The 288,358-nt window shown below is 43.0% G+C and overlaps 7 protein-coding genes and 1 long non-coding RNA gene across 9 annotated transcripts in view; 3 read left to right on the top strand and 5 right to left on the bottom strand.

The window, feature by feature from the left end:
- Nucleotides 1-49,430: 49,430 nt before the first annotated feature.
- Nucleotides 49,431-78,968, bottom strand: KCNS3 (potassium voltage-gated channel modifier subfamily S member 3). 2 transcript variants are annotated; one of them, XM_084900388.1, is made up of 3 exons: nucleotides 60,004-60,125; nucleotides 53,167-57,854; nucleotides 49,431-52,940 (listed from the first exon to the last, which is right to left on the bottom strand). In XM_084900388.1, exon 3 carries the CDS (start codon nucleotides 52,879-52,881, stop codon nucleotides 51,406-51,408), a length of 1,476 nt encoding a protein of 491 aa, XP_084756514.1. In that variant the 5' UTR covers nucleotides 52,882-52,940; nucleotides 53,167-57,854; nucleotides 60,004-60,125; the 3' UTR covers nucleotides 49,431-51,405. The 2 variants fall into 2 exon arrangements, with proteins under 2 accessions (XP_084756514.1, XP_084756513.1); XM_084900387.1 differs by lacking the exon at nucleotides 53,167-57,854 and adding an exon at nucleotides 78,841-78,968 and having other exon boundaries at nucleotides 49,432-52,940; nucleotides 60,004-60,184.
- A 21,389-nt stretch (nucleotides 78,969-100,357) lies between these two features.
- MSGN1 (mesogenin 1) lies at nucleotides 100,358-102,612 on the bottom strand. Its single transcript, XM_084900781.1, has one exon. The coding sequence runs from the start codon at nucleotides 101,204-101,206 to the stop codon at nucleotides 100,643-100,645; it is 564 nt and encodes a 187-aa protein (XP_084756907.1). The 5' UTR covers nucleotides 101,207-102,612; the 3' UTR covers nucleotides 100,358-100,642.
- A 25,722-nt stretch (nucleotides 102,613-128,334) lies between these two features.
- Nucleotides 128,335-129,074, bottom strand: LOC311630882 (small ribosomal subunit protein eS8-like; the record flags this gene model as incomplete). Its single annotated transcript, XM_084900397.1, has 1 exon — nucleotides 128,335-129,074. The coding sequence occupies one exon, from the start codon at nucleotides 129,072-129,074 to the stop codon at nucleotides 128,481-128,483; it is 594 nt and encodes a 197-aa protein (XP_084756523.1). The 3' UTR covers nucleotides 128,335-128,480.
- Nucleotides 128,645-157,099, bottom strand: GEN1 (GEN1 Holliday junction 5' flap endonuclease). Its single transcript, XM_084900390.1, has 14 exons — nucleotides 156,642-157,099; nucleotides 150,757-150,932; nucleotides 149,928-150,114; nucleotides 146,531-146,707; nucleotides 145,325-145,435; nucleotides 142,775-142,848; nucleotides 139,909-140,003; nucleotides 137,733-137,883; nucleotides 136,139-136,175; nucleotides 135,967-136,047; nucleotides 135,026-135,156; nucleotides 133,338-133,399; nucleotides 131,223-131,363; nucleotides 128,645-130,710 (listed from the first exon to the last, which is right to left on the bottom strand). The coding sequence occupies exons 2-14, from the start codon at nucleotides 150,915-150,917 to the stop codon at nucleotides 129,404-129,406; spliced, it is 2,715 nt and encodes a 904-aa protein (XP_084756516.1). The 5' UTR covers nucleotides 150,918-150,932; nucleotides 156,642-157,099; the 3' UTR covers nucleotides 128,645-129,403.
- On the top strand, nucleotides 150,959-151,777 carry LOC311630884. The gene is made up of 2 exons (XR_014796477.1): nucleotides 150,959-151,127; nucleotides 151,289-151,777. It is a non-coding gene; the product is annotated as an uncharacterized lncRNA (long non-coding RNA).
- A 93-nt stretch (nucleotides 157,100-157,192) lies between the features above and the next one.
- SMC6 (structural maintenance of chromosomes 6) lies at nucleotides 157,193-207,366 on the top strand. Its single transcript, XM_084900389.1, has 27 exons — nucleotides 157,193-157,409; nucleotides 165,331-165,479; nucleotides 166,065-166,182; nucleotides 168,340-168,445; nucleotides 172,674-172,810; nucleotides 173,362-173,423; nucleotides 174,355-174,435; nucleotides 175,763-175,864; nucleotides 178,403-178,522; nucleotides 178,616-178,714; nucleotides 181,576-181,722; nucleotides 181,993-182,081; nucleotides 182,259-182,423; nucleotides 182,764-182,942; nucleotides 183,383-183,587; nucleotides 186,052-186,166; nucleotides 187,339-187,499; nucleotides 189,114-189,249; nucleotides 190,101-190,181; nucleotides 191,677-191,847; nucleotides 196,053-196,190; nucleotides 197,196-197,341; nucleotides 199,218-199,343; nucleotides 200,026-200,131; nucleotides 203,291-203,443; nucleotides 205,706-205,803; nucleotides 206,856-207,366. Exons 2-27 carry the CDS (start codon nucleotides 165,336-165,338, stop codon nucleotides 206,968-206,970), a joined length of 3,300 nt encoding a protein of 1,099 aa, XP_084756515.1. The 5' UTR covers nucleotides 157,193-157,409; nucleotides 165,331-165,335; the 3' UTR covers nucleotides 206,971-207,366.
- A 1,365-nt stretch (nucleotides 207,367-208,731) lies between these two features.
- On the bottom strand, nucleotides 208,732-270,045 carry VSNL1 (visinin like 1). The gene is made up of 4 exons (XM_084900398.1): nucleotides 269,701-270,045; nucleotides 239,253-239,419; nucleotides 211,031-211,246; nucleotides 208,732-209,716 (listed from the first exon to the last, which is right to left on the bottom strand). The coding sequence occupies exons 2-4, from the start codon at nucleotides 239,412-239,414 to the stop codon at nucleotides 209,519-209,521; spliced, it is 576 nt and encodes a 191-aa protein (XP_084756524.1). The 5' UTR covers nucleotides 239,415-239,419; nucleotides 269,701-270,045; the 3' UTR covers nucleotides 208,732-209,518.
- A 16,341-nt stretch (nucleotides 270,046-286,386) lies between these two features.
- The window catches only part of RAD51AP2 (RAD51 associated protein 2), a gene marked incomplete at both ends in the record, with an annotated part of 7,321 nt that continues 5,349 nt past the window's right edge, over nucleotides 286,387-288,358 (top strand). Inside the window, one exon of the mRNA XM_084900386.1 lies at nucleotides 286,387-288,358. This exon is cut by the window's right edge and continues 34 nt beyond it. Within this exon, the coding sequence (XP_084756512.1) occupies nucleotides 286,387-288,358 (1,972 nt within the window).

Genomic DNA, 288,358 nt, shown 5'->3' with positions numbered 1-288,358 from the left:
TACAGCCACTCCTGGCTTTTATGGATGAGGCACGAATACCTAAGTCATTTGCTCAGCATCACAGAGAAGGTGGGTGTAGTGGAATGGGATTTGGGCCCCGGAGGTCCTCACCACCAATCCAGTTATTTTCCACTACAATGCGACACCACTGAAGGGGAATAAAGGATTCAGTTCTGCAGGAATGGCTTTTCTCCCAAGAAACTTCACAGCCATAAATAATGGCTTTGGTTACTACTGGCCATAAACCCTGTTCAGATAGCCCCTCCAAGTTATTATTCTTTTTCCTTTGAACATACTCAGGTCATTGTCTTCCAGATCGCAGGCTGATATGTATACAATGCTGTGGGTATACTTTGTTCTGACAGCATGTTTTGTAGAGGGCAATTTACATACTTATAACATCCAGATGGTCTAAGTGTTTGGGGGACAGACTCATCTTCAGTATTCAAACATTACACCCCTACATTTTATATGTTTTCCATGCACCTGTTTTCTGTCCATAGTGATTTGTTAAAATGATTGCTAAGTGGGTTTAAGTTTATATGTTCACAAGACTTTTCAAGTAAACCCCTCCACAAAGCAAGAAAATGATCCTTTGTTAAACAATGTGTTCAACTTTGTGACTTGGAGAATTGATCAAAAATATCATCCATGTCAGGCTGGTGTGGTTCGAACAATGAGCCAGACAGTCACAGTTTGATTTCCGGTAAGGGCACATGCCCAAGTTGTGGGCTCAATCCCCAGTAAGGGGTGTGCAGGAGGCAGCCGATCAATAACTCTCTCTCTTCATTGATGTTTCTATCTCTCCCTCTCCCTTCTTCTCTAAAATCAATAAAAATATACTTTAAAAGTTAATTAGTTTAAAAAATATCACCCAATCTTGTTTTCTCCTCTACCATCAAATTAAATGTAAACCTACTCTTTGGAAATGAATCACTATGCTCCCAAAATCTGAGAAAGAAGAAAATGTTGTAAAGATGGAAGTTTCTAAAGGAACAGTGATAGTCTTATATATTTCAGCTTCTATGGTAGTTTCATGGCAGCAGAAAGAATAAGGCATATCCCAGTAAGAGCTCATCTTAGTATCACCACCACTCATCAAAATCAAGACTCCCAAAGCTAGTAGCTCCAGGGATCAGCAGAGGTTGTTTATAACTGTGCTTATCAATAGACATATCATATTTCTCAGTATTCTTGTTAACAACTCCTGCAGCAATTAAGATTAGGTACAACTACCCAAAACAGGAATTTTAAAAATCCCACAATATAATAGTAGTTTAAATTTTAAAACAAATGGTATTTTGAACAAAAAAATAGTCTTTAAGCCAGTGATTTTTTAAAATATTACAATAAATTAAGAACTGAGTGTTAAGAGCAGATTAGCAAGAAGAAACATCCGCCAAATTATAGATTTAAACAACATAATTAACATAAATTACCTAACTGACAGAACTCTATCCCCACTGTCTGCAGTATACACATTTGTTGCGAATATCAATGAAATATTTATTAAATTTTCCATATATTAAGCTATAAAGTAAGCACCAAAAATTTCAAAAATTTAAACCATTCAGTGAATGTTCTCTTGCCACAACCATGTGTGGCCATTCAAAATTGAGAGGGATATCTCAGTGGCAAAGCAACAGTTCTAGCCTCACATAATATTGTAATATTAAGGTAAATAGAAATCAATAAAGTATAGAGATAAAATTCATAAATTGTTTGGAAATTAAGTGATATGTTTCTGAATAATTCATGGATCAATAAATAAATCACAAAAGAATCATAAATTATTTTGAAATAAATGATACTGAAAACCACAAAATATAAAAACTTGTGGAATGCCAAAATTATAGCTTTAATTACATAACTGAAAAGGACACAAAACTAAAATCTAATAATGTAAGAATCCCTCTCCAGAAGTTAGACAGGAAATTAAATTCAAAGGTGGTAGAGGAGAAAAATTATATGGAAAAGAGCAGAAATTAATCAAATTTAAAACAAAAAGAATGGAAAAAGTAAAAAAAAAAAAAAAAGTCAAAATATGATTAATTTAAAAGACTTTAATAAAATAGATAAGCCCTTAGCAAGACTGACTAATAAGAGAGAGAAGACATAAGTAACCAATATGAAAATGAAACATGGCACAGAATTACAGTCTGAACAGAAATTAGAGATTTAAAAGTAGTAAAAATAATTTTATGCAAAAAATTTAAACATTTAGAAGAAATAAATGACTAGGAAAACACAACTTGCCAAACTAGTATTGAAATAAATATAAAATCTCAATGATCCTATATATAATTTTTAAATAAATTAATAATTTAAAATATTCTTAAAACTGTATCTTTAAAAAGAATCTCAGAACAAGATGGTGTCATTGGTGATTTTTTTCCAAATACTTAAGGAAGAAATAAAAATAATGTTATACAATTTTTTTTCAGATTTTAGTGCAAGATGGAATACTTTCCAACTGATTTCATGAAGCCTATATAATCTTGATACCAAATACTAACAAGGAAATTATAATACAGTCATGCATCACTTAATAGGGGTGGATTTTGATAAATGAATAGTTAGAGAGTTCTGTGTTGAGAACACCATAGAGTGCACTTACACAAGCCTAGATGGTACAGGCTACTACGGTAACTCTATGCACTACACTTCTGTATGATAGCAGTGCAATAGGTGTGTTTACAACAGCATCACTACACACGCATGAGTGATGAGCTGCGCCATGACATTACAACAGCTATGATGTCACTAGCTATAGCATTTTTCAGCTTCATTATAATCTTATGGAACCACTACTATATGTGCAGTCTGTTATTGACTAAAATGTCATTATGCAGCACATAAATGTAGACAAATTCAGGCCGTTTCTCTTAAAAACATAAGATGGAAAGTTCTAAACAAAATATTAGTAATCCAAATTCAATAATACACAAAGATACATACATATGCACACACACACACACACACACACACACACACACACACACAGTTATACTTACCATGGGAATACAAAATTGATTTAACTTCTAAAAATAAGCCAAAGCTTGACAAATGGTTTTGGGACAACTGAATATCCAGCCACACTATACACAAAATTCAACTCAAAGTGGATTATAGGCCGAAATGTCAGAGCTAAAAATATAAAAACTCTTGTACAAATAGTAGTAAATATTTGTGAAATTGGTCATTGATTTATTTGATATAAAACCCAAAGAACAAGTGCAAAGAGAAGAAAAAAAAAATTGGCAAATTGGACTACATCAATTTTTAAACTTTTACCCTCAAAACTAAACCATGAAGAAAGGCAAACCATAATTCTGGTCAAGATGGCAGTGTAAGGAAACACATGGCTTGGAACCTCCCACAACCACATCAAAATTACAACTAAATTACAGAACAACTATCATTTAGAATGCCTGAAACCTAGCTCAACAGAAGTCCTACAACTAAGGATATAAAGAAGAAGCCACATTGACACTGGTAGGAGGGGAGGAGGCATAGAATGGGTTGCTCCCACAACCATGTGTGGCCATTCAAAATTGAGAGGGATATCTCAGTGGCAAAGCAACAGTTCTAGCCTCACATTAGAACCCCAAGCCCAGTGTCTGAAGAAGAAAAGAAGTCCTCATGAATTCTGACTACAAATTGGTAAAGAATAATCACAGGGATGTAAAGTACAGCAGAGGGGATATAGCAAATAATATTGTAATATTGTGTAGGTGTTCCTGTTAATAATGTGGACTTTTTTTCAATAAATGGAGTTACACATATGTGTGTGTGTGTGTGTGTGTGTATATATATATATATATATATATATATATATATATATATATATATATATATATCAGCATATATGTGTGTGTGTGTGTGTGTGTGATTTGATATGTATGCTATTTTGTTGTATTGACAGCAAGCCTCAAAACTTCATATATCAAATTATCTGAATGTGTTAACATCATAGATATTTTTACGCTTAAAAAATGTCAAACTTCATGCCAAAAAAAAAAAGAGCATTTGCAAGAAGTTTTAATTCATTACTTTGTTTTGAAGAAAAATGCTACTGAAAGTTATCATATACTTCGGGAAGCTTATTGTGAACATATTCCATCTCAAGATACTTGTGAACACTGCTTTAAATGCTTTAAAAGTGATGGTTTTGATGTGAAAGCCAAAGAATGTCCAGGTCAACCAAAAAAGTTTAAAGACCAACAATTACCAGCACTATTGGAGGAAGATGCATGTCAAACTTAAAAACAACTTACAGAAAGATTAAACATTACTCAGCAAACAATTTCCAATGGTTTACAAGCAATGGGAAAGATTTTAAACTGAACGAAAGACAAATGGAAAACTGAAAAGTCATCAAAAATGTTGCTACATATTTGGCACAAAAGAAAGTCTTTTTTGCATCAAACTATGACTGGTGATGAAAAGTGGATTTATTTTGAGAATCTCAAATGCACAAAATCATGGGTTGATCCAGGTCAACCATCAACATCGACTGTAAGGCCAAATCGCTTTTGAAAGAAGACAATGCTCTGCGTTTGGTGGGATCAGGAAGGTGTGGAGTATTATGAGCTTCTAAAACCAGGTGAACCCATTAGTACTGATCGCTACCAACAACAAATAATCAATTTGAACCACGCTTTGGTCATAAAATGACCAGAATGGACCAGACATGGCAAAATAATATTGCCTCATGATAACTCACCATCACACACTTTAAAACCCGTTAAAGACATGTTAAAAGATCTTGCCTGGGAAATATTAACCCACCCTCTGTATTCACCAGACCTTGCTCCTTCAGATTACCATCTGTTCTGATCAATGGCACACATACTTTCTGAGCAGCACTTCAAAATGTACAAAGAAGTGGGAAATTGGGTCTCTGAATGGTTTGCCTCAGAACAAGAAAAGTTCTATTAGGATGGTATCCACAAATTACCTGAAAGATGTGGGAAACGTGTAGTTAGTGATGGACATTACTTCAAATAAAGTACTTTTGATGTTTCTCTCAAAATTATTGTGTTTTATTTGATTACAAAATCCACAGTATTAACTGGTACACCTATATGGTGAGAGCTAGGTACTAGATTTATCCAGGTAATTACTTTATAAGTTATATAAATATCTAATCACAGGGTGGTACACCTGAAACTAACATAATATTGAACATCAACTGTAACTTAAAAATAAAAAAGAAAGCTAAAACACAATTCAAAAACTGAAAGAAAATTTTTGCAAATCATATGTACTTCCCTAAGAAAAAATCTGAGGCCTGGGAAGGGAAATAAACTATGTTAATAGCCATAAACCCATTACTGGTACTATATTACACTTTTCTTCTTCTCTTGGATTCATTTTCTATTTGGAATGAGCCAAAGTCATTTTGAAGCTGAAAAACAATATGATAATGTATTTAACTCATATCTGTGCTTTAAAGAAATAGCCTACTGATGTTTCATGTTTCAATTTTCTGTGTACTAATAAAAGGGCATAGCTGCAGAGAAATTCTATATTACAGTATGTGGGCATAATATAGAGTTATAGTGTATGGTGGAAATACTAAGATCCCCTGCCACAGAAAACTCCCAGAATTAAAACAGCATCAGCAAAATCAAACAAAGCAAAAATTTCCCAACCAAGCCAAAAAATTAGACATTCCTTATTTTTTTTTTCTAATTCTTTAATCAGGGGCATAGGGAATGGCATAAACACTTGCACCGTTCTGTGTCCCACTCTCACAGCTTTGGTGGCACTTTCCAGGGTCATGACATTGTGTGATAAGTTTGCATCTGGAGAATTTATATTCCAGACCCTGTCTTGGCAAAGTGTAGTTCCTGACAGAGTGGAGAGTGGTGGCCGGGTTTCCTTCTGCTTCCGTGTCTACAGAAGGGTTTCCCAACCTTGGCATTGTTGACTGGATAGTGGACTGGATCATTCTTTGCTGTATGGGTCATCCTCGCAAGGATGTTTAGCAGCACCCATGGCCTCTGCCTACTAAATTCTAGTAGCACTTCATCTGCAGTGGGTCAACCAAAAATGTCTTTAGACATTGCCCAACACACTTTGGAGACAAAACCATCCATGCTTGAGATCCCTGGTCTATAGTGAAAGCATGCAGTTAGATCTGACTTTTACCCATGAGATCGCCAAGTGACATTGACAGAAAGATCTCTTATATAAAAGGTCCATGGCCGTCACACCGTCATGACCAAATGAGCAGCGGCTCTTGCAGAGGGTGAGGCATGAGCTACTAGCTGCTAAGAGCTACAAGCTGCAGAGGGCAGGACATCTAGCTACGAGCAGCGACGGGCAGGGCAGCCAGCTGAGGCAAGCAAAAGGGAGCTACTTGTGCACTATTTCTTGTGTGCGATGGGCCTCTAGTGTAATAATAAAATGAAGATTAAGAGCTACCATCTTCTTAGTGCCTACTATCTAAAAAGCCCCAAGTATGGTACTTTACATACATTATCTCATTTTATCCCCATGGTACCCTGAATGGGAGTGGGTCAGCCAATGCTTTCAGTTGCTAGAACAGTACATGTTATGTGGTTTCAACAGATTTTAATTTATGATATTAGGCAGCTCACTGAATCTCCAGGCATGCCAGAAGGTCAAGTTGTAAACTTGGTAGCTGAGAGCCACACCCACATCACAGCTGTGAGCAAAGCCATTCCACCCCTCGATTAAAGGAATAGACATACCATCTTGAGGGCGATTGTGAACATTAAGTGAGATAACACTGAGAAGTGCCTGGCACCCAGGGAACTCAGCAGATGGAAACCATCACTCAGGAGATTGTGGTTTTCCCAGGCACTAGGATCCTGCTTAGCTCACATTGGTATACCCAGCGATTAGCACTGAACGACAATTTGTAGAACCAAACAGGACTTTCTAGAGACCAGTTCAGTCTCATCTCGCAGGTACCCTGGTCAGAGAGCACAGGACAGTCTGGCTGGCCCAGGGTAGTGCCCAAGATCCTCCCACACCTCTTCATGAATCTGTTCTCTTCTCTCAAGAGCCCTTCCCTCCTGAATCCCATCTCACACGCAACAACAACCAGGCAACAGAGAGTAGGAATCTCTTTGTGCAGATGCACCAAAAGCAGCCAGGACAGGCCTTGGGCTCTCAGCCTTCCCTTTCATGTGGGCTCTCTGCCCCACATTCTTCTGTCGCAAGCCGTTCTAGCTATGCTGGCCCCTCTGGTGTTCCCCCATCTTCCTGGTGGACTCATGCTTCTTGGCCTGGCCTGGGTGTCAGTGAATGGCTCCATGTGTCACCCTGACAGGAAACAGACTCTGCTTAGCTACCTGCACCAATGTTACTTGTCCCACTTCAGTACACAACTAGTAGGCAAAAGTCAATGAACCCATTACTGCGCTCATTAATGAATCACAGACCATAAAGCAAATGCAGTCACACCAATGCTTATTGTTCCCAGAGCCTTCTTTGGTGATTGGATAAAATTTCATGTTTACAGAACAAATTTGCAAGATTCAGAGGCCAAACGTGTGTCCGAGTAACAGCTCTGATTCTTCAAAAAAAGGGAAGTCAGATCCCTGGATTGAATTCTCACAATGCGTATTTTGAATCTCAAATACATCTTACACACACACACACACACACACACACACACACACACCATAAATAATCTCCCCAAACCCATTTTTTCTTTAACAGCCTTATCTTAAAATTTATTATGTAAAAGATTCCATCTTCACTGCAGCCTTCTCATGTTACTCTACAGGAAGGGCAGCGAGCAGTCCAGAGACTGCACTTAACCTCTGTGAGATGCTGATCTGTGGGAGGGTCTGTCCATGGCAAGAAAAACATTTTCCTCATTTTCAAGGAAATCGTTTCCAATGAACCTCCCCATGGCCTAGTTTGCCATTTTGTTCAGACACTCCTTAGCAAAGCTGCAGAGTGCAATGCAGACAGAACCACCCAGCAAGGCTCTCCTACAGCCAAGATCCCAAGACATGGAGGAATATGGCAGCAGCTGAGCCTCTCTTGGGAAAGAGACCATCTCATCACTGGCCGGACCACAGGTCTCCAGGAAGCTCAGCTCAGTGCATCTCCAACCAGGACAAGGAACACAGACTACCTGGTGCATTTATCACCAGTGTGGGGAAAGGGTCTCGGGAAAGCTGACAACTTCAAGTGACACTCCCTGAGATACAAGCGTTTGAACCCAAATTACCTTTAATTTGGGGCCACTTAATGCCTTTCATCACCTCCCATAGTCTTAGTTTAACAAATGGAATCATAAATTATGCAATCGACAGCCACTGCACTTATTAGCAATTAGAATTCATTTGTCAGTGCTCTGCCCATGAATAAATAATACTAGGATAACCTTGATGGGAAGATGCACTTTGGTGGGGTATACTGAGTATTTAGGAAGACTCCATTTGTGATCTCCATTTTGGGTTGAAATGATCAGATAGTAAATCACTCAAAATAGCGTTCAACCCAGCAAGTCTGAAATGTTAGGTGCTAGAAACAAGCATTAAGACACACATCATTCCAAGGCTTCTTTGTGGCAGGAAGCAGAGTTGCCAGAAATATTATATTTTTATAAATATCCACTGACCAAAACTCCCTGTGTGGTTCTGGACTGGTTTGAGGGAACATCACATTTACCCTTCTATAAAGCGAGAATATAGTGGATTTCAAATGTTTAAGACACACTCAGAATTTTTAAGCTGCAGTCCATGAGCTGTAAGGGATCAGAAGATAAGATTATATTTCAATGCACTTTTTATAGTGAGCCTACTATTTTATTTTACATAATTAATAATATTATTCTCCATCTCTGGACTAGCTTCACTAGTACCTAAGAAATCTGTGACACAAAAATAGATTAAGTCCCAGATAGGATGGCATTCATATGTGCATATACACTAAACACGTAAAAATTCATCTTAATCCAAACAAAGAGAGAAGATGGGATATACACAATAACAATTCAAAAGACAATGCTGAGAAAGACCTTTTAACTTTCTATCCCAGCCTCCCAACCCTCATTCTTAGGACAGGACCTCCTCCACAGCCTATTTGGAAGGCTGAGAAGCCCATTCACAAACACAGCCTTGCCCAATCCATTCAACAATCCCACAGGAGGGTACATTCACTAAGTGAAACTGAATCTTGGAGAGGATGAATGACTTGTCAAATGCCCACAACCAAAATCTCCTGACTCCTGATCCTTGCTATATTACTTAATAATGTTAGTCATCCACCTTGGATACACATGGAAAAAAATTATCAACAAAATCCAGAAAATAATAGTAGAAAAATTAAGCTCAATCTAGATGTTTTATAGTTAGGGAGATGGTGAATGTCCCTCTCATGGGAAAACAGCCCCAAATGAATCATTTAGCAGGAAGAAAATAGAAGCCCACAAAGCCACCCTCAGGATTCCATTTGAGACAGGAGAGCAGACTCTGAGAGACTGGGGCCCCAGAACAAAAGGTGCAATAGTGAACCATGATCTTCAATAAATACAAAGAAATGCTTTGATTCTTGGCATTTCTATGACATGTTTAAAAAATAAAGTCTCAATCAGAACTCTGAGCTTATGAAAAAATGAACTTTAAACTTTCCTATCTTGCTGAACTCATAGCTTGTGGCATAATGGACTGGTTCCTGAGAACTGAGGGGATCGTATTACCCATAGAACATTCCGACTTAAAGCACAGAAGGAGAGTTCAATTCAACAACTCAGTGCCCACCTGCTTTTGACCAGCAAGTGTGTGCCAAGCACTGAGTGCAGCACCCTGAGAAGATGGTGAGTAAGATATAAATTCTGGCCAAGAGAGAAACAAACACATTAAAAAAAAATAATTGCAATACAATACAGAATTTTTCAGGCCATAATGCAGGCACGTGCCAAGGAGATGGATAGATTCCTGTGAATGGCAAAATACACCAATGAATTGTGAAAGAAATAGATTTGGAACCTGGGAAATGTCTCTCAAACATATTCCTTTCTCTCCACCTTCATCACCAGGTGAGGTAAAGAGAGGGCATGTGGGGGAGAAGAAGCACTCCAGAAAAAAAAAATAGCACCTATGTAAACAAATAAATAAAATGCATTGGCAAAGATATGTTCCAGGGACAGTGGAGGCGAGGGAGGGAGTTGTAGGCACTGCTAAAGAGATCAACAGGCTAAGTCACAAAGGACCTTGTACAGCAAAAAAGTTTGAACATTACCTCATTGTTTACAAGGAACCAATTGACATTCATAAAATGTAATTTTTAGAGAAATAATTCTTAGGTCTGGAGTGCTGGGGGGTGAATTGAAGAATTAGAAGCTTAGAGGCCAATTAGAGAATCTATGAAATATGCTGAGCCTGACATGATCCCTAGAAGGGAGATAGTTCCAAAATTCCTATATTGAGTCCAAAGCTGCCTCTTAATAATTTTAATTACGGTATTTCTCAGAAATCTCAATCAATTACAGCCAAAGAGAAGGCTAATGTACTGTTGGGTTATCTGATACTCCTTAGAAAAGTCCTTGATAGAGAATAATAATGGCATAAGTAAATAATTTCTCAATAATGCATTCAGTAGAAAATGAAACCAATCATTGGAAAACTCATCCCTGAAATATTGTAAAAATAATATGGTTATTTCATATGGAAATTAATTTTAGCCTGGAGGACACATGTCTTCATTCTCAAATGACCCAATCCCGGAACATTATCTTGTGAAAATATCTAACCTTATCCATACCACTCAGACTTTGAGTAAGTTCCCAGTAAATGAAGAAAGAAAGAAAGAAAGAAAGAAAGAAAGAAAGAAAGAAAGAAAGAAAGAAAGAAAGAAAGAAAGAAAGAAAGAAAGAAAGATAGAAAGGGAGGGAGGGAGGGAGGGAGGGAGGGAGGGAGGGAGGGAGGAAGGGAGGGAGGGAGGGAGGAAGGGGGGAGGGAGGGAGGAAGGGAGGGAGGGAGGGAGGGAGGGAGGGAGGGAAGGAGGGAGGGAGGGAGGGAAGGAGGGAAGGAAGGAGGGAGGGAGGGAGGGAAGGAGGGAAGGAAGGAGGGAAGGAGGGAAGGAAGGAGGGAAGGAGGGAAGGAAGGAGGGAAGGAAGGAGGGAAGGAAGGAGGGGAAGGAAGAAAGGGAAGGAGGGAAGGAAGGAAGGGAAAGCGGGAAGGAAGGAAGAGAAGGAGGGAAGGAAGGGAGAGAAGGAGGGAAGGAAGGGAGAGAAGGAGGGAAGGGAGAAGGAGGGAAGGGAGAGAGAGGGGGAGGGAAGAAGGGAAGGAGGGAGGGAGAGAGAGGGGAAGGGAAGGAGGGAGGGAAGGGGAAATTTGGAAAGGAGAAGGAGGAGAAAGAAGCAGAAGAAAGAAAGAGAGAGAGAGAGAGAGAGAGAGAGAGAGAGAGAGAGAGAAGAAGAAGAAGAAGAAGAAGAAGAAGAAGAAGAAGAAGAAGAAGAAGAAGAAGAAGAAGAAGAAGAAGAAGAAAAGGCCCAGGAGATTAATTTAAGAACAAAAGTCATTAGAAGAGTTAAGCAGCTGGTAGGAACTGGGAGTGGGGGAGAGAGAAGAATAGCCATCTGAACACTTCAAATTTGGCAGTTATTCACACAGTCATTCAGCACTCTCCCTAGGTTTCTGAAGAAAGAAGAATTCTGAAGTGCGTTTGTTTCCCATGTTACTTACCTTACTTGAGAGCTTGCAGGTATGGCTCAATGATAATGTGAAAACAGGTACGATACTTTTACTCCACTACATACAGTAAATTCTTCCATCTATCCTCCTTTTCATTCATGCAGTGAATAATGAGATATTTATTATGTTCCGGACATAGTAGCCATCTGTGGGAATAAATATTAATGAATGAATTATGAACAAAATTAGCCATCCTGCCTGCAGAGTATTTTTTGTGGTTGTTTGGTTCTTTTACAATATCAAAAGGATTATAGTAAATCTCCAAAGAATCAGAAAAGTAGAGATGACCTGACTGATCTCTAGCTGTGTGGCCTTAGGTAAGTAACCTAATGCTTTGAGTCTCCATTTCTTCCTCTGGGAAACAGAAGAAAATTTTCCAGTTCTCCTCATTGGTTTGTTGGGAAGACAAAACTAGTTCATTATACAACAAAGTACTTTGTAATTTGCAAGCAGATGATCTAGTATAGTGTAGGAAACATCTAGAAGTATGCTTTGTGACCACTGAGTATAATTTAAGTTAGAGGTTTAAAGTTCACCTGGTATTCTTCAAAGAAACTGTCAATTGATTAAATTAATAATGTAAATAAGATGAGGGAGAGGGGAATAGGCATTTAAGTCACTTAATTGTTCCTAACCATAACCAGTGTGCTAATTACAGATCATATTTGGCTATTCACAAAAACAAGGTCCTTAAGGATAATGCTATTCATCTTGTATGAGGTAGTTTGCATATTTGAAAGAAATGACACTGAAATTGCTTTAGAAATGAAGCAATAATTTATATTTCTGTTATTTTAGATTGCCTCCTTCATCCAAGGTCTCCTACCCCCTTACCCCACCTCCACGGTGATGACTCTGTAAAGTTTGATAGAAGGAACTTTGAAATGAATACATTGACTCAACAATGCATTGACTCAACAAGAACTATTCTGAGCATCGGGAGTTCAAGCAGGGATTTGGGGCATGAACTCTTTGGCTGAGCAATAATTGCATCTTGGGAGGAAGACAAGATGGCGGTACCCCCTCTAAAGAGACAGGGGAAAAACACCCAGCCTCTGGGAGCCCATCTCGGAAGTCTCTCAGTGTGGGAAATGGGGAGTTGCTGCCTCTCATCAATGTCATCTTCTATTCCTCTGACCTGGACACTCAACCCAGGGGCCTGACTGAAATGACAACTAGCCAGGTGGAAATGGGACAATGGGGGGAGCTGCTGATGTTCCTGCTGTGTCCCTTCCTGGACACACTAGCAAATAAGGGTATTCTGCAGATAGTAAAGCACTTGCCCCACATTATCTCATTTGATTCTGATCATAAGCCAGTGAGGTAAGTATTATTAGTCCCATTTTCAGAGGCATAAACATGAAGCTCAGAAAAATTCAATTTTTGAAACAACCGAAGAGTTAGAATGTTAGTAGCATTTTTATGTATTCAAGTGCATTAATGTTTTTACATAGCAGAATTTGTTATTAGGGGAAAAAGCCTATTTTCATTCGGTATGTCAAACATATAGAGAATTTAAATTTGTACATGTCTTTTTTACTCTCTGGTGCACACACTTGAACGTTAGTTATAACCAAGAAGAGATGTCTCAATTATTAAGCGTAAAGAATGTCTAGAGATACTGTTTTCCTCAGTTCTCTCATTCACAGAGAGCCACTTTCTGAGAGACAGGGTGATAGGTGGTGGAAAAAGTAAATAATCCAGATGACTTGATTTCTAGTGGAGCTGAGCTGCCACTGACATGTTTGAGACCATAGTTTCCTGTTATTGAAATTATTAATAATAATGCACATTAATAATAATGTATATTAATAATAATAATAATCTGATATGCATGTTTGACAATTCCTAATACAAAGTAGACATTTAATATATCTGGGTTTTTCCCAAACTTTCTGTTTATCTTTGGGAATAGTTTAAGTCATTCAACAAATATTTATATTTGGTCTCTGTCCATACTGTTCCAGGGTTTGGGGATGTAGCAGTAAATAAGACTGAAGCTCTGTAGAAATGCCACATAAATAGAAGTTCTGTTAATAGTGGGATTGCTAGAGCAACCAGCACTACATGAGTCTACCTGCCCCCCCCCCCCCCCCCCACGAGAGCTGGGTAAAGTTAAGATGCAGAGGAAGATGAAAATGTAGCATTTGGGGAATAGTGTTATGGAAGTGGAATGTTGTGCTCAATCACATGAACATTATCATGGAGAACGTCCTCTTTAGAATATTCTGCAATGTGGGAACTACTAAAACTGCCAGGCATGCCGAATAAATTAGAAATTTTTTTTAAAATCACAGATAAACCGTCTGCTGCTGCATGGATGTGTGACAACACACAAGAGTGTTATTCTCACCCTAAGAAACAAAACAAGCCAGAGAGTCTACAAAATCTTTTTTTTTAATGAACTAAATTTCAAGAAAGGACAAGCTCCATGTAAGAGAAAAGAGGCACTCAGCTGTTTGTTTCCCTGGCAGAGTGGTGGGGGGATGGGGATAAAGAGAAACCAGTTGAAATTTTAACAAAAATTTAAGACTATACATGGGCTGGTATGACAGATTAATATTCTGAGAAACCCCAGGCACAGGATGAGATTGGATGCACCTGCCAAATATTTTCAACAAGTCTTCACTGAGTGCTCCAAGAGAGTACTCCAACGCCTCAGGTTAGATCAGGAACACCAAGAAATGTCACCCATGAGGTGAACAGTGCTCCCTCCAGATATAGAGCAGCCACCCTCCTGAGGGCAGAAGTCGGACTAGAGACTTAAAAGACATTCACTGCAGACAATACAAGTTCTCAGACACCAAACTCTGAGAGAATGCGTGACATCTAAGAGACATACATGGCATTTTATGGCTTCTGGTGTGAAGCTCCTTCAGAAGGTTTGGGCAGGCCAGCAGGAGGGAAAATCCTCCCAAGCCACAAAAATATAAGAGGTAAAGAGAACCCCATAGCTACTCATAAATATTACAATCTAACTATGAAATAAAGTTTTCACACCGTTTGGAAAGCCGTTAACTGAATTATAATCTTTGAAAAGTTCTTCAGAAATATGGGAGGTCCAAGGCATAAATTTTGCCAGAGAGAAGGTCCCCTGATACCCTCAAAACACATCAGGCCTGCAGTGCATGAACTGAATTAAAGTTAAGCTGCTGCTCTAACCAGTCTGGCTCAGTGGATAGAGCATTGGCCTGTGGACTGAAAGGTCCAAGGTTCAATTCTGATGAAGGGCATGTACCTTGTTTGTGGGCACAGCCCCAGGAGGCAGCTGATTGATGTTTCTCTCTCATCGATGTTTCTAACTCTCTGTCCCTTTCCCTTCCTCTCTGTAAAAAAATCAATAAAATGTATTTTTTTAAATAAAGTTAAGCTACTATAAATCCAGGCTCAGCTCAATGGCAGATCAGAGTGACTTAGACCTTCACTCTAAAAAATGGACAGAAAGAAGGCTGTGTGGTTTTCTGGAACTAAATATTGTTTGCTTCTTTCTTCTTTTGATATAAAATGTCTGCCATGTGGCCAAAATTATAATATAGCTTAAGAATCAAGAAAATGTGGCCCATGGACAATAAAGGAAGCAGTCAAAGCAGGACCAGGGAGAGCCCAGACAATGAAATGTCCTATTGGGACTTGATAATGTCTAGGATAAAAATGCAAAAGGGTCTGGTAGAAAAGGTATACAACAAGAGCTGAGTGATTAGAGTAGAAAAAAATTTTTTAATCAAATGGAAGCCCTAGAAATAAGAAATACATATCCAAAATGAAGAATTCAATGTAAGGCTTTAACATTTTAATGGACACAGCAGAGCCAAGAACCAGTGAAATTGAAGATAGACCAATATGAGGTAACCAAAATTAGACTCAAAGACAATTTTTTAATAGACCATTTGGAATCTAGGGGATAATATGAAAAGTTTTAACATGTATGTAATTAAAGTCCCAGGGGTAGAAGAAAGAGAATAGTGAAGAAGAATTATTTTTAATAAAAAATGGCAAGAACTTTTCAAAATTGATGAAGGACATCAAACTAGAGGTTCAAAAAGTCAACCCCAACTAGCAAAAACACAAAGAAAACTATACCTAGGCATAAGAAAACATGTAAAATCAATTTAAAGAGAAAAATCTCAAGTGGACCCAGAGTGAAAAACAGAGAATAAGAATAACAGCTGCCTTAAACACCGGAGAGCAAAAAACACTGGAACAATAATTTTAAAGTGTTGAAAAGGAGAAAGCTATAAATCTAGTACTCTATATCCAATGAGAATATCCTTCAATAATGAAGGCAAAATAATATATAGTTTTACTCATACAAAGCTAAAAAAAATTAATCTCAAACAAAAGATAGTTTTCTGGCCCTGACTGCTGACTCAGTTGGTTGAGAGTCAACCCATGCACCAAAAGGCTGCTGGTTTGATTTTCAGTTAGGGCATATGTCCAAGTTTCTGGCTTAATCCTCAGTGGTAGGCAGGTAGGAGATAGCCAAACGATGTTCCACTCTCATAGTGATCTCTCTCTTTCTCTCTTTCTCTCTCTCTCTCTTTCTCTCTCTCTCTCTCTCTCTCTCTCTCTCTCTCTCTCTCTCTCTCTCTCTCTCTCAAAAAAGTAATTAAAATATTTTTAAATGCAAGTAACCAAATCACATGTGGTACATGATGGCATCTATGTGAAAAAAAAACACAACACAATACAGTATATTTTTAAAAAGTTTTCTGCAGATTGATAGAAAACTAAACCAAATGAAATTCCATACCTATAGAAAAAAATAAAGGACCCAAAAAAGGATAAAATCTGAGTAAATGTAAATCATTTTTGTTAGCATCTTGAAATGCATTATTAACAGTTTAAAATATAAATAATGGCAAGATACTGTAGTGTTACATATACAGAGAAAATTTACATGATAATATCAGCACAAATAGCAGAAGAGTGAATGGAAAGATATAATAGTTTCTTAATATTGAGTAAAAAGCATAATTTTATTTGAACGTTAACCATGAAAACTTAAAGATCTATATTGTAATATCTAAAATAGCCAGTAAAATAAATAAAAAAGACACATACTTATAAAAATCAATAGAGACTTGTGCTTCTGGCTAAAATAGAGTATTGAGATAGGATTTTCTTCCCACTTGAAGCAGTTTTTTTAAAACCCAGACAAATAATATGAAACAGTTTCCAGATAATAGAAATTGAGCAGTGAACAAGAGTGATCCTTCAGATAGAAGAAACAAACAAATTGAGCACTACAATTGTTCAGCTTAAGACCTGGAGAAAATGTCCAGAGGTGCTGAGTATTTCCTTAAGGAAAGATAGCCAGGCTAGGGTGGCTCAGTGATTGAGTGTCGACCTGTGGACCAGGAGATCACAGTTCAATTATCAGTCAGGCCATGTGCCCAGATTGTGGGCTTGATCCCCAGTGTGGGGTGTGCAGGATTCTCTCTCATCATTGAGAGATGTTTCTATCTTTCTCTCCATCTCCCTTCCTCTCTGAAATTAATAAAAATTTCCTATATAATAAAAGAGTAATATGCAAATTGACCATTACTCCAACACACAAGATGGCCACCCCCATGTGGACACAAGATGGCCACCACAAGATGGCCAGCAGGGGAGGACAGTTGGGAGGGACTCATGCCTGCAGGGGAGGGCAGTTAGGGGTGACTGGACCAGCAAAGAAGGGTAGTTGGGGGCAACTAGGTCTTCAGGGAATAGCACTTAGGGGTGACCAGGCTGGCAAAGGAGGGCAGTGGGGGGGGGGGGGGGAACCAGACCTGCAGAAGAGGTAGGTTGTGGGGGAACAGGCCTGAAGGGGAGGGCAGTTGGGGGTATCAGGACTGTAGGGGAAGGCAGTTAGGGTTAACCAGGCTGGCAAGGGAGGGAAGTTAGGGGTGACCATGCCAGCAGGGGAGGGCAGTTAAAGGTGACCAGGCCAACAGGAGAGGGCAATTAGGGGCAATCAGGCCAGCAGGGGAGGAGTTAGGCATTAATCAGGCTGGCAGGGGAAAGATTAGGGGGTGATAAGGCTGCAAGGCAGAAGCAGTGAGGGGCAATCAGGCAGGCAGGCAGGCGAGTGGTTGGGAGCCAGCAGTCCTGTGTTGGAGAGGGTGCAGACTGGAATGAGGGACACATACACTCCCCCACCCCGCCATGCATGAATTTCATGCACAGGGCCTCTAGTATTTAAAGCAAAAACAGATATGGGTGTCAGAAAAGGCCCATGTAGCCAGAATTCACAGTTCAGACCTCCAAAAAGTTCTTACAATGGTGAAGTCAATGCCATTTTGGGCTGAAAGACAGACAAATTGATCATTAGGGCAGAACAGAGCCCAAAAATTAACCCACACATATATAGACAATTGATTTTGACAAAGTCAACTGTGTGCAAAAAGTGCAACTTTTCAACAAATGATGCAGGAAACACTGGTTTTTCCAATAAAGATAAAGTTTCTTGGGATCTAGATCTCATACCATATTTAATAATTAATTCAAACATGAAATGTAGAACAAAATTAATAGTGCCATGCTGCTGAGATTTCTAGTTCATTCATTAAATATGCCTTTAAGATGCCTTTTATATGATACAAAATATAAAAAGAAAGAGAAGAAGTAGGAGGAATTGAAGGAGAAGGATCAGGAGGAAGAGGAAGAGAAGAAGTAAATTCGGCACCTGTTGCCAGGCCCCATAATTACCGTGTTTCCCCGAAAATAAGACATCCTCTGAAAATAAGACCTAGCGCATGGAAAGATAAGACATCCCCTGAAAATAAGACCTAGCCCAACTTTGGTAGAAAAAAATAATATAAGACACTGTCTTATTTTCAGGGAAACAGGGTAGATTCGTGTCCATTTATAGTCCCCACAACAACCTCCCATGGTAAATATTACTACCGCTATTTTACAGTTCAGAGAGCTTAGAAAATTTGAGGCAGCACAAGTAGTAACATGGAGAGGTGGGATTCAAATCCAGGTCTAATTTGCCTCCTAAGTTCCTGTTTTCTCCACTACAATACACTATACTACACTGATTCCCAGGACAGTTTAGCAAGGAGAAACAAGAAACTGCCATGGCAAGTGTCCACTGCTATGACAGAGGTCAGTATTTGGATCTAACTCTTCCTAGTGGAATTCTGAAAGTCTCTGGGAAGAAGAGATGTCCTCTGAATGGGGTATTATTATTGATTACAGGCATGCTTGGAAGCCTGTGAAATGGACTTGAGGAGTGTATAGAGAATAACAAAGCATTAGATTGTTTTGGAATGCAAATGTTTTTAGGGTTTTTAAATTGCCAGAGAATAAGGGTAGATAGGTCATTTGGGGACTAAACTGAGAAATTCTGTGAATGTTAAACTAAGATGTTTATGGCTAATTTGGTAGGCTGTGGAGAATCATTGAAATGCTTGAAGATTATTTTGACAATGTACGGAGCCTAGAGCCAAGTAGTGGGTTGTAAGTGGGAAGATCTGTTAGAAATCTATTGCAATCACCCACTTGAGAGCTAGAGAGATCCAGAAACGGGACAGTATTAGCAGAAATAGAATAATACAATAGAGTGAATAAAATTTAGGACATGAACTTGACAAAACTTGATAAATACTCAGATAAATATAGACAAGAAAAAAAACTGCTCCCAGTATCAGGCTCAGGTGACTGCACAATGAGAAAGAATAGAGGAAAAGGGAAATGAAGGACATTAAGAAAGTTGTTTACTCACATGCTCGCCCCTTATCCAGTGTTCCAATTTCAGACTGTGACACCTAACATTTGTTTAAAAAACATAAAAATCCATTCTAAGTTACAATAAGGTTTCCACCTCCCTGCAGCCCTCCAGGCATAAAAGCTTACTTCCTGGTACCTCACCCGTGATATATACCAGCCAACAGAGAATCACATTGGATTGTCTACCCACCTTTCACCTGGGTTTGCTTCCCCTACTTGCAGGTAAATGCAAGCGTGGCAAAGTCAGGCAAGGTATTCATAAAATTCCTTCCTCCATGCTCAGAGCTGGACCACACTTGGTGACTCCCACCCTTGATGTTAGGTGAGGTCATGTGGCCAGTCTGGCCAATGAAAAGTGAGAAGAGGTGAGGTCACCATGGCCAGGCCTGAGGCAGAAAACTGCACAACAGCCCCTCTCATTTTCCCCACCTGGTAAGTGCATGTCAGAGTCCAAGGTGACCTTGAAAGCCACATGTTGTAGATGCTAACGCCTCCATAACTCTGCATGACCACATGCAGCAGAGCCTTCTCTCCCCCTTCCCCTCCCCCCCACCTCCCGGCTACTGTTAGACTTCACATCAGCTAGAAATAAACTTCTATTCAGTTGAACAATTGAGAGTTTACATCTTATCTATTTAGCCACTGGGAGTTCAGGGTTTATCTCCTAACAAAAACATCAATGTTGCAACTGGGGGGGGGGAGGGGGAGGATAATGGGCTCAGTCTCACTGGTGATACAGTCCAGGTTTCTGGCCAAGGACAGCTTTGAAAATTCCATTTACCTCGAAACTGGAAAGTTGCTTCACAGACACAGACACAGAAAACACTGGTCAGTCTGTGGGATGTAGGTCTACAAGCTACTCAGGCAACAGAGCTCTACCTGCAAACTCTTCTCGGGCCGAGATCTAAACTGAGGCCAGTGCCTTTGGGACTTGCTTCGCAGGATGAGAAGAAGCAACCATGGAGGCCAGAATACGCGACAGAATGTTTAGGAACATCACTTTGATTAGACCTTACAACAGAATCTGCATCTTATAGTAGGTCTTCTCATTTTCTTTGGCTTGTTTCTTCTACTTGTGGCCAACAAGGAAGAAAAAAGTCACGAAGTCCCAAAATATAGAAATGACAGAAACATACCTGAGACCTGAATTGTCAACTGAAAAGAGACTCAGATCAGTGGCCCTTGTTCTTTTATTCTTCCCTTTGTTATAAATTTTATTAAAGTATAATATATATATAGGGAAAGTGCACAAGAGGAACTGTTGGCTCTTAAGTGTACAGCTCAAGGAATTTTCACAAACTGGACCCCGTGGAAATCAGCAGCTAGATCAAGGAGAGCATTCCCAAGGACCATGAAGCCCCTCATGCTCCCTCCCCATCTCATTCCCCTGGGACATTCACTCTCCTGACTTCCCACAGCACAAATTCATCTTGTCTGTTTCTGAGCTTTAAATGAGTGGAAGCATTCAGGGTGTATTCTTCTGTCTCTGGCTTCTTCTGTTCAACATGAGGATGGTCTGATTCATCCATAGCTTGTGCGTTCCACAACCTGTTTGTTTTTCCTGCTGCATAGTATTTCGTCACACAAATAAGCCATATTACACATCCATTCCACAACCATTGAGTCACTTAGGTAATTTCTAGTTTGGGATATTGCAAAGAGTGCTACTGCAAACATTCTTGTACATATTTTTTGGTGAATATATGTAAGCATTTTTTGATATTCTACCTAGGGGTGAAATTTTGTGTCCACATGCTATGCATTTGTTCAGTTTTCGTGGATATGGTTAAACAGTTTTCCATAATGGTTATACCAATTCTGTGGTATTGTAATTGATGACCTGCAAATGGCCAGAGGACCAGGAAAATGATGAATTAATTGAGGGGCATATTGAATCTGAGACTCTGTGGAACAGCCAAGGAGGATTAAGAGAATTCATGGCTCCAGAGAAACATGTAGTCTGGATGCTGGTGAGAGAAGAAGTCACAGGGTCACCTGGAATCCCCCAAGGATAGTGTGAGTCATAGGAAACCCACCCAGGGAGTCCAGAATGGGACCTGGTGCTAAAGAGAACGATAGAGGAAGAGGAGCTGGAGCAGGGGAAGCTCAGAAGCTCCTCCCTCCCTAGCATCCAGCAGAGTCATGTGGCACCTTGAGAACTTTGGAAACCGACAGGGTATTTTAGGGAGATGGATTATTTTACATTCCCTGAATTTTACTTTGAACAAACTTCCTCCAGCCTGTGCACTTACTCTGGCTTCATTATCGATTCCCCTGCTTCTTTCCTGAGCATTCAGCATAGGAAAGGGCGATCACAGAGGGGGGGGGAAATCACTTCTGGCCCTTTCTCTTCTAAACATAATTCAAGAACCTCATTTGATAGGAGTTGACTCCAGTGTTCCCCATGACAGCTTGACTTATTACAAAGGGTTTAGCACCTTCATGATGCAGGAAGCTCGAAAGCCTGCAGGCCAACAGTTTAGGAGTGTTGCCTTCTAACCTTGGTGAGTTTCTCTGTGACATTGCCCATGAAATCCATTAGATCAGACAACTGAAATAGTGCGAATCCTTCAACCTCAGAAAGGGGCTGGCTGCCACCCATGAGATCGCTGTCTCCTGGGGGATTGATAGCTGGGAAAGGAGGAGTGTGTCATTACAGGGATGCCTCCAGGCACCACGATGCTATTTAAGTCTTTTGAGAATTTAAATTTGAATGAAATATGGTCCCTCCCCACAAGGGACTGACACTTGAATGAAAGAAAGGGCAAAAACACAATTAGCTCTAGTTCAGTGTAGAATATAAAAAAATACTACAATGGAATACACGCAGCCTGTGCTAGGCATACACAGGAGAGACAAGCTTCCTTAGAAAGTAAAATTAGCTTGAGCATAAGTAAAACTCCACTAATAGCAGGAGCCTGATGAAAAAGCATGAGAAAAGGCCAAGATGCAACAGTACAAACCAGCTATATCTCAAGAGAACCAGCACTTTGTGTGGTTAGAACAATGGCTCTTAATGTGCGGTCCCCAGCCAAGCCCGTATCAGCCTCACCTGGGAACTTGTTAGAAATGCAGAATCCCAAAGAACCATCTGACTCACTGAACCAAAAACGCTGGCTCCTCAGAAACATGTTTTAACAAGCCTCTGGGTGAGTCTGGGAAGTCCAGGCATAGCAGGGAGTGTGCATGGAGTTGAGATGCTGTGAGATGAGGCTGGAAAGGGGGATTGGGTCCAGGTCATATTAAGCTGCGGGGTTGGGCTGTTCCTCTGTAAGCGATGGAGAGCCCTTGGGGAATTTTGAGCAGGGGTGATATGATCAGAATTGTGCTGTGGAGAGAAAACCCTGACAGCAGCTGGATGCCGCGCTGACAAAAGCAGTGCTGGGTGCAGGGAGAAAACTCTTACAGGCTATAATTGGAAATCCGGGTGAAAGAGAACCCATACTTCAGTCCAAGAAGATGAGCATAAAAGTCAGCGTTATCTTTGTGAGAGAAAACCAAAAGGCATACGTGTTCACAGTTTGGCTCTGCAATAAAAGGTCCCAGGTCACAGTGCTTTTCCACTAGCAAGGAAAGAAACGGACCTTCTCAAACAAACTCAGTATCAAGATTTATTTCACGTGTTTTGTATGTTTTTTCTCACAAGTCAATGCATCAACCTCTATCTGAAATTGTTAGAAACCGCCCAACACCACAGATAGGAAATGACAGAGAGCTAAGAACTCAGTGAGACATACAACAACAAGCAGAACTACCACAAGCCAACATTGAGCTTGGCTTCAGACTTTGATTCATTTTGACTGCAGCCCATCTCAATGGTAGTACAGGGACAGAGAGAAACAGACCCGGTCCTTGCTGGTAATTTTCTTAGAGCCCCGTTTTCCCCCTTGAAGAGGAAGAATGAACATTCTCTACCCATTATTCTGGCCATGGAGGCAGTTTCCTCAGACTATTGCCGTATCAAACTCTAACAAATGGAAGTTCTCCCAAGTTGAAATCACCTATGCAGACTTCCATTTTTCACCTGCCTGATGGAACCTAGATGACAGATGAATGGGACCCTGGAGATCATGTGGTCCAGTCTCCACCCCCATTTAATGCACATCGAAACTAGAGCCCAGGAAACCAAGCAATTCCCCGAGGCACTCACAGAACTAAACCAGATTGCCTTAGCCAAAGTTCTCTATTTTACCAGCATCTGTTTTGTGAAATCTTTTTGCATCATCATTCAGATTCTAAAACAGTGACTGACACACAGAAGGTATTTAATAAGCATTTTCTGATTGAACGAAGTGCTCATCAATTAAGTCTACTGAGAACTACACCATAACCATCCCCAACCCTTCCTCTTTCCCTAGCCTTCAGAGCTTAACAGGTCCCCCCCCTCCCTGCAGCTCACAGAGCAAATCATATTACAGGGTTCCCCCTGCTATGTGAAAGTAAAGCGTTACTAGGAAATCTTTCATAAGCCAAAATGGGATAAATTTTTTTCCCATTAATTTGTATGGGGGGGGGGGGGGAGAGAGAAATGTAGCTTTTCCGATTCCCCCAAAAAAGAGCCTACCAAATATTACCAAATACACTTAGTCCTGTCCAGCTTTATACTAATCATAACAACCTATGAGCTTTCTTAGCTGTTTCTGGTACTTCAGGACACATATTGCTGACAGGTACACAAAATAAATGGCAAGAAAGCACGGATGCTCTCAAGTAGCTCTCTAGGCCGAAGGTATGGTATTCCAGGAAGGAGCTTGGTGGGGTGAGCCCTGCCTCTGTAGAGGCTCCCTGCAAAACAAACACTGAACACTATTTTTTCTTTTTTGACTTTTTATTGTGTAAATTAAAATCCTGCTTGGATTTTGTATAGTTAGCAAAAAACAGGTAGAGTGCATCCTCACTTAACGCCATCGCTAGGTTCTGAGACTGTAGGTGAAACCGTGCATTATAAAACCAATGTTACCCTAGGATACTTGATACAAACAAGAGTTAATTCCTATAGCATCTCATCAGAATGATAAGGAAACGACATGCTTCAAGGCCTTCCTGTACTAACGTAAGTCTTTATAAAGAGGTGGCCTAGCATAGACTTTCAAAAACCAGGGATACCTGTACCTGCTCTTTAAATTTGTAAATGATGCTACACTGAAGAATTTCATTCATCAAATTAAAAAAAAAACATCTCATTAACTTATTTCTATATATATATATATATATATATATATATATATATATATATATATATATATATATATAAAACTATCTCTACTTTGAATAACCATGGGAAACATGCATGCCTATAATTTTTTAGAGAAAAGCGATTTATTAATTACAAGTGCCTATAGCAAAATCGGACACCCTATGATACATTCATGCCCTGAGGGTGTGATTGTAATTGAGAAAAATGTGCTACATTTATAAACTTGATTACTTGTCAATGGATGTTTCTAAAGAACCTAAGATCTAAGCTCCCCTCAGGGAGACTGCACATCTTTGTTGGCAGAAGTTTAAACACTTGGTTACACAACTGCATTATTTGACCTACCAACACTCATCACATTAAACCATTCACTGGAATGTTCAGAAAAAAATATTCTCATTTCTCCTAAAATATTCTCATTTCTCCTAAAAATATTCTCATTTCTGGGGAAACTATAAAGTAAATCCTTCTCTGATTAGAAGTCTCTTCTACTTAAAAAGCCTGGAAATGGATTGGGAGGTTGCAGAATGATTAGAATCTAATAAGCAATTAGTTAAGTGACATTTCCTTGGATTCATGACTTGTGCGGACTCTGCATCCTCATTCTGAATACTCTTTGGCTTTTTCCTTCTTTGTTCCTTTATCTCAGTCACTCAAACACTATTTCTGAGCAGTGGCTATTTGCCAGTGACTATTTTTCTTGGTCAGTCTGGCTAAAGGTTATCAATTTTCCTGGTTTTTCATACCACAGGCTATTGGTTTCATTGTTTTATCTACTTATCTGTTCTTAATGGCACTAAGTTCTACTTTTATTTCTTTTCTTCTGCTTGTTTCCGATTTGTTTTGCTTTCTTCTCTAGTTTCTTCAGGTAAAAGTTTAGATTACTGATCTGAGACCCCTTTTCTGCCATAAATTTCACTCAAAGCACTGCTTCTAGTGCATCTATGTTGTGTCTCTATTTTTACTCTCAAACTAGTCATCTGAGAGCCTCCAGCCAAACATTAGAATCACCTGCAGAGTTTTACAAAACGGCGATGTTTACCCACCCAAAGCCACATGAGTCAGAAAATATGGGAGTAGGACCTGGGCAGGGCTTTGTTTTCATAGCTTCCCAAGGTGAGTTCTCCCAAGACTGAGAATTTCTGCTCTTATTGAAAGTGATTCCTAAACTTGTGTGCACATGCTGATCTGGAGCTTTTGAAAGGTGCGTATTCTTATCCACATCCCTAGAGATTCTGATTCAGCAAGGATACACGATGGTCAGTAGAAACTGAATTTTTAAAAAGGTATCCCATGTGATAATGATGAATGTGGCCTTCAGACTACACTGTGAGAAAATCTGTATTAAAAAACATCCGTAAAATGGAAAATGAACCCCTGCTGTGTAGCAGCTGTATGCTTTTCAAGAAGCAAAAAATAGTATGAGTACTGTTGGCACTGTGGGAGAGAGTGCTTCCCCACCCACCTGCTCTCACAGAACAAGCCCACGATGGCAGGGAGGTCGTCCTTGTTGGAAATACCTGAGAAGGCTACCTGACTGCAGCTGTTGTCTTTAACATCACTTTTCACCACAAGAAAAAAAAAAAAAGAGAGAAGACAAAATTTACAAATTCTAGCCTTAGCTAGTTGGGCTCCGTGGATAAAGCATCAGCCTGTGGACTGAAGGGTCCTGGGTTCAGTTCTGGTACACTTTGGAGCATGTCACAAAGTGCAGCCCAAACCTAATGAGTGGGAGTTACCCTTCTCTTTCAGGAGGGGGGGGGGGGGTCCACATAGTTTATTTGAAATCCTTCTGCATGGGAGAGTTGTCTCTTCCTCCCCAGGTATTCATGTATGCAACCATTTGTTCATATAAGAATGGATATTTCTTTTATACTCTGGCTTATAATTCAATACTACTTCATTCACTTGGTGGCTCCATATGTTCCAGCGTTAGCCACCGAGAGGTCTTTCATTGGTTTCTAATTACCTTGGAAACCCTCCACCAATGTGGCATTCTGTTTTGTTTTTGTTTGTTTGGGGTACTACAAGGTGGTCCCAGCTCATGTATATTTCATGTTTCCATCCTAGAATCAGCCATTTCTCCAAAGAGCCCTGCTTCCTTTTATTGGAGAATGGTATTAGAATTCAGTATCTGTGTGGTGGGTGGGTAGGGTATCTTATAGAGCTGAATATTCATTTCCCACAGAACACAGCAATCCAATCTGAGGCACTTACTCAAGTGAGATGAAAACCTATGTTCATACAAAAACCTGCACATGTATGCTTATAGTGGCTTTTTTTGTAATCACCAAAATCTGATTGGGCTTGTACTAAACCCAAATATACCTCAACTAGGGAAATGATCTACCTACTATAAGATTCTCTTCATATAAAATTCTTACAAAACCAAAATTTTAGGAACAAACAACAGATCCGTGATTGCCAGGATCTGGGGGTTGGACTGATTGATGACAAAGGGACACAGGAAAAGTTGGGGGGATGATGAAACTGTTCTATACCTTACTGCAGTTATATGATTCCATACATTCACCAAACTCACAAAAGCAATGAACTAAAAGAAGTGTATGTAAATTGTACTTTAATATTTTAATTGTATTGAAAGTAAAGTGACTATTAATGTGGGGAAATGCTTGTATGTCAAAGGAGATGACAGGAGGACATATGGTATGTTCTCAAGTACTGAAAAGTATAGATGAAGGGATGAAAAATTTAGTACAATCTTAACAATTACCTGTATGCAGAAATATTATAATATGTAAAATATTTTTATTTTATTAGTATTTTATTATGTAAATTTATAGTGATAGAGCCAAGTTAATATAAAGGAAAACTGTCAAGTCATACACAAATGTGAGGGAGCTCTTAAAATGGTGTCCGTGTTTCCCTGTGTCTCATTCACTGGTGTGCCCCATGGTGTCTGTGTGGCGTACAACATAAAGCAGGTGTGGATAAAAGCAGTAGGAGCCCTTTGAACGCAGAGAGTCTCCCTCACAAATCCCTGTCAATTGGAAATGTCTTTAATGGGCTGAAAGCGATGCTGTTCCCTTTTATATGTTCCTGACCTTCAGCCATCTCCCCTCTGCTGACTGGGCACAGGCTAGTCTTCATTTTAACTGCTGATGAAGTCCAGCTGTCTCCTGGTCGTACCCATGAGCTCGGGGCAGCAGATGGGAGAGTGTGGTGTTCTCATTCACAGCTCATTAAATCATGGAAACCTGGCTCAGGCTTAATATTTCACCGGCAGGCGTTAGTTGAGCATGAATTTGCATTTCTTCCTCTGGGATCAGTAGTTAATAGTAGATTTTGATATGTAACCTGCAGGTGACCCACATATATCTGTTAAGTGGAGCTGAAAGAATACTTATCTTCTCACCTCCAGCCAGGGCCAGGCTGTAAGCTTTTGGATAGAAGGTCTGGATCCTTCCCTGAGGCAACACCCACCTGAAGCATCCTTCACTCTGCTCTGCGTCTGCATTATTCACTGCCAGCAAATACTAATTGGGCATCTACTAAGGGAAGGAGTGGGGCTTGGTCCTAAAGAAGCTAAAGAATGAACAAAAGATGCCTTAGGGAGCTCACAGTCTAGTGAAGATATAGACAGAGTCACACACATACACACACCCCACCAAAATAGGACATACAGACGTGAACCAATGGATAAGTACTGGAGAAGGGCTGCAGGATCAACTCCCGAGTTGGGCACTCAGCATAAGAAACCCAGTAAGGATAGCCCAGGGCATGGGAAAGTGGATTTTGAAGTGTCCTGGGGCCAAGCTAAAAGTTCTGCCTTATCTTTTGGCTTTAGAAAGGTTCTTCAGCAGACTCATGAGCAAAGCTGTACTTCAGGAATGTTATTCCAGCAGCCCAGGCTGGACGGAGTGGGTGGGCAGTAGAAATAAAAATTTCAATAAAACAATTGGAAGATTAAGACAAGACCATGGGCAATCAGACGCAGCCTAAGTTGTAGAGTGTTTTAGATATTATTATAATGTCCAAATAATAATAATATCTTAGCTGTAGGCCTGGGCAATCAGATATTGAGCATAACACAGTGGTAAGATATTCAGAAGATGTAATCATGATGATGTGATAACTGGTTAGATGTAGAGTTGAGATGTATTGGAGAAAGGGAATAATTTGCAGCTTGTCTTATCCCCTCTGTTTTCTATCAAGTGTAACTCAGGGTCTATGATATTATTTAAAAGTGAAAAACAAAGCCCACTTTCAATAGACAATCCTGTACAAGAGCAGAAACCAGTAGGAAACATGAAGGCAGGTCATGATGCGCAACAAATCCCACCACAATGCCCAAATTATGTCCAACTGGTTCTTGTTTGTCCTGGGGACTATAAGAATCTTTATATTCTCCCCACCAAATGCCTAGCAGAGCACTTACCCATTGAAGACCTAGAATATGTGATTCTAGAATGGTGCTTTAGCCACAGAGTGGTTAACATGAAGCACTCTTGTCCAGTAGAAGGAGACATCACTATACCCCAATCCAAGCTTTCCATTTTTCCTTTCCTGGTAAAGCTGTGGGGCCCTTGCTGGTCTGCAAATGATTAATCGGCTTCAAATCCTGCCAAACTGTGGCCCAGCTCCCTCCAGACATTAGACTATAAATGGCTGAAGAAATAACAGGGAAGGAGCAGAGTTGAAAGGCCACTGGGCGACTGTTTTTCTTTAGCTGTGTCTGAACTGGATAATCAGCCAACTGGGTTCGGCCCAGCCACGTCCACCCCACCTTTTATTACTCAGCGAGACAGCTCATGTGACCTCATCTCAGAGCAGTCACTGGGTCTGGCAAAGTTCTCAAGAGTCTAAAGCGCCTCCGTATATATTTCCTAGACGGATACTGCTGTTTATGTCTTGCTAAGACACAAAGAAGAACATTCCACTCTGCAAAGTCAACTTATTATGATTGGGCTTTTTTTTATGGGAAAGGGGGGAAAATACATAAAAACTTCCGTGATGTCTCGTTTACCTGATCCCATTGTGATGGAAATCATTATGGCTTACCAAAAGCTGTGTACTCTCCTAAATCTCCAATGCCTTTACAGCTAGAGAAGGCCACATTACTGGTTCTGGCCAACAGACATTGAGCAGAAGCAAAGTGTGTCTTTTACAAGCTTTGTATGTAAGAGACAGTGCACAGCCCTCCAGCTCCATCTTCCTCTGCCAGCTCACCTGGAAGCCACGTTTTCCACATGGTGTAGCTACAAGATGCAAGACATTGAGATCTTTAAGTCACTGCTTGAAAAGGAACTGTCCCAGAGAGTTACCAAACTCATGAGTGAGAGATGAACCTTTATGTGTTAAGCCATGGAGGTATGGGGGGGGTTGTTTGTTACTGCTCTAAAGCTTGACTGTCAGAAATAATAAGCAAAAAAACACAACAGGGACTTGAGCCTGGGATTGTCACAAAATTGCTTCAATCGCTGATTCAAGGTAGATTCTTGGATTCTAGCAAGAATCCAACCCAGGTCAGAGCAGGACTCAATCACTCACGTGACTACAGAGCTCCTGAGCTCCCCACCTTACTGCCACTTTGGGGCTGGGCTGCTCATATCCTTGGGTAGCTGTGAGCCAGGGATGGGACTGAGCAGCCTAGAGGACAGGTAGACTGGTGGAATTAGAACAGATGGGGTAACTGGCATCACATCAAATTTCATACTAAGCTTTTCCATGTTGCTAAGCTTCCTAAAACATAATAGCTTTATCTACAACTGATGTTGCACAGCCAACATGCTCTGCATGCCAAGCACTGCGCTGGGACCTAGGGGATTATAACTGTATCAGTGGCAAAGACAGAGCCCCATTTTGCACTAAGCTTACATTCCAGACTCAGTTCACTGTAAGTCTGAGCTATAGTTTAACTTTACCTTAAATGTAACCTTGGCCAAGAACCCTCCTCTATCTATATTTTATGTATTTGATTATAAGATGGAATATTTGGACTTAATAATACCTAAAACACTCTACAACTTAGGCTACATCTGAAAGAATTATTTGGAGGCCAAAAAAATATTGTAAGAATACTAGACAAGGGGGTCTTCTCCAGAAAAGTACATAGAAAAGTCTGAATACCTAGAATAGAGAGTTTCTGAACACCTTGGCTGTACCTATTTACCAGGTTCTGCAAAGCCCAATAACACCATTGATTCTTAAAAGATATTATATTTTTAAAATATTTTCTTCCTTTTTCTCTGAGTAGATGTAGAACATTCCCTGATAAACTGGCTAACTTTGAAAATAATCATTCCTAAAATATACTCAAAGGAAGACACCTTGAGAAAGCATGAGCCCTTCTCTTCTTAGATTAGAGGCCTAGTGCACAAAATTTGTGCATGGGTGTTAGAAGGGAGGCGTCCCTCAGCCCGGCCTGCACTTTCTCTAATCTGGGACCCCTCAGGGGATGTCTGACTGCCAGTTTGGGCCTAAACTGGCAGTCAGACATCCCTCTCGCAATCCAGGACCACTGGCTTCTAACCATTCACTTACCTGCCTGCCTAATGCCCCCAACTGCCTTCCCCTGCCAGCCTGGTTGCCCCCAACTGCTCTCCCCTGCAGGCCTGGTAACCCCCATCTGCCCTTCCCTGAAGGCCAGTTCTCCCCCAACTGCCCTCCCCTGCCAGCCTGATCTCACCCCTAACTGTTCTCCCCTGCCAGCCTGATCACCCCTAACTGCTTCTGCCTCAGCCCCCACCACCATGGCTTTGTCTAGAAGGAAATTGGATGTCCAGAAAATGGACAGTCAATCTGGACTAATTAACATATTACCCTTTTATCAGTATAGATAACTAACTTCAGATAACTGCTTATCTGCACTGAAGGAGAATTATGTCCTCAGAAATCTCTATAACTCTCAACTACTAGGTTCATCTTCAGATTTTTTAACTAAAATATGCATGTCTCTGTAAATTGTTATGCTAGTATATATTTTTTTTCTATCTATATAAAAGTTCCCAATTTCCATGGCACTTGCTGATCAACCTGGTCTTTTTTATATACCTAGTTTCAGATTAATTCAAAGCTCATGTTGAATTTTGTTTATGTTCCTCAAAAGGAACATTCTGCCTTTTATTAAAGTAAATACCTGTGAAACATAACAAGGATGGTTCTTATAGATCATCCACCACCCAAATTCAATTTACATTCTGCCTGGTTCCTTATCTCCCCTAAAATCATTTTATAGCACAGGATAGGGAAAAGGCCATGAGTTCATTGTCAAATAAATACAGTTTTCAATTATCAGTCCAGAAAGTCATTGACTATATGACCCTTGGCATGACACTTACATTCTCTCAGCCTTAAGTGGCATGCCAATATCTTGCACACATTTTACAAAAATTATGTGTCTACCACATGTGTGTTCAAAATTGTATCTAATATTATGGAAGGTTAGAGCCTAAAGCATCTTAAAACTCATCTTGCCTGACATCCATCTTTCAGAGGTGGAAACAGGATTGCAGAGGAAAAAGGAGATGCCTGGATCCCTTGATGGTCTGAGAATCTCTTAAAAATCTGCTACCGGGTTGCATCTGCCCCGCCACTTCCCTGCCCAAGACTCCACCGAAGACGTATTGACTGACAGTTCCAGTGCAGACACTGTCGTTGATATTTTACTTGTCCTTCCTGAAGCTTTTGCTGCCTCAGCACTTCTAAAACCTCTCTGCCCCCTCAATCTCCTATAGCATCAGGTCCATCTCATGAGATCTTCTTTGTCTTCCAGAGTTTCATGCTGAGCCACTGTTTTTCTCATTCCGTAGAATTGCATTCCCATCTTCTATACCATCGATGATAATGACTCTCAAATCTGAACTTCTATCCCCGAGCTCTTTCCCCAAGGTCTAGGCAATTAGCTTCCACTGGCTGCTCAACATAGCTGCTTGAGTATCTGGTGGCCACTTCACATTTAAGAGCACTGAAAGTTGATTCTTTAAACTCCCCCCTAAGTTCATGTACGGACTTTTCTTCAGTTGATGACACCACCATCTACCCAGACACTTGATCTAGATGCTTAGGACTCTTTAAAAAATATATATATTTCTCACTGTCTACACCACACCCTCTTCCAAATTCTGAATATTTCTGAAATCTATTCTGTCTTGTACATCAGTGCCACCACTGCTCTTGTTAAGGCCTTCATCATCTTCCTCCGGAATTATTTCCCCATTTCCCCACCCAGTCTCCCTGTCCTGAATATACACCATTCAAACCCATAGTCCACAGCAAGCAGAATAATTTGTCTAAAGCAGAACCACTTAAAGAGTGGATTTCAGATGAGTGATCAGGTTTCTGGACGTGATAAAATAAGAAACCAATGCCAGAATGTGAATCAACTACATCATTTGCTTGCTATTTAGTTCAGCTGACATTTTTTAATAGCAAGACATCCTCCATGAAAGAACCAGTATGATTTATATTCTGCCACAAGCTTCTTACATCATCACAGAACTTTGAATAGTACTGCTCTCAAAAAGTCCAGGTCCCCAGTGTGGCATGTAAGGCCATTCACCCAACCTGATTCACACACTAGAAAAACATCCACTGAGGACCGCCCACGTGACATCAGCAACAGCGGAGGGTTTTCAGTGGATGCTCTTTCCATAAAGGGAAGAGGACGCCTGACCACGAAACTGGGTTTAGGCCATTTCTCCTCTGTGATTCTCTCAAGAATCCTTTTATCCTCTGTCTCAATGGCACCAAGGACCTTTGCAAACATACCAGTAAGTTTTCCTCTCAAGAAAAGGAAGAGGATGCCAAAACCAGTTTGGTCCAGTGGATAGAGCATTGGCCTGCAGACTGAAAGGTCCCGGGTTTGATTCCGGTTAAGGGCATGTACCTTGGTTGCGAGCATATCCCCAGTAGGGGGTGTGCAGAAGGCAGCTGATAGATGATTCTCTCTCATCGATGTTTCTAACTCTCTATCCCGCTCTCTCTTCATCTCTGTAAAAAATCAATAAAATATATTTAAAAAAGAAGAAGAAGAAGAAGAAGAAGAAGAAGAAGAAGAAGAAGAAGAAGAAGAAGAGAAGAAGAAGAAGAAAAGGAAGAAAAGACTTTGCAGCCCTACTCAGTCTTTACGAGAGAGAATTCCCAGGAGAAACAGAAAAGTGAGCAATGCCCTTACTGGATACTCCTCAGGATTTACAGATAAATAACCCTAGTGGCTCCAATGGCCAGATGCGGCCCAGACCTACTACTGTATCCTTTTACTCAAAAGAGCTGGGGTCGTTTTAATAGGGAACAAAACATACTACATTCAAAAACTCATTTCAGCGTATGTCAAAAAGAGAACAGGCTGCTTTAAATATTTGTTTTTAACATATTTTTATTGATTTCAGAGAGGAAGGGAAAGGGAGAAAAAAACATCAATGAAGAGAGAATCACAGATTGGCTACCTCCTGCACCTCCCCCCTCCACACACACACACACACACACACACACACACACACACACGGTATTGAGCTCCCAACCCAGGCATGTGCCCTGACTGGGAATTGAACCATAACCTCCTGGTTCATAGGTCGATGCTCAAGCACTAAGCCACACCAGCCGGGCTGCTTTAAATATTTAGAGCTGAGCTGGGACCCAATATTCATGAGACAGTTATCAAATGCATCGTCATTTGCCTGTGATGAGAAGCAGCCAACTGAGAAAAGGAAGTAATTTTCAATTAACTGATCACACAACATGCCTGAGCCTTTTAGCAATAATCACTCAAACATAAATACTCTTTTCCTTAATGAGCCAGATGTCTTTGGAGCCTCTTTGGAACTAAAGTTAGTGTATATTCATGCAATTACATCCCCATTGGGGAAAGTGTCCTTGCTGCCAATGGCCTTGGGCACCTGGACACTCACCTGCTGGTATCTGGGACCTATGACATCCTGGCTTGGAAGAGCAAGTTCTTGGGTAGCTCACTTTCAGAAAGAGATCCTGGGGCAGAGAAAAGACAACATAAGAGAAAGGGGAGTTGGAGAAAAGGGTACATACTTTGATTCCAAGGAAGCCTCATTCCCTAAGCATCAGTCAGCAATGGTTAACAGAGCGAAGGAGTGACACCAAGTTAAAAAGTCAGAGCCATACCTAGGGCACATACCTAGGTTGCCAGTTGATCCCCAGACAGAAACAATCAATTTTCTCTCTCACATTTCTTCCCTTCTCTCTCTCTCTCTCTCTCTCTCTCTCTCTCTCTCTCTCTCTCTCTCTCTCTTAAAAATCAATTGTTGAAAAAAGAAGAAAGTTAGCTACAAGTATAGCCAATTTTCAACACTGTGCTCCCTCTGAGCTCCTCCTCTGTCTCAATTCCACAAACAAAATAAAATCTTCCAAACCATTGTCCACCGTTATCACTGTTTCATAAAGTTTATCAAACCAGGATCATCTTTTAAAAGAAATATAGAAGGGACCACACCTGTGCATGAATTCATGCACAGGTGTGGTCCTTTGGCCTGGCGAGCAACCAGGGCCCACTGGCTGGGGGCAGAGGTCAATAAGGGCTGGCCAGCCAAGGGGAGGGACCACGGGAGGTTGGCTGTGGGAACGCACTGACCACCAGGGGGCAGCTCCTGCATTGAGCATCTGCACCAGGGTGTTCAGTAGGCATCATAGTTACTTACAGGTCCGTCCAGTCGTCTGGTCGTAACAATCACTTAGGCTTTTATATATATAGATGCAAACTCCTTGTAGGGTGGTCATGCCAAATAAACATGGGTATAGCCCATCACACCACTGCCAGTTTCCCATGGTGTGTCATGTAGAACCAAACAATGGTTTATGGATAGAACTAATCTGTTATTACTTTCATCTTCTTCATTTCTGATTTCTCCTTCCAGAATCAGGCCTGGCACTTGAAAATAACTGATACTATTGGAGCCTACCTACTAAGACTTTGTGAATTCCAATCCAGGCTCTGTCATTTACCAGCCACCATCTCTCTGATCCTCAGTTTCCTCATCTAGAAAATCGGATAATAATCTTGGCCATATCTATTCTTGAGAATTTTTTAGAGAATTATAGGAGCTGACAAATATAAAAAAATGCTTTGCAAGTTGTAAAGTGCTACACACATTTGCATGTAGTTGTAATAAAAAGCAGAGGTAGGAATTGGGCAGGGCACTCAGTTCAGGCCCTCTTGATCCTGACATGCTCCATCCCACCCTCCCCAGTACCACTGGTGGTTAGGGCGGGGCTGGTGTTGCCCACTCCAGGATCTAGCTCAGCTGCAGGTCTCAGTGGGCTGGGATAACTCAGGGAGCAGCTGAAGCATTTTCAAATGCACATCCAGCTCCAGATCCAATCTGAACTGGCCACCTAATTCTTGTTATCTTCCATTTGGAGCATGCTAGGAATGGCAATTACGAAATTTTAAAAGATTCGCTGGCACCATTAGAATGAAATTCATCTTCAGAACAAAGAAGACTTGCTTGCTTTTGCATACAAATAAAACCCACACAAAAAGCCTGGGATCCCTTCCATTTCCTCCTTGGCCCATTTTCTGTCCTCTAGAAATACAAGTAATTCTGAGAGGCAGCCTGCTTTTGCAACTTTATTCTTCTTTGTTGATAATAGGCTGAGCTCTGTGAAGGGAATTAATGAGGGAAATGCTATACTAAATGAGAATTTAGTAGGGCTTGTCAAAATAATAACGTTTATTCAATGCCTGCTACGTACAAGCTTTTTCTGATATGTCATTAAATGTGGACAATAATTCTGTAGAAAGTAATGGCATCCCCACTTCACAGAAAAGAAGACTGAGGTATGGAGAGGTGAGTTCGTTTACCCAGGGAAAGACAGTGCTGGGGCAGAATCGACGTGCTGTGTGACTTTCCCTTGTGGGGGGGATGGGAGGGGGTAAGTCCTCCACATTTCACACCAGGTGTGTCAGGGACATGAGTCCTAAGGTCAGAGGGGGTGAGGCCAGGCTTGTCCTGGGTCCTCCTGCCTAGACCAATCGTGGCAGGACTGGCAAACCAGGGCTCTTTCCACATGACTCCTGTGCACAGGGAAACATTATGGAGCGTGAGTGAGAACAACAGAGAAACACTAAGTTTTAGAACAGAAATGAAGGGCCCACACTGACACAAAGGCACCCCATTATTTTACGCATATGCTTGGGCACAGCCAGGCCTCAGTTGGTCAACTTGTCCTTGTAGCTGGAATGTGCATTGAGTGAAAAAAGCTCTAGACTTGGGGTCAAACAGATTGAAACCCCAGCTCCACTATTGACTAGTGCTGTGACCTTCAGGGAAGTACTTAACCTCTCTGAGCCTTAGAGGGGTTCCTGGGGTGAGTAAATGACATTTTATCTTCCATGTGGCAGGCACATACAGGTGCTCAAGGCAGGCAGGAAGCCCTGTGGAGGTGCACCCAGCACAGAAAGGAGGGACGCCCTGGTGGGCTGGGGCTGGGCCCGCCCTGCCTCTGGCGGCATTCTGAGCACAAATTAGTCAACATTCCCCAGACACCCGTCTATTCACTCCCTCTCCACAGGAGAACGGCTTTCATATTTTGATGAGGTATCACTGAAGCCCTAAGCCAAGCTCTGGCAAAATAATTCAAAGCAGCAAATAAAAAGCAGCTAGTCTCTATTTCACTATAGAGCATAAATTGGGACCGATTAAAAGAAGATTAGGAGACACCCAAGTCATTTTAGGGATGCTGACTCATTTATCACCTTTCCAATCTTTTCAAAGTAAAAGCGCTGCGATTTTAAATCCTTCAGGAGAGAGAGCTTAATGCCCATCTTAAGCATTTCATAGCTTTTTTATTTGTAGGAGTGAAACTGCCTCACAGGGAGAGGGTTGCATTTGGTCTTAATAGTTCCAGGTATCTGAATATACAAGTAACCAGATCCTGGGAGAAGACCATAAATCTCTCACGCATATGAGAGGAGGCTTTAGAACAACGGAACTGTTTCCGAGAACATGCTCCACTCCCTTAATCTGAATAGCAGACAGCAGCGGTCTGGGCAGGGGTGCTGTGCTGTTTTCCTTCCTCTGGACTGTAATTCTCCTCACAATCAACAAAGATGTGGCTGATGACAGTCTGCATCCCTCCACTCTTTTCTCATGCATATGACCCCTGCCCATCCACCTGTAAGATCATCTCCAGCCCCTTTTCCAGGACCTGCACAGGGGGGCACGTGGACAGCTCCAGCCCCTCACTGCTGGCCCAGCCTCAACCTCATGCCCCACAGAAGGTGCTGAAAAATCTGTTTCCTTGTTCTTGTTTTAACCTTTTGTTTTGGTGCAATTTTAGACTTCACCCAGCTTGCCATGATGTTCACCTCTTAGGTAACCAGAGTAAAACTATGAAATGATCAACCCAGGAAATTAATATTGGTGCAATACTATTTTAACTAAACTGCAGGCCTATATTTTGCTATTGCAAATAATGCTGCCGCGCATAGAATTGTGCATGTGTGTTTGTGCTTTCATATGGCTGAGATATGCCTGCAGGGTAGGTTCCTGGAAGAGATTGCTGGGTCAAAACATGTATGCACATATGGTTCCATCAAATGTCACCAGATTCCTCTCTAGGTGGGTTGTACCTATTTGCAGTCCCGCCAGCAATGATAATAGTACCTCTTTCCCCACAGATTTGTCAGCACGATGTGTTAAACATTTTCATCTTTGCAAATCTGATGGAGAGATGGGGTACCTTGTGATTTTTTAATTTTGATCTCTCTCATTATGAGTAAGTTTGAATGTCAAGCATGCTTCCATTACTGTACCACCCCAAGAAAGAAAAAGCACGGAAGACACACGTGGTCAAAATATCCACCCACCCCAGCCAGATGAGGGCAGAGAGGAGAGGTCTCAGATTCTCTGGTCCAAAGACTGTGAACATTGGCAGTCACTGTCCTTCTGCTGGCTCTCTGTCTCAGCTAACAGATACCAGGAGCTGTCCTCTCTCCAAGAAACCAAATCTATGGAAAGAGCCTGGCTTGGGGTCAGTTGAGCCTGGTCCTACTTCCAGGCTATATGTTTTGAGGAAATTATTTCGTCTGTCTGGGTCTCAGTTTTCTCATTTTTAATATGGAAATAGATGAAATCTATTTCACATGGAAGTCACAAATATCAAGTGAGTCAAAGAATACAAGGCTTGTCCCCAATGACCAACAAGTAAGGGACCTTTGGTAAATGCTAGTTGTCCTGAGTTCCCTTCTCATCCCACACAGGCCATAGGATAGCTCTTTATCAGTGGTACTGCCCTTTTGCCTTCTAACACCTGAGCGAGATGGATGCCCATTGAAGAGGTTTAAAGCCAGACATCACTTCTTTGGCCGCAGAGAAGGAAAGCAAGATACTAGCTCTTAAATACTACAATCCAGGCATTGTATCATTAAATCTGAAAGACAATTGAGATGGGTAGGCAACAGGGTTGCCAGATTCAGCAAATAACAATACAGGATGTCCACTTAAATTTAAAGTTCACATCCTAGGTATGAAGCATACTCATGTAGGAAGATGCTCTTCTAAATTAGAAACCTCATAATATTATTTTAAACACATTCTTAAAATATGATTATATGGTGAGACTACCGTTGCCAGGTAAAATACAGGATACTCAGATTTGAATTTCAGATAAGACAACAAAAATGTTTTTGGTATAAACTATGACCCGCGTATTGCATGGAACCTATTTATACGAAACTTCGTTTTGGTCTGAAATTCAAATATTGCATGGGGCATACATATACCTAAAATTTATTAGTTACCTAAAATTTAAGTATAACTGGGCATCCTGTGTTTTACCTGGCAACGCGAACAGGAGATCTACTCACCGCCCTGAAAATCACCTGCCTGCTATCCTCCATGGAAGAAGGATGTCCCTCCATTGTCCACGCCACCAGAGAAGTCAAGGAAGTAAATGACGGAACCAAATAGAGAGAAATTTCTCTAGATGAAATGCCTGGCAGTTGAAATGCCTTTCAGTTGCAAATGACAGAAACCCAACTCAAGCATGCGCAAAAGACAGACTGTCCTTTCCCGAGTAGCTGAACATGTAAGGGACACAGCCGATGTAGGTGTGTCAAGAGGAATGGTTCTGGTGATGTTCAGAACATCCCTTTTTCTCCATCTCTCAGCTCTGCTTCTCTCTGTTTTGGCTTCATTCTCAGGCAAGCTGTCCCCACGTGGTGGCAATGAAGACAACCAGAAGTTTCCACATCAAAGGAAATAGAGATTGTTATTCTCAATGCCTGGCACAATGTCTGCTACCAGTGGGTGATCAAGAAAAAGTGAGTGAGTGAATGAATGAATGGTGAACAAATAACAAAATGGACAGAGGTGGAGAGGCTGGCTTTGAGAAAACTGGGAAGAAGGTGGAACAGGTGCAGATATAAATAAAGCTATCTGGAGGTAGAGTGTAGAGAAGTTGAAGCATTTGCCACAAAAAAAAAAAAAAAAAAAATGAGAGCACCCAATTTTTCCAAAAAGCTGGCCTTTGGCTGCCATGGAAGCTGCTGAGTGAACCAGAAGACACAATGGTGTGGGGTTGGGAAGACAGTTTCGAATACTGTTTAAAACTGAATACTTATTTGATTTGGAGAAAATTCCTCTAATCTCCCTGTACCTGAGTTTGTTCTCTCTAGAGATAAAAATTACCCTTAACTAAAGGGATTCTGCGAGATTTCGTGTAACATGTCTAGCACAATGCGTGGCACAGGAGTGAACCTATGATTGTTATTGTTGCTGGTGCTATTGATGTCACTGTTGTTTTGCAGCCAAGAAGCACGGCCTCTTGTGTCTAAATATTTTATTGAGCAGAAATCTGGGAATGCTTTCCCTGGGTATGTTTGCACAGCATCCTATTAGCAAATTGACAAGTCAGCCAGGGACTTACGAAAACCACCAACTGTGCTTAGAGAAATCCAAGGCCTGAAACACAGTCATGAGAAGCAGAAGGCCCCAAGGTCAGGCTCCACCCTGAAGGCAGCCAAGTGGGTAAAACAGACGCTTAAGCAAATGAAACAACCAGACAAGGGAGTCAATCAATATGGATGGGGGCCCACAGCTAGTGTAGTATGTCCCTTTCTCCCAGACAGCACCTGTGGGTATGGGGATTTGGATCCCCACAAACCCAAGATGGGGCAGCCAGGAACAAAGTACTCGAGGGGTCCTGAGCAGATGTCCTGTGAGATGCTTTGCTAAGGTCAAGCGGGAAGGACAAGGTTTGGTGCATATGCCTAGGGCAGAAGCAGAGCTGCAAAGGGAAATCCCTGTGCAGAGTCGGGGCAGACGCAGAAGAGGAGCTGAGGAGAAGGAAAGCAGGAGAAGACAGAAGATTCTCGAAAGCCATGCTCTAGGTCTCAAGTTTGCTCTTATTGGCATTCATGCATGTGAGATAGAGTCCTGACAAATTCCAGGGCTACTCACTGGGCACAGAATCACACACTTCACATCTCAACTCTATTCAACTTCCCTTCTGCTAACTCATTTTTGTTCTTTAATATTATTATTAACTTTATGGCATTTGTTTGTTTTAACTTTATCAGGTAAAAGTCCTTTGGGGATGCAGTTAGAGATGAGTACATATATTGCCATTAATTTTGTCATGTTTGGTAGACTTATCTTTGTAAACTGCTTTATAACACTGCTCCAAGCTATACTAAAATATATATGTATATTTTAAATGTATAGCTATGCATATTTTCCAATTTATTTTACATTTGCCACCTTTTTCTCATCTATTTATTCTTATCTTCCTATTTCTCTTATCTCTCGTTCACAGAGTCCTGAACAAAGTTGTTAGCTGGGCTTGGAACATGTTGGTGAAATAATCCCTTTGAACTCTCTGTAAGCTACCCCAGTTTTGGGGTGTGGATGAAGTGGCATGTTAGTAAGTAAATAAACAATTAAATAAATGCTGCCTATTTCTATAATAACAATAGTGTACCATTTACTGAGTATCTGCTATTTGATAAGTTCTATGTCAAATGGCCTTCATACTGTATTTGTTTAATGTAACCCTCATGATAACTAAAATGGGTGGCTTTTGTCATCCCCACTTTAGGATGGAAGTAGTTGCACAGGTCACTCAGCTAGTACAATATCTGAATCCGAAATAACCAAGCCCCCCAATTCTGGTCTTTTATGTGACATACGCACATATAAACACAAATGTGCATATGGGCACACATAGACACCTCACAAAGAACAGAAATCGTGCAAAGGGTTGGAATATGCAACAAGTTATCCTAACTTCTTCAGGGATGTCCCCAAGGTCAGAGTCTCTCTCCAAAACTCAGGCACGGGGAAATGGCTTTCTGCTCCTCTGTCATCTAGGATAGGAAAGAGAGAAATAAAAAGAGGGGGGCGGGAAGAAATTAATATAGGGTAATTACGTTTAGTTTTTTATTTTTAAGGGAGGAGGAGATAATTCTTGAGCTGATTCATAAATATTGAATAGGAATGAACGGATGAGAAGTAGGTAAGATAGCTTTCCAGAGAGAGGGAGCAGTCTGAGCAAAGGCATGAAAAATCGGGGTGGCAGAGGGGAAGAGAGGGGAGTAAGGTGCAAACAATAGCACTTTTGGTATGGCTGGTGAGTAGGGTTTAAGGGGCAGATCTTGGCCAGGTCATAGGCCATGTAAACAGTGTCATAGAGTCAGAACTGCACCCTTGGGCAATGGGTACAATTGATGGGTTGAGAGCAATGGTGATATGACCAAACAGAAAAGTCAATGTGGGCTAAGGTAAGCAAAGAAAACTTCCTGAAGAAGGGATATTTTGTGTTTGATGGTAAAGATAGAAGGAATAAAAAGCTATCCAAAGAATCTGAGTAAGTTGTGACCATATCACCAATGTTCTCAAAACAACGAAAATCCAACTCATTTTTTTTCTACTCTCCATCAATGATGTAGACAAACAAAGGTGTTGCCATTTTTCCCTATGATATCGACCAAAATTCTGATCTGTACAAGTAAATCTACAGCTAATTAGTATTCATACCCTGTAGGAAAAAAAAAGGAAATAAACTATTTAATAAGTAACCAGGAGTTTCAAAGAGGTTGCCTAGGACATATAAGTAATAAACAACTGAACCACAACCGAAATCCAAGTCTGACCCCAAGTCCAGTGTTCTGTATGATTAAGCACCCGGCCTCAGCTGTGATACAACATAAACTGTTCTCTTTTTATTCACTCTCCAATTTATTCTGACTTAGTAAATTCTCTCCTCATTCAAGAAAATGTCTATACTCTCCCTAGCTCGCAATGATGCATCATCCCTCAAGAGGCCCTTTATATTTCCGTCGAAATTATGCAATCCCGATAAATTAGTATGATATTGTCTCATATCTGTTCTTCCCATCCACACACTCAATCGCTACAATCTTGGGAGTACAGGGACCTCATGGGAGACAATTCATGCTCGCAAGATGAGAAGAAATGTAAGAGGCCCTTAAATTATCTTCCTTCTGATCTACTTTTTCAAGGATGTTTATAGAATAGCTTCAGAAGATCGAGTGTCTCCAGATAGTGTCTTCCAGAACAAAGAGCAGCCTTGCTTCCAGTCCAGTATAGTAATGTCCTCCTCTAGGGCAAAGGACAGACAGACTACCTCCCATTATGAAAGACTTGGGTTCCCTCCGCTCAGATATGCTCTTCAAGTGCGCTCTGCAGCACCCTCTGGAAATGAGCTCATGGAACAAGTGTAAATGCTGATATTCTAGTTACTGCCATTGCTATGATTAATGAACTTTCCTGTGCCTCTGACCCAGGAATCGTGTGTCCTCTGCCAGCACCCATAAATCTATGGCAGACTAACTTGTTACTATGCAAGTGGAGTAGAATTTCAGATGCTTCTCAGTTCTCAATGGGATATCTATCAATCCTCCAGTCTTCTCCACCCAAAAAAGTCCCTGTCTCAACAAAAACAGCAGGGTCAAGAAATATAGAGCAACCAATTCTCAGTATTCAGATTTGGAAGCCCTGCTATTGGTAAATGCTAAAAACTTGGGCTCTTAAAACAGTCAAAATGTTTTTGATTAAATTTCTAAATAACCACTAGTCATATGACTTAAATTAGTATTAAAGCAGTATATTTATAATAGGCAAGAGCATGAATTCTGAAGTCAAACCAGGTACCCGGGTTGAAACCTTAGCTTGCTAATTACTGCTGTGTGACTTTGGCAAAGTTTTACAACCCTTCTGTTCTTTAGTTTTGTCAATAATAAAATGAGAATGATAGCCATACTGCACTTCATGGGGTCATTATAAGGATTGAGTGGATTTATAGAAAGCACTAAAACTAATGCCAAGCACTCATGTCATATTATTATTGTATAGCTGCCACTCCAGACAGAGCAGCACATTTCAAAGGCATCAAAACTACTATTAAAAATCCACATTTACTAGAAGTGTAGACAATTTCCTGAGATGGACTGAAATATTTAGTCATCAGGAATGAAGGATTCTTGTCCCAGGTGAACCCATACAGCCCCATTGTAGATGTCTGGTGCTCAGGGAGGGATAGAAACCCTTGCCAAAATTTTTATGGACCCTGGTGATGATTGTCAGCACCCAGGTACCATGTTTGTGAGGCAGTTATTTTGGGCCCATGTTGTTCTGAGAATTCCTCACTGTTTGATGATGCAATATTGGATTCACAAATATCAGCAAGTCTGTAGCTAAAGAAAGCTCCTGAGGTACAGACAGGGGTCTCCTGCCTCACGATGCATATGGTCATCAGGGGAAGAGGCAAGGTCTGTGTCTGCAATCAGTCAAGGGTAGAGGAGGCTGCTCTTTACCTCACTGCAACACTGGCATTTAATATCATGCAGATAAACCAACATGAGTTTATCAGGACAGGATGACGTGGACAGCAAGAAGATGATAAGTTTGAATCATCTTGTTTGCTGTCCACACAATACAGATTCACTAAATTGATGTCAGAAATATACATGAGAAGGTGGTCATCTAAAATCTGACTATGAGTCATGCCATATCTGTGGTTTGACTCCAGGCTCCCAGTGTTACTTGATAACTCTTGCTATGAAATCTGGAGAAGTGATATCTGATCAGGCCTACATCAGCCAACTGAGGCCATGGACTCCAATAGCCTAACATGTCCAGGTCCTCCCTGCAGGGCTGACAGCAGGTGGGGCTGGTTAGTGCTTTCCTAAGAGGCTGGTTGGGATGGCTCAGGTTAAAAATGGTCTGAAATGAAAAGATACACTGACTAAAGGTATGGGGGCACACTGTAGTGAGAAACAGAGAAGTCATTTGCCATGACCCCAGGGCAGATGGTGAACAAGAGTCAAAGCTGAGGGTCAGGAGCCAGATCACACCCAGATCTATCGGAAGCTGGAAGGGACCAATGAGGAAGGTCTATTGCTGCAGGCTTCCAGCTCATTTCCATGGGCTGGATGGGCAGTCAGGCTCGGCCAGAGGCAAAGGTCATAGCAAACATGACTCACCCCCACCTCCATGCCCAACAAAGCCAATCACCTCCCCTGAGAGCCAGGAAAGGTCTATGCAGAACCCTCTGCAGGTGGGGTGAGTTGTCTCTCAGTGGCTCTCAAGGTTTTCTCTGCTAGGCAGTGGGAGAGATAAAGATGAGAACTGGGAGTGTGTGACCTTCCATGAGTCATTTTTCCTAGGACACCATGCACTGTACACCAGGACTCTTCCCTTGCTTCTGGAATCTGTTGGAGTTGGCCCAGGGGAGGAAGGGCCCAGTGTCTGACCCCAGGCCGTACAGTCCTCTATTCAGTCCATGATTAGAACTGCTCAGACAAGAGCCATCATCATCAGGGGAGAGAATCCCTCACAGCCACAGATTTGCTGACAGAATTTACGGACCCATCATTGGCGCTGCAGAAACAATGAGGCTATTCTTGCTGGCACGCGGGGATGGATGCATGTGCTGTGCTTGCTGACAAACATCCTTTACAGTTTATAAATACCGCAGCACGTGCTCCCTCCTCCAGTGGAATAAATCCGGTTCGCCTGCTGCAGACACGGCGCAATTTCATCAGATAATTGCTCCTGGAAAAAGAGCTCTGTATGTGCTCATACATCTGGCCTTCACTACCGTGGAACTTTTCCATAAAATGTATACTCACGCCGGAGGCTGGCAGGATTCACTTGGCTAGAAAGCTGAGTTCAAATAAAGCTACACAACACTGCAGGGACCAAATGTTCTGTTCATTGATTTTTTTTTTTAATGCAATAAAGTCCATCTGTACACACACACACATGCAGTTGCTTCTTCTCTTTGTCTTCCTTATCAAGAAAGGAAGACCTCATGAAGTGTTTATAGAATATACTTGAAGCATTTTTACAACCTCACCACCATGACCTTGTCGTTTCCTTCTTTTTCAACCTCAAGACACTGAGGCTGAGAGAGGTGAAGTGGCTTCCCCAAATACATTCAGAGAGAACCAACAGGTCGGAATGCAAACAATAGGTATTCTGACCCTAGGTCCACTACTTGTTACCCATCTTCAAATCCATTGCAAATCAGTGATGTTTTCTGTTTTCACAAAACATTTATAAAACACTTAAAAGTTGTTCCAACATTAAATGTAATTCTTCTATTCTAGATTGGTATATCTTGTCAGATAATGATATTTCATCAATTACCTTTCTGCTGACACCTATAAATGTTTTGACAGCCAACTTGTGTTTGATTTTATGCATTTAGGACAATCAAACAGAAAAATAACTAGTCCTACATGATAACCACTAAGATAAGCCAAAAGGAGGAAGTCTTACATTATGACACATGGAAAACCATCCATGAAGTGCACACTATATTCCAGGCTCTGCGCCAGATATGTAATGGAGATCAGCCAATGTAATCCTTACACTATCCCTATATGAAGGTCAATAGCAGCCCATATACAGATAAGAAGACTGAGGCTTAGAGAGTTTAAATGCAGACTTTATCCCAACCAATAAGAAGCATTTATATTAGAACACCATTAAAATGAAGATTTAGTAGCTGAGTAACTTTGGTGTAGTAGGCTGAATATCAAGCCCCAATTTCTAGAACCTGTGAGTGGTACCTTCTATGACAAAAAAGACTTTGCAGATGTAATTAAATTGGGGATCTTGATATCGGGAGATCACCCTGGATTATCCAAGTGGCTCCTAAATATAACCACAAGTGTCCTTACAAGAGTGAGGAAGAGAGAAGTGTGAACCAGAAGAGAAGGCACATTGGAATGATGCATCCACAAGCTAAGGAATGCAGACAAACATCAGAGCTGGAAGAGGCATCCAATGGCTTTTCCCCTCTCCCGCCCCACTAGCCTCTTCAACCTCTTATTTTTAGCCCCTGAGATTCCGTTCAAACATCTGTCCTCCAGAACTATGAGGGGATAAATTTCTGTTATTTTAAGCCACCATGTTTCAGATAACTTGTCACAGCAACCCTAGGAAACTAATACTTGTAGGGAGGAACCCACCATCTTATCTAGTGAGAATGAAAATTGACCAGAGGATCCTTAGATGGCAGTGTAGGTAAATACCTATACTCACCACCTCCCACAACCACATCAAAATTACAACTAAAATACAGAATAACCATCATCCAGAAATGGTAGAAAGCTGGCTGAATGGAAGTCCTACCATTAGAGAAGTAAAGAAGAAAGCACACAGAGACTGGTAGGAGGTGCAAAGGGGCAGCAAAGTGGGCTGGGCTGGCACCCAAGTGTGCCACTTTTTTAATCAAGAGGGAAATCATCTCTGCGAAGGTGAGTGAAGTGCCCAGATCAGGTGACTGAGCCACTGGGCAATATAGAACACCAACTACATAAGGCCACTCTACCAACTCAAGGAGACATAGCAGCTCTACCCAATATATAGAAACAAACTCAGCCAAAATGCAAACAAAGAAGAATGTCACAAATTAAGGAAACAGAAGAAAACCAACTACTGAATATAGAGTTCAAAACCGAGGTTACTCAAGAATCTTCTTAGAAACCTCCAAAAAAGTGGAAACGGACCAGTCAGAAATTAAGCATATACTGACTGAAATAAAGAATAATATATAGGGATTCCACAGTAGAGTAGAGGATTCTGAGAATCAAATCAATAATTTGAAATATGAGGAAGTAAAAAACACCCAATCAGAAGAGAAAAAAAAAAAAAAAAAAAAAAAAGGAATAAAAAAATATGAGGATAGTGTAAGGAGCCTCTAGGACAACTTAAAGCATACCAACATTTGCTTTATGAGAATGCCAGAAGAAAAGAGAGAACAAGATATTGAAAACCTATTTGAAAACTTGTTGAAAGAAATAGACTTATAAGACCAGGAAGCACAGAAAGTGCCAAGCAAAAGGAACCCAAAGAGGACCACACCAAGACACATCATCATTAAAATGCCAAGGGCTAAAGATAAAGAGAGAATCTTAAAAGCAGCAAGAGAAAAGCAGTTAGTTACCTACAAGGGAATGCCTATACGACTGTCAGCTGATTTCTCAACAGAAACTATGCAGACCAGAAGGAAGTGGAAAAAATTATTCAAAGTGATGAATAGCAAGGACCTTCAACCAAGATAATTTTACCCAGCAAAGCTATCATTTAGAATAGAAGGTCAGATAAAGATTTTCACAGACAAGAAAAAGCTAAAGGAGTTCATCACCATGAAATTAGTATTAAATGAAATGTTGAAGGGCATTCTTTAAGAAGAGGGAGAAGAAAAAGAAAAAGATCAAAAATATGAACAACAAAATGAAAACAAATACATACCTATCAAAAATTGAATCTAAAAATAAATGAATAAGAAATATAATGAACAGAATAAACTGGTGAATAAAATAGAATCAGTGGCATGGAAATGAAACAGACAGAGGATTCTCAGAGGGAGGGAGGTGGGGGGCAGGAAGAGATTAACCATGTATGCATTATCTCTGGACAGACAATAGGGTGGCAACGGCCTGGGACAGGGCGAGAACTGGATGGAGAGGGGCAATGGGGGGTGAGGGGGAAAGAGGGACATCTATAATCATCTTAACAATAAATATCTTTTTAAAAGAAAGAAAATAGGCGAGCTGCATGGACTGTAGGAAAGTAAGAGAGGCATAACACAAGAACACTCTGCAGCTTTTTATCCTTAGAGCCCTGATGACACTGCTGAGACTCTAACATGAGATTGCAGTGGGAACTGAGGTGAGAAAGTTCTATGAGGGATTACTAGGTGGCCAAACCCAGAAGGAAGACATTATTCCACACACTGCTGAGTGCTCTGGCAAGCCACCTCCAGAAATCAATACTTGATACCACAACTATATGCTCCAACCACAACCACCCACAGTCGAAGGGGCTAGGCTTGGAAGCTCACCTTCAGAACCTACCAGATTCCTAGATTCTTATAGAATTATGGCTCTAGCTCTCCCACTGCATCTGCTGCTGTGCCAAGGAAGGACCAGAGCCTGCTCTAATTGTCCAGAACATCCTAGGAAACCCTGCTTAAACAAACCAGCTTGTGTTGTGGGTCAGGAGAGCAAATGTACCTAAGCCAACATTTCCCCCTTTTAACTTGCATACTGGAAAAGTCAGTTTGTTGCACTTTGTCTTCAGATGATCTCTGACTTGAAATGCCCTTAAACCCACTCTGAGCACAGCAGAGCCGGATGCTGTGGTCAAGGCCTGGGCTCTGGAATCGCTCCAGGTCTCAAGCCCAATTCCATCCATAACTGTGGGACCATAAGCAAGCCCCTCTTCCTGTGAACCTTGGTTTCCTGATCATAAAATGGAGACAATAATAACCCCTTGGTCCTGGGAACAGTGCAAGGAATAAATGAGATTATAGAGGTAAAATGCTTACATCGTAGCTCACTATTATTGCTCTTGCTGTTATTATTACTTTATTCTTTTTTATATTTTTTTATTGATTTAAGAGGAAATGGGAGAGGCAGAGAGAGAGAGAGAGAAATGATGAGAAATAATCATTGACTGGCTGCCTCCTGCACATTCTTTACTGGGAATCAAGCCCACATCTTAGGCATGTGCCCTTGACCAGAATCGAACCGGGGACCCTTCAGTTGCAGGCCATTGTTCTATCCACTGAGCCAAACCAGCGAGGGCACTATTTTATTATTTATTATTCCCATTACTGTTATTATTACTACGTAAGCAGCCTACACTACTAACTGAAGTCTTCAATAAAAACAGATCCCAATTCCATTGCTATGCTTCAAAACTATATTTCTGCCAATATCGAAGGCATTCGTGGGGAAAGAAATGTTTCTTTTAATGGGCAAAAGGATGACACTCAGGCACTAAGCCTCCAGATTCAAAAGTGACAATAAACCCTATTCAGTTATATCCACCTCAGAAGTCGCAGAAACATTAAGAGGAGCGATGAGTCAGATACCTTCATCAGATAACTACAGACAATGTCCTTTCAATGAAACACATCTGCAAACATAAAAAGGTGAATAAGAAATCCACGTGGCTCTCCCGTTCCAAAGATCTCAGGCAAAGAATTCAGCCTGACAGCATGAGTTAGGGTCAAAGTACAGCTTCGACATTGAGGCTTCAGCTGTATTCTCTCCGCATGGATGGAATTGCTGTGACTGCCCTGGAAATGAGTCTGTATGTCTTCTTTTGTTAGAGGAGTTTTTATATAAGATGCAGATATTACTTCTCAAAAGCTATTTTTAAACATTGGCTCATTCAGTAGGTACTGGCATAGCTTTTCCCAGTGATTTAAGTTTCACTCCTCTGGGCGCAGAGAATCACATGTGTGTGTTTGTGCATTTCTTTCTTCCAGTGACTGAATGCATCTCTTCCTGTGAGTGTGGAGGTTTACTCTGCTCTGCATAATTTTCAGGTGACAAGGTTTTATCTTAGCAGAATATACTGGAAACATATCTGTAGGGGCCCATGTTTCATTCATAGATGCTAATTTGACTATGTCCTAAACATGGTCATGTTTAGTCAGTTTACACTGGACAGTGTGTTTTATCAGAGACATTGCCTTCTACCAGCCGACCACCGCCAAGCAGAACCCCTTGAACCAAAATATAACTAGCCCACCTAACCGACATGACTCAGTGGTTGAGAGTCAACCTATGAACCAGGAGGTCAAGGTTTGATTCCCAATCAGGGCACATGCCTCGATTTTGGGATCGATCCCCAGTGTGGGGTATACATCATTGATGTTTCTATCTCTCTCTCCCCCTCTAACCTCTCTCTCCGAAATCAATAAAAATACATTAAAAAAAAAAAAACCTGGCCCATGTTGATGTATGTCCAAAACTCAAAAACAAACAGACAGGACTCTCAGGGCTCCAAAGAGAGGATTTCCACTTTTGAGCATATTGAAATGTACTCATTTGACATATAAACATACAACCAAGACATTCTCCGTACTGAATTAGGCAGTTTATTAGGCTCCTAATGTCCATGTCTAGAATGTGAACATGGATTTACATGCATTGTCTCATGTTGTGGATCTTACATGCATGTTGCCTTCGGTCAGCTGGGCCTTGGATTCTACTTGTCAGTAATTGATAGCTCAATGTGAGTAAATGACAAACACAGCATGATACATAAGCCATAGCAACAAATCCCACCCAATCCCACTTATCTTTTTTTTTTCCAAAAGCATATCACAACTCCCTCTTGTAAAAATAAATTTCAGAACAAGGCATTTAATTCACTTCACCGAGAAAAATAAAGACGATTCTATCACTTCGGAGCAATGAAGGTCCAACTTATGGCTGAAAGGTACGCCCTGAGAAGTAAATGATTTTAACGAACCCATTGAGGTTAATAAAGCTGTGTTAACCTATCGTCGCGAAGGGACACCAGAGCCAGGCACAGACGCCCCTGCTCATTTGGCTGTGCAGTTCTCCAAGGACGCCATGTTATACACATCCTCCTCATCTTCGATGCTTGAGGCATCTGTGGAGTCAGGATCCGCCACCACAATTCCCACGGGAGAGAGACTGCTGATGAAGGCGTGCATCCGCTGGGCATAGATGTCCCTGATGTTAAAGTAAGGGAGCTCACGCCCCTTCTCCTGCGGGTCCTCGCTGCACGGGTCCACGTCAATGTCCTTTTGCTTCTGGTAGTACTTGGAGAACTTGTTGAAGATGATGGTGATGGGCAGGGCCACCACCAAGATGCCGCAGATGATGCAGGTGCTGGCGATCAGCTTCCCGGGCACGGTGACCGGGTGGGTGTCTCCGTAGCCCACAGTCGTCATGCTGATGGTGGCCCACCACCAGCAGATGGGGATGCTGCTGAGGCTGGACGTGTCGTCGTCTTTCTCCACCGAGTAGATGAGCACAGAGAAGATGGAGATGCCCACGGAGAGGAAGAGCAGCAGCAGCCCAACCTCGTGGTAGCTGTGCCTCAGCGTGGCCCCCAGAGACCGAAGGCCTACGGAGTGCCGGGCAAGCTTGAGGATTCGGAAAATCCTCATCAGCCTGAGGATCTGGACCACCTTGCCCATGTTCTCGATGTCCTCGCTCTCTTCCTCCTTGGTGTCTACGGCCAACGTGGCGTAGAAGGGAATGATGGACACGAAGTCGATGATGTTCAGAGGGTGTTTCCAGAATTTCTTCTGACAGGGAGCAGCCATGAGCCGGATGGCGAGCTCGCTGGTGAACCAAGCGATGCAGGCGATCTCCACCCGTTCCAGCACCGGGCCGTCCACCTCCCCGTCCTCGTTCTGGAACTCGGACATGCTGTGGACACACATGGCCACGATGGAGGCCAGCACCACGCTCAGGGAAGAGATGGCGATGAGCTTGGCGGACAGGCAGGAGGCTGGGTTTTCCATGCGGATCCAGATCTTTTTCCGGAGCTGGCCCAGTCGCAGCTTGTCGAACTTCTCCAGCTCCTTCTCGAACAGAGACGACTCTTCGAAGGAGGAGTCGGTGCTCACGTCGTTGCTCTTCTGGTCCCAGTCCTTCTCGTGGGTCTCCTCCTTGCGCTCCTGGTAGCGATTGCTGCAGCAGGAGTCGATGAAGAGCTCGTTGATGCCCCAGTACTCGATCTCCTGGCAGAAGGAGAACACGCACAGCTCCTCCATGACGTGCAGCTTCCCCGTGTAGTAGAAATTCAGCACGTACTGGAACAAGGAGGGGTTCCGGTCGAAGTAGTACTCTTTGTCGGCCACGCTGTAGTCATCGCACAGCTCCAGGATGGCCTCTTCCGAGTGGCAGGTGAGCAGCTTCCCGAGTCTGGTGTGCGGGAAGCGCCGGAGGGTGCTCTGGTCCACGGACTGCTTGAAGCCCCCCACGTTCAAGTTGACAAGTTCCTCGTCTGGTCCAGGGCGATGGAAGAACTCACCAAACACCATGGTGGATGCAGGGGGCGGAGAGCTGGCCGGGCAGGGAGACGAGGCAGGTCACGCTGCACCTGGAAGGAGCACAAGACGACGTTAGCGCTGCTCCTCACACCCGGCCAAGCCTGTTTATCACCTGCCCTCTCCTGGACTGGCCACCTTAAAGGCCCAAAGCCTGGGATTCATAAACCCATATTCTAGGAAAAAGAAAAAAACGGCCATTTTTATTTCTTATTTCTCTATTTTAAAAATGCACCTACCACCCTCCCCCAAAAAAGCAATGCATTTTAGATCACTTACATGACACAAGCATCTCCAGTTGAGGCGCCATGTTTGGGAATGCTCAGTGCCGATGGGATAGGCTGGTGCCGTCCAGCTTGTAGCTCATTGCTCCTGGTCCCCCGGGCTCTGCCATGCACCCTCAGAAACAGCTCCCCCTCCTCTGCTCTGCACCTTGCCCCCAGCCCACACGTTACCAGGGGCTCAGCTCCGCGCTCACCAAAGAGGTAGGCTTCCCCTTCTGTTCCAGTGACTCGCTCCTTTAAGAGAAAGCCCTGATCCCTGCGCTTGGAGTGGACAATCAAGAGGATATCATTACCTCCCTGTCCTGAAGTGCCCTGCGTCTTAAAGGTATAGTTACACGTCATGGGATGGTGTTTCAGGTGACCCCCAGGGGAAGAAACCTTTTTAAGTTAATTGCACTATCGGTTTCCTGTCACAAACACTCTCCTACTTCCTCTGGCCCCTCACAGACGGTCTCCCACACACTCCCAGTCTATGGCACCCAAGTCAATGGCCCAGTACACACAGCCTGTTTTAAGTCCTGACACTAACCAGGATGGACCAGACCCATTTCTCAGAGAGAAAATAATAGATTTTGAGCATAGATAAAACAGGAGGTTGTCATATGAGCTGAGCAACAGGAGAAAAGGGAATTCTGGACATGGGCACCGATGTGTATGCAAAAGCCACTCTGTGCATAGGTAAGTCCTCACTTAATGTTGTTGATAGGTTCTGTAACATGAGTGAAACAACATGTAACAAAACCAATTTCACCAGAGGCTAAATTGATAGAAGCAAGAGTTAAGTTCCCATGGCATCTGATCAAAGCAGTAACAAAACGAGATTGAAGGAAATGATGCTGTATAACCCTCTGAAGATTAGTAGGCAAGACCACCAAACAATCTTAACCAATGAGTAGACATGGTTGTATTTGTGACTGTGACTTAGAAAGACCCCACCATCTCAGGATAGAAGATTGCGGGGGGACAGGCTGGGGCCAAGGAGACAGGACTGCAAGCGAATAGGGAGGATGTGAGAAGACCCAAACTCAGGCAGCAGTGCTGTGTAAAAGAGGGAGTGACAAATTAAAGCGAAGTTTATAACGTTTAAAGGATGACCGTTCTTGGTGATTGACTGGAAAGAAGAGACAAGGAAGCTGAAAGGATGTGCTTTCTACTCTGCATACGTGAGTGGATGGTGACACCATCAGAGGAGGAAACTGCTAAAAAGGAATTTCCTTCTTTTTTTAATAATTTTTTTTATTGACTTGAGTGAGAAAGGGTGAGGGAGAGAGAGAAACATCAACAATGAGAGAGAATCATTGATCGGCTGCCTCCTGTACACCCCACACTGGGGATTGAGCTCACAACCTGGGCATATGGCCTGACTGGGTATTGAAATGTGACCTCCTGGTCCATAGGTCGATGCTCAACCACTGAGCAATAATAGCCGGCCCAGAAAAGAATTCTTTTACCCCCTATGTTTACAGAAAGCCAAGGCTGTTGGGAAGACAAGTGCTTTTCACTCAGAAAAGTGCACACCAGAGGACATGGCCTTCTGTCCTCCACCTCTGCAGGAAGCCTATGCTCATCAGGAAGACACGGCATTTCCTCCCAGGACACCATCTATGTGCTCCATGAAACCAGAGACCACAACATGGCTTGACACACCACTGAAGAGATTTGCTAACCTCTTCAAAAGACATGATATTTTCCCCACCTCTGATTTCTATTTTTAGTTAGATATCTTCTTTGGAGAACCTAAATCAGAGCTAATGGCTTGGTGCAAATATTTATGGAATTTCATCTCTCTGAAAGCAGGCTTAAGCTCATGGCAAGTATAGGAGAGAGGCTCCAAGGAGCTGGCGTGAGCTAAGCCGGCACTAAGACTTTAATGGATGCTGTCTTCTGGCGGATTGCTTTTCATCTCCTTGGCCCTCCTGAAAAGCCCCAGAGCTAGAAAGCTGGAGTCTGCCTTCATGTCGGTCTCATAATCCTTGGGCATGCAATCCATTTCCCAATCGTCCTGCAGTCACTTCTCTCAAGAACACTGTTATCAGCCATAAAAATCTCTCCTTGCCTGTCCTCCTTGCTTTTTATTCACTCCAGGCCAGTGTGAAAGCTCATTACGAGGTCCCTTCATTCCACAAACTCTAATCCTAAGAGCCACACACATCCTCAAAGCAAAGGTTTCTTTCTGCGGGGCTTTCCGAAGACAGAGAAAGGAACACCTCCCTGGACCAGATCAAAACCTGGGACCCTTCAGGCCAACACTCTATCCACTGAGCCAAACCAGTTAGGGTAGGAATAAATTTTTTTAAGTGCTGCAAATTTTTGCAAATGAAAACTACAAAATACTATTGAAAGAAATTAAATAAGGCATAAATAAATGGAAAGACATTCCATGTTCATAGATTGGAAAATTTACTATTGTTATAATGGTTAAGACTCCTCCAAATTAATCTATAAATTCAGCACAATCCACCCCCCTTTTTTTTTCTTCAGAAATTTATAAGCTAATTCTAAAATTCATTTGGAAATGCAAAGGACCCAGAATAGCCAAATGATCTTGAAAAAGAACAAATTTAGAAGATAGATAATTCATTATTTCAAAACTTGCTACAAAACTATAGTATCAAGAAGGATTGTACTGGCATAGAACAGTCAGGTAGATCAAGGCAACAGAATTAGAATGCAGAAATGAGTCCATAAAGGTCAACTGATTTTCTAAACGAATGTCAAGACATCCAATCTTTTCAACAATGGTTTTGAGACAATTGGATAGCCATGTGTAAAAGAATGAAACCGGATGTCTACCTCACATAGTATACAAAAAAATTTAACTTAAGCCCTCGCCGGTTTGGCCCAATGGATAGAGCGTTGGCCTGAGAGCTGAAAGGTCCCAGATTCGATTCTGGTCAAGGGCATGTGCCGGGGTTCTGGGCTCGATCCCCAGTGGGGCACTTGCAGGAGGCAGGCGATCCATGATTCTCTCTCAACATGGATATTTCTATCTCTCTCTCCCTCTTCCTTCCTCTCTGAAATCAATAAAAATATATTTTTAAAAAGTTTTTTTTAAAAGTTTAACTTAAAATGGATCAAAGACCCAAAACCATAAACTTTCATAAGAAAACTTTTAAATTTTCCTGAACTTGGATTAGGTAATACCTTTTTAGATGTGATACCAAAATCACAATAAATATAAGAAAAATAGATAACTGACTTCATCAAAATTAAAAACGTTATGCTTCAAAGGATACTATCAAGGCAAAGGCCATGTACCAAGGGGCTTATACACTACTTTTCACCCTTCAATCCCCAGCAATGTGTGCAGTGCCTGGACACTAGCAGGTATCACTGAATGAATGAATTATTTCCTGTAATTCTCCAACAATCCCAAAATCTAATACCCCCATGTGGCAAATAGGGAATCCTGAGGCTCAGAGTTTAGGCAACATTATCCAGCTTTTATGGGGCAGACTCTCCACTTTTCCTCAAAAATGAGTATTTAATTTTTTTTTTCATAAAGTGGGAGGAAGGAGGGACTGGGTGATCTTTGAATGTACATATTTTATTGGTCACCCTTATTAAAGAATGCCATATGCTTTGGTAAGGGATTTTTGTCACTAGCATGCCAAGGGTCTCAAATCGGGGACATCTGTGGATACAGAAGGCATTTGGACACAAGGTGGAAGAAGCCATTACTTTGATTCTCTTCCTCAAGAAGAGGTTAGGCCCCTGCTACTGCCAATCCAAATCACTGTGCCGAGGACACTATAGACTGTATTTGGCCACCTTGTGCCTCTTGGTGTTAGTAAGTTGAGAAAGAAAGACAAAGCTGTCAAAGGTCCAAGATATTTACTGGAAGCTTAAAAGAAAAACTGCATTGGTCCACTTCTCTCCAAGTGATACCTGCACAGCCTTTTCAGCGCCGTTAACCTCTTACCTTTCTCCACTTCTTGCTCTCAAGCTCACTTGAAGAGCACTCTCAAAACTGGGCATATTCCAGACTGACACATCTGAATGCACACATGTGCATTGGTGCTTTGACAAGTCCTTGCTTTGCTCAGAAAAGTAACACAAGTATAACAAATCCAAGCCAGTTTTTAATTGGGTAAAACACAATTAAAATTCAATTTTTAAAGTCAATTTCACAAAAGGAAATGGAAACCTAGATTCCTTTTTCTTCCCACTCTTCCAAAATCTACATTAGTCCTTTCATCAAAGGAAAAAAAGGGGCATTTTTCTGCATTGATACTGCCATCTTTTTTTTTTTTTGGCACATCCTTCTAAACAAGCTGCATTTTATTCTATTAATTTTTTTAATCACTTATGTCTTTTAAAAGGGTAGGTCATATTAACTTCTATTTCTGACCATGCCATGTGAGAATATTCCAAATAAAACCAAGAAAATGTAAAGAGAATTGAAAAAGCTAAACTCAATCTACACCCATGGATTGAGCACCCCCATTGCACCAGGCACCTTCCCCAGCAATGACCTTCTCTTATAATGAGACCACAGTGTACTGGCATGGGTCACATATAAATGGAAGAGAACATCAGAAGTCAATGTTTGGGCCAAAGGACAACACACAAAATGTCAATGGGGTCACATAGTCCACCCTGTCTGTGAACTTGGAAATGAAGATGCTTGTGGTCCTTGGTTCAGGCCTTCAGTGTTTTTACTACAGCGAACATAGTGCAATTCTGAAAAAGAAATAGCTGTTTATGAGATACCTATAAACACATGCCCAGAGCCAGAGCACAGAATAAATGAAATGTTAAAGAGCCTTCTGCATGTGAGTCTGTTTCCAGGGACCAGAGTTCTTGGGACACCCTGAAGCTTTGACATGGAGCCATTTTTCCAGTAACCTTCCAAGTAGCTCAGCCCAGCCCAGTTAGGAAGCCTGGAGAGAACGTGGGTCCCACTGGCCAAGTAGACAGCAAGGAAAGGGCCCTCGTAGGTCTGTTCCACCTCTGACATGTTTGACACCATGCACACAGCTGGCAAGACACCACTGGCACAGGTCCAAGTACTCACCGGAGCCCCAGATCACCCTATTGCAGAATATTCATACCCTAAGTCCAACTTTTGTATGTTGAACTGAACAAATGAATGCACTGGGTCCCCTAATCCATACTGAACTAAAGGAAAGAGTAAAAGGCTAGGACTCGGAAAACTTGAATTTGAGTTGCTATTTCCCCGCTACATAACCTTAGGAGGGGTAGATTCTTGATCTATAAAAGGTGACAGACACACTTTGATGGTACAATGACAAATGCAAGAGTCTTCTGAAAACAAAACACAGATACATATGAAACCTTATTCCAAAAGTAAGAGATGGAGGTAAGAGTACCTCTACCGTCCCCTTCCTGTCCCTACTCCTCCCCTCTCTTGCTCCTTCTGCCTGGCCCAGAGGGAATGAATGCAACTTATTCATTCATGAGTTGCATTCATTCCCTAGTGAATGAGCTCTATTTAATGAGGCTGCTCCCCTCTGGGAACTCCAGGGGTCCCTGTAATGCCCACAGCTCATCTCCAAGCAGAGGGTTGCTCAGACCACTGATTTCACAAGCCAAGTAGCCAGAAATCGGTCCTACTTGTAAACAGCAAAGAATCACAGACAAAATATTTTTAACCAGGAATAGGAAAACTTGGACTTTTCCACAAGAAGGGAGCCTTACCTCTGCAGTAGGTACCCCATCTAAGTCTCCAATAAGTCACATCACACGGAGGAACCCACATATTATACAAATGGCCATAGTGGTGGGTAACACTGGTGTCCAGATGAGGCGTTCTGGAGAACCTGAATACACTTAGGCCAAAGTAACAGCTTCCCTCCAACTTCCCAACTCTACTCACCTTCCCCCACAGTCATTCAGGTGCACTTTTATTTTAGTATCACCATCTGCCCCCACAAGATACTATAATGTGTTTTACAATCCTTACACACATCCCAGGTCTGCTCACTGCGGTCACTGGGCTCAAAGCTCTTGCATGGAAGGGATTTTATAATGTCATCTCCACAACAGCAGCCCCTGGTGCTGATTGCTGCCTATTGTCTAGTGAAAGATATTCCCTTTTATCTACAATGATTGACAAAGGCTATAATGCTTTTGTCAACAAATTAACAGAGTGATCAAACCGGGCATGGTGAAATGAAAACCTCCAGTGGCCAAACAAGTCAGTTAACCCAATGAAGTGGTTGGTTGGGACTGTGCTGAGCTGTGCACATGCTTTGAAGAGGCAGAGTTTACCCAGCACCCATGTTCTCTGTGGGAAGAGAGGGCCAGTGCAGGGGAGCTCCTGAGTTCCAGGAGAACCCGGAAATCCTGCTTTCCATGTGGGATTGCTCAAGTTTAATTAGAATTGGTCCACCATGTTTGCAACATGACATGGCTCCAGTGAAAATGTGTCCCTGGGCCAGGTACTTCCTACAGGTCCTCAGCCTGTGACCTGAGCCAGACTTTTACCCACCCCAGCTCCCCGGCACCCGTTTTAAGCTAGACACACTCAAATGGACACAAGGGGAATCTTGTCACAAAAACAGTCGTGTTACTCCCTTAAGTCTGAACTACAAATGTCAAAAGTGGGGGGAGAGGGGAAATGTGAACACGGAATCTTCCCAGGTTGGCCTACGCATCCCCCGATACAACTTCAACCTAATCCTTCATGGCGGACGCTCTCCCTTCCTCCTTAGTCACCTGCCCCACTTCCCAGTGATTTCACAATCTAAACAAATGGTCTGCCTGGTGTGCGACCTGCATTTGTGTCATGTACTGGAAGATTCGTTCTCCCCTTCCTTTGACAAATAATGGTGCCAGAGAAAATATCATGCGAGAGAGGAACTCTTACCCTTGTGGTGTTGATGTCACACACTCTGCCCTCATCCTGGCCAGTGGGATGTCCATCGTCATCCAAGAAGCTCCTCCCTTCTTCCCCCACTGGAAGGTGTGGTGCACAGAGGCATTTAGTGGCCACAAAGCGGAGAAGAATCCTGCTCTCCGGTTGTGCCAAGCAGCCGCCAGGAAATCACCTGCAGGAGAAACCGTCAATCAAGTTGTAAGTTCAGGGAGGAAACACACCCAAGACAAGACATTCTAGCTCACGCTCAGCACAAGGGCGGTTAGCCCCTGTCTCAGACCCCACTTCTCTCTCAGGGAGGGGGCAGTCTTTTTCCTCCACGGAACCATCACTCCCACTGGACTCATGGACCAAGAGGCATCAGCTCAAGCCTCAGGATTTACAACCACTCTCAGGCTTAAGGCCTCTCAGATCCTAACAATAGTGGACACTTGGGTAAGGTGATCAGACGTCCCGCTTTTGGCGGGACAGTCCCGATTTTTAACAATTTGTCCTGAGGTGTTTTTTAAAAAGTCCAAAAGATTTAAAAGAATCTTTCCAAATATCAGGACTGTCCCTCCAAAAGCGGGACGTCTGGTCACCTTACACTTGGGGCATATCCAGGGACCCGAAGGCCAACAAAATAAGGCATTAGAATTAGGACCGCAGCCACTCATCTCCCACACAATTTCTTCAAGGAATGTGGTTTTCCTCAAGGATATACTTGCAAATCTCTAATGAATACATTTTAATTCATTCCCAAAACCAAGTTCTGAGTGTGACTGCCCTAACAGAATTAACACTCCTGCTCTAATTTGAAATCAATAGGTTTTAGAGGCTGGTCAAATTCGATTTTGCTTTGTTTTTTCACTGTGATATTTCACAGATTAGAAATGACTATACGTGCCGGGTCAGAGTCCTCTGGTTAATGTATGGGTGCATGCATGTATGTATGCATGCTTGTGTGCATGTCTGTGCATATATATGGAGGGGGAATTAAGTTTGTATCAGAAGAAAAACACAAATTTCCATTCTCTCTGAAAAACAAGCCAAAAAATGCAGTTCCCAAAAGGTAAGCCTTGCCTCATGTGGACACATTGCCATAGCTTTATATTAGCATCTAAGCATCCACCCATTGATTTTCATGTTTTCCAATCAATGCCAGGTCCAAAGGTGTGGGTTTGGGGAGGAAGAAGGAAAGATTGATTCTGAGCTTCAGAAAGAGATGCAAAGTGCCTCTGGCAATGTCCGCCATTGAGCAAGCATTCCTTATCACTTAAGATCCACAGAGCATCCAGCCAGGCCCGGGGATTATTATACAAACAAGACTCAGAGCCCACCCTCCCCACCCCCAGGAGCCCGCAGGCCCAAAACCACACTTTAACAATAAAGACAACATTGGAGCAATGGAGAGGAAGTACAGCAGAACAATTTCCAGTTAGTCCCAGCAAATGATGGGCGGGCAATCCTTCAATGACTCCCACCTTAAGGGAGGGGATCCCAGAAAAATGCAGCTCCTCCCAAACTGTACTTCTGAGATAGGGTTCTGGACAGAAGAGGTAGAAAAATCTCAGGAGGATAAATAAAATCAACCCAGGAGCTTAAATAATCCTCCTCCTCTTCCCTCCTCCTTCTCCTCCTCCTCCTCTGCTTCCTCCTCCTCCTCCACTTCTAGGGGCTAAAATAATTATTCTCCTCTTTTTTTTCCTCCTCCTTCTCCTCCTCCTCCTCCTCCTCTTTCTCCTCCTCCTCCTTCAGAAGCTAAAATAATTCTCCTTCTCTTTCCTCCTCTCTTCCTCTTCCATCTCCTCCACCTCCTCCTCCTCTTCCTCCTCCCCCTCCAGGGTCCCCCAGCAGCTTGTCACTGAGCCAGCCTCAGACACTTGCATTCACATAAAGTGAAGAAATGCTGCTGTGCCTTCTAAGACAGTCTTCCTGTCCCTATCAGACTTCTTTCCAAATGTAGCACATGTTGGGGGAAGTAAAATTCACCGAAATAAAAAATTAACAAAGCACTTAGGCTGTTGAGGACTTCTAAAACAACCCAAGCACTGCTGGGCCAGCTCCTCACAGAGGGCCAGGGCTGGGCCAGGGACAGACAGGCTGTGAGGTTAGCCAAGTTTATCTTTTTTACAGAAACGGTACCTGGTGGGCCCTCTGTCAGTGCCCGGTGAATACATGGCATCAAGGCTGTCCCTTTCTCTCCCCTCCCCCCAAAACTCAGAATCCTTTCTTGTTGTTAATCCTCACCTGAAGATATTTTCCCCATTGCTTTTCAGAGAGATAGTGGAAGGGAGGGAAGGAGGAAGAGAGAGCGAGGAAGAGGGAGAGTGAGAGAGAAACATCAATGTGAGAGAGACACATTGACTGGTTGCCTCTGCATGCGCCCAACAAGGTGCAGGGAGTGAACCCACAACTGAGGTAACTGCCTTGACCAGGAATTGAACCCACAACCCTTCGGTGCATGGGCCAATGCTCCAACCAGGGAACCAGGGCAAAACTCAGAATTCATATCCCTTACCCCATTTTCCATCACTATGATTCCTGTAAAACAAAACAAACAAACAAACAAACAAAAAATCAACAACACTGCATTTTGGGGGGAAGTGTATACCTTTAGGTCAACACCTTTAGATGTGAGTGTAAATCATACCCTTCTTAGGGCATTCACAATCTCAGTGCAAGCTCCTCCCAGAAAATGACACCCAGCATTTTCTGAGTCCCCACAGCATGCCAGGAACCTCCCAGGGGGTTCACACAGGTCCCCTCTGTCCCCAACCATCGTAAGCGGTACACGTGCACATCCTGTCCATTCCCCCTTCCTGCATCACAGCCCGCCACGGGGTCCTGTCCCTCTGTGTCCGGCCAGGCCTCTCTGTGCCGCTGATCAAAATCAGCGAGCACCACTGTGACCCAGCACATAAGCAGGTGTTGGCTTTGCTGAGCGATTCATCAGGATCCTGGCAGAAGCCATCAGCTTCCCGCAGTGTTGATGTCTCCCCAGAACCCCCCTCTGCACACTGAAGGGGAAACTTCCCGCCCCAGCTGTGCACCTCCCTCCTGCGCGGCTCTACCTCCAGACGGGCTGACCTCAGCCTTCACAATGGCCCAGACGGCCGCCTCTCTGATTGAGAGGGGAGAGGTGAGAGCCCGCGGCATGCTGGACTCTTCCATCATCCAGACCCGCCATCCGATCATGCACCAGAACGAGGAACATCAAGCGGACACGCAGACAGGACACCGAGGGCAATGACCCTCTAGAGGTCTCAGAATCACAGCAGTAAGGCTGCCGTCACAGCTCCACCTAACATCAGTGCCTGCGAGATGAAAGCAGACACTGCCAGCAGCGTTACACGTGGCCTCTGTGCCTGAGCAGAATCCTCAGCGGCCCTGTCACTGCCCCGCTCACATTCTGCTAGAATGTCGCCACCTCGGTGCCACCCGCCAGCTGGGAAAGCCTCCAGCTAGGGACCGTGTCCTAATAGCCATCTTCAGAGGAACAAGCCCTCCTACACGATGGCGCCCGGCACGTTTTTATTGAACCGATTCCTCTCCGCCAAGCTGGCCAGACTAGAGCAGATTAATTAAAAGAATCAATATGGTCCCTGGCTGGTTTGGCTCAGTGGATAGTGTCAGCCTGTGGACTGAGGGTCCCGGGTTCAACTCCGGTCAAGGGCCTATGCTCCGGTTGTGGGCTCATTCCCCAGAAGGCAGCATGCAGGAGGCAGTTGATCAATGATTCTCTCATCATTGCTGTTTCTCTCTCTCTCTCTCTCTCTCTCTCTCTCTCTCTCTCTCTTCACCCCCCCCCCTTTCCTTTCCTCTCTGAAATCAATAAAATATGCATTTTTTTTTTAAAGAATCAATATGGGTCACGAAAGGCATGGTCAGAATGGAAGAAAAGGAGGAAAGTGCCAAAGATCAAAGCTGATTGCCAAGACCCATCCGGGCACTTTCTAAAGAAGAGTGCTAACGCGATGAATTCATCTTGAGCTGAGTTTGAAGTTTCCAGACCTCAGGGTTTCAGGTGTGATTCTACCCCCAAATCTCCCTCGTCTGATTCCAGGGTCCCGGAGACTCCTGGCCATTTCAGTTCCCGGGCACTGGCCACCGGGGAGTATCTGAGCTCGCAGCCAACACAAGTGCTCATGCGAATGAAAGGGCAGATTCAACCCTACCTGTATCTTGCTTAACTAATGAGAATTCTGGAAATTATGATCCAGGGTTTTGCTTAAATAAAAGGAAAATATCACGTGAGACCACCATAATTAGGGTTAGTGTGCCAGAAAAGTTCTACTTATATTTATTTGTTTATTTTGTTAATCCTACCTGAGGATATTTTTTTCATTGCTTGCAGAGAGTATGGAAGGGATGGAGGGGGAGGAAGGAAAAGAGAGAGAGAGAGAGAGAGAGAGAGAGAGAGAGAGAGAGAGAGGGAGAAACATTGGCTGGTTGCCTCCCACACATACCCTTACTGGGGTCAGGGAGTGAACCCGCAACTGAGGTACATGCCCTTGATCGGGAATTGAACTTGAGACCCTTCAGTCCAAGGGCTAACCCTCTAACCACTGAGCCACCAGCCAGGGCAAATTGTACTTATATTTAAATCCTACAATGCAAGGCAATCAGAAAAATACGCCACCTTCAGGGTGATTCAGACAGATTACTAAGAATATCCCCACACTGCTTATTATTTTCAAATGATCAAATTATAAGGAGTACTTACAATATGAGAAATCCTTGAAATTTCTAATATTTTTTTTTTAATTTTGAACTGTCATAAGAAGAAAATAAAGACTTCTCAGGTCTAATACATTCAAGGATTCAAAAATGAATTTCTACAAGTTCCGGTCTTCAGAGAGAAAACGCAGAAAATGCTTCCCAAAGTAAAGCCTCTAAGTCACATGCAAAAGGTTAGTATACGTTCTATTGCTCTCGTCTATCCAGAACTCCCTCAGGCTGGAGCCTGGGTACCAATTGCCACAGCCCTTTCCTCTCCTCTGGGCTGAGTTCCTGGACAACCTTGGGGGGAAGGGGGAGAGAGAAAGAGGGGGAGCCAGCCAGCAGGCTGCTGCTGAGTCACCGATCAGCTCCAAAGACCAGCTACAGAGAAGAGTCCTGTGGAAGGGTGTGCACCTCCCAGGAGGAAGCGAACCACACCGCCTCTCACCCAGCATGGGCATCCCCACGTGTGCACAGGGCTCCGGCCACGCTCAGTGGCCCCGTGACCACCACCACTCCACAGGCCCACGAGGGAATGCCCAGCCCTGGCCCCCTCCGCTTCGGGGGAGTCCCCAGGAGCCGGGCTGGCCTCTGAGGCCAGGGAACTGTCAGCACATCAGCCCCCGTGATGGGCTTCGGACCCTGCGCTCAGCCTCATCTGTCTTCAGTGGCTGGTGCATTGATCGCCTGCACAGCCGTGATAGAGAGGAGCTGAGAGCCAGCTGCTTGCAGGGGCGCAGGGAAAACATCTCATGCCCGGGGAACAGGGTGGGAACCGGCTAAGGAAAACCTTCCGGAGAGTTCTGCGGTGCAGCGTGTGCCAGAGTCCCGCGGTTCACATCAGGGCTGCATCCTGGGGAAATGAATCAGGCCGTGTGCAAGGCTGTGTGACAAGGATGTTTACTGCATCATTAATTATTCATAGGAGCAAAAAGCCACAGGCTGCCGGAGTGTCCGTCGGTACGGGGATGATTGCACGAACTGGGAGGTGGCCATGCCATGGAAGACCGTGGCCCTGAAAACGCCGGAATAATAATACAGGAGCTCCTCTCCGTGGAGCCAGCCCTGTCCAGTGTCCGCATGTCTGAGGCCATTTACTCCTCCCGACCCTCAGGCAAGTAGCGTTTTATTGCATTCCTTTTACAGGTGGGGAGACTGGGAAATAGAGATGCTAACGGTCTCTCCAGGGTCAACAGCTAGGCAGTGACAGCGTCATGGTTTGAATTCAAAGAACAATGCTCTCACCACTGTGCTCCCTGCTTGCACACACGTGCACAGAAAGATAGTCACAACATGCTAAGTAAACAGAGAGGAATTAATACAATGGATGGCAGAATGTGATCCTTACAAAATATGACTGATTTTTTAAAAAATGTATTTTATTGACTTTTTTACAGAGAGGAGGGGAGAGGAATAGGAAGTTAGAAACATCGATGAGAGAGAAACATCGATCAGCTGCCTCCTGCACACCCCCCACTGGGGATGTGCCTGCAACCAAGGTACATGCCCTTGACCGGAATCGAACCTGGGACCTTCCAGTCCGCAGGCCAATGCTCTATCCACTGAACCAAAACGGTTTTGACATGACTGATTTTTATACAGTGAAAAAAAATATATGAGAATATACACCAAAATGGTAAATGCATTCTGTCCGGTGATGGACTTGGGGGTCACTGTGGCTTTCTCTGTATCTCCCAACATTGTGTGAACATTTTTACAGTATTGCAAAACACTTAAGAAAATAGTTATTGGCTGAAACTGATTTGGCTCAGTGGATAGAGCATTGGTCTGCGGACTCAAAGGTCCTGGGTTCGATTCCAAGGGCATGTACATTGGTTGTGGGCACATCCCCGGTGGGGTGTGTTCAGGAGGCAGCTGGTCGATGTGTCTCTCTTATTGATGTTTCTAGCTCTCTATCCCTCTCCTTTCCTCTCTGTGAAAAATCAATAAAATATATTTTTTTTAAAAAAGAAAAAAGAAAATAGTTATTGTCCGGCCATCGTGGCTCAGTGGTTGAGCATCGACCAATGAACCAGGAGGTCACTGTTAGATTCCTGGCCAGGGTACATGCCCTGGTTGTGGGCTTAATCCCCAATAGGGGGCATGCCAGGAGACAGCTGATCAATGATTCTCTCTCGTCATTGATGTCTCCATCCCTTTTTCCCTCTCCCTTCCTCTCGGAAATCAATAAAAATATATTATTTTAAAAAGAGAGAAAACAGTTATTTCTACCTGTGAAAAGAACAGGTGCTAAGCAGCCTTGGCCAGGATTTGGGGGGGGGCGGGCCTAGACATTGAGGAACTTACAGCTGTTGTGACTTTCCAGCCCCTGTGCTCCTGTGTCCTTTGTAGAGATCCCAGGCGTTGCTCTTCACTCACACCTGCTTTATGGCAGGCACTGGTCTGAGACTATGGAGAACAAGAGCCAACATGGGCACAGGAACGCTGACACCAGTTTGGCTCAGTGGATAGAGCATCGGCCTGCGGACTGAAGGGTCCCAGGTTTGATTCCGGTCAAGGGCATGTACCTTGGTTGTAGGCACATCCCCTGTGGAGGGTGTGCAGGAGGTGCCTGATCTATGTTTCTCTCCCACCAATTTTTCTAACTCTCTGTCCCTCTCCCTTCCTCTCTGTAAAAAATCAATAAAATATATATTTAAAAAAAAAAAAACCAACAACAACAACTGCAGGAACTTAGAAGAGCTCATAGGAAGGGAAGCAGGTAAATAAATCACAGCACTCACTACAAGGCTGAAGACTTGGGTACCATGAGGAAAGGTACTCGGAGGTGTTACAGAAGTCCAGAGCAGGCAAAGAGTCCCTCCAGGGAGTCCTGTAGGGACAACCACGTGAACAGGTGACATTTGAGTGAGCCCTGTGGTCCGGTCGGGTATGAACAAGTAAAGGAGACAGGTAAGAGTCAAAGGTCTTCTCCAAGGAGTGGATCACCTGCCGATGGAGGGCGGGAGTGTCAATGGTGGGGAGTAATGGGAGACACCTGTAATACTTTCAACTATAAAGACTTCTTTAAGTGATCGTGTGCAGAGACACAGGGACTAGAAAGCTTAGGATGGCCAGAGTGGAGCCCAATGACCTGGAGACATTTATACACATCGTTACATCTTAGAATGTCAAGAACTCTGTCTGTCCCATCCACACCTTGTCAACCAGCAATAACCCAAGAGACAGAAGTCCCAAGGACAGAGTACATGTGAATCTGCTGAAACTCCTATCCCCCTTCCTCGCTTTATTTTCTCCCTGTCACGTTTATAAATTCCTAAAATACACTTGGAGACATATACTTAATTTCTTTCCACTGGGTACAGCGTGTTTCCCCACTCAACTATGAGCTCCACGTAGGCGGGGATGTCTGTACATCAGATGCAATACCATATCCTCGGAGCCTGGCATCTTATCTGACACATGGTATGTTCTGAAAATTATTCGGTGACTTCGTTAATTAATTGATTAGTTGGTTGATAATAGTTAGTGTTGGGGATAGGGACGGCTACTGGCTGCTTCCAGTTGATGTCGAATTTTAATATCTCTCTTGTCCACTGTTTTACTGGGAGAAAAAAAATCTTAGCAAATGTGCTTGTGAAATTGCAGTCACCACAGAGAACAGTAGCTTCTTTATCAGCCATTGCGGAGGGAGATACAGATTTCCCTTCCTCAAAACCGTCTGCACCAAAGACAAGATAGATGTGTTCTAACACACACACACACACACACACACACACACACACACGCATATTCACACACTCCAAGCTGAGACTTGCACGTGGCCATGGAGGACTGGGTCCTCTCCTTAGTCCCGGTCTTGAGCCTGTCCAGACGCTTTAGCCCCTCTCCTCACAGCACCCTCCAAACTCATCAAGGTCGTTAAAAACAAGGACAACTGAGAGACACTGCACAGACGGGGCTACACGCAGTGTGGGCTTCTGGGTAGATCCTCCATCACAAAAGGGCTATTAGTGAAAGACTAGGGAAGCACAAGCCTATAGTCCGGTTCAAGCAGGGCACCGGGGTTCACTTGTTCGCAGCGTCAGGGCCGGGGTTGTGGAAGCTGAGAACAACAGAAGAGACTACCTGTGCAGACCTGTGCGCCGGCAGCCTGTAGTCACTATACAATTGGGGGGGGGGGGGGGGGGTAAAGCTAGAATTATTCCAAAACAAAAAGTTTCATTTTTAAATGGGTCATTAACAGCTCTGGCCAATTAAGTTCAGTGGTATGAGCATCAGCCCAAAGACTGGTTTGTGGGTCCCGCCCCTCAACTGCCATTGGGTGAGGTTGTAAGTGGGTCCCACCCCTTTACAACCATTGGGTGAGGTTGTAAGTGGGTCCCGCCCCTCAACTACCATTGGGTGAGGATGGAAGTATTTCCAAAAGGCAGGGTCCAAATTAATTACAGAAATAGTATCTCTCTGAACAATACCCACCTTTAGGCTCAGCCTCTTTGACTGGTCCTGCCTCTTCCTCACTGCTCAGGACCAATCTACCCTCAAAAAGAGGGGCAACTGTGTCATGCCAAAGCACTTTCCCCTCCCCCCCACCCCACTCCCACCCTTGCCTTCCTCCCCCTCCAAGAAGGCTCTATGTGTCTCTCTCCCAATGCTCAGACTGTGGGAAGGAAATCACAGCCTGTGTACAGTGCAGACCCTGGCAGACACCCCAGGGTCCTGGAGACCAGGCATGCAGGGGAAAGTGGTGCTGGTATCACGTGCCCTGACTCTGTGCAATGAGCATGCTCCGCACACACCTGTGGTCCTCTTCCCTAAACCCCAGTCTATTATGAGGAAAACACCAGAGAATCCAAGAGGCATCCTTCAAAACACAGGACCGGCACTGTGCCACCGCCGCCGGGCACGGCCAAGGGTGGCCCTGAGAGGGGGTGGCCGAAAGGCTTGGAACAGACAGGCAAGAGAATGACAGCTGGGTCTCGGTGGGATTCTGCTTCCTGAGAGACAGCGCCCAAACCCACTGGCCAGGTCTTTCATTTAGAGCAGATGCCACAAGGAAAAGTAAGGACCTGGTCAACAGGTCTACAGCATTCTCAAGGGTTTCCATCCTACTCCATTGCATGCACCTGAGCACACTTTGTTTACTTGCAGCCTATATCACTCAGGCACGTGGGGCCACGTGTTCAGACCATAGATTCAAGATTACAACTCTAGCTGTTGGATATCATTGTGCTGGGAGGCTCTGCCCTCCCAGCTGAGACTTGCACGTGGCCATGAGAGGACTGGGTCCTCTCATTAGTCCCAGACTTGAACCTTTCCAAACCCACATGCACATTCACACATAGTAAGTTACTGGATCAAACTATATCATAAAACAATATGATATAGCTTGATCCAAAATCATAAAACAAATACAAAAAACTAAATGGAAAAATTGGCATGTGGCATAAAACTAATAAAAGCACCAACCCAGACTGCAATAGAGCCGATGCTGGCTGATAAGCTCACCCCACAGATCCCACCTGGCCGGTGATAAAAGGCAATGAACAGCATCCAAACGCTTGAGGAGAATCAGATAACAAATCCCCACATGTGCTCTCCTCAACTTATCCTGCTGCTGCAAAAGGTAGAATTATCTACTCGAAGGCACTGTGCTTACATATTAAAACAGCAAACATGCATTGCACACAGGTCAGATATGCAGTTGGCAAGCTGTCTTCCCATACGCAGAAGGCCCCTCACTCTGTTCTATACCCTGGGAGTGCTCTGTTTTAACAAGAACAACCAAGCCTAAGACTGGACTCCTTGTAGCTATAAACTGTCAGTCAAGGACAACGAAAGAAAGTGCTACTTTCTATCACATGCATCCTTCTATAGATGCTAATGGCCTGGTGCACAAAATCCGTGCACGGGGAAGGCGGGTGTCCACAGCCAAACAGATGCGTGGCCAACAAGTCCATGCAACTTCCCCAGAGAGTTCTCCATGTTTGGCCTTAAACTATAATACAGAGAATGTGGAAGATTAACCTGTTAACCGGGGAGTTCCCTTTTTAATTATGCAACATATAATGGGCGTGTACTCTTTCACTAGGACGTGTCAGTACGTCACGCCCGGAGGACGTAATTTCATATTATTATTATTTTTTATTTATACTTAATTAAAATAAATGCTATATACACAAAGGAAAATACAAAATTACAAAAAAAAAATAGAAAATAATACCAACAAAAAAATGGAAACATCGAATTAAAAAATTATAAGTTTTACAAACAATTATAAAGATTACAAAAAATATATACCGTCCCTCTCAGGGCGCAACATATATTTCCAGGACGTATTCAAACATCCTACCCATTCCTGATATTGTTTATGTTTGACGTATTTATAGGTCCCGCTCAGTTAACAGGTTAAGGAATTTTAGGAATCAAGGAGCAAACCAAAATAATTACCTGAGTCACTGTTTACCTCTCCAGGACCTCCAAGCCACAGTGGCAGACAAGCCAGTACCATCACTTGGCCACACTTCTCACTAACACCCTCCCTCTCCCCGGTGGCCAGAGGTAGTGACACATCAGAATGTGCCAACACAGCATAGCCCTTCAGTGGCTCCCTCTGTCTGACCTCCTCAGGTTTCAAGTGAGAACTTCCCTGCCTGCCTCTCGGGCCTCAGTGTCCACCAGCCAACTTCAGACCCCGCTGCCTCAGCCGCATCCAATTGTTTCTCACCCCCCACCTTATGGTGCCCTCTCATTCCCAAATTCTCACTGGAGCTGTTCCCTCTGTTCCCTTTTTTTCTATTTAACTCCAATTGTTTCTTTGTTTGTTTTGTTTTGTTTTTTACAGAGAGGAAGGGAGAGGGATAGATAGTTAGAAACATCGATGAGAGAGAAACATCGATCAGCTGCCTCCTGCACACCTCCTGATGGGGATGTGACCACAACCAAGGTACATGCCCTTAACCGGAATCGAACCCGGGACCTTTCAGTCTGCAGGCCAATGCCCTATCCATTGAGCCACACCAGCCAGGGCTGATTCCAGTTTTGTCCTCCAACAAACCAGCTCCAGTTCACCTGGTCCTTTGATGTACCGCGTGCTCATGCTAACAGGCACCTACCTCTGTTTTGTGCTGCAGAACCGGATCCTCAGCCATATCGCCAGACTCACAGTGATTGGTGTCTGGACCCCAGCAGACAGGAGGGAGAAGTGTGGTGGAAATAGAACTAAATGAACGTTCTGCTTAAGTGTGAAAGACTCAGGTTTTCCTGCTCAAAATAGCATGGTGAAGGCTGCATGGGGGTATCTTCTCGTCATCCAGCCTTTTCTGGGGGCTCCAGGACACTGGGGTGCGATTGCCGGACCACACTGCACCCCGGCCAAGCACCCGACATGTCAGGTACCCTCAAAGGATTGGAGAAAAGCGTTTCTAGAAGACAGGGTGCTGTTGGCAAACCATACATCCTCAACATATGTTCACAAACTCCCGGAGCCAGGCTCCTTGGCTCTAGTAAGTTGCCACAGTGACTACTTATTTCTTGGGGTGAAAAGGGGGTTCTATTTAAACTTCTAAAAAGCTATAATAAAACAAATCCGATTATTTATATGGCATCTGATCCATTATTTGGGAAGCAGAGAGCAGTGTTTTTATGCTTCACCAGCATGCCTTCCGGCTCGGGGAAGTCACGCTAGAAGGATTACTTTTCAATGCTCTGCCCAGAACACCCCACTATGATCACTTCCACACTTCACCAACATGGAAGAATTATAAAATAATGAGATCCCCAGGCAATGCAAGTGAAAACGATTTCATTTTGACTTATAAGTTAATTCTCACATCTCTCCTTTTTCCAGTCCATTTTCTAAGTGCACTCGCCTTCCCCTAACTCCCCAGTTCTCCATACGAGGGAAGATGGAGGTGCCTCCTACACGCTCCCCACCCCCTCCCACCCCCTGCGGATCGAGCTAGCAACCCAGGCATGTGCCCTGACCTGGAATCGAACTGGGACCTCCAAATTCATAGATCAATGCTCAATCACTGAGCCATATAGGCGGGCCATCTTAACAATTTTTTTCGAGTACAGTCAGTGGTATTAAATGCGTTTATAATGCGGTGCAACCATCACTGCCATCCATCTCCAGAACGCTTTTCATTTCGTAAAACTGAAACTCTATACTCAATATGGTACTTCTGTGTGGTTTGTCCACTTCTGTCCGGTCAGCTAAGCAGCCCACACTAAGGAGCACTCTGCCTGCTCCAGAGTGCGCATCTGTGCGGATGGCATGTGGTGTGGGACGCTGGTCCTGGGAGGGGAACTCCATGTCCTGCTCAATCCTGGAGCTCCACTATTCCAACCGTCTCATCTCCCACTCCTTAGGACTTAACTGCATTGTGGGGTAGTCAGAACCTGAACCCCCACCTGACCATGCTTAAATGGGATTGTACCCAAGCTGCTGAGACTCACTTACAAAGGAAGGGTTGTAAAACTGGGCTTGCTGTGTGCTCCTAACTGTTGATGTGGGTGATAGGAGTGACTGGTAAAAGGAAACTTAAAGCAAACCCATTAGCGTTTAGGGCCACATCGCGCAGCTGTGGCCCCTGTACTCCACTCCAAAGCCCCTGATAGAAGAGAGCAGAGAGCAGCTTCCACGTGTTACGTCTGGAGCAGCTGAGAGACAGAAGCTCAGTCCTTATCACCAGACAGGTGCACCACTCTGACATTCAATTTCTAACTAGATCTAGAAGTTTGGGGAAGCCAAAAACGGTTTGGCTCAGTGGATAGAGTGTCAGCCTGTGGACTGGAAGGTCCCGGGTTCGATTCTGGTCAAGGGCATGTACCTTGGTTGTGGGCACATCCCTGGTAGGGGATGTGCATGCGGCAGCTGGTCGATGTTTCTCTCTCATCGACGTTTCTAGCTCTCTATCCCTCTCCTTTTCTCTCTGTAAAAAAAATCAATAAAATATGTTTTTTTTAAAAAAAGAAGTTTGGGGAAACTGCTTAAAAGGTAAAGTTTTCAAGACATCTTATAAACTTTCATGGGATCCTTTTTGTGCATATTCAGAAAGCCTACATTGTAGGATTTGTGATTTAAGGAAATGATGAGAAGGTATGAGGATAGTGATACCTTTTTCACTTTGGCATAGATAGATAGATAGATAGATAGATAGATAGATAGACGGATGGATGCAGATAGGACACTGCCACATAATGGCATTTTAATTTATACTTTTAGCCAAGAGGAGGCAAACTTCCCCAAGAAGGCTCAACTGTGAGACACCTTGTGGCTAAATCATGGCCAGGCAATGCCTTATCACCAAGGGGAGGAAGGCAGGTCTTAGACAGTGGCTTCATAAGGATACAACAGTTAGACAGCTGGGATCTTTAAAAAATAAAATAAAATAAAAAATTAAACTTAAAAAAACAAAACACACACACACACACACACACACACACACACACACAGACAAACATTACCCAGAAGGTATGATTTATTGAGCTCAAAGACAAAAATGCTGAAATAACTCTGCCAGAACCCAAGCTTCTCCTCTCAATCCATACCTTTAAACCACAGTCTTTAACCACGGACTTCTCCCATCTCTTTGATCAATTAAATTCTCTACCTTAAGGAAATCAGAGGAAATGCTTTCAGGTTCACCTACGCATGCCAATCAGGGCATTAGAGAGCCAGCCCAGTCTGTGGAAGAGTGAGAGGAAAAAAATGTAAGCATGTGCAAGTCCAAAATTTCAGTCTTCCGGCATTCCTTTACCTCCACACACACATTATTTGCCAGGATACACGTCAGCATTCCTGGAAGAAGCCTTCAAGAGGCAGCCAGCGTCTTAGCTGATCTCTGGAGTAACTTTCCATTCTGTGGTCCTGTGCAAACGCTCGTTCCCTACAAGCATAGATTGATCTCTGGGTACCCTATCGCTTCCTCAAAGCCCCATCAGACCATCCGTTATGTTCACTATTGATCTTCAGGCCAGCAAATTCTTCTAAACATGACTTCCCAGGGGACATAACAAATGTACTGCTTTGGCATCTTTTTATGAGATATCCACGGGCACAATGGAGGTGTCTCGGGTAATGAAAAAGCCCAGGGAAGGAAGTGTTCCCTGAGACACGGAAGCTGGCTTCTAGCCGAGCCCAAGGCTCCCCACTGGGCCTCACCCCCTGTATCCTGGAAAGGCTTAGCACCTCCTCACCACCAGCCTCTTCACTGGCATCTCTCCATTTAAATCAGTGTGAAAGCAGCTTATTGGAGATCATCAAAGAGCAAATGATTGGAATCTCACCACAAATGTTCCCACACATCCACTCAAAGTTCTCCTAATTCAATTGATGAAAAGCATCCAAATTACCACAAATAAATGAGTCTATTGAAGAAGAATATTTGTAGAAAAGTAACTTTTTTTTTTTAATCATAAAATCACCATGCTGAATGGTTGGGGGGGGGGGGGGGCAGCGAGGAACAGGGAAGAACAAATGATAAGCTCAAATTTACCCAGCAACTGGAGACAAAGTCAGAGCTAGGGTTCAAATTTCTAATCTTCTAGTAATGCTAGCACCATTTAACTCACACACAGAGATGTGTATCTGTTGATTTATTAAGGAGCTGGATTCAACTCCCCAACCTCAGCTAAGGTCGCCTTCCACATAGACGCAGGCATATGCACACACTCTGTCTCTCTGTTGCCTTTCAAACCAACCTCCCCTTCTTTTTCACATAGTCCCACCTGGCTGGAGGTCCCTTCTCTCCGTCACACCTCTTAATAAGAAATCCAGCCGAAACCGGTTTGGCTCAATGGCTAGAGCGTCGGCTTGGGGACTGAAAGGTCCGGGGTTCGATTCCGGTCAAGGCATGTACCTTGGTTGCTGGCATATTCCCAGTAGGGGGTGTGCAAGAGGCAGCTGGTCGATGACTCTCTCTCATCGATGTTTCTAACTATCTCTCTCCCTTCCTCTCTGTACAAAATCAATAAAATATATTAAAAAAAAAAAAAAAGAAAGAAACCCAATTGTCATTCTTGAATCTCTCTATTCCTCACAGCTTTCACTGACAATCCAAAAATACAAATTGGCTCCTGAAGCTCCATTAATTCCCTCCCAGAGCCCTTAGGAAAAACTCTTAAGATCCTGAACTTGGCCTGAAGAGCCAAGGAGGATCTGGCCCATCCTCCTCTCTGACCTCCTCCCAGCCACCCTGCCACCTGGTTCTCTTGGAGTTCCGCCATCAATGCTTAGTGCTCATCCTTGTTAGAATCCTCACGCTCTGGCTCAGCCTGGACTTCTCTCCTCACAGAGGTCTTCCCAGCTCCCCATCCGAACTAGCCCTGCCTGCCCTTGCTCTCCTCCCCCGGGAAGTGCTTTAGAAAGCTTGCCACTGCTAAAATGTTCGCACTGATTTGTTCTCACTCCTTACCCATCTGGCTACCTTCCCCCATGTCTGTTTCCTTTAACACTGCATACCCAGCCCCTAGCATAATACATAACACTGGGTAAGTGCTCAAATACGTGTTGAATGAATGCGTGTACATATTTGCATATGAATATATATACACTGAGTGGCCAGATTATTATGATCTCTGAACACATAATAATTCAGCCATTCAGTGTATATCCTATATAATAAAAGGCTAATATGCAAATTGTCCCTTCAACCATCAGGCAGGCTGGCCAACCGCCCATGTCCCCACCCCCTGGCCAGGCTGACTGGACCCCACCCATGCACGAATTCATGCACCTGGCCTCTAATACACACACACACCGAGTGGCCAGATCATTATGCATTCAGAGATCATAAATCTGGCCACTCAGTGTATATGGCTACACAACTCAATCATGAAGTCGAAGTTGGTATGTGCTGGGCGCTCAGCTGAGGATGAGCTGCAGGAGGCTTCCTTCGTTGGGGATTACAGCGAGCACACTGAAGCCACTGCTGTCAACATTAACTGCTTCTCTGTAATGTGATTGGCTGAAAGCAGATCTTGGGCTTTTGTCACTCAACATGCGTGCAATTAAAGACCGTCTTATATAGTATCTACTCCAAGCAGACCATGGTGCAAGGAGGAGGAGGAGACAGGGAGGAGAAGGAGAAGAAATACTGAGCGGGTGCTTTGCTGGCACACCCAGGCCTCCGAGCACTGGGTTTTAATATTTTAGTGTTTCTGAACAGAATGCAGATTGCTCCCAGCTTCCCAGTTTGCTCTCGTACACTTGACTAGCAAAAGTTTAGCTTTGCTGCGCTCACGAATGTGTTTACTCCGGCCGATTTTCCAGGAAACCGTGGCTCAGCCACAGAACTGGATTAAAACAGATCCTACCACGGTCTCCTCAATATTCAAGGCATGCTTTGGATTCAGAGTTCTTAAGCACTTTGCTACTACTCTCTACCCCCTACCTCAATACTGATAATTTCTAGTTCTAAAATAGACACATTTAATATTAGGACAGGGGAAGGAAGAAGTCCGGTGAGAATTAAAAATAAGCAAACAAACAAACAAACAAACAGGACTAGACCTAGAGCAGAAACTTCCTCTTACAAGGACGCATCCCAGAGCAGAGCCCAGAGCCTGGTAATGGCCAATGGCCGCTAAACGGCCTGATGAATCCATGTCCTCAAGGAGTTCACAACCCAGGCGCGGAATGAGACCTGCACAATACTCCAAGTTCAACCGCCCAGTCAGTGCCACCCTTTCAGCCCGAACTAAATGGGGGAGGACACGCTCCAGGGCATCTGCCTGTAGCGAGGGGGCAGGTGCCCAGGAAAATGCTTGCTTCCCGTTTCCCTGGGCAGGTATTTGCAAGTCGCATGAAAAGGGGGGCCACCAGGGGTGGCTTACACAGGTCTAAGCCAAGGGTTATGCAAAGCACTTAAGCAAATGCGTGGACGGGGCTGAGAGGCTGTTGCTCTGGCTTTCCTCCTGTGCCCCGCACTGGGAAGGAGGGGTGAAATGCAAAAACCAGGAGCCAGGGGGGCCCCAAGTCTCCCTGTGAGAACAAGCTCTCCACAGCCCCTGCCACCACCCGCTGCGCCCACTCCTCAGCAGCCACACACCAGACCCCCTCCACCCTCCCCAGTCACCCTGGCGCGGTGGTGGTGGGGGGGGTCCTTGCTTTCTCCACCCCCGCCCCTCCCCGGACTGAGTCAGAACCCTGCCCAGTCCCCCAGCCAAGGTGAGGGAGAAGCCAAGGGTGCAAAAGGCGCTCCTTTCCCGCAGAGACCAGACAAGACAGTGTGGGGGTGCGGGGGGGGGGGGTGCACACTGCAATGCGAAAGGCGCCACCTGGCTCCCCAGAAGGTCTGGCTCCCTTGCTCGCCCATTCGCCCCAAGAGGCCGGGCAGCCCCCGGAGCGGCATGGGAAAAGGGGAAAAAGGGGTGCCCGACCCACCCGAGCGCCCACTCCGGTCCCCCCACCCATCCAAACGCCGGGCTGCGGGCGCCTCTCCGCGGGTCCTGCGCCCCGAGCCGCCCCCACGCCGAGCGCCCAGCGCGCCGGCCGCCCCGGGCGCAGCGCTGCACCCAGACAGGGTGCCCCCCAAACCGCGGCCCGTGGCGGGGCCCGCACCGTGCGGGGCAGCGGAGGGAGGGGGACGGGAGAAGGCGGGGCGGCCCGTGGCGGGGCCCGCACCGTGCGGGGCAGCGGAGGGAGGGGGACGGGAGAAGGCGGGGCGGCCCGTGGCGGGGCCCGCACCGTGCGGGGCAGCGGAGGGAGGGGGACGGGAGAAGGCGGGGCGGCCCGGGCAGCACTTTGGGGCCCGGAGCCCCCTCCTCCCGGGGCAGAGGCTCAGAGCGCCTGGGGCTGCCGCTCTGCCAGCGCCGCCGCTCCGGCCCGGCTCCCCGCCTCCAGTCCTCCTCCCCCCCGCCCCTCCCCGCAACCCCGGGCCGACCCCGAGACCCTCCCGACCCTCCCGGCGCCCGGAGGGACCCCGCTCCGCTGGGCCGCCCGCAGCCGCGCAACAGGCGGGTCCGGGGCTCAGCCGGCGGCGCGGGGAGCGGGGGGACCGGTGCGGGGCAGCTGGCAGCCCCCGGGGACGCGGACTCCCGGGGCCCGCACGGGCCACCCGGGCCCCCTGGGGCGGGGGTGCCCAGAGGCCGGCAAAGTTGCGGGGTCGCGGGGACAAGTCTCGGAGCGCACGGGGAGGGGGGAGGGGGCCGCGCCGGTACCTCCGGGGCCGGTGCCTCCGCCTCCGCAGCGCCGCCCGCGCCGCAGGGATCGGGCCTCCCGCCGGCCCCGCGGCCGCTGCGGCAGGAGCGCCGGGGGCCGCCCGGTCCGCGTGTCCGTGTGTCCGGCCGCAGCCCCGGGCGCCGGGCCGCGGCGGGAGGGGCGGGGGCGGGGCCCGCGGACTCAGCCCCGCCCACCAGCCGGCCGCCGGGGGAGCACGGCCACCGGCTGCGGGGCCGCGGGGTGGCCGGGCTGAGAGGCGGCCCTGCGGCCCCAGATGCACAGTCACCCCAGATGCACAGTCACCCCAGATGCACAGTCACCCCAGATGCAGTCACCCCGATGCCCGTCCCGGGAGGAGCCGGGACGCGCGCACCCGCACCTGCGCGCCCTCCCTCCGGGCCGGGAGCATCGTGACCGGCCCCGCGGGACACACACCGGCCGCCACCTCCGCGGCCCCCAGCCCCGGCCCCGCAGCGCCGCAGGTCTGCCTGCCGGGGTTCCCTCGGGAACTCACGGGACCCCCAAACTTGTCTCCAAACAAAGTGCGAGGGAGGCTCCAGCCCCGCGTCCCGCCCGCCCGCCCTGCGCCCCCCGCCGCCCGCAGCCGGGAGCTCGGAGCCCCGCGCGGATCGGGGCTGCGCTCCACGCTCCGTCCCTGGACTCACCGGGGGAGCGGCGCGGGACCTCCGCCCGAGTGCACGGCGATCGCGCGGGGTCCGCTCCCCGCACCCGAGAGGGGCCGCCGGGGCGACCGGTGCCCGAGCCGCGGCGGAGGCACTGAGCCCGGGCGGCGTGCGGCCCGGAGGCAGGAGGCGCGGCTGGCCCCGCTCGCTGAGCAGCCCGGCTCCCGAGCCGCCCGCCCGCCGCCCGCCGAGGAGGAAGGGGCCGCTGGGGCCACCCCCGCGCTCCCCGCCCGCCCCGCGCCGCGGCTGCGGGTGGAAGTTGTGCGGACCTGCAGGAACTCCGCGGCCGGCTGCTCCGAGCGGCGGCGCCCGGCGTCCCCTGGGGGCCCGCCCCGCAGCACCAAATGGACCAAATGGACCCGCCGCCCCGAGCCGGCCAGCACCGAGCCCGCGCCGCTAGCCCCGGGCCAGCACCTGGCCGGACCGCAGGCTGCTCATTGAGTCCAGGCCCGGAGCCAGGATCCCCGGAGGGGGTGGGGCAGAAGGATGCGTGAAGTCTGTGAAAGTCACTTTCTCTGACCTCCTGGAAGTGCCGGTGTTTTCTCCTTGTTTTTGTTTGTTCAAAAGTGGGAGTCAGCCGAAACCGGTGTGCCTCAGTGGATAGAGCGTCAGCCTGCGGACTGAAAGGTCCCGGGTTCGATTCCAATCAAGGGCATGTACCTTGGTTGCGGGCACATCCCCGGTGGGGAGTGTGCAGGAGGCAGATGATCAATGATTCTCTCTCATGGATGTTTCTAACTCTCCATCCCTCTCCTTTCCTCTCTGTAAAAAAATCAATTAAAAAAAATTTTTAAAGTGGGAGTCAGAGTGGTTTACAGACTCTGGGAGGTTTCTAACAGGAGGTAATGGCCGTGGAGGTCTGGCAGGGGGAGAGAGGTTGGGAGCCAGCAGGGATGGGCCAGCAAGAGCTAAAGCACCAGATGTGGTCCCTCCAGGGCTGTCATGGCCTCGTGGACCGCAAGGCCCTCATGCAGGCGGCTGAGGAGCAGGTGCTCGGGCCTGCTGTCCCTCCTCCCAGGGTCTGTGGCTCCCCAAGCCGGACCCTCTCTCTTGGGGAAGAGGATTTGTCCACCCTGCTGTTTGCAAGCAGCTGAAGAAGGTGATTTTCCTGCCCAATTCATCATTTTTAGCACAGCTTATTCTAAAAATATGTTTATGTTTTATCAGCACCTGAGACGAATGCTCTCCCGTCTCTGCCAGAAGTTGGCTCTTTAATCATTTACAATCGCTGAGGTCCAGCATTGTGTGCGTGGGAAGGAAATATGGTGGGAGGCGCTGAGCGCTGCAGAGAGGTATCTGCAGAGCAGAACCCCCAGGGCTGCCTGCTTCTGGGTCTGGGCAGCACATGGGACCTGGGGGGCAGACATCCCCACTGGGGGCAGAAAGGGCGTGTCTCCACTGCGGGCGTATGAGGGTGTGCAAGTAGAAAGGTCACAGATTTGAGATTCAGACTGGGCTTCTCATCCTGCTGGACCCTGCACGGAGCCCTGTGAAGTCCTGAACCTTTCGGTCCTGGTTTCTTCATTGATAAGGAAAGTCCCCCTCTCACAGGAGGAGGAGGCAAAGAAAATGCAGTGGCAAACAGGAAAGCATTGTATAGGCCCTAAAAAGCATGTCTGTTCCCCAAAAGTTCACCCCTAAAAACGTACGGAAGTTGAATGCTAGCCAAGTGGTGAATGCATTCCTATACACACACACACACACACACCACGCTCTCATCCTCTATCTCCAGTCTTTTCCTCTGACTTCAGTCCCCATCGCCACAGGGCCTGCTGGGATGTCTACCTCATTCCTCCCACATGCCCAGGTTTCCTGCTTGATCCCCAGTGTGTGGGGGGGTGCAAAGGAAACTGATCAATGATCCTCTCTCATCATTGATGTGTCTATCTCTCTCTCCCTCTCCCTTCCTCTCTGAAATCAAAATATGTTTTTATTTATTTTTATTCCCCCGTTAAAATATATTTTTTGAAAGAGGAAGAGTGGAGTGCCATTGAGGGAGGGACCACCATTGCCACCAGGGGAGAGCAGGACACCTCACACCTTGCTCTCTGGAAATCTCTTCTGGCTGCTTCTCGCCACTGTATCTTTGCATGATGGAATTTCCTCCTAAAATTGATTTTTTTCAAAATAAATTTTAATAGAAAATTTCTTCTGTTCCTGAGATTGAACAGGCCACTTCCACCGACAGCCCTTTGGAATCACTCCGTCATATGCTCTCCCCCAGCAGCCCGGGGCTCAGCTATGTAGACTCTATCCGGGGCAGCAATGTCCCCAATGGGTGGCCCACTGTCCTGGTTTTCCTGGACTGAGGAGGTTCCTGGGACAATGGGCTTCCAGTTTGAAACTGAGACAATAACAGGAAAACCAGAAAGAGTTGGTTATCCTATAACAATACTGAGGAAGCAGAAAAAAGATCATGGGATTATGCCTAGTGGTCTCTGCCAGGGGGGTACCTTTCATTCTTCTCAATGGAAATAAAGGCTAGACCCCGAGTTCCATCACACAAGTGAAGGATTATTAAAATAGATACAGAACGCCCAGACCAGACACATCTGGTCTTTGGTGCCTCTGAGTTTGTCTTTCTGCACCTTACCTGCAGTCTGAAGACCTTAGTTTATCTACCTATTACTCACTTGTCCATCCATCCATCCATCCATCCATCCATCCATCTACCCACCCATCCATCCACCCATTGTTTGTCCATTCATTCACCTTTTTGTTATTAAATCAGTCACTGAGCATCTGTCATAGGCCAGTCCCTGAAGATACTGAGATGAATAACACCACATAGTGCCTGCCCTCAAGGAGCCCAAGGTTTAATGCAGAAGACTCAATCCAAGCAGATGACACGCATACAGAAGTATAACTGTACTGGAGGTTGGGAAAGTATAATGGGACCCAGTAGAAGGAGCAAGTTGGGTCAGAAGATTCGGAGAAATCTCTTCTGGCTGCTTCATGCCACCGTATCTTGGAGATAAGTTGATTTTGGAGATTAAGTGATTTTGGAGATTGAGTTGACCTTGGCCAGGTAGAGAAGGGGGCCTTATGGGAACAAGGTTCTGGTTCAGGGAGCTCACCATAGCACAGTGGGAAGATGGAGAGGATGGTTCGGGCTGGAATGTAAGAGTGCAGAGAGAGTGGGGGTCAGGGTTGGAGTAAGATGTGTGGGAACGAGTCAGGCAGAGAGCAAGGTGTGAAGAGCTTGGCTGAGAAGGAAAGATGCCAGATCTGAGCACTCAGGAAGCCCATTCCTGGGAGTGCTTTTGTGACCTGGTTTCTCAGACAGAGCTTTTCTCTGCTGAAGTGCAATATGAGGATAGACAAGTAGGATGTATGCCCTTGCCCAACACCTCTTGGCCATGGCCCAAGGGTCCTCATGGCACAGGGAACTACCCTTAGGAAATGCTCAAGGGTCCTCAGAGGACACCCCCAAGCACCTCTCTACCAAGAGCATTCTTCTGTGGGTGGGGACAGGCCATGTTCTGCCACATTTCTTTCTTTAATAATTGATAAACTGTGTCCTCTGTCTATAGAGCTGTAAAGTTTGTAGAGCTGGCAGGGACTTTGGTGATATCTAATCCAAACCCAGCCAGAGCCAGAGAGGAGATATCACTGAACAGATCAGAGGCAGAGGTGGATTAGAATTCAAGTCTTTGGATTTGAAGGCCATAAATATTTAAGGTACTTCAAATATAAAAATAATATAACAGACCATTTAAAGTAAGCCTACGAACACTTTCCTAAAGAAGAGTGATCATGACCTAGCTGTTTGGCTCAGTGGATAGAGCCTGCGGACTGAAGGGTCCTGAGTTCAATTCCTATCAAGGGCACATGCCTGAGTTGCAGGCTCAATCTCTAGTAGGGGGTGTTTAGGAGGCAACTGATCAATGACTCTCTCTCATCATTGATGTTTCTATCTCCCTCCTCCTCTCCCTTCCTCTCTGAAATCAATAAAAATATTCTTTTTAAAAGAGAAGAGTGATCATTGTATCATAATCTGAAATAAATCATTCTAACTAATTCATTAGATTTAGTCTTAGCTACATCCAAGCACTAGGACTGCTGGGGCTTTCCACCATCCAGACCCTGAAGGGTTAATACTCAGCAGCTAGAACTGACTGTCTTTCCAACAATATTTAGTCAATATTCTGAGTATCACCCCTGGATATGCATATACTTAATTTGAGTTTCCCAATCCATTCTCCACAGAGCAACAACAACAAAACAAGCAAAGAAACCCAACAGTCCGGCCCAGTCTCTTGTCTTTGAGGAATCCTCAGAGCTACAGAAACACCGCTGATGCTCCCATCTGTATCACCAAGGGCTGCTAACTCATCCTCCACAGAGATGCAGGAGCCAACTGTCTGTGACCACTCTCCCGGAAGCAGGGCCAATGCCGCAGGCAGCTGAGTTAGCGAGTCACTTCATCTCTCTCTCTGTGCCTTGGACTCCCCAGATCCACAACTGGGTTGGAGTGGTGTCAGGTAAGATGATATACAGAGCAATGTAGAGGAAAGCAAAGGCCTTTGTGTTCAACTCAGCATCAAATTGACTGTCTCACGCTGCCCCCCCACCTCCATCCCGTGTCCCAGTCCCTCCCATGTAAAATGGGGATAATTATACTGGATTGTATCCCCCAATTATTATGAGATTCCATGTGTTGTCTTCACATCTTTGAGCCTCGCTGGGCCCCAGAAGCTCAGCCAGGAGTTCCCCTACTTGGCTAGTTTGCCTACCAGCTGGACCAGCTCACCGCACCTGGTTCCCAACCCAATGGGTCTCACTTCCCCGCCTGACCTGTTCACACAAGCCAATCCCATAGTTCCGTGGGACCCAAGAGTCACCTCACCTTCTTATCATACAAAGCCTGCCTCCCGCAGCCCCTGCTGGCTCCCTCCGCTCCTGAGCGCAGCCCCATGGCCCTGCCAGGTGGGGTCCTCCTCCAGGGTTGTGAGTGCAGGACAAAAGGGTTTTAACAGATTGCAGCCCCGGAATGCACGCCACAGCACAGAGAAACTCATGCATTCCAGAGCTGCCTCCAGGCTGCACCACTTACCACCTTACAGCCTTGAGCACGTGACTCAATTTTCACTCACTCATTCATTCAACCCACCTGTGAAGTTTACGGAGTGCCAAGTGTGCTAACCACAGCTACAAGTTAACCATTATAAAATGAGGGTAATAATGACAGTAACTTAAGAATTAATCTTGCCCTAACCAGTTTGGCTCACTGGATAGAGCGTCGGCCTGCGGAATGAAGGGTCCCAGGATTGATTCCAGTTAAGGGCATGTACCTTGGTTGCGGGCACATTCTCAATAGGGGGTGTGCAGGAGGCAGCTGGTGGATGTTTCTCTCTCATCGATATTTCTAACTCTATCCCTCTCCCTTCCTCTCTGTAAAAAAAATCAATAAAATATCTATTTTTTAAAAACTAGTCTTGAAACTTTGGTGCTTCGAGCACAAAGTGTGAATAAGTGGGAATTATCTTCCACTTTTCTTTCTGGCCCTGAGCACCCACGTTCCTTTTCTGTATGAAAAGAGGAATGTCTCGTAAACAAAATAAATCCCAGTTGGATGAGAGCATCCCTGTAAATCCCACTTTAAAGCGCACGCTGGGTTCTCTCAGGAGCTGTTGCACCGCATTCTCTTCACATGGAGAGCATCCCAGGGCGGAGTCCCCGGGCCTGACAAAGGGTGGCAGGCAGGCCTTCAGCAGGACGGCTGGCAGCTGCTTCCACGCATGCTCTCTGACCACCGGAAGAGCTACACTTTCATTCATTCATTCCCTCATCATTCATTCTTGTTGTCATCGGAGGGTTTCTAAACATTAGCATTATACCAGGCTTGGTACAACGCACTGGGTTCTTGAATGTGAATTTTGAGGACTCAGACACAGAGGTGCAATTATTTACTTTCTATTTCTCTGCCCTGGTCTTACCATAGTTCTTGAGCCGCTTCTGCATGGCAGCAGAAAAAAGTAAGCCTGGTAATTCCCGATGAGTCTGGTGTCAATTCAGGCCGCTCCCCTGTCCCCTCCTTCCCTTGCCCTCTGAGGGCCCCATGGTCTGGGGAGGGCGGGGTGCCACCACAGCTGGGGGTCAATGGGGTGGCATCTCCTCAGTGGCCTCCATTGAGATGGCTGCCCACTGTCTGGTGCCCTCCCCACACCATCCTGCATAGAAGGAGCACACACTGAAATAATTACATGTGCGGTTCGTTAGCATCCGGTACGGGGCAGGACTCGCTTTAATGAGAGAGCAGAATCGGAGTCTGAGATCTGCCAGGAAGCGGGACAGGTAGGCAGTGGGAAGAGCACTGACCGGCACTGCTCACGAGCCAGATAAAAGCTAAGGCCAAGAGGCTTGTTGATCAGCCTGAACTCGAAAATAAGCCTGAAAAGGATGCCTTTTCCCATCACTGATCTCCACCGCGTCAGGTCACAAGGAGGCTCCATTTTGCTCTCAGGGACAGCTGGGCAGATGCCCCAGCCTGCCAGGTCGTTTTGTTGTTAAGGAGAGTCCAGGAGAGCCCGGCTTGTGTGGATCAGTGGTTGAGCACGGGCCTATGAACCCGGAGATCCAGGTTAAATTCCTGGTTGGGGCATGTCCGGGCTTGATCCCCAGTGTGGGGCATGCAGGAGGCAGTCGACCAATGATTCTCTCTCATCATTGATGTTTCTCTCCCTCTCTCTCTCTCCCACTCTGAAATAAATAAAAACACTTTAAAAAGCCCGGGATGGTTTGAGAGAAAGTTTCCTACAGCCAGCTGCAGCCAATCACTCTCCACCCCACCCTGCCCCCACGTGCTGTCGGTCTTTTGGCTGAAGGCACCCGGAGTCAGGCACACTGAGGTGGGAAGGGGTGATGTGTTCTTTTCCAATGCCCCCCTTTCCCGCTCTAGGATCAAAACTTCCAGTATATCTGCCCTAACCGGTGTGGCTCAGTGGATAGAGCATCAGCCTGCGGACTGAAAGGTCCCGGGTTTGATTCCGGTCAGGGGCATGTACCTTGGTTGCGGGCACATCCCCAGTGGGGGGTGTGCAGGAGGCAGCTGATATGTTTCTCTCTCATGGATGTTTCTAGCTCTCTATCTCTCTCCCTTCCTCTCTGTAAAAAATCAATAAAATAAATTTTTAAAAATGAGAGACTTCCAGTATATCAGGGCATGAAGGAGAAAAAGAGCAAAATAAGCATTGTGTGTGTGTGTGTGTGTGTGTGTGTGTGTGTGTGTGTTGTGGGTCTTTTTCTCCGTTTTCACTGCATTGGCTGGGGTCCCGTCATGGCCGGTTCCCCACCGACTGCCATTATTACTCTCTGTGACGGGTGTCCCACGCGGGGTCCTTTGTGGGTGGGGATGAGGCGTGTGCTCACCTCCGAGGACTGACGTGGAAGGTTCTAGTGCAGGTGCTGCCTCTTCCCTCCCCACCTCCCACTCCCTTTAAGATCGGGGTCCCTCCCTGAACGCTCTTAGAGGGGGAGCTGCATGCCTGCGGGCCCCAGTGGGTCCTGTAGGCCCGGGAACACATCACTCCCCCAGCCAAAGTGGGAACGCAGGCTGCTCCCCTCCACGGGCTCCGCCTCGCCCCTGCTCTCCGAGCTGGCTCAGCGGGGCTCAGGGGCAGGTCCACCCGCTCAGGCAGGTGCCCCCTCTCACCTGCGCATCATCTCCCACCTCCATGACCTGCGGCCTCCGGCTTCCGCCCTCCTACTGGGGCAGCGGTGTTATAGCGGAGGGCCTGGCGCAGGCTTCCCTGCAGAGGCTGCCTTTGGGGGCTAGCACTGTCCAAGGCTCCCTAGCTTTCCGGGCTCAGCTTGTTCAGCAGCTGCGCCTCCTGAGCCCATTAGACTAGTGTTTCCCAAACTTCTCTCATGATGGGAATCACCCGGTGGAGTTGTTAAACTACAGATTCCTGAATCCCAACTAAGAAGTGCTAAACTAGAATTTTGGGGAACATACAGGTAAAATTGTATACTTAACTAGTACTCTAAGCTTAGGAAGGAAGGAAGGAAGGAAGGAAGGAAGGAAGGAAGGAAGGAAGGAAGGAAGGAAGGAAGGAAGGAAGGAAGGAAGGAAGGAAGCTTAGAGTACTTGTTAAGTATACAATTTTACCTGTATGTTCCCAAAAATTCTAGTTTAGCACCTCTTAGTTGGGATTCAGGAATCTGTAGTTTAACAACTCCACCGGGTGATTCCCATCATGAGAGAAGTTTGGGAAACACTGCATTAGACGGACACAGGCGCCCCCGTGTGGCGGGTCCCTGCCATTGCACCGGAGCAACATTGCAGCAACCAAAACTGTAACGCACTCACAGGTGCTGCTTTTGCTTCCAGTAGGCTTTCTGGGAGCACAGAAAGAGCGCAGATCTGTACCCTTCTTTTTTCACTTAACAAGCCTAGACAATTTACTTCTGCTACTCTTGGGGATTTTTAATATAAAAATATTTTTAATATAAAAATATTGCACAAAACGATGAATCGCACAAAACTGAGAATAACTTAGGTTACTCTCAGTAGTTCCCTCCCTCCCTGTCCCTTCCCTTTCTTCTTCCTTTCCCTTCTTCCCCCTCTCCCTCAATTCCCCTCTCTCCTTCACACACACACACACACACACACACACACACACACACACACTTTTAGGGGTTCTTTATTCGTCCAGGTAGGAGTTGGGGTCCACGTGGAAGGAGAAGGGAATGGAGCTGCTTCCCTGCTTCCTGACTGTGAGTCCATAACCCACCAGGGCTTTCAGATGAGAACCTCCAGACAGCAAATCCCTGCTTCACAAATAAAGAACCGCGATTCAGAAGAGTTAAGTAACATTCCCAAGGTCACACAGCTGGTGCGGATCAAGCACACTTTGTTACCACCCAAAAGCACTGTTGTCTTCTGAGCTGCCAAACTAGAGCTTCCTCCCACCCGGCAGTGGTGCCTCCATTGACATCCTTTAGGACAGCTTCTAAAGTTGTTGGGATTTTTTGGTTGTTTGGTTTTTTTTTTTAAATTAATTTTACCCATTCAACCAGAATGGCCCCAGCTTCCCCACAGTCCCCCACCCAGAAGGCACTCACGTTGCCCTCCAGGAGTCATTCCTGGGTCTGCTTCTCCCGCTCCCAGGCTCCTTGGCTGATTTAGGGATGTTCCAGACCCTGGAGATGCCCCCACAGTCATACTTTAGCCTCTGTCCCGGCAGATGTGACCAGCAGGAAGTCAGTCCTAACTGAATGAGGAAGTGCTCACAGTAGTCGCCCAGCCAGAGAGCCCCCTGTTCTGCTGGCAGCCAGACCACTCTCCACATCCCTCCACCCCCAACCCCAAATCCCAGCCCAGCCCCAAAGCCACAATTCAGTGACTGTGGCCTCATAGGAGCAACATTCCTTTAATAAGAAATCAGGGACGCCCAGCTGGCATGTCCTCAGAGATTGCCTTGCCAGCTCTCTGATTTGACTTAAAAGTACATGGAAGGCCAGAGCGGAGAGGGACTTTCTCAGCAGGATAGGGCCAGGGTAAGCTCTTAGCTAATTATGATTCCCATCCTAAAGATTTCCTCTTCTGCTCAACAAAACTTTGGAGTAGGGGTTGCCAAACCTAGTAAATAAAAATTCAGGATGCCCTATTAAATTGGAATTTCAGATACACAAGGAATAACTTTTTACCATCAGTATGTCTCACATGTTGCAGCCATGTCCAGCATTGCAATATTCCAAGTATGAGCTAAAATTAGAATTTTACGAGGGATCCTATACTTCCTCTGGCTGCCCTGCTCCGGGCCTCTCTTGGAGTGTTTGTAGAACATTCCTGTGTGCGCTGGGAAGGGGAGCTTTAGGAAGGAAGCAGGGGATGTTGGGGGCAGGGCTCCTTGCCGGGCAGCTGTCTTGGGTCCTGCCTCTCTGCCTGGGGAGGAAGGGCAGCTGCTGGGGCTTCTCCTGGTGATCGCCAGCCCTCTGGGGACTGTTCCATGCGGACAGGCCAACAGAGAGCAGAGCCATCTGCAGAAACAAAGGCCAGAGGGCCCGCTGGGCTGCCGGCTGGTCCAGGGCTTTGCATCTTGCTGTGAGGAGAGGGATGCTGCCTGGCTCTCACCAGAGGTCTAAGTGAGGCCGCAGGGCCTCGGGGTTCAGGGGAGGGGGCGTCTTTTTCTGCGTCTGTGTGTCTGCTTGTGTGTCTGTGTGTCTGTCTGTCTCTATGTTTATCTGTACAGAGGTGGACAAAAGTAGGTTTACAGCTGTGAGTACACAAAGCACAGAGTTTATTCTTGTATTATTATTTATCGATTATTGTATTACTTATTTGTATTGCAACTGTGAGCCTACTTTTGCCCACTCCTGAGTGTGTGTGTGTGTGTGTGTGTGTGTGTGTGTGTGTGTGTCTGTCTCCATGTCTGTCTGTCTCTCCCTGTTACCCCACCCTCTTTCTCAGGCTGTTGGGTAAAAGCCTCTCAGTACCTCTCTAAGTGGGGCAGGGAAAGGCATCCCTGTGCAGACTCCACGGTGGAGTTGGTTCTGTCTCTTGCTGAAGGTTCCTTCTTTCAGGGGCTTTGGTTTTCAGACACGGGGCCCCTCCTGCAGTGGGTGACAAGGATTCCTTGCCCCCAGCCCCCTGGGCCTGGAGGGGCTGCAGTGGCATTCAGAGGCTCATTGCCCCCTTCTCTCAGCTTTCACACACACATCTGCGGACCTCATGACCCTGGAGTGTGGGAAGTCCCATGCAAATGGACTTGGCAGCCACCCACCTGAGAGACAGGTATCTGGACTTCAATTCCGTGGGTGAGAGCCACCCAATGTGGGAGCACAGCTTTGACAGCTCTCCATTCTCATGGTGTGTGTGTGGGGTGGGGGGGCATTCATCTCTCCTTGGCTTAAGCCATGTCAAAGGATTGCATATTTTGCAACTAGAACTCATGAAGGCCACATGTTCCCCATAACTTCCTGGTACTTCTGCTTTGTTAGCATTAGCACACCCCGTTTGCCATCTGTCGGTATTACTTCCCTGGGACCTAGACCTCTGGCCTTGGCATAACTGGTGGATTTCACAGATGCATGTAGGCCAATCGTTGACTCTTCCCAATAAGAAACAGCTGCCTGCAGGTGGCTACTTCAGAAGGAGCCATGCGTCTTATAGAAGCCACAGAGGATTATGGGGAGAGCTTGGACTTGAAACGAAGTCTACCTCTGCTCTTCACTAGCAGTGTGACCTTGAAGGGAGCTTACCCTTTTGACCCTCAGTTTCCACATAAGCTGGGAACAATGCCATGTGTTTTTGTAGAGGGGGTGGGATGAAAGAATGAATGAAAGGATATTAAGTGCCCAGTGCGGCCCCTGCCACATGTAGAAACTTATTCCTACGGTCATCATTTACCATCATGTAGCACCTACAGTGTACCAGGCACTTCTTGGAGGCTGAGGGACATGGAGTCAATGAGACAAACTATCAGAATTTCTACTTTTGTTTTTAAAATAAAATAAAAATTTTAAAGCCCGAGAGTGCAGGCTCCGGGCCAATTGCCTGAATTCGAATCATGACTCCAGCTCTTCTCAGCTGCATGACCTTCAGCAAACTTTAAAGTGGGAGCCTGTGGACTAGCACCTGGGGCTGAGTGGGGAGGAGGGCATTTGGTAAGACACTGTCTGGGGCTCTGCACAGACCAGTTGGGCTCAGGAAGAAAGATAGATGAGAGCTGCCTGTGCAGGTGGCCACTCCATCCTCTTGAACCACTGGGGGGATGTGGCACTGTAGGCGTCTCTTCTCAGCTGCTACACCTGTATGCAGGCGCGTGCCCCAGCCCCTGGGATGGCTTGTTCATAGAGTGCAGTCAGCCTCAGAAGTGACTCTGCGCATGGAGGTTGGGATCAGCCCTGGACTGTTGATATATTGAGACTCTCACCCTTGACTTCTCGAACCCCTTCTTGCAGGAATAGACATCTACTGAGTCCAACAGGCACCTTCAACAAGTCAGATCCAGCCATCCTGAAGGCCCCATCAGAGTTTTAAGTCATAGAAGAGAAGTTATGCTTAGAGTGACCCCAACTGTGGGTTTGTGAGGGGTCCCTGGAAAGAGGGTGTCTTGTGCTTGTATGTAAGTGGGTTGAGGTCTCACAGTTAGGTTTCTCTGGTGTCAAGTGTTTGCATTGTGCCTACTAGGCATCGGACACTGTCTTTGGCACTGAGATTCAGGCTTACTCTGCTGGAGCTATTTCCACCCACTTGCTTCACTGTGCAAAGCAGTCAACCAGTTTCACACATTCATAAACTAGTTGCGTTGCCCATCAATGTGCATATCAACTTTGTGGCTATTCTCCTCCTTGACTACTTCAGTAAAAAAGGACTTTCAAACGTTCTAACAACTATAAGACATATTAGACCCAGTATGAAGTGATCTGGGAGGCTGCAAAGGTCAAGTCCAAGTGCCTTCAAGGATCTTGCTCTAGTATGAGAAGTTCACGTAGGTATCTACCTGGAACTTCTTGTAGTTTTGGGCAGTTTTTCTAGATGCAATGAAGCCAATGGCCTGTCTGTCCCTTGAGCTCTTCATTTCCCGTTGGAATTCTACAGTGTTGTCTCTCATGTGGCTGCCACATGACTCAGTCCCAACACCTAGAGTGATCGGTTAGAGCTGCCATGTATTGGGCCTTTAACACATGCCCTGTGCTGTAAGAACATCACATACATCAGCTCACTTAATCTCTCAGCAGCCCTGTGAGCCGTTACCCCATCCCCGCTGTACAAACGAGGAAACGGAGCTTAAAAGCCAAGTAAATAAATCTTACAAAGAAAACGGCAGAATCAGAGTCCAAAGCAAGAGTTCCAGAGCTACCAGGCCCTTACTCTTAAGCCTACTCATCTGCAAGAGCCAGAGAAAGACGTGGACATGTGACATGGCTACTTCCAATTCTCCCAAGCGAGAACTGCTCTTATATTTTACCAGAGTGGGCAGGGCGAGCCCTTCTGAAAGCAAAAAGTCAGGTCACAACCCACAAAGTTGAAGTAAAAGCACTGTAGTTTCATGTTTTTGCTCAATTCTGCACAAAACTAACTAAAATTCTGCTAAACTGGTTACCAAGCAGAAGCTATTTCAGGGTGAATATAAGCACTGAAACCTATGCAGACTATGCAATACGGCAATGGTTTCTGACTGAGTCAGTTATTTCTACTCTGGCTCAGCTTACCTCGAGCGTCTGCTGTATTAACATGGCTATTGACATTGGTCACTGCTGTGAGGCAGCTCTCAGGGGAGTGTCTTCCACAGTAGCTCCTCTTACACACACACAGCATACTCTGGAATTACCCTGGGCCTCCGTCGTGGGCATTCTGATGTTCATAATACGAAGCTCTGTTACCTGTTAGAACTAGATGACAGCTGCTGAATGCTTGAGTAGGTAGATTAGTGGGGTAATCGTCATATTGACCCGAGAACAAGAGATCTTATTTACCACGACGAGGAGAGCTAAAGTGTGCATCACTAACAGCCTTCTTCTCAACCTTCATCCCAATGGGCTGCCCCAGGATGAGCCAGAGGGGAGGGCACAGCCTTCCCTTACATCCGTGTGTCTTGGGAAAACTCGTGAGATCCTTCCACAGGGTTTCTGAATCTCACCCCCTGCTGGGATGGGAGACTGGGGCACCTCAGAAGAGCAGGGTCCGATGGGGTCTGAGAGTCTCACAAGGAAGATGTTCCAAGTGTCCTCACATGTATGATCTTGAGTGATGGCCTCCAGGGGGCAGAGTGTCTGTGATGCTCCAGGTATACACCAGGAATAGGGCTTTGAACCAAACCAAGCTCCCACCCCCAGAGCCTATATTCATTGGAGGAAGACAAGCACGGTGGCCATCTAGTGCTCTGAGGAGCATGAAGCTGAGGGAAGGTTGCAGGGACTGGGGCGTCCTCGGTGGATGGGAAAGTCATGCTCCAAGGAGGTGACATTTGGGCAGAGACCTGAGAATGAGGCTAATCGCAAAGAATCTTGGCTGACCGTTTCAGACACCCAGGGGACTCATTGATGAAGATGTTTCCGCCTGGAAATCAGAAATTTGGCCAACTGCACTCATTCCCTAGAGCAATAGTTCTCCCCGAGAGCAAATTACATCATGTTTTTGGCTCATTTTGAGAATCAATGTAAAATCATCACATCTTTTCATCTTCTAGGAAAGTATTTTTGAAGACCGAGCAGTGAAATGGTCCGGCCCTTGTAAGGCCTGTTCTTTTTTGCACTTAATGCCATGAGCCTTTTGTCGTCAGTCAGTGATTCCATGACGCTGTTTCTCTTCCTGCCCAGGTTGTTAGGAGGGCTCAGGAGTGAATTTTATCTACTGGGAATTAAACTATTCCCTTACTCTCAACACCTTTCAGATTTCTTTTATGACTTCAACAGCCTTTTTATTTAGCTTGTCTTGTCAATATTTGGCATAGGCAAAATTTTACATTCAGCATAAAGACTGCATAAAGTTGACCCTCCAAGTTCATTTCCACAGAAGAACTAAGATGTTGATAGCATCCTATTCCTGCAGCATCCACAGATCCAATATCTGGGTGGTTGATGAAGAAAATAAGACATTTGGGGTGGTAGGGAAAGGGAGGGGAGAGGAGGGTGTGAGGGGCCTGCCAGCAGCCTGACTCTGTATCCCCAATGCACATTCCTGTTAGCCTATAATCTAATCACTGCCCTTTCCTTAATTATCTGGTCTTGCAAGACCTGTTTACCTAAATACTACCGTTTTACAGAGGCCATACACCGCGAACAATACCCAGTGTCCAGAGGGGGTTATCAGTGCTGGTGCCAGGCCAGGCCTTCAGGTATTTAGGTGTGGTCTCACGGCCCCATCCCAACACACATGGCTTTTTGCAAAGCCCGCGAAAGGTCCGGATGTCTGTTCCATATTTGGGGGACAAAGAAACCAAAGGGTATAAAGAGAAAGCTTCCTCCACGTTGGTTGACTCAGGATTTGGAGCAGTGACCCCCTGAGTCACTGTACGAGTACATGTGAAATGTCTGAAAATAAATGTTTTGTTTTCCCTGTATTTCCAGGTACTCCTGTATATGTTTTGGTAGCCTTCATCCAGCAGAAGGGCCAGGCTGACAGGACTCCCATCCTCCACTGCCCACTGCGCTGCTCTGGGTCCCATCATGGCACCTTCTGCTCTCAGTGCCCCCGGGGCCGGCAGGCCTGGTGGTGTTCCTTAGCAGCCAGGAACCGAAATGACTTAAATGTGAGCCTCTCTCTGCTAGGAAGTAATTAGACAGGCAGTCAAAACAGTGACAGGGGCCTGGGGGGGGGGGGGTAGCTAATTCCTGAATTATGAAGGGGAATAAAAGGGTTCAAGGGCCGAAACCGGTTTGGCTCAATGGATAGAGCATCAGCCTGTGGACTGAAAGGTCCCAGGTTCGATTCTGGCCAAGGGCAGGTACCTTGGTTGCAGACACATCCCCAGTGGGGGGGGGGGGTGCAGGAGGCAGCTGATCCATGTTTCTGACTATCTCTCTCCCTTCCTCTCTGTAAAAAAAAAAAAAAAAAAAAAAAAAAAAAAAAAAATCAATAAATAAAAAATAAAAGGATACAAGGGTTTAGCTTTTCACCACCCTCTGTAGCGGACTCTGACTTTTTTGTGCGTGCACGCGGAGAAGGTTTGAAATGCAGAGGGGTGTTTTCATCATTGTTCTGTCTTGGTGGAGATGCCTGGGGGGGGGGGGGGGGGAGGGTGCTTAGGGCAGGGCTGGAGTTCCTGGGTGACAGCATAGTTTACCCAGAAGAAACCGAATTAGGAATTTAAAATTCTGGATTCTCATGCCAGCTCTGTCATTTATGAACAGTTATGATATTTTGTCATTATGAGCCTGAATGTCCTCATCTGTAAAGTAGACACAATTCCTCACGTATACTGAGGTACAGGTAAGAATTAAACAAGATAATCCATGTAAAGCGCTTTGTAATCACACAAATAGAGACACACGTGGTGCAGTACTGCACCACACCACGCTGGGGGTTAAATCAAGTTTTTACCTCTCCGGGCCTCGGTTTCCCCATCTGAGAGTTGTTAAAGTCGTTATCTATTACTTCTTTCAGGTTAAAGTATGTTATGTAATTTACTATCTCTAATTTAGTATCTCACTCAGAGCAAGCACACAATAAACATGAGTTGCTATTACTATAATGATTGCCATTTTAATTCTGTCACTTTGTACCTAAAAGAAACTGAGGAAAAAGGTATGCAGCTGTAGTCCCTGAGAGCTGGTGCTTCTGAAGTCAGGTTTATGTCTTTGGAGACATACAAAGGCCCCAAAGTTGTTACAAAACTTCCACATTGTGTTTTAAAAATTTTGTTTTGAGAAAGAGAGAGAAAGAGATCATGCTCCAACAGGACAGGAGTAGGAATGGTGTCACCAGTTAGCACCTGCCCTGACCTCCAGCAATGCTGATGCGTTGTTTGGACACTGCAAAGGCAGAGCAAGAACACAGACTGGTGGGCGAGGCTTGAATGCAGAGACCTCTCTGCCCTTGTCTTAGTCACTGCTGCCTCTGGCTCAGAGACCACAGTCTTGTGGGAAGAATGAGTCAAGCAGACCCGGGTAAACTCCTGGGCCCGGCCCCAATTAGGTGACCTTGGCCTCTGTGTGCCTCTTTATTTACAAAATGGGCTAATAATAGCCATCTCTATTGTCAGCGGTCAAGATGAAAGGAGAAAGAGTATAGGAGCCCTTGGTGCTGAGCCTGACACGGATGATGAATCCGTCCACATCTGCTGCTGACTGGGCTGGGAATGGCCCCGGGCACCACTCCTTCCCCAGCTCTCTTCCCTCCTACAGGGCCCCGGCCTCCAGCCCTGCCTGCCTCCCCCCTAACTTAATGAAGACAAACAGAGTTCATTCATAGCTTCAGGGGAGACTGCTGAGGGAGGGAAGTCGATAGTTTTCCAACCCAGGGGACAGAGAAAGAACTGTCCTTTCCCCGCTGTCCCCCTCCTCTTCCCATACCCTCCCCCACTCCTCAAATGTCTTTTGCTTTCTTCCTCCTCCGAGTTCAAGGGCCTTTCTGGAACCCAAGAAGCAAGATTCGAGTGTTCTAAGAGGCACTGCGTTAGCTTCAACACTTCATTGGCAACCCAGGAGGACAGGAGGCATGTGCCAGCTGGTGGTGGTGGAGGCCGCGTGGGCAGAGGCCACAGGGGCCAGGGCCAGGCCCCGGCTCCTTCCCGCAGCCTGGAGCACGCACGGGCATTGGTGCTGGCACAGAACCTACCAGACCATGGTAATAGGACCTCCAAGGCAGCAACACCAAAACTCACCTACATTGGCATCGTCTCCTGCTGTTGCTTTTTAAGATTGACCTTACGGAACAACAATAAGGGTAATTCTGTTGACTTGTTAGTTCGCAAAGCATCTCTCTCCCCACCCCTGCTTGGGCCTCTCTCCCATTCAGCTAATGTGGCAGGAGCTGCGAGAACAAAGGAACCTCAGCCCGGTGTGAATTGGGTAAACTTTATTGAGCACCAACGGACAGACGTCAGGTTTCCTCTGTGGGTCAGGAAGGACTCTGGGCGCCAGGAAGGAAGGGAAGGGAAGTTCTGGAGAGGTTTGGGGTAGAGGTGGAAGTTCAAAGGGAAATCATTTAAATGACCAGATGAAGAGCCCCTTCTGAAAGCCTTTGGGTGGGGAAAGGAGCCCGGGCCCCAGGGAGGGAGATACAGAGAGAAGGCGGAGAAGCGGGGAGAGAGGATTTGCTCTCCCATTGCCCAGCGCGGGGCAGGGGGGCCTGGGAGCCCCTGGAAGAGAGGGCAGCACAGCAGGACTCCACGGGAGGGGCCTGAGCTTTGGAGTCAGAGCCTAACTCACTAGCCAAGTCTTCCCCCACGTGCCACTCCTGATCATGTGGCTTTGCCCTGCTTCCCTTTCCTCAAATGGAACTGATAATGCCCACGGCCTGGGACTGTTTGGAGGACAGTGTGAAATTAAAAATATGAAAATTCCTAGCACAGCACACGGGACACACACAAATTGCAGTTCCTATCTAAGCACCCAAAGTGACTTATTTCCACCCCTGAGCGGGGCCCAGGCCAGCTGCTGCTTTTCAGTGCTCCCTGGAGGAATCAGGGAGCCGCTCCAGCTCTGCTCCCCCCAGGGAGGTGACCTCATCCTCATCGGGGACTGCTGCAGTCAGAGGCTGATGGGCAGCTGCCTCTCCCCACCGCGGGCTGGGGGTGCCCATGCAATGTGGGGAGGCCTGCAGCTGTGCGGAGTGCAGCCAGGCCGCGCCCGAGGCCTCCTGCCAGGAAGCTGTCACCTTCTCCTGCCTTTCCAGAGGCCTCCCCTCAGCTGGCACCTTGGGAGCCCAGCCAGTAGGGAGTCTGTGGCTTTCAGGGTTATCTGAAAGTGAGGACAGCATCTCCTAACCCATTCACAGAGTTCTGAAGGCAACCCAAACTGGCCACAATTGCTATTTATAACCCATTCTTATTGCTTGAACTTGAAAAAAAAAAATATCGAAAGTCAAGAGCATGGCAAGAAAAATGACAATGGATCTAAAAGCCAATCAAAGGCTAGACACACCCTTCCCCACATCACACTCTCCTTTCTAACCCTCCTCCCCCAACAAATAGAGTAACACACACACACATATACATATGTGTACACACACTCTCACATGAACATCTATACATACACAGGCTAGAGGCCCTTACGGAAAACTTTGATATTATCCAAGATTTTCCAGTTTCTTCTCTAAAATGCCACTGGCAAATGTAGAGAAGTTGATGAAGTTTGTACGTACAAAATAACATTTTAGCAAATGTGCCTATCACCTGGCCCCCCACCTCCCACCAATGGCAAGATATTTCTCAGTTATAAAAACACTAATCAGAAATAAAGTTAGATTCCTTCTATGCACAAAAACATAAAAAATAAATTGCAGGTATGTTAAAGAGCTATAGATAAATAGTTACAGAAACATATATTTAAACCTAAACATTTAGATAGCCTTGGAACAGGGAAAAATTAGGCAAAGTGAAAAAAAAAGCACATATAAGCCATAAAAAAGGAGATATTTGATCATATAAAATGAAAAACTTAAAAGAGGAAAAGATCTCATGCTCAAAGTCAAATATAAAATATAAGAATGGTAACAAAATGATAGATTGGGAGCAAATATTTGTATCACATATCATGTACTAAGAACCCTCCCAAATTATTAATGACGATAAATAAGCAATAGAGAAATGACAAAGAACATAAAATGGCAAGTTATAAAAAAGAACCAAAATGAACAACAGTAACGTAAAATTTTTAACGCCGCGCCATCTCAAATAGTTCATAGGGAAATTAAAATTAACCCAACGACATACCTATTTCCTATCCATTAAAACAGTTCAAAAGATTGGTAATATCCAGCAGCTGGTTCTGGCCCATAATGTTAGGGCAAGTGTGAATAATTACGAACTTCGTAAAAGTCATCTAACGAATATTTATTCAGCTTTAACACGTACACACTCTCTAATGCAGGAATTCCATTTCTGTGAATTACTAGGACTAATTAAAATATGAGTGTAAAAAGCTAGTTAGTTGTCTGTGATGTCTGTTAAGGCACTGTAATTAAGAAGAAACTGAAGACAACCTAAATATCATTCACCAGGTGATTCATTACACAAAGGATGTTGTGGCTCATTGTTGACCTTCTGCATCTTCTACTTGTTCACACATGGGTCGCAGGGCAAGTCTGCGCTTCCGTTTCCTCGTCTGTAAGATGAAGGTAATAATGGCCCTCACGTTACAGATTTATGTGTGTTAACTTGGGAGGGCTTTGGCTATATGTCCCAAGTTTTTTTAAAAAAAGAAGCAATTTGTAGAATTAAAGGGGGTCTTTAAAAATGCATGCATGCCTACATTTATTTGCATGAAAAGGAAAAAGTGGACTCTACATAAAATTGTGAACACCTCTACTGCCTTTGTAGTTTGTTGCTAAAAAAGAAAAAAATCACCCATAGAGAAAAAAACACAGGAGCCATAAACATTGAGCAACAAATACAAATGCTTACTGATCATAGGAGGGGACTATTCAGCCTAAAGCTTACCTCTCCTGAGAGCCTCCTTAACGCAAAGCTCCTTGGTGATGCCACGTCCCATCAAATCAGCCAAGCTGAGGGCGCTGTGGCCACCCCCTCCGATGAGGCACAGTGAAGGGGGTGGGTGGGTGCATGTGGGGTGACTTGGGGGTAGGGAGGAGGGGCTGATGCTCTGGTGAAGAAATAAATACCTTTGCAGGGATTCGAGGTAGACTAGGGTTCTGATCCTGCCCCTGGCACTTTACTGCACAATCAAAATAGTCTGGTCTCCTTTTCGAATCATTCTCTTCACTTGAGAAATGAGTGAGTGACGGATCCAGAGAGGTCATATTCCCAGGAGGCCTAGCACAGGACCCTCCTGCCCTCCGAGCCCAGGCCACCCCGCAGCACTGAGTCCTCCCTCTCCTCCTCCCCTGCTCTACCCCTCCTGTTCCCTGCACCAGCCTTGCTTGCTGGCAGCCTTCTTTCCCTTCCCTTAGGACCACAGGCGCTGGCCCTAGGCTCCTCACTGTCTTAGCACAGTCTGTCTGTCCCTGACGGTCTGTTTCCCATGACACTCATCTCTGCTGCATGTAAGGGATTTAGGGTCCCTGTGCAGGTAAAGGCAGGGTTCCAGTCACACACACACACACACACACACACACACACACACACAAGCACCGAGCCCTTTCCCTGACACAGAACCTTCTAAATCGGAATCCAGGTGTCACCCTGAATCCTGTACAGAATACAGGTCTCCTTGGCCACGGAAGAAAGCTCCCCATGCCAGCGTGACAAGAGAAGATGAGCTGTTACCATTTCACATTGCTTTACTTAAAGTCATGGAACCTTGGAAGGAACATGAACAGAGAAAGGCAGATGAATCCGTGTCTTTGCAAAGGGCCAGCCTCCTGAGACATCGTGGGGGAACTGGAAGCAAAGGACCTGCTTCTCCGGCTGTTCCATCAAGCCCAGTGGGCCTCCCCTGAAGACTCTCCCCACAGCAAGGTCCCAGGCTGCCCACACAGACATGCCCATGTGCTGCTGCTGGTCCAGGGAGCCTGGTGGAGTCCCCGGGTGGAGCCCCCGGGCTGGGCTCAGGCGCTCTGGGCCCGGGGCTCCCTGCCGCTGTTGAGCAGGTCCGTGAGCTCCCCGATGTACTTGATGGTGTACTTGAGCGTCTGGATCTTGGTGAGCGGCTGGCCCCGCTGGCTGTAGACTGGCGGCAGGTAGTTGCGCAGGGTGTGCAGGGCGTCGGCCAGGGTCCGCATGCGGAGCTTCTCCCTCTCGCTGGCCTTGCGTCTGCGCTGCACGGACATCCTGACCTTGCTGCCCTTGTGGGCCTTGGGGCCCCCGGTGGCCTGCAGGTAGGCCGGCTGGAAAGCCAGCACGTTGTAGTCCACCTCCACCAGGCCGCCCGCGTCTCTGCTCTCGGTGCTGGCCCCGCCGTGCCCACGGGGCAGCCCGGCCGCGGCGGGGCAGGGGGAGGAGGTGTAGGACTCCAGCGAGGGCGCCGGGGACAGGCTCTGGGCAGGCGAGGCCTGGCTCAGCTCGAAGGGCCCGGCCCCGCTCTTCCAGTCCCAGGCGGCCAGCAGGCCCGGGCTGTCGGAGGGGCCCACGCCGTCCTCCAGGCCCAGGAGGGTGTCCCGCAGGCCGTCCATGCCTGCCAGGCGGCTGCAGAGAGAGGGGCTCCCCGGCCAGGGAGAGAGGAGGTTCTGCGGCCGCCCGCCCGGCCAGAGCTGGCTTTTATGGTGCTGGGGGCCGAGTGATGAAGTGGGAAAGAGGCCGGGGAGGGAGTTCAAAGGAGAGGCGAGCAGGACCAAGATGGAAGATGGACTCCTCAGGTGTCACTTTCTCCTCATTGATAATTAACATCCTCCAGCTAAAAGGGCTCAGAGCAAAACGGCCTCCCGGAGAAGAAAAAAGGAATTATCTCGTGGCAACTAAACCAATTAAGGCTGCCTAACTAGACTTAGCATGGTCCTGAGGAGCTCATTAAAGGGGAGCCAAAGAAAACAAACCTGGGCAGCCTGCAGTCAGGAGGCAGCGGCCAGGGGCCAGAGGAGAGGAGCAGAGGGGCCCAGAGGCCTCCTCTTCCCTTCAACAACCCCCCCCCCCCCCCCACACACACACACCAAGCCCACCTAGAGGTTCAGAGCCTGTGGGGTGTACTGTCACAGAAACAGGTCCAGGAAGGGGGTAACCGCCCTGAGCGTGGATGCCCTCCTATGCCAAATGCAGACCATAAACCCTTACTTCTCAGGGCTGCTGGGGGGAGAAGGAGAAGACATGCTGGATGCCAGCTTCCGCCTTTCTCCTCCATAGGCGATTCCCCCAGGGTCTGTGGCGTGCAGAAGGCCCACAGGCAGAATGGCCAAGGCCAGCAGCCCCAATGAGCGCAGAGCCGTAGGGAGCAGGAAGTACCTCCAGAAGCTTAAAGCCTCGCTTTCACGGAGCAGGCTGGGATCTGTCCCAGGGAACAGACACCGGGAAAGAGAAGGCTCCTTGAGGCAGGGCAGGGGGTTCGGTTCCTGGGGTACCTGGCAGCCAGCCTTCTGAAGGTGCTGGGTGTTTTGTTTTGTTTTGAAATCGGGCTGCGGAGTCACACCTTGTTTTTGAAATGGACGGGGAAGTGTGAGATTAACTAGGGAGCCGGCCTGTTTTCCCCACCCCGCCTCCAAACGCCCACGATGTGTGAGGTTGGATGGTCCTGCTAGTTTGCTTCACTTCCTACATGCTCTGAGGGGCGGACCTGGGTTTCCAAAAGGGGTGTCTCCGAGTCCCCATTTGTCCCAGGAGCGTTCCTTCTCCTCCACGGAACTGATTCTACAAGGGAGTAGGAGTATCAGAAGCACAGCCAGTTACCGCTCAGAGTAATAGCGAATCCTCTCACGCGGTGAGTTAAGGCCCCTTTGCAGTTATTGAGAAATGTCAATGGTCTAATTAAAACACTGATGGTCGTTTTTAATTAAGTAGGCGCAGGGAAGAAAACGCTCACTCAGGCAATCTAGAGGAATGCTCTTAATTTTTTTAAATTAAATTATTATCTTTGTACGTATACCACTGCCCCCCCTCCCATACATGCCCTCCCTCCCCAGAGTTTTGTGTCCATTGGTTGTACTTATAATATATGCATGTATATAAGTCCTTCAGTTGATCTCTTATCTCCCCCAGATCTCCCCAACCTCCCTGCTGTAATTTGACAGTCTGCCTGTTGCTTTACTGTCTCTATATCTATCTTTTAATGCTCTTAATTTTGCTATTTACTAAAGGACCCTTAGCCCTATCTGGCAGAATAACATCAATAAAACATAATAAATGTAACAAGTGATTTCCTCTCCTCTTCCCCTCCCCTTTCTTCTCCTTCAGCTCTTACTGGGAAGCCTAGAATCTACGGTTACTATTGGGTCGGCAGCTAAGTAATTGCGGATTTTTTAAAGAAAATCAAAGACAATTTTTTCATGGAACTAAATAACTTTATTCTTTAATGTATTGCCCATTTTGATCAATGACCTTTTGCCATCTTTCAGGCAGCATCATAATCCCACGTTCAAAAAACTTCTGTTTTTTATTAGCAAAAAACTGAATCAGGTACGATTTGACATCATCATCATTATTGAAATTTTTACCATTCAAGGAGTTTTGTAAAGATCGAAACAAAAAGTAATCAGATGGTGCAAGGTCAGGACTATATGGTGGATGTGGCAAAACATCCCAACCAAGCTCCATTAATTTTTGCCGAGTGACCAAAGATGTGTGTGGCCTTGCATTGTCATGATGGAATACAACACCTTTTCGATTTGTCAATTCGGGCCACTTTTCTTCAACTGCATTGTTTAATTTCATTAGTTGTTCAATGTAGACATCAGAATTGATCGTTCGGTTGGGTGGTAAGAGTTCAAAGTAGACAATTCCTTTGTAATCCCACCAAACTGATAACAAAACCTTCTTTTGATGAATATCAGCTTTTGATGTTGTTTGAGTTGGTTCACCTGGCCTGCTCCACGATCTTTTCTGCTTGATATTGTTGTAAACAACCCATTTTTCATCGCCAGTTATCAGTCGTTTTAAAAATGGATCATTTTCATTATGTTTCTTTAGCAAATCGCAGCTGCTAATGCGTTGCGTTAACTGTGATTCTTTCAGTTCGTGAGGAACCCATGTATCGAGTTTTTGAACATAGCCAAGTTGTTTTAAGTGATTTTCAATGCATGTATGTGATACATGAAGCTTCTCTGCAATCTCACGTGTTGTACTGTGACAGTCCGAATTGATTATTGCTTTGATTAGGGCGTCATCAACTTCAACTGGACGACCAGAGCGTCTTTCATCTTTGAGTGAAAAATCACCAGAACGAAATTTGGCAAACCAATTTTGACACTGCCGTTCTTTTAAGGCTTCGTCACCATAAACAGCACATAACTTTTTATGAGCTTGTGATGCGTTTTTCCCTTGCGGAAATAAAAAAGCAAAATATGACGAAAATGTTCCTTTTGATTTTCCATTTTTCAACGAACGCCAAACAAAAACTACAAAACAGATCAAAAAACTTTTTTTTACTGATTAACAGCTGAATAGCCAACTATCAAATACAAAATGTGTTTTACATTTGTACTACGTCTGCAAACCTAAAAATTCAACTGAAGCCATATATGTGTGAAACCCGCAATTACTTAGTTGCCGACCCAATATTTAAGGACATTTACACATCATCTAATTAGCCTTTATTAAAAAACAAATAAGCCAACATTTTACGGATGAAAGTATGAAGGCTCTGTGGTTAAAAGACTCAGTTACGATTCCCCTGGTAGGAAGGGGTCGAGCCAAGGTCCCCGTAAGACCACCTTTTAAAAAACCGATTTCTTCCTATTTCTCTTGGTTGTGGTAGCGGCAGGTGGCCTGAATGTGCGGGGGTAGCCACTGTCGGTCGGCTTTCAGTCCTCATTCCAAACCTCTCAGTTTTGCGCATGATATCACTTCTGCTCTCAGACTCCCTCTCTTTTTCTTTTTCTATAGCTTCTTTCCAAAATTGCTAATTCCTTAAGCTTCTACTTTCCGAAATTTCATTTTCCAAATGAGACAACATCTGCCAAGTCCGTGGTACACTGGCGGCGCTTAATAAGCACCGGCTTTGCTCTTGTCACCGGTATCAGAAGGGCTTCCTGTGCTCTCACTCCCCTCCGCTGGCCTCAGGCAACCAGCATTGCTGGTCCCCCAATCCTGTTTTGGGAACAAGGAAACTGCCTGGGATCCGTGCTTGCCAATGTACCCTCTCTTTCTCTAGTAAGACATAAGCCAGAACCAGATCTGCATGGACCTGCTTGTCTCCCCGAAGCTCTCTGAGATCATTCTGTGGACGTGGGGTTCAGGACAGCAGAGCTGGGGCCACGGCAGGCCTGGAGGCCAAGATAGCACTCCAGGTGTGTAACAGAGACTAATTCACACAATCCTCACGATAACCCTAGGAGGTAGGAGCTATTATCACCACCAATCCTGTTGTACTAATAGGAAACTGAGGCACGGAGTGATTAAGTAACTCCCTGGAGACCCCACACCTAACATCTAATGACTGGTAGCCCAGGGTTCAAATCTCCACACGCTGCCTCAGGCCAGGCTTTAACCCCTGGCTGGAACACCCGACAACAGTCAGAGGCATTTGCACGATGATGTCTGTAGAGCTCTTGTTTCCTGAACTCAAGCTATAGCTGCAACCCAGTTAAAAATTGGGAAGACTGATTGATTGGTGCCAATCAATGCTGGCCAGTGTGTACAGAGCACCGAGATTGGCCTAGCACCGAAGGGGCTAAAAGATGCAGTAGGTTTAGACTTCCCGTCCTCATTCCTAAATTAGACAGTGAGACAGATTAGCATCCATGTACTTCTCTGCCACGATTCGTGGACAGGCCCGATTCTGGCGTTCTGAAGGGAATGCTGTGTGTACAATCCCCAGAGGCACCCCCTGTCTTGGCCATACCCACAGTTACCCCAATAAACTTATTTAGTGCTAAGGGTTTTATATGAGTTATTCCATTGGATTCTTATAAAAATCCTTTCGAGAAAGTACTGTTTTGTTCCCATTTTACATAAGGAAAGAATGGAGGCTTAGAGAAGTTGGAAACGTTGTTCACGGTCATGATTAAAAAGTGGAGGAGACACGCTCTGGACCCAGGTGGCCGGACTGGAGGGCCAGGCTCCGGCGAGCGAGTCTACATCCTGAGGGAGGAGCAGGGGAGCCGAGGCTTTGAAAGGGCCCTTGTTCGTGTCCTGAGGCTGTTTTACAACTTTGGGTCCGCAGCTCCAGAACAGGAGGCATCTGTCTCCCAACCGCCTTCTAGTGCTTTCCCTGGCCTACCGCCAGGCAGCCATCTTGACTAAACAGCAGGTAAGGTTGACATTTAGACATAGTTTCCTGTAATTGAAAATGTTAGAAAGAAATCTCATTCTTTCACAAATAAAATAATGTTATCTGTTAATGTTAATAAGTAAGAACACTTTCCTTTTTTGAGTACTTACAGCCCCTCCTCTGTGCTAGGTGCCAGAAACAAGAGCCTGATATACAGGATCTCATGTCATCCTCCATAGAATTCGGGATGGTAGGCCTTGTCTTCACCTCACCAGAGAGGAAATGAAGCTCAGAAGCTAAGGACCTCGCCTGTGGTCAATGGACACAACCTCTCCTGAAAGGCCACAGCCTTACCCAGCACCTCTGAGGCTGACACGCCCAGAGTCTGCTGCAGTAATGCAGCCACATGCTGTCCTCACTGCCTCCACCGCTGAGCTCATCACGCAGACACTCAGTGCAGCCAGGCGTCAGCAACTGTCTTTGGCCCTTAGGGTCTACTCCCCGACCTTTGTGTACTCCACAGTCCCTCAGCCTCAGCCACATGACCCCACTGGCATGCCAGCCTCTAGTAGCGTTTCCAGAGCCTAGAACTTCCTGCCAGAAGAGAGATAGAGATGGAGTTTGAACACAGTTAGGACTAAGGTAAAAACCTGCACCCTTTCACGCCATCACACAATCTTGGCACTCAACTAACACACAAGCCCAAAACAGATAAATCTTTTGGGGCAAAGGGAGAGAGGGAGAGAGAAAAAAAAAGAGAAGAAGAGAGGGAGAGAAAAGAAAACTCCTAATTGCAATGTGATATCTTCCTATGTCCTTGAGCTAGTCAAGAGAAACAAAAGTAGCAATTCCCTACTTGGTTACTGTTGAGCTGTGAGAGTTTTAGCAAGGCCAGTGTCTGCGGTCCTTTCAAGGTCACTGCCATTACTCTCCTGACTAACCCAAGAAACCGTGCAAGTTTTTGGCTCTCCTGACTTGAGTCTGAGGTTCATTGGAAAGCCAAAGAGTAATATTTTGGTTTTAGTCCTCTTACAAATCCATTGTGAAGCATCATGCAATGAGCAAATAGATGATTTACATAGGCTAAGTATTCCACCAGGACAAAATACAGACACACACACACACACAAAGAAATGAAATAAAGTGGCTTACTTCATAGGAGACACGAGAGACAGAAGACAAATATGCTCAACTGTAGAAGCCCCTTTGAACAGAAAGAGAAAACCCTGTGGACTTCCTGAAGAGAATTCCCCAGCCTGATATGTTTATCTCCAGCCCCTTCACTAAGCAACGTGGGGAGGAAGAGCATCCTTCTTGTCCAGAAGATCTGTAAGGCTCCCTCTCCCCTCAAACACGCTGACAACCCGAGCTCAAGATCCCAACTCGTCCGCCCATTCCACAACCAAGCACTGTGTGCATTTTATTTGCTGAATGAATGTAGATGGAAACCAAGTCAGCGTGGCTTTCCCTTAAACCAGGGGTCCTCAAACTTTTTAAAGTGGGGGCCAGATCACGGTCCCTCAGAGAGCTGGAGGGCCGGACTAAATGAACTACTAATTCCTACTGTAACACCTCGGCTGCGCTCACTGCCCAAAAAACCTGGCGGGCCGGATCAGACTCCTCTGCGGGCCGCATGTGGCCCGCGGGCCGTAGTTTGAAGACCCCTGCAACTAATCCATTTACAGGTAACCACCTCCCTGTGGGACCCTGGTAGTTCCAGATGAGAATATAAGCCTTCTGCTATTTGGAAAATGTGTCTAAATACCCTTGCCGCTGTGGCTCAGATGGTTGGAGCATCACCCAGTGCACCTAAGGGTAAGCTGAACCCAGTTCAACTTCTGGTCATCCCAAGATGGAGGAGGGGGGCATGCAGGAAGCAGCTGACCTCATATAGATGTTTCTCTCTCCATAAAAATGTTTCTTTTTGGGGAGGCAGTCATCACATCTGCACAAAACGGGCTGTTCTGTGGACCACAGGAGGGGGTGGAGAAGAGAATGTAGTGTGTAGGGCAGAGGAGCATGAGAGTAGCGACCAGGGTGAAAAACAGAGGAAGTGGCAGCTATTACTCCCTTGAGAGCAACAGGGCAGGATGTGGGGATGATTCTTCTCACAAGAGAATATGAGCATTTCCTCTTGGTTCAAAAAATCTCATGTCAACAGTTAGCCCCAAATAGCTTGGTTTTCCCCCCACAGACTCAGGAGGGGAAGCAGCTCTGAGTGCTCCACCCCTAATCCTTCAGCAACTGGCTAGCAAGATTTTAAAAAAAATCTCATGTGTCACATTTACACCTACTCCCCCTTTTAAGTTGGATCCTTTATTACCACTGGTATTTGGGGTGGTGTTTTAATACCCGTGTCAAAAAAGTTGAAAGCAACTTGCACTGAGGCGGTCCTCCAAGGAGTTCCCTCTGTTTTTATCAGCCTGCAAAGCAGAAATGTGCAAAGTTGCTTTTTTTTTTTTTATTTTTTATTTTTTTTTTAATATATTTTATTGATTTTTTTATTTCAAAGTTGCTTCTTTAGTCCCCTCCAAGGCCAGTAGTTAAGACATGGAAGCTCCTGGTAGTACATACTACAAATGCTTTTAGTCAGATAAAAAGGCTGCTTATTTTCAGAAATGCTGGCCTCAACACTGGATCATTTTAAATCCAGATCTCCCTATTTGTAAGCTAATTAGCACCTAGAAAGCAGATACAAGGCAAAGACCAAACCTGGGAAAATATTTCTCACAAATCTGAGATTGGAAGGGTTATGGCTATGAAGATCTCACAAGGATAAGAGAAACACGAGCCCACTGGGGAAATGAACAAGGGCATGGATAGACAGCTCACAAAAGAAGTGCTAGTGGTAGTAAATGTAGAAAAAAATATCCCATCTCGCTAGTAATCAAAGACATGTAAATGGAAACTACAAGGAGAAGTCATTTTTCACCTCCCAAATTGGCAATGTTGGCAAGAGGGTGAGGAAATGGTCCCTCACACACACTGCTGTGGGTCAACTGGTGAGATTGCTTAAATATTCTAAAATCTCTGGAATGTAATTTAGATTTTAAAAAATAGCTTTGACACTCTGCCTTTATTCTACAGAACTAGTTAGAGTCAAAATTTATGAACAAAAATATTAGTCATAGTATTATGATAATAAAAAATTAAAAGCAATCTCAAGACTTAACAACAAAGGAACAATGATATAAATTATGTCCCCTTCATGTGATGGAATACTATTAGTCAATGAAAATAACATTTATAGAGAACATAAACATAGGAAATATAATTTAATATGAGAATTTATAAGCAAAATTGCAAACTTAATACTTTGACCCAATTACTTTTTTTCCATAGAAAAATGATGAAGTATTTAAGAATGGTTATTTCCAGGGGGGTGAAAGCATGACAAGGGGGGGGGTGCTAAGGGGTGAAAAGGATACTTATGTAATACCTTAATCAATAAAGAAAAATTTAAAAAAATAATGCTTATTTCTGGTAATAGAAATTGAAGGTCATTTTTTTCTTTATTCATCTGACTTTACTTTTTAGGGGTAGCCTGTGTCATGATTAGAAGCATAGGGTTCCTGTTCAAACCTGATCCCTCTGCTTTCATTAATTAAGTGATAGTAAGAAGATAACTTACTGGTATTTGGGTGGCATTTTAATACCTGTGTCAAAAAAGTTGAAACCAATTTGCACTAAGATGGTCCTCCAAGGTGTTTCTCTGTGCCTCAGTTTCTCTGTTTATAATATGAGGATAAAAACAGTGCCTACCTGACAGGATTCTTGTGAAGATTCATACATGTAAAGAAATTTCTCGGTAACTGTCTTCAGACATGGTAAGCAATCAGTCATTGGTAGCTGCTCTTATTCTTTATGGTTGTCAATATTTTCTAAATTTTAAAAAGATAGTAACTTAAAATTTTAGAAGCTGTGACTAGGCAAAGCTGATCTGAGTAGGTCCATGAATAGAGGGAAAAGACTCAAAAATCACAATTGCCCTCAAGTTGAATCAAAGCATCTGGGTACTATACTTATTTTAAAGTAAAGAAAAGACAAAGATAGGAATAAAGGAATAAGGGAGGGAGGGAGGGAGGAAGGGAGGAAGGGAGGGGGAGAGAAGAAAAGGAGGAGATTGGGGGAAATACTCTTGTAAAGATAAGAGGACATTGACAAATAGGACATGGAGATTACTAAATCCTTGATAGAGCTCTGCATTTGTCTTGCACGGGGGAGAAAGAAATGGGAAGGAGGTTCAGGGTAGGGAAACAAGAAAGATGAAAGAGAGAAAGTTGTTCCTGAAGAAAGCGCCAGTCTTCTCCGGCACAGTTGGGTCGGGCACAGAGCACGGAGTGACCCTGCCTAGCCCTCTGTAGACTGAGCAGTCACCCTCCTTCATCAGCATAGGAGGCTCTTGGCGCCGGGAGTCATCAAGGTCACATGCACAGCATTCCCACAATTCCACGAGGACAAGAACGCCTGGGGAGAGAGGAAAGATTATTCTCAGAAGGATTATTCCTGGGCCCCACTCCAAGAATTCTGATTTGGTGAATCTAAGCTGGAGCTGGCTCATCTTTTTTAAAAAGCAGAGAAGTTGGGAACCGCTGGCTCGGACGGATAAAGACCTGCTGGGGTCCAAAGCTACTGAGCCCGGCACCTGGAAGCCAAGAGCATGTCTGCTACAGGCCCCTCTGTCCTGACTGTTAAATAGGGATAAACCACAGGACTCGGGGAGCAGGAGGGTCTCTGTAACTCCCTGACTTTTCCATGCCACTCAGCCTCTCCTGACAACATCCCTGCCTCTCGTGTAAGGACACTCCTGGTCCGACCCATCACGACCCTCAACGTTATGTGCCATTCTCTGCCCCATTCCAGGAAGGCTCTGCGCTGTCCCTTGAACACATCCCCCCCCCCCCCTTGCCCTTTACCTGGGCTATATCCCTCACCCAATGTCCCTTCCTCGCCCTTAACCTTTCAGGTCTTATCAGTCCTTAAGTCCACCAAGTGTCTTCTCCAGAAACCCTCTGTGCCTCCTCACTCCTGTGACCACTTACGTGGCCAGTCTCCTTCAGACAGTTTATTTCACTATATTTTTCAGGAATTTTTTTTTTCTCTTGTTAAACTCAGGAAAAGGACCTTAATAAAAACTACTATGGGAGCAGTGCCTTAGAGTTTGTAGAAGATTTTCACATCTATTACATCTTGGGAACTGTATAACCCTCTCATGATGTGGATAATGGTGCCATCTCCACTGGAGAGACATCTCGTGTGCTCTTATGGTGAAACGACCAATAAGGGGCAGAATTACGAGACTGCACCACTGGTAAAAGGAAGAGGGGATCCCCCATGTGAAAATGGGAGATGTGGGGGGTTAATGAATGGCCCTCTTTGTTCTCCAGGCCAGGGGGAGGGTAGAGACACCAGGCTTTAAAGAACAGCTGCACCTCGGGGCTGAGCCCGTGTCATCCCTGGCTCAAATGGTGGGCTCATTATTGCAGCTGTTGCTGGCTTTCGGGAGCCAGACAGCTGTTACCAGGAGATGGATTCAAAGAGAACAGAGGAAATGGAATCCTGCAGAAATAACTGTGCCTGTACGTACGTACGTACGTACATACACAATGTCCTCACTTCTTGTAGCTCAAATGTAATCTAATTCTACCTTATAGGAAGGCCAGGCTTGGCAAGTCCAGGTGAGAAAGCCAGGCAGAGAGGAGGTAAGTGCCTTAGACAAGCCTTTCCTAGGTATTCCTAAGAACGGGAAGCAGAGTCTGCACGGGGGCACAGTCCTGTCAGGCACCGGTCTTCGGGACAGGCAGTGCGGGAGGGTGTTCCTGGCAGAGCTGGGGAGCCCTCTGGGTGTCTGGGTCACGGCCCAGACAATGGGATTGGAGGTAAATTCCCTGCTCCCCTCCTTTTCCTTCCCATCTCTTCTCCACAATATAAGCTGTGGCCATTTTATGGATCTCAGCATCTTTTTCCTGATATTGCTCATGAGCTCTTGTTCTGTTTTATCTTTTGATCTTCTTATTGCCCATCTTACTTGTCACTAAAGCTTCCTACTTCATTCTCCCCCCCACCCCACCCCACCCCCAATCCCCTTCCTCCATCGTTCTCCTTGGAAGACAGGCAGCTCATCCCATTGCTATGCCTTGGTTAGTATATAGGTTTCTGCCTCGGGTGAGTGATGCCATCCCACTGCCTAACCAAATCCCAATTGTTCTTTCTATAGTCTGTTCTGACTACCAGTCGACTTCTTGGTGGCCTCCAGTGTCCTTATAGTGGGACCTACACAGTCTAACTAACACAAGTTTTCCTTCTGTGGTTTAGTATACTCAACTAAACTAAGAAGAGCTGCGGACTAAGATGAGAGACTTCCTTCCTTCTAGTTACCCTCACTGCCCATTGCTTACTGTGTATTCAGCATCCTCTTACTTGAAACTATCGATTTCTTTACTCTTTTAAAACTCACTTTTCTATTTTAAATTATCCTGGTTTATGTTGGGTTTAATTTTCAAATCATTATGAACTTTTATGGAGCACTTTCTGTGCATTGATTAGTTCTTTATCTCACCATTTAATCAACACACAGCTATAGGAAGTCGGGACTGTTACTACCCATATTTCACAGTGAAGAACCCATGGCTAAAAGAGGCAAAGCCACTCCCTTGAGGTCACATGCTAGTTGGCAGAGGAGGCCTTAACCACTTCTTTACAGTGCTTTGCATAAACCACCAAAAGTCCCTACCTGAAGTGTACAAATGAAGATCTGCAATAGATGGGTATTCAAGATAAATGGGTGAGCTGACATTGGAAGCTAGGGGTGCTCCTCTCCAGAGGTGGGTCCTTACCCCCACATCCTGAGCCTCGTCTGGGAATGATGTGAGCCAGCCCACAGTCTGATCCCCCTTACATATGGAGGAAACGCATTACCCTGTGAGTGACAATCAGCCTGGGGGTTCCACGCTTCAATCCTTGTACTCCTATTCCCTGACTACTTGGCCTCAGAGGACCTGGGGAAAGAAATCTGATTTCTTTAAGAGCTCTCCCTTTCCTGGAAAGCCATGATCTTGTATTGGAGGGCACTGTCTTGGTTGGAGATAATTCCTTTTGGACAAACTCAGCTATGGGTGAATTATGAGGTAAGCCAGGCAATTCTCATGGGAAGCCTGTGGTCATGGTATGAAACTGGTCCAACCCGTTTTTGGAAAAAAAATCTTTGCTGAGAACATCTTGCTATAGTTCTTTTTGGGGACTCAAGTGATCACATTACATTCCAAACAAATCTTCTGGCAGAAGATGTTTTCCAGGCAGCCCCAGGGAACCCGCTCAGAGGAGGCCGACCACGGTGCAGAGCCACCAGGGCCTCACGTTCACGGTGTCACACCATGGAGAAGTTACTCTGACATCCGCCCCTTGGGCTGCACTACCTCCTGCTCCCGTTAATGCTCTGTGCCCCTGGGGTTCTCCCAACCCCCACCCCTCTCAAATAAAACCTACCTCTGGATTGCTTCCCCTTCCTTAAAACTGATACTACCCTTTCCAAAGAGACTGTGCCTTCAAACAGACAACAATTGAACAAATTAAAAACATCAAAGGATACTCTCCAAGGGAATTCACATTTGAATTGACTCAAATATTTTCTAAGCACCTAAAGTGGGCCCAGAGAGTGGACCTTAAAGTTCTAAAGAACTTACAGAACTGTGCTAACTCAATATGGCCTCCAGAAGACCACATATGGCTGTCGGCCCGTGACATGTGGCCAAAACTGAGATGTGCAGTCAGTGTAAAATACACATAAAATTTCAAATACTCAGTATCGTTAGGAAATGTAAGCTATCTCACAGATGATTTTTATATTGGGTACATGTTGCAGTAACCTTTTGGACATGTTGAATCAAACATTATTTTACAATGTTTACAAATAAAACATTCACAAAAACGTTAGTACAATTAATTTTACCTAGTTCCATTTGATAAATATGGCTACTAGACTACGACCCAGCAATTCCACTTCTGGGAATATATCCAAAGAAACCCAAAACATTAATTTGAAAGAATATATGCATCCCATACTCATTGCACCATTATTTACAACAGCCAAGATTTGGAAGCAGCCCAAGTGCCCATTAATAGATGAGTGTATAAGATAGCTGTGTTACATTTACAAAATGGAATACTATTTAGTTATAAAAAAAGAATGAAATCTTACTTTTTGCAATAGCCTGGATGGGCCTAAAGGGTATTATGACAAGTGAAAAAAACCAGACAGTGAAAGACAAATACTATATAATTTCACTTACATGTGGAATCTCAAGAACAAAATAAGCCAACAAAATAGAAACAGTCCTGAACGGTCGACAGAACAAAGGGGAGTATGGGGCTGGGTGAAAATGGTGAAGGGATTCAAAAGTACAAATTGGTAATTACAGAATAGTCACAGAGCTGTAAAGTACAGCATAGGAAATATGTTCAATAATATTGTAATAACTATGTATGAAGCCAGGAAGATATTTGAAATATTGGAGGAACTACTTTATAAAGTACATAATTATCTAGGAAACTAATATGGAATAATATCGAATGTAAACTAGTAAACTATAATTGAAAAAACAACAACACATGGTTACTAGAAAATTAACAGTTGTATATGTGACTGACATTATATTTCCATTGCATAGCGCTGACAGAAAATGACTCGAGTAGAGGGGCCAGGATATAAACTGCTTTAAACTACTATAAACTGAAAAATGTGCCATGGGAGGAGAGAGAAGGGAGAGATAAATTTCTGTTGGATGACCCAGAAAGACTTCCTGGAAAAATGATGCAAACTGGGTCTTGAAATAAAATTAGAGGGATAAGGCCTGGAGGCATCCACACCCAGATCTCAGATGGGAATTTGTGGCGCCAGCCAGTTGGAGGACTGAACAGATAACTCTACAGTCTTAGAGTTTCCAAGTCTGATTTCTTATCAGAAATTCCTGGTAGTTCTAAAAGAGTATAGGTTCCTAAACTCACCCCAGCCCAGGACACTGTTTGAAAATGCCAGCTGCAAATGGCCATGCTGTGCCTCTGAAAGGCAGCCTCGGGGGCTCTCCATGATCCATGGCCAGAGGCAGCATTGACATCTTCTGTTCTTTTAAATATATTTTATTGATTTTGTACAGAGAGGAAGGGAGAGAGATAGCTAGAAACATCGATGAGAGAGTCATCGATCAGCTGCCTCTTGCACACCCCCTACTGGGGATATGCCCGCAACTAACGTATATGCCCTTGACGGGAATCGAACCCGGGTCCCTTCAGTCCCCAAGCCGACGCTCTATCCATTGAGCCAAACCGGTTTCAGCCTTCTGTTCTTTTATATGTCCTTTGGGAAGAAGCACTTGAAATACAGACTCAGGAAGACAGCTCAGGTCCTGAGCTGCTCTGTGGGTCTCAGGGAGCAGAACAGGAGGGCTCTGTGGGCTCAGACTCATCTCAGTGACCACCAAAGGTACTTGTTCAGTGGCTCTGGCCTGTGGGACAACTAGCTAATCTTTGATCATTCTGGACAGTGATCAAAAGGCTCTTTGTTCTTTCAAAAGCTCTTGATTACCATAGTAGGTTATAAGAAGGAAGAGAGAATAAGAATGAGGGAGAGAATGGGGTAAGGAGAGAAAGTGATTATCCTGACTATGCTGTGATTAATGGATATGTGCTCCCAAATACCACTATTTTTCTTCTTCAGCCCCCACATCTCTTTCTAATCTACAGCAGTGTTGCTCTAAGTGGGATCCAAAGCCCACCTGACCATGCACAGTGTCACTCAATGGCATTCTTACCAGGGGCCAAGGTATCACCAAGTGGGCTTCACTCTTGCAAACTTGCTTCCAGATTAATTCATTCATTCAACTTGCAACACACATTTCCCATGTACTGTTATCTACTATCTACCAGATATTCACTGCATTCTGGAGATGTACAGGGAATCAGATGAGGTCCGTGGACCAGGGTGCTCACTCTAGAACAGTGGTCTGCAGTGTGAGAGAGTTCAGGATTGAGCTTCTCAAGTGTCCAACCTAGCACATGACAATAACATGTATGTGCCCAGGTATATTTTACTGGTAAGGAGATGTATACATTTCATAAAGTTTTAAAGGCTTTTATCACTCAAAGAAGGGCTAAGAACTACTGGATGGATTGCTACCAGTGATGTGTTTTTTTTTCTAAAAAGAGAAAATGTTGCCCTAACTGATTGGGCTCATTGGGTAGAGGGTCTGTCTACAGACTGAAGGGTCCTGAGTTCAATTTTGATCAAGGGCACATGCCCAGATTGCGGGATCAATCCTCAGTGTGGGGACATGCAGGAGGCAGCCGATCAATGATTCTCTCATCATTGATGCTTCTATCTTTCTCTCCCCTTCCTTACTCTCTAAAATAAAAAAATACATATATATATTTAAAAAGAGAAAATGTCATCACCTACAAGCTAGCAAAATGAGGCCAAGTTGGGATCTTTAGAAACACTGTCATTAGCAGGTCAACTATTTGCCCCAGAATGGATAATATCAAGATCCAGAAACGTCTGTGTAGATTCTGCAATTAAAGCATCTCTCAACACTATCTAGAGGCTTTTACAGGGAACCTCTGTGGGGGAAGGGAAGGATCATTCCCTCTAGAGACTGGAGATGGGACAGGGAGTGGAGGTGGGGAAGCTGTGGCTTGAGCTTTGAACCTGATCTCTCAACCGAAGACTCGCACCAGCAATGACTTCTTACAGCTCCCAATTTGGCACTCTGAAGGCACCCTCTTTGAGGATAGTGGTGGGGGGTGGATTTTCCAAGGATAATGGGAACTTGCAGAATCTTCTAGTTTGTAAAAGATGGTCTTGGAAAGTTTGGGAGGAGGCTGCAGGTAGACAAGTAGTCCTTGTTTCCCTGAGGAAGCGCTTGTGGTCAAAATACCACTCAAGTTGTTGGTGAGTGCCAGATGGTTTTAGATTGCAGACCTGACCTCAGTGAGCCCACAAATGATAGTATTCATCTCCTCATTCTGTTGGTTCTTGGCTCTTTGGCTCAGAAGCAAATTTCATAGGCCAGTCCCTCCCGCCAGGGTATGTCTGCACGCTCCATCACACCCCACCGCAGGCTGTGGGAAAGGAAGGAGCTGAACTCTCCACAGTCCAGTGGTTCAGATCCCAGTCCCACAGTCACTGTAGAGCAAGCATGACAAACTCAAAGGCTAACAAGGGCCAACTAAATGAGGCATGCGGCCCATGAGCTACAAGTTTGACATGCTTGCTGTAGAACCTTCAGTCAGTTATTTCTCTGAGCCAGTTCAGCTGTAACATATGGATAATAATTCATTGTGCCTCACTGGCTTGTAGTGAAGATTAAGCAAGACAAGGCACCTCGCACACAGAGCTGTTAATGTGACTTGTGTCCTTTATCTTTCACGTTTAACCTAGCCAATATGTAGTATTCTGGTACATCGGATGTCAGCTACTTTTGCGTGAGACAGTCCCTGAACCTGTTTCCTAGATGGTTTTAGGATCCCCTCCAGTTGCAAAACTGTGAGAGTCTGCGATTCTGAGCTAGTTCCCCATGGGCTTTCTGTGAGTCAGAGAGAAGTTCTGTCCGGCAAACCCCATGGGGCTGCAGACGAGGATGCCAAGCTAAGGCGTGCAGCTGCGGGCCGTGGCAGCCCGGGTGCAAGACCAGGAGGGGAAAACCTCAGGGCCCGAGAGGCGCTGCAAAGGAAAAGACAGCTGCAGGTCTGCCCCGAGTAAATCACAGTGTGACGTTTATTGGGCTATTTCCAGAACAACACCAGCAAGAAAACTGGAATGCAGGATGCGCTCTGCCAGGAAGGATCTTAGAGGAGCGGCCCATAATAACCGGGCTTGTGGACTAGAGTCAGCCTGGCTTCAGGAAAAGGTCACAGGTTTGGGGACACTCAGCCCCGAGTTTCAATTCTGTCTCCACTACTTATCAGTGTTTCTGGGCAGGTTACTTAACCTCTCTGAGCCTCTTTTCCTCCTCTCGTAACAACCAAAAAGGTAAGTAATAAAGGAAACTTTCAAGGTGATTGCGGCTGTTGGGAATGTTAAAAATAACTCGATATAATTTGAAATAACTCTATGTAATTTGGTATTCAATAAGTAAGAGCTATATGACCCTGAGCACACAATAAGGCACCTAGGTCCTCTGGATCTAGAACCATCATTTCTCAAATGTGTACCTGACACAATGCAGAGAGCTGATGGGTGGAGGAGGGAGGGGGAAGCATTGAGGCTGGGGGTGTTGGGTAGAGGGGAGAAAAGAGATCAAAAGGCCTATAAATATCTGTCAAACTTTAAAATGCAAATTCGTTGCCTGTCCCTGTTGGGACCAAATCTTCTGTTATCACCTTTCTGAGAAGAGAAAGAAAGATTAAGGTAGTCTTTCTCTTCATGGGATGTTTTGGTTTGTTTTGGTGTGATTTTGCAGCCAAGCCTGAATATGTGATAAATGTTTTCATTCAACCCAGACCTGGAAGCATGGGTAGTGAGTTAAGACACTAAGAGACATATTGTGTCATTAAGTCTTAACAGCATGTGCTTTTCTTTGTGGATAGACAGACGGTGAATTTCTTAAGAAAACTAACCCTTACAATAGCCCCTGCAATTTACATGATACTTGGTGTAGAGAAACTGCTTGTGGAATAAATCTATGGACAAATGAATGGGCGGATAGTTGCTCTTTTTGAGCATAGTGACTGAGTTCTCAGGAATCTCCTTGCTCTACACTTTATTGGGGTCCCCTCTGAGGGGCAGTCCTCATAGGGGACAGCTGTGGCCCTCTGAGGAACTCTTAGATGGTCTCTGCCACGCTGTACCCGAGTATATATAATGCCCAATATCTGACATTCACTGTGTGCCTGGTCCACCTGTCCCCACCCCCAACCATAAGTCAAATAGAAACCTCACTGACCCTTTTCCTCCTCTTCTTTTCCCTTATTGGCCTTGCTTTCTCATAAAATTATACTTGTATGTAATGAGTGAATGGGTTACTTTCCAGACGAAAGGATCTAACAAATGTCGCCAGCTTGGAATGGCCTCAAACACTTGTCACTTATTACTCAATCTTGGGTAAATTCATCCAATGTTAAGTCTTACCCAAGACCTGATGGTCTTCATTCACCCCCCCTCTAAACTGTATCCACGTTCAAGCCTCCAACCAACTCAACTAGCAAGTCTCTGAGGACCTCCTGGTGCTCACCGACCACTCTCATCGCATGCCTATACCCTCTGATGCCACTCCCTTCTCCTAGCACTTAGTTGTATTATTTCTTATCTCAAGTGCAAATGAGCCTGGTGTTACAAATTAGGTATAAAGATCCTGAAAGGAGAGACTAGATATGATTCCCTTGTGTTCTACACCATGTCTAGCCAGGAGCTGGATCCATTTTAAGAATTCAATTGCAACTTGTGGCATGTTGGTGGTCAAAATGTGGATTTGGGTTTTAAGCTTAACTTCTTTCTTTCTTTCTTTCTTTCTTTCTTTCTTTCTTTCTTTCTTTCTTTCATCCTTTCATTCATCCATCCAATAAGGTTGTATTAAATGTGTGCTACATGTTACTCAGTTAAAAGCTAGCTCAAGGGATCTGACAAAGAACAAGATGAAGTTTCTTCTCATGTTGTTACTGTAGTGATAGGAGACAAACAAACAAAAAACAACACTAATAATTTGTGAAGAAAATAACTCAAGGTAAGAAGTAAGAGTAGAGGAGTAGGACTTAACATCGTTGCAAAAGTACTAGCTGAATGGTGAGTAGGAGCTCACTACCCAAAAACGTGAGAGAAGTTCAGGCATATGGCACAGTAAGTTCCAGAGCCAGAATGTGGGATGAGCTTGGTGTGTCTAAGGAAATGAAGTCAAGCCAGCAGCACTGGAACAAGGTGATCGAGGGGAAGAGTCCAGAGAGGAGGTCAGGGAGTCAGGCAGGGCTCGGCCACGGAGGACCTGACAGTCAAGGAACTTGGAGTTGACACCCAGCACAAAAGGAAGCTTTTGCATGGAGGAAAAGGGTGAAGGCGGTGCTGGTGTCAGAACGTGGTCTGCATTTCCTCTAGATTTGTCTGGCTGATGTGTGCACTGCAAAGGGCGTGAGTGCTTTGAAGCAGGGAGCTCAGTTAGAAGGCGCTTTTAGCAGCCTCTGCGAGAGTAGTCCCTCAGAGTCCCAGCCCCTTTGGAGGGAGCAATGCAACTGGGAGGAGACGGCCACAGGCATGTTGCTCTACTTCTCTGGGTTGCTTTCACGATCAGTAAAAAAATGCACTTAACTGATTACAACAGGCCCAGCCCTTGCAGACTCTGTGCAAAGGTGACTCAGGTCAGAAATGAAGGCCAAAAAGGAGCCGCTCTTCATGGATACTCCATTGAGAACTCGCAGATGACCTCATCCTGGGGACATCTGGCCCTGGTAGTTAGAGGCTGAAGGAAGGGGAGGAAACTCCTAGGAGACCTGGTGCCCTGGATGTCCCGCACCTCCCAGTTCTCCCGCCCACACCCAAATCTCCCAGCTTTCCCGCTGTAACTTTTGTGATCTTGCTTTTCTGGGGCCCAGATACTCTGAGTTAGTGGCCAGTTTTCTAGAAATCAGATCAGAAGTCAGTGCATCTCTCTGACAGGTGGCTTCTTTAAAAGTGCCATAAACTTGATAATAAAGAACATTATAAATTGATGAACCAAAAGATAGATATAGAGACAGTAAAACAAGCAAACTGTCAAATTACAGCGGGGAGGGTAGGGAGATCTGGGGGAGATAAGAGATCAACCAAAGGACTTGTATACATGCATATAAGTACAACCAATGGACACAAAACTCTGGGGAGGAAGGGTATGTATGGGGGGGGGCAATGTTAAAATATGTACACAGATAATAATTTAATTAAAAAAATGTAAAAGAAAAATAAAATAAAATAAAAGTGCCACAAACTTAGATAAACGTGGAGTATACAGAAGCCTTAATTTTTGCCAAAGAAACTGTGGAGTTCGACTACTAGCTCTGGTTTCAAATCCTGGCCCTGCTTACTATGTGTTGCCTTCGATACATTCCTTAGCCTCATATATAAACAGGGGCTTAAAAGTGCCTGCCTTTCAGAGTTTCTGTGGAGCAAATGTGAAGAATTTGAAAAAGGAGAAAAATGCGTGGATGTAATAGTAAATATTTCATTTCTCTTCTCCCAAGATTCACTACTGTTCATACTATCCAATATGCTGTGTCTTTTCAAAAAATTATATAACACATTTTAAGAATATCGCTTAGTCATCAATAGTCTTGGCAAGTCAAAATCAGTAATGTTACATGTGTACATTAATGTATATTCCTCTAAAAGTTGCTTATTCTCAGCATGTAAATGAGAGTGAAGCGGGGAGGAAATATCACTCCCATCGATGTCTGAGAAGCATGCAGGAGCTGGGAACATTTGCCCACGGGAGCCAACCTCCACCAGAAATCGGACAATTACTCAGGCCATTGCCTCCCACGTTAAAGAAAGTGTCCTTTGGTCTGTTTCACAGGATGTAGACCGGGTTGTATGGAGTCCTTGACACCTCTCCTAGCACTCTCCCAGCTGTGAAGTCAGGGGGCCTTCACAGAGCCTGGACTTGAGACGTCTGGGTTTGGACAGCCCCGTTAAAATAAGCCTTCTGGCATCTGCCATTCACAGGGCTGGCATTCTCAGTTTAATAAAAATGTAAATGGCGTTAGCAATAATATTACTTTGGAGCAGTCACTGAATCCACATTGCTTTCAAATAAAACAAAAACAAAAACAAAAAGGCAAAGAATCTGTAATCTACCTTTACATGAACGTTGAAAAAAATCACTTTCTCATTTTCAGATTCAAAGAACAGCACTTTGAGACGTCACTCCCAGCAGGAAGATGGGTATCTGTTGAGTGGCAGATGAGTAGGTTTAAGTTATGATGATGCAAACAGTATAGAATTCTTTCCTTTGGTTTTTGATCAGAGAATTCTAAATACACAGGCAGATTTAGCCATTTGGGGAAGTCAACAGTTTTTTTGGGTCTTAGCACAGAATAATGCTGAGGAAGCTCAGGCACTGAATGCCTATTAAAGAACTTCTGTTTGGTGCTTACAAAAGAATTCTTCCAAACATTAGCAGAATAGTCTGTCATTCTCAGCACAGAAGACTCAGCCCAATTTTCTGATGACCCTTGCCTCCACTGCCAAACAGGCAATTTATTGAATTTATCTGGCCTGGGAATAAATACATTACCCATTCTGGTAATCATCGGCAAAGGTCCCGCTTTTTTGGACTATTCCTGGGCCTGACTCTGCAGCTCGTCATTTTACAGGCAATGTGGCAAGACCTTGAAGGGGCTAATGCAAGCTGTTAGCTGAGCCTGATAAAAGGTTTTCCCAGCTAAGAAGGTGATAAATGTTGCCACATTAATCTGCAGATGAAAAGAGGCTGCCTCCAGTGATATTATTTAAGCTGTTTTACCCTAAGTGCTACCAGCATAATAGGAATCGTGAGCGGTTGATCTAGAGAATTCTAGACCCTTCACCTTCCGAAAGCAAGGCATCTCACCCTGGCATCTGTCACATGACAAAAGGGGACACGTGATTAAACTGATGGAGGGACCCATCCAACTGGATCTGATCTTTCTTGCCCCAAATTCACCACCAGGCAGTCAGCACCCATTCACTGACGGCTTTCTGTGGCAGCCCCTCTGCTAGGGGTTAGATTCAGGAGTACAAGATGCTCACAGCCTGGTACCTGAGACAAAACGCAAACCCCTCAATATAAAGCTATTTGCAGATAGTATTTTAGAAGTCTATAGGAAAGAGGGGGGGATTCATGAGAAGCTATATAAACCCTTCTTAGGAAAGACCAGGTTTATTCTGAGTCTGGATGGATAAATAAGAGTTGGTGAAGCAGAGAATTAAACTCTGAGCAAAGTGCTGGGGGAATACAAAAATAAATATGATTTAATCCCTGTGTTCAGAATTCTGTCATATCTTAGAGAAAGGTAAGTACATTAAAGAAAAAAAAAAGAAAAAGAATATGCCTGCTACACAGTAGACACTCAACTAATGTTTTGAGAGTATAAATTAAATGTGATAAATACCATCATGGAAGTATGCCCAATTTCTTCAGGCGCACAAAGAGAACAACTACCATGTTCCCCCGAAAATAAGACATCCTCCGAAAATAAGACCTAGCGCATGGAAAGATAAGACATTCCCTGAAAATAAGACCTAGGGCGACTTTGGGAGAAAAAATTAATATAAGACACTGTCTTATTTTCGGGGAAACAGAGTAACTGTTTAGAAATAGAAGTTAGGACGTTTGAGCTGGCCCTGACAGAGGAAGAGGAGTCTGCGCGGCTAACAAGGCAGGCGCAGGCATTCCATGCAGAGCAGCTCATGAGCAAAGGCAAAAACATCTGCCCGGGGCTCACCGGTGACCTTAGGTCGCTGGGGCCAGCGCTCCTGGATGTGACTCGCTGAAGCTGAAGCTGGAGAGATGTTTTGGGGCCGACATTCGATAAAGAACTGAATGAATTATGGAAACATAAATATTAGGGAAGGTCCTTCACTAAAGGAATTAGGAGACCTGAGTTCTAGCCCCAACTGAAGCGTTTTCCAGCTGGGTGATTTGAAAAAAATTATTTTAAATTTTATGGACCTCCAGCTGGCTGTGATAGCCAGAGAAACATAGGACTCTTTTACAAAGTAGTTGTTCAATAAATGTGTTAGGTGACTCAATGAGTAATCTGTCAGCTGCAAATAATATTTGGTTTATTTTAATAATATTTAAAAAATATTTTCTAATTTATTTCAGAGAGGGAGAGGGAGATTGAGAAACATCAATGATGAAAAAGGATTGGCTGACTCTTGCACACCCCACACTGGGGATGGAGCCCAGAGTCTGGACAAATGCTCTGACCAGGAATCTAACCGTGACCTCCTGGTTCATAGGCTGACCTCACCACTGAACCACACCTCTGAGTCAATTAAAAAAAAAAAAAAGGACATTTCTATATAGTATTGTATTTACCTGGACTGGATAGTCCTAAACTATCAGAGCCAACTGTGGTGCCCAGATTGAACAAATCATGATCAGCAGATCCCTAGAGAAAATGTTGTAATTAGGGTTATTTTTCCTTCTGAATATTCAAAATAAACCTTTATACAATACATGGCTTATCTGGTCAGAACCTTTCAGCATATTGGTCAGGTTCTTTGCTACACTTTGCTATTTCTTTTCCCCCTTGCCCAGATACCTTAGTCTGCTTTCTGCTCTATTTCTTTACTTCTCAATCCCCGACTATTCCTTGTCTGCACAGCAATTTGTTCCCTGGAGATCGAAGTTCCAGATAAGACTCCAACATTCCCTAAGCAGGACAACCATCTTTATTCTGTCATCCCCTCAAGCTAACCAATCCCGCATCCACTAATGTCCTGTTGTAATGCGGCTACAATTTGCCAATTTTTGGCCTATACTTCAAAGCTCTGTCAAATCTGCCAAAAGAACGTTCCCTCCTCTGATCCAGGTGGCAGTGATTGTCCATTCCATTCACTGCACACCTAACTCTATGCTAACCAACATATTCTTTTTTAAATAATTGATTCTTGTATGTAAATATGCATTTCTTTACCTTGCTCTTTTCAATTTCTTGAAAATAAGAGTTGGGTTTTATGTTAATTTGTGTTTCCTGTTGGCCCTTGGCATTTCATGTGCACTTATTGCCCAGAGTAAATTCTCCAGGATAAATGAATGTGCATGACCCAATGACTTCACCTAAAACTCAGGAACCAGTTACAGAAAGGCTTGAAAGTACATCCAGGTTAGATGTAACAGGCAACTCAGAGCTTCTACCATCTCTACTAGTATATTTTCATCCCCAGTGATGTCAGGAATTGGTTAAATAAGCAGATGTATACATTAGAAGAAAAGCTTTGACTAAATATCTGTAGCTGAATCATGAGAGCAGATAATATGTAGAAATAGTAAGAAAAGAGAGATAATTTAAGGAACACAAGTATTTAATTTATATTAAAGTCTGTGAAGAGTGTAATTTCTGTTTCTATATAGATTTGCCCATTTTGAACATTTTATATAAATTGAATCCTATAGCCCTAACTGATTTGGCTCAGTGGATAGAGCGTCAGCCTGAGAACTGAAAGGTCCCAGGTTCAATTCCAGTCAAGGGCATGTACTTTGGTTGCAGGCACATCCTCAGTAGGGGGTGTATAGGAGGCAGCTGATAATATTTCTTTCTCATTGATGTTTCTCTCTATCCCTCTCTGTAAAAATTAATAAAATATATTTTAAAAAATAAATTGAATCCTACATGTAGTTTTTATGAATGACCTTTTTCACTAAGCATGTTTTCAAGCTTCATCACATTGTAACATTTATTAGTACTTCATTTCTTTTTATTGCCAATTGCATGAAGAGACCACATTTTGTTATCCACTCATCAGTTGATGGGCATTCTGGTTATTTACACTTTTGGCTATTATGAACAATGTTTCTATGGACATCTGTGTACAAGTTTTTGTGTGGATATTGCCTTTCTCTTGTGTATATACTTAGGAGTGGATATGATGTATAATGTGGTAACTATGTTTAACCCATTGAATGACCATCAGACTTTTTCCAAAGTGGGTACCCAAGTTTACATCCCTACTAGGTTATAAGGGTTCCAGGTCCTCCACATCCTCACCAACACTTATTATCCGTCTTTTTCATTTAGCCATCCTATCAGGTGGGAAGTGGTATCTCATTGTGATTTTCATTTTTTCTGATAATTATAAGAATTCTTTCATGTGTTTATTGGCCATTTGTGTATTTTCTTTGGAGAAATGTCTATGCAAATACTTTACTGGCTTTTGTCTTACTATTGAGCTAAGAGTTCTTTATACAAGCCCCTCTTAAATCTTTTATCATATTTATGATTTGCAAATATTTTCTATTCTGAGTTATCTCTTTTCTCTTGTTGTTATTAAACTTCACCTGAGGATATTTTTTCCCACTGATTTTTTTAGAGACAGTAAAGGGAGGGGGGTGGAAAAGGTGAAAGATTGAAAGGGGGGTAGGGAGGAGAAGAAGGAGAGAGGGAGAGAAAGAGGTTGGGTGCCTCCTGCACGCACTCTAACCGGTGCTGAGAATGGGACCTGAGATCCTTTGGTGCTCAGGTTGATGCCCTAAACATTGAGCAACACAGCCAGGCCCATCTCTTCATCTTCTTAATGGTGCCCTCTGAAACAGTTTTTAATTTTTATGAAGTTTTTTTCTTATCTGAGCTTTTGGTGGCATATCAAAGAAATCATTTCCTAATCCAAAGTCACAAAGATTTATGGTTTTTTTTTCATCTAATTGCAGCTTTAGCTTTCATAGTTTTTGATCCATTTGAGTTATTTATATATATAAAAGCCTAAGCAACCAGAACAATTGATCACTATGATATGCCCTGACCACCAGGAGGCAGATACTCAATGGGGGAGCTGCCCCCAGTCCACAGGCCCCGATTGCTGATGGGGCCTGCCCACCAAACTCCCAGCCCCTCCCCCTGGCCCGCAGGTCCCGATTGTCTGGTCAGGGCTGGGACAGGGAACCAGGGATGGATGGCAGGGGATGCGGGTGGCAAGGGAAGGAGGAGGCAGGAAGGCAGGGAAACTGATTGGCCCTGATAGCTAGCCAGGCCTAGGGACCCCACCTGTTCAGGAATTTCGTGCGCCGAGACTCTAGTTGTTGTATATTATATGAGGTAGCAGGTCAACTTCATTATTTTGCATGTGTCTATCCAGCTGTACCAGTAGCATCTGCTGAAAGACTCTTGTTTCCCCCTAAGTTGTCTTGGCACTCTGGTTGAAAATCAATTAAAACATAAATGTGAGAGTGTATTTCTGGACCCTCAATTCTATTCCACTGATTATATATATATATATATATATATATATATATATATAATCTACCTTTATATGATGACAACAAATTCTTCATTACTGTTAGCTTTGTAGAAAATTTTCAAATCAGATTTAAGAAGGGCAAGTCCTCCCATTTCTCTTTTTTAAGATAGCTTTGCCTATTCTGTGTCCCATAAATTTCCATAAGAATTTTACAATCAGCTTGTCAGTTTCTGCAGAGAAATCAGCTGAAATTGATGGGGATTGCACTAAATCTGTAATTAGTTTGCCATCTTAATATCAAGTCTTCTAATCATGAACATGGAATGTCTTTCCATTTATTTAAATTTCTAAAATTTTCCATTCAACAATACTTTTGCAGTTTTTAGAGTATAATTTTTTTATTTCTTCTGCTAAATTACAAAGCATTTTATTCTTTTAGTGCTGTTGTACACAGAATTTTCTTAACTTCATTTAGTATTACTCATTGAAGACATATAGAATCACAATTGATGTTTGTATATTGATCTTAAATCCTGCAACCTTGGTGAACTCATTTATCAGTTCTAGTAGTTTTTAGTGGATTCCTTAGGATCTTGTATACTCAAAATGTTGTCAACTGCAAATATTGAATTTTACTTTTTCCTTTCCAATCTGATTGCCTCTAGACTAAGCATGCCAAACTTGAGGCCGCTGGGCCACATGGCTCATTTAAATATAAAAGGCATATGGCATACAGGCCGCGAGTTTGACATGCTTGCTTTAGACCAGTGGTCAGCAAACTCATTAGTCAACAGCCAAATATCAACAGTACAATGATTGAAATTTCTTTTGAGAGCCAAGTTTTTTAAACTTAAACTTCTTCTAACGCCACTTCTTCAAAATAGACTCGCCCAGGCTGTGGTATTTTGTGGAAGAGCCACACTCAAGGGGTCAAAGAGCCGACTGTGGCTGGCTAGCCGCAGTTTGCCCATCACGGCTGTAGACATTTTGAATGATAAATGAATAAACACCTTAATATTTGGAGATGCTGAACTCAATATTATATAGATTAATTGTTAAAATAAAAGAAAAAGAAAAATGTGCTATAGAAGAAAAAGAAAACCTAAAAAATCCTACCAAACTAGAAGGCAAGAGAAGAAATCTAATTCTCACATCATTATTAATTAGCTGTGTGATCCTCAACAAATTTCTAATTTTCTTCTGATTACATATTCTACTTTTCAAATCTTTTTTTTTTTTCCTTTTGGCATACCTGTTAACTTCTGGGGATATAGAAAGAGTAGCTTTCCTTAGTTTATTCAGCATTACAACCATGATTTTTACTATATATATATAGATCATCTTCCTCCTTTCCCATTTTTCCCTCAGAAAAGAGAATAAAGTTACCAAAGCAATAGAGTATACTAAAAGTATCTTCACATGGAGAGAAATATAACTCTCAAAAAAGGCACAATAGAAGACATTGAGATTATAGGCAATTATAAAGAATTATCTTCTTGGGAACAAGCTGAAATATAAACACTATAGAGGTTTGTGTAAGAAATGAGTATAAATGAACAAAAAGATGAAGCCTTTACTCTGCCTAGTACTATATTTACATTTTTTTTTTTTTTTTTTTTTTTTAGCACACACACCTTTATTACATGAGCTAACACAGGAGGGAAGAGGGTTTATTTGCCTTTCCGGGCCTTGATTTTCCTCAAATAGAACTCCAGCTCCTTGCCCTCGAGCACATAGCCATCTGCTCGCCGCACTGGCCTGGTCTTGAAGCGATGCATGCGAGAAGCTTGCCCTGCTGGAACTGCTCCTCGAGAAGACTGCTGATTTTGGCGTTCTTTTTCCTTTCATCGTATTTCTTCTGAATTTTCTTCGATCGTTTTTTGTTCAAAATCTCTTCCTCTTCAGGAGTCAGCTTAGCCCCCTTCTTGCGGCCCAGGGGCAGTGCGTAGTGGGACTCGTACCACTGTCGGTAGGGCGTGCTGACCACCAGCACGATGCAGTTCTTCACCAGGGTCTTGGTGCGGACCAGCTCGTTGTTGGAGGCATTGTAGACAACATCAATAATCCTTGTTTTGCACGTACAACACTCTGAGCCCCAGAAGTTGCCCACGTCCAGCCTCAGGGCACGGTACTTCTTGTTGCCTCCTCCCACTCGGACTGTGTGGATGCGGCGGGGTCCGATCTTCGTGTTGGCAGCAGGGCGTCCCAGCTCATACTTTCGCTTCTTGTGGTAGGGCTTCCTCTTGCCCCCGGTCTTGCGGCGCTTGTGCCAGTTGTCCCGGGAGATCCCCATAGCTCGGTGCCGGCTGGAAAGAGCACTGTATTTACACTTTAAAACTACAATATGACTAAAGAATAGTCAATGAAGATACAAAATATGGCAAAAGTGAGTTTTAAAAATATACATTATCTACAGTTTTGACTACAAAGATTATCTTTTAAAATGAAAATTTTAGATAATTTTTTAAAATTATAATTTTGATTAAAATGGCAAAAAGAATCTCCTGACATATAAACTACATTACATTTTTCTGCCAAACATTAATAATTAGACACCTTCCTTCTGCCTCTGCTAATGCTGATGATCCCAGAATATTAACTAACACTTAAACATTTTTAATTTCAAGTGTTTTGGAACCTCAGTTTTAATCTCTGACATAAAGGAAGAGGACTATCCAAGCAAGTACCAGAGTCATCTTTTTCCTTCTGACACTGTGGGAAACCCAGAGAACCTTTGGCTGCATCTGGGAAACAGTTTTCTTCATTTACAGCTGTTTTAGAAGTCTGGACATATTGTTCCGTCTCTTTCTTATGTATCTTAGGGTTACTCAATTTGTTGGCATCATTTTTCTGGAATTGGGCTGGTTTGTGCTTCTGAAAACTCTGCTTCGTTTTCTCAGTTGCATTCACAGCTTTCCCAAACACTGAGGCACTTTTTTCATCAGAGGCATATCTGTCAAGGCAAACACTTTTCTTTGTTACAATTTTCTGAGTGGTTTGCAAGTCAACATTTCTATTATGATCTAACGAAGTATTTGGTGGCTTGACTCCGGCCTCAGAGGTCTTTACTATCATGTTTTTGACAGAATAGGGTAAAGAAGTATTCATTTTATAGTTTTCTTGAAACAGCTGGTCTCCTTTTTGAACTTCAGAGTTCCTAGATTCCTTTTGCAAATAACTTCCCAGATCCTTTGAAAGATGTGATGGACAATCAGAACTACTGTTAGCATTACAACATTTGTTTGCTGTGCGTACGGATAAAGTTTCCAGGTCTGATTGTACATTACCCAGAGGATGTAATGACTTTTTAAGTATTCGTTCCTTTAAAGGCAGGTCCTGTCGATGTAAGTCAGTAATGCCAGAAGACAGATGCTCTTCAGGATTAGTCTTTTGAAGATCACAACTTAACACTTTATTTATGTTTGTGGTGTACCATTCTGAGTCACATGACAATTGTCCTGGGATACATTTAAAGCTATGAGGGATGGCTGTTTTAAGTCCTGATTTTAAGCCATGAGAGCAAGTATTCCTTGGAATAGCTGGAGAATTACTAAAAGAAGTTCCCTCCCAGTCAATGCTGCTCAAGTTTAAATCAGCAATAGCTGACACATTATGGGATGAGATATTCGGTTGACTAGATTCTGAAATTAGAGATTTACTAACAGCTGTAATTTGCTGTGTAGTCAAAGGTTTTGCAGAAGAGATTAACTGTTCTTGAGTATTCAAACAGAGAGCATCTTCAGATAAAAGCAAGCTATTCAATGATGCAGAAAGAGATTCCTGGGGTAATGCAGAATCTGGGAAAATTTCCAAATTTAATTTGGAATTCTGTTTAGAAGAGATTTCACATGTGGGTTTTAAAGTTATGAGTGACTGAAAACTCATCTCATCTGTTTGTTGCAAATTTTCTTTAGGCTTAGTTTTCATGCCTAAAAAGAAAAAAATAATACAATATGATTAAAACCCGTTTTATTTGAATTAACTTGAGTAAACAAATAAACTAAACAGTTCAGAGTGAAAACTACATAAGCAATTTCTGCATTTTTGTTCCAGTGCATTCCTGGAAACTGTGGTGTAAGTAATTATAATAAAATAATTAATGACAACATATTATAAAATATTTTCTCCAGGAAACAATGTTTGATCAAATTCTCTTCCTTAGTTTTTCTATGAAATAAAGAAAATGTATTTGTAATCCAAAATATATTACATATACTACTTGCTCAATAAGTGGTTGGTGTAATTACTATTATTAACACTTAGTTATCAGACACATATGAGAATGGGTTAGTCTTGGCTTTTAGGCTTTAAAATAAAGTATATCAAGACAAAGAAGCAAGTTCTTATATAGAACTTACAGCAAAATTTAGACATATAGATTCGTATAGAAGAGATAGCTCCTCTACAACAGCTGTGTGTGGCTATCAAATGAGATACTTACTTTTCTTTTTCTTTTCTTTAATTTCTAACTTTTGTTTGTGATAAACAGCAACAATCTCTGGAAAAGCTGCTTCAAATAATGATTCTTCTTCTATTGTTTGTAGAACTAATTCTCCATGTTTATCTTCTATAGCATAATATTCTAACAGATTAAAAATACAGTAAAACAGCCTTAATTAGATATGAAAAATTCAATTTTCCAGGTAAACTAAGTCATCCGCAAATGGATGATTTATTGCAAATATTGCTTTATAACATCTCTATTCTAAAAATCTGCTGATTCTAGTATAGAATTGATTTTCTTCTGCCTAACAAGAGCTGGAAGGAGATTACCTTATTTATTTTTTTTATATTCCTTATTGTTTAAAGTATTACATATGTCTCCTTTTCCCCCCATTGATCTCTCTCCAGCCATTCCCACCCCCAAGCATATGCTCTCACCCCCTACTGTATGTGTCTATGGCTTATGTTTATATGTATGCATACATGTCCTTTGGTTGCTCTCTTACCCCCTAAGTTGCCCCCTCTTCTTCCCCCCGGCCTTCCCTTTGAGGTTGGACGGTCTGTTTGATGCTTCTATGTCTTTGGATCTATTTTTCTTCATCAGTTTTTGTTCATTATATTCCACAAATAAGTGAAATTGTGTGCTATTTATCTTTCTCTGACTGGATTATTTTGCTTAGCATAATGCTCTTAAGGTCCATCCATGCTGTTGCAAATGATAAAAGTTTCTTCTTTTTTACAGCAGCTAGTATTCCACTGCATAGATGTATTCATCTGCTGATGGGCACTTAGGATATTTCCAAACGTAGCTATTGTAGATTGTGCTGCTATGAACGGTGTATATATCCTTTCTGATTGGTGTTTCTGATTCCTTAGAATATTTCCTAGAAGTGGGATCACTGGATCAAATGGGAGTTCCATTTTTGATTTTTTGAGGAAATTCCATACTGTTTCCCATAGTGGCTATACCTATTCTGTCATGTATGAGGTAGTACCTCATTGTTGTTTTTATTTGCATCTCTCAGATGATTAGAGACTTTGAGCATGTTTTCATATGTTTCTTGACCTCTGTATGTCCACTTTTGGAAAGTGTCTATTTCCTTTGCACATTTTTTTTTTTATTGGATTGTTTATATTCCTTTTGTTAAGTTGTATGAGTTTCCTATGAAGATTGGGTCTGCTTCCAAACAGTCTTCAAAATTCTTTAGCTTTCTATCTTCTTATTGCTTAGAACTGTTTATCTAATTCTTGTTTTGTTTTGTTTTTTGTTTTAAATATATTTTATTGATTTTTTACAGAGAGGAGGAGAGAGGGATAGAGAGCTAGAAACGTCGATGAGAGAGAAACATTGACCAGCTGCCTCTTGCACACCCCCTACTGGGGATGTGCCCGCAACCAATGTATATGCCCCTGACCGGAATCGAACCCGGGACCTTTCAGTCAGCAGACCGACGCTCTACCACTGAGCCAAACCGGTTTCAGCTGTTTATCTAATTCTTTATTAATTTCATCCTTCAAGTTACCTAGAACTTAAACCTTCATTGATAAATTTATTCTCTCAATCATTCACCCATAATCACACAATATCATCTCAATGCCAAACAGAAATGAAATTGGGATTGTTTTCCATTTAAATAATCTGTGCTTTTCTTGCCTTTGGTTTTGGTGCTAATTCAGAGTTTACTGTATTCTTTCCTATAGCAAAAATAAGAGTAAGACAACGAAAAGTTCCCGTGAAAACTAAAGAGTGAGAAAATGAGAAGAGTACCCCACGTGCTGCTTAGCAACCTTGATTTCTTTAGAAGCAGCTACACGGTGCAATCCAATGAGCAGTATTTTCTAGAAATATACCAATCCAAACTATTTCCATATTATTTTTTAAATATTAAGTACAAAAGAAATGCCAATTAAAAAAACTAAAAGTTATTTGAAATTTTCAATCTTGGTATTAGTCAAAGCCTATTTAAATAGCATAGGGAAACTATGAAATTAACCCCGGGTACATATTTCTTCTCTATTTTTTACATACATACATATATTTTACATATGTGTACAATATTTGCTAAACATGTATGGTTTAATGTTATAAAAGCTGCTTAAACTGAATACATACCAGGCTTTTCCCACTCTATTTCAAAGCAATGAACTCCATTTCTGACCCGATTTTTAACAATTCTGAAAAACAAATTCATCTAATGAAGTCCAATTGCTGAGTTATTGGAAGTTTTCAATTTATATATTGAATAATTCAATATTCATTGATTCTTATTCTATTTTTACAATATTAAAAATATTGAAAGGAATTATTACATTGTTATTCAACTAATTTACGCAGATTTTATTGTTAGGGGTATAGGGTTTATAATTATTAGAGCGTATAAATATTGTTCTTTTCATTATTATTCAGTGTGGCATTTTTCCATAATAATTTTTGTTTTAAAGTCTATTCAGTTTCTGTTAATTTTGCTACATATCACTTTGGTAAATATTTGCCTGGTATTTCTTTTAAGTCTCTTTATTTTCTAACTTAATGTATATTCTGTACATGTCCTATAAGAATATTGCTGAATTTTGTTTACTCATCCAATATAATGTCTTCTAATAGATGAGATAAATCTACTTACATTTATTGTGATTACTAACATAGTGGAAGTCATTCCTATTTGTTATTCTGTGTTGTCTATAAGCAAGCTTTTTCTTCACTATTTCCCCCTTCCTCCTTCTTATACTCTTTTGGCTTGGTAATTTTGTGTGTGTGTGTGTGCGTGTGTGCGTGTGTTTTTAATTCTCACCTGAGGCTATGATTACTGATTTTAGAAAGAGGAGGAGGAAAGAGAGAGGGAGAAACATCAATGTGAGAAATATCGATTTGTTAACTCCAGTATGTGTGCCCTGATCAGAATCGAGCCTGTAACTTTTAGGGATGGTGCTTCAACTAACGGAATCACCAGGCCAGGGCTTGGTTTGATAGTTTTATTTTATGAATTGGTTGGAAGATATTGTATCTCTAATGTTTTAGTAGTTACCCTTATATGTCTACATATACACTTTGGAAGTTTCTGACCATATTTAAACCATTAAGCAATATGCAGCTATTTATATATTTTTTCAGTCAGTTTATTAATTTAGCTATGTTTTATCAATTTTGTGCTGCCCACTATTCCTTGTTAACTACATTTTCCCCCTGGGTTCAGTTTTCTTCTTGCTGAATGAAGTACAGTACATCCTTTAATAGTGCTTTTAATGAGGACCTGTGAATGGTAAACTCTTAGTCTTCATTTGTCTGAAAATGCCTTACCAACCAGCGAATAATATTCTAATAATGTTTAAGCTGCCAATTATTTTGAAATATTATTCTATCATATCCTGACATCTATTACTATTATGAAAGATGTGTGCTATCTCATTGTCTTTTCTTTGTTGCCTATCTTTTTTCTTTGATTCTTTCCTGCAAACTTTTTATTTTGAAAGTTTTAAACCTTCAGAAAACTTGCAAGAATAGTACAAAGATCACTCACATACCCTTCACCGAGGTCCCTCTATTCACTTTACATTTTTGTCCCTTTTTGGTCACTGAAATAGTTATCTGGTTAAGCCTAGCTATAATTTCTTCTAATCTATTATAACTATGTGTTCAAAGCAGAAAAGTATGTCAGAGTATGAAGTTATTATGTTATCTTGGTTGTAAGCCCTGATTAAGCTTTTATTATTCCGGGAGACCTTTCCTCTATCTTTACAAAAATATTAAGAAGAAAATTTTAGATCCTAAGATATTCAAATGCAAACACACACAATTCATACCGAATTGGCTGGAGTTGATTAGAGTCTCTTCTACCAAGTTTTCTTTCTATCATGTCATAGTGGGTCAAAAGTACCAACAATTTCTCACATGCATAGTGATTGGGCCACTCCATTTTTTCAAGAGTAAATCTCTGTAAATATAATAAAAATGAAATAAGGCTTTATCTTTTGGAGACAAAGAGCACTCAGATGATATTTTTTCTTCAGAACGAACATTAAAGTATTCTCACTGACAGAACAATGAGCCTCCTCAGGAGCCAATAGTACACAGGGATTGTGAGGGTTCTCCATTTGGATGTCAGCATGATATTTCCTAGATGGTGGTAAGTTACTTAACTTCTCTCAACCTCAGGTAAAATAAAACCCAGCTCACAGATTATGAAGATTAAGTGACCTTATATGTTTTTTAAAAAAGCAAATTTTAAATGTTCAATAAATGTTGGTTACCATTATTTCTTTTGTTGATAGGAATAAGCAAGAAGTACTTATAATTTACTGAGCCATTGTTTCCCTACCCACTCTATTAGGGGTTAATATAAATAATCTCATTTAATCCTTATAGTTACTTTGTAAGATAATAGTATTTCTATTTTGAGGATAACACATATCCAGTGTCACAAAGTGAATGATAGACTATCCAGATTTAAATTTATGTAACTGATTACAAATCACAATGTCCATGCAAATTATACGACCTCGCCTAACAGAATACTCGATCCTGACATTCTTTGGTTATCAGCCCCTCTCTCTCAATGCACCCCTGAATACAATATATCTGTACAAGATATTTAAGGTGTTTTCTAACAAACAGCATAATTATAATTTGCCTTATGGTCTGCAAAGTACGGTTTCTATGTAGCAAAGAAATGAAGACAAAGTGATTATTCCTTCTATCTTCCTAGTACTCAACTTCATACTGTAAAGAATTTATTTTTAGATACCTGAAACAATAATAAATCAGGTCTTTGATACCTGATTGCCTTTTCCAATTTATCCTTGTTCAAAAGGAATTCTTGAATAACCTAACAAGAGAAAAGAAAACAGGAAACGAGACTTCAAACTTTAAAAAAAGAAAACTTCTGAAATAAACACACTTGAATTATTAGTTATTACCTCATGGAATGGGAATCCCTCACAGCGGTAAGCTTTTCTGAAAATAGATTATACACACGTTATTAATATAATCAGATTAAAACTATCTCATCTCATTTAATGAAAAATGTCCTTGTATAATATCTCAGTCATCAAGCTTCACTTTGAATAACTATTGAGTCGGCAGCTAAGTAATTGCGGGTTTCACACATATATGCTTCAGTTGAATTTTTAGGTTTGCAGACGTAGTACAAATGTAAAACACATTTTGTTATTTGATAGTTGGCTATTCAGCTGTTAATCAGTAAAAAAAGTTTTTTTTATCTGTTTTGTAGTTTTCGTTTGGCGTTCGTTGAAAAATGGAAAATCAAAAGGAACATTTTCGTCATATTTTGCTTTTTTATTTCCGCAAAGGGAAAACGCATCGCAAGCTCATAAAAAGTTATGTGCTGTTTATGGTGACGAAGCCTTAAAAGAACGGCAGTGTCAAAATTGGTTTGCCAAATTTCGTTCTGGTGATTTTTCACTCAAAGATGAAAAACGCTCTGGTAGTCCAGTTGAAGTTGATGACGCCCTAATCAAAGCAATAATCAATTCGGACTGTCACAGTACAACACGTGAGATTGCAGAGAAGCTTCATGTATCACATACATGCATTGAAAATCACTTAAAACAACTTGGCTATGTTCAAAAACTCGATACATGGGTTCCTCACGAACTGAAAGAATCACAGTTAATGCAACGCATTAGCAGCTGCGATTTGCTAAAGAAACGTAATGAAAATGATCCATTTTTAAAACGACTGATAACTGGCGATGAAAAATGGGTTGTTTACAACAATATCAAGCGGAAAAGATCGTGGAGCAGGCCAGGTGAACCAACTCAAACAACATCAAAAGCTGATATTCATCAAAAGAAGGTTTTGTTATCAGTTTGGTGGGATTACAAAGGAATTGTCTACTTTGAACTCTTACCACCCAACCGAACGATCAATTCTGATGTCTACATTGAACAACTAACGAAATTAAACAATGCAGTTGAAGAAAAGCGGCCCGAATTGACAAATCGAAAAGGTGTTGTATTCCATCATGACAATGCAAGGCCACACACATCTTTGGTCACTCGGCAAAAATTAATGGAGCTTGGTTGGGATGTTTTGCCACATCCACCATATAGTCCTGACCTTGCACCATCTGATTACTTTTTGTTTCGATCTTTACAAAACTCCTTGAATGGTAAAAATTTCAATAATGATGATGATGTCAAATCGTACCTGATTCAGTTTTTTGCTAATAAAAACCAGAAGTTTTTTGAACGTGGGATTATGATGCTGCCTGAAAGATGGCAAAAGGTCATTGATCAAAATGGGCAATACATTACAGAATAAAGTTATTTAGTTCCATGAAAAAATTGTTTAAAAAATCCGCAATTACTTAGTTGCCGACCCAATATTATATTACCATCTCCTGAAATGGCCTATATGTTTAGCAGATTCAAGAAAAGGATTTTGTGAAATGTTAATTCAGACATGGGGGAAGGCCTTGTGGAAATACTTCAAACACAGGTGTATAAAATAGGTCATGCCAGAAAAGAATAAGTTAAAAGCAAAACTTACTTCTTAATATTGTTCTCCACTGTGATCAGTTGCCTATCCTGCTCAGTTTGGTGCCACTCACAGGGACAGCAGTATTCATAATCATGCGGTTCACAATATCGATCAGTTTGACATAATTTGCATCCATTATGCTCATGATCCTTAGGTGAACCTTTAGGGCGATATTAAGAAAGTATGATTTTCACTGCTTTTTAGAATTATCTTCTATTATACTTTTTTCCTTGCCCTTATCCAAATTTTCAAAAATGAATACTGCCTAACAGTGTCTGGCTTAAGAAAGGGTTTCAATACATTTAGGTTGACGAGAATAATGCACACCATAGTAATTTTTCAGGTGAGGTAGATCCTAAGCAATTACTATCACCTGACACTTTGTTTCTGCAAATTCCATTATCTGAAAGTTTTCATTTATAACTTGAAATTTTACATTCATAATAATCAATGGAAAAGTTTGCAGTTAATTTGGTAGATAAATACAATTTGGTAGGCTATAATTATTATTGAAAAAGATTACTTACTTTATAGAATAATTTATAAAATGGTTTCCTTAATTAAAATATTAAAAGAATACAGCAATTAATTCCCTCTTTTAGTGTCTAGCTCTAAGTTACCGTGTAACTATTCTTAGATTATGCTTGGAACATGAACAAATTATGACTGTGACAAAGGTGTGGGCCCCTAGTTCCCTTTAAAAGGAAGCATGACCATCTTCATCATTGTTTTGAGAATACAGAAGAACATACATAACTGATATGACCTAACATGATCATTTATAAGTTATCAAGGAAATATAGAATGGAATCTTATCCATAAAAATTTTTTTCTTCAATGATTTCAGCTATAATGTAATAATGTTAATGAAAACATAGTAAGACAAATAGGTAAATGCCGTGGCTAGTGTGACTTGGTTGGTTTGAGTGTCAACCCTTGCACCGAAGGGGGTTTGATCCTCAAGTCATGGTGGGTATGCGAGGCAACTGATGGATGTTCTTCTCTCTCACATCGAGAAAGACTCTCTCTTTCTGTCTCTCCCTCTTCCCTTCTCTAAATTCAATGGAAACACATCCTCAGGTGAGAATTAAAAAAAAAAAAAAAAAAAAAAAAAGACTAATACATAAAGCAGAATTTCTTTTAAAAGATGAACTAACATGATCTCAATCTCTCCTGAAAGTGGAAGACCTTTCTAATCTACTACGTATCAGTGACATCTTCTTCTTCTTCTTCTTTTTTTTAACCAAAATTAATAAAGAGAAACCAAGCTATTTTAAAAAATAATGAACATGTTTTAGAAATTAGTTTTCAGGCACTATCTTCACACAATCAAAATGCACTATAGGACAATTAAGAACCATTTTAATGAAACAAATAGTTTCAATTCCTTTTTCCCAATATTATTAGTGTATTTTTCCACTTAAAATAGATTTCTATATTAAAAACATAATTTTAAGATCTAAGTAATTTGGATTAATAACTTTGTGCTTGTTCTATATTTATATCACTTTATTTCATTCAACTAACATTTACTGAGTGTCTATTAAGTATATACTAGTGGCCTGCACCCTCTCCAATCTGGGACACCTTGGGGGATGTCCAACTGCCAGTTTAGGCCCAATCCCAACTGGCAGTCGGACATCACTCTCACAATCTGGGACTGCTGGCTCCTAACTGCTCACCTGCTGGACTGCCTGATTGCCCCTAACCCCCTCTGCCTGCCTTCCTGATTAGCCCCAACTGACATACCCTAACAGCCGATCACCTCCAACTGCCCTCCCCTGCTGGCCTGATTGCCCCTATCTGCCCTCTCCTACCAGCCTGATCATCCCCAATTGCCCTCCCCTGCTGGCCTGATTGCCCCCAACTGCCCTCCCTTGCCAGCTTGATCACCCCCAACTGCCCTCCCTGCCAGCCTGATCCCCCTAACTGCCCTCCCTGCCGGTCTGATTGCCCCCAACCACCTCTGCCTTGGCCCTGCCACCATGGCTTTGTCTGAAAGGATGTCCGGAAGATCTCCTGGTCTAATCACATTTTACTCTTTTATTAGTAAAGATGACAACTCCTGTCTCTGAGGATTCCTAATCTAGCAGAAAGATAATATAAAATGTAGCTATAAAACAGGGGTGAAAATGTGGGTATCTGACACTAACACTTCAAGATATCATTCCCTATGTTTGCTTACCTGGATGGGAACACACTGAGCAATGAGCCAGTTTTTTAATAACTAGTGGTTGTTGATTAGAGTCACAAGATTTGTCTTCACTCCATTGAATAAACCTTTAAAAGAAAATGGTTTTAAAAAGTAAAAACAAACACAAAAAATCCCGAGGTCAGCAAAGTGCCATGTTCTCAAATATCAGGTTATTCTGTTCCCTCCCAACCTACTAACTTGTTTTCCATTTGGTGGTAAAGTTACTGTCTAAATTAGAAAAACCCTCAATTAACGTATCTCAATTTTTAGATGTGTCCCCAAGAACAGAAGAATTCCAACAGGGGAGGAGAAAGAGTGTCAGAACAGGGGAGAGGGAGAGAAAGAATGTGCGTGCGTGTGTGTGTATACTGATATATTCATTCAGCATTTATTTTTAAAAAAAGAATTTTTACTTATGCATACATGTAGGGAGAATGATTCATATACATTTGTTTTTTATATATTTTTTAAGTTCCAGAGTATAAAACATGATTCTCTAAAGAGAATCATGAACACTTCTGTATATCATCATAAGGGTCAAGGGCAACATATAACACTAAATAAAACATGAGGTTTCTGGGTAAGAACTGTTTTAAAAATCCAGATAATTTGAAATTGTCATTTTCTTATTATCCTTTCCAAACAGCATAAGCATTACTTGTTTAATGAAAGATTTTAAGAAAATGTATATTACTGTTAAAATCTTTACTAAATAGTTAATTTAAAAAATATATATTTTCATTGATTTCAGAGAGGAAGAGGAAGAGAGAGATACAAACATCAATGAAGAGAGGGAATCATGGATTGGTTGCCTCTTACACCCCCCCCCCGCCCCCCCCCCCCACCAACTGGAGGGACTGAGCCTGCAACCCAGGCATGCGCCCTTGACTGCAACCGAACTCAGGACCCTTCAGTTCACAGGCCAACACTCTACCCACTGAGCAACACCAGCTAGGGCATAATAGTCAATTTTTCACTAATAGTTTCATGTCAACTTAAAACTACCAAGAGGATAAACATCGTCATAAAATGTAATTTCTGAATTGTTCCTCTACTTAGAGAAGTTAAAAGTTCTAATAAAAGACTAAATTATCTCTTCAGTTTGCTGTCTAGTAACTGGCACTGAGAGTTACTATTTAGCTTTTGGAACTTCTAATTCTTATATTACAAAGACCAATGACAAGCGTGTTAAAAATTAGCATTAATTGATGCTGGCTACTGGATAAATAATAGAGATTCAAATGTTAAAAAATATACAGGGGAAAAGTTAGCCTAAGCTAATCAAAATTAAAACATAATTATAACAAAAAATGTAATTCCATTCTTTTCAAATGTTAACATTTAATAAAATGTTGCCAAAAGTACAAATTTGCTAAAATGACATGTAGCTGGACAAGGACCATATTTGCTTGTTTTTTCCCCTCTTTGTATTAGTTTTCACAATTCCCAAATAATTCCTTAACTCACCTCTATGCCAAAGAATACCTTTTTTTCCTGCTTTGGCACAGTAATCACTGATCTCAATAATGAATTTATTGAAGGCTTAGAGCTATCAATAGCTTTTCAGCTGAAAGAGAAGTATTATAGGAAAAAGCACAGTAATTTGAAATGGTTTTCATTATTATTCCTTCTTGATTTCTACAACTTGTGTTTCCTTTCAAGCACTCACCATTTCAAACCTAATTGGAGGCCACGGCTGGTTTAAGTCTCTAGTGTTCTCATTTTTTCCTTTATGCACTCTATTTTATCCACCTAATATTAATTTTCATTTACTTTCATCAAGTAAATCTAGTTCACATGCTTTCAAAACTAAGTAGCATAGTAGTTTGTACATTTCAATATATTCTTTATCTTAACTGGTTCAAACGCTTAAATTGTACAGTCTAAATTAATTTGAATACATATATTCTTATATGTATGGTTATAGAACAAAGTAAGTCAAGTAAAAGTTTTGATCAAGTGTTACTTATTAAATATTTATAACATGTTAGGCATTTCATTTACAAAAATAAATTCAATATCAAAGTATTTTATATAAAAATAACTTTAAGGATAAAATAAAGAATATTTTTAAGGATAAAACTATTTTAATGTTACATTATCTTTACTTGGTAGTAAAATAGTCTAAAATAGCCCATAGCAAATGCCCATGGTCATAAATAAATACATTTGACATCTACTTGTGTTTACAGTGAGCTAGTAATATTGAAAAAATATATATAGTATGGCTTAGGGTATACAGGGGTTGGTTTAAAGTTGTATGTGAAACACAGAGTTTATTCTTGCATTATTACTTATTAACTATTGTATTATTTTCCATATGTAAACCTACTCTTGCTCACCCTTACTTTGGAAAATTTCAAACTAAAATTAAGATATTTCAAATGAAAATATAAATCAGTTTAAAAATACAAAACCTTTTTTTGGGAAAGCATAATACTTTTTGTAATCCTATATAATAAAAGACTAATATGCAATCCACCAAAAGGCGGAATGACAGGTCGCTATAACGTGCACTAACCACTAGGGGGCAGACGCACAATGAATGGAGATACCCCCTGGTGGTCAGTGCACTCCCTCAGGGGTAGTGCAGCTCAGCCAGAAGCCAGGATCACAGCTAGCTAGCAAAGTGGCGCACAGCGGAGGTGGAGGTGGCAAGAGCCTCTCCTGCCTCCAAGGCAGCTCTAAGGACCCCTTGGTGGACATCCCCCAAGGGGACCCCGACTACAAGAGGGCACAGGCTGGGTTGAGAGGACCTCCCCTCTCCCCCCCAATGCACGAAGCCTCTGTAATATTCACTATAAAATTCAACAAGAATAAAAGTCTGATGTCACAAGAAAACTTAATTTTTAGTTACCTCTGAAGTAAACTCTGCCCTTTCAAAATCTGTATAAGTTTTAATGCTTGCTCTTTTCCAACTCCAGGGACGCCCTTTCAGAAAGGGGGAAAGAATTCAAATGTTAATCATTAGAAAATAAATAAAGTACATTAAGTTCATTCCAAAGAAGTTGGTGCAACTGAAAGAATGTTGGTAACTCCGTAATGATAGGAAAAGATGTGCAAAACACATTGCTGTGTGTAAGATGAAAACCACAAATAGCCTATGGTCTAATCTAGATTTGTAAGTTAAGTAACAATTATATTGTTAATCTATTCAGAGGAAGACAGTCAGAGGATTATATACCAAACCACCGATATTTTTTTGTTTTTGTTTTTAGGGGAAGGAGAACAGAATTTTAGAGGGCATTTGCTTTCTTTGTTAATGATTTGGGTAATACTTTTATTTAAGCTAACTTTATGTTATATTTGTAATTGGAAACAAGCATGTCATTTAATGATATGAAATTTAATATTTAAAGACCCAGATGTCAAAAGAGAACAAAAAAAGAGTTCCAAATTAAGAAAATTAAAACAAACTCCAATTTTATCATAAATTAGCATAAATTCACATGATAATTTCTGGTTTAAGTTGAGGCTTCCAGTTCCTCTAAAAGTTTGTGAGTATGTCTTTATAAGTAAGGCTGCTATTTAGCCAATATGCACTGGGATAGACATACCAGTCTTAAAGTACTCCTCTAACCTGAATACCCTTCCCAACCCACTAGGATCCTGTACTAAAATGGTAGCACATGGCACAACAGACAGCAACCAAAAGCCTATGTCCTCTGTATACCAGTTGCCTAACATTTTGTGTATTACTCTTTTTGTATCAGTACTTAGCTACGTCTTAAAATTTTGAAGACAAATTGACCAAATGGCAGAACAACCAGTTGCGTTAACATGTACTGACCACCAGGGGGCAGACACTCATGGCAGGAACTGTCCCCTGGTGGTCAGTGCACTTCTACTACAAGGGGAGCATTGCTCAGCCAGAAGCCAGGCTCACCACTGGTGAGCGCAGCACTACGGACCCCTCGGGGGATGTACAGCTGCCAGCGGGGAATGGGCCTAAGCTGGCAGGTGGACATCCCCCAAGGAGTCCAGGGCTGCGAGAGGGCGCAGAGCAGGCTGAGGATCCTCCCCTCCTCCCCTGCCACCAGTGCATGAATGCTGTGCTCTAGGCCTATATTATAAAAGGCCAAAATGCAAAATGACCAATGGCAGAACAACTGGTCGCTATGATGTGTACCAACCACACAGGAGCTGCCCCCTGGTGGTCAGTGTGCTCAGCCAGAAGCCCTGAGCTGGGTTCACCACTGTTGAGTGCAAAGGCAGTGGCAGGAGGGACCCCTCTAGTATTAGTATATAGTCTTAACAATCTTTTAAGTTAAAGAACAATATAAATAGATGGCAATTTGGGTTATGAAGGATACAAATGTTCAAAATAGCTAAGGCTAATGCAAAATGGAACACCACTGTAGATAAAGTTGGTTTCTTACATTCAACAGTAGGCTGCTTCTAGTCTTTAGGATTTAATAATTACAAAAGGGAAATATAAATTTTCTATTTCAGAATTACAATTATAATAAAATAATTATTTTTTGTGTTATTTAAAAGTCTCATTCCTCCTTCTTATTAGTTTTTTTTTTTTTTTTAAACTTGATTTCACCATCTGGTCACATAAATTAGAAATTAGAATTAATAATTTGACTTATTTTTCCTCTCTCCTAAGCTCTAGCTAAAGAAAATTGCTATTTTTCCTCTCTCCTAAGCTCTAGCTAAAAAAATTATATGTCCTCCATCTCTAGATGTCTCTTGGGGATAGCATATACAGTACAGTATGTGAGGGATTCAGTAAGAAGAGATGATCAGTAGGGACATAATAATGGGACTACATAATAAGAGCTATAATAGAAGTAATTTTATATTTTTAAATATAGTATTTAAGAATGGGGTTATCCTCATAATTCTTAATCACTCACTGAATATACCTACTTGTTACAGAGCATTATACTAGTATTGTGCATGCTAAGAATAAATAAAAGGTTTTCTGAACAAAATTGAATGCAGCACGAAAGGATGAATGGCTTATCCCAATAATCATGTAGCCTAGCAACAATAATAACAACACCACGTGTGTGCACAGCAGGAAAGCTAAAGACTGAAAACCAAAAAACAGATAAAACAGTGATAGGAACTAACATTAGCATGACACAAGAAAAGAATAATTCCTCTATTTCTTTAAAAGAGTAGTTGAAATTTGAATGTGAATTTTAATCTAGAGCAATGGTTATGATATTCAAACTGTGATAGTAATTATTATTCTATTCTCATTTAGAAGCTTCAGTGTCAGAATGAACCAGCTTTTTAATGCCATTTGGAATGCTGATTATTTTAGTTATTGAATATTTTATTATGCCTAAAATTATCATCTAAATTAGGTTCTTAATCATATAACAATACTGTATTTATGCAAATCGAAAGGAATGAAAAAACCCCACACGATGAATAGTGAATTTCAGTGTACCTTTGGAAGATAATCACAGCCAAGCAGTACTGCCAGTCCAACCAGAGCATCTCTATCCAAACCTAGTTTACTCTTAACCGATGACATTGTATAACAGTCAACATGTGGGTCCTAAAAGAAAGCACAAATTTGTTTAACCTTCAAAATGTAAATGTTTATACATTAAACAGCATTACAAAAATGCATCAAAGGTGTCTTTAAGTATTTAATTATTCCCAAATGTTTAAAAAGAAAAATTATCCTAATAATCAGAATCTTTGTAGAATTTAAAACCTTTAATATCTGGAAATAGTCATAGTTTCAAAAATAGCTAAACATTTCAGTATTCATTTTTTCCTTCTTTATTACTTTCTGTATACAAAAGTAGATTTTCATTTTACAAAATTAAACACTTTAAAATGTATATTACTGAAAGAAAGCTTTCCCTATAATTGCAATTTCTAAAGTTACCATTAACAGTGTGGTACATATTCTTTCAGAATACCTTTTCTTTTACAAAAACGCACAATATTTGTTACTAAGCAAATTTTAAGTAAAAACAGGATTATATAAAAGAAATATTTTGCAACATTTCTTACCCACTAATATATCTATGTATTTTTAATGTTAATACTAAATACCATTTTAATAACTGCTTACTCTTACATTATATCAATTCTAGGGAAGTGTTTCTCAATGGGGATACTATAAGCATTTTCAGAGATCACAGAATTGTCTGGCAAGAGATTTAGCTTTCCTGGCTCCAATCCATTGAACGTCTATAGTCTCCCTTTTCCGAGCTTGAATAGTTATAACCAAAATGTCCCCTAGGAGTAGCTCCCTAGCTGAGAACCATGACTATATTTAACTGTTCCCTGTCAATAGGCATTTGGGTTGCTTATCAAATTTTTGTGATTACTGACATTGCTGGAAATAGTAACCTTGCATACCTCTCCATGCATATTTGGAGGTGTTTTTGAGGATAAATTATTAAAAGTAGAAACTCTGGGTAAAAGCAATAAATTTCATATGCAATTTCATAATATACTTTTAAAACTAATTTAGAATTAAAGTATGTGAAAGAAGTCAAACCCTTGGGAGAGAAAACTACACTTCAAAGAGAATGAACTATAATATGTGGCAATGATATTTAATAACAGTAATAAGCACTTTTTCCAATTAATCAGTTATCTCTTTAAATGCTGACAGAGAGGAAGAAAAAAGCACCTTGGTGTTCATGGTGAAGTTCCTATAAACAGTCTGGGCCCCGTAGAGGAAAGCATCCCCGTCGTTGGTGAGGCAGCCGTCCACGTAGCCGCCGGCATCGAGGTAAGCGCACATGGCTTCCGCTTCCCCAGCGGCTTGGACCCAGGGAATTCCTAAGCATTCCAGCAACTCAAGACACTGAAAAGAAAAAGCAGGTGCAAGAAATCTAAGAACACTGCTACTGCTAATTTTTTTCACTTACTTTTCTATATTACAAACTAGAGGCCCGATGCATGAAATTCGTGCAAGGGGCTTGGCCCCTGCAGCCACAGCTTGCCTCGGGCCCTTGCAGCCCCAGGTTTGTTCAGAAGGTCACCGGAAGGACGCTCATTTGGCAGCCCGGTCTAATTAGCATATTACACTTTTATTATAGATGTTAACAGTGTTATATAGGTGTCTTACATGATACTTGCTTAATAGTATCTCAAGATTCTGGAAATATCTTTTAAATGATTAATCACATCAATATTTACATCTGTAAAATTACAAAAATTCTCACATGATGTTGTCAATGTAATGTGAGGTGATTATGCAATTTGGCTTGAGGCTTTAAAGTTCTCTTCTTTTCCTCATATCATCTCTCCCCTATAATGAAACAAATGGTGGGAAACCACAGAGGTCAGCTGTTGATGTGTTCCTAGGAAGTCAAATGTCTGTGCAGAATGTTCCTATCAGTTTGCTGATGCATAAATAATCCTGAATTTTCTTTGGATTATGAACTTAATCCAACTGAGAATATAGTGTAGTCTTATATCCCAGTGTATTTTCTTGTCGTGTATAATTCTCAAATTCTATCACTGGGGAATACTGGGTTAGGTGAAGAAACCAGGGCACTGTAAGTTTGGAGAGATGACAGAGTAAATATCATCTCTTTTGCTTTAACTGATCAATTGCTTACATGCCATATTACATAAGAAAATCCTCTGCCAGATGTTGCCCAACGTGGACAAGGTCCAAAGAGACAAAGTACTATGTTGACAAAAAAGGAACTTTTCAGAAGACAAGTTTTATTATAGGTATTGTTTTACGGCAACACTATAGTTACTTCAACTTTCCTCTAGATAAGAAAATTCTTTCATAATAAACAAGTTTGAAATTTATTTTAGATTCCAGTGCTATTTGTCATTTCAGCTCTTCAAAAACCAGCAGAGAATTTGTGATGAGGCTGGTTGTAAATTTCCCTACCCTAAGGCCCTGTCCCATGAGGGTGTATGTGGTGTTGGAAGAAGACTAATTTGTGCCTTTCATGCTTATAAATAAAAGTTGGCAGTGGAGTAGGAGGAAGCAAGGCCTAGTAACTGAGGGTACAGAAATATGAAAATAATAGGCAGGTAACACTGAGCAAAATGTCTAAGAACACCCCAATTATTGTAATCCTATATAATAAAGAGGTAATATGCAAATTGGCCATCACGCCAACACAAAAATTGTCACCCCCATCTGGTCAAAGATGGCCACTCCCATGTGGACAAAAGATGGCCACCACAAGATGGCCTGCAAGGGAGGGCAGTTGTGGGGAAACCAGACTTGCAGGGTAGGGCAGTTAGGGGTGACCAGGCCAACAGGGGAGGGCAGTCAAGGGCAATCAGGCCAGTAGGGGAGCATCAATCAGGCTGGCAGGGGAGTGATTAGGCAGTGATCAGGTTGGCAGGCAGAAGTAGTTAGGAGAAATCAGGTAGGCAAGGGGTTAGGAGCCAGCACTCCTGTATTGTGAGAGGGATGTCTGATAGAATCGGGCCTAACTGGGCAGTTGGGCATCCCGGAGGGATCCCAAATTGGAGTGTGCAGGCTGGGTGAGGGACACCCCCACCACCATCACCACCATGCACAAATTTCATGCACTGGGCCTCTAGTAAAGAAATAAAAATGGAGTAATTTTCTAAAAAAAAGAGAGAGAGAGAGAGAGGGGGGGGGGGGAGGGAGGGAGGGATAGACTACTTTATTCTGGGCATTTAATGCTCTAAGTATGTGTACCATGGTTATTTCCAGTAACTGTTTACAGAAGAAATAATTAGAATCCAATCTTCAACTATTGATAGTCATTAAGGTGGAATAGCTACTAATTAAAAACTATTTTTTTTTTAACTCACCTAAGAATAAAAAACAGAATTTCAGGAGAAAATGATTATTAACTTACATAATACCTTTTAAAGAAATAAATTGAAAAGAAAAACAAGGATATGAATTAAAAGCAAATATGATAAAAAGTTTATATCTTTAATATCGAAAGAACTTGAATAACAACAAAAAATTAAAACTTTAAGAGATAAGTGGGGCAAAGACCATTATCCACAGAGGGACTAAAACTAGGTTAAATTTTAGAAAACCATTAAAAGACCAATACATATTAAATATGTATATATATGTATTACATAAACAAAGCAATATCTTTGATTTTGAATACTAAGTAATACAAAGATAAATCTCCTATCATTCTGTGTTCTTATGGGTGCACTGAAATTGCTTATTTCATATCTATACTGGTGGAAAATAATTGGTAGTAGCTATAAAATCATTGGTCTAATCATTTTGGGTAATTTTAAAAATCCCAAATCACCAGAAAAAAACTATGTACACAAAAAATGTGCATCGTAATTTCACATATAATGGAAGAGCTAAAAAGTAAACAATATATACAATCCTGAGTAATGATTTTATAGCCTCATAAATGTAACAAGAGGGAAATATGGACATGACATATTAAATGAAAAGTCCAAGATAAAAATTATTTATGTATTATACTATAATGGCAAGTTTTAAAAATATATACATTTGAAAAAAGATAAAATAATAGCAGTTTCTTATTGTTTCCATAATTTATGAAATGGATAATTTTTTTTTTACGGATAATTTTTTAACTTTTATAAAAATATGTAACATTTTATAAGTAATATGTAGATACATTAAAATATAACAATAAATATTTTTAAAAATGACAAAGCCCTAAGAAAGTCAAATATGTATGTTCAATGCATGAACTATCATCAATTCTGAATGAGTGAAGTATGAATTAATGGATCTCTGTTCTGAGAATTCTTTTAAGTGATAAAGATGTCATTAAGGTAACATGTATCAAGTCTCTACTATGTACAAGTTAATTACAATAGATATTAGATATTTGGAGATTTTCTCTAATTTTCAGCACATCCCTGCAAAGTATTACTATCCTCATTCACACAATAGGAAACTTTTATTTTAAATAAGTTAAAAACTTGCAGAACACCTTAGAGTTTCAAGATGCGAGAGCCAGGCCTTGAACTTAGGTCAGTTTCACTCCAAAATGTAAACTCTTCTCTACCTACACTGGCCTTCTATATGCAGTACAATAAGAATAATCAAATCATATCCAAATGCTCACCTCTCTTAACACTGATTTAAAATGTGATCTCCCTGTTTTCTGAGACCATGTTTTTCCAGAAGGCCCATACCGAATTTGATTCCTCTTGTTTATGACATCAGCTTTCAGCTTTGGGGGTTCCCCTTCCATAACAAACACCAGTTTTACATCCATTAGTGTTAAATGTGAGATACGAAAAAATAAGTTCCTGAAATATAAAAATTAGTCATATATTAATCCTCATATATTGATAGCAAAAGCCAACATAGCGGCATGTCGTTAATGGCAAGAACATTAGACTAGTACCTAAAAGGTTATATGCAATAACATTTTATGTATCTTATTTTCATGGGACTAAGAAACCACTGAATTTTTTGTTTTTTGAATGTTTTTAAGCAAGGGAAACTTAGGATTGTTTTAATTGCTATATGGAAAATGGCGGCTCAGACTGAGGGAGGGAGGCCGGTGAAGAAGTCATTCCGCTGTATAGATGAGAGATGATGTTGGCACACACTGAGGTGGTGCCTCTGGACAGTAACGTCTATGAACAAACACAGAAGTTTCTTTTGGAAGAACTGCCAAGACTTCTGAGCGACTGGACATTGGGCCAGGTAAAACAGGGAGAGAATGGCTCCCAAATTTCTGGCTTACAGTCATGGCAACAGCCAAGTAATATATTAAATAGGCAACTATGTATGTGAGTCTAGAGTTCAGAAGGTAAGAGGTACAAATTTGTGAGTCATCAATATAGAGATGGCAGATTTAGGCACATTAATATTTTTAAAATCTCAAAACCAAGACATGAATTATTTATGCAATCATACATTTATATTCTAAGAACGTTCTGTACCTGAGGTGAGGCTTCGTGACAGTTCCAATCATTTTTTTGACTGTCTGTGCTTCACACACCCAGAGGCTCAGATCAACAGCAATGGTTTGTCCACTAAGAGTACTCAAGTCGACGTGTTGCTTAACAGGTTCCAAAATTTGCCACAAGTCACTCACTCCCATTCTGGTTATTATCGGCTGTTATTAGAAACACACTTTTCAAAAATTGTTATTAAACACAAAAGCTTAGAACAGGAATTCAAGCAATATGTTATGCATTACATAAGAATAATTCATAAATAGAGGATTCTACTTATTTCTTTCACTTGTCAGCTTTTTGGAATCAACCAAGAATACCTAAGCCATTAAAATGGTGGTAAATGACCCTAACCAGTCACTGGGGTCCTCAAACTTTTTAAAGTGGGGGCCAGATCACGGTCCCTCAGAGAGCTGGAGGGCCGGACTATATGAACTACTAATTCCTACTGTAACACCTTGGCTGCGCTCACTGCCCAAAAAACCTGGCGGGCAGGATCAGACTCCTCGGGCCGTAGTTTGAAGACCCCTGGTAGAGCATCCGCCTGCAGACTCAAGGGTCCCAAGTTCGATTCCAGTCAAAGACATGTACCTTGGTTGCAGCACATACCCAGGAGGTAGTGTGCAGGAGGTAGCTGATCGATGTTTCTCTCTCATCGATGTTTCAAACTCTCTATCCCTCTCCCTTCCTCTCTGTAAAAAAACCAATAAAATATATTTAAAAAATAAAAATAATAACAATGGTGGTAAATGACATACTGGCTATAAAATGCTGATGCAATGAATGGATTATAAGTAATTTACATGTCACCAAATCTGGGTTTCTTTGCAGTACTTAAAAAGTTATTTTTAAATTTAATATAATTCAAATATCAATGGTCTCCTTTGTCCTTCCTCATTCTTCCCTCTGTTTTTCTATGTCTTCTTTAGCAGCAGCTGAGAATAAGATTTTTTCACATGGTTACCTTAACATTGTATGAAAAATAGAAAATAAAAATTACTCCCCCCCCCAAAAAATGGTGATCATTGGCTTTGTTCCAGCTAATAACAAGAACAAATGCAAGACAAGTAGAAAAAAAGAGATGCTGTAAATCATATTTATCTTATTGAAAATTGCTTCCTTGATTTTTTTTTTTTTTAAATATATTTTATTGATTTTTCTTACAGAGAGGAAGGGAGAGGGATAGAGAGCTAGAAACGTCAATGAGAGAGAAACATCGACCAGCTGCCTCTTGCACACCCCCTACCGGGGATGAGCCCACAACCAATGTACATGCCCTTGACCTGAATCGAACCTGGTACCTTTCAGTCCACAGACCGATGCTCTACCACTACGCCAAACCGGTTTCGGCGCTTCCTTGATTTTCAAACAAGCCTCTATCATGATCAGGAAAAACAAAAAAACATAAGCAAGGACCCATGCAAACAAAGCAAATAAACCAAGGGGGAAGGGGGAAGAGGTTATTGAAGGAAACGTTGAAGACAGAAAATAGAAACTCGAGGTATATGGAATTATCTCTTCAAAGAGCGTTGAAGGCCTTTTTAATTACAAGGTCTCATGTGTTCATAGTGGAAAAATAAAAATCTTTAAAAAATAAATTTTTAAATCATCCATACTTGCACAATCCAGATAAAACTATTGCTAAACTCTTTCTATGCCCATGACATTTGAAAAACAAAATTGGCTTAAATTCTGCTATTATAATAACCTCTTTGGTATTTTCTATAGGCCAGTTTTTCCTTATTAAACATCTATATCTGTTTTTTTTCTTTTGTTATTATTTGATAAAAATATAATGCAGCATTTGAAATGATTCAATCTGACTACACATACATCCAGATTATCATCCTCTCAATAACGAACTTCATTCCAAAACACAAGGTTGGATTAAAAAAAAAAAAAAAAAAAAGTCAAAAGGTTAATGCAAAACCATTCTAAATAAATAAAAATACTATATTGTTGTTCCTTTAATCCAAGTATATTTTGTGCACTCCTTTTTATGAAGAACTGCACAAATATTTGCTGATATCTCAACATACAGGGCACATACAGATTTGAATGCACAGAATTAGGTAGTTAATGGTGGCTCAGTGCTAACATTGTCGATTTCACATCAAGAAGTCCCATTGGTTGGAATGCACACTACAGCACAGATTCAAGAGTTGAGATTTCATTCCTCTGTTAATGTGAAAAATTGCACTTACTTCTGGAAAAATAGTGAGGCACACACATTTACTAAGGCATTATTATGAACAGAAATAAGACAAATATGATATTAACGATCAGAACACATAAAATTAAAAGAAAAACCCTCAAAGTTTGAGGGGGAGTTATGCTTTCCTTTTATTTGTGAAGCAAGGTGCTTACTGGAATTGACTGATATTGAATAAATTACGCAATTCTTTCCAGAGGACAATTATCATAACTGATCTTATTTTATTTGTATGTAACCCTGACTCTAGCTGTCAAATTTTAAGTGCCAGTATCTTCTGACTTAGCAATAGCTCTCCTAGGAATTTATTTTACATCTTAGGTGTGTGCAGATGTATGTACAAAGATATTCACTGCGGTATGTTTTTTTTCATCCTTTCCCGAGGATTTTTACTGATTTTTAAGAAAGGAAGAGAGAAACACTGAGCCAAACCAGTTTCAGCAACCTAGTCATTTTTAATTCTTTACTTCATTCTCTAATAGCCCCTTGATCAGCAAGTTATCTATCTCCAAAATCTATACTAAGTCCCCATTTCTAATGACACTCCCTAGTGTTGCCTATATATGACTCTAATAGTCTCCCAACTGGCCCCCTGCTTCTAGCTTTGTTCTGTTCTCCACCCCACGTAATCATTCTAATGACGCCAGAGTAACCTTGATTAAGAGCCAAAAATATTAAAATCATCATCTCTTTGCTAATAGTGAATTTCCTTAAAGGTGATATAACCTTTGTCACAAGTTAATTTACTTCTTTAAATATGGTGCTACCTTAGAGCCAGTTGTAAAATGCAAAAAAAACAACAACTTTTTTTTTGTAAAATTACTGTTTCAGAACACTTTTTAATGTAATTTAGTATGTAATTTAAATGAAATTTAAAAGACTCTTAAAATACTATTTTAGGATTATCTTCAGTAGATCTGCATCTTAAGTTGTCTAATTTTCTTTTGAAAAGCATTTATGTTCCTTGTGAAAATAATTCATAAAAGCAGAAGAATATTAAAAGAATACCTCAATAGTTCTGAAAGGATAAAATTATGTAAAATGTCTGTTTTATGAAAAATAACAACAGAACATATTTTAAGATGGCAGTTCATACAAAATATGTATTTCCATGACCTATTGCTTTCTTGTTACTTTCTTTGCATCACTCCTTCCTCCAAAGTGACATTAAGTAACAAAAATATAAAAGCAAATAAAGTTCCAAAAAGGGACAGAATGCAACAGCTCTTAAGATATTCAAGTGCAACTACACTCAAAGATAGAACAAATGGTTTTTGCATGAGGTCATGATCACTCTGATGAGGTTACTTGAAAATAACTCATAAAATTTAAAAATATTATACATGTCAAACTCACCCAAAACTATGTATCATTTTGCCTTACTTTTTTTTTTAAATGTGGTGAAATTTGAAATTTTTGTGGTGTGAGATTTGATTAGTCTCTACTTTTATAATGTAATAATTTGATTGATGTCAATCTGATCATGCAGTCTATGTATATTACATATAAAAGTCTCCTAACATATTCACAATTCTTAAGATTTAGAGTGATACATGATTACTTATGTGAGTCAACAGTCAGAATAACCCATAACAAATAAATTATAACCTATTAGCGGCTTCAGTTTATTTAGTTTAGTAAAAATGCACTGTACTTGGGATAAGAAACCTAGGATTTTGGTTTTGGATATAATATTGACTAGCTGTATACCCTTGGGAAGGCATATTTAACTGATCTCCAAAATGAAGGATATTAACAAGATTAATTACAAGATTCTGACATCCTTGAATCTCATGACCAATTTTGGTAGCTTGATACCAGAAAGAAAAAAAATCTAATCACTCTATTTCAGATATTATTACTTGGCTGAAAGAACAAGAATTTCTAGTTTAAAGAAAGTGCTTAAAATTCACATTAGGTTAAAACAAAAACAAATCCTTTGATGTAACCATATGGTGCTCATAAATCAATTTATGCTCCTAAAACTTCCTTAAAAGCTAATAAGCTTTTATTGGTTGATTATAAAACTGAATGAGGTGAGAAAAGCACAGAACCTTGCTAATGCCACTAATGAATCAAATTTTTAAAAAAACATAAAAAAAGGCCTGGTTCATGCAAAAATACATTTTATTACTAGTAAAACAACAGTTTTGCAATTTTACTTCAGTTTTAAGCCAAAACATTAGAAACTTATTTTAAAAATTGTACTGTATGGGATTTCTCACATAATTTCATTAATTTTTTTTTTAAATTCCGTCAGTTTTATTTTCATATGAATTTAGTTCTAACTTTAAAGCCGAATATAATCTGGGCTTAACTTAGCTATCCATTAACATTAATTGCTTACTATTTATCGCAAGTTCTTTTAAGTGCTGGAAATACAATAATAAAAGATTAAGCCTTGAATTCAAGAAACTTAGTGGAAGTGAGACTAGAGGTAAAAAGAATTACTATAACAATGTGACAAGTACAGGTACTGAGATAGGAGAGGGAACTACAGGAGTATCTAACCACCAACTCTAGGAAAGCTTCCTAAAGGAAGTGACATCAAAGCAGGCGCCTCCCAAAGTTCCCCCTTGTTTACCAACAGGACCCCTTGGCCTAGATATCACAGCGTTTCTGTTTAGGACTATGTCATACTTATTGTATCAAGGCAAGGACCATCGTGGGACTACAACATATATATTCGATTATCTTCAGAAGTAAAAAGGTGGCTTTGGTGGAAGGAATTTCACTACCAGACGTCTGACATCCACTCATCTGAGGGTGGACTGGGGTAGCGGTCAATGCCACTGTGTCCCCATCTGGAAAGGAAGCCAGAAAGATTGCCGCTCTAGATCGGCCAGCGTGAGGAGTTGCGCACAGACGTTAGAAGTGGGTTAAGGTCGGGTGCAGACGGGCGCGGAAAGCGAAGTCAAGGCCCTTCTGCACCCGACCTTAACCCACTTTAATGGCCCCAGATTTACTGAGCAGCCTTACATACAGGCCGGCGCGGTGGGGGGGGTGAGGAGGAAGAAGGGCCCTTAGTTAACCATCATGCCTGAAGGCAAGTGCTGTCATGGAAGTTGCTTTCCCAGCACCACGTTCACACTGACAGAGGGGGGCACCCGGGTATGTCCCACGGGGATCAGTAGGCTGGCCCGGAGGGCCTAGAGCAGGCGTGGGCGTTGGCCGCACGGGGTGCCCAGGGGAAGGCCGTGGAGGACGCAGAGGCCTTGGCAGAGAGGGAAGAGCCCGAGGGGCCGGGACCCCGAGTTCCCGCCCCGGGTCAGCTCCGGGCGGGAGGCGCAGGGGCTGGAGCCCGGCCCGGGGGTGGCGGGCCGCGGACACACAGCTCCCCGCTAACCCACCGCCCTTGGCCGCGGACACACGGATCCCCCCGAACCCACCGGCCAAAGGGCCGCGGACACACGGCTCCCCCCTGACCCACCGGCCAAAGGGCCGCGGACACACGGCTCCCCCCTGACCCACCGGCCAAAGGGCCGCGGACACACGGCTCCCCCCGAACCCACCGGCCAAAGGGCCGCGGACACACGGCTCCCCGCTAACCCACCGGCCAAGGGGCCGCGGACACACGGCTCCCCGCTAACCACCGGCCAAAGGGCCGAGGGCCAGTGCCGGGCCCCGGGGCCGCCTCTCCACGGCCCGTGGGACTTACCCCGACAACCCCTTCTCCTCGGCTCTGGAAGGCGCCCCTCCGGCATGTACCAGTTGGGCCCGAGTCCTAACTAGCTGCTTCCCGTTTCTGAGTTTACTCTTCTTCCCCAAAAGAGAAAGTAAAAAGAAAATGGAAAAAAAAAAATGTCAGTTTCCCTTCCCCACACAGAGGCCCACGGACAAGGCGCAGCGCCCGGACGCGGAAGCCTCCCGGGAGCCCTTCAAATCCGGCGCCGCCGCGCGAGGCCCCGCCCCTTCCGGGAAGTGGCGGCCCCCAGCCCCCTGCCCCGACCCGACCGCTCGCCAGCTCCCGGCCGCGCCGTGGTACGCATGCGCCGAGCTGTTGCTGGGCCTCCGGGCCATCTTCCCTCTCACTTAGGCAAATCGTCCACCCCCCTGCGCGCCGCCCGGCGTGCGTCCGGCCGCTGCGCAGCAGCCCCAGCTGTTCCCGGCTTCCCCGCCCCCCCGCCGCCGCCCGGGGGCACTTCCGGCCCCGCCCGTGGACAACAGTGGCGCGAAAACCCCGGACCGCGCACGCGCGGGCGGCGTCCCGGCGGGCGGGGGGGCGGGGCGCAGGCGCGGAGCGTCCCGGGGTGGGCGCCGGGGCGGCCGCGCTCCTGCCTCCTCCTGCCGCCGCCGGCGCGCGCTTCCCCGCGGGCCAACGGCTCCCAGCCGCGGCCGAGGCGTCCGGACGAGCGGCCCGGAGCGCCCCGTGGCGGCGCGACCCTCCCGCGGCCGGGTTCCTCGGGGAGACTCGGACTTGTTGGAGGTAGGCTGACGGTGCGCGCCTCGGCTCTCCCGTGCCCCGGGTCGCGTCCCCGTCGCTGCCCCGGTCGCCGGCATCCCGCAGCCCGTGTGGGGGCGCCCGGGTCCCCGGGGCTCGGCTGGCCCGGGTCCCGCAGGGTCCCCGCGGGCCTGGGCGGGCCGGCCGGCCGGTGCCGCTCGGCTGGCGCCCTCCCTGCGGGCGGCACGGGTCGCCGCTGCCGCGGGAAACTTGCCCGCCGGCGCCGGGCCCCTCCGGGCAGCCGCCGGGGCGGGCGCGGGGGCAGCCTCTGCGGGTCCCCGCCGGGCCGGGGGCTGCGAGAAGGAGCCGGAGGGGCCGCGGGGTGAAAGGGCGAGGCTACTGTGGGGCACGGGGCGCTTATCGGGAATCTGATGGTGATCACCTCGCCCGAAGCAACTTATGTTTAAGAGAGATTTGCAACTACCACTTGCAGTTGCCTGTGCGGTGAAGCCCAGGTTCATGGAAACGCCAAGCGCATATTCTAGAAAAATGAAATTGTGATGTTTGGGTCTTGGATGGTAGCGTTTTTCTCTCCCCTGTTTTCTTGCGGAAATGCACGGGAGAGGAACCCCCCCAATCGGGGGATTGCGGGACCCAGGACCTCAGGGTAGAGAAGGGGGTGTGGGACCCGGAGGGCTTGGGATAATTCCTAGAAAAAGCCATGCTTTGTGAAGACAGTTATACTTCATGAGCAGGAGGTTAAAAGCGAGGGTTTTCCAGACAAGCTATTCTGGAGTGTATATTTAAAAGAAAGAAAAAGTCCGAATTCCCTGGCTTTGAGAAGGCTGCTATGTAGTCTTTTTAAAATTTTCAGTAGCAGATGCGCTGGCCTGCAGGTAGTTTGTTCCCTGAGTGTGGAGGTGAGGTGGGAGCGTGTTAGACCTCCTTAGATTTGCTCTCTCTGTTCTGTTACTGTGCGAAGTGTACAGAGTACTTCGTTTCTTTGGAAATGTGCATTCAGAATTTCTTTTTCCTGAATGGGTTGTAACTACAAAAAAATGTTGAGATCCTTCGATTGTTATTTAAAAAGCATGTTTTTGTACAAGGCAGAACCGGTGGTGTCTGACCTGGGGCAAACGGGTACCATCTCCGTTAGTTAAGTCTCACTTCCTCTTCTGTAATTGCATAAATTAACATAATATCTAACTCACAGGATTCTTAAATATATTGGGGTGGGAAGCGTGTGCGAGATAGTTTCAGTTATAGCTCTACGTTTACCTATAATCTGTATTAAGGCACTTATTGAACCTGACAAAAAGTAAGTATAGTTGACATATTAAGAATTGTTACAGCGAAAAACAGATTTTACTCAAAGGTTTATTTTGCTGAGTGCTTAGATGTAGAATTTTATATAAAACCTGCCTAAATCCTAACTATCCCTTTTAGATTTAAGTTAGGAAAATTAATCAAAGTTGTACTTGGCTTACTTTTCAGGAATTAGTACATAACACAAATTACCGTTAATAGTACACATTATATTGAAGGCATATTTAAATGCTACTGTTCAGTCGACTCAGAAGTCCCGATGACTGAGAGTTAAGTACAGTCACTTGCATTAATATTAGCATTTTTGATTCACTAATTAATGAAATACATCTTGCCTCACTCAACACACTTTCGCTGGTGACCAAATTCAAAATAATTCCTGTGGCTTTCTCAGCTCCGCTCCCCAGCCCACCGCTGCAGCAGTGTGTTTTACTGCCTGTTGGCCTCCTAGGAGCACTTCATACTCAGTGTTTTCAAACAAGATTAATGTATTCTGTATCCTCCCTCCTGGCCAGACCTGCTTCATCTAACTCTAATGGCATGTTAGCATGAAATGGGAAGGTTGTTTCTGAGCATTAAACACCAAGTAAATTTCTATAAAGCATAGGAACATTGGAGGGACATATCACAATAGGATCTCTCATGTAGTTTTTATACATTAACGAAGGGCAGACAAGAAGATGGACAGATGAATAGCCAGTTTACAGGCCGTAAACAATTAAACCGTCCAATTCAGTCGTCCATACCTGGAGGAACTTGGGCGCTAAAGAGGTTTGAGTTTAGGTTTTGACAAACCTGGGTTTGGATCTGGGCTACGTAAACCCGGGCAAAGGTCCTCTTGAGCCTCAGTGCCCCCTTTTGTAAAATAAGGACACTCCCTAAGGATGCTGAGGATTAAGGGAAATCCATGGAATGTTTATCGCAAAAGCCAAGCACACAGTCTAGCAAGTGGTTATTCGACAAATATTAATTCTACTCCCCCAGGTTCCATCTCTTCCCATCATCTCCTGGTATTGCCTTTGTTTTTTCTGTTCAGTTCCCACGCGATCTGTAGAGACTGGTCTCTTGCCCATCCGTCCTCTACTTTTAGGCCACAGGATGTTCTTAAAACATAAATCTGTTCGAATTTATTAACTGAAACTCTGTGCCTAGTACTTTCCAGTTTCACTTATCTGGGATTGTTTGATGGGTGGACTTAATTGGATTTTTAAACTTAAATATTTATATAATTACCTATTGTATCTCATATGATTTCATGATATACTCCAAGCAGTGTGCTTAACTTAAATATTTATATTATTATCTATATAATGTTATCTATTAATTAAGCAGTGTGCTTGATTAATTGAGTACATTAAAAATCAGGTTGTTTAATGCACAATGAATGTATCCATGGTGGCGGTTGGAGTGGAATTGGGCACGAAGTAAACAGTCCACAGCAGATTCAGAAGTAGTAGCAATTTGCCTTTTTATAACTATGATTTTTTTTGTTGAGAATTCCAACTGTTATGTTTGCTCTCACTGCTATTAGTTCCAGCTTAGTTAAATGGGAAGCATGAATTATTAGGTGCTCACAATAAAATCTAAAATCTGGAAATTTATAATCCTGTTAAAATGCATCTGATGTCTATCAAATTTCTTACACACATACTGTCAGGAATTGGCCAGCAAAATTATATCCGAAGCAGGGAGGCATGGAGCAGACTGACATACCTGGATGTGGGGTTGGAGGGAAGAGAAGAGATAAACCAAAGAACTTCATACTTACATACTTACATGCAGAGCCCATATATAGCTGATAGGGTAGTGGAGACCTTTTCCTCCCCTTTTTGTGTATTCCAGAATATTTAAAAGTATTTTGGGGGAGGGGATCTTCCGTATCTATGTCTCTTTAACCTATTGGAAACAGGTTTTCTGTTTTAACCTGTATCTACCTCTTGAGACATTTATATGTGATTTTAAAAACCCATTATCATTAAATCACAAAGTGATTCCTATTATAAAAGGTAGGATCCTTCCGTGTCTGTTAGGTGCAGGTTACCATGGCAACCTAGTAGCAAACGGCAAATCCCAGACTAAGCACAGCAAATAAAAAGCATCGTCTTCATGTAGCACACTACCTTCTGTGGAGTGTAGAATCTCACATTCACTAAGAAACTTATCACACTCACCTTTGTTCATTTCTCTCCCCCAGTTTCGTTTGATTTTCTAGGAATGGTAAAATTCTAACATCAGTCAGCTGCTCTGTGAGTGCCTGCTAAGATCATGTTATTAAGCATTAATAAAAACAGTGTCTAAAAGGGCACTTAATGTTGTGCAAACCTGAAAGTAATGTTTCTTCTTTGCTCTTCTATAACAAATGAATTACTGCTCCGTAATTGAGAAATGAATGGAGGATGGATGGGGTGGGAGAGGAGAAAGTGTTGGGGGAAATGGCTTGATGGCATTCTAGGGAACTTAAATTAGCAACAAGTGAAAACTAATATACTTTGAGCCCAGCCAGCTCGGCTCAGTGGTTAAGTGCTGACCTATGAACCAGGAGATCACGGTTTGATCCCAGGTCAGGGCACAGGCACAGGTGTGAGCTCTATCCCCAGTGTGGAGCGTGCAGGAGGCAGCCAAGCAATGATTCTCTCTCATCCTTGGTATTTCTGTCTCTCTCTCTCTCCCTTCCCCTCTGAAATCAATAAAAACATACTCAAATATATGTCCATTGATTCTTGTTATTAAATAATTTGAGGAATATATATGATTTTCAAGTTTTTGAGTTGTGTAAGAGATTCAAAATAAACATTAAATTAATGTAAAATAAGGATATTGGGCATTATGTAATTGTGACTGTAATGGTAATGTTTCTAAAGACATTTGTTGAGGTTAAAAGTCCTTTGGATGTTAACTAATATACCTTTAGAGTGATACATGATATACCATGATAAATGAGGTTCATCGTTGCCTTCAGGATAGGATAAAGTCCAAGTCCTTTAATGTTGTTTACAATAGTTCTTCTCGGACTTAAATAAGCTTAGGAAGCTTCTGAGGTCTTCTAAAATGAAGCTTCAGTCCATTTGCTGTGGGGTGTGGCCTGAGATCTGGCAGTCCAACACATTCCAAGGAGATACAGAGGCTGCTTGCTGGTCCTTGGGCTGCGCTCTGAATACAAGTCTGAAGTCATTCTGTGGTCAGCCTTCTGCTGTTCTGACTTCCTCCTCTGCTGGCCCTGCCTTGTAAACAATGGCCTGTGTCAGGGATGGCTTACAGTGTCTCCCACAGCAGCATCTGAGACTTTCACAGGGCCTACAAGGTTAACTGTTTGTAATAATAGTAAGATGTTCTCTCCCCTTTCACTTTCATCCGCTTTTGAATGTACTGTGGGGCTTTCCAGAGGTTCTAAGACATGTGATGATGTCATTGCTCTCACGACTGATAGAATGTGTACTTGTGTGTTCTTTAAAGTTTAACACTTTTCATTTATAATATGGAAAACATTGATAGCTATAAACGAAAGTTCTTTGAGGACTGTAGATCTTTTGAGAGGCCATGACCTTTGAGAACTGCTGCCCCACGGTATTGGGCCGTGGACATAGAGACTCTGATCTAGAACTTCCCCGAGCTCTTTGCTTTGCCATAGTTTGAGCTGAGCCAAGTGGAAGCTTCCATTCCCCACATGGTCACCTCTCGGGCAGTGGTAAAGGCCTCCTCGGACACCAGGCAAGGGCAGTTGGGAGTGGGTGGCACCCTATTGCTGCCTGGCAGGGGTAAATGTCTCCGCTCTTCAGGCCATCTCCACTGAGGTCATTGCCATGGCTCTCCCTGGGCCTGCACAGCCTTCTCTGACAGCAGCCCCGTTGGGAGGTTGAGATGACTCCTTTTAGCCTCACCAGAGCGGAAGGCCAGGTTACCCACTTGGCCTTCGCTGGCGTGGGGGCGTGGGGGCGTGGGGCACAGTTTGTTCAGTGGTATTTGGCTGGAATAGAGCAATTCTTGCCAGAAAGTTCTCTGTCGTGGGCCCTTTTCCTGATCCTTTGGCTAGAGAGAACAGCTTTCCTTGGCTCCACCCTGTCTTCCACCTCCCCTGCACCTGCACCTGTTGGTGTTTTCCCAGTTGCTGTCTTCTCCAAATCTGAGAAATTTGAAGCAAAGCAAAAACTCAGGGAAATCACCAGGGGGTCATTCCTTGGGTGGTGAGGTCCCTATCCAGTCTGCCTCCTTCTCTTTCAGAGTCTTAGGTCTTTTTTACGTATTTTCCTGCGTATAAGACGACTGGGCGTATAAGACGACCCCCTAATTTTACAGATAAAACATACAGTTAAAAAAGCCTGCTCAGATTGGCCAGAGTCAGAGAGGCGGTCTATTAAAAAAAGAACTGGTGTTGCCTCGGAAATGGGGGGTAGTCTTATACAGCGAATATAGGCCTAAACCTATGTTTTAACTGTAAAATTAGGGGGTTGTCTTATACGCCGGAAAATACGGTATATATAATGTTCAAGGTTTTTAGTTTTACTAAGCAGGAGGAATCGGGAAAATACACCTATTCCATCCTATGGAAGCGGAAGTCTGTCCTTTTTTAAACTTGCGCTGTGGGAGATCTAGTCTCACTGCATATCCCTTATATGTGATTGTATAAACTATATGAATAAATGCTAAAACATTACCATTGAAGAAAAGCTAGGTTTGGTGGAACAAAGAACTAATTTCAGAAAGAAATCTTAAAAATTTAATGAAATAAAATTTGCATGAAAGGAGTCATGACTATGTTTGAGGATTTATAAAATATAAGGTGATTTTGTGTAGTGTATTTGGGGCTCTAAATTATCAATATTTTGGAAAGTAAAAATTAGGGGAAATTTTTATTTTCCAATTCAAGAAGATATAGTGAACCTGTAAAACCCAATATACAAGACAGGAAGTGAGATGATTTCGTAAAGGTAACTTTAGAACAGTCTCCACTATCTAATTAGCTTTAAGCCTAGTTCTTTCTCACTTTCCAAACACATTTAAATGTCATGTTATAGAGGTTATTTCAGAGCTTTAAAAAAGATAGGAGAACTACTGATTTCACTTAATAAATTGTCATAATAACAGACTTGCAAAGATTGTTCTCCGGAATAGTTCCTCCAAAATAAGCATAGGCATTCAATACTTATGAAATTGGTTCTGTCAATGAAAGTTTGAGAAGCAGTGCTTTTTTTTATTTAAAAAGTATCACTGCATGAGTGTGTTTCCTTCACCCTCCTTTTCTCTTCCACACCCTTCCTCTAGAGTCCCTGTTCTGTTTCTGCACACCTACTCATGCTCTGTGACATAGCTGCACTAGCCCCCTCTCTCCCAGCACACACGTGCACTTAGGACTGCTTTCTTGACCTGTGTTCAGGACATCACTTCTAGGGAGGACTGACTACAGCCTTTAGTCCAAATCCATAAAAGAGAAATTCGCACTGAATGCACTGCTGCCCACGCCCCCGGCACAAACAGGGTTGCCATGGTGTATATACTACTTGAGAGACTGAAATTGATTGAGCCTAAAACTATTCTCACATTCTTTTCTAGTATCTTAGAAACTTTTGACTACCTGTGCCAAGGATTTGTCTCTTCATTCAGCAAACAGTGATTAGGTAGCTATCTTTTGTGGTCTTAAATGCATTTTAAAGAGAAAAATGAAAGCAGCAATCAGAGTAGTCATAACATTTAATTTCAGTCACAGACTATCAGCTGCGACTTGAAGTGCAGTTTTCATATGTTTAGAAAATCTTGTGTAATTTAAAATATATTCATTTTCCAGGTATAAATTTTATAGTCTGTTGGTAAAACAGTCAATGAGCATGTACTTTCTTTAAGGAACGGTTAAGGGAAATTACTGGTGCTAGGCAACACTGCTTCAAAATATACTTCTTTGGGAGAATAATATTTTTAAAAAGTTTTATCCGATTGACTGTTACTCTATAACTTGTAAAAGTTGGATGATTGCTCAGAAATAATTTCAGAAGGCATTATGCCATCTCTAAAACATCTGGGGAACTAGAAACCAAAGGTACAAACATCTTGTACCTTTTGTGAATTTAGGAGTCAAACTATTTAGGTAGGCCCATATCAGTAAAATGGTGGCCATAAATAATGGAAGTAAAATCAACTAGTATTCCATGTGCAGATGATTTAGAAACACACACACAGATGTATTACCTTATTCTTCCGTAGGGAAAAAGTCTGACCGCCTCGCTGGGCTAAAGTCAGGGCGGCAGTGGGTCTGTGTTCCTTCCTGGGGGCTCTAGGGAAGAATCTGTTTCCTTGCCTTTTCTAGCCTCTAGTGTAAGGTGCCCAGACGTCTCGCTTTTGGTGAGACAGTCGCGATTTTTAACAATTTGTCCCGTGGGGAATGCGGGACAAATTGTTAAAAATCGCGACTGTCTCACCAAAAGCGGGATGTCTGGTCACCTTACTCTAGTGACACCTGCATTCTGCTCATGGACCCCTTTCTCCATGCAGATGACATTTTAACCTTTTAAAAGTCAGAATGAATGAGCATAGTACTTATAACTAAGCTTCGTCTGGTTTATTTTGTTAAGTTTAATGTATGTGGAATAATCATATGGATACTGTACTTGATTTATTCCATCTTTACAATAATATGTTAACATTTGTTCAGACCTGATGGCCAAAAGAAAGGAAGATAATTTCTGCTCTCCTGAGAATGCCAAAAGACCAAGACAAGAAGAGGTGGAGGTGGAGGATTTTGATAAAGATGGTGATGAAGATGAATGTACAGATGCCTTCACTAACGGTACCTCTACTTTGGTAAGTACGAAACTTTGAGGTTTTTTTTTTATTAGCATGTTTCTCATGTCTGGTTCATATGTCATATTCCTGATAATTCAATATCAGGAAAAACAATATGACTTTTAAAAAACTGAGGTAAAATAACCTAATTATTAAGTTTTTGTTAATTAGAAAAAATTAGTAGAGAAAAGCAATGATATAAAGAGTTGGTTCTTTGGAAAAAGCAATAAAATTGACAAACCTCCGATAAGACTTTAAAAGGGGAATATAAAATGATACAGCTACTCTGGGAAATAGTTCCCTACAATGCAAGACAGCCTTCCTCTAACAGAAAATTTTCTGACTCAAAATATTAGTATTATTTACCTTAAGAAACCTTGTGATTTACTTATTAGATTCCCTCAGGAGTTTAGAATGAGTAGTTACTCACATAAGGCTCCCATTTAATTTCATTTCACTCATTGTTTGAAGTTTATGTTATTCACTTCCTGCAACTTTTTTCATGGGTCGACACTGCTGATCTTTCTCCTGCTGTAGATGTTGGGATGGTTATAATGAATGAATTGGGCAGATTGATTGTCTTCTTCCATTGTTTTTTAATAGACTGCAGCAGAAGTTGGAATAATTGAGAGTATTCAGCTAAAAAACTTCATGTGTCATTCAATGCTTGGACCCTTCAAATTCGGTTCTAATGTTAACTTTGTCGTTGGCAACAATGGAAGTAAGTGCTTTCGCTTTCCTTTGTGCACTCTGAGCACTGAATTGACATTAGAATGCATTAACTTTTCAAAATGGGCGACTGTTCGTGCTGATAAATCTGAGCTTTAGGTCTGTAACTGTGGTCAAGAATAGTTTCAGTGTTTGCTGCCATTCTACACGTGAAGAAAATAAGTTAGCACTGGGTTCATTATGCAACAAAGATTCATAAAATTCCTGTTTGTTCTTTTGTATCTATTTACCTTGGGATTCACACCATAGAAGAATGGGCAAGCCATCCTTATTGTAATTGAGGCAGCCCTGTGTCTGCTTCTATTAAATGCTGTAACAGAGCATGAATAAAGTGCCATGGGCATCCAAACGTGGGAGAAACTTCTCAGTCTTGTGACCAATGAAAGCATATGAGCTGGTATTTGTGCTGGGACTTTTCTCATTGGGGAACAAATTACTTTGTTCCAGGCAAAGATTGCTCATCAGCTAAGGTTAAGGTATGTGGAGGTAGAAGTGGATGCCTGTGCAGAGAGGCAACAGTCTTATATGGCTTGATATCATATTGTACGTGGTAGGGAGGGGCGAACGCTGACACTGGAGAGTCAGGTTGTAGGTGATACTGTTGGGGATCTTGGATGCCATGGTAAGGAAGTGGGCGTTTTATTCAGGAGTCAGTGGAGAACTAAAGTTTGTGAGTAAAGTGATGACATGAACAGGATTGGTGAAACAAATTGGCCACGCTGTGGAGAATTGATCAGAAGGGGAAGACACAGGAGTTAGAAAGAACAGTGATGTAACTTTTGTGATAGACCAGCCAGGCATGAGGTGTTGCGAGCTTGATTGAGCCAGCACACAGGAAAAGGAGGCGTGCCAAAGTCTACCACTGCTAGGACACGAACCTGGGTACCTGTAGTTCCACAGCCTGTTTAGTGCTTTGTTTCCTTACTCTGTATTCAGCCGAGAGGGAAGTGTTTTCAGAAGGAGAGAATGGACAGAGGGATCAGTGCTACATGGAGGTCACTAAGGACAGTAAGTGAAGAAAGACTAGTGGGTTGGTCCATTAGTTCCTCTTATTTTTAACTCTTGAAACAGTGATTTTATTAATAAACTTAGAAAGAAATAATGCAAGTAGTGGAGGCAGTGCATTTAGAAGTGAAGAAAGAGAGTTAGACTAGGGACTCGGAAGGCATCCCAGGAACTAAATGTGTTAACCAGTGGTATATTTTGTTTTGTTTTTTTGTTTGTTTGGTTGGTTGGTTCATAAGTAGATGCTCAACCAATGAGCCATGCCAGCTGGACAACCAGTGGTATGTTTTGGTTAATTTGGACTGTATTGTGGAAGATAAGGGGCCAGTAAGAGTTGATTGAATTGGTTGATGGTGGAATGCACAAAATAAAATGGTTATCATATTCTGGATAATAGTTGTAGGTTTTGGAATTTCAGCTTGTGATATTTTATGTAAGTTAGGGTAAAAAGAAATACACTTTTAAAGTGCTAACTGATGAATAAATTCAAATTAGGAGCAATAATTGTCCAAATATTTATTTATATGATTGATAAATTTTTCATATGTAACTTCATTCATGGGAGTGCTATTATGAGCAGATATTGGAGACACAACGTTGAATAAAGGAGACAACATTCCAGTCTCAATGGAACTTGAATTTAAGGGTTGTTAAAAATAGTTTCTGGCTTCTCAGAATTTATGGAAAAAGTAAATTTTAATTAACTTAGAATGTCATGAAAAAATAGATGAGTTAAATATGTATGTATGTACATATAGTTAGGAAGTTCAGTGATTATACATGGCCCAAAGTACAATGGGATTTTTAGGTTGAAAAGGCAGCAACTATTTCTTTCCATTTCCTTATCAGTGGCAAAAATGTAATTCCTGAAATGTATCAATTTTTCCCAATAGCATTAGCTAAATATTTCATTATATATACCACTTTTTTCTTTCTTTCTTTCTTTCTTTTTTTCTTTTTTTTTTTTTTTTTTTTTAACATTTGCTGCTTTGGCACTGGGAGAAAATTATAATTGGAGTGTAATACTTTCAGGGTTAGGCTAATTCACATTTTTATTCTGAAATTTTTACATCAAATTGTAGGCGTCAGCACTTCCTTTTCTCGCTCTCTAATGAATGTAATTCCTCAACACCTGTTTCTTTAGGTGGGAAGAGTGCAGTACTCACAGCTCTCATCGTCGGCCTTGGTGGAAAAGCAATCGCTACTAACAGAGGATCTTCTTTAAAAGGTTTTGTGAAAGATGGACAGAAGTAAGTGTTTGCTTTCTGCTTGTATTTGTCAGTTTTTTCATTCTTGCGGCTACTTTAGATTCACCGTCCAGGTAGACGATATAGGAAATGAAGTGGCTTCTAGAACTGGAGCCCTCGAATCACAGCTTTCCATTCCTTCCTCTTGCCCCTGTTCCCAGCATGGCCCACTGTTGCCTGTTCTCCATCTCCAGACAGAAGGCTTGTGCAAGTTATTGCCATGTGCCTGTTTCCGTTACCTTTCTAGAAGAATGAGCAGTGATCAATCTATGTACTTGTGTTTCTAGCAAAATATTTGTAAACATTGAACTTTGACTCATGTTCCAAACCCAACTTTGGCAAATCCATGTGGATAGGACACAGGTGAAGGCAGAGTCTGTGAGCAGTCAAGGTGTCCCTGCACAAAATTTCTGCCTCCAGCTCTTTAAGAATTCCAAGAGTATTCTACTCTCTGTCTCCGATTTTTATATCCTTTACTCAGGTGATTAACCAATGAGTTTGATTTGCGGGCCACAATCCCGAATCTGTTTGTGGTCCATCTTAACCCTTGGTGAATGGTCTTAGAACTATTCAGTTTGGCTTCAAGTTTATTTTTTTTTGTTGTTGCAGCTTGCCTTCACATAACTTTATAGTAATTGCCTGGTTTGCATCATCAAAAACTTTTGCCTTTTAGGAGCTCTCTTCAGGATGATGTCCTTATTTTATTTTTAATATTGTCCCGGGTGGCTCAGTGGGGACCTTGTTTCTCCTGAGAGCTAGATGTCCCACACTGTCATAGCTCCCGGAGTGGGGCTGCTTCCAGTACTCATTCCTCTCCTACGCCGATGCCCAAAACATCAGGAACTTGGATAATGAATAGTGATGCCTTTTTCTCATAGAATAGACTTTTCTCTATTCAGTGTCATGTCCATTTAACTTCCCCCATTTTATTACTAAAAAAAAATTAGGATAGGGAGGGATGTGAATCAGGATTGCAGTTTCTGATGTAGCTCTCAGAAACCTTGGAAATCTGAACCCTGAGCCAGGGTTCCAAGCTGACTCAGGAGTCGCAGGGGAAAGATACACAGTAAACCATTTCCCGTGCTTGCCTTGGGCAAGAACTTTTTGGTAAGAATTCTCCAGCATATTTTTTGTCAACCCTTATCTTATTTGGGCCCTAGCCCAGCAAGCTCTTTTCCATAGTCCGCAAACAAAATTATATCTGAAATAAAAAGTTAGTTATTTTAACACTTTTTAGTTAATAGTTCGGACTCAGTTTTAATTCATTATATAACTATACATTTCTTAGTTGTCCAAAGAGTCACCTCATCTACCTAGCCAGATAATGCGTTGATCGTTCAAATGGAACCTTCAGGAAGAAATTATTTTTTTTTTTTTGGTATCACTAAATGATTTCTGACTCAAATCCTTCCCCTCCCTCCCCCAATTTGGGAGGTACCTGAACCAAAACAGAAACTTTTTCTGAGACTTGCCCTTGGGAAACCATTAAAAGGGAGGAAGAAAGAAAAGGGCTAGCTTACACAATCCCCAGCTTTTGAGGCCACAGCTGTCTGTAGATAGGAACATCAATATATTTTAAACAGAGTTAATAACAGTTAAAAGCTTTAATGTGAGCTCAGTCTCCTTTTTACTGGCCTTGTCTGAAAAAGTAGCTATAAACAGCTTTTCCAGACCCATTACTATTCCTGTCACCTCTTTCCTCATTTAAAACATTTGGTATCTGTAAAATTCCCCTCAATTTATAGTGTCTGATTCTGTCATCACATTTTTACAGAATCAGCTCATTGAGCTTTCCAGTTCTATTTGTAGTCTGTTCTGTGTCTAAAATCTATGTGGCCATCCCTCTGTGTCTGAGGAATGGCCTTGTCTGGCACAGGTGTGAGATGGCCTTAGGACTCTCCTTCCTCCAGTCAAACATTACCCCCTTCACTTGTGACACCCCGACTGAGAGCTGTCTTAGAGATGCTTGCCCAGCATGGTTAGGAGAACAGAGAACTGTGCCATTAGACCCTTCACCTGGGGCTCAGCCATCCATTCCCCCAGCCCTTTTCAGTTATACAGGGACAACTACTCCACTATCCTCTGATACATCTCCGCCCTTGGGGACCTCTCACAGTGAGCTCAGCTCATGCCTCTGGCTGGTCAGGTTCCTCTTGAACATGACAGTTCACCGTTTCCTCCCTCAGCCTGCCTGGTCCAGCCCTGGTGGTGGTGGGATCTTCGTACCTGTCTTGTTGCCATCAGCTGTGGCATTGGGAGTGGGGGATGGAAGGACTAAAACTCAAGGTTACGGAACTTACTGTGGAAGAGCTGGCTACCCAGAGAAGGGACAGATACGTTGTATTTACACGGGTTTTCCTTGGTCCTCGATCCCATCTGTGTGTGCTGTCAGTTACCTTTGTGAGGTGGTTTCATCCGGAGTTGAGAAAGAAGCCACATGCTTACCGTGGCACCGCTTGTTTGTGTTGTCATATCTCATTTATAGTTGTCTCTCTTCGCATATGCGTCTCCCGTATTTACAGACACGATGGCCCTTGACCCAGATCCAGTGTAAGCCACGTCAGTGTGGTTGGGAGGAAGGAGTTAGCCCAGCTCAGTCTTCTTTCTCCCCTTTCACAGGTGTTTTGAAGTACTATGAGGGTTTTTTTCTTAACTCTTCATTTTTTTTAATAACTTGGCTTTCTTATATTTATTAAATTCCTATAGCAACAGGATGTCAGAGCCTCTGAAGTTCTCACAATACTAAGGTAGTTTTGAAATGCAAGCTGTAAGCTAGGAATGAAAATAATGAAGTAGATGTTTGCTAATCAAGAGAGATTTTGATAATTCAGACAGCATATCCAATCACTTTATTTTAAAATGTTTTCATGAGGCCCTAAACAGTTTGGCTCAGTGAATAGAGCGTCTGTCCTTGGACTCGGGGTCTTGAGTTTGATTCCGGTCAAGGGCATGTATACCTTGGTTGTGTGGAGGGCGTACAGAAGAAAGCTGATTGGTGTTTCTCTCTCATCTATGTTTCTGACTCTCTATCCTCCCTCTCTGTAAAAAAAATCAATCGATCAATAAATGTTTACATGAGATACATCACTTAATATGAGGTAATCATATTAGTTAATGAAACATTTTATGCACTGTGTTATAGTGCAGCTCCTTCCTGATCATACTTTATTGATTTTCAGCCCGAGTCTTCATTAGAGTCAACTCGGGGAGCTTATAATACTCTTGGTAATTACTAGGCAGGAGCATATCTGTCTTCATTAGGTGTCCTGTCTAATAAATATGCTAATTGACCCTCACACCATCAGAAAAATGGAGGCATCCATAGCCAATAAGGAGTGAATATGCTAATTTATGCCCCACCCTCAAAGATTGCGGTGCCCAGTACTCTCAGCCCCCCAACCACCCAGGGCCGGCCTGAGGTGCAGGCAAGTCTCAGATGGCAGCTGCCCAGTCTCCCAGGGTCGCCTGAGGCTCAGGTAATCAGGGCTGGCGGAGGCTTGCGCTGCCAGCAGTGGCAGCAGCAGAGGTGTGATGGAGCATCACCTTCCCCTGGTTGCTGGGTCCCCTCCCACCCCTGAGGGCTCCCAGACTATGAGAGCGGGCTGAGGGACCCCCCCCCCCCCCACTCCAGTGCATGAGTTTTCATGCACCAGGCCTCTCGTTTCTGAATAAAAGAAAACACATACACCAACCCATTCAGGGGTGTTTTTGAAAAGGAGATTTGTTGTAAAGATGCAGGGAATCTTGGAAGTTTCCAAGAGGAAGTAGAATTCGGTCTCATAAATGACCAGAAATGAGAGACCTCAGAACCGAGTGCCTTCTGTCTCTGGTTTTCTCTGCGCCTTTGCCTCTAGGCAAGTAGTCTCTCCGGTTCTTCAGGCCCTTGCTGTTCTTCTCCTCTATGCCACCTCCCGCATCTTCCCTACCTGATTGCCTGTGCACATCCCTTTCTCCTGATGACAAGGGTGTGAGGAAATGAGTGTCATTGTTTCTGAAGCATGTGTGCTGTTACTATTTAACAAATTGTTTCTGTATTAGATAGTCAATTTTTTTTTTATAAAGCTTCCCTTATTCTTGATTTTAATTTTTTTATTAGGTGTGATATCTGGTATACAGTAACTTTCCAAATGAATTAGCCAAATTACTTGGAAGTTTTGAAAGTTTAGTAATCTAGTACTGTAATTGCACTGTACCTTCCTGTACCTTCATGTACTTAACCTTGTTGCTTTAGCTCAGCAGACATCTCAATAACATTGAGGAACAGAGGAGATGACGCCTACAGAGCGAATGTGTATGGAAACTCCATAGTGGTGCAGCAGCACATCAGCATGGATGGCAGTCGGTCTTATAAGCTGAAAAGCGAAACAGGTTTGTTATGAGTTCTTTCATTTCATATAAAATATTAGTAAACATCTAGTTTAAAAGAGTTAAGTGATTATGCTGGTATTTATGGTAAGGGCACTACTTAGTTCTTGAAACCTCTTGTAAGATGGTCCCTTGGCTGCATGTATGTATACATACATGCATACATGCATACCAATATTATACATACTTGTACCACCGGACATTCTACAACAAAACCACGATTGGCAGAATTTGGGTTTGTTTGAAATACGCTATGCCATTTTGTTCTCCTCTGCAAACCCTCTTTCAGCACCATAGTTTCCATCACATGAGAAAGAGTTGATTAGCAAAAGGTGGGAGAGGACATAAAAAGGAAGGGAGTGTTAAGAATTTTGGGAGCCAGAGATGAGAAGGAACAGAAAACGTTGAGCTGCGGAAGGAGAGAAGCACAATCGCCGCATCTGTGCTCTCCCTCTGTGGGTACTTGAGTCCTGATTAGCGTGAATATCTGCTCAGTTTTTCTCTGTATTATTGCCCTAGAAACAGTCTGGTTATTTTGTCTTTCCTAAAACTAGGCACCGTGGTTTCTACTAGGAAAGAAGAGCTGATTGCAATTCTTGATCATTTTAATATACAGGTAACTGCTAAGTTGGTATTTTACAGATGGTAGAATGAAGGGGTTTAAAACTTTTCTCTTTTATACTGGCCCTACATATTCTATCGTTTAGGATCAGGACCATTTTCTAATATACCAGTTGCTTTGTTACTAGTACCAGGAGTATAAAGTATAAGACCCTGAATCTTTTTGAAACAAGTAATTTTTTTTTTAAGTTTTTTTTTTACTATAATTTGAACTGTTAATATACTTTATATTATTACCTTAGCTGTACTTTAACTTGTTAGCCAAAGGTGGTTGAATCCAAGCAACGGCTTATTTAAAATTACTCCTCACTCCAAAAGATAGAAATGACTCCAGCATTTCCATTTCTTTTATAATGTCTTCATGAAGGAATAACAACAAATGGGAACTCTGAAAAACTGCTGGGAGAGAAAGAAACAATACTTACCATAATTCTGATTAAAAAGAAACTGACCTGGACCTTTTTGTATTTAGAGAAACTAAGTTGCCCAAGTCTACATAGGAGGGTAGGAACAGCCCAAACCAGGTCTCCAGTCAGCTGAATCCCACGCTCCGGCTTTCCCGGCTCCTGTCCAGTAGTTAAGAGTAGCTAGGAGTGGTATTCCATAAAACAGATGAAAGAAATGAAAACTTTCTGGTAAAAACACTTCTTCAGAGAATTCTTATAATTGTGCCCTCCTGTAATAGCAGAATGTTTAATTTTGACTGTAGTATATATTTCAGTATCATGAAATATTGAAACATTTTCTCTCTATTATAACATTCTTCTTTGTATATTTGCCCTAATGCTTTAACCATTGGCTAATACTTAGCCTGCTTGATATAACCATAAGTCAATTGTATTGTATATATTCAATTTGTTTATCTTTAAGGCATTAAATTGACGTATTCAAAAATAACCTTTTGTTTGCTTGTTTACTTTTTTCAGGTGGATAATCCTGTTTCTGTTTTAACACAAGAGATGAGCAAGCAGTTTTTACAGTCTAAAAATGAGGGAGACAAGTACAAAGTAAGGAACACCAAGTAAACGTGAACTTAATAAAAGAACACATTCATAGGTTAAGCATATATTCTGAACACAATTCTTGTTTCCACAGTAAATATTGAGGGTTTTTTAATAAGCCACCTATTTAAAGTAAATATTACAAGGAATCATTTAGGAAATTGTTAAGTAAGATAATAAATTAACACTACCAGAAATGTTAATCTTTTGGTAAGTTCTTGGTCCACTTTTTGGCTTTTAATTCTGAGGTAGAATGGGTTATTATTTTCTAAAATTAATCTTTAAGGAAATATACAAAGGAATGATTAACGACATATCGTAATAACTTTTTTTTTAAGTTTTTATTAAATTCATTGAGGTGACATTGGTTAGTAGAGCCATATAGGTTTCAAATGTATATTTCTATGGTACGTGATGTGTATATTTCATTGTGTGCCCACCACCCACCCAAAGTCAAATCATTTGCTAGCACCTTATGTTTGCCTTCCCTTCATCCTTTACTACCTGCCCTTCCTTTTCCCTCTGGTGAGCATCATACTGTTGTCTATGTCTATGAATTTGTTTTATATGCCAAACATAAGAAATCATATTTCTTAGTTTTGTCTGAATATTAATTTTTATACCTTAAATTGTTTAAATCTCAAGAAGCTTACAAAATTGTGGCTACTACTAAAATTTACATTGTAACTTTTGAATGGGTTTAAGTATTTCCTTTTCTAAAAATTTACAGTGTACTAAGATCAAACATACCGATGTGTTCTCTGTTTCCATTTTTTTTTTTTTAATATATATATATATTTTATTGATTTTTCACAGAGAGGAAGAGAGAGGGATAGAGAGTTAGAAACACCGATGAGAGAAAATCATCGATCAGCTGCCTCTTGCACACCCCCTACTGGGGATGTGCCCGCAACGAAGGTACATGCCCTTGCCCGGAATCGAACCCGGGACCTTTCAGTCCGCAGGCCGACGTTCTATCCACTGAGCCAAACCGGTCCCGGCTCTGTTCCCATTTTTGCTTAAAGAATGGGAATCAGTGAAATAAGCTTTAAAAATGGTATTACTATACTAGCAAAAGCGTTTTCTTTCATGGAGTTTTAAGAACTTTTGCAAATGAACATGTAGATATGAACATAGTAGGTTAAGTACATTTTGGATCTGAAATAAGACAAGTTCTTTTGTGTTTATGTATTTGCTTGCATATGTTTTTCTTGTCTTGTTTACATAATTGGTCTAAAAATTTTGGAGCCAAATTTTTTTTTTTTTTTTTTTTTTTTTTTTAGTTCCATGGAAATTTTCAAATTCTTAATTGTGTTTTCCTTGTTGTTGATAGTTTTTCATGAAAGCAACCCAACTCGAACAAATGAAGGAAGATTATTCATACATAATGGAAACAAAAGAAAGAACAAAGGAACAGATAAGTCAAGGAGAAGAGGTTTGTAAACATTTAATGTAGTTATTTTTGAGATCAGTCAAATTTCTATAAGTATAAATGTTATAAAATTATATACATTTATATGTTTATATATCTGTCTATATGAAAGTAATGTTTTCAAAGTACCCTATGAAGTGTGGTTTTTATATTTAGGGATTTACTAGCCTTTACTTTCTGTTTTGTAATAATGGGTATGTACACATATTACTTTCTCTGTTACACTATAATTAGACAGGGCAGTATCTTACATATGTAGTCTTAATATATGAACAATTGGTGAAAACTCCAAAAGTAGGGGTGAGCATATTTATTTTTATTTCCCACATCATCTTTCAAACTTGGTATATGTGGATGTACTGTAAACCACAGCATTAACATAGCACACTTTTCTTGGAATATCAATATTATTAATGGGGAAAGGAAATGCTTGCATATTTATTTAAATGTACTTAGTATATGTTACATTTATTATGTAAAAAATCAGGACTTTGAAAAACTTTTCTTGAGATAGCCTGGGGTTAAATACCCACTTTCCTCATGGTATACTTTGCCATCAACATTTAAAGATATTTTGATTATGAAGTTTAAGAAGTACTTCTCTATATCATGTAGCAGAGTTCTGTATGCAAAATGTGCACTTAATAAGAACTTTTTTTTTTCTAATTCATTAAATGCCCCATATTTTTGTGCAGAAGGAATAGATGTGGAGAGATCAATAAAGATGGTGTTATCTTCATTAAAGAGGTGATAATGACATAAACTAGGGTGGTGGCAGTTGTAATGGAGAGAAGAGTTTTGGAATGATTTGGGCAGATGTTATATAGTACCTGGAGGAGTAAAGTTGAGACAGAAGAGACAGCAAGGGTGACAGAAGGACACCCCAGCTGTAGAGTTTCTTAAGATAGGAAACTTGGGAACCAGTCTTCCTTCCTCGCTCCCTCCTTCTCTCCCTTCCTCCCTTACTTTTTTCTTTCTTCCTTTTTTCTTTAAGAAAGATGATGAATTCTATTTTGAACAAATTAATTTTGGGCTGCTTATAAAGTATCTAAGTACAAATGTAAAGTGGGAAGTTGGATATATGAGTTAGGCACACAGAAGTCAAGCCTGGCCTCAGTAATAGTTTGGGAGTAGTCAGTATATTGTTGGTATCTAAGCCTGCGGTCGCCAACCTTTTGGACCTCACGGACCACCAGAGGTCCTCGGACCACTAGTTGGCGACCGCTGATCTAAGCCATATATAATGTCTGAGACTGAGAAGAAGAAAGTGGGCCCAGGCCGGCCTGGAGCCCTGAGAAATAAGTGCTTGTGGGAGTCACAGAAACTAAGGGAAGAGAGAATATGAGAAGAAAGTGGTCACCACTGTACTGAGGGGACAGACACCACACAGATGGACAAATACTCAACTGTATTTAGTGACATGGTCTCCGGAGACGTCTGTGGCGAGATAGGAGTTTCAGTAGTGGCGAAATAGACAGATTCACGGGGCTGACAATGTGAGGAAATGCAAGAGATAGAGATTCTTTTCAAGAGACATGAATGAAAGAGGAGACTTTAGGAGAGGAGGTGTTCCCAGGAATGGATAGTGGTGGTTTTGTTTGTAAGTGGGAAAGGTAAATGAGTAGAGAGTAAAATATGATTAAGGGAAGGATTCAGTGAAGAGGGTGAAGTGGAAATGAATGTAAAAAGATGCCATGAAAAATAAATTTCATATAGATCTGAGAAGGCAGAAGGGGATGGTTGAATCCAAACTGTAGGCAAGCGATGGAACTGGACTTAAGGATAAAGAAGCCACCTCTTCTGTAGCAGGTGGAGGAGGTGACTGATTGAGATGTGTAGGTAAGGAGGTGTGGAGCTGGAGGGAATTGTCTCTAATGACTACTACATTCTCTGAAGTAGGAGGCGGGAGATTGAATGAGAGATTAGTGTGGTGGAGAGTATGAGGGTTGAAGAGTAATGGTGGATTGAAATAACCCTGGAGAATGGGAAAGTGCCTTGGCTAGGGAAGCACAGTAAAATGAACAGTGAATGTGTAAGCATGGATGAAGGGGAGAGGCGTCTATCCAGGTGTATAGAACATAAAGTCTAGGAGCCACTTCAGAAGCTGTTCTGACGTCATACTTATTATTGGTTTGATGATTTTACTTATTCATTAATAAGAAAGGACTTGGCTAAGGAAATTATACCTTAGTTGATTTTTGGAAATAAATTTCTTCCGGGTCTTCCAATGTGTTGAGAATGGTTGCTGAGTGTGCTTTGCCCAAAACACATATTAGTCTGGGCATCAGATATGGAATAGAGAGAAAATGGTAAACTGTTTTGTGATTTGTCTATACTTGTGTTGTCTTAACCCTTTATTTGGCCATTTTTATAGTACAAAAATTAACAAAATTGCTGTATCTAGTAAAAAGTACCAAGGAATCAAAAATACTTTTATTTTTTGTAGTACTTTTTTAGACAGTGTATAAAAAGAAATATATTTGTGAAAAGTCTTGTCTCTTTGATGTTAGTAAGAAATATATCCTTTTTTTTTTTTTAAAGCGACTTGTTGAACTGAAACGCCAGTGTTTAGAGAAAGAAGAACGTTTTCAAATAATTGCTGGTTTAAGTACAATGAAGACTAACTTAGAAGGCTTGAAACATGAAATGGCTTGGGCAGTGGTAATTTTCACTTAATTATTTATTCACATATACTTTGTATTATCAGAGTATATTTGGTTACACTTAGTGATTTGCTATATAATTTCTTTTTAGGTCAATGAAATTGAAAAACAACTGAATGCTATCAGAGATAATATCAAAATTGGAGAAGATCGTGCTGCTAGACTTGAAAGGAAAATGGAAGAACAGCAGGTAATTACTATTTTTATGCAGATTTAGTACGTTGAATCATATGAGATTGCTGATATTAGACTATTATTACAAAAGTTGCAGTTCCAACCTCTATATTTACCTAATTTAAATTTGTTACTCAAGTGAAGCTGACCTAAACTTTTGTTCAAGGAGTATTGTGGCAATACTTTTAAAAAGAGGACTATTTGGATATGATCAGCTAAGATTCAAAAAAACTGTCTTCCACTTGGGTCTAGAGATAGAAATTGGTTGAGTGGTACATAAAGGTAGTTATTTACTGTTGGGATACTCCACATGAACTTTTTAAAATATATATATATTTTATTGATTTTTTACAGAGAGGAAGAGGGGGATAGAGAGTTAGAAACATCGATGAGAGAGAGACATCGATCAGCTGCCTCTTGCACACCCCCTACTGGGGATGTGCCCGCAACCAAGGTACATGCCCTTGATCGGAATCGAACCCGGGACCTTTCAGTACACAGATCGACACTCTATTCACTGAGCCAAACCGGTTTCAGCCACATAGACTTTTTAATACACAGCAGATCCCACTCTTTATTCTCACCTTTCCATTCGTTTCTTTGTGTGTGTGTGTGTTTTAAGATATTTTTATTGATTTCAGAGAGGAAGGGAGAGGGGGAGAGAGAAAGAAACATCAATGATGATAGAGAATCATTGATGGGCTGCCTCCTGCACACCCCACACTGGGATTGAGCCCACAACCCAGGCATGTGCCCTGATCGGGAATCGAACCGTGACTTCCTGATTCATAGATCAGAGCCATACCAGCCATGCTCCATTCGTTTTTAAACAGCTTTATTGAGATATAGTTCATATACCATATAATTCACCCATGCAAAATTTACAGGTCAGTGGAATTTTAGTATGTTCACAAGGGTGTGTAGCAAGCACTGCAGAATTCCACACAGTATTATGCCAGAACTAGGGTTCCTAGCCTTTTCTTTCTATGTGGGATACTCCAACCCCACATTCCAACCCCCTTACTCAGTGTGGCTGAGTATTGTATACTTCTTAGTAGTGGCTGGCCCACTAGCTTAGATGTAACTGGATATCATCTTCTCTACCTTGGTTTTTTCTGTGCCTCCAAGTTAAACAGTTATGTTTTTTTTTTCTTTTTAAGGGTTCTGACATTAAGCTATTAAAGGTAATAGATGAGTATGAAAAATAATAGAAATGCTACAGGTTGTACATTTTCTTGGTGATCTCTGGGCTGAGTTTATTACTTCCTCTTCAGGTAAAAAATGGAAGTTCAATCCCACCTACTCTCACCTCACATACTCATTTTAGAGAGATTATTCTGAAATTTCCACTATATTTTTCTCTATCTTTCTTAGCTTCTCATGTGGAAAACTTTTCAGTTACTCCCCTCTTTAGGTATTCACCAATCCTAGAAATGGAATCCAGTCTGTACTAGGTACTCACCCTTTTTTTTCCAAATAGGAAAAGGAAAATCTTGAGGCTGGGTAAAATTTGCTTCTGTATTTGTTTGCTCCACTTTAACTATTTGGGCACTTTATGTAGTAAGTGGTAAATCACTGACCTAATTTTATATTTATGTCCTTCACCCTCTGTCTTATATAAAAACTTTCCTGTAATATATGCTCAGTTGTTGATTATAGAAGGACTATTCTGAATAGTGTCTAAAGCAGACTTTAAACTTGTGCAACTTAATTTAAAACTGAAAATATATGAGATTTTTGTATGTATAACACATAGGCCAACTTCAGTTTTTATTAAAAAAGCATACAGATTATACCATGTTTTAATAATAGAACTTGGTTATCATTCTCTGTAATGCTTCCTAAATATCCCAATACTGACCATTACCTAATCTCTATTTCCAATTCAAACGTTTATCCTGAGCACTGATTCAAATTTTGTTTTCACAGCTTTATATAACCTGCTCCAGAAACTTTAAACTTAGCATGTCTGTTGACTAGCTGTGAGAGACAATGACTCACAAATTCTGAGGCATACACTATCTGGCTCTTTCCAGAAAAAGTTTGCTGATTCCTGATCTAAATTGTTCTCATATTTGCCACTTCTAATCCATTCTATTTTCAGTGCCCCATTCTGGCCTCTGTTAACTTCTTACTGAAATCGTTTTCTTTAATTTTCCTCTCCAACCTACCTTTCTTGGCTCCCAAAGTGACTTACTATTGATATACAGATTTGGCCAGATCTTGCTGCCAGTTTTCTAGAGGGTTAAGCTGTAAGCTGATCACTGTGGAATTCAAGACCCTTGTACTTCGTCATCTCATCTTCCTCCACTACCTTCTCAGTTTAATCTCCAGAAATATTTCTAACTCCTAAATGGTTATCAATCCCTTTCCACATGCTTCTCCCTCAACCTCTAACATCTTTCCTCAGCTTTTCTCCTGGTACATTTTTATTAAATTTTTCTAGCCTCAGCTCAAATGCTATTCCTGCTTTGAAGACATGCCTATTTCTTCCTGGCAAAGCTATGGGTTTCTTCTGTTGCTTCCACAATTATAAATAGGCATACCTGACTTCAGCATTAATCTATTCAAGCTGTTGAGTAATATGCATGCCTATTTCTCTTCTGAATTGTATCTATCTTTCTTTAATTGTGTTACTTGAAGACAGTTGTTACAGCATCTTTGTATACCCAGAATATAACATATTTGTTGGAAACATGGAATTAGAATTTAATTATATTTTAGTATTTTATAATTATATTTGCTTGCCTGATATCTGGAGTTTAGTTAATCAGTGAAATTAAAGTTATTATTGGGGTGTGAACTATGTATAATTTTTAACATTTCTATTTATTGAAGAAAAATAAAACATATGCCAACAATGTTATTTTTTTAAAGGTCAGACTTAATGAAGCAGAAAACAAATACAAGGATATTCAAGATAAACTGGAAAAGATTAGTGAAGAAACAAATGCACGAGCACCAGAATGCATGGCATTGAAAGCAGATGTTACTGCTAAGAAAAGAGCCTATCACGAAGCCGAAGTGAGAATTGTCCAATCTGGGATATTAAAAACTGTCATATATATGTCAAATATAAATACTCTTCATTTATTTTTACAAGTAGAGGTTTTGTCATTGTGTTGAAATCTCTGTTGCTTTAAGACTTTAAAATATGTTTTCATTTGTTCATTTTTATTTTAAATATATATTTCTGCTTATATTCAGCCACTAATTTGAAGACTTGGTAAAGTGGACTTGAATGGGATATTTATTTGTTTTTGTTTTACTGAAGTGTGTTTAATTTTTCGTTAGATTGTATATAGCCGTTCCCTGGATGAGTATAGAGCATTAAAGAAAGATGATGAGCAGCTTTGCAAAAGAATTGAAGAACTAAAAAAAAGGTAAAGTAGCTATTTTGTGATTTTTATGGTTCCTTCATTTTGTAATAAAGTAGTCTAGGTGAAATGGAGTACTGTATTTTCTGTATTATTGTCAAAGGGTTTTATCACATTGCTTTATGTTTTTTTAATGTTAGGTTTTTCATTTAACATTTTCCACTTTTGATTATTTACTGTTAGTGCCGATCAGTCTTTGGAACCTGAGCGGTTGGAAAGGCAAAAAAAAATAACTTGGTTAAAAGACAGAGTAAAGGCCTTACAGGATCAAGAAATTTCTGTCAATCAAGAGATGGAGCAGTTTCAACAAGCCATAGAAAAGGACAAAGAAGAACATACTAGAATTAGGTAAGTTTCAACATGCTTACAATTATTTTTTCAATTACTTGAAAATCACATAGTGTTGCTCTTCATATAAAGTAAGAAAAAATGGGGGTTTTCGTTCTACATAATTAGGGACCTTTTAAAATCATTTTTTGAGACTTTTCTTATACTCTTAGAGTTGAATAACTTCTGGGATTTCTAGTCCCCATTGTTGCACAAGTATTTTTAAATAAAGACATCTGTCTGCTTTTAGATTTTAGGGTAGCGGGGTCTGTCATTGGTATGCAGGTGTTAGGGGGAACGGGTGAATATATCTATGTAATTGTGTCACATGTCTGCTCTGTTCTTCACCTTTATATTTTAGGAGAGAAGAATTAGATGTGAAGCAAACACTGAGCTATAATCAGAGGCAACTGAAAGACCTGAGAGATAGTAAAACTGATCGACTGAAACGATTTGGCCCTCATGTTCCAGCTCTTCTGGAAGCAATAGATGATGCTTATAGACGTGGGCACTTTACCTATAAACCTGTAGGCCCCTTAGGTATTTGTCACCATTTAGTTAGGATATAATAAACATTAGAAATAAGGTTTTATTTTCAGGAGTGGGTCTATTGAAACTAATTTTAAAACTATTATCAAGGAGCTATATAGTTATGTGTGAATTTTAATTGTACACATTTTAAGAAATAGTGATGAGTTACCGTAAAGTTTATAACTTTGCTTTTGTATCTTTAAAGCATAAAATAGTCAAAAGAAAGAGAACTTAGGAACATAATTAAATCTGATTTTTTTTCCTGAATGAATAAATAAACTAACTTTAATGTGGCATTTCCCATTCAGTTAAAGTAATTTTTGTAATATCATTTAAGCTGCTTTCTATGAGAATATTTTAACATCATATTAACTATTTTAGAAAGATAGTTACACTAATACTTAAAAACAAGTATTTATGGGCCTTTAATGATTTTGTCTCACTTTTAGGAGCTTGCATTCATCTTCGGGATCCTGAACTTGCTTTGGCTATTGAGTCTTGCTTAAAGGGACTTCTGCAAGCTTATTGTTGCCATAACCATTCTGATGAAAGAGTCCTTCAGGCACTGATGAGAAAGTTTTATTTACCGGGGACCTCACGGCCACAGATAATAGTTTCTGAGTTTCGGAATGACATGTATGATGTACGACACAGGTAAGGCTTCGGTAATTAAATACTGCTCCTGGTTTTGCTTAATCATGTGCAAGGTCACAAAGAATTAAAACATTTTTATGTTAACCATGTCTATACTACTGATATATCAGATTGCATCGGGCCACTTAGTTCTCTTCAGGTAAATAAACAAGAGAGATACTCTCTGCCTTGAGGTCTGTTGTGGGAGTCAGTACAGTGAATTAGATGTAGTGTGGCATAGGAATTATGCTGATAAGGGAAATGGTGCCAGACCTAGACAAATAAAGAGGGAGGCATTAAGGAAGAACTTTGGTGCTCATTGTTCATTGTGCTTCAGAGATTTCTTCATGAGCTGTGATAGTTTTCCTTAACGACCCTAGTAAACCTCTCAAGGCAAAATACCTAAACTGGACTCTTGACTAGCTACTGGCTGCCCACTGTATTTCTAAGTATATACATATTCCCTAACTTATTCTTAGTCAGCTTTGATAAAATTGGGTTACAAGGTATAGTTGCAGTTGAGATAAGGGAGTAACTAAATGTTAGGAGGTAGGTTAGTGAAGAAATCAGAGGAGAGAGGAAAATGATTGGTCTTCTAACTGATGAGTTTGTTAATTGCCTTCTAGGCAAATAGAATTTTATCTGCAAACTGCATGGAGGCATGACATCATAAATTACTCTGCAAAAATAGCATTTGCATTATAGATAGTAAGGAACAGATTAAGAGAGATATTTAGGACAAAATCAATGATACGTGTTATTTCAATATAAGAGAAAGAAGAATTGAGGATGATGATTGCTAGGTTTTTGCATGGAGTGACTACCTAACAAATGTGCCAATAGTTGTTTCAGGAAAAATATAAGAAAAAAGTGAATTTGTCAAAAGTAATAAAGTCCTCTATTAGAATTTTTGATTTGGGGTCTTTTATACTAGAAACTAGAGGCCCGGTGCACTGATTCATGCACCTGTGGGGTCCCTCGGCCTCACCTGCAGGGATCAGGCCGAAACCAGCTCTCTGCCATCCCCCCGAGGAGTCCCAGATTGCAAGAGGGCACAAGCCAGGCTGAGGGACCCCACCAGTGCAGGGAGGGACTGCAGGAGGGCTCCAGGGCGTGTCTGGCCCATCTCGCCCAGTTCCAATTGGCTGGACCCCAGCAGCAAGCTAACCTACCTGTCAGAGTGTCTGCCCCAGGTGGTCAGTGCGCGTCATAGCGACTGGTCGTACTGTTGGACACTTAGCATATTCGGCTTTTATTATATAGGATAACGATTGGGAGTTAAAAGTGTTTTCTTTGTCTGCATAGGAATCTCACCTTCTGTTAATTTCTAGTTTGATCCGTGGTTTCTAAAACCCCATAAAGGCGAAATTTCAATTGTGCTATCAGACAACATTGCTACGGTAAAAATGACCCCTGACAGGTTAATTGCACCTGAAGGGGAATATAGGCATTTAAATTTAATTTGTGTAAAAGCCAGTCTCCTGATTTCTACCCTACAACCTGCTCTTCCTAGAATCTTCTCCATCTTCATTTTTTTCAGTTGCTTAAGCCAAAAGTAGGTTTTCAGTTGTCCCTATGGAAAATAATGCAATATTTAATAACTAATAGTGTAAGAATAAACTGTTTCACATACAACTGTAAGCCTGCTTTTGCCCTACCCTGTACATAAAAGATACTTTCTTTGTGTTAGAATTCTAGGACTAAGGAAGCTCTAAGACTGCCATGACCATTTCCCCCTTAGATATTCATTGCTTCTGCGCCTTCTATTCTTGGTGTCTCCATTCTTCAGTGCTGTTAATAGCGCAGATGTTTAAAATTTTAGTTGAAAGAGTGAATGTCTCTTCAGGGAGCCCAAATTATAATTCCTAAGAATATAATTTCTCTCATGTTTCCTCTGTGTTCATAATAATATTTATTTCAATTTTTCTTGTCTTGATACGAATATTGTTTCACTTTTTTAATTGACTTTTATATTTATATATGTAAGATTTAAGAAAGGTGTAATTATTGTAATAGGCAGTAGGGCATAATGTTTAAAAATCTGGCTCTACAAATGTTGGATCACTGTGTTGTACACCTGAGACTAATATCATATGCCAGCTCTACTTTATTTTAAAAAAGAAGAAGAAGAATCTGGGCTCTAGAGCTGAGCTGCCTAGTTTGAAGCCTCGCCCAAGCATTTAACAAGCTCCATGACATTGAGGGACTTATTAAAATCTGAAGCTTTCTCCTCTGGAAAGAAAACAGGAGAAAATAATATTATCTATCTCATTGTTGCTATAGGATTAGATGAGCATACAATATTCTTATAACAGTGCCTATCACATATAAATGTTTGCTGAGTAAATAAAATAAATCTAATCAGATGTTTTCAAATGTTACCTTATAATTACCTATCATCTACTCACCCGTTAATATATGCGTATAGGGATGTTTACCTGTAATTGAAGTTTGATGCTAATCCTTATGTATTTTTGTCTCTCAGAGCTGCCTATCACCCGGAGTTCCCAACGGTGCTGACAGCTTTGGAAATAAATAACGCAGTCGTTGCAAATAGCCTGATTGACATGCGAGGAATAGAAACAGTGCTGCTAATCAAAGTAAGACCAGATGCGTGCTGTGTGTATGTTATTTTAAACACTTCAGAACTGTAGTAGGTTATATAAATCCTGTCCCCTCCTACATCATGGAGCTGTGGATGGTTCATCATTGTGCATGCACCTCCTGGGAAAATCTATAGAAGAAGATGGAGCTGGTGGTTTGTTTTTTGTCCCATGGAACTTTATAATATACTTTCAGCTATTCTTTGTAAAGCAGTTTCACAAATGTATATATTTTTTGATGCATGATGCTATAAACTTTTTTGTTTATGCTTTCTTGATTGCCTGCCAAATTCATTTTTTACTTGCCCTTACAGATACATATATTACTATCATTCTACTTTTTAAACAAATACTTGAATTGATATTTTATGGATCTCTTTTCTTAAAAACTTGAGTGCTTTATAATCAATATGTATTCTTTATCTGCATTTTTATGTACTTGTTTGATTTGATCACCATATTGTGTTTTACCTTTTGGAATAAATTTGCTGGGAAGAAATAAGGAATTTTAAAACAAATATGTAATCAAGACAAACACAATAGTCTGTTTTTCTTATTAATGGAAATGAGAAGTAATGGAATTAGTAATCCAAGTGTGTGTGCATTGCAAGTGTTGTAATTTTTGCGGGCTTAGCGCCATCATATTTTAGAAGGATATGTGAAATAAGACAATGACATCCTATTGTAAAGGTATGTGCCTGGAGAGGTTAAGCCTCATTCCCCTTTTTACTTCATCTAGGGCTTAAATATTTCAAGGTTGTTGTCGTTTACCAGAATTTGCTATTCAGATGCATCATTTCTAGGGTGTAAAAGTCACTTAGAAAAAATAAGATTTGTATGAACTGGTAAAAGTAAATTTTTCATATGAAGGGTTACTTAAAAATTTTAATTTTAAATGGATAACGATATTAGAATTTAAAAATAGAATGTATTAGTTTGCCATAAAGCATTATTTGCTGTGCTGATTTGAAGACTTAATAGTTTTAATTCTTTGAATCTTGAAGGTTTTTTTTAAATTCTTGTGTTTAACTTTATGGAATTATTTACTTGAATGTTTATATAAAAAATATTTGAATCTTAAAACGATGTCAGTTAACATTTTGAAATTGTGTGCATCAGAAATGCTTTGGCACAATTTAAAAAATATATTCCTCTTCTATTGTGTTTAGAGTAATTCTGTAGCTCGTGCAGTGATGCAGTCCCAAAAGCCACCCAAGAATTGCAGGGAAGCTTTTACTGCTGACGGCGATCAAGTATTTGCAGGACGTTACTATTCATCTGAATATACAAGACCTAAGTTCCTAAGCAGAGATCTGGATTCTGAAATAAGGTTGGTATCCATGGTGGCTTGGCATATAATTTCTCCTGCTTCCTTTGGGGTTCATATTTTATTAGGTAGCACACGTTTTTTTTCTCCAAGTAAAAAATAATTAAACACTAAGGATAAACAAACACTATATGAAAATACAGGACAGATTTGTCCTACCTGAAAAGGGTAAGTTGTAAAATTTAGCCATTTTGTTTATGTAAATTAGGTTAATTTTAAAAATTTATTCTAAATATTCAGAAAAATGTTTAATAAAAATATTGTTGCCGAAACCGGTTTGGCTCAGTGGATAGAGCGTCGGCCTGCAGACTAAATGGTCCCGGGTTCGATTCCGGTCAAGGGCATGTACCTTGGCTGCGTGCACATCCCCAGTAGGGGGTGTGCAAGAGGCAGCTGGTTGATGTTTCTCTCTCATCGACGTTTCTAGCTTTCTATCCCTCTTCCTTCCTCTCTGTAAAAAAATCAATAAAATATATTTAAAAAACAATATTGTTGGTTTTATTTTTGGTTTAGGCTCTTAGTTTCAAAGTTTACTTGGTAAATTTTTATTAGCAAAATTACTATTGGTTAATAAATGTATAGATTTATATATGATAGATTTCTTATTAAATACTGAGGAGCCATTTTAAATTTTTGCATCTGGCCCCATTTTTACCAGAAAAGCCACAATTATTCTTCTTTCCTCATTTTTATCATTCATTTATCATTTATTCAGCTGACTTTTATTTTATTTTTTTAATTTTGAGAATTCTAATAAGATAGCACATTTATAATATTTATCATATTTAAGTTGCTGTGTTATTTTACATATCAGTACAAAAGAAAAAAGCTGCTAATGGAACCATGGACTGAAAGATTATTTCAGAGATGTGAAAACGTGGGAAATATGCCTCTTACTGAAATACGGCACACTCTCTCTCAGGGAATTTTTTCGTAACTTTGTGCACAGGTGGTTCATTTCCACCAGGCACTCAACTCCGGGAGACAGGTGCTGTGGTGAGGCAGGAAAAGATCATTTCTGAAGATAGTGAACGGCGGCCAGGTCTTCATGGTTTGGGCATCTGCTTGCTTTATTCTCCAACCCTTTCCATTGTCCTCCTTCCATTCACTGTAACTCCTCACACATTCACAGCAATTGTAGCACTTACTCACCAAGAGTGAGTGCTGAGCTGTCAGTTTTATCTTTTCACCCCTCCATGCCTTTGTGTGGTTCTTCCCATCCTCTCCTCTAGTTGGTCCCACTGTTTTAAACTTTACAGAAGACAATGACCAGGTCTCCCTGAGTCTGATTTTCCACGGTACTATGGACATATCGTTTCCTGTTCATATTTTAATGTTATGGTTTATTTCCTGACTCTTTTTTGTTTGAGTTATCCATGTCTTAATTCTTTTTCTGCCTCTACCTATCGCTATGCACAATGTCCACCACACAGAAATCATATCATAAATGCCTATTATTGAAGTAAGTAAAATTTGACTCTAGTTTAGATATTTTTTTGAAATCATTAGGATTTTTTGCAAATAAGCTATTAAAAATTAGCTTTTCTTTGTAAAGATCTAAAGTATTTGTAATATTCAGAAATAGTTTTAAATTATTTTTTATCCTCCTCTATCAAGTGAATTGGAGAATGAAGTTGAAAATAAGAAGGCCCAGATATTAAATTTTCAGCAACATTTGTCTGCCCTTGAAAAGGATATTAAACGCAATGAAGAATTTCTTAGAAGGTACCAATTACGATATAAAGAATTAAAGGTAAAAAAATATATACATCATTTTGTTTTCCATCTTGTCACTTTTAAGCTATTTTTAAAATGTATTTAAGGAGTAGTTCTCAAACTTTTTGGCCTCAAGCCCCTTTACAGTCTTAAAAGAGCTTTTTACATATGTGGGTTTTACCTATCAGTATTTACATTTTTAAAAATTAAAACAAAATTTATCAGTATGTATTAGTTCATGTAAAAATTACAAACTCATTGTTTATTACATTTTTAAGAAAAATAACTTTTCCAAAAACCAAAGCTATTTACTGAGAAGATTGACATTTTTATATTTTTGTAGTAAATTTGTATTTCTAGTTTAATAAAACTCAGCTGAATTATCAGGTCACTTTCTGCAATCAATCTGTTGCAATAAGTACACGTCACCAAGTCATAAGCCTCCTGAGCATTGTGAGAAAATGATAGTAAAAATGGTGAATAATGTCTTACTGCTTTTATGAGAATAGTTTTGACCTCATGAATCCCTGCAAGAGTTTCAGAGGCATCCAAGCAGCCCTTGAACTACTCTGAGGACACTGGATCTTGCCACAACATGAGTGGATATTTCAGAATATTTTCTCTATGAATTCAACATTATCATCATTCAAAATGCAAAGATGGAGTACTTACATCTTTTTTTTTTTTTTGGTGTGGGAATGGGTTACCAGTGAGGGTAATATGGCAGACTTGGTGCTGTAACTTACTTTGGTTCATTTAATACTAATATGTCTCTTTTATTAAATACAGAATCTTTCTGTAACAGAGTAGAACATCATGGATTAATATAACTTTTATTTTTATTTTAAATTTATTTTTATATTACTAAATTCGAATACTTTCTTTCAGATGAAAATAAGAAAAAGTATTTCTGAAATTCAGGAACTTGAGAATATAGAAGAACATCAGTCTGTAGATATTGCAACCTTGGTAAGAGTCTTTTCCTCAAAGTTATAAAGGACAAAACTATTATTTAGTTTAACAGTATTTATTCAGCTTTTTAAAAAAAATCCTACTTGAAGCTGCTTTTTATGATTGTCTCCATTTACAGATAAGATAGAAACTACCTCATGTGTAGCCTTCAAGTTTCTTATTATTTTGTCTTTATAAGTTGCATGAATAATAATTGATTTTGTCATCTATTACATGAAAGAAACTTTATTAAAGTTTAATTGTGCTCTTATAATCAAACAGCATTTTAAATCATGCTGCCTAGCATAGTATTTTTCAGAGTTAATCAGTACCAACATTAATGGATACCTTGGTCTCTCTTTGCATTGTTTCTTTTCCCCAAGTCAATAGTTTTCATTTGAATTGACCGCATATTTATTATTCTATATTTTTTCAGGCAGGTGTTTATGATATTCAGCTTAGCTCCTCTGGTTTACAGCAAACAATGTATTAGATAGCTTGCAGAATCTTGTTAAAAGGAAGAAGTATTACTTAGTGTTTGTCCTGTATGTCATATTAACTGCTGAGGGATTCAGCAGGTGGAGTTCCACTCTAATGAGAGTTTGTCTTCATTTTTTATTAGTAACCTTGTTTCCCACATTTTATTTTTCTGCTTTAATTCCTTTTATTGATAGATTGTTTCTTTTTTTTATATGTATTTTTATTGATTTCAGAGAGGAAGGGAGAGGGAGAGAAACATCAGTGATGAGAGAGAATCATTGATTGGCCGCCTCCTGCACTCCCCCTATTGGGTATCTCACCTGCAATCCCAGGCATGTGCCCTTGACCGGAATCAAACCCGAACCCTTCAGTCCATGGGCCAATGCGCTATCCATTGGACAAATGACTAGAGTGATAGACTAAGTTTCTTGAAGATATGTTTTGTTTATTTTTGTGTACTCGGCATCTAAGACATTGTCTGGCACTAGGTAGATATTTATATGTACTATATTGTGAAGGAAAAATCAGTGGGTAGAATAAAAGTTAATCCTCTTGATTATGACCTCAAGCACAATATAGTTTTAACTTGTGTCCTAAATAGTATCTCTTACTATTTTTTTTTTTAAATATATTTTATTAATTTTTTACAGAGAGGAAGGGAGAGAGATAGAGAGCTAGAAACGTCGATGAGAGAGTAACATCGACCAGCTGCCTCTTGCACATCCCCCACTGGGGATGTGCCCGCAACCAAGGTACATGCCCTTGACCGGAATCGAACCTGGGACCTTTCAGTCCGCAGACCGACGCTCTACCACTGAGCCAAACCGGTTTCGGCTCTCTTACTATTTTGAACCTGTTTTCTTCTTCCTAATTTGCCTTTGAGAGTGTGAAAATGCCCTAATAGTCTTTGAGTTTGTCTTTTATCTGATTTGCCTATAGCCAGGAGTATCTTCTCTCAGAACTGTTTGTACTACTTTTCTATCTGATAACAAAGTGTTTTTATTAACTCTAAATGCTCTGTAAATGTAATCAGGAAGATGAAGCTCAAGAAAATAAAGTAAAAATGAAAATGGTTGAGAAAAGTATGGAACAACAAAAAGAAAATATGGAATATCTTAAAAGTCTGAAAGTAGAAGCAGAAAACAAGTACGATGCAATTAAACTGAAAGTTAACCAGTTATCAGAGCTAGCAGATCCACTAAAGGTATGCTTTGTTGTTCTATGGTATATGCATCTTAGGTTTTAACTTTATATCTACTGTGTACTCAGTAGATACTGTCCTAATATAACTTATGTTTAAATGTTTATGTCGCCACATAAAAATAGGATGTAAACCAAATTTTCATCCTTAGATCAATTAGAATAAAATGCTTCTGCTCACGCTTTTTGAGAATAAATTGGCAAGTTTCTGTTTGTCCCAGAAGATTATAGCTCCCCCGCCCTCTTTATTTTCTGACTTGAAGCTAGAGCCAGGGACATCTTGTCTGTCTGCACCACTTCTGTGCTTGCCTGTTCTGTTGTCCCACTTTCCTTCGATAACTCGGGCCAACTTGAAATAAGTGCTACTCCGTTCCTGTTTATTGGCATGTCCCGTATGTTCCAGCTTGAATTCAACTGATTTTTTTTTTTTTAACACATGCTTTTTAAAACCAAATTTAGGTAAACAAAATTATTCAACAGTTAAATCGTATAAATTTTTCCAAGTTGTTTATTGGCTTAGTTACTAATATTTTATTGTTACAATTTTTATGAATAGCTCAGTTATTTTCAGGACTTTTATTTATAAGACACTGAGAAGAATGAATAGTACATTTTCAGAGGAGTCGGGTATTTGAGATATCACTCTAACATATCCTTTTCTTTTTTTCAGGAAAATTAATCGCCCTCTGTGTATTAAAATGTGTTTAGATATTTTAAAGTTTAAACGAATTTGCATGCATAAAATTTTTATTGTAATTTTGTTTATTGAAAATTTTTTAAAAATTTATTAAAGAGTTGAGAGAATATTAGAGGAATTTAGAGGTTTTGCTGCATAGAAATATCTTCCCCCCTATTTGTGGTAGGTCACTGGAGCTGAGATTCCTCTCTGCTATTATCACCTTAGATGGATCAATTGAGGTGGGCAAAGGGGATTGAGGGTGGAAAGAGACTTCGCTTGGAGCGATAGGTACACGATACAGTGTGCAGGTGTATTTTATTGGGTTGTACACTTGAAACCTGTATGGTTTTGTGAATTAATGTCACCCCAATAAATTCAACAGAAAATAAATCATGACTAAGAAAACGAAAAGGAGAAAATAGAAAAATAAACTAACTGATTAAGAAGAATATATAGTTTAAATATTAAATTGTAAAGTTGTGAGGAAGGAAAATGTACTAAAGGTAAACTGAGAAATACGAATAAGAGAGTAGTTGCCACAGGAAATAAGAATTAGGAAGATAAAGCCTAAGACAAAAAAAAGATAAAGAACTTCATTTTTAAAAGGAGAAAAATAATAAAATAAATATGAAAATAATCAAGAATAGACAAGGTAGAATTCAGAGAAATTCAGGAATTAGAGCAGTAAAACTACAACAAAAATAAGGTTAAAATATTTTTTTTTAACGGGTGAAGGATTGAACAGAGTGACAAAATCAAAATGATGAAATTGGTAAAATGATACAGGGAAAGAAAGCACCTAAATTATTTATCCCGGAAGACTTAAAATTACAAACAAGAAATGATGAAGAGTAAGCTGTGTTCTGTTCTTTTAGGGACCTCTAAGCTAAAGCAACTCCTGGAATTAATAAATAAGTCCAAGAGCAGAAAAATATGGGCAGAAGGCAGTAAGAATTCTTGGTCTTAGCTCTTTGCCTTGGCTGCAAATAGCTGAAAGCTAGGAGGTGAGTCCTTCAGTTAACCTGCATGCAAACAGCTAGTAGCCAAGAGGTTTTCCTTCACAGAGTCCCACCACGTAGCCGTCAGTAACAGGCTGACCAAGAGGATTTGGCTAACAAAATAATTCCTGGGAAGCTGCAGTCACTTGTTAAACATGAGCAGCTTCTAGACATAATGCTTGCTATTAGGACATTTGTTCATTTTGTGACGGGTGGTGAGGCGTAGAATACTCTGTTTAAAACATGCAATCATTGAAATCTTGGCAGAGGGAATACTTCCCTCACAAAATTTCATATTTTATAGTTTTTTAAAACCTCATCATGAATGTAGGTTTATATGAAACAAGAAGCAATCTTTGCAATGGTGCTGAATAAAATTCGTTGTTTAGGCATCCAAGACAATAAAGCTTTTCAATTATTCTGTCCTTTCTAGCATCTCAGCCTATTTTCTAAAGGTGGAAACTCTACAGCAAGCATGTCAAACTCAAAGGTTAACACAGGCCAAAGAAATGAGGCATGTGGCCTGAGGGCCATGAGTTTGACATGCTTACTCTACAGGTTTAAGGGCTGCATCAAAGTTTCATTTTAGACCTATCCCATCCTAGGCTTCACCCCCAAACCAGGATGAATGTCATCAATTTGCTTTTATTATATCTAGTTCTTCATTTCACCATCAAATTAAATGAAATACTCCCCTGCTTTCCTTTTAGTTTTAAAACCCATAGGACCCAAGACCTATATTCATTAAATACACAAGGACAAATCAGACAGCCATGGTAAACGTTGAGAAAAGGCTATTAACATTTTGTAGTGCTTTTCCTATTATTTTACGCTTTAGGTCTGTCCCTTTCTCAGGTTGCTAGGAGGGAAGATTAACCAGCACAGATGTGTCCTTGTATGTTTTATCCCTTCTGTTCCTAACACTGACTTGATTCCCTAAAGCAAACAGGGCCTATTTATTTTGACAGCTTCTACCAAAAATGATTAAAAAACTTAGCTCTGTTTTTAGAAGACAAGCATTCTATTTCATACACTGTTGCCATTCCTCATTGTAATCTCTCCTGCTACACACATTGCACCCAGTTTCTTTTACGCTGTTTGACATAAAAGATCAGTTTTCTTCATCCTTCATGTAACAATGATTTTTAATAGAACTTTTATAAAAGCTATTATCAAATGTCTATCATGGTGATATTTTTATTGATATGAACATGATGCAATAAATTGTATTCTTAGGTTAGAAAATAGCCCAATTCCTCCATTATGTGAGGTAAATATTTTCCGTGTTTAGGTACCTCTTCCTTTTGGGGATGCCTCCATATGTTGTCCTGTGTGGTGCTGTTATTGCTGTTCTGGTTTGTGTCTGTTTCTTTTTCTCTTCATAACTAATTCTTGAGACTGAACATGATAATCACTGTCAATGAGCAATGCTAGGCTCAAAAAACAAACGAATAAATTAACTAAAATATAACATGGTGGTTCTTAAATCAGGAGCCTTTTTTAAAAGTGTTATAGAGATACCAGTGACATGCATCAAATATACTTATAAGTGTATGATTTCATAAATTTTGACATGTATATGCCTGTATAACCTCACAATCAGAAAAAAGAAAAATCCTTCATGCTCAGAATTTCCTCATGCCCCTTTATAATCTGTCCCTCCCTATGCCCTGCCCCTCATCCCCAAACAGCCATCGGTCTGCTTTCTACACTATAGTCTGCACATTTTCTAGAATTACAAGTAATGGAATCACACATTATATAGTCTTGCTTTTTTGTGACCTGACCTTTTCCAGAACCTAACACACTGTCTAGCATATTGTGTGTACACTGTTTATAGTTTGAAAGAAAAAGTGAGTGAATGGAATACAGTTGCTCCTTTTGATTATGGTAATCATTCATGTTTTTACCTGAATCAGTAATTCACTTCTTATTGCCAAGTAGCATCCCATTGTGTTTGATATACCACCATTTGTTTCATTTACTGATTGATGGACATGGGTTTTCAGGTTGGGGCTATTACAAATAAAGCTGCTCTAAACGAACGTTTGTATGTCAAAGCCCTCTGAGATTCTAAACTTATTTTGGTGCTTCTTAAATCAAGAGCTATTTTAAAGATTGAGATTCGGGATATTCCAGACCTAAAAGAAAATATCCAGGGGTGGAGTCTAGAAGTCTATATATTTTGTAAAAACATCCAAATCAGTGGTAATGTAAATCATTGTTTGAGAAGCCACCGTATGAATGTCTTTATGCATATATCATCCAAGCCTTTCACCAGGCTATGTGGCTGTTTGCCAAAATAAAGATGAAAGTACCATATATGTGGAGACTTCGTGTAAGAGTTTGAATATAATAATGTGACTCCTCATTTCTATTCAGACACATCCTGTGTGAACCCTAACACTTGTGTCTTTAAGCAACATAGTCCTGTCCACTTTATGGAGTGGTCAGTTAGCTTTATAGCTACGCTGGTAATATTTTTAAAAAACAATACTTGCTTTAGAAGTTATTTTGGCTTTCTTCAAACAGGATGAATTAAACCTTGCTGACTCTGAAGTAGATAACCAAAAACGAGGGAAGCGGCATTATGAAGAAAAGCAGAAAGAACACTTGAATACTTTAAATAAAAAGAAACGAGAACTGGATACGAAAGAGAAAGAACTAGAGGTTATCTATCATTTTTGTTTTATGTTTTTGTTTACAACCTTAGTCCTTATTCCTAAAGTGCGTTTCCCTTAATATCCTGTTTTCAAACATACACAAGTTGTCCGATGAATATCTGTTTCCTACAAAGTAACAGCTGTTTTGGTGAATCGAGAGAAGGAGGCTTAGGGATTCTGAGTGTGGGTCATAGACCAGTACGAAGAGGACTTGAGGCAGTACTGCAGCAGTCCGGCGTCTGAGAGGGGCTGGCCCTCCCTCCAAGCTAATCCTGCTCCTTCCAGGCCTAGAGAGCAGCTTTGTGTCATGATGTCCCTCCCTGCCTCTGAGTGGTTGGAGCTGGGCGGGGCCAGGCCAGGCTGCAGTTCTGCTCCTGCTGGCTGGGCACCGTGATGGCAGCTGTGAGCAGCAGCGCTGATTTGGAGATGAATTGAAAGCAACCTGGGTCTGCCTAGAAGAGATGAATCTCAACTCTGCCTTCATGTACCTTGGAAAAGGACTGAAACTCTAATCCATTGCATTGCTTATTCAAGGCTTACACCACGTGTTGTAAATATAAAACAAGTACTGTGGTGAAAGTGCTTTGAGTTTTTTAATATTTTATAAACATGAGGGTCTTTTTGTTTGCACTTCAATACTATTTGGTGCTCAGAGTCCATCCTGAAATGCACAGAAAGCTGTCTGACCTCCGTGCCCTGCATGCCGGCTTTTCCTAACTGCTACTTGAAATTTGTTTCCTTAGGAACTTACGGAGGTCTTACAAATTATTAAAGATGTGCACAGTAGTGTAATTTTGTCTTGAAGATTAATAGTGGCTGTGCTGTATTCTCAATATAAAGCTTAGAGAAATAACACTGATACCAAATGCATTTAGAATACATTTTGAATGCATTTGGTATCATTTTGTAAACATAAGTTTAGAATTTTACTTTGCCTGTTTTGGCATTAGTAATACAACGAATTGTTATCTCAAAGAAGAGTTTTAAAGACATTAAACATCTCTTGTCTTAGGAGAAAATGTCACAAGCAAGACAAATCTGCCCAGAGCGGATAGAAGTGAAAAAGTCCGCATCGATTCTAGATAAAGAAATTAATAGATTAAGACAAAAGATCCAGGCAGAACATGCTAATCATGGAGATCGAGAGGAAATAATGAGGTAAGCTTTTCTACTTGGTTATGTTATCCATATATATTATCAACACAAAAAAATGTTTAAATATAAATCTTAAATTTGGATCAAATATTGCCACCACATATAATTTATAGCTAAACTAGTCTTTCATATGTGTATGTTAATAATGAACTAACTTTGCCTTGGTTGGGTTACTCAATAGATTGGAGCATCGTCCCACATACCAAAAAAGGTTCTGGGTCAATTTTGCTCTCACATCAATCTTCTCTCTCTCTCTCTCTCTCTCTCTCTCTCTCTCTTCCTGTCTTAATAAAAAAATAATTTAAACTATTTTTTCTTCTGAATTATTACAGAACTCATTACAGAATATTTGCATGTAAATGTTATATTTATACCTATAAAGTTCATGTAGACACGAAATTGTTCAGCTTCACAAGTAATCGAAGAAATGCAAATCAGAATAATTAGAAGCCATTTTCACATACATGAAGATGGAAAAAACTTCATGTCAGTTAGATCTCAGTTAAATGGGTATTTTTATACTAGATAAAAATGGAAGCTCCAGTGTAGTTAGAGCACAGGTTCTGTCTGAAGCAAAAGTACCTCAGTTTGAATTACTATTCTGTTATCTTCCTACATGGCTGCAGCAAATTATCCAGTGTCTCTGAACCTTAATTTTCTCATCTGTAAAACAGATATAATTATAGTATTTCCCTTATAGGGTTCTTGTGAAGATTAAATGATACCATTCATAATAGACAGAATATATAGGATGCATAGTATGTGAGATATTAGTGTCTCTGAAATATATTAAGGCAGTTTATGTCAAATGCCCTCAAAATTTTTGTTGTTATAATCCAAAATGAGAAAAATAATTTTTGCTTGGACATGTTTATTGCAGTATTATTTATAACAGTGAAAAATTAGAGCCATGTACAACTATAGGGTGATGATTAAATTGTAGTAGAAAATTGTAACTATGCACTTTTGAAGAACTTTTTCCCTATTTAAAAAAAGGCTGGAGACGGGAACCATCTCAATTCTACTTTCAAAAGCACTGGAAAACAAAAATAGTCAAGTTTTCTTTAAAATAGATAATACCTCAGTGTTTAAAAAATAGATATAGAAAGACAAAAAAATTTATGTTCTCTTTTTACTTTTATCTTATTAAATGTGCTCTCAGTGTTTCTGTATGCAAATGTAAGGTAATGTGACTGCTTTTTATCCTTTCAGATACAAAATATAGCACAGTGTATAAGCTCTTTTGTAGATTGCTTTCTTTGATTTAATGATATACAGTGTTTTGGATATTTTTTCATTGTTTTAGGGCAGTGGTTCTCAACCTTTCTGATGCCGTGACCCTTTAATACAGCTCCTCATTTTGTGGCAACCCCCAACCATAAAATTATTTTCGTTGCTACTTCATCACTGTAATTTTGCTACTGTTAATGAATCGTAATATAAATCTGTGTTTTCCGGCGGTCTTTGGCTCTCCTCAGGACTAAAGGGCTCGCGACCCACAGGTTGAGAACCGCTCGCAGGGTCGCCCACATTGGTGTCTGTCACTGAGGGAAGTACTTATCGCCTTCCAGTGTGATCCCTTCCCATTTGGAAGGTGTATATTCTCTAAGGTCTGCCACTCTGGGCTCACTTTCCTCTGCTTCCTCTGCCTTCTCTAGGGCTGGGCTTGGTTCCTGCCCAGCCTGCTAACCTCTCTCCCAGCCAGGGCAGCACCCGCTCCGCTGGGAGTGGATGGTGTTACAGCTGTGAAACCCGCTGGTGCCGGGTCTTCAGCACGCCCTGTACTCCCTGCTCTTCCCCGGGAACTGTATATGAGATTTTACTTTTTTATGTTTCTTTGAATGGCCTTTATTTACTTAATATTTTGTTCATAAAATAGGCAGTACCAAGAGGCAAAAGAAACCTATCTTGATCTGGAGACTAAAGTAAAGACTTTAAAAAGGTTTATTAAATTATTGGAAGAAATAATGCACCATAGATTCAAAACATACCAACAATTTAGAAGGTAAGTGCATTAAAAAAAAAAAAATTACCACATATGCATTTTTTATTTTTCTTTGTTTTTACTTATCCCTTAGAAATTAAATTAAATTAGAGAACTTTACATGATTCAGTTAGCGAAGACCTGCCAGTCTTACCTTGTCAGCTGGTGCTCACATCCTGTAATTTAATCAGAGAATTATGGATTTGAGTGGGCCTTATAACAGCTGTCCACCTTTTCCACTCCATCAGCTACCCATCCTTTCCCAGCTCATTCGCAGGTGGCTGGTCACTGCTGCTCAAAGAGTCCTTTGGAGAGTAGCTCTGGTCCTGAGGCAGCCGCTTCCACTCCTGGACGCCGCATGTTGTTAGGGAATGCATTTTTGGTGGGACCTGCTGAGGCAATATTCGGTTGATTTACCCTGATAACAAGAATGGTAGCTTGATGGATGCAGAATTTCTGCTTTGTTACAGCTATAGCTCCACAGCCTACTGCAGTACCTGAAACACAGTAGGAACTTGGTAGTTGCGTGGATTAATACAGGATTAGGGAAACTGGATATTATTAATGTACCCAGATAAATTGACTCCAACGAAAGTCACAAGCAACAGATAAAGCAGAGGACTGTTTGTTATATGCTGGTTAAAGATCATGCTGAATACACTGTATTTTTATATTCTTAATGTGTCCAATTTTTTATTTCAAGGTGTTTGACTTTACGATGCAAATTGTACTTTGACAACTTATTATCTCAGAGGGCCTATTGTGGAAAAATGAATTTTGACCACAAGAATGAAACTCTTTCTATATCAGTAAGTATCTTTAACTTTGCATGTTGATTATTAGGAGATGCTTTGTCAAGATGTTGAAAAGTAAATTGACCTGTTGTAGCTCTTTTAATAATAATAAAAAAAACTCCCCCAGACAATTACATTATTTTCTTAGGATGATAATTCGGAACTTTATTTCATAGTTACCTTCTCTTTCTAGTCCATTGGTTTCTTTTTTGAAATTATGCGGGACACTATAGAAGGTCCATTTTCTCTGGTATCACTATAGGAAGCCAAAAAAGAATTTTTCAAAGAATGCTCTAGCCATGTAGTTGACTGTACTACTTATTTCTGAAGATGGACCTAGATCTGATCTCTTTGGAGAAAGAAAGCTGCCACGTTCTACTACGTGGACTCTGTCTTCATGTATTCTCTCTCAGTCACATGTGTGGGAAAGAGCAGCTACCCACTCCAATAATTGGAGCAAAACTTTCAGATACTCACTCCTTCTGGTTGCCATAAGTTTTATATGTCCATGTTCATACTTAGAACAAGTAATAATTTGCAATACATATACAAAACAAAGGACTCATATCTAAATAATAATAATTACGAAAAAGAATGACAACGTGTAAAAATGATCAAAAGTTTTAAACAGGAACTTCATAAATTAAAGTGTCCAGATGGCATATAAGCACATGAAAGTGTCCACTATCATTTGTCATCCAAGCAATACAAATTTATATCATAACATACTGTCACATCGCCATTAGTGTGCCTACAGTGAACAAGACTGATAATGAATATCTTGTGTTGGTGAAGATATATAGATTAAGGACTCTCACTCCATGCCAGTGGGACTCTAACTTGGTAGAACTAATTTGGAAACCCGCCTGCCACTGTCTGTTAAAGCCGTTCCATTCTTCAGAAACTGTCAGCATTCATTCATGCATGTGGTGAAAGTCAAAATAGTGGTCACCTTTTGGGGATTGCTAGTGACAGAGAGAACACAGAGAATGTGCAGAGATGCCAGAAATGTGGGAGACAGGTGATCAATGTTTCTCTGTCTCTCCCCTTTCTCTCTCTTTATAAATAAACAAACAAACATATCCTTGGGTGAGGATTAAAAAAAAAAAAGGAATCCAGTCATCGTTTTTTTCAAAAACGGGAAATTGATACCAATGTCCCATGGTAAGTTAGTAATAGATCTTCATGATTCATCCAGGGCCTCATTTATTAGATTGATAACAACTGCCATTTTGGACAAAAGATACATACTGTTACTTAGTTCTTACTTTCATGTGTGTTTTTTTTGTTTGTTTGTTTGTGTGGTTTGGCTGTGTAAATGTTGCCTTTTCATTTGGATTTTCATGGAGGATTCAGACTTACAGATAATAAATATAAAATTTCAGTGTATGTTTAAACTCAGAATATTTTATAACTCTTAGATGATTAAAAAATGAATGCTCACTTGAGAGCTACATAATTTTTCAAATAGCAATTTGCAAAATATGTGAATCCATGTATCTGCCAAAATATGTGTGAATAGCCTTCATGAAGTAGAACTGGTGGGCGCTGCCCTTCACTTGTGTAGCATGTTTGTGCAAGTGGAATCTGTCAGAATGAAGGAGTGCCTTCCAATGATCAGCAACCATCTCCTCAGGCAGTTATGACAGTGCTGTTCATTTATTAATTGCTAGTTTATTGTTCCCATGATCCCTTATTTATTAAAGGGGGCTTTTTCTAAGAGATTTTGTGAATTTCAACTCACTGCTGTTACTTTCTTGGCAAGTGTGAGCCTGTTTAAGTCAGTCCTATGTCTTTCTGACATCCAGTAATTGCTTTTAAAGCAACTTTACCACTAGATGTCACTGGAATTCAAGTAACAAACGTTATCTTGGCACTTAGAAATGTTTGAAAAATGAAATAAAACAGTCACATTTACAACAGCATCAAAAACAGTAAAATACTTCGAAATAAATTTAACCAGGGAGGTGAAAGATCAGTCCACTGGAAACTGTAATGCATGGAGGAAAGAAATTGAAGAAGACACAGGTAAATGGAAAGAATCCGGCGTTCATGGATCAAAAGAATTAGTATTGTTAAGATGTACATGCTTTCCGAAGCCTGGCTAGATTTAACTCGGACCCTATCAAGACTCCAGTGGCATTGCTCGCAGAAGTAGAAAGCACAATCCTAAAATTTGTGCGGAATCATAAAAGACCCTGAATAGCCAAAGCAAGCTTGAGGGGGAAAGAACAAAATTGGGAAGCAGTCACGCCTCTTGCTGACTACAACTTTAACCCCCCTGGAAATCTTCTCCAAGAGGAAAACCTGGGGAGGAAGCTCCTTGGTGTTGGTCTTAGCAGTGATTTTCGGATTGGACACCAGAAGCACAGCTTTGGGTATATATCCAAAGGCAATGAAATAAAATCACATCTGCACCTCCATATTCATTGCAGCCTTATCTACAATAGCCTAGACGTGGATACAACCTCAGTGTCCACCGAGAGACGGATGAGTGAAGAAAATGTGATATTTTCTCCCCCCCCCCCCACACACACAGTAATATCATTTATCCAAAAAAGGAGAGGAAATTGACATCCAAGCAACAACATGGATGAACCTCAGGGCATTGTGTTAGTTTAAGTGAGTCACACAGAGGAAGACAAACACTGTCTGGTATGACTTATGTGGAATCTAAGAGCCACACTCGTGGACGCAGTGGAATGGTGGGTGTCGGGCGTGGGGGAAGCAGGTGGTCACAGGGCCCGACTGTCCCAGATGAGAAGGTCTTCCCAAGCTGTCTTCTACATGTTGTATGGTTTCGGGTCTTCAGGGGACTGTGAAAATGCCAGAGTGACCAGTTCAAAGTATTTTCATTACTAGCATTTGGCTCACATTGGCATTTTTATTACCAAGCCTTTGGAATTGTGGTATGTTAGATCTCATTACAGTGAGAAAATGCTTTCAATTTTACTTTTCTCAGTACAACAAAAACCACTGTTATATATAGCTCATTGTTTTACTGTAAAATATTTTCAATGGAATAGATGTCATTTCCACGTGACTAAATGACTTTATTCTCTTCTATTATTTTTAACTGTAAACCCATTCTTTCTAATGCGAGGCAGCCTTTTTGTGAAGAATCTTATAATGCCTTTTTCTACACCCCCTTTTCCCCCCGTTGACTCATTCAAGGTGCAGCCTGGAGAGGGGAACAGAGCGGCTTTCAACGACATGCGAGCCCTGTCCGGCGGCGAGCGCTCCTTCTCCACCGTGTGCTTCATCCTCTCGCTGTGGTCCATTGCCGAGTCTCCCTTCAGATGCCTGGACGAGTTTGATGTCTACATGGTAGAGTGACATTTTAGATTCTCCAGTCTGGGGGTGGTGGTGGCCGTGTGTTCTGTATGGAAGCAGTTCTCTTTGGTTTTACCCAAAGTAGGAAAGCTCCTGTCCGACACTTCAGTCTGTGGTTATTGTTTACGCTGCTGTTGGTTTTCCTGGACACCGCACTCTGTTTCTCCCCCCTTCGCACACTGTTGTCCAAACCACTACCTGCATTTGGAAACTGTTCAGATCTCCCTGACCTCTCCCTTGCCCATATGCCCAACTACCAGTCAGACTTAATCTAACAAACGACCTGCATCTCACACTCAGCATGTCTGACACCGAATACGTCTTCCACCCAAAGCCTCTCCCTTCTCGTCAGTTTCTTCCTCCAGTTGTGGCAAATTGCCAATGCCAACCCAATCACCTAGCTGCGAAACTCCATCTGTGATTCTTCCTTCCACTTGCACAGTAAGTCTGACCCCTGGCTGTTCCTCTTTTAACATATCTAATTCCTGCCCTCTCCTTCCTGGTCCCTGTCCTCCTCGCCTTTTACCTGTTGTTACCACCTCGTGTCCAGATCCCGGCTTTAATCTGCTGCTCCATCAGGCCCTCCTTCACCGTTACCCAGCGTGCAATTCCAAAACAAATTGGAGTTTGGTCACTTAGTTTTTAAAGCTCTCACGTGGCTAATTGTCCGTTAGGTGAAAAGCTAATTCTGTGGGTAACTTTGAGCCCCTTGTGTTGGTGATTTTCCAAAACCATGCCTCTGCTTGTGCCCTCCTTCCCGGTGTCACACCTCCTCTCTCAGGACTCGGCTCAGATGTCCCCTTTGTGTGGCCTCCTGGCCCCGCCTGCAGGCAGCCCCCTCTCATTGCCTCATTATATAGTTTATATTATGTATTACATGTGCTATTACACTAGTATTTTATCTATATGTATTTTCCGTTCTGTTGCTGTCCCTCTTATTTCTGAATCTCCCACCAAATTGTAATCTTTTGAGGTCATATTTCTACCTTCTATTGCCTAGCCCATAGTAAGCTTTTAGAAAATGCTTATTCATGAATCAGAATTTGTACTTGGGAGTGCTATGTAATCTTTCAAGTGTCATCCCCTCCCCCCCCCCCCAATATCATTGTTGATTAGTTAGAAATTCCTCTGAGAATTGGCTTTGAATCTAATTCACCAGCCTTAGAAGGCAGTTGTTCTTTCATGCATTGTTTTTGTCCCAAATACCATTTTGCAGTCCTGTCCTATGACCCATCTTATGTCATATTTAATTCAGGACAGCTTCTTTCTCTTTCAGAAACTTGGAGGGTCTTAATCAGGATGGCATTTTGCCCCATTAAAATTATTCAGAAAAATGCACCAGATTCTGAGAACCACTCCAAAGGAAGCAAATAAAAATGTTTTTGGTGCCTTGACAGCTTTGTTATTAATGATAGGCCATGCCGGGGCAGTGTTCCGAAAGGACAGTATTCCATTTGTGCAAGCTCTGGTTATTTTTGTTCACTGTACGCGAGATTACTTTGCAATATTCCTGGTGGAAGAGTTTGTATCCTACGGAGCCAGTGAGCAGTGTAGGCGGGATGTGGGTCCCCTGTCTGCCTGCAAGGCCCATGTCTGAGCCAGCAGCGGCATACACACGTGTTCCCAGGAGTCCTGTCAAAGCCATCCTCCTCCCGTCCCGGCTCTCGGTGCTCCGGAGCTCGCAGGGGTGGGAGGGCTGCTTTGATTGTTTTTCTTTCCTGTTATTTAACTCAAAAATGTAAGCACAGTTTAGTTCATTTCATTTCAAAACCTGTTATAACCCAACTTCTTTTCCTATACACCGACACGCTGTGTATTTTAAAGATTTAATTGAGAAATTGGCCTGTGAATTCAACTTGGTTCGCGTTGCACACATGGTAGAAGATGCAGGGATAGGCAGTGTTTAAAGCACCTCAATCTCTGAGGGGAATTGGAGAGATGTGATAGGTTTACACTGGTCCCTTCTGATACTGTGCTCCTGAGTGACTGTTACTGAGCAAATTAGCCTCATTCTGGAGCAGCGCATGGTGTCCTTGGGATGCTCATAAACACATCTGCGCAGTAACCCCCTGGGAGAGAGATGTACCGAGTTGTTTCCCTGAGAGTTTTGGACATTACCTTCCCTAAGCGTGGCATCAGAGAGAAGGGCATGGAGGATCCGTGGGTAAAAGCCCGGGGCTTGCAGCAGCCAGCAGATGACTGTGTTCCCCGGAACTTGATTGTCACGCCACCACCCTGACTTCTGCTTGTTCTCAGGACATGGTGAACCGGAGGATCGCAATGGACATGATACTGAAGATGGCAGATTCCCAGCGCTTCAGACAGTTCATCCTGCTCACCCCTCAGAGCATGAGGTAACTTTTAAGTCTGCTGGGAATATGTGTGTCAGGTGTATAAAACTGAGACAAATCTTTTATAATCTCAACTTTTTTTAAATATATTTTTATTGATTTCAGAGAGGAAGGGAGAGGGGGAGAGAGAGAGAAACATCAATGATGAGAATCATTGTCCCACTGCCTCCTGCATGCCCCCTACTGGGGATTGAGCCCGCAACTCGGACATGTGTCCCTGACTGGAATCGAACCCAGGACCCTTCTGTCCACAGGCTGACGCTCTATCCACTGAGCAAACTAGCTAGGTCTATAATCTCAATTTTTAAAGTGCAAATGCTTAAGTGACCATTAAAAGGAAAAATTAGCATCTACACCAGTTCTGGAGATTTAAGATAATTTTTTCTTTGTAGATATTTAAAATCCTGTTTGTATCATCTCCCTTCCATAACAGAAGCAAGTTGATCTGAATGTGATTTTTGACTGATTACTGTTTTATTTGAATCTGCTCCTCTGTGTTTGTTATGACCAACCAGTGGAAAGTGTTTGTAGTCATTCCATTTAGACTAAAGGATCGAGCGTGATTCCCTGCCCTTGGCTGTTTTCCCAGTCAGTTACATCCTCCCAGCAGGGAGTGCTCCTCCGCGGTCAGCCTCTGCGGGGTGCCTGCTGGGGACTAGGCTCCGTGTCCTTAGAGCCCGTATTCTCTCTAAAGTGGTCGCTTTGGTGGGGATTTAAATTTGTCACTGGAAATACCAGGTAACCCCTTTCCAGCTAGACAAGAGCGAGAGTAAGGAATAGTTGATATATAAATCTCCCTCGTTTTCTTTTTCTGCCAAACTGAAAACCCATAGCATTTAGCAGAAAGTTAATTTTTTTTAAATGAAACCAAATTATTTTCTTATTGCAAATCATATTTCTTCTGGAACTTCGGAGCGTAGCCATACCCCCCTGCTGTGAATATATGTTAACAGATAACAGCCATTTAGATTTATAGTTTTAAGAGAAGGAGGAGAATTTTCTAGTAATGTGAAAACGTTCTTGGAAATGTTAATAATTAATTTTGCTTCCTCAAGCTCACTTCCATCAAGTAAACTGATTAGAATTCTTCGAATGTCTGATCCTGAAAGAGGGCAGACGATACTGCCTTTCCGACCCGTGGGTCAGGAGGAAGAAGAAAACGGAAGCTGATTGTCTTGTGTTGGAAGCTCTGTAAAGGGAAAAGAATTCAGGACTATTTGATGTAATAAAATGGAACTGCAGATATTCTGAAATAAAAGAGAATCCTTTGTATAGATGACCACAGTAAAATATGTAAATAACTTTAGAAAACCAGCCACAACCAGCAATTTAAAATTACTCTTACTTTACCTGGAGAAAATCGGTTTCACAGTACTGGTTTTAAACCCTTTTATGTTTATTTGTTTATTTGTTTCATTTTGTTTTATTTTTAGCCATCTACTTTTCTAGATTCTTTTTCAGAAGTAAAATTTTGTACATATGTACATGTACATATCTGTTTCATTTGGGTTCATTTCTATAGAATGAAATTTGTAAGAATGAAAATAAACGTTTTGATTCCCTGATTATATTTAGTCCTGCTTTTCCAGAATATTACATTCTCATCGTTTGTGTCTACTTTTTATTACTGAAAAGAACCACTCAGCCTGCTGGAGAATCTGTTTTCTGTGAGTGTCCCGAATATCCCCAGGGCCCACTTCCTTCTGCTGCTGCTTCATGACTCACCATTGCAGGTGGGCGCGTGGTGTGTGTGTGTGTCTGTCGTCTGTCATAGTGTTGGACACATGGTAGGTCCATGAAGATTGCTATGAAGGCATGGTCCAGGGCCTGACTTCACCAATTGCCCTTCCAAGGAGCTTTCTCAGTTCCTCGCCCCACCCAACCTTCAATGGGAAGGGAGCATGGGGAGGCACTCACAGAGCCTTTCCCATCTCTCCCTGCCCCCACTTTGGACACGCCTAGCTCAGGGGTTAAGGACACCAGGATATTTTGTTAGCACTTATATCCTAAGGCAAAGAAAAAGAGTGTTTAGCAAAAAGCACTCAATCAGAAATGGATAAGTTAGCACTGCACTGTGATAATATACTGCCTACATGTGGCAAATTAATGTTAAATAATTAAAATGGAAAATAGTTCCTCAGTCACACTGGCCACATGTAGCTAGCTGGTGGGGACATGCGTGTTCCCGTCACCAAGAAGCTCTGTTGTACGGCATTGTAGGAGGGGACTGAACTGCTCTGGACATGTTCTGACAATGCAAACCTGCCTATAGAGTCCTTTGTTTTTATTTTAATTATTGATTTGAGAGATAAACACTGATGAGACACATCGATTATCTGCCTCCTGCATACCCCCTACTGGGGATCAAGTCCACAACCTGAGCAATGTGCCCTGACCTGGAATCCAACCTGCAGCCTCTTGGTTGATAGGTTGATGTTCAACCACTGAGCCACACCAGCCAGGCACGTCATTAGAGCTCTTGATGGAATCTTTTCTGCGTTCTCTCCGGGGGCTACGAAGGTCAGGGTGGTGTTCCATCCTGATAAAGAACAGACAGTGCACTTCCGGTTTGGAGAGACCTCTTCCGGAGGACACTGCCCAGCTTGCTGAAGGTGCCCTCCCAGCTTGTGTGGGACATAACGTGTTAGCACCAGAGTCACACTGAGACATTTTATTTTCATATCGTGAGCATTTTTTAAGGATGAAGAGTTGTGTTTTCTCTCAATTTACATGCCCGATGAAACCGTCCCTCTTCTGAGGGCCAGAATGAAGTTGGAAAGTCGCTTTTCCCCTTCTGTTGTCATTAATTCCTCCACTTCCAGACCTGTCTGATGGAGGGTTAGATTTGGTAAGGAGTAGCTAGCTGACCCTTGATAATTACGAACATCTGTTTCGCATCTAAAATCATGAAATAAGAACTCAGGGAAAAAGTCAAATGTTATAAATTTATTTGGGACTTCTATCGACACCTCTTCGGAAGCCTTTGAAAACTCAAGCAGAAATCAATACATTTTTTGTCACTTTCAATAAATAATATCTTTGTGTGTATATATATTTATAGATAGATAGCTATACTTAATGAGTTATTTATCAGGATTTTTAAGTTTTATACTGCATTAATTCCAAAACAGCTTTTTCCAGGTTGGTAGGATGCAAATGAGGTCAGAGTGAAGGCAACCCTAAAAGGCATGCAAATGTAGTACATTTCTATTCACCGGTAAGACAAGCTCTTGTGTGTGGACCACATGGAAGAATCAAGAACCCCTGTGTGTGTCTGTCCAGTACTATTTTACAGGAAAACGGTGACACGGCTTATAATTAAGTTACATTACCATAGGGGGGCTGTGAGGGGATTCTCAGTGCTACTGACATGTAATCAAGGAGACAAGCATTAGCAAAACATGAATGAGAAGTCACAGACTCTTTGCTGCACATTTCCGGCCAGGCTTTGGAGAAGGAGGGTTGGTTGTGAAACATTACACATATCACATTGTGGCAGGTGGTTTTATAATATACGCTTTTTAAAATTCATTAGCAAATGACATTCTCATGCACACGAGTGTTTCAAACACAAGAAGCAAGTCCATGTATAGGTAGTCCAAGCAATATGTGTGTGTGTGTGTGTGTGTGTGTGTGTGTGTGTGTGTGTAAGAGAGAGAGAGAGCTGCAGATTGAATGGAACATTGAAACGAATGCAGTCCATAGCGCTGACCTCAGCTCATTTCTGAATGTCGCACTGCAGAAGTAGGACAATGGAAGGGTCGCTCTTGGCCGCCTCTTTGAATTCATCCAGTGTGATCTGGTCGTCTTTGTTCTTATCCATCTTGCTGAAAATCTTGTCTACCCGCTGCTCAGGAGTAAGGCCGTCCTCATTCATCTTCATCATGATCACAGTGCCCACCATTTTGTAGATAGCCTGCGGAAAACAAGAAGCAGACCAGAAGGTTCCATGGTAGGATCAGCCACTCCAGTTTATCCCAAAGGCCTCTTTAGTGCTTCAAATACCAGAGTGAAATACTCGGGTGTGAGTCTCAGGACCACCTGGGGAGAGAAGAGGTTTCTGGCTGGAGGAAATGGGGAGGAAGAGCAGCTCAGCGGTGAGCTCAAGAACCGTGGGTTGGGGTCGGTCAGGGAGGAAGATGATGCTTCTGTTTTAAACACAGAGTTTGAAGTGTAGGTGAAATGGGAAAACATGAAACGTGGCTTCAACTGATAAGGAACTTGCAGTCGCTTAAGACAATCACACAACATGGACCACTACCAGTTAGTCCTGAGAGAAGTCAGTGTGAGAACTGCGGACTGAGGACTGTATTCGTAAGTTAAAGCTAGAGCAACCAGACTCCAATTGTTCCATTCGTCACACACGGTTCTCAAGGGGGCAGTTTCATCGCTAGAAACAAATGTTTCTCTCAGAAAAATGTCTTAAATAAATGCCCATCTACCAGTACACAAAGACTTGCAGGTCGTAGCCAAAAAGTGGAAGCAATTGGTAAACAGATGAACATATGTGACATTTTATTATATACAACTGAATACTATTTTAGCATTAAAAATGAATGTGATAAATCCTACAACAGATAAAGAGGAAGCCACAGCCAGAGGGCCACGTGCTTAAAGTGTTTGCTTCAGTGACGTGACATGTGCAGAAGGACAGTATTTTACTGAGCCGGGAAGTGGCAACAGGCGGACAAAGACCTTACTCATGGGAGGGGGGGGATGGCCATGTGGAATTGGATTAAGGCGATGGCTGTGCAGTTTGCTATGTTTACTAAAACCCATTTAATTGTGCCGTCAAAGTGGGAGAAATTATGGTCCATACATTATGACTCAATCGAGTCTTTGCAATGCCCATTGGAGGCGCCGGGCGGCAGCTTCTGCCCAAGGGGAGGCTGGTTGGGGAAGAGGGTGAGTCCAGCAGAGCAGAGCTGAGCCTGGCGGGCGGGGAAAGGGTCCTGGTCACATCCCCGTCCTCCGCACCCATAGGCTCCTGTTGTGTAAGCGCAGAGTGTGCGGCTGGTTAATGCCACCTCAGTGGGCAGTGCCAGCTGCTGGGGTCTGGGCTTTCCCTGCCCTGCGCTGCAGGGGGCATGGGGTAGGAGAATCCAGGGCCTGGATGTCACTATCAGTGCCCCGGGGAGAAGGGGCCGAGGTAGACCTATGCCCAAGGAAGCCGGGCACAGGCCCGGGCTCTGCCCTGTGCCAGCAGCCCGGCCGCCCGAGGGCCGCTCACCTCGATGATCTCCAGCATCTCCACGCGCGTGATCTTGCCGTCGCCGTCCAGGTCGTACATGTTGAAGGCCCAGTTGAGCTTCTGCTCGAAGCTGCCCCGGGACGTGATGGACAGCGCGCAGATGAACTCCCGGAAGTCGATGGTGCCGTCGCCGTTCTTGTCGAAGGTGCGGAAGGCGTGCTGGGCGAACTTGGAGGCGTCCCCGTAGGGGAAGAACTGCAAAGCGGACAGACACGGTCAGGGGGCGGTCAGGGGGGCGCAGGGGGAGACCCAGCCCTTCCAGCGGAGTCTGAGCCCCTCCAGACAGACAGGCAGACAGGCCGCAGCACACGGTGGTCTCAGAGGGGCTCCCCTGTCTGAGCAGCAGCCTGGCCCCCAGCTCAAGGCCAAGGGCGCTGGCTCAGGGAGGGCTGTCTGCGGTGACCTCCCTCACAAGCACCTCGCTGTCTCCCTGGGCCAGGCTGGCGGGCCTGAATGGGGGGAGCTAGCACCCTGAGCTGCGGCCTCTCCGGTCACTCCCACAAGGACAAGAACTGGGCAGGTAGCAGCCTCTCCCCACGCAGCGGGGGAGGGGGGAGTTCTGCACGGATGTCCACTTTCCCCTCCGTGAGAACTCCTAGTCCCTGCCCCTGAGCCCAGCCAGGTTGCCCAGACCTGCTCTCTCCGCCGCTGGCTCCCTCCCCAGCTGTCCTCTGCCGAGGCCCAGTGTCCCGCCGCCTCTTACAGGGACTCCTCTTTGGTAGAACAGACATGTGAAAGCCATTAAAGACAGCATGCCTGGGCTTACTTTTGAGAGACAGAAAGAGGTACTTCTCAGAGCCACCCGTTGGCCAGGGTGCTGCGGGAGAGGATGGGCACCAGGAGAAGGAAGCACAGACCCGGAGCGGCCAGGCGGGCAGAGGCAGGCGGTGGCCTCGGCCCGGATGTGAGTCTCCGCCCTCAAAAAGGGCAGGGAATCTGACACCTGACCCTCTGTCTGGCCTGGCAAAGCTGAAGGACATTGTCCAGGTGGAGGGGAGCAAAGAGGCAAATGAACCTCAAACTCTCCCCCCACCCCCAAATAACCCGTTCTATTTAAAAACAGAAAAGGTATGTATGTACAATATTTCTGGATGAATAAACCCAGCAAACACAAAGCATGTTCTTGAGGATCTGTTCTGCAAGTGTTACCACCTGCTAGCGGGACAGGGGGCTGGCTTCGTGCCCACCAAGGCTGTCTCCCTTTGGGAACCTCGGTTTCTCTCTCTGTCCATCCTGACCTGGGACCCGCTGCCCACTCTTCCTGCACCCAGGAGCACAGTGGGAGGGAGAGCATTTCCCTCCGGAGCTGAGAGATGCTTTTCCACATCAGGACCCCTGACCTGAGGCCCAGAGAGGGGACCAGCCTTGCTGGGGGACGGGGAGCTGGCTTAGGCTTGAATTTCAGTAGCAGCCACGTCCAGACACCAAGGTCCATTCTGTTACTATTGCTGTACCACCTCACCCCAAACAGTGGCACAAAACATCGGCGATCACTTTGTTAATCTCAGAAAACAAACATTGGACAGCCATTTCCACCGAGGGCTGTGAAGGACAGCTTTCTCCTTTGTTCCCTCCTTCCCTCAGCATTTCATCGTTGTCCTTCATTTGCATTATTCATCAAAATCCATCGCGCCCTTTCTCTTGCCAGGCCCGTCCTCGGTGCTGGGAATACAGAGATCCGGACCTTGCGATTAATGGGGGAATCCAACGAGAAATGGACAAGAGTCATGCTATCTGGTAAGAGCTAGAACCATAAGCAGTCAGTCTTCCTAAAGCTTCGGGTGGTTCTAAGAGGGGTGCTATGGAGGAAAGGTCACCTTCTTTCCCTCGGCACCCTCTCCCCCCATGCCTCTCCAGAGCTCGGGCTCCTGAGGATAGGTGGCCAGGTGCTGAGTTTTGAACCAAGCAATTTGAACTTGAAAATGTCTAAATAGGTCAATTGGATCCTTATGTTCTCTGAACCGTTGTGTACTCACACTTCTGGCACCAAACATGTGAGTTTTGGGTTTTGTTTTTAACCCTCACCACCACCTCAGAGCACTGAGGACAGTGGGGTTGTAACCTTGGGATGTTACACGTGTGATGGGAGAGCTGAGGTTCTGACAGTGTTTCATGTGCACATGGATACAGACGGCCCCGGGCCCCGAGCTCTGCACTGACTGCTCTGATCTGTGCTGTGCCATTAGAGCTCACACATTCCTGCCCGGCATTTATCCTTCGCTGCAGTGCGCGGAGAAGGCAACGGGGACTCAGAAAGGCCCAGCAAACTCTCAAGCGAGCTCTCTCCCCACTGTGTCCATCTGCAGCACCGCCCTCAGGATGAGAACACACAGAGCCGAGAGGGTTTTCCTCGGCCTCATCGCTGCTTGGAAAGCCTCCGTGGCTGGAGCGGGCTCGGTTCTAAAACTCCAAATGTGTGTGATTTCACTGAATCCTCATAGCACGCCTGTGGCCGAGGAAACAGCTTCAAGGTCACGGCACTGGCAGGTTCCTGTCTGTCCGTGGCAGAGGCAGGAGGCAGATGCAGACGGTGTGATCTCTTCTGCTACACATTGTTATTTCTCTTCACCGAGTGTGAGCGGAGGAAATAAACCCAATCCCACACGCGAAGAAGCATGAGAATGTGGTGCGGCAGAGAATTTGTTGCTTTATGTAATTCTTTGCTTCCATGGGCTTATTCCACTGGAAACCCTCAGCCTTTTGTTTGCATTGCCCCCTTCTGGCATTGAGTGTGAACTACAAAAAATTTGCCAAAATGAGGATTCTTTTTTATTCAACAAACAACTATGGAGAGAGAAGCAACTGTGTCAAGCACTGTGTTGGGTGCTGAATAAAATAGAAAAAGACTCACAGCATTCAGGTCAGGGGGGCAAGAAATATTAATCAACCACATACATAAGTATAAAATACATTACGAGAAGTTACACGTGCTTAGAGCTGCAAACAAGAGTGATGGGAATATTAACATAAAACCTCTACAAAGCAGTGTAGCGTTTCTTCCCCCCGCCCTGACGTGCAGGCTGCTGGCACTTCATTGTTCTTCATTGTAGCTTAGGAGGCTGCAGAGTCTGGGACTTTCTGGGCTCACATAGTCTAGGCTTCTCTCCACTGAGCCCCACACCCTCACTCGGAACCCACGGACGCGCTGAAGAAACCCCAGGAGAAGCCCTCGGTCCTTGCCTCTCCCCAGGCCACAACAGGAGGCTTCGCAGGAATTATCCAGCTCCCTCCAAAGACAGAGGCCCAAACCCGCATTTCTGTGCCGTAATCTAGCCAGCTGTGAATGGGAAAAGGCTTGTTTCCTCTAAGGGCGGCGACTAAGCCTGGACACCTGTGCTGAATATGCCTTGTGTCACTGACTGCACGCCAGACACCGACCTGGGTGACCAGAGGCTGTTGGGTGGCTGCATCAAGAAATGGCCTCAAAACCTCACTGGTTTGGTTCAGTGGATAGAGTGTCGGCCTCTGGACTGAAAGGTCCAGGGTTCGATTTCTATCACAGGCATGTACCTTGGTTGCAGGCACATCCCCAGTAGGAGGTGAGCAGGAGGCAGCTGATAAATGTTTCTCTCTCATTGATGTTTCTAACTCTCTATCCCTCTCCTTTCCTCTCTGTAAAAAAAAAGCAATAAAATATATATACATTTTAAATTGGATTTTAAAAAAATGGCCTCAAGCCCTCGCTGGTTTGGCTCAGTGGATAGAACGTTGGCCCGCAGACTGAAGGTTCCCGGGTTCAATTCCAGTCAAGGGCGCATACCTCCCAGGTATCCTTGATTGCAGGCTTGATCCCTGGCTCGATCCCCAGCCCAATCAGGGCACATACAGGAGGCAACCAATCGATGGGTCTCCTACATTCATGGTTCGCTCTCTCTCTCCCCTTCCCTTCCTCTCTCTCTAAAAATCAATGGGAAAAATATCCTATCCTCAGGTGAGGTTTAACGACAGAAAGAGACTGCCTCGGACACTGCACTTCCTCCCATCACCCAGTCTGTCCTCTGCACCCCCTTGCTGCCGGCATGCCGCAGCTTTCCAGATTGTTCTAACTTCAGAGAAGACATTGCAACATCCAGCGTCTCTCCATCTCCCGGGCACCGGAACCTGCCACACTTCGATGGAGGAGCTTTGATGAAGGATGCAGGTCCCCTAGCCGTTCAGAGGCAGGAGGTTTGCATGTGTTCTCTGAAGTTAGAACAATCTGGAAAGCTGCGGGATGCGGGCAGCAAGGTGGTGCAGAGGACAGACTGGGTGAGGGGAAAGTGCAGTATCTGAGCCGTCTCTTTTTGTTGTCAATCCTCACCTGAGGAGAGGGTGTTTTGCGCCACCCCCCTGCTCAGCCTCAAGGGCTGCCTTCCAGTCGCTCATGGAATACAGTCCCTTCGGCACACCCTTGCTCAGGCCCACTCTGTTCCCCTTGTCCCCAAATGTCAGAAGCCTAGCTCTCTGGCTCATGAATCCACATACACAATCCCCCCCCAAGGGAAGGTCTTTATTGCACCCCTGAAATGTGGCTACTGCGCCTCCAGGTCACCTGCCCTCACTCTGCTGGGACTCATCGGAGGCATCCAGCCCACGCCCCAGGCCCTCCACGAAGGCAGGAGTTTGAGCTTCCTGAGTGTCTCTCCGGGAGCCAGGCCCATGGAGCATCACATGTTTCTTCAGCTGGCTCTTCAAGAAGCTGAGGCCCCGAGGGCGGTTCTGGGTTAAGTAACTGGCCCAGAGTGGTACCTCGAAGGGTGTGGGCGGGCTGGGGTCAAACCCAGCTCTGTGTGCAGAATGTCACCTGTCCTGCACCTGCTCATGCCCACTTCCCAGACCAGCCAATTGTGTCTAATTATTCTCGGAAGAAGGACCCAAATCATCCCCAGGCCCGAGAGCCCTCCCAGCCGGTCCTGCCTCGTGCCCAGCACCTGTGCCTCAGCCTCTTTCCTCACTCGGACCTTGTGCTCTTGGCCACAGGCCTGTTGTTCCCTTTGTTTGGAATGTTCCTTGTTGCCCAACCCAATGAACTCTGTCCATTCCTTAGACCCTGATCCAGCCTTCATCTTCCCAGGAATCCTTCTCTGAGTCCGGGCCAGATACAGGCACATGACCAAGGAACATCCATCATGACTGTGAAGACATGCTCCTGGGTGGTTTGATTAATGCCTCCCTCCCGCCGTGGACGATACACTACATGGAGGCAGGGAATAGCCAGGGTCTGACCCCCACCCGCCACTGTACTCCCCGGGGCCCAGAGCAGGGCCAGGCAGCGAGGTGCCCAATAAGTAACTGTCTGTCCAATGAAGTGACTCAGCATGGCAGCTCTCTTTCCAGCCCGAGGAGACAGCTGGGCATTCACCCGATGGCCGCTGAAAGGCTGATGTGTTCTGACGGCCGTCATAACTCACTGAGCTAAAGCAGCTCACTGTTTGGCCTGCAAACTTGTCATTCCCATCACTAAGTCAGCTGGCGATTCCTGAGGGCCTGACTCACCCCCAGAGCAGAGGTTAGAAAGAGGAGAGAGACCTCTCCCCTCATTAGAAGTGGGGAGTCCAAAAAAAAAAAAAAAGTTTCCCGCCAAAGTGTTCATTCAACAGAAACTCGCAGAAGCCCGCTTGGTGCCAGGCTCTGTGCTGAGCTCTGTGTGGGCAGCAGGGCGGTGAGGAGAGGCAGCGGAGAGTAACAGTACATGCAGCCCCTGGCCCCGGCCCTCAGGTAGCTGTCACCCATCAGAGGGAGACGCAGTGGAACACGGGAGTGGCCTTCCATGCATGAGCTCTCTGAGAGGAGCCTAAAGACACACCCAGCTCCTCCGAGAATCAATGGTCCATTCAAGATCGCTTCCCATTTCACCCTGCACCCAACTCACTTCGCAGCGTCACGGTGACTATGAAAACGAACAGCACGGGTCCCAGGCATCTAGGATTGCAGGAGGAAGCCCAGGCAGGCCTGGAGAGGGGAGAGGACGGGGCAGGAGGGGAGAGGGAGGGGTGCAGGAGGGGGTGTTCTGGAGGAGGAAGCAAGAGGTAAGGAGGCTCTGTGTCTTCCTGGGGTGTTGGGGGGCAGCCTACACAAGGTGGTGTGGCCCACAGAAGCCCTGGGCCAGCTGGGGAGATGCCTGGCGGTCTGCTGAGCCTGCCTGGACGATGCTGCCTGTGGGGTGGGGATGGAGGCCCAGGAGGTGGCACGCGAGAAGGGCTGAGTGGGGCTGGTGGGTTAGGTGAGGTGGCCGTCCTGACTCCTGACAGGAGGACTTCTGTATTTCCATATGCGTCTCTGCAGAGACAGCAGAGAACAGCCCAGCTCCCTCCACAGGCTCAGGAATAAAGACGTAAGGCTCCCCTAGGAGGGCCTCCAGGTCTGCCCAGAGCAGAGGGCAGCGGAGGCCACGACTGGGCGGACACACTGAAAAAGAACAGGCCAACCTGCCCTCGGTGGCGGCATGGAAAGGCACCCGGGGTCAGGGTGGGGTCACAGGTGACACCGGAGCCCCAGAATCACTTCTCTCAGAGCCGCAGTGTCCCCGCCTGTAAATCAGGAGACTGAACACGACGGCCTCAGGCCCCTCCTCCCAGGCCTCCGTTTCTGAGGCTCTGCAGCCACATAAGGAACGGCTGCCGCGTTAGGTGACAGGAGCGCCCTCCAAATGCCAGGCCTGCTGTGAACTCCTCCGAGAGGAGCCCCATGGACACTGTGAGCCACGAACGTGAGCCACGCACTTATTTGAAAGGCTCTGATGACTGCGTTCGAAGGGGCAGGAGAACACAGTGGCATCATTCTAATGACATCGCATTTAGCCCACTCCGGTCAGAGCACAGCCAGTGATACCACTGGAACATGCAGCCGGCGTTAAAGTGATGGCTGACATGTTTTACCTGCTGTGAACTATGCCTTTGGAATGGGTGTGCGTGTCTTCCTGGTCACACTGCCCCAGCCCGCCCGCCACACTCTGAGGGCTTGTGGCTCCGGGCCTCCCTGTGGAACTTGGGCTCTGGACAAAGAACGTGATCTGACCGCCCACGTTCTAGAAGCTCAAGCCAGTGCCTCTAGAGTAGGGGTGTCGAACTCAATCAGAGAAGGGGCCAAAATCTAAAATCCAGCCTAAATCGCGGGCCGAATGGTTTACTGAACAGTCATAAACTGACAATGTCATAAACTGACAGCGGAGTGCAGTGATGACAGCGCGGTGCGGGCCACATTGCAAGGCCTGGCGGGCTGGATTTGGCCCGCGGGCCTTGTGTTTGACACATGTGTGAAGCTCAGGCCGGTGCCTAGAGCGTGGACAGGTGGTGGCCGCGGCCGCGCACTGACAGACAGGGAAGCAGGGTTGTGCCTTACCAGGAAGGCTGTGAGCCAGGGCGCGGTTGTATCCTCTCAGGGCCGGACACCAGTTCTGCTCCCACCCTTGGACACACCAGGAGGAAAACAAGCACCTTTGTCCTGTGGGAGTGTCCTTGGCCACACATTGATTCGCACCCATTGTTTTAAGGCCTTTTCACCAATTTTCACTTAATCCTTACAACACTCCCATGAGGCAGGGCTCACCAGTGAGGAAGGAAACTGAGGCACGGAGAGGTGAAGTCACTTCCTCAGGGTCACACAGCACATGGCAGTGCTGAGATGTGAACCAGGAAATCTCCCCGCAGAGCTGGGTGCTGTCTGCATTGTCTCACTGTCGGGCTGGAGGCAGAGAAAGCTGACCTAAAGACAAGAACCCTCAACCAGGGCAGAAGCCTTTCGGGCAGCCATGGTGATGACCTGAACCTAGATCCGGCCGCGGCCAGTCATATAGGCAGACACTGATGGATTTGTACATGTTGCCGCCACCTGTTACAGCCTTCCCGGCAGCCTCCCCGCTGCCCCGGCGCTGCGGGGATTCTGTTTTCCGGAGCATCATCCCAGCGGGCGCTGAGATCCTGGCTGGGCACCAGGTCCTGGCTCTGATCTCAGTGTCCTTCTGGCGGCCACACACCGGGCTCCTGAGCCCAGGTCTCCGCTGTGCCTCCCCTCCCGCGGGGCACCCGTGGTGGCAGCAGCCTCAGGGGCACCGAGGCCCCAGCGCTGCCCGCGGCTTGTTGCTAAGCAGCTGCTGCACGCTGAGCTGCGTGGAAGGAAACCCTCATGGTGACACAAACAAACCTTCCCGTGCCGAGATCTGCGGTGTGTGTGTGTGTGTGTGTGTGTGTGTGAGAGAGAGAGAGAGAGAGAGAGAGAGAGAGAGAGAGAGAGAGAGAGAGAGGAGAGAGAGGGAGAGAGAGCTCGGCCTGGCAGCAGGACCCCAGGACTGCAACAGGACAGACTGCAGCACAGAGGGGGTGGGACAGAGTTACATCACTCTAAGCAGGCAGGTAACATCTTCTCCTCTCTGGTAGCTGTGCTCCCAGGAAAATAGAAGCAAATATACAAAGCACCCGTCTCCCTCCTCTCCCAGCTCCTCCCTGAGGACCCCTTGCTTTCTTTCTTTCTTTTTTTCTTTCTTTCTTTCTTTCTTTCTTTCTTTCTTTCTTTCTTTCTTTCTTTCTTTCTTTCTTCCTTTTTTACAGAGAGGAAGGGAGAGGGAGAGCTAGAAACATCAATGAGAGAGAAACATCGACCAGCTGCCTCCTGCACACCCCCTACTGGGAATGTGCCCACAACCAAGGTACATGCCCTTGACCGGAATCGAACCTGGGACCCTTCAGTCCACAGACCGACGCCCTATCCACTGAGCCAAACCGGTTTCGGCAGGACCCCATTCTTACTCCTGATTCCAGTGTCCCTGCAGAGGACAAAGGATTGTTTGGGGCGAAGCAAAGAGGGCCCCCATGGGTCTTGGCCTGGGACTCATCTTTCCCACTGCGGGCACCTTCCCTGGCAATGCCTCACACTGCCAGCGGCGCTCCGTCCCTGGCTGATGCGTTGAGAAGCCCCCGAATGCAAAGGCCGGGCAAGGGAGAGACGGGAGCCAGGCCGCCCTCTCTCCCAGCCACCTGCAATGCACAGCCCGCCTCCAGTCCTGCTGATTCTTTAGAGCACATGTGTCAAACACAAGGCCCGCGGGCCAAATCCAGCCCGCCAGGCCTTGCAATGTGGCCCGCACCGCGCTGTCATCACTGCACTCTGCTGTCAGTTTATGACATTGTCAGTTTATGACTGTTCAGTAAACCATTCGGCCCGCGATTTAGGCTGGATTTTAGATTTTGGCCCCTTCTCTGATTGAGTTCGACACCCCTACTTTAGAGAATGTGTGGGGCCCGTGCAAAGTGAATATGTGGAACCCCGGGTTAAACATTATCAAGAACTTGGAGATGGCAACATGGGAGTGTTGAACCAAGAGAGTGATTTGACGAAGAGTCCGATTTTTCCTTCCTGGTTTGAAACACCTCATTCGTGCTGTGCCCGGAGGGGCCTGTGCTTTAAACTTGTTATTCTCTTTTCTTTTCGGCTGGCAGTCAGTCTGTTCCTCTGTCAGTAGCGTAGTGGCTTAATTACTGCAAGCTTATCATATATTTGCATATGTGGCAAGCATCCCTTCCACGCTGCTCCTCTGGATTATTATTGAAGATGTGTTCTCCCAGAGAAATCTCACCATAATTAGGTCAAGCCCCAGAACAGCCAAACGCAATGAGATGGTGACAGAGATGGCTTCGCGCTGCTCTGTTCGCTGAAGGGGAGCGGAGCGAGGGCAGGTGCATTGGGTGAGCTTCCTGCATCTCCTCCCTGCCTCGGGAGGGGGTCGTGCTGTCCATGGAGCAGCGAAGGAGCTGTGGGAATTTGTTACAGCAGCAGCAGGAGGCTGACTCACCGGGTGACTACATCCTTGAACACAGACAACCGAACGACCACCCAACTCCTCCTCTGATTCCTGGGCACCAGGACAACAGCCGGTCCCTCTCACACCTCCGTCACGTGCCCTCCCCAGGTCCCTTCCCCAGGTGACTGATGCCACCGGAGCTGACAGGGTGCTGCCAGGCCTGATACGTGCCGCTGGGAACCTGTCTCTTCTCCCCTGGGCAAAGGGAGAGGAAAGAGTTGCCGAGATGTGTGGTGCCTGTCTGCACGCGTGCACCTTGATGAAGGCATCTCAACACTGAGAACAATGTCACATGATGGGGGCAGGAAGCCAGCCCTGCTCAACTCCTGGCAAGCCCGGATGAATGGCAGTTGCCATGGAAACAGCATCCCTTGTCTCTGCCGGCGCCTTCTCCGCACAGCTCTGCCTCTGCGATCCCGTCGCCACTCCGTGCGTGGCAGCTCCTCTGCACGGGAGGGCTGCGTGCCTCGAGGCCAGAGCACTTCTGCTGTTTCCCCTCTTTCTAAATTAGCAGCTTGGATTCCAGAAGCCGGGAAACTGGCTTGTGAACTGAGAATGGATGCTGTAAGCTACACTGGGCAGAGTACCGGGTTGAAGGCCTCCTTGCTAAGGTCCTTTCCCTCCTCCACGCCTGGTTTCCGCTCTGTGGTGATGGACAGGGGGTTGGCCAGGATGGCCCCGGAGAGCCCTTCTAACAGCGGTGCGATGAAGCTCCTTGGGAGATGATAAACTCAGACTGAGGACCAAGCAGAGCTAAAGAACGGCCAGGAGGATGGCAATTGCTCCATGTTCCGGAGATCTGGCCTTGCCACTTGGGGGGAAAGCTCCAAGGGAAGCCAGGAGCCCAAGGACTCCGCTCCTGTGCTGTTCCCAGAGCCAGCCTCCTCAGAGGAAGAGACCGAAGAAGGAGAATGAGCGAGCAGTCCAGGTCCCCCTGGCCTATCAGAGGACCGCCTGCTGACGTTTGGGGACTGTGCTCTGCCCAGGTTAGCTGGCGCATGGATTAGCGCAGGGAGAAAGGAATTATCAGGCTCTTTGGCAGATAGTCTGAGTCAACTAGTACTATCCCTTTCCCCCCTCATTTTTTGTTAACTTGGCTTTTGTTCAAGTCATCAATATTTCCAGCTATAGGTAATAGATGACGATTGGACTTAAAGTAATAATGACAATCCTATTTCTTGCTTCTTAGTGATATGTGTATGTGACAGGTGATAGAGTTTAGGCCAAAGAGACAGAAGAGTAAGCCTGTAGAAGGTGGGTGGGTGGGAAGAGGGCACTTCTTGGAAATCTATCGATGTCCTGATAGGAAAGACTGATGCGGCTGGTGCCTCCCCCGCTCTGGCAGGCTGGAGCAATGAGGTGATGCCCAGAACTTGAGGGATCAGCTTGTACCCATGAGGGAAAGGCCAGGAAACCTTCAGAAGCCATGGCTTAATGCTGAACACATTTCCATCTCCGCATCCTTTTTGTGTGAGAAAAACACACTCTTGTCTATCTAAGCCACCATTTTTTGGTTCCTTGTAGCCTCGTAACTAAGAGGTAGAATTTGTATTTTTTTCTATGGGCAAAGAGAAGGAGGGCTTTTGTTGTTGTTGAAGGTTAATTTAAAATAAAAAGAAATAGACATGTGTTGTAAAAAGTTCAGACAATAAAAAAAAGTATATAAAGTAAGGAGTACAGGGCCTCCTTCTCACCAAACCTTTCTAAAGGTACACTATGAAGAAGAGGAGAAATGTGTGTATATTTTGGGGGAAAAAATAGGATTACGCTCTATAGTGTTTTACAATTGGCTTTTTCATGTAATAATACAGCATGGATCCAGGTGGATCGTGGATATTGGGGCAGCCGTACTTAAGGAATATGAAGCTGATATCATCCCTAAATAGGACATAAACCAAATAGACAAAGCCTCCCTTGTCTCCGAAAAGCAAGAGGAGAGGCTGAGACGTGTGGTAGTTCCCTGGGTGCAGGCATTGGGTTTGGCGTTCTCATTCAACCCTCTGTGAGGGCCTTCGCCTTTTACAGATGTGGAAACCGAAGTGCCCTCAGAACTGGGACCTGGTTCTATCTGACCCCAAAATCCCTCGTTCCTCTATTTTACCAGCACATGGGTTTGCACTTTCCGTCCTAACTGCTCCCATGGTCCAAGCTGCCACATGCGAATACTGGCATTGCCTTGATGGGGAGACCCAATGCAAAGTGATCACTCAGAGAGCCTCCTCCTCCTGGGTCCTGCTGGGAAAGCAACAGGTACTGGGCCCGATCCTGAGGCATAAACGTCCCTTCGGGGCTGGCCAGAGCTGACTCAGTCCCCAACACAGAGGCATGGAGGAAAAGGGGGGTCGGACACCAAAGCCAGAGGAAGTGCTGTGTGGAGCTCATCAGGCCAGTTTCAATGCTGATGGCTCAGCAGAGCTCCTGGGAACATGACAACTGGCAGAACTCAGAGCGAGGGGTAATTATGCTGTCAGACTGTCAGAGGCACTCCCCGTGCTGGTGCTCGGGGCTGGGAGGATCTGCCAACAGGATTCTTTGTGAATATGTAATCTGCTGAACGCTGTTAAGTCAATGTTTCCCCTGAGAAGTCTGACAACAGGAAGTGTAGTCTCAGTGCCCCTCCTCCCTTCTGCTGCCTCAGGGAGAGGAAGAGGGAACAGTGAAGGTGGATTTGGGGGTGGAAATAAAGAAGGGGGTAGCCTGTGGGAACCCCTTTCACGTCCCGCGTGATTCAGGGTTTGGATCCTGGAGAAGGCCACACAAATGAAAAGAGACTTTGAAAAGATTTAATTTGGGAAATGGAGGCCAGGCAGTAGTCTAATTCTAGTGGGAGAACTACTCCTCGCTCTGGCTTTTCCATCCCTTTTATTAAGATTAAAATGATAAGATACACCCATATGCCCTAGGCAGGAAACTCCAATAAGAGCCAATCAGTGAATTTAGGACTACCAGGTGGGGGCTGCTTCAACTACCAATATCTAGTAATTAGCTCTGACCAGCCCTCCGAATTCCCTGCCCACAGCTCTCTGTTGTTAAAACAATGATCGGCTTCCTGCAGTAGCCGAGGGAGGAAAGGCAAGGGAAGGGGTGGTGGGAGCTATTTGCGTATCCCAAGTCAGGACGGGTATCTTATTCACCTCGGAGTCCCCAACACAGAGGCCTGGGGCTGGACCTGGCTTTGAGAAAGACTCCGGAAACTCTTTGTTGAGTGTGTAAATGAATTACAGAATGGGCAGATCCACCTTCTGAAAATGGAGCAGTTGCTGTCACCCAGGACTGTCTGTCCCCATGTAGAGTCATCTGAAAGCCCAGTGGTAAGTTGTGATCATTTCAGAATCATCGTGGCGCTTTTGGAAGTATAGAGTTGCTCTTGCCTCCTTTGTACTGACTCAGAAGAGGGAGGGACGGGCCCTGTCAGTCACGTGGAAATTAGAAAAGCATACGCCTGACGTTAGGAAGCATTGTTTTCAGCATCTTTCAGATTCTTCCAGCTTCCCTGGCCTTTTCTGGAGATGGCCTTGCGGTCGTTGTAGATTTATCTGTTTAGTGGCATATTTGGGGTGATCCTTTTTTAAATTTTATTTTCATTATTGATTAAGGTATTACATATGTGTCCTTATCTCCCCTAAAATCCCCCCACCCCCATGCATGCCCTCACCCTCCTGGTGTCTATGTCCATTGGTTAGGCTTATATGCATGCACACAAGTCCTTTGGTTGATCTCTCTCCCTTACCCCCACCCTCCCCTACCTTCCCTCTGAGGTTTGACGTTTGATCGATGCTTCTCTGTCTCTGGATCTGTTTTTGTTCACCAGTTTATGTTGCTCATTATATTCCACAATGAGTGAGATCATGTGACATTTATCTTTCTCTGACTGGCTTATTTTGCTTAGCACAATGCTTCCCAGTTCCATCCATGCTGTTGAAAATGGTAAGAATTTCTTTTTTGCCGCAGCGTAGTATTCCATTGGGTAGATGTATCAGTATTTTAATCCACTCATCTGATGGGTACTTAGGCTGTTTGCAAATCTTAACTATAGCAAATTGTGCTGCTATGAACATAGGGGTGCATATATCCTTTCTGATTGCTGTTTCTAGTTTCTTGGGATATATTCCTAGAAGTGGGATCATTGGGTCAATGGGAGTTCCATTTTTAGTTTTTTGAGGAAACTCCATACTGCTCTCCACAGTGTGGGGTGATCCTTTCTGTAAGGTTTGGTGGGCTAAATGTCTACTTGGAACCCTCACTGCTGTACCAGGTTCTCTGATGAACCGATGGGCTATTTGTGGAGGGAGAAGAGGGCCTTTATACTGGGGAACACTTTGGGAGGGCAGCTCCTTACTGGTCAGTCCTCTACATAAGCCACAGGGATCACACAGGTGTCACGCACCCGCAGGGGCCACCATCTGCTGCCCTCCTCCAGACTGAGAGCTTCTGCCCCAGCAAAGTAAGGATCATGTAGCAGAGATTCTTTCGCCAAAGTCAAGGAAGGCAAAAACACTTTCAAAACACCAATCCCTATCCTGCCCCTAACACACTCACACACACACACACACATACACACACACACACCAGAATCTAAGACCTAGCTTGTCAAATTCTCACCCTGATGACTGCCAAAACCTTGCTTTTTTGCTCATCCATGTGATGGCCCTGGAATCCCATTGTTATTACTCTGGCTTTCCTGATCCACTCTACATCCCTAAGCATGGCACACACATTAAGTCTAAGCAGACACTGATGTGCTAATACAGTTGATTAGAAACATGTGAGGGAGCAGGTTTGCCTGAGGGAGGGCAAGAGTGAGAAAGTAGGTGTGGGGTGGGAAGCTCTGAACAGACAACAGGGCACAGAAAAATGGCTGTGAGGATGGTGGAGCCAGAGTTGGCTCATTTTGAAGCCACCAGTGTCCTCTTCAGAATAATCATGCAAAGCTCTTTCTAGCCTGGAGTCAGTGTGCCTTTTGGCTCCATTGAAGTCCTACTTCCTGGATGGAGCAGGCCTCAAAGCAGTCATACATGTATGTATGGCCACCTATGTGTTTTATGGCAGGGTCAACCTTCATATTATCTCTATACAAGCCTGGTGTCTCAGCACAACTGAAATTCTCACAACAGAGCTGTGTGTGAGGCTTTGTTATCTCCATCATTTGGATTAAAAAAAAAAAAACGCAGCTCAGGAGTTTATGTAATTTGCCCAAGGTCATGCAGTAAGGTCAGAGCTGTGGTTTGAGAGTTAAAGCCTATACCACTCAGCCATTCATTAGCTGTGTGACTTTAGACCGTCTCCTTTCTTCCTTTGTGCTCAGGTCCCTTCTCTGCAAACTGGAGGCAGTAATGGTACCTAGCACAAAAGGCAGTTGTTTTAATGAAAAGAATTAATATATGGGATAGTGCCTGGCACAGAGTAAATATGACAAAAGTGTTTACTATTATTCTTGTTCTTGTTATTAGTGCTAAATATTGTTTCCAAGGAGCCCTGTCACCTCTTTCTCTCACTGTACCTCCTGGACACATAGGAGGAACTCAGTAAATATCAGCTCCCTTCCCTTTGTCGTTCTGAAACCTGCCATCAGGGCCAACAAAAATGTCATGACCACTTGTTTTACGGAACAAAGATTTTCATGTTCCTGCTGAAAAGAAGCCAACCCTGGCACTGCTGGATCAAAGCGAGCACAGCTCAGGGCCTTGAGCTGTAGCCCCCGCCTGGCTGGAGTTCAGAGGAAGATTCCTTGGAAACACGCAGAGGAGACGGAGAGCCAAGGCCCTGTCATCCGGATGCGTCCGGGCCCACATCACGCACACGTTGTGACCCATCGTCATGTTCTCGGTCCCCGACAGGGCTGTTTTGATAAAGGGCTGACTAATGGGCAGGAAGGGGGACCTTTCACCAACGTGTTTGTTTCCATTAGATTATGGATGTATTTTTAGTGTGGCTGAGAAATAGCTAGGATCTTGCCTTGCAAGATGATTTTGTGGACCGGGACCAAGAAAAAATATTGGCAAAGAAACAACAAAAAGATTGCAAATGCTTGCTACTATCAGGAGATCCTTCTTTTCTTTCTTCCTTTTCTTTTCTTTCTTTCTTTTTTTTTTTTTTTAAATATTTTTATTGATTTTTTACAGAGAGGAAGGGAGAGGGATAGAATAGTCAGAAACATCAATCAGCTACCTCCTGCCCACCTTCTACCAGGGTCATGCCCACAACCAAGGTACATGCCCCTGACCGGAATCGAACCTGGGACCCTTCAGTCCACAGGCCGATGCTCTATCCACTGAGCCAAACAGGTCAGGACAGGGGATCCTTCTTTTCATTGCCACCTGGTCCACTTAAGATGTAGGTTGATTATTATTTCTTCAGGATTGCCCCCCTAGAGCCTCCTCCCAGCACTATTCATTTTTTATGGCCTCTAGCACAGCATGTACTTCATTGTATCATCACCTCCAGCTCACTTGACGCTCTCCCCCATAGAGGAAAGGAGCCATGGCTATTGGTTTATTTCAGTATCCTCACCGAGCAGATGTTCAACAATGTTTAATGAGTAAATCAATGTATATGTAGATAGATTGATTGGTCAATGGGTACATGGATGAAATACAAAGGCCAGTCATTCTGCATCGGTATGAGTGTGATCATAGGTCCGATGTCTCAGCATCTCTCACCCACAGTGAGGTGTCTGTTCCCCATGTGGCACTGCATTTGTCTAACGCCACCGCAGGCCTCATCTTCATGCTTAATTCAGGTCATGTGGGCAAATAAATGCCTCTGCTGTCAAATTGACACAGGGGGGAAACACAAGCACTAATCATGGTCCACCAGCCCGGCAGTACACCAGGCAGAGTGCCACAATGGGGACAAAGAGTCAGGGAATAAGTGCAGGAAGAGGGTAGAGGTGACAGGAACGTCTTACATTGGCAAATGATGGACAAGGGTTTCTTGTGTTTAAAAAATAAACCCCACTGACTTCAGCAAATGAAGTAATCAATCATCAGGACCTTTCCGGTCGGTTTAACTCTCTATGTGGATGCAGTTTTCATCAGGCCCCAGTGCATGAGCTGTCTGGCTCAGCCCTGGCAGTAGAACAGGGTATCTTGGCACCACCCACTCTTGGTAAAGCAGAATCAGACACAGAATGAGTCCATTTCTGCTTGTCACGATCTCAAATCCCATCCACAGGGAAGCACAGAGCTGCACACCTTGCATCTGACCTTGAGAAGAGAAGTTGATGACAGGAAGGAGTCCCCTAAAACTTTCCCTCCGGGAAGAGATTGCTAGTGATCCCCCTTTTCTAGTATTCTTTCTTTTCAGAGTAATGAACTTTTTAGCTGGGCACACAGCCACCTAAAATTAAGGCTACCTTCCCAGTGTCCCTTGCAGCCAGGTGTTGTCATGAGACTAAACTCTGGATATGGGCTGAGATAATGTATGCAATTTCTGGGTCTTTCCCTTAAAGGTAAGGGTGTGTTTTCTCATTCTTCAGTCTTATCCTTCTCACTAGCTGGAATCTGACACTGTACGGAGCCACTTGTGAATCAGAGCAATACCCTAGGAAGGGGCACCAGGATAGAAGGGGACTGAGTCTCTCAAGGCTTACAGAGCAGAGATGCCAGGTCAGCTGGGGCTTCTCATGAAAGAAAAATCTTCTTCAGTCATGCTGAAACCACACGAGCCTCTGTTTCACTTAGTTGAACTTTTATCCTAACTCAAATGTGTGTGTGTGTGTAATTATACACACAAGCACTCTGGAAAATCTTCGTCTCCTCCACTAACTGTTATGAATTCAGTAGTTTTGGTCCTTCAGAGTCATTCATCCATTTTAACAATAAATACATATTGACATATGTCCCTAACACAGAATACCAGAGCACCTTTAACATATTTGAAATCTTAAAAGGAGATAGTTAGACTGATTCTTAGGGAAATGGTTCCTTGCTTAATACATACTATTACATTCATTCTGTATCAACTGGATTCCTTAGTTGTCCAGAGCTTTCATAATCAGTATGACCACTAAGATTTTCTATTTGGGTGGCTGGTCCAGGTGTCTAATGCTACATGTTCTCCTCATGTCCTCATCTTGAAAGCTAAACAGACAACATTTCATCTAACTTATTTCATCTCTTGACCTCAGGATATTTCTTGACTCTTTGCAGTTGGTCTTGTCTTATGTAATCTCTCCCAAAACTATCTAAATCCTCATCCAGGGAGTTACCCTGGCAACCCAACTGTGTCATCCTGAAAGATATCTCCAGGCACCAAATTCTGAGTCGACAAGAGATTTGACTGGGACCAAGCTGTGAAGCCACAACATATTAGCTCTAACAGGATGTCATCATTTCTCATGCTCCTGGTACACTTGTCACATTTTTAAAAATAACATGAATAAAAGCAAGTCCTACCTTGACTATACAGTGAGATTTACTTAGAAAGCAGGCTATCTCTGTCTTTTATGATCTCCTTTGCATTTCTTCTAAAAAAAAAAATCCTTTTAGTTTTCACATTTTTCTCTAATAACCTTACTACAAAGTAACACAAACAGCCTAATTTTCAAGTCTTCAGATAGCTTTTTTATTTTTAAATTTTTGGGGGGTTATACCTCACCTAAAGATATTTTTCATTGATTTTTAGAGAGGGTGGAAGAGAGAGGGAAAGACAGAAAGAATATCAATGTGAGAGAAACATATAGAAGGTGCCCCAACCAGGGCCCAGGTTGGGGAGGAGCCTGTAACCAAGGTGCATGCCCTTGATGGGAATCAAACCCAGGACCCTTCGGTCTACAGGCTTGTGCTCTATCCACTGAGCCGGGGTTTTCAGATAGCTTTTTTATATTAGACATCTCGAGTTTTACATTTTATCCTTTCTTTTCCTCTTGGGAAAGTAGTATTTAAAGAAGCTCATTGACTATCGTCTTTGGTGGCAAGTGCATCACATATTCATAATAAAATCAACAAGCCACTTGACTCCGAGAATGGGATGCTATGTTATTCTGTAATGCTATGATGTATCCTGCTTATTTAAACATCCTACGTCAAAGTTGTTCAGTATGAATTTCTGTAGATTGATTATTCTGGGTAACATGCTATAACGTGCTTCATTCCTTTCATTTTTCTTCAAATCGAATTCTAGCTAAGCTTATAAGAGAGAGTCCTTTATTCATTTATTAATTTGCTCTATCAACTAATTTTTGTTACTGGGAGCTGAGGATAGAGACACAGTCCCCACCAGCTGGCATGGCTCAGTGGTTGAGCATCAACCTATGAGCCAGGAGGTCAACGGTTTGATTCCAGGTCAGGACACTTGCCTGGGTTGCAGGCTTGATTCCCCAGTGTGGGGCATGCAGGAGGCAGCCAACCAATGAGTCTTTCTCACCATTGATGTTTCTATCTATCTCTTCCTTTTACTTCCTCTTTGAAATCAATAAAAAATATATTAAAAAAAAAAAGACACAGTCCCTGCCCTTGTGGGGAGCTGGACAAGAAAGTGCCATGACAACCAGTAACCTGTGGTACATACTAGCAGAGATCTAGTGTCCGCTCCACTTGCTTTCTAGAATCTTGGTATTGGAAGGGAATCAAAGAGATCTATGGTTCTCTCCCTCATTTTACAGAGAAATAAACTAAGGCCATGCCTACCCATCCTACCTCTAGCCTTCTATCTTTCGCCCCCTCATCTTCTCTGCTCAGCCATATGAAACTTCTTTCTGTCTGTGGAACTCCCATCTCTGCCTTGGTACCATATTCTATTAATTCATCTATCTCCAGAAAAAAGTAGGAGGTGAAGCTAAAAAATGGCCCCTTTCTCCCTCCCCTCCCCTCAGTTCCCCAAACCTCATAGCTCTTGTGCTGTGCCTGCACTAGTTTGCTTGGCTGGCTTTGTGTCCACCCTCACCCCCACCTCAGATTGCACAGGACTTCCATGGGACTGCCTAGGACTGCCTGCGATCCCCTCAGAGGTTAGTCCGGTATGGCACACGCCAGGCATGGACAATAAACACTTGATGAATAACTCAGTCAACTCTGGCCCTCAGACATTTGCTTAAGGACACATTGTGAGCTCCTGCTGCTTCACTCACTGAGTCACTGTGAACATTTATTATACAAGGAAAATGAAAAACACACACACCCTTATCATTTCTGATACTGTCATTCTGCTATTTTACAAAGAATACAATGCCAGGTCACCAGAATTTCTATGGTCATCTAACACCTCCTGGCAAGAAATCATCTATTTGACTTGTGTACATATTCAGGACTTTGAGCTTTCCTGGTGTTCAGGGACTCTGTGATTGGATCCCACTCACATCTCCAACCTTACTGACCCTCTTCCCCGCCATTACCTCCTTGGTAATCTGACATTTCAGGCAACACAGCTACTTGCTGTTCTCCACACCATTCCCCTATCTCCCTGCCCTTGTGCCCTTGCTGAACTTGTCCTTTCTCTTGGGAATGTCATTCTTGCAGCTGCAACTCCTGCTATACTTCAGGGTATCTTAAAATATTCAGTAAAGATATTTATGTGGAAATATATAGACATATACTAGGCTAGAACATTTTTGTTGGTCTTGGGACAGATATTATTTCCTCTACCATCTCTGAGCTATCTATACAGATTGTTGTACTAGGTTGTAAGCCCTTAACACCAGTGAGGCAATCTGACTCAAACTTCACATTCCCCATAGTTCCTGGCTGCAGGCTTGTTATAGATACCACCCAGCAGTATTGGTGAGTGATTGCTAGTAGCTTCTCTGTGTTGCTATCTACAGAGGGATTCTCCTATGACAGAGCTAATGAAGTCCTTGGACACTTTGTAGATGGATGTAGGACTGTTTTACAGCTGATCTTTCCCATTTCTTCCCAGTTATGACAGGACGGTGTTTCATCCGGGTGGAGAGAAGCCGGCATGACACTGGAATAATTCACAGCATCATAGGGGCAATCACAAGGATGGGACTCGGTAACAGCCCTGAGAGAGAAATAGTCAGAGAGCCAACATTTCAAGTGGAGATTTAAGAGTCATAATAAGATAGAGAGTTTTCTTCTGGCAGGTGCTCGATGAGCCACAAGAGGGGAGGGAAGAAATTATTCCCACCAGGTTGGGTCAACGGTACCAGAACCAGATCCCGTTCACCCTTCAAAGGGTCATAAAAACCCAGTAAGGCAAAACAGCTTTACAATGAGAGATCCAGGCATGATTTTGCATCTTTAAGTGCAAACCTATAATAGACATGGGCTATTTCTTCCTCTTTGGCTCTACTTCCAATTTGAAATGGACTGTCCTTTACCAATTAGCGGTAGATAATAGATAAATGGAGAGCTGATCTTCCTGGCTTAAAACCTCCACCATCAGGGTGAAGTTGGGATCCATCCTTTTAGATGTTAAGTGAATTCCATTAAGAAAATGCTCCTCTGTGGAATGCCCTCCCCCTCCCAAGGGCTTCTGTGTCCTCCTTTATAAACTGGAGGTGAGGTGAGCTGAGGGAAGTGGGAAAGGGGTTGGGTGGTGGAGGTGGAGTGAAAGGCTTCTAAAGGGCTCTTTCCAATCTTATTCTGAGAACAGAGAAGTGGAGGAATCATCTAAGAGCATTCCTCCAGATAACATGGCTGAAATGACCATTGATAGCTTTCTAACTGACACCTGCTGTGTCACAGGAAAGACAACTCCCAAGGTGTGGAAACCATCCAAAAGAATTTCACACCCTCGGAGACAGGAGGAGGTTATCACTCCAACCCTTTGGGATTAATGTTCTCTCTAATGCAAGACTCCCTGGTAACCAGCTAGTCCCTGAGACAATCTCCCCATAGCAAATGCCTCTGGAACCTCACATGTGACTCATTTCCCCAGAACTCATGTCATCTCTCCCTCAAGATTTTCAGACCCTAACTCTTGTTTTCCACATTAATTAAAGTTGAAGTGCAGCCTTGATCGTGTTGGGAAACAATCCAAATGGAAATGAATTCCCAGGTTTTCACTAAAAATCTTAGCATCCTTACCAGCCCAGTCTCCATGACATTTTATGTCTTATGTAACATCTATTTCCCAAAGGAATTAAAATGGTTCTGCATATAGCTCTGCCCCCAACAATTTTTAATAAGACCTATTCCTAATTACCTTTTACAAAATGGAAAATCTGAATCCTTAAAAACTGATAATCCAAAAACCCTTTTTGTGCTAAGTCTTTTACTTTCCAATTTCATTTAAATCTGATGCTGTGATGTTGTAATAGCCATTTCTTTTGAGAAAATATGTGATGGGAGAGCCAGCTCTTTGTGCAGCTGGGTCCCACGCAGGCCACCACAAAATATTCCACAGTGGCATATGGATTATTTTGAATTAAAAACGCTTGAGAAGCCTTAACCAGTTTGGCTCAGTGGATACATCAGCCTGCGGACTCAAGGGTCCCAGGTTCTATCCCACTCAAGGGCATGTACCTTGCTTGGGGGCACATCCCCAGTGGGAGGTGTGCAGGAGGCAGCTGATCTATGTTTCTTTTTCATCAATGTTTCTAACTCTCTATCCCTCTCCCTTTCTCTCTGTTAAAAAAAAAAAATCAATAAAGTATATATTTTTAAAAAGAACCTAATTTTTTAAAAAATCACTTGAGAGGTTGCGGGGAGGAAGGTGGAGCTCTCCAATCGCCTGTCTCTAGAAATGCATAAATGCAGGAAATAAACCTCCATGTGAAAGGTGCCACTCTGCCTTAAAAGGGCTAAGATTCAGAGCAGTCAGACTAAGAAGAATCCCATAGCCTTATCGCAACAGATAGAGGATCCAGGGCCGAGAAGCGACTTTAAACACACCCTTGTCAGTTTTACTGATTCACTGCCCTCAGCCCACATTCTACTTCTTTACTACTCACAGACCCTAGCACCTATGCTCTTTAACTTGTCAAAGTCCCCATAAATGTATGGTTTCTCCAGATGATAAAAAATATATAATCAGCCTGCTCCACTCCTTTCAGATAATTATTCTTTTAATTCTATGTACAGGTAATAATTTGTGTTTTCCTCCTGTTATTAGGCCTTGTGCCAATTTTATTAGTAGTCTAGCTGCAAGAATGCAAGAAGGGTAGAAGGGGGAATTCTCTCTCCTGGACAATGCCACAGTCCAAGGGACTGGGCTGTTTGGCATCTGGAAACCCTCCCATGCCCAGGTGCCTTAATTTAGTGATCCATCTGTCTTACCTGGCTACAGAGCACTTTGGCTGGCTGTAACGTGAACTGATGTCACACTGCATCCTGTATGGCAACAGGGGCCTGGCGGACACCTTTGTGCAGGGGAAGATGCAGAGCCTGATGTCTAAGGATCTGTGATGGGAATGAAGCTTCCCTGTTTCCCCGAAAATAAGACAGTGTCTTATATTAATTTTTTCTCCCAAAGTTGCGCTAGGTCTTATTTTCAGGGGATGTCTTATCTTTCCATGCACTAGGTCTTATTTTCGGAGGATGTCTTATTTTCGGGGAAACACGGTAGCATAGCCTTGTGGTAGGTCTTGCCAGGGTTGCTGCCCCACCTTAGAATACATTGCAGACATCAATAGAGCCTTACATCCTCCTCTGTAGACCATTTATGCAGCCACTGGCTTTGGCATACAAAACAAACACATTTTTCATCTTGACTCTGGCAGCAAATGAGTAGATCATCGATCATCATAGCAAAAACATCTTGTTACAGGTTGCAAAATCATCTCCCTTCCCTTCTTTCCTTTGGTTCTCCACCAGTGAGGTGATAGGTCTGAACTTGTTATTTCCATATCAAAGATGAGAAAACAGAGATTCAGAGAGGCAGGGATATGGCAAAGGTAGCACAGCTGGGATTGAATCTCAAGTTTGCCAGGTTCCAAATCCATGGCCATTTTTAACTACCCCCTGACTGATGTTTCTACTCAGCCCGAATCCTCCCAAACAATCCCGATGGGCAGACTCCTGACAGGCAAACTCCAAACAAAATCAGAATCCACGTGGGGCTTTCCAGGACTCCACCAGCTTTGTTTTGTGGTTTCTTCAGCTTTCATGTCACAGCGACTAAACAAGGTAAACAGGCATCCATGCTCCAAGGAAGAGAACCTTGGATCGGGACACATCCTCCCTCACTCAGTTGCTTGCTCTTCCCCAGGGTAGGTTTTATTTGGACAACGTGGCTGCTTCTCTGAACATGTAGTTAACATTGCAAACCCTCAATCTTAATTTGTGATCTCAACTTGGCAATCATGTGATTATTGGAAACAAGAAATGCTTGGGTGGGGGGTGGTGGTGGTGGTGGTGGAAGGAATCAGGTACTTGGTTCTTTGTGACAAAATACAAAAGCTCCCTCCCCAACCTTTCCCAGCAGTGTTGGGGGGGGGGGGGGAGAATGAGATATCTCCTACAACTTCTGTGGCCTGAGACACAGACATTCCTGCATGTGCCTGGGTGTCTTTACATCAGATACAGAGGATCTGGGTTTGCACGTGAGAAATGTGTAGCAGAGAAGAAACAGGCACTATATGAGTTTGCTGGGGCCACCATAACACAGTGCTACAGACCGGGTGACTTGCACAATAAAAACGTATATCCTCACATTTGGGGAGGGCAGAAGTCCAAGATCAAGGTGTTGGTGAGGTTGGTTTCTCCTGAGGCCTCCCCTTGGCTCCCAGATGGGCGTCTTCTCCCTGTGTCCTCACATGGTCATCCCTTTGCATGCCCGCGTCCTAATCTCCTGTTCTGATGCCCCGAATCACCATGGATTAGGACCCGCTCTAATGACCTCCTTTTATTTAAAATTACCTCTTTAATGATCCTGTCTCCAAATACAGTCACTCTCTGAGGTACTGGTGGTTAAAAACTCTCACATATGAATCTGTGAGGAAGGGCACAGGTACCAAGCTTGAAAGTAAAAACATCTCCTAGACCTAGAGAGATTTTATCTTTTTTTAAAATATATTTTTATTGATTTTTCACAGAGAAGAAAGGGGAGGGATAGAGAGCCAGAAACATCAGTGAGAGAGATACATCAACCAGCTGCCTCCAGCACACCCCCCACCGGAGATGTGCCCGCAACCAATGAATATGCCCTTGACCAGAATCGAACCTGGGACCTTTCAGTCTGCAGACAACGCTCTATCTACTGAGCCAAATTGGTTTCATCAGATTTTACCTTCTTAAAAGCCAAGAGAAAAGTCCTCCATCCCTGCCTTAATTAATCGTTTAATATCCCATTTTGAAATTAAGCTCTTCTTTCCACTTTTGCCCCACAGGAAGCACTTATGTCATTCTGCCTTGGGTTGTGGTTAACCGTGTCTTTCTGAGTAGCCTCCGAGACCCTGAGGGCAGGCAGGACTGTCCTTAAGTTACATCCCTAAGCCTCCACCACAAGGCTTCCTGAGAGGGAGATACACAGCCAGCATTTAATATGATTCACTCAACAAGCACTGATGCTGGCTTTGCAGTAGGCTCTGTGCTAGCCATTGGGTCTCATGTTCATTGAGATGCGGTGACCATGGTCAATATGACTAAAGAATGAAATCTGTATCAGACTCAGAAGGACCATGCCCAGATCTGTGTTATTCAAGGCTCACGCCAGCAGGCACATGGTGTAGTGGATGGACGGGTTGAGGCAGAGCTGCCATGGAATCCAGTCAACAGGTAGGGTTCGGTACTGTGGTGCGAGTCAGCATACAATTTTTATTGTCCATTCTCCTACCTTCTGACTTTTCGCGACACTGGGAAAATTGCCTCATTTTTCTGGCCCTCAATTTTAAGCCTTTTTAAACAGACTTAATGAAAGAGTTCCTTTGTATTTTGGTTACAAAGGCTTCTCAAGCTGAGGGTTTGTGGCTTCTGGCCCTGCATTATGTCTCATTATCCTGCTCCTCCCTATACCTCATCACCATTTGTTCTAAGCAGCGAGGTGACTCTAGGAGCCTGAAACAGGTCAGGTAGGCAATAGTAGATGAGCCAGGCTAGCCGCACAGACAAGAGGGCAGAGGCCACAGCAGTTTTGCTGGCCCAGCTATGTTCCAGGATGTCTCGCCATCCACACTGAGCTAGAAGGAACCACTGAAAAGTGCCTATTCATCAGGAGAAGGACTGTGTCTTGCTGAATATTTGCACTTTTCAGCAGCATTAAAGGAAGTTGGTGTGTGGGGTTTTTTTTTCTTCTTGTCAGCCCTTCTCTTGGTCCTCATTATATAACCCACATTTTTCTGTGCTTCTCCCTTCTAGCTTATCAGACTTGTTCTTTTTTTCTGTGCACGTAGCATATTTCCTACGTGATTCTACTTTGTGTTATGTCCTTGGAAGCAGTGGAAGACTTTGCCTGCTTTCTGACTATTTGATACAAGAGCACAGGCTGAGTTTGAATGTGACTATTAAGAAGCTGCCAAGAGTCTAAACTTCATCCAGAAAGTCATATATTCCCTTCCGGGAACAATAACAACAAAAAATCTATTCCAGCATGGTGTTGGGGAGGTGGGGTGGGAGATGATGTCAGTACGTACTATTATACGTCAGTTGTACTGTGTACAGCTGAGCTGTGTTTAATACTTACATCCTCCTCTCTCCCCATCTTGAGGCTGATGCTTTTTTGGTGCTGAGTATTTCCAGTATATAAATGCAACACCTAATTTCCTGCAAACCAACTATGTCTTCAAAGGCAAATCTTCTCATTTCAAACAAACAGTAAAGAACACGGCACACGGAGCTCTCTTAAACACGGAGTGACAGCTTACATGACCTTTGGTGATATGAAAGTGGCTTTGACAAATCTCATTTGTCTGTGCTTTCCTTGGGGCTGAGAGAAGACAGTTCTGAGGCTCAGGCTAACTCTTGGGTGATAAAATAGTAGAAGATGTGACCGAAAACTATGGAGAGTGGTGTGCATAATAATCTAGGAGCTTGCATACCGTCACGCTTCTCTGCAAAACCAATTTAAATCAATTGAATAATAAATGCATTTCTCAGCACTTTTATATAAAAGATTGTCACATGCTAAAAATAGATTACTTAGATCTTCTTAGAAATGTCACAGTAGTCTTATTACACATACCCATGTCAGTATATGTGTACTTTTCTACAAACACTTATAGATATAGTTGTTTTTTTTTTTACCATGATCTCAGCTTTGCAGTAATAATAATTCTGGGTTCCTGACATGCTTCAGTGGCTCATGCAGGTTTGTGAGCTTTTAATAATGACAATTCACCACCCAAAACCATAAGTATGACTTTGTCACAATTTATATGCAACATATGGCTCTATCCCCAACTCATCCCTTGCCTATTCCCCACTGAATATAACTATGAGTCTGAATCCTGTGTTTATCTCTCGTACTTTCCTTTTTATATGATTTTATGGCATTTATTTGTAACTTTATAAAACGTTTAAATGTTACTTGTGTTTAATTTAGAATGTTTTGAGACTTACTTTTTTGCACTTAATGTTTTAGTGTCACTGCAGTTCAACTGCTTTGACTGTTTCCCTGAGCATACCACAGTTTATTTTCCACTCTCCCTTTGATGGGCATTTGGGTGGTTTCCCAGATTTGCTATTGTGAACAGTGCAGCCATGAGCATTCTTATACATGCCCTTTCTTGTACAAGTGCAAGGAAGGAATTCTGCAGTACAGACTATGGGACATGTTCACCTTCAGGAGACAATGCTTACTATTGTATGCAACCACACTACACACATATATGCAGTTGGGTGTTTTCAACTGTTCAAATGGACAGTTGCTACACTTAAGTGATAAAATCACTATATGCTATTTTTCATTTTACTAAGAAAATGTATGTATTTCTTCCACAAGCCTAATATTATGTAAGTAGATACAAATTGGAGTGGCTTGAGTCAAGCTGCTAAACTCAGACAAACCCAAACAATACCACTGCAGTAGAAAGTACACCTTCCATGGAACAGTTCTACCTCAGGTCCAGGGAAAAATTAGCTTCCACACAGTACAAAATGCTGACATAAGAGCCCACAATGTGGACATTGATGCCTGGATGTACACCAGACCTCCCCTAACCCCTCTACATGTGATGTCAAAGGCATTTTTTTCTTACCTGCAAATAGGAGGACTTTTCTTAGTGGAAAAAAAAAATCCATGTACTTTCTCTTTACCTGAGAAAGATTCCGATGCCTTTTCAAGCCAAACAATAATGTCATTAGCAGCTTGTCAGTAATCATCAGCACATATGATTATCTGAAAATTTACTGTTCTTTTTACCAGCCCTGTCATCCTCTAAACTCTACTCAGTGGTCTGATTGCACAATTACTCTTCTTGTTCAGAAATTATTATCTCTGGAACAAAGCACACCCGTTCGCATTTTTTTTTTTTTTAAATTGTCAATTTTTCTATTTGGGGGAAACAAACTGGCTAATTTGAATTATAATCCCACACGAAGCTGCATTTCATGCAGACAATGTTGTCTGCCTGGTGAACAGACAGCTTACCTTCACATAGAGCTGCTGGAATTCCTCGAGGTTCAGCCTCCCACTGGGGCAGTCCTTGAGGAACCCCTTGTACCACTGCTTGAGCTCATGCTCGTTGAACTCCGTGCTCTTCACCAGGTCCTCCATCACTTCGGGGGCCAGTTTGCTGTTCTGTTTCCCCATTTTGCCTGAAGAAAAGCAAATTAATGCAATTAGCGCCACGGCTATGATTATTTCAAACTTGATTAAGAGCCAAGCTGGAGTTCTGAGCAGTTCCTTGGAGGGAACTCCCTCCAGGGTATCTGATAAAAGTCTCCCCAAGTCTACTTCCTTCTATTCAGTATTCTAGAAAAGAGATTAGCACAAAACCCTCTTCTCACAGTTCAAAGGGCTGTAGTGTTCACCCTCGTCCATCACGTGTCATCTTTCACGTGGCATTGGTTACCACATGGGAAGGCACCTGTCCCTTTTTATGCTACTCAAATAAAGTATATGGGCATTATTTATATTTTCTTCCGATGAATTGAGTTTATTTTTATTTGCTACCCAGATACCTAATTCTACATTTAGTTTGTGGAACTATTGAGATTATTGATAAGAATGATAAGGCATTGTAGCCAAATAATCAAAAAGTGGCTTGGAAAGCTGGTCAGCAATGGTAGGGAGTCTCAGTTGTTCTAGTTATAAAGTTACAATTTTTTTTCTTCCAAATGGAAACAGCTCATATTTATTAATCACATTGATTCTCTATGTTTTTCTTATCTTCAGAGACTTCCACCAACACTTCTTTCAGTGTTGACCAACTCTTTTCAAAAGATCATTTGGTGAATTTCAGCTGACATAATTACATTCTTTTATTATTACTGTTAGTAAGTAAAAATAATAGTACATTAAATAATGTTACCTAAAAAGAAGGAAAAAGAAAATAACAACAAAATGTTACCTACATCAATTATGTGCCAAGTTATGTGGCCATTATCATAGTAAATGAATAGAACATAGGTTTAAAATCATTTCTGATTTGGCCATTTACTATGTCTGTCACTTATGTCAATGTTAACTACTTTATCTTCAATGTCTTCCTTAATAAAGCACATATGATAACAAAACTCTTTTTGCTTCACTGAAAGAAATAGGTAAACAAAGATAAAAATACTCCAAAATCAAAATAGTTGCATTCATGCAGGAAAATTAAGGATCACCTTGTAAAATTTCCTTTTAGTGTTGTTTTATAATAAAAAAGAGTGAAAATGAATTAGCCACAGATTGATTTAAAAAGTCAAAGTGAACTTGAACATCTAAGGGACCACCAGAATAAGGAAAATGTCACAAGATCTTTAAAACTGTTCAGAGGAGGCTGAGTTGGGTTTTGAAGAATGTACCCAAGTGGACCTAGTGCTTCATTCATTGTTCTTGAGACAAATTCTCACCCAGGCTCTAGGCAGGTTTATGCTTGCAATAGCCCAGAAAGGGTAATCTCATCACATACTTCGTTATTATTATTATTTTTTTTACCTTCTTCTAAAACAGATTCCACACCCATTGTCAGTAACCTGCCCTAACACTGAACAATTCTTCCACAAAGCCACTCCCTCTGGGGAAGGCTCCCTCCGTAGCACCTCCCCAACAGCACCCAACCCCGGAGCAGATACCATTGAGATGGCCACTTGTGTTCTAGGCTCTTATGTCTGAGAAAGTGTCCTGAGGATAAGCAGCCATGCCCTTGGTTAGGGAGCCCCTCTATTTACTCTTAAAAAAAAAAAAATATATATATATATATATATATATATATATATATATATATATATATATATATATTATTGATTTTTTACAGAGAGGAAGAGAGAGGGATAGAGAGTTAGAAACATCGATGAGAAAGAAACATCGATCAGCTGCCTCCTGCACACTCCCTACTAGGGATGTGCCTGCAAACAAGGTACATGCCCTTGACTGGAATCGAACCTGGGACCTTTCAGTCCACAGGCCGATGCTCTATCCACTGAGCCAAACCGGTTTCAGCTCTATTTACTCTTGCTCTTAATTTCAAGCTCCCAATCTCTTATTAGCAACTGTCTCTTAATTACAAGTTACCATGGGATTCGACAGCTGGATATGGAAATGAAGTAAGAACTCAGGTGTCTAGTTTAATTCATCTGAGTAAGAAAACTGTAATTCATGGCTACCCTGATCATCAAAAGATGTAAAACTTTCAATACTTTGTCCTTTTGAGAGAATTACAAATTTTCTTTATTGGACTAGAATCTCACCTAACAATGACAGCTACTGAAGACTGAGTGTTGGCTGTGGATTAGGCACTACATTGAGCACTTCATGAACTTGCGTATGACTTTATGACAACTCAGCAATAAGGATTAGGGCAGCTCTCTCAAGATCATACGAATAGTGTGTGGCTTAACTAAATTTTGAACCTGAATCTGCAAGACGCCTATGCACAATCACAGACAGGTGAATGGAAGGCATGTTAAGTGAAGGAACAGAAGGAGCAAAAGCAGGAAGAATCAGTGTCTCTTGGCATGAGAAAGAGAAAGAGCGAGAGAGAGAGAGAGAGAGAGAGACAGAGAGAGAGAGAGAGGTCACTTTGCCAGAGCCTTCTTTGGAAAACCACAAGCTCAGAAGTGAGTTTGTATTAATGGAAAAATGGATTAAAGATTATTTAAAGCCACCTCTTCCAAAAGCCTTTTGAAGGTCAAAGTGTCAGCTTCTTCTTTATTCAGGAAAGTTTGGATTTTCTGAGGATCACTTATAATTAATTGCTTAGCCTTTCCCAGCTTCCTGGAAGAGGGTTGTCTCTTACACATGCAAGGAACATTGTCAGGACCATGAATCACGGTTCTGAACAATCAAATGCATAACTTCATGCTTCTTGGTTATGCTTTATAATCAGCACCATCATGCAGGTGTGTCTGGCAATGAGTGAATCATTCAGAAAATCAAGTTCTGAACTGGCCTAAAGTTGCATTGACAATGCCCTCATCAGGACTTGTCTGGATTAATGACCAACCTCCTCACTGGGCTGTCGAACTCCAAGCCACTTTTTCTGCATGGCTGCATGAATGAATTTCTGGATTATACACTCACCATCTAATCCTCTCCCTAAAACTCTCAGTAATTCTCCATTGTCTATAGAATGTAGTCCCCTCTCTCTGCCATGGCACTGGTCCTGCCTACTCACCTGGTCTTTTCACTTCATATGCCTGGCAACCATCAACTATTACAGGTCGTAGGTCTTACATGCTTCCACAGGTCCACGCTTTGTACATGCTGCTCTCTTTTCTTAGAATCACATGCCTTTTTTAAATATAGAATCTGCTTTATCTTTTTAAAAAATATGTTTTGTTGATTTTTTTACAGAGAGGAAGGGAGAAGGATAGAGAGTTAGAAACATTGATGAGAGAGAAAATTGATCAGCTGCCTCCTGCACACCTCCCACTGAGGATGTGCCCCACCAAGGTACATGCCCTTGACTGGGATCAAACCTGGGACCCTTCAGTCCATAGGCTGACGCTCTATCCACTGAGCCAAACCGGTTAGGGAGAATCATATGCCCTTTGTTTGCTCAGCAGAGCTTTTCTTCTTCAAGTGGCTTCAGGTAACAGGCCACCTCCTCTGTGAAACCTTCATTGACTTTACAAGGCCAATGTAGGCCTCCTTTCTCCTAGGCATCCTTCTTACTTCGTAAAAGCTTCCATGGTCATTATTATTTAGTTTCTTGAGAGAGAGGACTGTCTTTTATTTATCTTTCATCTTTGGTACCGCATTCTAAGTGCTCATCAAGTATTTTTTGACAGAATGAGTGAATGAGGGGGACTGGCCATTATGAAGTAGATGCTGAAGGACCTTGTCACTGATCTTCATCAATTTATAGTATTTGGTATGTTTTGTTCTGGGAAAATGAATCTTATAATAATCTATATCTGAAGAGAATCATTGTAATCATAGTATAAAGTGCAGGCAGCATGTGGCAGGAATGTTTCATTGAACTGCATAGAAACTAGTCTGTCTTCCTGGAGGTTGTTTTCTTGTCTTTATCATCAAATTTTTGAACACCTTAAAGGTAAGATTCATTTTTTTATCTCAGTACCCTCAGTTCCTGGCATAAAGGCGATGCTTAGAAATGCTTGATAAATGAATGAAAAACCATGTATGGGTTAACCCTCCCCACCTACACTCCTTTCTTTCTGGGCAGCAATGGCATGGGGTAAGCAGTATCTTTCACTTGGGCCCAGGAATACAGAAAGAGTAAAAATGAAAGTAAAACTTAGCGAGTGTCCAGTGATAATGGGAGGGAGATATATCCCAGCTCTGTTTCTAGCTGATTCTGTGATCTTGGGTAAGATCCTTTCCTTCTCTGTTGCTCAATTTCCCTCTTTGAAAAACAAGTGATTTGGACCAGATAATCCTTAAGGCCATTCTCACCCCTTCCCCTCACTGATTTGCAACCTAAGTTTTGTAAATAGGAAAATTGGAGTCACATTCTTCAAACTGGCTGTCTCAAAGGAGTCAGTCAGCACATGTGGATTATTTTTTACCTCAGAACCTGTTAATACTTGAGTGTTTGTTACCTTAGAAGGGAGGGGACAGGAACTGGTGTATTATGTTTAGGTGTGAGTTCCAGGCTGCAAGGTAAAAACCAGCCCAGCCACAAACCAAATAGTTTGTCACTGCTTGAGTAAAGAGAAACTTGGTGCTAGGCACAAAGTGGGACTGGTGGAGGGGTTCCCATGGGCAAGAGGCCACCCAGGGATGGACACCTAGAAACAAATGACAGGAGGTTGCTAGTTTCCAGAGACTGTTAGGACAACCCTGAAAACCAGACTCAAAGTTGCCCGGCACATTGTGTGGGGTATTCTTTTCTAATAAAGACAAATGTCTGACACCCCAATTCTGTGGGCTCCTCTCTCCTTCATCCTCCCGAAGCCAAGTGCTCTCAGCCCCCAAACTGCATGTCCCAAGCACAGAGAGAGATCGCAGACTAGCCCTGGGCGCTGTCTCTGTGGGCCTGGGCAGCTTTGGAAAAGGGGAGAAGTCCTTTCTCCTGGTGTTCTCTGGAGACTCTACTCAAACCCTGAACCTAATGAGGTTAGAGCCAAGGTCTTGGCCCACGAGCATGAGACAGGTGGGGACACAGACTGCACTCTTGGGGACTCGCGATGAGGGAGTATTTATGTGATCTGTAATAAATGAGGAGAAACATTTTGATGGCAGCGGCAGCGTTAGAGCCAGTGACAGGAGTTTCATTCCAGAACGTATAATAAATACAGAAAGATGAAAGCAGAAGTGAGCCCCAGGGATCAATCATTGATCTAACTCTCTTGTTTTCCAGAGAAGCCCCAGGGAGGCTAGGAGACTAATGCCATGGAACACGGAGTTAGTGACAGAACCTGGCTACTGAGTGCCCTGGCTACTGAGGCTCAGCAGTAAGACTTGGAGGCCAGTGATCCCTGGGCACTGAGTTGGGTTGAACTTCCAGAGCCAAACCATGTCCTGTGGCCAGGGTGTGAAGAGTGGCCTCCTTCCCTAGGCTGTCCCCCTACAGCTCAGGGCGGAGAGCCTGAAGGGGCCCCAGAGATTTGCTGATGGGGTAGCCTTGACCCAAGGATGGATGCTGCTAGTGTGCCTGGGCCCTTGAATCTGACTAAGTGGTTTCTTAGGAGGTTCCAAACTAAAATCAACTGGTAACTAGGTAGCCAAGGGCTCATGGACTCTACCTGCAAGGGGTCACGTGGATTGACCAGCCTTAGGGGTCAGACCCAACTGCCATCTTTCTCCTTTCTCACGGACAAGGACATTTCCCAAGTACCGGGGAGCCACAGCTTAGACTATATAGTGCCCACGTGCCAGGCTATGACTTTGGAAATGTTTCTGTTCAGACCCAATTTCCTTTCACCCATCTTGTGCCTTCCCTTCTTTCTTCATTAGGGTGCAATGTCTTTTATTTTTTACTCAAACTTAGTTTAAAGGAGAAAAAGGTGTGCTGCTGTCAGACCTGGGGTGTAATGGTTCTTTTGCTGCACACAAGGTATAAGTAACTCAGCCCATTGGAGCCTCATTTTCCTCATCTGTCAAATGGAAATGATGGCATTGCTCATTGGGCTGTTATGAATTACTGAGATAACACATTCAATTCCTCCCAGTGGTGCTTTCTACGTAGTGGCTGTTCAACAAACAGTAGCTATGATTACCCTGATCACAGGGCCCAGCAAACTGGGCAGCTCTAGCAGAGTGGTAGACATTTCAAGATGCAGGTCTAGACATCTAAAAGTCAACCTGTCCTCTATACCTACCCCAGCTCTGGTAGGTATAAAGAGAAGTTCACAGGTTGTGAGACATGGAGAATTTACCACGGTTCTATTTACTCTCCTTCCTTTAAGTAAAAAATGCTTCCTATCTGACTTGACATATTCAAGTCATCTGAGGACCCCACAGCCCTGAGTAAGCATCAGCTATTGAGTGAAGTTTCCATTCAATTCCCTTCTCGCCCACTGAACAGAAGCATGAGCTGATTAATAGCTGGTAACCTTTCCGCTGGGAGTGTTTCAAGCAGCCACCCACTTTGCTGCGTCTTATTTTTACTTCCCCGTGCATCTTGTCTGTGACTATTCAACGTGTTAGAGAATCCGCTTCTATGAAAGAAAGGGGCTGTCTCTGGCAGCAGCAGAACCTGAGTTCTGTGAGGTAACAGCAGAAATGCTTTCATTAATAATCACAGCCTTCTGTCCAACAGATTGCCATCTAGATTGTACTGCCAAGTCCCAGCGGGTAGGACCGCGGCCCTTATCCCAAGCAGCAGGGAGGCGTGAGAGAGGAGTGCAGACCAGGAGCCTATGTCATCTGCACATCCCCAGGCACAGGGCTAGGCGCAGCCTGGAGCATAAGTGGTGTCCATCCTCTCCTTGTTCTCAGAGTGAGGACATGGGTATCCTGAGGGGCGAGCGACATGCCCAAGTGTCTACTGATAAAGGCAGAGCCATTCAAGTCTTCTGGCTCGTAGGGTCTTTCCCCCCTGAGAGCCCTTTGCACTGACCATGCTCCTAAACTGTGATCTGCGCAGTAATTCCAAAAAAGACTTTAACTGGCATCATGGGTCTCAAATACAGAGAACTGTGAAGCTGGCATATAAAGTTGGCTTTATAAGAGTAAAATGTTCTGCTTGAAGGACATGTGATAATAAACATATTCAACAAATATTCGTGCAATATTGTCATATAATACAAATGTAAATATGGTTCCCAAATCGCCCTTGAGTGCAGGTCTTTCCTGAATACTAGGTAATATATCTAGCTGCCTGTTAGACATGTCCACCTTTGTATCCTGTAACTTACTAGACCCAACATGTTATCTTCCTGGCCTACTTACTCTCTGGGTCAATGGCCCCACTATCTGCACAGGGACTGGTTCAGAACCTGTAGTTATTGAGGAACCTGCTCTCTTTTATGTTCCTTTATCTAATCAATCATCAAGTTAAGTAGTCTGGAGATTGTCCTTCCTAACGTTTTCAAATTCCATCTACTCTTCGTTGCCACTACGTTAGATCAGGCCATCATCTTCTTATATCTCACTTTGATTATCACAATAATCTTCTCATTTGTTTCCCCATCTACAGTCTTGCCCTCCTTAAACCCATCTTCCACACTGTAGCTGAAATGACTTTCTAAAGCATAAAATCTGATCATTTCACTGCCCTGCTTAACCCCTTCAGTGGCATTCCTGTCCTCTCTCTGAATCCAGTCCTCAGCATGGCACTCAAGACTGCTCTGTCCCCCCATCCCAGCACCCAGGAGAGGCAATGACAGGGAGACAAGGTGTTTTATGGGAGAATCCCTGGATCAGAGTCTGTGACATTCAGGACGGCCATGTTAGGAACCCTCTTTGAGGCTCAGTGCTGCCTTCTGTGAGATGGAGTGTAATAATGTAACACACAGGATTGTGATAATGTTGTCACAGCTTAAATGATATATAAGATATGAAATCTATCCCAGGTTCATTATAATAATTGAGATTCAAATTTGAAAGATAGAAAATTCAGAGACGATGATCCATAGGGCATTACTTCGAGGTACCTAAGGCCAGATCTAGGATACTTCAATGAGGTCCAGAGAAAGATCCATTTAAAGGTCAAAGGAGAGAGCCAAGAAGGTGGAGGAGAATAGAATTTGCTGCCCCAAAATATGCTGCTTTGGCATAGGATTATTTTAGGATGATTATTTTTAAGAAACAGCAGACATAGGAGAATCTCTGAAAACTAAGTCAAAGTTATCCTTCAAAAAGACACATTTCTAAAGGGAAATCTCTATCTGTAAGGCTGTTTCCCTCTTTGTACCAGGAACAGGCAGACGTCCAAATCCCTATACACTCTTATTAACGGAGAAGGCAGCTGACTTAAATCTGTGTAACAACCTTGACCTGGATTGCTGGGCTGTGCCGATAGCTTCCCACAACTGGCTTTCCTCCCATCTCATATTTTTTTGTGTCTTTACTGGTGATGGTATTTAAGGTGGTGACTTGAGCCATTTTGAAGAGTTATTCAGTTTTCTTGGTTCTCTCCCATGTACCCTAGAGGTCTATGTGTTATTAGACCTCTACTTGTTTTCATCCTATTAATCTGTCTATCATTACAGGGCATAGCTTAGCCAAAAAACCTAGGCTGGTAGATGAAAAATATACCCGTATTTTCCGGCATATAAGACGACCCCCTAATTTTACAGTTAAAACATAGGTTTAGGCCTATATTCGCTATATAAGACTACCCCCCACTTCAAAGAAAAGACTTACTTTGCCATCAAGATCTGCAGGTAATTTTTGTGCAATTTTGGTCTTTTGCCCCTGATTTTCGGTTGACATTTTTTCATTACAAAGGTCGTCTTATACGCCGGAAAATGTGGTATTTTCTCCTTTGTATCTCTGGATGTGTCTGTAGATCAAAATCCCCTACTCTCTTTTTAGTATGAGGAAATTTACTTGAAGGTAAGGTCCACCATTCTGGGTTCTCAACCTGGAACAACTGTTGGCCAAGAGGCTAGCTGATATCCTTAGGAAAAGTTATCGAGGGCCCTCCCTAATGGCCTTGGCGGGCTTTCTGTGCTCTGATTGGTTCATGGGACACCTTTCTCTAAAACACCAGAGCTGGGTTTCAGTTACAACTCTGCCAGTGTTTTCCTGTATGACCTTAGGCAAAGTCTGCTGCCTCTTGGAGCTTCAGTTTTCTCATCTTGGAAAATTCTATGAAAGTTTCCCTCACCTAGCTCACCAGGTCATTGTAGGGAACAAACCATGGAGGCAGTTGGCATATTGTAACATTGTTTGTAACTCTTAGTTTAGTGCATCCTCTCATCTCAGGGGGGGGGGGGGGGGAAAACCAAGACCCAGATACTGAAAGACATGGGCTTTGGGAGGCAGGGATGCAGAGAGGGAGTAAATTGCAAACCCCAGGCAGGAGCGGGTGAAGGCACCCATTGGTGAGCAGCCAACAGAAGGTTCACAAAGAAGAAGCTGGAAGAAGAAGAGTCAACCACGTGCCCCCTTCTTGGGTCTTTGGGACTAAGATGGGCGGAAAAGGCACATTTCCCACGGGTTGCCAGGGGAGTGCGGACCCTCTCTGGTAAGGTTCCTGTCTTTGATGTGTTTCTAGCTCTGAATTATGCTCACCCTGTCCTTGGAGGCCTTTGTGAAGTGTCCAGCAAGGCTGGAACAAAGCACTTGATTGTGGTACATGATGAATATATGGACCGAAAGGGACAATGCCAAGGCTAAGAGGGCTAAAATTAGACCTTCCAGTTCTGTTTGACTTGGCAGGTGTGTGCACAGGCTGCTAACATGGCGTCCTCCACCCACATCCTTCTGCCCTGGGCCTTCTGAGAGCACAGGTAACGCGTGCTGAAGGAGAGGAAGAGTTGCTTCCCCCACCACCCTGTGGGGATGACAAATGCTCTGGGCCTGTGTCCTGCCGCCTGGAGCAGTGCATTAAGTAACACTTAGCCTGAAAGGATATGTTTATTCATCAGCTAATTTGCAGATTAGGATAAAACCATGCCTCTCTTTCCCATGAATGTAGCACTTTTCCAGAGTGAAACCATAGGAAATCTCAAGACAATCCTATACTTGAACCTTCTTCTTATCTTCACCTAAGAACTTACAGCTGCTTCTATGTGACCAGTGCAGAACCCAAAGGATCAGGTAGAAGCACCTTAATCGTGCTGTGCAGTAACGTCACCTACAGGAAGGAGCACAGGCCTTGGAGTTAGACATCTGAGGTGAGATTCCAATTCCAGCGCTTCTATTAGAGGTGCCCTTGGGAAAGTTACTGAGCCTTTCCTATTCTGTTCGTTCAGCTTTAAATTACACACAACCTCAAAATGTCAAATGAAATAATAAATCCATATAAGTGATTTTTAGCATCTCAAGTGCTTACTATGTGTTCATGGGTTACGCACTCCATCTTTACAATAATTTTATGAAGTAGATGCCACTATATCTTCATTTCACAGTCAAGGAAAATAAAATTTAGAGAATTGAAGACATTTGTTCAAGGTCACATCGCAAGAACACAGTAAAGTTAGGATTTGAACCCTGGAAGTTCTCTTATTCACTGGTAGCTTTTCTGTCTTCTTAAAGAAGATGAGAAACAACAAAGTATTCTCCAGGACAAAAACTATTATTTCCATGTAAGAGTTAGCCATTCTCCTTCTTGCCTGGATGGTGTCCTAATCTCTGGTTGCTCTTTGTTTTTTTGTTTTTTTTTGTTTTTTGTTTTTTCTTCCCAAGGAAGGCAACTTAAGGGTACTCCACAGCTTGGTCAGTTATCCCACAATTGATACCTTCTGATTCCTAGGGGTAGAGGACAGGTTTGGATGCTAAATACAAAAGCAGCAGTTGAAGGTACTGCCAAGAGAAGCAAAGATTTTAGGCAGGAAATTTGAGCTCTTCTCAAACAAGTGAAGGATTTATTGGCACAAAAATAGACTTATAGATTAGCATAAAGGAACAGAGAGTCTAGAAATAGATCCAGCTATACATAATTACTTAATATATGATGAAAGAAAATTTTCCTAGCAAGAGGAATAGGGAATATAATCTTGTAAGTGATGCTATTGTCACCACTCGATAGCAATTTGATGAAAAACATCGGTTAGAGTGACACTAATCATCCCACCTTTTAAAAAACATTAACAGTTGGAGCAAACAGTTTAATACAAAAATTAAGTCAAAGACAACAATTAGAAACTGAAAATATGCTAGACAAATGTTAATAGTTATTGTGTATGTATATAATTCATGCCAGGGTAAACACAAATAATGAAAACAAAACCCAAAAACATTTCTAACTTACTTAGTAAGGTTAGATTAGGCTTTCTAAACATTAAAAGCAATGGCAGAAACAATAAAAGATAAATAGATAGAACTGCATAAAAATTCAAAGTTTAGGCAATCTAAAAACACCAGAAAAAAGCAAATATTAAAATGGGGAAATATGCAACAAAATGTCTTCTAAATACTAAATATGCTTAAAAGTAAATGGTAAAAGGGCATGAAATCTGAGCAACAAATATGAACAGATTATGAACAAAATATTAAATATCAATGACTAACTTCAATCCTACAAATAATCAAGCACAGTAAAATTGTATATTGTTGCAATCCACTAAAAATACTAGAAATCAAGAAGCTTTATATATCAACACTTTTAATTCCAGGGGAAGCTGTCTTAAAGAAGTAGTCCAAGAGGAAAAAGTTATATACAAGGTTATATTTAATGCAACATTATTTAATAATGGTAAAAACTCTAGAACTATAACCATTCCCCATTTAGAAATGCATAGTAAATTATGGCACATGAACTCAATGGAATATAAAACTGTGGGTTCTATGTTAAACATGGCAAATTACTTATATTCTAAGTGGAAAAAGCAGACATACAATATTGAACAGTCATTATAATTAAACTAGTTACTGCAAAAACAAACAAACAAACAAACGAAGTCTCTTTGAGAATGAAAGAAGGCGCTATTGTTTATGCAAGGACAACAGGCATTATTCAGGACTATCCTAAGCAAATTGGGGTGTATATTCCCCCAACCTCTCCAACTTCATCTCCTCTCAATCACACTCATTTGCTCTGCCACAGCCACACTCACTTTGCGGCTTTGTCTCTAACACATCAAGTTTACTCTCAGCTTAGGCCCTTTGCATTCGTTTTCCCTTCTCCTTAGAGTTCTCTTCTCCTAAGATCTTTCACGGCTGACTTCTCAACATTCAAGTCACTGCTCAAATGTCACTTTTTTATTTTTTATTTTTCTGTTTAAATTTTTAAAACTTGTCTCTCCTTCAACACACTCCCAATGACTCTCAATTATGTGGTTTTATATTCTTTGTAGCCATAGAATTATCTGAATTTAGCTGATGTAGTGATATGTGGTCATTTACTGACCTCTTTCACTGGAATGTCAGCTCCCAAAGGGCGGGAACGTGGCCTGTTTCGTTTACCACTATTTATATCGAGGCTTGCTCCTGGTACTGAAGAAGGAATTAATATATATATTTTTAAATTTTAAATATATTTTACTGAATTTTTACAGAGAGGAAGGAAGAGAAATAGAGAGCTAGAAACGTCCATGAGAGAGAAACATCGACCAGCTGCCTCTTGCACACCCCACACCGGGGATGTGCCCACAACCAAGGTACATGCCCTTAACCAGAATCAAACCCGGGACCTTTCAGTCCAAAGACTGACGCTCTACCACTGAGCCAAATCGGTTTTGGCAGGGGAATTAATATTTTTAAAAGAAATATCTCAACTTTTTATAATTTTTAAATACAAGCTCCTCTTCTTGGTAGTGATAGCTGTTAGAATTATTAAATGAATGTGCTCAATGCAAAGAGGTTGTCGCTACAAAAATTGTTTGAAAGAAAGGTCAAGTTTAAGCTCCCCTATCTACCTGCTCAGGAGCTCAATAATGATGTGCAAAAGTCAGTCAAGTCCTTAATTATTGCCAACATCAGGGAAGAACTGAAATAAACATTCTTAAATAAGATTAGAGGCTATGCCAATATAAGTTAACCACGGTAGTATTAGTGGCCCTATTATTAAAACCATTACTACCACCTTACAGTCTAGGCATCAATTGATATCTATGTGGTAATATTTATAACATGTACACCATGATAATCTGTCATATAAGTATCATTATCTAAATTTCACAGATAAAATAATTCATGTCACTCAGAATATTTTGTGACAGAGTCTTATTATAAAATCCACACTTCTTTCCATTTTATTCAATCAAGATCCTTTAATCCTTGAAAACATTATGTCAGACAATGCATCTGAAAGTATTTTCTTGCTGTTATTGTATGCTTTGATCCTTGCTCCCTGCACCCCTTTCCCATTGCCTAGCTAATTCCTACTCTTGGCATCCCCCAAATGATCCCGCCTCCAATCCTCACTCTGTGGAGCTTTGGGTTTATGTGCCTAGAAGGGTTTCTTTCATGATTGTTCTTTTTTTAAAAAAAATATTTGTATTGATTTTTTATAGAGGAAGGGAGAGGAATTGAGAGTGAGAAACATCAATGAGAAGATAAACATCGATCAGCTGCCTCCTGCACACCCCCCTGGGGATGTGCCCACAACAAAGGCACATGCCCCTCACCAGAATCGAACCTGGGACCCTTGAGTCTGCAGGCCGATGCTCTATCCACTGAGCCAAACCAGATAGGGCCATGATTGTTCGTAACAGACTACCAACATCTGTCTCTACTGCTGGAATGTGAGTTCTGAGAGGGCATGAGCAATGTCTTCTATCTTCAGAGTACATAGTCAGTACTAAATAAATACGTCAGTAAATAAATAAAATACTTTTAACTTAATGGAATTGTGGAGGCACTTGGACATGTTTAAAGACCCACATGTCTGTATCACATAGAAGTAATGGAGGGTTTGGGAAGTGCACATGACACTCAGGTGCTTGCATATTTTCTCTGTCTGGAAACTGTCCCGGTGAGCTATGCAGCAGGGTGTGATTATCTCAGAGACTTCTCTTGGAGATATGCTAAAATTAAATTGATATCTACCTGGTAAATGGCTTTGTTGTCCTCGCTATTGAGGCTTAACAAGTGATGGATAAAATGGGAGATGCTAACATTTGGGGGCCAAGCTCATTCTCCTCAAAAAGAAATACAGAAACCACCCTCTGCTTCTCAAGGCCCAGAGACTGTAAACAGGTTTTAGCAGCAATCCCAGGAGGGTGAGCTGGAAATGTAGACCTCAGTGGATTTCCCTGGAATCTATTATTTCAAACCGCTTAAAATAGGTCTCCCCTTTAAAATTTTCTTGTAGCATTGATGAATTTTCTTCCAGCATTGATGAATTTTCTTCCATGCTACTTAATTCTGTTTACAATTTTATGCTATATTGTGATTATTTGTTTGATATCTGTTTCTCTAATTAGACTCTGATCTCTATGAGGGAAAGAATTATGGCTGATTTAAATCACCCTATATATCTAGTACTAGACAAATGATAGCTGTTTAATAGGTATTTGTTAAAAGAATGAATGATTTGATAAGACAGAGGCAATACCTCAAGTGAAAGTGACACAATAAATATTAAAAAGAAGGTAAAGTAAGTAGAAAGAGCACAGATCTGTTTTAGATCTTAGCGCTATTACTTACAAACGTTACTACTTTAGGCAAATTACTCAACTCCTGTATCAATTTCATCACTAAAAGTAGAAATATTATTATCTCATTGAGTCTTTGTGAAAATGAGTGAAATAATGGAGAGCAAAGCATCTGTAGTGTCCTTAGCACAGAAAGACAGGTGTGCCCTGAGTGTTTACAAATATTGTACACCTCAAATAGCTCCTCTTCCTCTTTTTCCTTCTGTGCCTAGTTAATTGTGGAAGTTTGGAATTCCTGAACATCATCGGGTATAAAATCTGTCAGAAGTGGAAATTACTCACAGGAGGAAACCCTTTTGCCCCTGAAATATCATCCTCCTGTGGCCAGAAATTCTCACCTCCCTATTCCAAATCTTAGACATCATTGGGACCTTTTGGTGTTCTTTGGTTCATTGAATACATATTTATTGAGCATGTATGATATGCTGTCCACTGGTCGCTTAGATAGATGTTCAGTCTAAGAGTTTTATTTATTCTATATAATAAAAGGCTAATATGCAAATCAACCGAACAGCAGAACAACCAGTTGCTATGATGCACACTGACCACCAGAGGGCAGATGCTCAATGCAGGAGATACCCCCTGGTGATCAGTGCGCTCCCATAGGGGAGCACCGCTCAGCCAGAAGCTGGCTCATGGCTGGCAAGCACAGCAGAAGCCTCTCCCACCCCCAAAGCAGGTGGACATCCCCCGAGGGGTCCGGGCTGTGAGAGGGCACAGGCCAGGCTGAGGGACCCTCCTCTAGTGCATGAATGTTGTGCACCAGTCCTCTAGTATTTGAATAAGTCCTGAAAGGACCTAGGGGCCTTAGTCACATATCACTGCAAACAATAACAATGATAAATATCTGTTATTGTATACTTTCTCTATCCCCAGCCCTGTTCTAGGTATTCCTGATTCATAGTCTTAATCTTTGTAAGGACTAAGAAAGATAGACCTAACAATTTTCAGTTTTAGAAAAAAAACTGCAGCCATGCAGATAGTGAGCGGGAGTGTTGGGGTTTGAATGCAGGTCTGTGTGATCCTACAGCCATGATTGTCCTTGTAGCAGCATGTCTGGCCAGCCAGTCACTTTCAAAGGTATCATTTATTTAGCAACTGGTGACTTGACATTATTGTAGAATTTTTCTTCTTTTTATTAGATTGTGCAATTTAGTAAACACGGCTCTTATAATTACTGATGTAAAAATATTGGCTCACAAATGCTGCGTTTTCTCTGGCACATGAACACTGCTTGCCTGTGGTACAGAAATCTTTTAAATTTGACCTTAAAATGGATGCAAAGTTCAGAATCCAGGAGTTTCCTTTTTTAGACCAGCAGTGTCAAAGTCCAGGATGTTGGACCACACAGAATCCTGGATATAATTTTATTGGCCAGTGTGCTTGATGACAGGTTTTGAAAAACAAAGATACTAGGCAGGCATTCTGCTTGGTCAAAATACCATCACGTTAATAGTCATTTAACACCTGGCCCACTTCATTTAGACCTATGAGAGATCCAAAGATTAATCATACCCTGTGTCTGCTTTCTAGGAATTCACAGACCAATGCGGAATATGCTACTAGCAATGATATGAAGAGGATGATGATGATAGTGGTAGTAGGAGTAATAATGATAATAAAAGCAAAGCATGCCATTAAAACTGTATGAACCAGTGTTCTGGGAGCTCAGCCTAGCTTTGGCTCTCTTTCCTACTTCCTGTTCCAAAACAAAGTGACAGACGTGATGGGATATCAGGCAATTGCAGATGGGTTTTAGTCAAAAGAGACTTTTCAGAGCTTCCAGAATGAATGCAGCCACTGGCTCATAAAGTCGGCCCTGAAAATTACTAAGTAGTTTAGACCAATTTCCCACCCAATACTAAATGTTATGACTCCTTTGGACTATGATTTTCTAGAATCTCACCCTGTCACTAAGCAGCCAGCCCAGGTTCAAAGGGATTCCTCATTCTACAAAAGATGTCCCTTAAAATGACAGTGAGTAACGGGTACAAAGGTATTTCCCTCAGTGCTACTTAAAAAGTTAAAATGTATAATAAAAAGAGAATAGTGAGGTAAACCTTGTCCGTACAGACAATGAAGTATAAAGTCTTAAGATAACATTTGTGACATGTTTTAATTGCAAGGGTCATGCTAAGGGGAAAAAAGTTGAATGTAAAATTTAAAAAGAAATGAGTAGTCTCAATTAGAAACAATGCTTACAAAAGAGGAAAATATAGCCTATAAGTAACAGATTGTAGGTGGTTTTATTCTTTTTTTATGTATTGCTTTCTAATTTTTCTGCAGTGAGTATTATTCTTTTACTTAGAAGATATCACTAAGCACTTAAGAGCAAATTCCCAGCTTTCAACCAAGCTCATTAAAAAATATATATATTTTTTTATTGATTTCAGAGAGGAAGGGAGAGGGAGAGAGAAATAACAATGATGAGAGAGAATCTGCCTCCTGCACACCCCTCACTGGGGATTGAGCCTGCAATTCCTGGCCAGGAATCAAACCGTGACCTCCTGGTTCATAGGTAGGTGCTCAACCACTGAGCAACACCAGCCAGGCACAATCAAGCTCATTTAAGAGCTGTTGTGTGAGTGAGTAGGGACTTGAAGAACTGAGTATTGTTCATGAATTGCATGAAGTGCTAACAGCAGCCCTATCTAGTTCTAGTTCTTAGAGTTTTCTCAAATGAGTTTGCAAAAGTAGACACAAAATCTTCTGGAGAATAGAACACACATACACACACACACACACACACACACACACACAAAGTAATCTCTGTCTTCTTCACTTAATGAAAAAAGAAATATTCTGCCCTTATATCTACTTTTAGACAACCACAAAACTGGAATATTATCACTGTTGTAATGAGACAAACTCAATCACCACGTAAACAATCAGTGGTGTCCAGGCTTGCTCTGAATTTAGAGAAATGATGTGATTCTTGGTTATCTATCATAGGAACCAATAGCTGCAATGCAGAGAAACTAGCTAGAGAACTGTATAAATTTTTAGCCTTCCTTCTATTATAACACCTCCCAGTGAGTTTTCATTCACAGATGTATAGCCTTATAGACCAATTATAAAAATCAGAGTACTTCTTACCAGCAACCTCTGGTTGGCATTTTAGGAAGTGGTTCCCATGGAACATAGAAGAAGCTGGTCTCTTTACATCCTATAATAATAAAGGGCTTTTATGCAAATAGACTGATGGTGAAACATCCAAACAACTGGCCACTATGACATGCGCTGACCACCAGGGGGCTTGTGTGGAACATGGTGGGCATCAGCTGCTGCAGGATGGTGGAGCAGGTGAGCTGAGGTGCCAGACCAAAGCGGGGTACCCATCATTGTCATCAGGGTGAGTTTCTGGTGGTTACTGAAAATTCTTTGCTCCTATGCACAGCGGTCCCACCCGGTGCTCACACCTGCTGCCAGCACTGGAGCCACTGCTCAGAACAACTGCCGGTGCCCAGTGCCATCAGTGAGTGCGAGTGGTGGCTGCCAGCCCTGATTGCCTCTGAGGGCTTCTCTACCTCCCGCTGTTCCGGAGGGCAATCGGGGCACCGGTTTCACTTGCATCCACTGTTGGCGCCAACCCCAACCTCTCTGCACCGTCAACAGGTGCAAGCGGGGCTGGTGCCATCAGCGCATGGGAGCGGGAGCTGCTGGCAGACAGGGGACTGGGGCTGCAGCAGGAGGGCCCCGGTGGAGGCGTGGAGGATGGACCAAGACCCACCCCTGTGCCTACCGCAGCCTGCAGCCCACAGTTAATTTCAAGGTGCACAAATTTGTGCACTGGGCCCCTAACTTTGTAAATAAGCAAACACAAGCAGTACAAGAACATTATGTCACTGTCATTGTGCTAGGAACCTTTATAAATACAATGTTTTTAATTCAAACATTCATGTTCTAGAAAGAGTACCCATTTACCTCCACAAATGGTTTTAGATGTAGCCAATTTAGGAGCTAGCACATAAGCTATATTCAGCTGTATACTTCTTGATTATGAATTCATTTAATTTCTCAAATTAAAAGCTCTTTGAGAATAACAAATACTATTTCATTATTAAAAATCGAGTGGCAGTTCAATGTGAAGGTTCTGCTGGGCCTTTAATATATATTATCTCTAGGATTTGCAATAATTTTGTGAGACAGGTTAAATTGACACTTAAATGAAGAAACTGAGGCTCAGAAAGATTAAATTATTTGCCTAAGGCCACACAGCCATTAAGTGGTGGAATCAGAATTCAAATTTGGTTCTGATTTATAGTCCAGTTTTATTTCACTTTTCCCATTTTGATGATGTCTAATCTTTAGATTATTTAGATTGTCTTATTCAGAACTTCTATTTTATACTCTGAGAAACTGAGACACGAGGAATTAAATGACCTGCCAAGTTCATGTGAACAAAAAACAATCTCAAATCTGAATCAGATTAATTGCCTCTATTTGTTGTTTTTTAAATTACAACCTTTGCAACATTATATTAACCTCTGATAACATATCATCCTTAAATGTTTGTATTATTTTTAATTGATATGAAGTTAAAAATATTTTACAATAATGTCATTTTTCTGAATTTTAGATCATATTAAAGTCATAAATACACTTCCTTTTCATGTGGGGAAACTATACAGAGATATAAACATGCAGGGGGAAGGATTCAGAGCCATTAGCCATTAGCCACTTTGGCACAATTGTGGTCAAATTTCCATCCAGAAACAAAATGGGAGAGATCTCAAGGGATCAGTAGCCAAAGTACTCCAAGAAGTTTCCTCAAGCTTCTTGGCCTGTTAGTACCTTTTATTCCATTTAAATTTTTTTAGGAAGAGAAATTAACATTCATTGAAGACCTTATACATGCCAGAGACTGTGCTAAGCACTTTCATAGACATTACGTTATTAATCCTTACAATTAATCTCAGGAATATAATTTCCATTTTACAGCAGTTAAATAACTTTTTCAGAGTGATTACACTCATCTCTGAAGCCAGTCTCTTTTACCCATACCATACTTCTCTCTAGAGAGAAATAGGTATTGTATAAATATCTGGTATAAAACAGGCTGCTCTCTATTAGCTAACTGGGATATGTAAGAACTTATTTGGAACCTGATTTAAATAAACTATAACAATTCTTATGAGATTTGAACACTGACCAAATAGTTGATGAAATTAATTTACTTTTTTTGGGGGGGGGTGTGTGTAACAGTATTGTGGACATGTTTCAAAGAGTCCTTGTAGATATATACTTAAATATTTGTAAATGAAATAATATTATATAATGTCTTATTTTGTTCAAACTAACCTACTGGAGGGGGAAGAAAAGTGACCTTAATAATAGTTATAGCTGGGTGATGGGTATGTGGGAGTTCATTTCTAGTACATTATTCTCTTTGAATGAGCATGCTTCCCATAGTTAAAAAGAGTCTTGGGTTTATTTTTTGTTTACTTTCTTAATATATCTTTACTGATTTTAGAGAGGAAGGGAGAAGGTGAGAGGGATAGAAACATCAATGATGAGAGATAATCATTGATTGGCTGTCTCCTGGACGCCCCACACTGGGGATTGAGCCCACAACACAGGCCATGTGCCCTGACTGGGAATCAAACCATGACCTCCTGGTTCATAGGTTGACACTGAACCACTGAGCCATGCCAGCTGGGCAAATCTTGGGTTTAAATAACACCTTTTCAGTTAGTAAAAGTGTGACCTTGAGTAAGTTACTTTCTGAGACACCGCTACTTAGTCACAAAATGAAGCATCCTTACTTGTAGAGCTGTCATGGGGACTCAATGAGGAACTGTGTGTAAATATACACGATAGTGCCCTATACATTTTAAGTTCTTTACATTTCTAGTTAATATTGTTACAAAAACACATGATCTCTGTTTTCATTTCCTTGCTCTCACGACTTAGCCAGAGATAACTTATAATATTCAGATGAATCTGATATTGGCTAAGAGCCAAAGATGAATGATATAAAACTCCTGTCTACCTGTCATCTACCGAGCACCTCTGTGGAAGAATGTCATCTTTTTCCAGTTTCTCCTTTGCCAAGACCTCTTGTTTTATGAACAAATCATATGCCATTTTATACAGCTTTTATTTTTTTAATAACCAGTTTATTGATGTGTTGGCTATATAGCTTTATTAATTTTTTAAATTAAATTATTATCTATGTACATATACCATTGCCCCCCCCCCCATGCTCTCCCTCCCTCCCCAGAGTTTTGTGTCCATTGGTCATACGTATATGCATGTATACAAGTCCTTCGGTTGATCTCTTATCTTCCCCAGATCTCCCTCCCCTCCCCGCTGTAATTTGACAGTCTGCTTGTTCCTTTACTGTCTCTATATCTACCTTTTGGTTCATCAATTTATAATGTTCTTTATTATCCATAAATGAGTGAGGTGATGTGGTTTTCCTCTTTCATTGACTGGTTTATTTCACTCAGCATGATGTTCTCCAATTCCATCCAGGTTGCTGCAAATGATGAGAATTCCTTCTTTTTTATGGCAGCATAATATTCCATTGTGTAGATGTACCATAGTTTTTTGATCCAATCATCTGCTGATGTAGCTTTATTTTTTAAATACTGCTTCAAATATTCTCTACTGTGTTCCCCTGCACCATTCCAGGATGATAAATTGGGCTGATCTATCTATTTTCAGGTAAATTTCAGGTATCAGAAAAGTGTGGTATTTTTTTCCTAGGTATTAAAAAGTTCAGTCTAATTTAAACATATATTTCCACTTAGATCCAATTCAATCTCTCCTTAATCAGTTCAGTTTGATCTAAGTGATGAAGATGTAGCTATAACCTTGATGCAATAATTTGCACAAGATCAGTACTTTGAGTCTTAAATCTATACTAATAAAAGAGAAAGATGCAAATTGACCGTACCTTCGCGATGCCCTCCAGCCAGTCAGAAGTGAGTATGCAAACTAACCCAACAAAGATAGCAGGTTAATTTGCATATGCAGGTGCTGAATGGCCTGGGGTGGGGTGGGACTGACCCAGTAGCTCCAGGCCTTTGGGCAGCATAGGAAAGTGGAAAGGTGGCTCTAGGCCGGAATGAAGGCAGAAAGACAGCTCCTGCAAGAGTGAAGGTGATGCCAGCAGCCAGAGGAAGGAAGGCCCATTCTTGCATGAATTTTATTTTTTTTAATTTTTTATAAAAGATAAACTAAAATTCTACAGTTATGATAATAATACATTTTTTATTGCCCAGGATGCATGGTTCAGTGGTTGAACATTGACCTGTGAACCAGGAGGTATCGGTTCAATTGCCAGTCAGGGCACATGCCCAGGTTGCAGGCTTGATCCCTGGTGTGGGATGTGCAGGAGGCAGCTGATCAATGATTCTCTCTCATTGATAATTCTATCTTTCTCTCTCTCTCCCTTTCTCTCTGAAATTAATAAAGATATATTTTTAAAACATTTTTTTAACCATTATATTGCTATATAATCTACAGAATATGTTCAAAGTCATCTCAATTTTATAACTGCTAACTAGAGTAATTTCACATTTATTTTCATACAAGGAAACTAAACTCATAAAAGTAATTTTTCTAGGACTTCACACTTAAGATGACTACAACACAGTTGTGATGTCTAAAACACATCTAATGACTCCCAGTTTTCTGTACTTTCCACTATATGGTTCAGGAATTTCTTCTATAGATTCTCTCCTGTATGTGTCGATACCACCTTTTTACTTCACTTGACATATTGGAATTCATTTATCTGTCTTTTTCATTAGGTATAAATTCCTTGATGGCTCCAGTGGTATCTTAATGTTGATTCTACAATAACTGCACAGTGCTTGGCACATGTATTCCATAGTTATTTATTTTGTAGGTTAAGCACTATTACCTGTTAAATGTTTTTAATAGCTTAATTTCTTATTCAGAGGTTCCACCAAAAATGGGATTACTACTATTCAGAGACTAAAGTGGTTTATGAACCATTGATTTCTCATGAAAGGGATGATAATAACTATCATTTATTGTGCATTTTTAGTAATAAGGCATTATGTGGTGTGTTTTTTTATATAGTCTTTTCTTTTCAAGAATTCTGTGAACTACTATTTTAAATGAAAACTGAGGTTGAGAGCTTAAACAATTATTCAAGATCATAAAACTAATAAACAGTGGAATTGGCGATTTTTATCTAAGTACTAATGGGCCAGTACATGGATTCATGCACATTGAAAGGAAATTAACCTCTTTGGTTTCAGGATAAGTTACCCGAGAACCGCCTCTACCAAGTCACCACAGCTCAGCAGTAAACCAAATTTGGGGCCGACAGTACCCCAGCAGCAACATAACCCAAGGCCGAAGGTGGAATTGCACGGGCCCCCACGAGGAATAGGGCTCTCTCCTCTCTGGTTCTGGGATGTGTTACTCAAGAACCACGCTGCCAAGTCACTGCAGCTCGGCAGCTCCTGTGTTGAGTGTCTGCCCCTGGTGGTCAATGTGTGTCATATGTACTAGATGGTCAGATGGCCGGACAATTGGATGGTCACTTAGCTTTTTATATATTTAGACATCTTGCTTGAAAATTCTCGTTTACATTTCCTCTCGTTTCTTCTGAGCCAGTTGAAACATTGGTGAAGGCTGAGGAATTTTCCCATTTACAAATAAAAAATGAGGAAACATTAAATAGTTTTCATCTCATTCTGAGGAAAAATATCTTTATAAGTATTTAAAAGAAAAACAATTTTGTATAGAATTTAAACTTATTTTTTTATAAAATGTTTCATGAGCAAGAAAGTACCTTATGTATACATTTAAAAAACACTTGAACTTCTGCAATAAACAAAATTAATAGTGTTCCATTAACTTACAGTATCAAATACCAAACAATTCCATCAAGAAGAAGTTGCTAATTGAGTCAGACTTGTACGGTCTTTTGGTACATTAAAAATAAAATATTATATTAATAAGCATGTCAAATTTATTGATAATGCTTAATGGGCCTCCAGTGGGGCATTTCACTAATAATTCAAGATAGCATTTCAGAAATAAACTCACTAATCATAAATAAATAAGATGAATGCAAAATATAAAACACCACAGATTCCTGTACCACCAGAGTCTACTATTTTAAGAAACTTTCAACTGCCCTGAACATCGTGAAATATGAAAGAGCAGAAATATTAGGGCCTACTTGTGTGAATTAGAGAAAATTCATCCAGGCTCCAAAGCACATTTAACATGTTAATGATTTGCAAAAAACCTGTTTACATTCAGCTCCTCAAAAGTTCATAGTCTTTCAGAGCTTAAGAGATACTAAACAAGATCCAATGAAAGGATAAAAAAGTACATTTAAAGTGACAGATTTCTATTTTCAGAAAGTTGCTATATGAGCAAGAATGAAAAAAAATAGGATTCATTTAATAGATCTATAATAACTGTAGGCAAATTTAACTGATTTGTGTACATTCTCCCTTTAATGAGTAATACTTCATAAAAATGAAATCTTTGTTAATTAAGAGAGACCTACTTTCTATAAAAAGTTCACCAATTATTCTTAGCTATATTGAGCTTGAAGGCCATTTGGTGAATGAGAGTATTCCAAGTCTTAGTTGTAATTTAGAACAAAAGGAAATAGATTGTTCACCTAAAAATGATCCAACAAATGGTTAGAAATACAGTGCACTGTCTTCTAAAAAAATAAACAATTGGTGGTTATACAGTAGGTCATCTTTGTAAGAAATACAGGGAAGCAAGGCAGTTGAGATATCCAGAGAAGGCAGAAGAATTATAAATTATCTGGCTTGCATTGCTTTACATTACCTGATCAGAGTATAGAACATCTCTTTAATGTATTCACAGGCACCTTATTATTAAAGTGTCAAACCTCTTGGAGGATTCTTCAGTAATTTGCTATTCCATTTCTGTTTCATTCATTAAGTAGCTTCTAAAGCACCCCCAACATTCCCATCTGTGAAGTTCTCAATGATTCAAGCTGTGAGCAACTCAAACTATTTTGATTCACTTAAGCGAGCACAAGTTATCTTTAGAAACCAACTGTAAACGAGAAATGCAGTGTGATGGTCCCTTCACTGTGTGAACATGTTAAAATAATTCCATAGCTCAAGAGACCCATCATCTAAATGAGTGGTACACATAGCTGCCATAGGCTAGGATTACATCACTTCTTTGAATTATTAATAACAATTTTTGAAAATAGGTAAAAAACAATTATGATTTTACTTAGAGATGAAAAGGAGGATACTCATATGAGTAGATTAAAAAGCACTCTTAAAGGTACTTTATATCTTTACTGGAAATGAATTATAAAATCTTCTTTAGTGTAGCTTTTCTTTCCTGTTAAGTAACATAAAAATATTTATAGCAATGTTAATTGTTCACAGATTTCTAGTCAAAGATTTAATTTCTTGATATAATTAACAAGGTACATACAACTGATTCTTGTTAGAACAAATATTTAATTGACAATTAAATATAGAGTATCTACTATAAAAGCCATCATAGAGATGTGAAAAAGGTCATTAAAATATCTGCCCTTGTGGATAGCGCTTTCCTACTGTAGCTATATCTTTAAGATAAAAATGTTCCTTAATATACTGTATTTTTATGTATTGGAAGGATACATAAAAATACAGTGGTAACTTATATGGTAACTTATATGGTTCCCTTCCAGTTCATATACTCTATTATATGAGTTAACCACCGGAATAGTAGAAATACCAATCACTTATTAATTTATCTCTGTATCAATTGATATTTTATGAAATATAATGTTTATATCTACTAAATATAACTGAAATGGACACTGTCAATTTCAACATTCGATTAATTGAATGTGATTCCTTCTAAAAGAATGTTCTTATCTTCCTAAATAATCACAAATTTTAGGAGCATCGAAATCTCTCAACATAACGAAAAAGACCTTTGGAATGACATTAAAATATGCTGCTCTTATGAATTAGTAAACTGTGCATTTAATATTGATGTTAAACTCCCCACAGAGCTCCTCAGCAATTTTTGGAATCCATAACTATGTGCAGCCCAATAGAAAACCTATAGCTTGCCCAGGACAGCATTTCTAATCACGTTATCCTGGGATTCATGCACATGTGTCAAACACAAGGCCCGCGGGCCAAATCCAGCCCGCCAGGCCTTGCAATGTGGCCCACACCGCGCTGTCATCACTGCACTCCGCTGTCAGTTTATGACATTGTCAGTTTATGACTGTTCAGTAAACCATTCGGCCCGCGATTTAGGCTGGATTTTAGATTTTGGCCCCTTCTCTGATTGAGTTCGACACCCCTAATCTATGGGATTCATAGCCTCGCGAGACAAAGCAGAGCACTTGGCAACTACAAGCCTCTGCAGTCTGCAGAGGCGACCTGATGTTCAGAAAAATCCTGGAATGCCTGTTTTCAGAATGGGAGAGCGAGACCAGGTGTCATCTGACACAACAGCCTTTGTTAGGAACAGACTATCCAGGAGCAGCTCAGTCCAGCTGTCAGGGTGTGCCAAGACGGGAGGGGCGGAATTCGCCTGCTAATTGGTGAGTGTGCTGAGAAGGCATCCCCTTCCTTCCTCAACACCTTCCATGGGGACTGGCCACTCTCAAAGGAGGGACTGGGACTCGGCCTTCCACCCCTTCCCTAAAGCCTCAGCTTTTTTAGCCAAGCATTCCTGGCATTTCCCTCCAGGGGACATCTGTGGTTAGTTTGGGTTATCTTTCTGAGTGCCCGAGAGATTGCATTTTGGAAGAAGGAACGGGAAGACCTGGATTCTTTTAAAACTGACTAGAATGTTATTTATTTATTTATTTATTTATTTATTTATTTATTTATTTAATTTATTATGTTTTATTGATCTTTTACAGAGAGAGGAAGGGAGAGAGATAGAAAGCTAGATGAGAGAGAAACATCGATCAGCTGCCTCCCAAACACCCCCGACTGGGCATGCGCCCGCAACCAAGGCGCATGCCTTGACCGGAACCGAACCTGGGACCTTTCAGTCCTCAGGCCGACGCTCCATCCAATGAGTCAAACCGGTTTCGGCAAGAATGTTATTATATAGACCCTCAAGAAAAATTTTTTGGAAGAAAGCCCTAACTGTTTGGCTCAGTGGATAGAGCATTGGCCTGCAGATTGAAGGATTCTCAGTTTCAATTCCGGTCAAGGGCATGTACTTTGGTTTTGGGCACATCCATGGTAGGGGATGTGCAGGAGGCAGCTGGTCGATGTTTCTAACTCTCTATCCCTCTCCCTTCCTCTCTGTAAAAAAAAAAAAAAAAAAAAAAATCAATACAAGTATATTTAAAAAGAAAAAAGAAAGGGAGAAATAGAGAAAGCAAGTGCGAGGAAAGGAGGAGAGAGAAGGAGCTCACACAGGCGGGTCTGATTGCCAGTGCTGCAGCCCTCGTCCAGCCAGACAGAGCAGGCCGTGCTGAAGACCTGAGCGCGCCCTTGAAAGGCTTGGAAGGTTTCAGAAGCTGCGCTGCTGGCCTCTGTGGGCCTGGTCAGGGTGAAGCAGTCAGGCGTTCTTCTCTCAGGTCTCCTGTCCCCCCAGCCCCCAACTTTTCCGAAGGTGGCTTCTCCTGGAGGGGTGCCAGGAAGCCAGAGACAGGCATCTTGGATTGGAGTTCTGCCTTCTAGGAGGCAGAGGAGAGCTGGCAGAGCACGGTGTGTGTGTCTGCGGCTTCCTCACCCCCCAGTGTGTCCGTGCCTGAAGCTGCAGCAGCTTAGGAGAGGCAGGAAGGCAGAATGGGCATGGCCTGCAGTGTCTCTGAAGGCAGGATGCCCTGAAGAATTCTGGAAACGCTGCAAGGTAGGGATGGAGACGGGGCTGGGCAGTTCTCAGACAGGAGCTGGAGATCTAACTGGTTTGCCAGTTCTCTCTGAAACTCCAAAGATGAAAAATAAAAAAATAAAAAAAATTGACTGTGGTGCAGAGGAGGCCAGGAAGCCAGACTAAACATCTAAAGCAGGGGTCCTCAAACTTTTTAAAGTGGGGGCCAGATCACGGTCCCTCAGAGAGCTGGAGGGCCGGACTATATGAACTACTAATTCCTACTGTAACACTTCGGCTGCGCTCACTGCCCAAAAAACCTGGCGGGCCGGATCAGACTCCTCTGCGGGCCGCATGTGGCCCACGGGCCGTAGTTTGAAGACCCCTGATCTAAAGAGATGCATCTAGCCCTAACTGGTTTGGCTCAGTGGATAGAGCGTTAGCCTGAGGACTGAGGGGTCCTGGGTTTGGTCCCAGTGGTGGGGAGAGGGGCATGAGCCTTGGTTGTGAGCACAGCCCCAGAGGGGGATGAGGGGAGGTGTGTGTGTGTGTGTGTGTGTGTGTGTGTGTGCAGGAGGCGGCTGGTCGGTGTTTCTCTCTCATAGATGTTTCTAGCTCTCTATCACTCTCTTCCTCTCTGTAAAAAAAAAAAAAAAATCAATAAAAATATTTTTTAAAAATAAATAAAGAGATACATCTAGTAGAGGTGAGGGGCAATAGAAGAGAGACCTAGCAATAAGCAGAGGCAGAGGAGTGCTATGGTGTGAAAAGAAACCCCTGGAACCTTTTCGAAAGATGTTTTGGGAGCAAATAAGTACTTATTGGACCATTTCAGCAATGTCACCAAGGATGTTAAAGGTGCAGAGAGAAGGGATCAGTCCCATTCAACACTACTTTTTAGTTGTTTATCCCACAGGCTAGAAGTGAATTGAATTTTCCCTAGCTTGTGGCTCTGTGCCTCCATTCCTCATGTGCACAAACCAGGGGTTTGGACTAGATGCTTCTGAAGGCCTGGGCCAGATGTGGTCCTCTGTAACTGGCAGCCTGTGACCCAGAGTGTCCGAGACTAAACGTCTCTGAACGCTAACACCAAATTCCCCCTCTTCCTCCGCCAGGCATTTACCAAGGTGGGCACACCTGCACCTCTGCTGGGGCTGGCTCAGCTCTCAGATGACAAAGCGTGTGGCTCATCTGTGACAAATGATTTCTTCTTCCACCCTGAAGGGAGGAAGGGAGGAACAGAGAAGGCAGTCTGATTGATACTTTGGGTTCCCAAGGAGAGGTTATTCTCGAATTTTCTGTTTCAAATTTCATACCCTTAAATAAATTATAAATTCCTTTGAGTAGGTTCTAAAGAGCTGGACTGACAAACGGTTAAAGAGCTCTGTAATGATCTGCCCCTTTTTGGGAAAAAAAAATATTTAATTTCGTCCCAGAAATGGAACCTGCTTTTCCCAAGGAAATCCAGCACGCTGGCCATACACTGGCCATGCTCTGCTCCTGTCTGCCTGCCTCACACCATTCTGCCCGCCGGCGTCAGTGCAGCATTTTCTGGGGTTATAAAGACACAAGCTTCATGAGTGTGCACTCTTGGGTGAGGTGTTTAGTGATGTGGAAGCCACATCCCCCCCCCCACACACAGACACACAGACACACACACACACACACACACACACACACACACACGACACCACCACACACAGCACCACCACCGCCACCACCACCACCACCACCACCATCACTCACACAGGCAGGCACTTCTGATGGTAGTGGAGATAAAATGGGTTTTCACAAGAGTTTCCTTTTTAATTTGTCTCCACCTCAAATTTATTTTTAAATTTTTTAAAAAAAATGATTATGTAGAAATACAACTCCCTTGCTCCTCTTGTCTTGAAGTTGGACGTGACCCAGAGGTAGTATGCACTTGTTTTCTACGCCCACTGTACTGCCATCTCACCGTGGTCTCCGAAATATGGGCAGGAGGGCACCTCTGGAGAAATGGATACCCACCCTACACCTCCCGGGGCAGGATGGGCGCAGTGCAGCGCTGAGCACTGGGACGGACCTCGCCTTTCCTCCCGCAGCCCCCCCCCCCCCCCCATCACCAGCACCTCGGATCTCCACGGGGGCGGGGGGATGGGGGGGGAAGTTGACCTTGCAAAGACTTCTCCCTTCTCCCGTTTCTGGGAAGGAACAATCCATTTTAACAACAACAACAACAACAAAACCCACAAAACCACCTTTCCTCCTCTAAGGAAACACCGTCAAACGCAGCGCGTCCGGGTCCGGGTGCCCATCCCCGCATTCCCCGAGGCGAACAAGGCGCGGAGGCGGTGAGGAGTGCGGCTCTGACTCCCCATTCATTCTGCCTCCCACTCCCTGCGGCACCGAGGCTGGCTGCGCGGTGGGACGCCTTCCCTTTTCCTCACCGTTCACCGCCGCGACGAGAAACCCAGAAGGACAAAACGAGCCGCCCGTTTCCAAACCCGGAGAGAAATGCGTTGTGTTGCGCCCCGCGGTGCGGTTCTGAGCACGCACATCCCGCCGGGCAGCCACCCCAGCCCCGCAGCACCTCGCCCGCCGAGTTTGCCTCGGCGAACACCTCCACGCTCTCCCTCGGCCGGGAAAAGGGTGCACCCGCCCCCCGAAGGACAGGGTACTGATTGCCACCGCTCCGTACTTTCGGCGGCGCCCGGGAAACTTCACCATCGGTCCATCCGTCCCTTCCACCCCGGTTCTGGAGATCCTACTGCTGACAGGCTTACACTAAAAAAACAAAGCACCTCCGTGTCACCTTTCTGAAATCTAGCCCAAGACACCCCTCCAAAACACCCCCTTCCCCCACCCCACTGTTCCCAAACAGCCCCCGCGGACTAACGGTGCACCGGCCGCCAAAGCCGCGGTCCGCGCCGCAGACGCCCCTGCGCACAGCCCGGCGGTGCCTCGGAGCCCCCGGCCGCGCTGACCCGCAGAAAGGCGGCGGGGATCGGGGTTCCACTCACAGTTAGGGCGCTGCGGACGGTGACTTAACGAAAACGGCCACACTCGGCAGTCCTCTCTCTATAGGCACCGGATTGGAGCAAAAGCTTCAGGCGTCTCCGGGTGCAGCCGCGCTCTCTCCGCTCCGGAGCTCCGGCTGCTCGGTCCCGCTGGGATCGCGCCTCCCAGCCCGCGGCCAGCGCTGGGGTGAGTGGCCGCTGCGGAGGGGGAGCCCATAGACGCGCTGGGGGCGCAGGCTGGATGCGCAGGCGCCGAGCGGCCGCGCCAGGCACCGCTCCGCTCCGCTCCCCCGCCCGCCCGCGCCCGCAGCCCGGCGCCCGCCCGGAGCCCGAGGACCAGAGCTGCTGTCCGCGCATGCTCCGTGGGAGGGGCTCGGCGTTTCCGCGGGTAAACTCCGTTCTCCGGATTTTAGCAGACACTCTGGAGGAAAGCGGGTAGGAAAAGAAGGTGCCAGGCTACCTGGGCAGCGGCACCTGGAGAGGGTGCGGGAGGGTGACCGGGATGAGTCCGGTGGTGAAGGCTGAGGCCAGAGAGGTGACACGTGCATCCAGCTTTGCCCACCGCTCTCAGCCCCAGAGAGCCCCCATCCCAGCCTCTGTCAGGAACAGACTGCAGAAACCCTTTCTCAGAGCAAGCAATCTGGGAGCCCATCACCTGGGCTCCCCAAAGGGACCCTCATGGCGGTGACTCTGCCTGGGACACTTCATCCTAGAGAGCTGGGAGCCAGGCCCTGTGGCATCCCAGTGCCCAGGGTGGTCCAGGCCCAAAAGGCGATGGAGAGATGTGTGTTCAGAGGAGCTGGGGCCGAGGCTTGCCCTGTGTGACCTTGAGCAAATCATGCTAACCATCAGCAAATGCTTAACAGTGCCCCCTCCTCCTCCTCCTTCTTCTAAAAAAATATATATTTTATTGATTTTTTACAGAGAGGAAGGGAGAGAGATAGTCAGAAACATGGATCACCTGCCTCCTGCACACCCCCCACCGGGGATGTGCTCCCAACCAAGGTACTGCCCTTGACCAAAATCCAACCCGGGATCCCTCAGTCCGCAGGCTGACACTCTATCCACTGAGCCAAACCGGTTTTGGCAACAGTGCCTTCTTTATGCACTTCATTATTGTTTATTGGATGTGCTTTCAGTGAGACGTGGGGGGTGGGAAGCCAATGGGGGGGATGACTCACCGCTGAAATTCAGGGTTGAGGGCTTGAACTAAGGGATCCTATATCCGTCCCCCACCCCCCTTTCCTTTTCTCTCCTTGAACAACGTATGTTTGCCAGCCTCCTCTGCTCCCCAGTGGCCTGCCAAAGCCTAGAAGACTTGGCAAAGAGCACTGCCCAGTAAGTGTTTGGTTGCTTCCCTACCAGGAAAAGCAAGGAGCATTCACTGATGTTTCCAGCCCAATCAGTCTCCTCAAGTGTGTGTACTTTCATTCATTCACCAAGTATTTACTGACCGCCTTCCTACTGACTACGAGGCGCTGTCCTATGCTTTGGAAGTAATGCAGTGAAGAAAACCCCTCCTGAGATTTCCATTCGGGCGGGATTTATTTTAGGGAGGAAGGTTCTGGGGCACAATGAAGATCGATGTCCTCTGTAAGCAGACAGCTTTCCTAAGAGTTTTCACACACCTCAGCACCCGGGGAGAGAGGCGAGTTAGCCTTTGGTCCTGAGGACATCAAGAGCGCCTCCCACGGCAAATGGGCTCTGCTCCAGCGATTTTCAACGTTTTCCATCTCATGGCATCTATAAACTAACTACTAAAATTCTGAGGCACCCAATGGAATACTATGCTGCCATAAAAAAGAAGGAATTCTTACCATTTGCAGCAACAGCGTGGATGGAACTGGAGAGCATTATGCTAAGTGAAATAAGCCAGTCAATGAAAAAAAAATACCACATGATCTCACTCATTTGTGGGTAATAAAGAACATTATAACCTGATGAACAAAAATATAGATACAGAGGCAGTAAAGCATCAAACAGACTGTCAAATTACAGCGGGAAGGTTGGGGAGGAGGGAGGGAGATAAGAGATCAATCGGAGGACTTGTATGCATGCATATAAGATGCAAGAGGGTGAGGGCATGTATGGGAATGGGGTGGAGAAGGCAATGGGAAGATATGTACACGTATAATACTTTAATCAATAACAAAATTTAATTAAAAATAAAACTCTGTGGCACAAACAATAATATATCTTGTAGCTGATGTGAGCAAAAAAAAGAGTATAATTTTGGTTTATTCACACCGGACAGCTACTGTGTGGCCTGTTGTCATTTTTTTTTTTTTTTTAATTTGGCAATCTAAGGGAAGAGAGGTCAATGCCCCTGGCTAAATAAATAGGTATCACATGCTTTAACAATTCCAGAGGCACACTGGCTGGGCCACAAAGGTTGGAAATCGCAGCTCTGGACTGACATCTCTCTTTCCAGGAGAGAGATGCTCCTAGTTGCAAACTGGGGTGTCATGCCTGGGAGAACTTGAGGCCACTTAAGCGCCCAGAACAAACTCTGCTTCGTGAGCGTGCGGCAATGGAAAGCCAGCGAGGTGAGGCCTCTTGCAAAATGCCACCCTGGCCGGCCCAGAGCCAGGAGCACGCTCCCCTGGGCACAGAAGCCTCGGGAAGACGCGCCAAGGGGCAGAATGCTCCAGGGATGACGGGGACCCCCGCTCCCCCAGGCTCCCCACCAGCGGGCTCTCCCGCGCGGGGCGGTGAGCGCGGAAACCTGGCGCGGAGCGCGGAGCAGGGCGCGGGCAGCGCTGGGCAGCCCGCAGGTGGGAGCGTGGCTCCCGCGCCCGCCGCAGTGCGCACTGCGCAGCGGGCTCGCCCAGCCTGGTCATGCGGTTCCTCTGCCTGGACGAGCAGTTAGTCCTGGGGTGCAGCTTTGGTTGGCGGGGGAGACACCCTCCAAAGCTTTCAAAGTAATTCCCGGTCTTGGATCCATTTGCCCGATTAACGCATTTGTATGCTGGACTCTGAGTCTCCGCACCGCAATTTTGCGTGGACTGCAGAGGGCACGGTGCTATTCCTCCGCTTCGTGGAGCCCTATCTAATTATTGCGCCCCGGGAGGCCTCTTTTGTGGCAACCTTAGGTTCTGATCGCTTACTTTGAGCTCGTGTTTAGGAAAAAATGAACACGGATGCTTGCACACCGCGCTCTGCTGTAAGGCAGGTTTTAGATGCCTGCGTTTTGATAAAGCAGCTTGGTGTAACTGGGCGGACAGGGATTTTGTCTTGTTTTGTTGTTTGTGTTTTAGTTCTATTTGCACTGAAGAGTTGTTCTGTCTATGCCATCGTAATCTTAATTTTTCATCTCCAGCTATTGCATAATGTTATCTTCTTAAGCATTAATATTTTGTTTTTAAAATGTTTTGATATGCCCTTGGTGGAGTTTGTGTGCAGCGAAGTCACAGAGGGAAGCCTGGGGGTGGGGAGAGGGGGAGCTGTTTCTCTGTTTTCTGTGTCCATCACGGAAAACGACAGGTTCCTGAGTGGAGGAGCTGGGGATTAAGAAATTAGAGAAAGAAAACAGAGACCATGGAGGCAGAAATAGATTCATCAAGCTGGGCGCTAGGTGGGCGCCATCTCTCTGATGGAGAGGCAGCAAGTTGACCCCCAAGCTACCCAGGTTTATTTTTAGGGTCAAAGGAACTTATTTGCATTCATAACTAGGCCCTAGCATTACTGGATTTACATATCTAGACCTGCCCCTGCTGACACCTGGACAGAGGTACTCTGCCAGTGCCTCGGGCTCAGCTGACAATTTAAAGAATGTCTCAGGCAGCCCTCTGCAAAGCCAATTCTAAAAGATAGGGAAGGAATGTTATCTTTTAAATTACAGAAAGCCGCTGCCCTTTTTAGGGTGGCAGGAAGAACTGTGAGACAGGAATAAGGTAGGAAGCTAAAGAAGAAGGAGAGGCTTTCTTTCTTTCCATGCAGGTGTCAGGGTGAGCAAAGAAGAGCAGGTGTGCTGCCCCCACGCCCATGCGCCCTGGGGTGGCGGGGCTGCAATAATGCCCTCAGCCCCGAGGTAACTGAAGAATGCCACTAGCTGTGGCTGTTGTCCATTACTTAAAGCCCTGGTGCCCCACACTGCAGACCCCCCCCCCGCCCCCCCCCCCCCAGTGTCAGCTTTCACACGCAGGAGATTTTTTAGGGGTGGAGGGGGTGAGTCCGGACTTGGGAGAGGGTGGGAAGGAAGGTGCTATAGGGAGGGAGGCCGTTGTTTGAATGTTTCTGGAGTACCTTGTAGAACCTTCTCTTGCCCCAAAACAACTGGGGAGCCATTTCCCTTTCCTTGGTTGCAAATTACCTTCTTACTTGAAGTTGCCTTATTTTCACATCACTCCTTCCCAGATTAAAAAAATAAACAAAATGAAACCAAATAATGACTTTTTTTTTTTTTAGGTGTACCCAACTTCATTTAACTTTCCCATTCACTTTAATTGTAGCACAGCCAAGATGAAAACTGAGAATCACAGTAAAAGTGCAAAATGGCAGTAGGGTAACAGGTCTAAGCTTGCCATCTTGTGAGCTCACGGCAATATTATTTATTAAACATGCTGTGTATAAAATATATGAGCCAAGAAGGGTGGACCTTAAGACATGAGGGCATTTAGGAAATTGGAAGGAAGATTAAGTGTTGGAAAGTCGTCATTAAAATGAAAAGAGACAGGAATTGGAAAAACTGATTTATACTCATTTAAATTCATAAAGAATAATGATAGTAATTTTCTTGTATGGGTAAAGGGCCCTTATTTTAAAAGGCTAAGAGTATTAATCCTCACAGAGGAGATGCATTATGTAAGATAATTATATTTATCCTCATTTTTTTTTTATCCCATTTAAAAATACGTGAATAGACCAACAAAATAAAATAAGCCCCTAAACTCAAACAGGACACTATCACCTAGAATAATACCCTACAGTAGCAGTTTTACTGACACATACATTGCTTCATCATATAATTTTGTATTCCTTCTACATGTTTGTTTCTAAAATAATTTAAAAGATGCAAGACCATGAAGGAGCAATTTCCATGCAATTAGAGGGAGAGGTCCACGCCTCTCTGGACAGGGAAGGGTTAAAAGGCTCAGTTTTAATGGACTAGGTCAGTAGTCAGCAAACTCATTAGTCAACAGAGCCAAATATCAGCAGGACAACGATTGACATTTCTTCTGAGGGCCAAATTTTTTAAACTTAAACTTCTTCTAACGCCACTTCTTCAAAATAGACTTGCCCAGGCCGTGGTATTTTGTGGAAGAGCCACACTCAGGGGGCCAAAGAGCCACGTGTGGCTTGAGAGCCGAAGTTTGCCGACGAACGGACTAGGTTGATCATGTCTCCCAGCTCACTCCTGATTTACCTCTGCCATCCATGATTGAACCTCAATTCAGTTTGAAAGGTAACTTTTGATGGTGTCACAAATTTCCTTTAAAGTTTGAACGATTCACCATAAAAGTTTCTTAAGTCCCTGCTGAATGAATTATTGTCAAAGCTTTGGGTTTCCTGGCAGTTTCTGGGAGTCTCAGAACTGGTCATTGCGAATGTATGGTCTATAGCCTTAAGAACAGGAAATGTCTTTTCCATTCTTTCCTCCATGTTTGGCCTAGCCTATAGGTTCATAGCAGTGCTCTGAAGTTGGAAATGTTTACCACTAATTTTAGTGGCAACACAAAAGAAATGATGGCAGAGTTAGACTATCTATGAGCCTATTTCTTTTCTTTAATATATTTTATTGATTTTTACAGAGAGGAAGGAAGAGGGATAGAGAGTTAGAAACATCGATGAGAGAGAAACATCGACCAGCTGCCTCCTGAATACCCTTTACTGGGGATGTGCCTGCAACCAAAGTACATGCCCTTGAACAGAATCGAATTTGGGACCCTTCTGTCAGCTCTATCCACTGAGCAAACTGGTTACGGCCCTATTTCTTTTCTTCAATGACTTTTTGGGTAATCCTATATGCTAGGCTGTAGTTGTTTTTAGTTGTGTTGCAATTAGCCATTGCAAATAGAATCATGCATTCAAATTCCAGAATTACGTACTTTGGAGACCATCTGATCCCTAAGAGTCTTCAAAAGCCCTTTTTGCCTAAAGCAGATCTCCGGACTTATTTCTCCATTCAATCTCTATTTCCCTTAATATTGTTCCTTTGAATTTTTAATGAAACTCTCAAACTCAACAGAGACTCTTAGCATACAATTTAAGATGAAATAAAAAGAATGAATTCTATCTATACTTCCTCCGAGACAACCAACAAAAATAAAACCTCCATCCTTCATCAAAAGATTTCCATAATTGAGTTTATATTTTCACCTACCTTCCAGAAGGAGCAAAGAGTGGCCTTTCCCATTTTGAGTGTTATCGTGTTCCTCCTTTAACATCTCAAGGAGGTTCAAGAGGAGAAAGAGTCACCCTTGAGGATCCTTGATTATTTCAGAATGTATCTTAAGTACCTAGATGGTGGATTGTACTGATTTTTTAAAAGAGAAAAACAGGTCCTAACCGGTTTGGCTCAGTGGGTAGAGCATCAGCCTGTGGACTGAAGGGTCCTAGGTTTGATTTCTGTCAAGGACATGTATCTTAGTGTGGGCACATCCCAGCAGGGAGTGTGTAGGAGGTAGCTGATTGATGTTTCTCTCTCATCAATGTTTCTAACTCTATCCCTCTCCCTTCCTCTCTGTAAAAAGTCAATTATATATATATATATTTTAGAGAAAAACAATAACACCAACCCTGTGCAAGTAATTCATAGTGGTGTTTAGTAGTGGAGGAGGAGGTTGAATTCCTTTGGATCCATTCATTATTCATCTTTTAACACTTGTTGAACACCTACTTTATACCAGTGTTCAATCCTATTTATAACCCATTTTACATATGAGGAGGAAATTGAGGCAATGTATATATTAGTAACATCTGAAGATGCCACTCTTCAGTTAGTTAGCCTCAATTTCTCCTCCTTCTTCACCCCATTACTATTAATATTACAATTTCCTCTCTATAAATTACTACCTTTTATCTATCTAAAATGTGGATAAATGCAAGATAACTGTTATATAACACTATTTACCTGAGAAATAGGTACTATTATAACTCATCTTACAATGCAAATTGAAATTGCCCTCAAACTTATCCCATTTACTTAGCTTTAGTTTACATTGTTAGAGACATATTTTTGTCTTTTTTTTTCTGTATTTTCATGAATATTTTGATGTGCAATATATCAAGTATAGCTCTTCTGTTTCAGAGTTAATCTGGAAGAGGTAATCTATTGTGAGTTTTCACAAAAAATGAATTAATGATAAATAATTTTCTTTAATCCTATATAATAAAGAGGGAATATGCTAATTGACCATCACACCCTCACAAAGATGGTGGTGCCCACAGCCAATAAGGAGTGAATATGCTAATTAACTGCCATGCCCTCAAAGATGACGGTTCCCAGCCTCCTTAGCCCCCCAATTGCCCAGAGCCAGCCCGAGGTGTAGGCAAGCCTCCGATGGTGGCTGCCCATCCTCCCAGAACTGTCCTGAGGCTCAGGTAACCAGGTCCGGCTGAGGCTTGCGCTACTGGCAGTGGCAACAGCAAAGTTGTGATGAGGGTGTCGCCTTCCCTGATCACCAGGTCATCTTCTGCCCCTAAGAGTTCCCAGACTGAGAGTGGGGCAGGCTGGGCTAAGGGACCTTCATCCTCCATGCATGAATTTTCATGCACTGGGCCTGTAGAGTACCATGAAAGTGAACCAAATGTAGCAGCTGTTACTACTGTCCTTATCCAGCAAATATTTATTGACTATCTAAAGCCAGAGGATGAAGGTTCAAAGGTCAATAAGACACAGCCCTGCCCAGAAGCGAGGCTCAGTGATTGTGTTTTGGACTATGAACCAGGAGGTCATGGTTGAATTCCTGGTCAGGTCAGGGCACATGCCTGTGTTGTGGGCTCAATCACCAGTGTGAGATGTGCAGGAAGCAGCTGATCAATGATTGTTTCTCATCATTGATATTTCTCTCTCTCTCTCTCCCTCTTCTTCTTCCTTTCTCTCTGAAACGATTAAGAATATTTTAAGAAAAGAAAAAAAAAAAAGACTTAGCCATGCCTATAAAAGGCTTTTAGTCTGTTCCAGGAAATGGATAATTAAATAGATAATTAAAAAAACAGTTGGATAAATTCTAAATTCTGTCCTAAGCACAAATGTATGGCAGAATATTTGTGAAAGAACCTAGATGTGAAAATGTTGATACCATGTACCAAGAACTTTGCAACTCTTATTTTAGCACAGCTAAAGTTGTTACAATTAAAAATAACATCTTCGCTTCTCTTAATGCATACAACTCTTCAATATTCTTATAATATTCAATATACTCATTATATTCTCCTCGTAATCTTCATAATAGCCCTGTGAGATAGGTAATTTAATTACTAGTAGATTAATTTTGCTGTTGAGGAAATAAAATTAAATATCACATCTAACATAATAAACTTGGAGTCCATTGAAAAGCATGTCATAATTTTGAAATTATTTGGATCTGGTCAACAATGAAGGGAACAGTAATAACTTCAGATTCAAAATCCTTATTAATGATCCATGAAATGTTAAAACATATTTTTAAAATATTTAATTGATATTTTTTATAGAGAGAGGGAGAGAGAGAGAAAAATCTATGTGAGAGTGAAACATGGATCAACTGCCTTCTGCACACTCCCTGCCAGGGATGGATCCCACAACCAGGGCATGTGCCCTGGCCAGAAATGGAACAGGCAACCTTCTTGTGCACAGGACAGTGCTCAACCAACTGAACCACACTGGCCAGGGCAGATGTTAAGATATATTTTTTAAAAAATCTATAAGCCAAAGAAGAGTAATTTAACTCAGGATAGAAAAAAAAAATGTTTCTTAACTGTTCTTTATCACTATTTAGGTAAGAAGATGTATTGAGTTAAATAGCATGCCCTCAAGAATTCATGTCCATGAAGAACCTAAGAATGTGGCCTTATTTGGGAATGGGTTCTTTGCAGGTTAAGATGAGCTCATAATAGGCTCTACACCCAGAATAACTGGCGTTTTTATGAGAAGGGTAAAGACACCGAGACAGAGACACGTACAGGTTACTATGGAGGCAGAGACTGGAGTTATGTCAGGGGTTTCCAGCAACCACCTGCAGCTGGAGCAGACTGTCTCAGATCACCACCCCCCCCCCCCCACCCCTCCAAAGGAATCAGCACCAGGGATACCTCCATTTCAAATTTCTAGCCTCCAGAACTGTAGGAAAATAAATTTCTTTTTGTTTTAAGCCACCAATTCTGTGATATCTTATTACAACAACCTAGGGAATTAACACAGAGAGTAATTGCACTTAAACACAGCAACTGACTTTTAGGTTTTCAATAAAGACTATGCTGGTAGCAAGATAGTAGAAAGATAAAGTTTTCTTTTCTACAAATAGACCCCCCCCCTTTTTTTTTTCTATGAAAATGATTAGACTTTTAATTAAGAGACATAGATTCATGAACCAACTCTGCTACTTCTCAGATGTGGTCTTGGGCAAATTAAGTTACCTTCATGACTTAATTCCCTCATTGATAAACTGAGAAATATTAAATCTCTACCTAAAAGGGCTCTAAAGCTCAAAAATTCAAGATATTAGTCACCCACAAAACTCTGTAAATTAATAGAGCTAATTTGCATCTAAGATGATATTGAGCCACTTTCTTTCTTTCAAAAACTAAATTAAATTCATGGTTTTGGTTTTGAGTTCATTTAAAATAATTTCCTTAGAGACTTTTCATATTGTTGCTCATGAAAATCAGATTAGGTACATTGATCACAGTGCCTGTGCTAGAAGTAATACAAATTCTGTTTAAGATTTCCCAGGCTAGTTTATAGATGTTCTAATAAAAGTGAGTATTAATAACCCTAATGTTAGGCAATATTTTGAAATTAGACTTATATAACACTTTGCCAATATAATGTGGGTTTTGTTTTTTTTTGTTTTTTTTTTACATAGTTAACAGCACAAATAATGTTTTTAAAAACATTCATTGACTATAGATCTTATTGATTCTAATTATGGATTGGATGAATAAAACTAAATAACATATTAATTATAGTATTTATTTAATGTATTGTATAGCCTTAATATTCATGAGGGATATATCCTAAGATCTTCCTAACTCTCCAATACATGAATATCACTGTAGAATAAAATTGCTTAGTTGATGTAATCATAACTACCTACTAATAGAGTATTAAATCCTATGTAATAAAGAACTAATATGTTAATTAGATTGGACAGCGGAATGGAATAACCTTCTGGAATGACCAGTGGGCTGGGACGGGGGGCGGGTGTTGTGGGGCCATGAGGCAGCTGGGGCAGCTGTGAGGGCCAAGGCAGCAGCCAGGGCTGAGAGGGCCTACCCTTGCATGAATTTTATGCATCGAGCCTCTAGTAAGATAATAAATTAGGAGCAACAAAGCTACATTGAGCTGCACACACAAAGGTGGTCAGCTGACTGAGATTTATTCTAATTTAGTTCTCAATTACGGGCACCAGCTTCATCCTATAAAATAAAAGGCTAATATGCAAATGGACCTAACAGTGGAACAACCACTCTCTATGATGCGCACTGACCACCAGGGGGAAAACACTCAAAGCAGAAGCTGCCCTCGGTGCTCAGTGCACTTCCACAGGGGGAGCACCGCTCAGCCAGAAGTCGGGCTCATGGCTGGCAAGCACAGAGGCAGTGGCGGAGCCTCTCCCGCATCTGCAGCAGCGCTAAGGATGTGAAAGGTGCTAAGCCGTCAGTCAGACATCCCCTGAGGGAGCTCCCTGACTGCAAGAGGGTGCAGGCTGGGCTGAGGGGGATCCAGCCGGGGCACGAATTTTGTGCACCGGGCCTCTAGTAGTCATATAAGATTCACAATTGTACTTGAGCATAATGACATAGTACTATCGTTATAACCTCCAGGGTCATTCACAAATAGATACGGTCCCAAGATTAAATCTATAAAGGCCATATTCTATTAAAATCCTGCTATCTGGAAACATTAAAATTTTCATACATCATTGTACTACTTGAAATATATGTAATTGAAACTTGAGATCCTGGCCATTTTGAAAGCAATTTAAATGCAGTGGATGAAGGTCAGTTTAGAAGGAGCTAAAATTTACTCTTTGGCCTTTATGGATTCAACATGCATTTGTAAAAATAGTTCTTCCTAAAGATTTTTAAAGGGATGGAAGCTCTTTCTCTTTAGAGCTAATAAAGCTGTTAATCTAAGAGACTGGACCATTAATGATATTATTTAAAGCATGTACTGTGTGAATAATTTGTCACTTTGGTCTAAAGAAAAGAATACTCGTCTTTAGAAAATACCTGTGTTCATTTGGTGCATCTGTATCTCTCCAGTGCCTGGTAAAATAACTTGTAATGTCACTTTAAACTAATTGAGAAAGCCTTGTCCAGGAACAGTAAGGCAGTTAATATACAACATTGCTGATGCTGTCAGATGAGTGTACTTTTCACTTTCTCCTCTGAATATGTCTTTTCGGTCCTTCCTGTAGGAAGATCACACTTTTTGTGTGTGTGCAATGCATTTTATTGAAATGGTACAAATGAGTGGAAAGATGCCCAAGACAAATCTCTTCTGATTAGTGACAAAACATTTTTCCTTCATAGAGAGCAACTTTGTACTGTTCGGTGGTGATGTTGATGCTCTAGTTCTGTGGGATGAACTAGGGCTCGGTCAAGTAAAGGCTGTGGTGGTGAGTTCTGACCAGATCCTAGGTCTGAAGTTAGAGTAGAATAGAATTCTTTAGTCTAAGGAGGGCAAGATTTCCTCAAAGATCTCCTAGGAGCATCTCCAGACTAAAGTGATCCCCCAACTTCTAATCTGTAGTACCCCCAAATGAAGAATTAAAAAAAAGTCTATTTAACAGAGCAACACATACATATTTAAGTGTTTCTGACTACAAAGCCAATGCTTTTCGGAAGAGCATGGCATCTAGCACAGTGATGAGTACATACATTCTGCACTAAATATTCTTTGAACTGAATAAGTTTTCTGTGTGTGTGTGTTTCTACATATCAGAGATTTTATAAGCAAAAAACAAGAAAACCACCTAAACAAGTTTGGCTCAGTGGATAGAGCATCGGCCTGCAGACTGAAGGGTCCCAGGTTCGATTCCAGTCAAGGGCATGTACCTTAGTTGCGGGCACATCCCCAGTGGAGGGTGTGCAGGAGGCAGCTAGTCGATGATTCTTACTCATCGATGTTTCTAGCTCTCTATCCCTCTCCTTTTCTCTCTGCAAAAAAACCAATAAAATATATTTATAAAAACAAACAAACAACAAAAACAAACAAACGAGAAAACCTGTGCCGCTGAAAGCGGTTTGGCTCAGTGGATAGAGCGTCAGCCTGCGGACTGAAAGGTCCCAGGTTTGATTCCAGTCAAGGGTATGTACCTTGGTTGAGGGCCCATCCCCAGTGGGAAGTGTGCAAGAGGCAGCTGATCAATGTTTCTCTTTCATCGATGTTTCTAACTCTCTATTCCTTTCCCTTACTCTCTGTAAAAAAATCAATAAAATATATTTTTTTAAAAAGAGAGAGAAAACCTGTGCCTTTTTACATTTTTCTCCCCTGCAAAAAGCTCTATTGTTTCATTGTTCCAATACATGGGAGGGGGCTTCAGGAGACTGAAAGAATGGCCAATAGTTTTGGGGAGAAGCTCAGATAAAAGACAGATGCCAGGGGAGGTAGAGGGGCCTCTCACAGCCCTCTGAGCCCCAAAGGTTCCTGGTGGCGCTTGAGGGTGAGCCTTTGGAAGAGACACTCACCCTGCCCGGCCTGGGCCCGGCCTGCGGGGGTGAGGCAGGTGTCACCCATCTTCTTGATGAGTTTCACCTCCTCGCCCTGGAAGTGGCTCTCCAGGAAGTCGCAGAGATGAGGGTCTGTACGGGTAGAACCCAGGGCCTGCAGCTCCTCACGGGCCTGGGTCAGGCTCCTCTCCAAGGCCAGGGCAGCCTCCCTGGCATCTAGCTTTGCCCACTCCTCTTGGGTAAGCTTTGGCATGTCCTGGAGAGCATGCAGCTGCCACGCTGGTTTTGCAACTTTAAGAGACGCTCAAGGCCCCCACGCTTCTCCACCAACTCGTGGAAGAAGTGGCTCACGCCTGCCCTCGAGAGCCACATCGTCCTGGAATAGAAGCCTAGGGGAGGTAGGTGCGGAGGCCGCAAAGGCAGGTGGCCAGGCGGTGGCCGCAGCCTCCACCTGGGGGAATGATTCTGACGAATTTGGGAGCTCTACAGCAGCGGTTCTCAACCTGTGGGTCACCTAAGATTACTGGGGAACACAGATATTTACATTAAGATTCATAACAGCGAAATTACAGTGATGAAGTAGCAACGAAGATAATTTTATGGTTGGGGGTCACCACCCCATGAGGAGCTGTATTAAAGGGTCCCGGCATTAGGAAGGTTGAGAACCACTGCTCAAAGGGCCTCCAGAGATCCAGGAAGTGATGTGCAGCTGTAAGTGGGTGACTAGCTGGATTGGCTCCAGGCAAAGTGATATATATATAATCTCACAAATTCTCCTCTCATAAGATCTGCTAATGTACAGAACATGCTGAATTGTCATGAAGGATGTACCAAACCAGTCCTTTACAATTAGAGAAATTCTGGGGGCATATTACATTCAGGATCTATAACTTCCTTACTGTGGTACCTATAGTCTATATTTAAATGTTTTTATTAATTTTTTTTTTTATTTCAGAGGAAGGGAGAGGGGAGAGAGAGAGAAAGAAACAACCATGATGAGAGAGTCATCGATCAGCTGCCTCTTGCACACCCCCTACTGGGGATATGCCCGCAACCAAGGTACATGCCCTTGACCGGAATCGAACCCAGGACCTTTCAGTCCCTAAGCCGACACTCTATCCATTGAGCCAAACCGGTTTTGGCTGGATAGATTTATTTTTTTAAAATACTTTTTTGTTGTTGATTATTTAATGAGGTGACACTGGTTAAATTATACAAATGTCAGGTGCACAATTCCACAACACATCACCTGTACACTGTAGTTTGTATGCACCACCCCAAGCAAAGTCTCTGTTCATCACCATAACACCCTTTGTCCGCCCTGTGCCCTCCCTCCACCGCCATCCCTGCCACCACCATCCCTGCTTCTCCCAGCCCTGCTGGGTTTACATGCTCACTGGCCAGCTCTTCCTGTGCTACAGCCATTTCTCCATGTCCTTGGTCTCTGAGGAAGCAGGGCTGTATTTTCCAGGGTCTTAGGTCACTTTTTATTTCCCACTTAACGCCAATCTCCTAAGCCTGCCTAGGTCCTGTCTTTCAACTTGAGGCAGATGCATCAGCATACACCCGAAGACTGCAGTTCAGAAAGGGCTTTCTGTGTTTAAGGAGTGGAGAGAATTCGGTGCCACAGGAAGGCAAGCTGTGCTGTGGGAATAGACACAGAAGCTGGAAAACGCTTGGGAGCTGAACTAGGAACAGCTGGGTAGCCAGACTCTCAGACCCCAAGTTACATACAAATCAATCCAGAAGCACAAAGCTGTGGCGTGTGCAGATAGAAAGCTCGCTCCTAATGTCCTGTTCGTGCACCAATTTCACCTGCTTTAGCCATGCAAGTCAGCCCTCAGGGGCTGGTCACTGGCAGGGGACAGACTGTACTGCATGAGGATAGAATGCAGAATTGTGGAGACTCTGAGGCAAAAAGGCAATGGAATCCTTTTATAATAAACTAGAGGCCCGATGCATGAAATTCGTGCAAGAGTAGGCTTTCCTTCCCCTGGCTTCTGGCACTGGCACTGGCTTTCCTCTGGCACCGGGGACCCAGGCTTCCCTCCGGCCACCAGCACACACCCACGACCTGGGCTTCCCTTAGCTGCCTGCTCTCGCTTCATCTGGAAGGATGGCTGGTCCAATTAGCATATTACGCTTTTATTATTATAGAAGGCTAATATGCAAATTGACCAACTGGGTGGAACAACTGGTCACTATGACGCACACTGACCACCAGGGGGTAGATGCTCAAACAGGAGCTGCCCCCTGGTGGTCTGTGCGCTCAGCAGGAAGCCGGTTGGCTGGTAAGCACAGTGTCAGTGGCGGGGTCCTCCTATTTATTCCCCCCGACCATTGGATATCCCCCAAGGGATCCAGGACTGCAAGAGGGCACTGGCCAAGCTGAGAGACCCCCCTGAGTGCACGATTTTCATGCACTGAGCCTCTAGTCTAAGATAAGGAGAAGTAGCACTCTGAGAACCCAAGGACGGATCCTCTGAGCCACCATCACCTTCGTAGTGAGAGTGTTGATGAAGTGCTTATACTGCGAGGCTTTCTACACATGTAAGCAAACATTTCTCAGGAGGAATGTAAACACTAACGTCATAAAATTCGTGCAAGAGTAGGCTTTCCTTCCCCTGGCCCAGAATTGGAATCGTAATATGGTTAGGGTATTTGTAAGACAGGAGGCCGATGAGCATTGCATTGCCTAAAGTAGCATGTCAGTTATATCTTGCACATGTGCCCCCCTGGGTTCTGAAATGGGGGTTCCTGTTCACATTACTGTAATTCTTATTCATGTTTACCAGGGTGCCTAAGACTTCCCGACTTTATGCGACAGGGGTTAGGGGAGGCTGGGGGAAGGTCAATGGGTGTGTGTGGGGGGAAGGAGATATATGTACTAATATATGTAATATTTTAAATAACTAAAAAAATTTTTAAAAAAGACTCCCCAACTTTGAAGCAATCATTAAGGGGACTGAGGTTTTTGATTGCTGAACAGTAATTGCATGTTTCTGAATAAACACCTATATAATAATAATACACATTCTGAAAATCACTTTGTGACCACGGAATTGGCAAAACTCAGCAATGAATTGGAGATGATAAATTATTTTAGGAAATTATTGAAGGAAAAGAAAAATAACCTTTATGAAACTTATTAGGCGTGAGCCAGAACTATGCTATTTAATCTTACAAGGAATGGCACGGTTGAAGCATGTAATTTGCTTAAGTAATATGATCCACAATCCTGGGGACAGGAACCCCACAGCAGGCAGGAAAACTCCTTCTGCAGCCTTTATGTGAAGACTGATCCTTTTCTGGGTAACAATGCTCACGCACTTCGCCCTGAAATATTGTCCTTCCCTCCAAACACACCTGAGGAGGGAAGTGGGAACGTGATTTCAGGTGCCCCCGAGGTGATGAGCAGCTTTTAAGGAGGTTTTTGTTTGCAGAGAGCTGGGGTCTGGTGTTAACCCAGCTGCAAGGTTTTACTGGAAAAGCCGCTCGCCTCTGAGGAAACTGTGGCATTTGGGAATGGGACGTGTCAGGTCGTCTCTGTTCACAAAAGAGGAAAATAACGCAGATCCTGAGGGAGGAAAGGAACCATCAGGGCAGTTGCCGCCCGGGCTTTATAGCAGGAGGCGCTGCCAACGGACCACCACGTGACGCCAGGCGGCTCTCGGTCGAGGGAGCCACCGCTGGGCGCTCTCGGGTTCAGGAGAGCGTGGGGGGCGTGGCCTAGGTGGCGCAGCACGTAGAAGGGGGCGGGGCGGCTAGGCTGGGGCGTTTGGGGGGCGTGCTCGGGGCGGAGCTTCCCATGAAGATGATACTGAGGCCAGGCCTAGAGGGGCGTGACAGGGGCGTGGCCTGGCCCCCATGATGGGCGGGGCCTGTTCGCTGGTGCTGAAAGACTGGAGCTTGGCGGGAACCTTGGACAGATCCCCTCAGCGCCCTGTCATGTCGCTCACGCGCCTCACGCCGCCCGTGGCGGCCCTCAGGGGGGCGGCCCCCGGCTCCCCGCCCCCCCCAGACCCCGGGCCCCAGCCCCCCAGCAGCAAGCGGCTCCGCGTGGAGGAGCCCGGCGGGGTCCCCGGGGCGGGGTGGCGGCTGCCCCTGGTGCCCCGCCTGTCGGAGGCGGAGAAAGCGTGGGCGCTGCCGCCCAGGCCCTTCAGGGCGCCGCTCCTGCCCGCTGACGTGATGCTGGGGACCCCCGCAGACCCGCGTGGGGAGGGACCCGCCCGGGGGGAGCAGACAGGAAACCCGGGACGCCCAGACAACGGGTCCGAGCGGAATCCCTGTCTGCCGTCTCCCCCCTCAGGAAGTCTGGTTTCCGGTGCGAGGGCTTCCAGAAGGTTCTCTGGAGCAGGGCCCTGTGACAGGGACGGTGTCCTTGTGGTCTGTGGTGACAGATCCCCAGCTGAGGTGGGGCAGCATCGGCCCGACTTGTCCCTACATGACATACAGGGACCCGAAAGCGAGGCTGGGAGGCAGGGTTTGGTCCAGGGGAGAGGCAGCGGGCAGGGCGACAGTGACAGTTCTGGGAAACCCACAGGAAATCTGTCCCGGGACCTTACCTTTTCCCAGGAAACGAAACCAACATCCCATGAAGTCCAGGACAGATGGAAAGCTGGCAGCGTGACACGGTCAAATGAAAAGGAAAGGAACATTCCAGCATCTTTGCTAAAAATGCCAAAATCTCAAAACCTGCCTGGCACGAACATTGTCAACCCCGGGTTTTTCCGAGATAGCAGCCCCAGACCCCTCCCTGAGTTTCCAGCTGACTTACAGAGCAAACCATCCCCTGTCTATGTAAAGGAAAGAGCAAGGAAAAAGAGCATAAAAAATGAGACATATGTTACCGGGCCCACAGACAGTTACTGGCCCCAGAATAGACAGGCTGGTAAGAGGCGTAAGTTACTGGGCGATAAACACACTGTGGGCGCAGAAGAGAGGTTTCCTGGATGTTGTGAAAGGAAGGACCAATCGGTCAGTAACCAAAGGATCAAGTCTAATGGGAGAGATCCTGCTACGAATTTTACTATAACACTGCAGAATGCAAATCGGGAAGAAGCGGAAACATGCTTGGACTGTTGCATGTCCACCAGATTAGAAAAGTGTCAAAGCGAGAACTATAACATTAGACATCTTTTGAGAAAAAATAGGGAGAACAGCTGGGTTATGCATAAGTACCAAACTAAATGTGAAAATAAGAAGAAAATTGGAGGAAACTGGAATTTGCTGCAATTACCAGATACAGCTCTTTTAAGCCAAGAAGACTATTATAATCTAAAAGCCATGAATACATATGAAGAACGACCAAAGCTTCTTATGATAGGAACACTGGGTAGTCAAAAAGCTTTAATACATTTTTTTTGGTTAAGTGGTAAAGGAGAAAACAATAATATGCTACAGTTGCCATCTCCATATTATACTTCACAAAGAGACTTTTATTTAAGCAATGTTTTTGTCAATTTCATTACAGAAGGGTTTTACTTCCATACAAGTATTTCAGCAAAAGAAGAAGATAATAGTATTTTAGCCTGGCATGAGGTTTTGAAGTGTCTAAAGCAAACTGATGTTCATAATCTAATAATTAGGAATATAAATGTCAATAGAAGAAATAACATTTATTTACAAACCGGTGTTTCAAAGCCTCTGCATATCATATTACAAGCCAACATAACTTCTTTGCTCAATAACTTTGACTCTTTAACTGGAACTGAAAATGATTCTAAATTAGAAGAGGGATGCATTTTCAAATGGATAATGTGTTTGAATTATCCAAAAGATATTATGGTAGAAAGTCATATTGTACATCTAGGAAAGACTTTAACTTTTTCAATACCATTAG

Source organism: Pipistrellus hanaki (assembly GCF_964339955.1).
Source record: "Pipistrellus hanaki genome assembly, chromosome: 12".
In the NCBI taxonomy this organism is placed as follows: Eukaryota; Metazoa; Chordata; class Mammalia; order Chiroptera; family Vespertilionidae; genus Pipistrellus; species Pipistrellus hanaki.
Note: the sequence above shows the minus strand (reverse complement) of the source record. Positions and strands in the feature narration are given on the sequence as shown.

Excerpts from the sequence above, each read along its gene's own strand:
- MSGN1 (XM_084900781.1), bottom strand. The coding sequence starts at position 101,206 with ATGGACGGCCTGCGGGACACCCTCCTGGGCCTGGAGGACGGCGTGGGC.
- VSNL1 (XM_084900398.1), bottom strand. The coding sequence starts at position 239,414 with ATGGGGAAACAGAACAGCAAACTGGCCCCCGAAGTGATGGAGGACCTG. Across the intron at positions 211,247-239,252 it reads TCCAGCAGCTCTATGTGAAG|TTCTTCCCCTACGGGGACGC; the intron begins GTAAGCTGTCTG and ends TCCGCTTTGCAG. Across the intron at positions 209,717-211,030 it reads AGATGCTGGAGATCATCGAG|GCTATCTACAAAATGGTGGG; the intron begins GTGAGCGGCCCT and ends TGTTTTCCGCAG.
- GEN1 (XM_084900390.1), bottom strand. The coding sequence starts at position 150,917 with ATGGGAGTGAGTGACTTGTGGCAAATTTTGGAACCTGTTAAGCAACAC. Across the intron at positions 150,115-150,756 it reads GTCACGAAGCCTCACCTCAG|GAACTTATTTTTTCGTATCT; the intron begins GTACAGAACGTT and ends TTTATATTTCAG. Across the intron at positions 142,849-145,324 it reads GCTGTGATTATCTTCCAAAG|GGCGTCCCTGGAGTTGGAAA; the intron begins GTACACTGAAAT and ends CCTTTCTGAAAG.
- SMC6 (XM_084900389.1), top strand. The coding sequence starts at position 165,336 with ATGGCCAAAAGAAAGGAAGATAATTTCTGCTCTCCTGAGAATGCCAAA. Across the intron at positions 178,715-181,575 it reads GGAAAATGGAAGAACAGCAG|GTCAGACTTAATGAAGCAGA; the intron begins GTAATTACTATT and ends ATTTTTTTAAAG. Across the intron at positions 205,804-206,855 it reads CTCACCCCTCAGAGCATGAG|CTCACTTCCATCAAGTAAAC; the intron begins GTAACTTTTAAG and ends TGCTTCCTCAAG.
- KCNS3 (XM_084900387.1), bottom strand. The coding sequence starts at position 52,881 with ATGGTGTTTGGTGAGTTCTTCCATCGCCCTGGACCAGACGAGGAACTT.